General features: G+C 40.8%; 6 protein-coding genes across 12 annotated transcripts; 4 read left to right on the top strand and 2 right to left on the bottom strand.

Moving 5' to 3' along the window:
* The first annotated feature begins 18,506 nt into the window (after positions 1–18,506).
* Positions 18,507–74,044, top strand: CFLAR (CASP8 and FADD like apoptosis regulator). 2 transcript variants are annotated; one of them, XM_082657903.1, is made up of 11 exons: positions 18,507–19,444; positions 34,303–34,714; positions 36,828–36,933; positions 38,515–38,650; positions 39,510–39,595; positions 42,574–42,631; positions 45,534–45,583; positions 46,265–46,346; positions 61,982–62,492; positions 64,503–64,583; positions 70,861–74,044. In XM_082657903.1, exons 2-11 carry the CDS (start codon positions 34,353–34,355, stop codon positions 70,898–70,900), a joined length of 1,512 nt encoding a protein of 503 aa, XP_082514029.1. In that variant the 5' UTR covers positions 18,507–19,444; positions 34,303–34,352; the 3' UTR covers positions 70,901–74,044. The 2 variants fall into 2 exon arrangements, with proteins under 2 accessions (XP_082514029.1, XP_082514028.1); XM_082657902.1 differs by lacking the exon at positions 70,861–74,044 and having other exon boundaries at positions 64,503–65,908.
* Positions 74,045–83,524: 9,480 nt separating this feature from the next.
* Positions 83,525–107,815, top strand: CASP10 (caspase 10; the record flags this gene model as incomplete). The annotated part of the gene is made up of 9 exons (XM_082657901.1): positions 83,525–83,871; positions 85,238–85,331; positions 90,771–90,906; positions 94,716–94,825; positions 100,743–100,779; positions 102,588–102,664; positions 103,497–103,605; positions 104,687–105,179; positions 107,424–107,815. The coding sequence occupies 9 exons, from the start codon at positions 83,525–83,527 to the stop codon at positions 107,575–107,577; spliced, it is 1,557 nt and encodes a 518-aa protein (XP_082514027.1). The 3' UTR covers positions 107,578–107,815.
* A 31,718-nt stretch (positions 107,816–139,533) lies between these two features.
* On the top strand, positions 139,534–168,365 carry CASP8 (caspase 8). Of its 2 annotated transcripts, XM_082657915.1 has the most exons (10): positions 139,556–139,647; positions 141,886–141,949; positions 150,147–150,481; positions 153,982–154,087; positions 154,945–155,083; positions 155,194–155,238; positions 160,858–160,943; positions 162,551–162,692; positions 164,806–165,307; positions 166,450–168,365. In XM_082657915.1, the coding sequence occupies exons 3-10, from the start codon at positions 150,180–150,182 to the stop codon at positions 166,583–166,585; spliced, it is 1,458 nt and encodes a 485-aa protein (XP_082514041.1). In that variant the 5' UTR covers positions 139,556–139,647; positions 141,886–141,949; positions 150,147–150,179; the 3' UTR covers positions 166,586–168,365. The 2 variants fall into 2 exon arrangements, with proteins under 2 accessions (XP_082514042.1, XP_082514041.1); XM_082657916.1 differs by lacking the exon at positions 141,886–141,949 and having other exon boundaries at positions 139,534–139,647.
* FLACC1 (flagellum associated containing coiled-coil domains 1) lies at positions 167,889–179,512 on the bottom strand (the record flags this gene model as incomplete). The annotated part of the gene is made up of 9 exons (XM_082658906.1): positions 167,889–168,085; positions 168,893–168,977; positions 170,439–170,491; positions 171,531–171,628; positions 173,682–173,743; positions 175,397–175,490; positions 176,667–176,837; positions 178,843–178,917; positions 179,415–179,512. Coding segments are annotated over 9 exons (933 nt in total), but the record flags the coding sequence as incomplete, so codon positions are not given.
* A 16,703-nt stretch (positions 179,513–196,215) lies between these two features.
* On the bottom strand, positions 196,216–265,904 carry TRAK2 (trafficking kinesin protein 2). Its single transcript, XM_082658749.1, has 16 exons — positions 265,749–265,904; positions 241,719–242,008; positions 234,829–235,023; positions 226,627–226,703; positions 224,971–225,087; positions 223,985–224,194; positions 223,242–223,320; positions 221,656–221,786; positions 221,153–221,227; positions 220,077–220,214; positions 217,530–217,609; positions 217,028–217,225; positions 208,154–208,452; positions 206,574–206,840; positions 202,895–203,000; positions 196,216–200,365 (listed from the first exon to the last, which is right to left on the bottom strand). Exons 2-16 carry the CDS (start codon positions 241,807–241,809, stop codon positions 199,687–199,689), a joined length of 2,742 nt encoding a protein of 913 aa, XP_082514875.1. The 5' UTR covers positions 241,810–242,008; positions 265,749–265,904; the 3' UTR covers positions 196,216–199,686.
* A 343-nt stretch (positions 265,905–266,247) lies between these two features.
* STRADB (STE20 related adaptor beta) lies at positions 266,248–287,067 on the top strand. Of its 5 annotated transcripts, none has more exons than XM_082658854.1 (12): positions 266,248–266,381; positions 269,429–269,525; positions 272,508–272,588; positions 277,467–277,566; positions 280,644–280,765; positions 281,856–281,964; positions 282,845–282,968; positions 283,989–284,160; positions 284,458–284,562; positions 284,722–284,966; positions 285,667–285,709; positions 286,274–287,067. In XM_082658854.1, the coding sequence occupies exons 2-12, from the start codon at positions 269,514–269,516 to the stop codon at positions 286,310–286,312; spliced, it is 1,152 nt and encodes a 383-aa protein (XP_082514980.1). In that variant the 5' UTR covers positions 266,248–266,381; positions 269,429–269,513; the 3' UTR covers positions 286,313–287,067. The 5 variants fall into 5 exon arrangements, with proteins under 5 accessions (XP_082514980.1, XP_082514977.1, XP_082514981.1 ...); XM_082658851.1 differs by having other exon boundaries at positions 286,218–287,067; XM_082658855.1 differs by having other exon boundaries at positions 286,194–286,316.
* Positions 287,068–288,358: the final 1,291 nt, after the last annotated feature.

Genomic DNA, 288,358 nt, shown 5'->3' with positions numbered 1-288,358 from the left:
AAAGTGCCCTGCTGTAGAGTTAGTATTTGTGCCAATAGCATTAGCAGTTATTGCTCAATTGTGACTGAGGCAGCAATAATAGTTATTTCTCATAAGGCATATTTGATGTGAGGATATATTTCAATTCAGGTTCCAAATTTATATGGCAAATGCTACTGAAATTCTCAACTTTCAACTTGATGAAACTTTCACAGCACCCAGGTGGATCCCAACATTGCCTGCTTAGAGTTTGGTCAGATGGTTAGAAAGTTTAAATTAATTCTGTAAATAGTTTTATTGAGATATAATTGACATATAACATTGCATTTGTTTTAGGTGTACAACGTAATGATTTGGTATATGTATATATTACAAAATGATTACCAGAATAAGGTTAGTTAACATCCATCATCTCACATAGTTACACTTTTTTTTCCTTGTGATGAGAACTTTTAAGACCCATTCCCTTAAAATTTCCTGGAAATTTTTCACAGGAAAACTGGTGGGAATGGCGGGTGGCCTATCTAGTATAGCTCCTGAGGACTGGGGTAGAGGGCATTTACCAAGTCAGGTCTGAAAAGCGTGCTGAAAGCAAGAGGCAGAAAATCCTGTCCAAATGGATTGTGCAATTACAAAGAATGTGTGCATAAATTAAAATTCAAGGGGATTGTCAAGCCAGGCAGGGAAAGAATATAAATGGGACAATTCTGGACAGTAAATGACAGGCCATCTGAATGAAAGCTGGTGACAGCTGATATTGCCTGAGGCTGGATCTCACATTTTAGGACTGATCTGATTCATTTAAAGAGTCTGGAATGGAGCAGACACTAAACTTCATATTCTGGCAAAGTTCCAGCAATACTGTGTCTGTAGTTCGGTCAGTTCCAGTCCAAATGGAAAGTTATGGGACAGATTGATCGGTCAGTCATTTCATATCAATGGTTTAAAGCAATTTATCGTGTTATTTGGTATTATTTTATCCATCTTTCTTGTACTTGGGTTTCATTGAGTTTCTTTGATCTATGGATTATAGTTTTTATCTAATTTGAAGTTTTCAGTCATTTTTTCTTCAAGTATTTTTTTCTGTCTCCCACACCCTTTTTTCAGAGACTCCAGTTACATGTATGTTAGGTTGCTTAAAGTTATACTACAGCTTCCCTGACACTGTTTTTTTTTTTTATCTGTGTGTTTCATTTTAGATAGTTTCTATTGTTATGCCTTCAGATTCACTAATCTTTTCTTCTTGAGTATGTCATCTGCTGCTAACTTCATGCAATATATTTTTCACCTCAGACATTGTAGTTTGCATCTAGGACTTTAATGTGGGTCTTTTAATCTTTCATATATTGACTTAACATGCTCAATTTTTCCTCTGTCTTCTTGAACATATGGAATAGTATCTGTTTTAGTATCCCTGTCTACTACTTCTATGATCTGTGGTATTTCTGAGTCTAATTCTAGTAATTGATTGTTGTCTTCATTATAGATTGTATTTTCCTGGTTCCTTGCATTTTTGTAATTTTCTGATTAAATGCCAGACATTGGGAACTTTACCTTGTTGGGGCTGGATATTTTTGTATTCCTGTAAATATTTTTGAGATTTGTTCTAGAAATGCAGTTAAATTATTTATAAACAGTTAAATCTTTTTGAGGCTTGCTCTTCAACTTTGTTATGTAGGATTAGAGTTGCCTTTAGTCTAGGGCTATTTTTCCTCTACTACTCAGAACCATGAATTATAAGATTTTCCATTCTGTCTGGTATGAACTTGAACTATTCTTGTCCTTGCATGAGCTTCGAGAATTGTTTCCTTTGCTCCTTTCAGGTAGTTCTTCTCCAGGCTTGTATGGTTTCCTTCCTTGTATGCACTGATTAGTATTCAGCTGAAAACTTGAGGGAGACTCTCAGAAATTCCCTAGAGCAGTCTCTCTGTGCAGGTCTCTGACCTCTGAAACTTCACCCTGTGAACTTTAGCCACTGTGGCTCCCTGGACTCTGTCTCCTCAATTTAAAGAGACTGCCAGGCTCTGCTTGAGTTCCCTCTCCCTGTGTCATGACCTGGAAACTCTTTCTAGGCAGCATGCTAGGGTAATCATAGGACTTACCTCTCTGGAGGATCACTGTCCTGCACTGCTTGATGTCCAATGTCTGAAAATTATTGTTTTTTACATTTTGTCCATCTGGTTTTTTAGTTGTCTCAGGCAGGAGGGTACTCCAGGACTTGTTACTACATTTTGCCCGAGAACTTATGAAGTCAACAGAACCACCAGTGGTTGCATGGACTGCATCTGAGCTCCTCCACATCCTGAGATTTACATGGCATTACATTTGCAAAGAATACAGCAGACCTAGAAATTTTATCCATTCATTCAGCAAATATTTAAACACTGATAGAGATGGCTAGCTTTCCACTACAATCTGCCGCCTTTCTATCTTACAGGATTGTCCTTGGGAAGTGGCTGCCAGGCCAGGGACTATGGTTTTCCAGACACACACACACCCCCCCACACACACACCTTGCTTTCTCAGTGGCCATATGTCTAGTTTTCACCAATGAAATGTGAGTGGAAATGAGGTGTGTCATTTTTAGGGCAAGGATGTTAAGAAGCAGATATGTTTCTTCACACTCTTTCCCCTTCTGCTGACTGAATGCTGAGGATAACAAGTACCCTTGGAATGGTGAGGCCAAAACATGAAAGGAGTCTCAGTCCCTGAAATCACTGCATGGAGGGAAGCTGCCTGCCAGAAACACCTGTATTGATCAGCTAGGTGATGACAAAATAAACTTCCATTGTGTTAAGCTATGGCTATTTTGGGGTTACTTTGTTAAAGCAGTGAGTGTTATCCTACTAATACAGGGACCTACTGTGCACCAAGCAGTGTGTTAAATGCTGGATGGTCAATGAGAAACAAAAATGTAATGATCCCTAGCTCATGGATCTTAAAGGTTAGTCAAGAAAGATAAACAAGGAAAGAAACATATATATAGTTACACCCTGCAAAGCACCTCCTTAGTTCATGTGTTCCTAGTAGAATACATCTTGCTTTTAATACCCAAACTTCAAAGAATATATTTTCCTTTATACAGTGTTTTTGACTAACATTTATATAGGAAATGTTTATACTTGTATCCTCCCCAAAGTCAATACAACATTTTAAAACAAAATGATGTGTGTGAAAAATTTTGTATTGCATTTTGAATACAATTGGTAGGATATCAGGATCACAAATAGATATTTTTCCAGTGTTTTATTTTCAAACATTTCAAATATGTAAATCAGAAAGGTTTAAAGAATACACATATATCTTTCACCTAGAGTCACCAATTGATAATATTTAGCCACTTTGTTTCATTTTTCTTGAGACAGACATACACACACACACACACACACACACACACAAACCTTGCTAAGCCATTTGAAAGTAACTTGCAGGCACCGTGATACTTTACCTCTAAATACTTCAGTATTTATCTCCTGTGAACAAGGACATTCTCCTACATAATAAAATTACCACTATTACACCCAAGAAATTTAAAATAAATACACAGTACTATCTAACACACAGTCTATGCTAAAATCTCCCCTTTGCCTGTAGCTGATTTTAATTAACTTATTTATTATCTTTTAATCTCCAAAATAACTCCTACTCCCCAATAGGTATAGGTCCTCTCCAGAACTAAACCAATCCCAACTTGATCTATAGATTCAGTGGATTCCCAACCAAAATGCCAGAAAATTATTTTATGAATATCAGCAAACTGATTCTAAATTTCATGTGGAGAGGCAAAAGACCCAGAATACTCAACATAATATTGCAGAAGAACAAAGCTGGGGGACTGATGCTACCTGACTTCAAGACTTACTATAAAGCTCCAGTAATGAAGACAGTGTGGTATTGGCAAAAGAGTAGACAAATAGATCAATGGAATGGAATAGAGATCCCAGAAACAGACCTCCATAAATATAGTCAACTAATCTTTTTTTTTTTTTTTTTTTTGTGGTAGTCGGGCCTCTCACTGTTGTGGCCTCTCCCGTTGCGGAGCACAGGCTCCGGACGCGCAGGCTCAGCGGCCAGGGCTCACGGGCCCAGCCGTTCCGCAGCATGTGGGATCTTCCCGGACCGGGGCACGAACCCGTGTCCCCTGCATCGGCAGGCGGACTCTCAACCACTGCACCACCAGGGAAGCCCGTCAACTAATCTTTGACAAAGGGACAAAGATAATACAATGGAGCAAAAAATAGTCTCTTTAACAGGTGCTGCTGGAAGAGTTGGACATACACATGCCAAAAATTAATACAGATACAGACCTTACATCTTTCACAAAAATTAACTCAAAGGATCACAGACTTAAATATAAAAAGTAAAACCATAAAACTCCTGGAAGATAACATTAGAGAAAACCTAAGTGACCTTGGATTTGGCAGTCACTTTTTAGATACAACACTAAAGGCACATCTATGAAAGAAATAATTGATAAGCTGGACTTCATTAACATTTAAAGACTTCTGCTCTATAAAAGACAATATTAAGAGAATAAGAAGAGAAGTCACAGACTGGGAGAAAATATTTGCAAAAGACACATATGATAAAGAACTATTATTCAAAATATAAAAAGAAATCTTAAAACCTAACAACAAGGAAACAATCTGATTTTAAAAAGGGCCAAAGATCTTTTTTAAAAAAATACTTAATTTATTTTGGTCATGCAGTTTGCAAGATATTAATTCCCCAGCCAGGGACTGAGCTCGGGCTACTGCAGTGAAAACATGAAAGTACCAAGTCCTAACCACTGGACCGCCAGAGAATTCCCATAAAAAGGGCCAAAGATCTTAGCAGACATCTCACCAAAGAAGACATACAGATGGAAAATAAGCATATGAAAAGATGCTCCAATATATACAATGGAATAATAAAAAAGAATGGGATAATGCCATTTACAGCAACATGGATGGACCTAGAGATTATTATACTAAGTGAAGTAAGTCAGAAAGAGAATGACAAATATTATATGATATCACTAATATGTGGAATCTAAAATGTGATACAAATGAACTTATTTACAAAACAAAAACAGATTCACGGACATAGAAAACAAACTTGTGGTTACCAAGCGGGGAAAGGGGTGAGGGAGGATAAATTAGGAGTTTGGGATTAGCAGATACAAACTACTATATATAAAATAGATAAACAGGGACTTCCTTGGTGATGCAGTGGTTAAGCATCCACCTGCCAATGCAGGGGACACGGGTTCCATCCCTGGTCCGGGAGGATCCCACATGCCGTGGAGCAACTACTGCCGTGCACCATAACTACTGAGCCTGTGTTCCAGAGCCCACGAGCCACAACTACTGAGCCCAAGTGCCACAAATACAGAAGCCCGAGCACCTAGAGCCAGTGCTCTGCAATAATAGAAGCCACCGCAATGAGAAGCCCACACACCGCAACAAAGAGTAGCCCCTGCTCGCTGCACTAGAGAAAGCCCGCGCACAGCAACAAAGACCCAATGCAGCCAAAAATAAAATAAATAAATACATAAATTTATAAAAAAATAAAATAAAATAGATAAACAACAAAGTCCTACTATATAGCACAGGGAACTATATTCAATATCCTGTAATAAACCATAATGGAAAAGACTTTTTAAAAAAGAAGAAAAAAGAAAACCTGCTCCACATCATATGTTGGGGAAAATGCAAATTGAAACAATAATACGATACCACTACATACCTATTAGAATGGCCAAAATCTGGGACACTGACAACACCAAATGCTGGTAAGGATGTGGAGCAAGAGGAATTCTCATACATTGCTGGTGAAAATGCAAAATGGTACTGATACTTTGAAAGACAGTTTAGGGGTTTCTTAAAAAATTCAACATACTCTTGCCATACCATCCAGCAATTGTGCTCCTTGGTAGTTACCCAAAGAAGTTGAAAACTATGCCCATACAAAAACCTGTACATAGATGTTTATAGCAGTTTTCATAATTGCCCAAACTTGGAAGCAGCCAAGATGTCCTTCAATAGGTGAATGGATAAACTGTGGTACAACCAGATAATGGACTATCATTCAGTGCTAAAAAGAAATGATCTATTAAGTCATGAAAAGACATGGAAGAACATTAGATGTAAATTACTAAGTGAAAGAAGCCAATCTGAAAAGGCTACATACTATATGATTCTAACTGTGTGACATCCTAGAAAAGACAATGGAGACAATAAAAAGATCAGTGGTAGTGGTATCTCTGTATGAGGTGGGAGTAGGTGGTACCTGCATTCCCAACATGGCCATCTCTTTGGTTAACAGCAGGCAATAGATCTCTCCTACAGCCTGGGCTTGAGAGTTAGACTCCCTGCTTGTGAACCCTAGCTCTGCCAATTATTACCTGTATGACTTTAAACTCGTTACCTAATTATTTAGCCTCTCTAAGCCTAAGTTTCCCCATTAGTAAAGTGGACTCAGTGGTCCATACCACAGAATTATATGAGTTAATGTACATAAAAAGCATGTTAATAGGTCTAGGATAAAATAATAGCTACCACTTACTGCATGCCTACTTTCTTTTTTTTAAAAATAAATTTATGTATTTATTTGTTTGTTTTTATTTTTAGCTGCGTTGGGTCTTCGTTGCTGTGCAGGGGCTTTCTCTGGTTGCGGTGAGCAGGTGCTACTCTTCGTTGTGGTGTGCGGGCTTCTCATTGCGGTGGCTTCTCTTGTTGCGGACCACGGACTCTAGGTGCACAAGCTTCAGTAGCTGTGGCTCGCGGGCTCTAGAGCGCAGACTCAGTAGCTGTGGCGCTGGGGCTTGGTTGCTCCGTGGCACGTGGGATCCTCCCGGGCCAGGGCTCGAACCCGCGTCGCCTGCATTGGCAAGCGGATTCTTAACCATTGCGCTACCAGGGAAGCCCCTGCATTCCTACTTTCAAACGATGGCTCTCCTTGTCAATGTCTCCTTGCAGGTCCCAGGAGGGCATATGTGCATGACAGATTCTCCCCTGGAGTCTGTGCCCTGAGCTACACTTCATTTTAGGTATTGAAACAGTATGTATTCTTTGGTGTCTGACTTCCTGCATTAGCCCAATGTTTTAACATTTTATTGTAAAATGTTCAGTCATCAAGAAGGGAAAACCAGGGTGCCCAAGCATTTATTTTGTGTTGGGAGAGGGCTCCTTGCTGTGGAGCAACAGCACAGAAATAGCTCATCACAAGTAAGGGACAGCAGCAGGGTAACAGAGACGTGATACATCTGTACCTAGGCTTGGCCTCCATCTGTGTCAGCATCTTCCTCCAAGCCTGGGACATTGCTGAACCAGCTGGTGGCCTTTGGGCTCTGATGATTTTTCTCTCCTCTGACCTCTCTCTGTCACATTCTGTACTCAACACATTTCTTTAGTGCTTCACAAAGGCAGATGACAGATAGAACTCCAACAGACCATGGAGGAAATCAGATGTACATGGAAACTAGAAAAACACAGTAGAGGGATGCATGATCATTAAAACAAAGATAATTAAATCCTGGTTGACAAAAAGAAGAGAGTCAAAGACAGAACCAATATTTAAGGGGCAAACAAAGGAAAGGAAGTCTGTAAAGAGACTGAGAAGGAAAGATCAGAGAAGTGGGAGATAAATCTGGAGAGAGCTGGATCCTAGAAGCAAGGGAAGTAAGGGTTTCAATAAGAGGGACGTGTCAAGAGTATCCAGCTAAGATAAGGTATGCCTATTGGATTACCTCATCAATCTTCTCTCACTCCACTCCAGAAGCTCTCGCAACCAGGCCTTACCTCTGCAGGCAGGAGATTAGAAGAGTCATCTCTGCTAAATCTGACAAACTGAAAAGGAAAACTTTGAAAATACTGACAATGGGGGTTCCCCAAGGACATAGCTCAGCCATATCATCCACTGAGATGCTCAGAATGGATTAGACCCACTTAGGAGCTCAGTGCTTCCAATTCACTTTTGCCTGTTTTATTTACTTATTTATTTAACAACATTTGTCTTTTTTTTAAGATTTATTTATTATTTATTTATTTTTGGCTCTGTCGGGTCTTAGTTGTGGTGCATGGGCTTCTCTCTAGTTGTGGCTTATGGGTTTTCTCTTCTCTAGTTGTGGCACGCGGGCTCCAGGGCGCCTGGGTTCTGTAGTCTGCTCATGCAGGCTCTCTAGTTGAGGGGCGTGGCTTAGTTGCCCCACGGCATGTGGGATCTTAGTTCCCTGACCAGGGATTAAACCCGCATCCCTGATATTCTAAGGCGGATTCTTTACCACCGGACTGCCAGGGAAGTCCTTGTCTTTTTGTTTTAAAATCAACTTTATCAGGATTCTCTGATGGTCCAGTGGTTAGGACTCTGTGCTTTCCCTGCTGAGGGCCCAGGTTTGATCCCTGCTCGGGGAACTAAGATCCCCGCAAGCTGTACCATGCGGCAAAAAAAAAAAAAAAAAAAAAAAAAAAATCAAATTTATCAAAGTGTAATTTATATAAATAAATACGTTTTAAGCATACAGTTCAGTGACTTTTGACAAATATATATTCCCATGTAACTATCGTACAATCAATCTACAGAATATTTCCATTACTCCAAAATTTCCTCATGACTTTTTACAATCAACACTTCTCCCAGGCAACCACTGATGAACTTTCTGTCACTATAGATTTGTTTTGTCTGTTCTAAAATTTTCTTTTTATAAATAAACCAGACAGTGTATACTTTTTGTGTACCTGGATTCTTTCACTTACACAGTATTTTCTGCGCAAAACTTTTGTTATAAATTCATCAATCACAAAGCAAAGCTGCGAGAATTTTACAGTGACATATGTCTACAGCTACATATATCTACCACTAGATTATACCATTACATCCTACAACACTTGCTTTAACACATCCATTTTTCCATTTGTCTGTCAATCCATCTTATTTTTGATGTATTTTAAAGACATCAGCACAATTCCCTTAAATGCTTTAGCATGTATGTTGGGCATAATTATCCATGTTGTTGCATGGATCAGTTGTTCCTTCCTTTTTACTGCTGACTATTATTCCATTATATGAATATATTTAACATAGTTTATCCATTTGCCTGTTGTTGTTTTTTTAATATTTATTTATTTATTTGGTTACGCCCAGTCTTAGCTGTGAAGGCAGGCTCCTTAGTTGTGGCATGCAAACTCTTAGTTGCAGCATGCATGTGGGATCTAGTACCCTGACCAGGGATTGAACCCAGGCCCCCTGCATTGGGAGTGAGGAGTCTTAATCACTGCACCACCAGGGAAGTCCTTATCCATTTGCTTGTTGATGAATATTTAAGTTATTCCCAGTTTTGGGTTATTATTAGCAAAGCTGCTATAAACATTCATATGCAAGTCTTTGTATAGATATATGCTTTATTTCTCTTGAGTAAGGACTTAAGAATGCTTTTGCTTGGTTATATGCTAAGTGTACTTTATAGCAAATAGCCAAACTGGTTTCCAAGTTGTATTATGTTACATTTCTGCCAGCAATGTATTAGAGTTGTTATTTCACATTCTCACTGATTCTTTGTATTGTCAGCTGTTTTGATTTTAGCCATTACTGTAGGCTTTTAATTTTTATTTCCCTGATAACTAATGATAATGAATAGATTTTCATGTACTTATTGGCCATTGTGTATCCTATTTTATGAGGTGTCTGTTCAAATCTTTTGCCCATTTATTTTATTTTATTATTTTAAAATATTTATTTATTTATTTATTGGCTGCGCCAGGTCTTAGTTGCAGCACGCAGGATCTTCGTTCAGCATGTTTAGTTGTAGCATATGGGCTTCTTAGTTGCAGCATGCATGTGGGGTCTAGTTCCCCAATGAGGGATAGAACCTGGGCCCCCTGCATTGGGAGCGTGGAGTCTTACCCATTGGACCACCAGAGAAGTCCCCTCTTTTGCCCATTTTAAAAATGGGTCATTTGTTTTATTATTCAGAGTAAGAATTCTTCATATATTCAAGCTTTATGTCCTTTGAGAGATATATATTGAAAATATATTCCCCTAGTCTATGGCTTGCCTTTTCATTTTCTTAATGAGGGTCTTTTTTTTTATGGACAGGAATTTTATTTTTTATTTTTAAATTTTTATTTCTTTTTATTTTTTGGCTGCACTGAGCAGCATGAGGGATCGTAGTTTCCCAACAAGGGATGGAACCCACCCTCTGCAGTGGAAGCACAGAGTCGTAAATACTGGACCACCAGGGAAGTCCTATTTTTATTTTTTTAATGAGGGTCTTTTGAAGAACAGATTTTTGATGGATACCAATTTGTAAATGTTTTCTTTCATGATTTGTGCTTCTTTATGTCCTGTCTAAGAAACCTCTGCCTACCCCAAAATTTCAAATATTTTCTTCTAAGAATTTTGTAGTATACAGCAATGAAAATCAATTAACTATACAGACATACAGCACAATAAATCTCAATGAACATAATGTTGAGCATAAAAAGGAAGGCACAAAAGAATATGGTTTATTTTCATTCATATAGAGTGCAAAAATAGTCAAAACTAAGCTATACTGTTTAGAGATGCATATGTAAGTGGTAAAACTTATAAAGTCAAGAAAATCATTATCTCCAAAGTTGGGATAGTGGTACCTCTAGGGGGAGGAAGTGGGTTATGATCAGGGAGGGACACACAGGGGACCTCTGAGATGTTTCTGTTTTGTGCCTTGGGTGGTGGTTACATGGATGTTTGATTTATAATTCTTTATTAATGTGTGTATTTGTTTCATACACTTTTCTGAATTCTTTTATATTTCACAGTTTTTAAAAATTCAAGGAGCCCTAACTTCATTATAATTCTTAACTCTGGGATTAAAAAAAGAAAAGAAAACCTCAATAGAAGGGTTAGAAAATAGAAGTGTCCCAAAAAGTAGAGGTAAAAAACAAAGAAGAAAGGAGAAAATAGAACAAAAAATACAGAGCAAGTTAAGGAGGGACAATATCAAGAAAGAAAGAAAGAAAGAAAGAAAGAAAGAAAGAAAGAAAGAAAGAGGAAAGGGAAAAGAAACAGAGAAGAAAGAGGGAAAGGGAAAAGAAACAGAGAAAAATGGGTAGGACAAATCACCAGCTAAATGCTTAAAGTCTTCTAGAACTGAAGGATGTATTTCCAGATTGAAGACTGAGTGCCCAGCACAGTGAATGCAAATTGTGGATGTACAGCATATACTGTGAAATTTCAGAATACTAAGAACAGTGAGAAGATGCTACACACTTCTTATTTTAGTCAGGGTTCTCCAGAGAAATAGAACCAATAGGGTATAAAGAGATTTAAAGAAAGAGATTTATTATGAAGGATCGGCTCATTGGTTATGGAATCTTCGTCCCACGATCCGCAAGCTAGAGGCCCAGGAAAGCCGGTGGTGTAAGTCCCAGTCCAAGTCTGAAGGCCCAAGAACTGGGAACACCAATGTTTGAGGGCAGGAGAAGGTGGACATCCCAGCTAAGGAAGAGATAGAACTCATACTTCCTCCGCCTTTTTGTTCTATTCAGGTCCTCAAAAGATTGGATGATGCCCACCACTCATTCTTTACTGAATCTACCAATTCAAATGCTTATCTCTTTTAGAAACATTCTCACAAACACACCCAGAAATAATGTTTTGCCAGCTATCTGGGCTTCCCTTAGCCCAGTGAAATTGACACACAAAATTAACGATCACACTTCCAGAGAGGGGAGTGGGCGAAAAGTTCACATATAAAAATAGGAATGAAAATGTCTTTGGATGATTCAATAGCAAAACTGATAGAAGACAATGGGAGAAATGTTTTCCTCATTCTGAAAAAAACATATTCCCAGTTTAGAATGTCTATGCCCAGAATGAAGATAATAAAGACATTTACAGACTGTAAATTCTCACCCATTTTCAGGAGACTACGGTGGGATGCTGCTGAAGAATAATGAGGGAACAAACCAAGAAAGCGAAAGACATGGAGTCCATGACACAGAAGATACACATAAAAAGGAGATACAAGGAATTTCCAGGCTGATGGTTAAGGGAGATCCCAGGATGACAGCTGGGTACTCTGTGTAGAGGGTAACAGCACAGACTAGAGCATATCCAACAGCTTTGGAAGTCACTTCTCCAGGAAACTGACATTAATTATATACCTTATGTGTCAATAAATTGAAGCAAGGTTTGGATAAGTGACAAAGAGTCTAAGGTTGAATTACTTAGAAAACAAAACAAAACAAGACAATTATTAACTCCAGGGGAAACTAAAAGAAATGCAGGGAAGGAAAAGTAATCATAGGTTCTTACCGGACTTTGCTGTGACTATCATTTGTATGATTATAATAGCGAAAAAAATTAATATAATAGCGTAAGTACTAAAATTGACCTAATCAAAATCAGAATATAACTATCTTGGGAACATGGTGATATTAGAAAGGTTGGAGGGAACATTGAGTGGAGTTTATGGAAAAAGAGAGCTGTAGTCTCATCTTGTATAATAGGAAGTCAATAGGAAATACCAAAACCTAAAAAAATCGAGAAGTAACAATGTAAACATGTTATTTAGAAACACAAATAAAATAATCATCTAAAAGAAGTGAAAGGTTGCCTCTGGAGAAAGGCTAACTAGATGCAGGAAAAGCACTTTATTAAGTTCAGCATTCATTCATGGTTAAAAAAATAAATTCTGTTCCTTCTTTTCTTCCCCTCTTCCTTCCTGATAATCCAGCCTTAAAGCCCCACTATGTGGGGCAGAGCAGAATAGTCATCCAAGCAGAGTGGCTGTCTGGTGTGCAGTACTAGAGCCCAAACAAGCTGTGGGGATATCTATGGGGGGATAGAGGGGAGGCAGGAGTGGTTATCTCAAATGTATTTTAGCCATTTATACTTCCTCTTCTGGGAACTGTCTATTTATATATCTTTTCCACAGCCTCCATAATAAGCATTTCTCTTTTTAATTGTAAGAGTTTATATAAACTATACACACACACACACACACACACACACAATTAGCAGGATTTTTCAAGGTTCATCCATATTATGCCATGTATCAGTACTTTATTCTTTTTCATGACTGAATTATATTTCATTGTATGAATATAACATGTTTTGTTTAAATATCCATTAGTTGATGGACATTTGGGTTCTTCTTGGCTATAATACTACGATAAGCATTTGTGTATAAGTATTTGCATGGACATATGTTCATTTCTTTTGAGTTTATACCTAGGAGTAAAATTGCTGGTTCATATAGTAACTCTATGTTTAATCATTTGTGGAACTGCCTGGCTGTTTTCCAAAGTGATTGCTCCATTTCACATCCCCACTAGCAGTATATGAGGGTTCCAATTTCTCCACATCCTTACCAACATTTGTTATTATCTGACTTTTTGATTCTAGCCATCCCAGTGAGCACTAAATGGTATCTCATTGTGGTTTTGATTTGCATTTCCTTGATGACTAATGATGTTGAACATCTTTTCATGTGCTTATTGGCTATTTATATATTTTCCTTGGAGAAATATCTATTCAGATCCTTTGCCCATTTAAAAATTCTTTTATTTGTCTCTTTATTATTGAGTTGTAAGAGTTCTTTGTATATTCTGGATACAAGTCCCTTATTGATACAGGGTTTGCAAATATTTTCTCCCATTCTGTAGGTTGTATTTTCATTTTCTTGATTGTGTCATTTGAAGCACAAAAGGTTTTGATTTTGAGGAAGTCAAATTTGTCTATTTTTTCCCTTGTTGCTGGGGCTTTGGGGGTCATATCCAAGAATCCTTTGCCAAATCCAATATCATTAAGTTTTACTCCTATATTTTCTTCTAAGAATGTTATAGTTTTAGCTCTTACATTTAGGTCTTCGATTCATCTCAAATTGATTTTTATATATGGTATGAAGTAGTGGTCCAACTTTATTCTTTGGTATGTGGAAATCCATTTGTCCTAGCACCATTTGTTGAAAAGACTATTTCCCTCCATTGGATAATCTCAGTACTCTCGTCTAAAATCAGTTGACCATACATATATGGGTTTATTTCTGGGCTCTTAATTCTGTTTCATTGATCTATATATCTATCCTTGTGCCAGTACCACACTACTTTATACTTCTTATGTTAAACTTATTCCTAAGTTAAGATGCCCTTTCTAAAGTTGTGGAGTCCCTTTCTGTCCCTAGTTTGTTGAGTGTTTTTATCATGAAACCATGCTGGAATTTGTCAGATGCTTTTTCTGTGTCTATTGCAATGATCATGTGAATTCTATTTTTTATTCTATTGATATAATGTATTACATTAATTGATTTTCAGACGTTAAACCAATCTTGCACTCCTGGGATAAATCCCACTTGGTTATGCTGGACAATTATTTTTACATGTTGCTGGATTCAGTTTGCTAGTATTTTGTTGAGGGCTTTTGCATCCACATGCACAAGATATTGGCTTTTGCATCCACGTGCACAAGATATTGGTCATGCACAAGATATTGCTTTGCCTGTGACATCTTTGTCTGGTTTTGGTATCATAGTAATAATGGCCTGATGAGTTGGGGAGTGTTCCTTTCTTGTTATGGGCTGACTTGTGTCCTACCCCTCTACCCCTACCCCCAGTTCATATGTTAAAGTCCTAACTCCTAGTACCTCACAATGTTACTGTAGTCATAGATAAGGTCTTTAAAGAGGCAAAGTTAAAATGAGGCTATTAGGGTCGGCCCTAATCCAATATGACTGGTGTCCTTATCAGAAGAGAACACATAGAAGGACACTAAGGATGTGTGCATACGGAGGAAAGACCATGTGAGGACACAGCAAGAAGACTGCTATCTAAAGTCCAGGGTAGAGGCCTCAGAAGAAACCAAATTTACTGATGTCTTGACTTTGAACTTCTAGCCTCCAGAATGGTGAGAAATAAATTTCTGTTGTTTAAGTCACCTAGTCTGTGGTATTTTGTTATGGCAACCCTAGCAAACTAACACACTCCTCTTCTGTTTTTTGAGAGTTTGTGAAGAATATTCTTCCGTAAAAGTTTGGTAGAATTTACAAATGAAGCTGTCTGGGCCTGGGCTTTTCTTTGTGGATAGATTTTTAAATTTTTTCACTTTGTATAGGTGTACTCAAATTGTCTATTTCTTCTTGAGTCAGTTTTGATAGTTTGTGTCTTTCTAGGTATTTGTCCATCTAGGTTATCTAATTTGTTGTAGTACAATTATTCATAGTGTTCCTTTAAAGTCCTTTTTATTTCTGTAGGGTCAGTAGTAATGTACCCGCTTTCTTTTTCTTCTTTTTTTAAATATATAATTTATTTTTTAAATTATATTTATTTATTTATTTATACAGCAGGTTCTTATTAGTTACCTATTTTATACATATTAGTGTATATATGTCAGTCCCAATCTCCCAATTCGTTCATTCTCTCTCTTTCATTTCTGATTCTAGTAATTTGAGTCTTCTTTTTCTCTTGGTCAGTGTAGCAAAAGGTTTGCAATTTTGTTCACCTTTTCAAGAAATCAGCTTTTGGTTTAATTGATTTTCTCTATTGTTTTTCTATTCTATATTTTATTAATTTCCACTTTAATCCTTTAAAAAATTTTATTTATTTATTTTTGGCTGCACTGGGTCTTCTGTTGCTGTGAGTGGGTTTTCTCTAGTTGCAGTGAGTGGGGACTACTCTTCGTGCAGTGTGCTGGCTTCTCATCCTGGTGGCTTCTCTTGCTGCAGAGCACAGGCTCCAGGCGCGGGGGCTTCAGTAGTTGTAGCACGTGGGCTCAGTATTTGTGGCTCGTAGGCTCTAGAGCGAAGGCTCAAGTTGTGGCGCACAGGCTTAGTTGCTCCGCGGCATGTGGGATCTTCCCGGACCAGGGCTCGAACTCATGTCCCCTGCATTGGCAGGCGGATTCTTAACCACTGCGCCACCAGGGAAGCCCCTTCCACCTTAATCTTTATTATTTTCTTCCTTCTGGCTGCTTTAGGTTTAGTTTGCTCTCCTTTTACCAGTACACATATATTAATTTTTATATGTTATAGGCACAAGAATCCATTATATTATTTTATACAATTGCTTTTAAAATCAGTTGAGTAGGAAAAATGTTCATTTATACTGTCTCATAATTATATAACTGCCTTTTCTTTTTTTTAATTAATTTTTATTGGAGTATGGTTGCTTTACAATGTTGTGTTAGCCTCCACTGAACAACAAAATGAATCAGCCATACACATACAGATATCCCCTCCCTTTTGGACTTCCCTCCCGTTTAGGTTACCATAGTGCATTAGGTAGAGTTCCCTGTGCTGTACAGTATGTTCCCATCAGTTGTCTATTTTATATATAGTACCAATAATGTATATGTGTCAATCCCAGTCTATAACTGCCTTTTCTGATGTTCTTTTCTTTTTTTTTGTATGAATTTGAATTACTGTCTGGGGTTATTTGCTTTCAACCTGAGGAACATCCTTTAGTATTTCTTGTGAGGCAGGTCTGCTAGCACAAATTCACTCAGTTTTTGTTTATTTGGGAAAATTTCACCTTATTTCACCAACTTACTTTGATAAGATTGTTTCTTGGATGGAGCACTTTGAATATGTTATCTCATTGCCTTCTGGTTTCTCTTGCTTTTCCTGAGAAGTCAGTTATTAATCTTACTGGCATTTATTTGTAAGTAATGAGTCATTTTTCTTTTGCTGCTTTCAAGATTTCTTCCTGTCTTTGACTTTCAGCATTTTTTCTCTATTGTGTCTGTAGATCTCTTGCATTTATTTATCCTATTTGGAATTTGTTGAGCTTCCTGGATATGTAAGTTATAGTTTTTCAATAAATTTGGAAAGTTTTCAGCCATTATTTCTTTGGATTTTTTCTGCTCCTTCTTCACTCTCCTCTCCTTCTAGCACTCCTATTATGCACATGTTCGTGTGCTTAGTGATGTCCCACATTTCTCTGAGGCTCTTTACATTCTTCTCTGTTCTTTGGCTTGCATAATCCCTATCCATCTACCTTCAAGTCAGCTTATTCTTTCTTCTGCCAGTTCAAGTCTCCTGTTAAGCCCCTAATGAACTTATTTCAGTTATTGTACTTTTCAACTCCAGAGTTTCTATTTAGATCATTTTTATGGTTTCTGAGTCACATCCCTGTTCTAGGGGGCTGAATATCTATTGATATGTTCTATTTGGTATGACATGGTCATCATACTCTAACCATGTTTTTCTTTAGTTCTGTGAACATGTTTATAATAGCTATAATACTTTGAATTTTTTTTTCTGATAAATCTAACATCCTGTTGCTTGTAAAGCAGTTTCTGTTGCCTGCTATTTTTCCAATGTATGGGTCATACTTTCCTGTTTGCTTGCATGCCTCATAATTTTTTGTTGGAAACTGGACATTTTAGATAATGTATTGTAGCAACTCTGGGTACTTGTTTCCTCCCCACTCCCCACCCCCTCCACCCACCCCAACCTCCTTATTGTTATTTGCTTGTACATATATTGTTCTACAAATAAATCTAATCAAAATCTGGCCCCTTTGAAGCAAAAGTTTATGAGGTCAGTGTCTAATATTTGTCTTACCCCAGGAGGGCTTCCCTCAGCTGTCTTTATCTTTGATTCTTTCCTGCAAACTAGCCAGTTTACAATGTAGCTCATATCTTGAATCTCCTCCCAATTGCCTATCACCACAACCTCCAGGTTTTTGAGAGCACCCTTTGTCTTGTTATTTCTCCATGCTCTGTTGCAAATGAAGTCAGTTTCTATGGGAAGAGATTAAGAGCTATCTGTTTTATGGACCGATCCATAAAACACGGCGGGGGGGGGGCGGGCACAATCACTGAGTCTGGGCTTTGGAGCAGGAGGTGGAACAATGGCAAGCTTCTCTCAGACTCACATCCCTGTTCTAGAGGCTGAATTCTAGGTGAGGATGCGTAGCAGCCCGAGGTTTTCTTGGCTTTCTTCTTCTGGCTTGAACCACTACTACAGCAGCTGAGGTAAGGGTGATTAGGACCCCAGTATTCTCAGCGCTCCAGCCCAAGGTAGAGCCTCTGGTGCATGAGTGGGGCTGGATGGAAGAAAGAATCCTCCATCTCTCAACCACATTTATACAGGACTTAGGCTCAGTATCAGGTAGCCAGGGCCAGGCAGGGTGAGAATTGTTGACATCTGCCCCTCCCACTGGGAGCCTGGGAAGAGGAGGCCCAGTGCTCCCGGTTTAAAGACAGAGTGGGGACTCCGCCTTGCAGTTGGGAGGGCAAAGAGAGGAAGAGGGCTTGGTTGAAATACCACAGATTCTCTCCTTTCTTACCAATTTTTCCTAGATTTTCTTGAATAGATATTTATTTGCTCTTTTAGGAATATTTCCAAGGCTGTAAATGGTTGTTTTTGCTTGTCTTAAAACGATTTTCATCAGTTTCATTAGGGAGTGGGTCAGCAGAGCTCCTCATGCTGTCATGCGGTGGTGAATTTTTCTTGGTATTATTTTTGCAACTTTCCTGTAAGTTTAAATATATTTAAGAAAAGTTTAGAAACTTTAAAAAAATCACAAGAAAGTCGTTATGAGGAATGAAGCATAAAGCGCTTTTACATATGCTCTTTATTATTTTCCAAGGCATCCGTAACAAACACTAGAAGTGCAGTAAAGAGCAGGATCCCATGGGGGCCTTCCCGTGGGACAGGCCTCCCCCGCCATGTTCTCTGCTGTAGCTCCTCTCTGAAAGGACCTAGATAATAGTATTTGACGCACATTTCCTGAGTTGTTTTGCAGATGCAACCCCCCCCCCCCACACTTCAACAAACGGAAGATGTTAACTGACGACCATGAGCACAGAGCCCCAGGCCTCCTGAAGCCTAAAGACTGATCATGTTCACCTCTGTGACACCACCCCACTACCTCACCATCAGCCAATCAGAGAATTGTGCAAGAGCTGATCACGTATCCCGCGACACCTCCACCCCCTACTTGGCTTTTAAAAGTGTTTTGCCGAACCAGGCTTTTTAGGGCACGGGCCACCTCCTCTTCTTGCACGGCCTCACCAAAAACCTTTCTCTGCTCCAAACTCCAAGGTTTCCGTTTGTTTGGCCTCACTGTGCTCTTGGGCACAAAGAACTTGGCGTCCACAGTTTGTTCTGTCCATAGTGACAAGTAGATCTGCGTATTTAGGCAAACACCCAGAGTTCACAGCAAGCCTAGTCAGAGCGGGTGTAAACAGGAAACAGCAGGCAGGCGGGTTGTTGAACAGCACGGCAGTGTTTCAATTCAAAGGGCTGGTAAGTGGGGAGGGGTCTCTGGGTCTAACACAGTGAATGTCAGACCGTCAACCTTTTAGAGGGTTAAAGCTTTTGTACGATACGAGAGAAGACCAAGGTGAGCAAGGCGAGCGCATGCGGGACTGGCCAGCAAAGCCACATCCGCTTTCAGGCTTTCGGTTTCTTTGCCTCCATCTTGCCTGCGATTTTCAGGTATCAGAGGAGTGAAGTCTTGACGGGTCGCAGCCAAAGGAGAGCCTAGCCGCGGGCAGGACGGTACGTGCCCGCGCGGGACCCCGCAGCTCCCCACCCTCCCCAGCTCCCCGCCGGACGCCAGGCCCCGTATCCGCTCGCGTTCCCGGATTGGCGCTTCCTTGCACTCGGCCTGGGCAGGGGGTGCCAGGCAGGGGCCAGGGGAGGGGTGGGACTTCTGGCAGGTGACTCAGTCCCGCCGATCTCTTATCTCCGATTTGCCCCGCGGGCACCAGGCGGGCCGGAGCGCCCCCGCCCCGATTCTCTGGAGGGGCGCTTGAGTCTTCCGGGATTCCGGTGCGGTCGGAGCGGCGGATCGCCCAGACCTAGTGACTCTCGCCCCAAACTGAAGCGCTAGAAAACGGGCCGTGGGCTTTATGGCAAGTCCCCGGTGTCCTGCCTAAGGACACCGGGGACCTGCCTAAGAACATCCTGAGGGTTGCCCAGTTCCGGGGGTGACCTGCTCAAAAGATCTGGCAGCCTTCCTTTGGCAAAGTTGAGAACTAGGACATTTTGTGCAGTAGTGTGTCTTGGCGGAAGCAACAGGAGAGGCAAGAATTTTTTTACTCTCTCTCCTCCCCGCTGCCACCCTTTTCCCCTTCAAAGCGTCTGGGGAATGTCTGGTCAGGGCATATTCTTTTAAAATATTAACAGTGGAATGCAATAGAACAAAGACCATTGAAATTAAGAACAAATTTTTGGTTCAGGTAACAGGAAGTAAGTTCAAGGACTCTAAAGCTCTCGAATATTTTCATTTGTTGACATTTGAAATTTATTTACGAAACGAGAGGTTGTGCCAGTAGGGAACCTGTTGGACACCGACAGACCATGATAATCTAAAACTAAGACCAGACCGGTCTCTGGCAGGCTTGGCCTGCTTCAGATAAGAGATTTCAGATAAGAGAAACTGAATTTTTGGTAATTTCCCTCCGGTGGTTCCCCTAAATGATCGTTAAAAAGTTTCATGGGGAGAGGCTAAAAACTTGGGCCAACTCCAAAATTTAAAAAAAAAAAAAGAGAGAGAGAGAGATTCGGGTTTGGAAGGGACTTTTTTTTTTTTTTTTTTTTTTTTTTTTTGCGGTACGCGGGCCTCTCACTCTTGTGGCCTCTCCCGTTGCGGAGCACAGGCTCCGGACGCGCAGGCTCAGCGGCCATGGCTCACGGGCCCAGCCGCTCCGTGGCATGTGGGATCTTTGCGGACCGGGGCACGAACCCGTGTCCCCTGCATCGGCAGGCGGACTCTCAACCACTGCGCCACCAGGGAAGCCCTGGAAGGGACTTTTGAATGTGTCTGCCCTACAGAAGTTGCATTTTTAATATTAATACTTATTTTACTTACAGCTTCTGGGTTGGACGTCCTGATTAAAATGGCTTTTCCTAACGACTTCTTGTTTTACATTTGTTTGTAACTGACATTTACACTTCATTTAACAGTATTACTACCTGGCACCCGCTCTCGAAGGTGAATCCACCTGCAGGGCCGCAGGGGCTGGGTGCCCCTTGCTCCCTGCCCGCTGGGAATCTTGCGCGACTGGAGTGTCGGGAGGGTAGTCGGCGGCAGTTTTTTTTGAGCGGTGGCCGAGGGCCGATTGGCAGCTGAAATGGAAGTAGGTTTGATCCCGGGGGGCAGGCGGGTCCCAACCCGGTTCTTAGTGGGGTGGCGGAGCGCAGCGGCCACGCCCGCTGGTTCCTGACCTGACGCAAGTAATAATTCCCCGCAATGCCAGGTGGGCTCTTTGCCCACACAAGGGAGAGTTTACTTTCTGGAGGGACACCCGTGTGTTCCTGTGGAGTTTTTAAGGTGTAGGGGCGGAGGGTTCTGGAGCAGGAAGTTTTGTTTGGGCTGTGCGTTCCTGGCGGGCTGCTGGGAGGAAGCGCACAGAGGCTTCATGCCTGGCTTGGAAGCCGCCTCTTGGCGCCTGCGATGCTCTCCTCCAGTTCCTGGTGCTGTCTGGAGTACAAGTAAGTCCCCCACATACAAACCGGAGCACGTTGGTTAAGTCCAGCATTAGCTTAGGTACCCAACTAACACAATTGGGTATATAGTACTGTACTGTAATAGGTTTATAATACTTTTAACATAAATAATACATAAGTACGATCGTGTCCGGCAAGGGTGGGCGAGGTTCCCGGCGGAAGCCATTGGGAAGAGCAGGCGGCTGCCCGGGGGTGAATGGACAGAGAACCCTTTCTCCCGACCTGCGCCCCCTGCTGGCGTCGCCCTCAGCTCTGGGGGCGTCGGGGCACTGTCCCCTGATCCCGGCAAAAAAGGCTGAGTCTCCCGTTTTCAGCCCTTCCTTGAGCCTCCTTGGGACTCACCCACAGCACTCCAAGTCGCCAGGAGTGTCCTTCGCTTTTTACAATCTCAGGAATGAATTCTTTTTGGTTATTTCTTCCTTACAGGACGCCAAAGGCTAATTAAACTCGTGTTTATGGACTGAAATGCCTCCTTTCCTTTAATTCAGTATAATTCAGTATAAATATATATTGCACTCTTCAAGGCCAGGCAGAGTTCTGGGTGGTGGGAACATAGAGATGGATCTGAACTTGTTTTTTTTTCCCCACAGAGAAAAAAATCACGGAGTGGTTGGGGAGACCCAGCAAAATTACCTGCAAAGTTAACTTGGATTCAAGGCAGCCTAGAAAAGGGTCTAGAATCAACAGTCTAGAATGAGAGGAGGCCGGTTGGGGCAGGTTGGGAAAGTGGTAACGGGTTACAGAGTAAATCAGTTATGTAAGAAACACTATGATTGAAATGACCTATTTCTCCTTTATATTCGGCTACTGCCACCTCCTCAAGAAAGACTTCACAACCCTCCATAGAGGAAGTAAGGATTCCCTTCCTCTATACTTTCCTATACTCAAGGGCTATCTTTGCACTTACCATAGGATTGCATTTAACACTCTGTATTGTAATATTTTTTCTCTTAAAAAATTTTCAGTCAAATTGTATTATAATTATCTGGGTTAAAATACATGCAAAGTAAATAGAGAAAGCCTGCAGGGGTCCATTCCCTAAGATAACCAAAAGTTGCAGTTTATTGTCTTTTCCAGACATTTATGCACTTAAATACAGTCTAAGTATTTTTTTTAAATATGTAGTTTGCTCTCTTTTATTTTTTTTATTTTGTATGATGCTATCAGTAATCATGGGGATGTCAGAGAACTGTCCTACTTGAGGAAAAACTACTTTAAATTTTAGGCACTTTTGAGTCCATACTACACACAGAGGACTGGCCTGGAGGTTTGGCAAAATGAAAACTCTCACCCATAAATCTTAGAGTTTTAGAACTTGTGATAGGTGCAAAGGATACATTTTTAGCCACATGTACTGGGAAGATGTACCTTTTGCTAAAAGGCCAGGGGATGTCTGGTGAGCTTGGCTGGAGACATTGTATTCTGTCTGTTCATGATGAGGTCCTGTCTGCTCCCAGGAAGCCCTGCATGGTGCGTCACCCAGCTCTTAAGCAACAGCATTGTTACCCCCCTAGAATTGCAAAAACTTCCTTTCACGAGCTTTGTCTCCTGGATCTAACAATCAGGTTCCAAGTACGGTTCTTACTCCATCACCAGCTCCATATTCATTGTAGATTATGAAAGGATGAGTAGGCATTACACAAGTACAGGCCTGCTGGAGCTCTGTAATGATGACCAGTCTGTTCAAGGCCTAGCAGGGTGAGCTTGGTGATCGTGATCAGCACCCACCACAGCCTAGTGCAGATGAGTGGGAGCTTACCATATATGATAGTACTCAAGAAGAAAGTAAAATCAGTGATATGAAGCAGGAGGAGATGACCTGATTTAGGAATCAAGACAACTTTAGGAAGAGATGCCTTGAAAGATGGTATAGAATTTCAATAGGCAGAGACTGAAAAGAGGGAAAGGGCTTTCCAACTGGAGGCAAGTGCTTGAGCAAAGATGTTGGGACAGAAAAACACTGTCCAGGGAACACTGAGATAAGTGTCTTGAATTAGATTGGGCAGAGGAGGGGAGGTACTCTGAGGTGCTTGGGCTCTGTATGAGAAGTTTGCCTTAGTGAAAATAACTTTGATTCAGGAGGAGTGGGCCACTGCATGAAATGGATTTCTCTAGTGACTCTGCTCGTGTTTCTGTATCCATCTAGATGATTCATGATCTCCTTTCAATCTTGATCTTTTCTCCTTCTGGGGTTCTTTCATTCCTTCATTTTCTGCAGCCCGTATGCAGCTGTTACGAAACAGGGACGTTATTTGAGGTAATGTTATGCTGAAATTTGTGGAAGTTTCCCTGAGAGTCATGGGGCTGAGCCTCATCAAAGAACTTTATGCCATTTTATAATTGGGATCATCTATAGTTTGTGGGCAATTTGCTATAATTGAAATGCAGTGCTTGGGAAGCCAAATAATTTTTTAATGCATACTTTTAGCTGTTGATATATTATGTATCAGTAGCTAAAAGTGTGCATTAAAATTATTAAATATTAAATTTAAAAAACAGAAAAATATAAAATTAAAAACTACACATTAAATCTCAAATTGGAATGTGTTTACGCTTCAGCCTCAGTACCTGGTCTTCTAGACTATGTTTCTGCAGCATTGCAGAAATCAGAACCTACATGATGATCTATTACTAAATACCTCATTTTAAATATTGGGGGAAAAGGGCACAAAGTGGCACTTTGTACACTATCTTAGGGTTAAAATGCCCACAGATGTAGTAAAGGTGGGTTCATTATTTCAGCTGCTCGAATGGCTACACACAGAGCCCACACCCACAGGTTCCGTACACGGATGGAGGAGGAGGAAGGTGGGTCCTGTTATGTTCAGGGATGCACTGAACTCCTGTGAGGTGGTCACATTCTTTTTGCCCAGGATCATGTAACCCCTTCTCCTTTATCTTTTTAGAAATTTCTGGGTGACTCCCTCAGGGCCGTCAACTTCATATCTCAGTGGGGATTTCCGGACACCTGAACGCTCCAGGTTTACATGCTGGTTTCTGCAGCTGGCAAGGCAGGCTTCTCCCCACTGCGGCTCAGTTTTGTAACGTTGCTGGGAAATTACATTTGCTTGCAGGCTGTGACTCAGTGAACATGACCTTGCTTTCAGGCATGCCATGACCAGAGCAGTACAAAGAATGGAATATTAAGTATGTCTATCCTTGGATAGGTTTAAGTATGATGGGAACCAGTCATGCTGGCAGCTATCTACTGGGAACGTTATGTATTTTCAATACCAGATGGTTGGAGGCAAAGTTGACATTCTGTGAGAAAGGCTGAAAAGCCTGATTTAACCACATTTTACTGTCACCTATCGGAGCTATGCTGGGTGCCACGGAGCTAGGTACACAATATGGTGGTGGAACAAAGAAGCTACTAACCAAGTCTGGATGAGTTCTTCCCAGGAAAGCTTTATGCTTAGGAGACACTTCAGCTGGCCCTAAAAACCGAGTACGGTTTTGCCAGGCAGGTAAGTGGAAGCGAGTAATCCAGGCAAATGTGCAGAGGCGCGGGAAAGAACTCCTTGTTGAGGTTTGTTTGAATCCGAAAGTGCAAGGTGTGTGTTAATGAGAGATGAATGCAGATGCTAGACCAGGAGGGGCCTTGAATACAAAGAAACTCGGAAACTGCAATGGGAGATGAGGAATCACTGAAAGGTCTGAATTTAGGAAAGTGATTTGGTTCAAGCAAGAGCTTCCGAAAGTTCATTCTGATAAGATCTGTTTGGAGAGGGTGAGGCCATAGGCAGAGGGAACAGAAAGGCCAGGGTGAGAGGTGGATGCTAGGGCACACCCTCATTTAAGAAGCAGGTGCAGGGCTTCCTGGGTGGCGCAGTGGTTAAGAATCTGCCTGCCAATGCAGGGGACATGGGTTTGAGCCCTGGTCCAGGAAGATCCCACATGCTGCGGAGCAACTAAGCTCGTGAGCCACAACTACTGAGCCTGTGCTCTAGAGCCCGCGAGCCACAACTACTGAAGCCTGTGTGCCTAGAGCCTGTGCTCCGCAACAAGAGAAGCCACAGCAATGAGAAGCCCGCGCACTGCAACAAAGAGTAGCCCCTGCTCACCACAACTAGAGAAAGCCTGCGTACAGCAACAAAGACCCAACGCAGCCAAAAATAAATAAATAAATAAATTTATTAAAAAAAAAGAAGCAGGTGCAGAAAGGGTGCTGAGGAGTCAGGGAAGGTTAGAGGGGGACCGTGTAGAATATAGTGGTGTGAGATCAGCTAAGGGAGAAGAGTTTCAAGAAACAGGTCAGAATGCTTGGGTAAAAGAAGACTTCCATGTGACCTTGGATGTGGCCACTAGGAGGTCACCAAGGCCTCTAGAAGAACACTGTCAGGTGAGGACACTAGGGTGAGGAGAGTTAGGCACTCACCTCAGGCACAACATTTAAGGGGGTGGGAAAATCAAGATAAATAATATTTTAATGCAAAATTTTGAAAAAATTGACATGAATGCAAAAGACCCATGATGAACAAAATATCAAAATTTTAAATAAAGACAGTATCCGCATTACTGATTCTTCCTTTGCCTCATGTTCCAATATGGCACTGAGTGTCATTGTGTAAAGGATGTGGGGCAGGGAGGATGCAGGTGAAGCCATATTGAGGAGGGAACTGAGAAGTTGAAGGAGTTGAAGTACACATTACAGTCTGCCTTTCTGAAATCCTAGCTTCACATGAAAGAAAGAGTGAAAGGCTGGTTGGTCTAGGGGATCTCAGGCTGAAGGGGTTTTTTGTTTTCTTTATTTTTAAGATGGAAGAGACTGAACATGTTTACAAGCTGAGGGGAGGAGTCCCTGAAGGTGGAGAGAGGTTGATGAAAGGGTAAGCGCAGGGGCTTATGGAGACAGGAGGGCACAGGGGAAGTGGATGGCCCTGGAGGATGAGGAACAGCAGGGGAAGGTAGTGGGCTGCCGGAGCTCACTCTTCCCCCCCCCGCCCCGGTTTGCCGGCCTCTCACTGTTGCGGCCTCTCCCGCCGCGGAGCACAGGCTCCGGACGCGCAGGCTCAGCGGCCCTGGCTCACGGGCCCAGCCACTCCGCGGCATGTGGGATCTTCCCGGATCGGGGCACGAACCCGCGTCCCCTGCATCAGGCAGGCGGACTCTCAACCACTGCGCCACCAGGGAAGCCCCCGGAGCTCACTCTTGATTAGTGGCAAGCTCATCGATGAAAAGTGGCCCCAGTGCGTGGTGTTAGGATGGAAGAAAGCTGTGAGAGGGTGTTGAAAGGAGCTGACCGCAGTCCTGGAATAGCATGCCGAGCAGCAGTAAGGGGCCAGCTGAGGTTGAAGACTACAAGCGTGTGGGGTGATCTTTCCCCTGCGTTCAGCACGACTTCTCCTCTAGATGTATGAGTGGTGGAGGCTCACCATCTGAGGATGGGATGTGGAGGTGATCATCCCAGTTTGCCCGGGACTGAGGAGTTTCCTGGAACATGGGACTTTCAGTGCTCAAACTGGAAAGTTCTGGCACACCAAGGTGTTGCAGAGCTGGCAGTCAGGCGGCAAAAGGGCAAAAAAGAATTGAGGTGCTGGCCAGAAGAGGGTTTGTAGCACATGCTCTAGGTCCCATCTGGGGAGCAAAGGAAGTGAGGCCGTCACCTGGTAGCGACTTACAGAACTCCATTTATTCGTTCATTCAAATACTCATTGAGTGCTTACTAGGAGTCAGGCACTGGGGTCTGTGCAGAAGATCTAACCACAAAGAGGATAAAAATATTCTCATGGAATATCCTTCTCTGGTGGCTAAGGTCAGTTGGTGCCCAGGACCCACTCCCACTTCCGTCTAGAGGGTAGCAAACTACAAACTGCCTTTCCCAGACTCCTTTACAACCAGGATGTGAATTAAGGTGCATTTGGGCAAGATTTGTAAACAAGTGGGGTAGAGGCCAATAGCTGGCTGCTTTTGTTCAGTTCTCTGCTGGCAAGCATGGTGGTGGTGACGTGGGGATTTGGGCAGCAGCATTATGAAGTCCAGTCACCCGCTTTGGAGGAGTGGAGGCAGATGGGGTGGCAGTTGGCCCTCTGATCTCGGGGTCACTGTCCGAGGTGTTCTTGAGCTCTGTGCTACCAATGATGGCCTCCTGCTTCCTCGCTGCCTTGGCTGAGACAAGATCTTTCTGGGAGCCCTGGGAGTCTTTCTCAGAAGCTCACTCAAGGGCCCATTTCTCCAGCCCTTACAGCAGTTTTGTAAGCGCCTATTTCAATGTATTTCTACTCAAAATAACTGAAGTGGTTTCTGCTTCTAGCACCTGACACCCTTTCCATTAGCCAGTGGAAAAGGACCCTGGTGACTTACATCTGCTTTGTTTGGTGTTTTCAGTGATCACTGGCAACTGCTAGAGAAATGAAACTGGAGCTGCTCTGGCTGTGAAGGTGGGGGACAGTTTGTACCATTGTGGAAATTCTGTGGGGGTGGAAAAGGAGAGACAGTCATTAGATTACAGTTTGCCAGTGAGGGGGTACAAGAACAGGGGAATTTCTTAAACATTCTAAACACATACAGCTGCCGGTTTCCCCCAGTTAGGAAGTGGGAGTGAAAGGACACTAACAGAAATAGCAGTCAATCTGGAGGACTGGGTGTTTGAAAGCAGGAAAGAGAAAGAATTGGGCTTGGACAGCTTCTTTGTCCCTGAGTGAGGTGAAGCCCTTGACTTCAGAGGAGGTGTGTGGTGCTGAACTAGGAAGTTCAGGTAGAATGGGGCTGGTAAGTGGTGGGCACTATCCTTTCACCAAACTCTAAAGAACTTATTCTACCTGCCATCCCCCTCCCCACTCCTTCTACCCTATCTTTTGAACCATGTTAAGTAAAATCTGACTTGTTCTTTTTGATGATAACTTTGGGATGCCTCTAGGCTTTCTTGTTCTAAGGATTGTCTATATATACATCAAAAAAGCTCTAAAAGCATTTTGAATGCTGTGAGATAGTTTCTATATGGCATACTCCGGTTGTTTTTTTTTTTATGTAGTACTTGTTAACTGGACTGTAAATGCTGAGTGCAGAAGAGAGAGAGAGAAATGCCTTTTTCAGTTCAAAAACTTACAGGGTTTCCTTTTGGCTAATTATCGTTTTCTAATTTTATCGTACTGTGGTCAGAAAATATGGTCAGAGGTATATTTATTTTACTATCTATAGACCTGTTGCCAAGTTTATGAAGTAAAATGTTACAAATTCAGTCATTTCCCCTTTGTATTTTTATCTAGTCACATTCTGTTAATCCCTTTTAATGTTTTCAGTATACACACACACACACACACATATCCCTAAACAATATATGGTGTTATTATTAACATTTAGGACCTTAATGTAAATTAATTATATGGTATGCATGCTTTAGCAACTTTTTACCTTAGCAAAAATATTTGTTTTGTTGTTTGGTTTTTTGTTTGTTTGTGAGATTCATTCATGGTTTTTCATTTTCAGGGCTGTATAGTGTTTCGTCAAAGGACTGTGACATTTTATTCAGTCTCTTCTTGGTAGACTTTTAAGTGGTTTCCATTATTTTGCTATACCATCTATTGCTGCTTGGAACATTATGTACCTGTCTTGGTATATCTTTGTAAGAGTTTTAAAAGGATATTCACTTAGGAATCAAATTTTCATGTCATGGAGTAATGAGTGCTTTCATCTTTCCCAGCTATTGCCAAATTATTCTTCAAAGTGGCTATGTCAGTTTATAATTCCTCCAGCAATGTAAAAGGTTTCATATGTCACTGTATTTTCTCTGACATTTGGTAACAGATAATAGCATTTGGCCAATGTGAAATAATATCTCACTGTAGTTTAAATTTGCATTTCTCTGAATACTGTTTTGGTTTGAATATCTTTTCATATGGTTTATGGCTGTTTGGAGCTTTCTTTTTTTCTGGGAACTGCCTATTGCCTATTCTTCCCTTGAGTTGCTTGTCTTACGCTTATTGATTTGCAGAAATGCTTTCTACATTGTGGATATTAGTTCTTTGTTAATTAAATATGATGCGTTTGTCTTGAGTCTGCTCTTTATCTTTTTTTCATTTTTAAAAGGATGTATGCTTTTTATGTCTTACAAATTCATTTTTGTAATTGTAGGTTATAATAATATTCTTGGAGAATCTCTTCTAGAAATTTTATGTCCAGCACTTTAGTACATGTGGAACTGACTTGTAAATGGTGTGAGGAAAGGATCCCAGTTTATCCTCTCTATATGTATGGATACCCAGTTGTCTCAGCACTATTTCTGGACATTAATGTCCTTTCCCTGTTGATTTACAGGACCACCCTAGACATCTGTGTGTGGATTAATTCCTGAGCTCTCATCTGTGTATTAGTTGTTTTATTATCTATTCCTTGTCATATTACTATACATTTGTATTAAATCTTGATATCTGCTAAGGCAACTTCCTCCAACTGGTTGTTCTTAAAGCTTATACTGGTTATTCTTGGCCTTTTTCCTTCATATCAGTTCAAAATTAGCTTGCCACAGTCCATGGCAAAAGTTTTTGGATTTGGATTTTTGATTGGGCTTAAATTTATAAATTCATTTGAGAATTGATATCTTGATGATACTGAGTCTTCTGTCCATGATTATTGTACATTTCTTCAATTATCTGTCTTAACTGAAGTCTTCAATAAAGTTTTATAATTTCTTCTTTAATGTCTCATGTATCTTTTGTTAGATTTATTCTGCATACCTTACAGGTTTTGTTGCTGTTGTAAATAGTATCATTTTTTCTTTGAAATATACATTTTCTTCCTGTTTTTTGCTAATGTACAGAGATATAATTGACTTTTATTTATTAATCATATATCTCAAAACCTTAACCTCTTATGAATTATAACATTTTGTCTGTTGGTATACTTGGGTTTCCTATCCAAGTAGAAAATCTTATTGCATGTGAAGAATGATAGTTGCTTCTTTGGTTCCGATGCTTATACTCTAACTAACCTTTTTTTCTTATTTTAGTGCTAAGCTCTGTCCTCTGTCCTCTAGTACAATGTTAAGCTCTGTCCTCTAGTACAATGTTGAATAGAAGGGATGATCATACATATACTTGTCTTGAGCCTCATTTTTAAAGGAATGCTTCTAACATGTCACCATTAAGTATAATATTTGCAGTGGACTTTTCTCTTTTTCTCATAATTACTATTGAACTGTGTATAGATTGCTGCCTCATAAGTCCCTTGCTTTTAATCCATAGAGCATCGTTTTTAGAGAACTCATGTCTTTATTATATCGAATCTCCCTATTCATGAGCAAGGTAAAGCTCTCCATTTATCTAGATCTTTATTAATGTCTTTCCAATAATATTTTATAGTTTTTTTCCTGTTAATGTCTTGCATATCTTTGTTAGAATAATTCCTACATGTTTTAATGCTGTTGTATATGGCAAATCTTAAAGAACCAGCACTGTGGTTTTGAGTTGTTTTTTCTTTTTGCCCTCCTACAAGTTTGCTTACTTTCTTAAATGCTCAACTATATATTTGAGCAAATGTTTTTTATGTTTTATTTAGCATTTCAGTGTGTATTATAGGCATTTTTCTTTTTCAGATTGTCTCATGCAGCGTTTCTCAATTTTGGCACTATTGCCATTTAGGGTTGGATAATTCTTTGTTGAGGGGAATATGCATTGTGTAATGTTCAGCAGCATCCCTAGCTTCTATTCTCTAGATGCCAGTAGCACCACCTGGTTATGATGACCAAAAATATCTCAGATTTAACCCAAAATTGTCAAATGTCCCCTGAGGGGCAAAATTGCCCCTGATTAAGAACCATTGATTTGGCCTGTCACATTTCAGAAATTGCCCTTATCTTCTTGAAATTTTGTTTTAATTTATTTTTTTTGGCGGCATTGGGTCTTTGTTGCTGCACGTGGGCTTTCTCTAGCTGCGGCAAGCAGGGGCTACTCTTCGTTGTGGTGCACGGGCTTCTCATTGCGGTGATTTCTCTTGTTGGGAGCATGGGCTCTAGGTGTGTGGGCTTCAGTAGTTGTGGCACACGGGCTCAGTAGTTGTGGCTCACAGGCTCTAGAGCGCAGGCTCAGTTGTTGTGGCCCATGGGCTCAGTTGCTCCGCGGCATGTGGGATCTTCCCGGACCAGGAATTGAACCCGTGTCCCCTGTATTGGCAGGCGTATTCTTAACCACTGTGCCACCAGGGAAGTCCCTTGAAACTTTTAAGATGCTTATTTTAAACTCTTTCAGGTGTAGGTTCCTAGGATGTGAGTTTTGTTTTGTCTACTGTCGTGGTGATTTTTATGTTTATGCATGGTGATTTTTAATCATGAGCTCACCTCCAGTAGAATAGATGTTTCATATCCCCTGGGTTGGGAAGTTGACCTTATAGGGTGGTTTGGAGTTTGCCTCTCAAGACCTTATGGGCTTGACTTCTAGTAAAAATATTGCAAGGCTTTTATAAAGGATATAACTTATATTACTGGAGCCATAACAGATAATAAAATAAAGCTATAAACAAAATTATGAATAAAATGTATGTAACGAAGACATACACTTACATGATGGTTATATGTAAATTATATATTTTAAATCTTTTTGTATTGTTTTTGCAATATTTATTTTTTGCTATTTATGGTGTCTGAATTGTTAAAAGCACCTCAAAAAAATTTGTATTCAAAAAAAAAAAAAGACCCTATGGGCTTCCTTAGTCTGAGAGTAATTTTTATGTTAATTTCTTGGTTTGGGCTTAAAAGAAACCCCAACAAAGTAGTGATGTTTTGGACTGTAGCCCTACTTCTTCCTTTCATGCTCCCCTCTCTCAAGTGCCTATCACCTCTAGTCCCAATTAACTGTCCCCAACACCACCCCAACATATAAGCACTGGTATTTTGCTGCATCTGGTTGGCCTGGGTCAGCACAGGATCTGTAGTTTTCCTTTTGATATTTTCTTTGACTATGCCAGATGCTACCACCGAGTAATTTGGATTTTACTGCCAAACTATACCTTTGTTAGTACAGAGGGAAGACAGCATGCCTGTTCTCTTGCTGATTGTGCGTGACTGGCAGAAGGCAGCCTTGGGTGTAATGGCTGGAGGAAATGAACTGAGCAGATGATATATTTGGCTCTCACTGTTGTGGCCTCTCCCAGCCACTCCGCGGCATGGATTTATTTTAAAGTCAAATATTTAAAATTTTTAAAAACCAAAATTTAAAATAAATGTAATTTTGTTAATTTCAGACATTAAAGTACTCACTAATATTTTCATTGATGGGGAACTCTGGGACTCTAGGGAAATTATGCTTCCTCTAAGAATCTTTGAATTTTTCTTTTTCTTCTTCTTTTTTTTTTTTTGCGGTACGCGGGCCTCTCACTGTTGTGGTCTCTCCCGTTGCGGAGCACAGGCTCCGGACGCGCAGGCTCAGCGGCCATGGCTCACGGGCCCAGCCGCTCCACGGCATGTGAGATTCTCCCGGACCGGGGCAGGAACCCGTGTCCCCTGCCTCGGCAGGCGGACTCTCAACCACTGCGCCACCAGGGAAGCCCAATTTTTCTTATTTTTGACAGCAAGAGCTGTTTAACATCCCCTATATCCCTTTCTGCTTTGACTGCCAGGAAGCTCGGGACAAATTCAAGGTCTACTAAAATCTGTTTAGGTCTTTCTGGCCTGCATATTTGCATTGTATTCTTTATCCCTCCATCTCATTTTGACTTTCTACCTAATATTTTTCCCCCTTGTTCTCATATAAATTTTTTTCTACTTACATGTTTTTATTGTAAGATGCCTCATCTTTTGTGAACTGAGATTGTATATAAATATATAAAATAGATTCAGTGTTCCTTTGAGTAAATCCTGATATATAAATACATAAATATGCTTGTACACAAAAATGTAGCAACAGTTAGCAACTTACAGTTAGGTTGTTTTCCAGTTATCTTTTGCTAAGATTAGCTTTTAACCTGAAATGCTGTCTGATAGAAACAGATAGGGTACTCTCCTAGAACATAAGAGCTTATTTAACATAAAATATAGCTATGAAACTTTAGAGTAGACAGTGACCCCCATTTGCAACTTAAATTTTGAAAGAAAATAGGTTGAGTTCCAATGCAAGAAGTTAAGAATAGACCCATGGCATGAACTCCCCACCGTTCCCACCCAATTCCCAGAGCTTTCTGCAGATCTGCTCAACCTCCTTCCTTCCACTGATACCATCAGGAACTCTAGTGATAATTGCTGTCCAGCAGTGTGTTGTGAGTGCAGACTTCTGACTCTTCCAAGGGGCTCAAGGTCCAAAGAGGTGATCAAAACTTGACAAGGCCTAAGTTCAGCTATGGTGGCAGGTCCTATGAGCATTCATGATGATGCTGTGTAAAGGGCCTGGGTTTTGGGAGGATGGCAGCAGGTGTGAATGAAGGGTTTCAAAGTAGAACAACTGGAAAAAAGGGATGGGGTAGGGACAGAAACCTGTTTTCTCCCATCATTTTTGACACCTTGCAGAGGGTCCCCTCTGCTAAGATTTGTATTTGTTCAAGCCTACTGGGAGGTCACCGAAAAGGAGTTAACCCCTGTGACCTCAGTTTCTGTCATCCAGAAAGCAGCTTAGTCATTGGGCTTTTCCTCTGCCCCCACCAAGGTCAGTCATTTGCCACTTCGTCATTAATTCCCTAGCAGTGATTTCCCCCTTACCACACTTCACATTCTGATAAGTTCTGATAAAGCACATGGGTTTTTTGGGAAATAATTTGTCTCTGGTCTCATTTCCTTTAAAATGTAGGTTATCTTCTTTGTCAGTCTTGAATTTGGGGTCAGTCTCTTTGTCTACTGAGAGGATCGCTTTCTGTAGACTTAACAATATGAATTTAATCTGCTAGTTTAGAGAGACCATCAAGAAAGGAAGAGCCTATACCTAGAGTTTTAGGCAAAAGTTACTTTGATAGAAGGATTTAAAAAAATTCCCTTTTAACCACAGAATTCCTCCATTGGAAAGGATTCTGAAAGAAATGAAGAAAACCATCAGAAATGCAATCGGTAGCTTCATGGCCTTCTGTTGACTGGACTAGACTTTTCTTACCGCTGTTCCTTGGAATGACACTGTACAGGATGTCTGCTGAGGTTATCCATCAGGTGGAAGAAGCACTTGATGAAGATGAGAAGGAGCTGCTGCTTTTTCTGTGCCGAGACGTTGCTGCAGATGTGGTTCCACTTAATGTCAGGGACCTTCTGGATGTTTTAAGAGAGAGAGGAAAGCTGTCTTTTGTGAGCTTGGCTGAGCTGCTCTACAGAGTAAGGCGGTTTGACTTGCTCAAGAGGGTCTTGAAGATGGACAGACCGACAGCGGAGGCCCTCCTGCGCAGGCACCCACATCTTATTTCGGACTATAGGTAATTCATCAGGCCCTCCTGAGGCTGGACTGGTGGGAGGGAGGGAGGAGGTCTAGACTTCAGAATCACAGAAATGAGGACAGTAAGAAAAGCAGCCTCATTACTTTCTCTACCCACTGATCGTCTTGCCACATCGATGTTACTTCAGTCCTCTGAACTCTGAATTCTTAGGACATGTCTGCTTAAAGTAATTGGGTAGAAGATCAGAATGAAAGTGGAAGGGTTGGATGGTATGTGTTTGCCTGATGGGTAGAATGAGAGAGAGAGGAGTGACTAAGAGCTAGTATTCTTGCAGGCCTCTCTGAGTGTGAGATCTGCTGTGTTCTTTGCTAGCCTGTGATGTCAGAGCCTGGTAATTTCCGGTTACTGAGAAAGGAAATAACAAGCCTGACAGCAATCTTCCTGACCTTTGTAGAGCTCTGTGATCCTTCCTGAACCCCCTCCGGTCTTTCCCCTGCTGAGGAAACTAGTGGGATGGGTTTGCTTTCTGTGAGGTCCCTGCTCCCGGAGGCTCTGGGGAGCCCAGATTGAACGTTTCTTCAATTAACCATCTCTAGACCCCCTTCAGTTCAGGAGAGGAACGGCCACTGGAGTCCCCTCTAGTTCAGACAGCCTTTGAGTTGTTCCTCCTGTTCACATAATATTCTCTTGGAGGTTCAGAGGAGCACAGAAACCAGCCGAAAGGCTGCGTTTCTGGGGAAAGGAAGATAATTTGTAACCTTAAATCAGTGATTCCTTTTTCTCCAGACCACCAGCCTTTAGTTATATTGATAATATATATTTGGAGGGGACGTACATGATTAAAAACTATATTAAAGAGAGTTGCAAGCAGTGTGGCCTTTGGAACATATATGAGATTTGAGGTCTAAAGTCCTGTTTGAAGCCTCAGAACTGTCAGTTACAAGCCACGTAGGCTGAGCCAGCCACTGACATCAGTTTTTCTACTTCGTTTTTCTACTTGTGAAGCTAAAAATAATAATATCTGATTTCACAAGTGTGTGTGTGAGGATCGATTGCGATCATTTAGTATGTGAAGTACTTTTTAAAAATTATTATTATTTTAAATTATGTGAAGTACTTTTTAAAACTGGGCAGCACTCTACAAATATAAGGGTTTAGTATTGTTGTTGCTGTTATTCTTGATCATCTTCCACCTCTCCAACCATCATGATGTCATAATCTTCTTAAAACTTTTCGGCAGGCACTGACTGGGTTTTTGTGAATAAGTCAGGGGACTCTCTCCATCTCTTGTTTCCTTGCTGTGGTGAATGGAGGTGGTTCCTTTGGGCCTCTGAGTAGAGAGGCCCGGGAGTGCTAGATTCATTGATTCTTCTGTTGAGTGGGCTTTATTGTGGGTTGACTTATGCCAGGCATTTGGTAAGCCCTAAAGCAAAAGGAATGAAGACTCTTCCATCCTCAAGAATATTAGAGTCTAATTGGGAAAACAGGCTTCTAAGTAACGACGGCAATGTCAAGGTAATGATGACAATCGTGAGGTGTCCCTGGGAGCCCTGATAAAGCATGATGGTAACTCCAACTGGAACAGAGGTGGCTAAGTCAGAAGGGGCTTTCTGGACAGAGATATTTACAGTCACAATCCCCGGGATCTAGATGCCTTTTAACCTTCGAGTTCGGGCGTGGGCCAATAGCCCAGGTGTTACTTGGCTTCACAATCTTGTGACTCAAAGTACTGTCCCTGGCTTAACAGCATCCGTATCACTGGGGGTTTGTTAAACAGAGAAGACAAGATCACTTTGAATTCTATTTACATCTTGCGTCTTAGTCATTTAGGTTCTTCATTTATTTCATTATTACTTCTGGGGGAGCTAGGGGATTCTTTGGGGAAGTTTTTATTCTCTTTTTCTTTTCATAGCAGTTGTAAAAAGAGGTACCATCTCCTATTGAAAACTGGGGAAAGGATAAATTTGGTTTTTGACTTCCCTTAAGATCTCCTCCTGGGGTGATCTAAGCTTTCTGTTTTCTTGGGGGCGCATTCAGATGGGGGCAAGAATTAATCTTTTAACCAATTATTGGCATAGAGGAGGCCTAGGCTCTTGGTGTTCTCAGTAGGAATGATCTCTGAATTTACTGAAGAAACTTATCTGGTTTACAGGGTGCTGTTGATGGAAATTGGTGAGGGTTTGGATAAATCGGATGTGTCCTCATTAATATTCCTCATGAGAGATTATATGGGCCGAGGCAAGATAGCCAAGGATAAGGTGAGTTTTCTTTCTTTTTCTTCATTCATGTTCCCAAGAGCCTATCGGAAGTTGGAGGGGTGCTCTCTATGGTGTGAAGAGAGGGAAACAGGTACTTAAGCAGGGAGGACCAAGTCAGGGGTGAAGGTGGGAAGGGAGAAGAGTATGGGTTTTATTTTTCATAGTAACATTGATAGGAAGAAAATTGGTTCATATATTGAGAGGCAATAGAGTGATATCGGCTGGTGTGGCCCCGGGTGTTTCTTTCATCTTTGTATTTTATCCTTTATTTGTGTAAAATTCATAGGCCTGGCTTATACATCAGCTTCTCTCCCTGGTTGACAGATCATCTGGGAGAGTTAGGGAGTCCCTTCTGCTCATGCTGAGTAGAAACAGGAGGAAATGCCGGTCCACTCCCATCTTGCTCTCTGACTGTCATCTATTTCTCCTCAGCGAGCTCAGGGTCAGTGTGGAGTCATTAGGCTGCAGGGTAGCTGGGCAGGGGTAGGTCCTTGAGACTGATGTATCCAGGGAATGGCAAAAGTACAGATTTGGGGTTGAAATGAGGTAGGGGTGAAGATCTTAGGGATGCTGTGATTGCTGGAAAAGTATATAAATTCCAGCTGGCCTTATATGGTACCTCTGACCTATGGACAGGCCAGGGAAAGCTCGGGTCTCTAGTATGTGACAGTATGTCCACCAAGGACCTGCTTCTGAGGACTCTGGTAAATCATTGCTTAAGAATTTCCTCATGTTCCTTAATGTTTGTTCCTTAATGATTGTTGTTTCATTTCTGAAATTTGGAAATATAGGGTGACTGTATGCCCCCACCATCAAATGCAAAATCGGAAGGAAAATGAAAAAATACAACTCCTTTTATGGTGTCCCCTAATCAATTTATTTCCCAATCATTTATGTAGATTTAATTAGCATTATTAATTTAAAAATAAAGATAGCACATTAGTAACCAAATGTTAAACAGAAAGGACATAACACCAAAAGCAGTGCCTATTTCTGAAATACAGTTCTTTCACAATCCCTATGGTCCAGGGTGAATGAGTAGCAAAATACCCTAACCGTGTAATTTCACCACCTCATGTCTGCTGTGTCAGAATGAGTTGGAATTTCCAGCATTGATTAAAATATTTTAGGGACTTCAAAACTGTATCATTAGAATTTTTCTAGTAAAAACGTTTCCCCAGCTACCTTCTCACTTCCTTTTTTCAGTAAAGCCCTCAGAGTTTTTCAGTATAACACCAGCCTGGCTTTTGGGAAGAGACTGAACTTGGGAGGATTTTATTTTCAGGCCTGCTCTCTCAATCCTTCACGACACCAATGGCCCATGTATCTATCCCCAACCTAGGTACAGGTTGGCCCCCCAAAGACTTACCTCTTTTCTGAGTAAATTCCAGGAGTGTAATTTGCTCATGGCTTTGGAGGGACTATAAAACAGAGAGGTCTGGTTTAGGATCACTGAAGGTCACTGAAAGGGCTCCTCTGGTCGCATTTTCTTGCTCTAATAAATTACACAACCTGAGGTTTGCATATGAGGCCTAATAGTCAGCCCTACTGACATTTGTTTCTTGTTGGTGGTTCTCTTAGAGTTTCTTGGATCTTGTGATTGAATTGGAGAAGCTAAACCTGGTTGCTCCAGATCACTTGGATTTATTAGAAAAATGCCTAAGGAACATCCACAGAATAGACCTGAAGACAAAAATCCAGAAATACAAGCAGTCTGGTAAGCAGCATTTTGGCCTCTCTGTGGCCTAAGGAAGTATCTGTGCACAGTGGGTTTCATTGGTAGAGACCCATGTGTTGGACGAGTGGATGGAACAGAACCCGAAGGTCCACAGCTCCCACCAGCCTGTGGCTAGAGATCAGAACCGTTTATATCCTCCATACCCCCCCACCTGCTAACTTCATCACCCAGCACCCCTGACCACACAGTCTTGGCCCTCTGCAAAATGCCGCCAAGCAGTTCTTAACATTTTGGTCTTCAGGAAAGAGTCTGCACCCGCACTTTCTGTACTGGCTGGTGGCGCTGTGGGCACTCAGGGCTTTTGAGTCTATGCTGAGCCCTGCTGCCTTGCTCCAGAGTTTGGCCTGACTTGGGATGATATCCTATCGCTGGGGTCCTATAACTGCCCTGCATATGTCTCCAGTTGCACAAAACCTCCTCATGCAAAAGGGCATCTTTTCTGCTGAGAACCTCTCCTCCCATAAAGGGGACCAGCTCACCCTGACCTTCTCTCTCATGGCACCCCTACCCGTTGTCTATTAGACTCACACTCAGCGTGGGCTCTGCTAGCAGTCTGCTACCACCACAGGGCATGACTGATACTCAGTGATCTACACACAGCCGTGCCCCAACCCCCCCAATGGCTAATTCAAGATCAAGAACAGGAGTAGAATTTTTAGTCTGTTCTTAATGACGTTGATAGAAGAGTCATCTGATCTGATATTTTGAATTCAGTAAGGGGGCTGGAAAGGTTAGGGTATTTTGAAAGATCGTGATTGACCATGAACTGAGCCACTGTTGAAGATTCATTTGATGATAATTTGTAAATCTTAACTCAGAGCCTGTCTTCTGCTTGCAGCTCAAGGAGTGGAAACAAATTATGTAAATGCTCTCCAGGCATCTCTGCCAAACTTGAGTGTTAAGGATCCTTCATATAACCTAAGGGTGAGTCTGGAGCAAATGTGTGGAACCCCAGCATGAAACAATTTAAGAACTTTGATAAAAATGTACATATTCTCCCAGCATGTACTTTGTTTAATATCTGAAAAAAATTGTGACAGAAATGTGCATTTGTTTTAAAATATGTATAAATTCTTATAATTTCAAAGCTAACATGTGTTCATTGAAATAATTTGGAAAATACAGAGAAATATATATAAAGGGAAGAAAATAAATCACCTCCATGTTAACAGTTATTCCCTTCTAGTCTTTTTGTTTTCCTGTGTGTGTATCTACATATACAAACATTTTTTTCATTGTTCACTTGTCCCTTTGAAAATCTAACTTCTTAAGTAAAAATAGGTAGGACATGCCCATGGACAAAGAATTCAAAATGTGCTAAAAGAATTTTTAAAGTATATTTCCTCTTACCCCAGTTCCTTTCCCCAGAGGCAGCTATTGTTAACCATTTTCTTCTATCCAAAGATAGTCTATACACATATCATATTTAATTTGTATTTTTTTCTTCTGTACAAATGCTAATACACTATGTCCACTTCCTGATCTGAGAATTCTTAGAAATTGTTTCGTATGAATCATACGGGACTGCCTTTATTTAATCATTGTTTTTAATGATGGAACATAGTTTCACTTTCTAGATGTATCAATATGTTTAGCCTTTTCTTGTATATGTGGACTTTTAGATTATCCCCAATCTTTTGTTATGAAACAATACTTCAAAATAAATAACCTTGTATTTACCTCTCTGTGCATTTGCTTTTCATTGAGCTTATTTTAATGATTTCAACAAACGTGTTTTTGTTATTGGGTGATGTTACTGAGTGATTGATTTGTGACCATAAATAATATGTAGTCACTTCTGGTTGTTGTGTTAGTCAATGGTGCAAGGTTATCATCAGAATTGTGCTTTGGTTAATCTTTTATCTTGAGAAGTTAACCTTAGTGTAATCTCATCCTCATCCTAATTCCATATAAGGATATGTGGAATTTGTAGTCAGGACTTAGACCACAGTTTATAATCTGTGATTAAATCATCAGCACTTTCATAAAAGTGTGTGATGAACATACTGACTACCTGTAATAAAAATAGTTTTGTGGAGAATATAATCTGTAAGAGATACCACTAAGCAATAGAATTTCAGAGCTCAGATGGATGGTAAGCATTATATTGTCCAACACCCTCATTAAATAAATAAGGACATTCAGGCCTAAGGAACATTAAGTGACTGCCCACTGCTACCTACCGCCAGATCTGGGCCAGTCCATACTCCTTTCTCTACACCATGGTGTATTTAATAAACTACATGGTATCAAGTCATAGCTTAGATATATCTGTCATGTTTTTCAAGAATTAAATATACTTTTTTTTGTCCTTCTGAATCTCTATGATACCAAATCATGAGAGAAAACTGATTTAGGATTCAGATCCAGATTTTCTGGGCTTTCTATGCTATTGTCTATCTAATATAAATTATACTGTCATTCTTAGTTAAAAGCCTGCCATATTTTTGTTATTGTCTTTCTATTTTGTTAATGCAAGTAATTGTATTCACTGTCCATGTAGCCTATTAGGAACCCACATGCTCTGTGTGTAAATTTTTCTTTAAATTTGCTATATTAATCTGTGACCCTGATCATTCATTCATTTAGTTAGCAGGCACTGTGGCATATAGATTCGGTGAATTCCTCACAAGATTTGGGAACTGAATACCTGGATGTTAACTCATACAAGGCTGCAAAAGTGCTTCAAAAATTACGGTGGCATTAAATGACACATGATACCAACATACTATAGAATAAAGAAGTTGGGGGAATTCCTTGGCGGTCCAGTGGTTAGGACTCCGTGCTTCCACTGCAGAGGGCACGGATTTGATCCCTGGTTGGGGAACTAAGATCCCTCAAGCCGCGCTGTGCAGCCAAAAAAAAGAAAGTTGTGACTCTGTAATATAACGCTTTTTCTATTTATCTACAATAAATCTAGCTTTGATTTCATGTTATATCTCTTTAATAGTATGTAAAAGTGAACGCACACCTATGTGGGGTTCCAAATTCTATCTAATATCATTATCCTCTGGCTAAGTCATTGGTTATTAGTGATAAAAGCAACTTATATGTTTTTCTTTCATTTAGATGCACAGACTTAGCTACAGACACAGCTTAATAAATAGTGTACTTCTCTCTTTTGGCTAGGATAGCTTCAGAGGAGAACTGTCACTTGAAAGCTGAGCGTATCAGATGGTTGACAGTGTATGCTATGTGTACCTTACACAGGACCTGTCATCTGAGAAGAGAAAGGGTCTGTTCAATCTTTCATTCTCTGATTCATCCCATTCTGGCCCTCAGAAAGGGTAGCTAATTTTCAAGAACCACTCCCACATGTGGCTTTTGTGTAGCTAGGCATTATAGAAAAAGAATAACTGGACATTTATTCAGCACTTCCGTGTGCTTAAAAGGCACTGTGCTGAGTGCTTTGTGTACATTTCATCTTCAAAAAAATTATCAGGTAAGTACTATTATTATCCTCATTTTGAAGATAAAGAAACAGACATATAGTTAAAGAACTTGCTCAAAGTTACATAGCTAGTAAGTGGCAGAATCCCACTCCCACTCTTAACCATACTGTACCTTGCCTCTGTGTTAAAGACCAGGTTGAATGTCACCTGCATGTTCCAACAGCTTGTTCTAACTTGGAGCTATTGTAGCAACTCTCCTATACCATGTTCTAAATGCTAGTTGAGCATATTTACACATTCATTGTATTTTCACTTTGAATTGCTACTTTGGCCATAGAATATGGATTTATGGAGTTAATGGCTCTTGCTAGCCTTCTTTAGATAATTTAACAGTGAATGTGATATTTTTATTTTTTCCTGGGTAAGAATCCTATCGAGATATTTAAAGAGGTGTAATATAATGTCTCTGAAAAATGACAGGGAGTGTGACCTTGTTTTTTATATTTGAAGTTCCAGAATGGGAGGAGTAAAGAACACAGACTCATGACGGGACAACGTGACATTCAGAGTAAGACCAGCTTTTCTTTATAGTCATTCTTTATAATTGATTGATAATTCAAGTACAGAATGTTGCATTTTTAGAGTTGCCTTTCTTTTATCTACATATTTTAAGCTCTCAAAATAAAATGTATTCATTGGCATTTCTAGTTATCCATCAAATTAGCCTATTTGAATTTAAACACCTCTTACTTCATCAGCTTCATCATCTTGACTATATTTTTTAAGAGATATAACATTTATACCTGAAATAGAACTATAACCAGGCCACGTTAAACATTAATCTAGCCATGGTAATGAGCCATGTTAAACCAAATATCTAGCAGCAGGAAGAAGAAAGGTTACTAGGATCTTGTTTTATAGCCCATTTAATAAATCTAGATACTGTACAGATGACATTCCCCACCCCTACAAAGAAAGGAAGAAAAAAAAACACCTAGTCATTTCAACCATAAGATTTAAGGGATTTAAGATCTCTCTCATCGCTCTTAAAACATCAGTACTTGATCCCATCATTTTCAAGAAGTGTATTTTTTGCTTGTCTTGCGTCCTCCTTGAAGTGAGGGCTGAGGCTCAGTCTTTTACTGTAGTACTTAAGAACTCCCGGAGGTGGGGCTGCATAGACACATAAGGAGGACTCAGTCTTCCCTGAGGAGCTTGGAATTTGTGTGCAGGGGCGATCCTGAAGGTAGAGAGCAGGGCAGCGGCCTGATGGAAACCTCCTCTATATGGCAACACCTCATGACTCAGCCGACATGCTGTCTGTGTGCACCTGCAAGCATTCTGCCCAGCTCAGCCAGATGGAGCAGCTCATGCCCAGCCTTTCCTATGGAAAGGTCAGCTCTCCAGCAAAAGCTGTTGAGGAGCAAATTAATTTCTGAGGTGACAATATGTTTCTTAAAACACTGGTGAGGTGGTGAGAATTAGCTGTTTAAAATGGGAGACCTGGTAGATTTGGATAGGAATTTAAAATAATCAGTGTTTTTTCCATTGGGTTCCCTGATGACAGGTTTACCCTTGATGGTAATTAAACAGGTGAGGTAAGTGAGGCTCCCAACAGCCCTGCAGGTCCTTAGGAGAGCTAGTTGCCTGCTTTGGCCCGGATGTGGTTCATTTGCTAGTAAAAGAGAAAAGCATCCTGATAACTTGACCTTAATCTAATAGAAGTTTAAAATAATCAAACCAAGTATTCATATTATTTTGGACTTCCAAATAGATTTCAATTGGGTGATGATGATAATAACTACAGTTTATTAAGCACTTTTAGTAAGGGCTAAGTGCCCTGAACTGAGATGGACATATTACATATATTATTTTGTGTGTTTTTTAAATTCTGTTAAGCCATGATTGCTAAAATACAAAAAGATAAAGTGAAATTTCCTCTTAATTCTGAGTATCAGACATAGCCACTGTTAATATTTGATCTGTGTACCTCTAGTAAGTATATGTAGGCGTACGCACACAAACACATGTAAAATTTTTAAGTACGTTGGCTCCATATTATTCACATTATTCAGTAATCTGTTTTTCACTTAATACATCCTGCATATCTTTTCTTATCAAATACATAAAGATTTCTCATATCCTTTTTAACATTGCATAGTATTCCACTGTATGTATCATAGTTTATTTAACCAATTTCATGTTGGTAGACTTCTAGTTTCTTTCTAGCTTAGGGCCATTACAAACAGTCCTTCAGTACATCTCCTTGACATTTTTGCACACGTGCTCTATTATTTCCTTAGGATAAACTTCTAGAAGCAGAATGTTGGTTTAAAGGGTATTGCTAATTGTCCTTTAAAAAGACTGTTTCAGGGCTTCCCTGGTGGCACAGTGGTTGAGAGTCCGCCTGCTGATGCAGGGGACATGGGTTCGTGCCCCGGTCCGGGAAGATCCCACATGCTGTGGAGCGGCTAGACCCATGAGCCATGGCCGCGGAGCCTGCGCGTGCGGAGCCTGTGCTCTGCAATGGGAGAGGCCACAGCAGTGAGAGTCCTGCGTATCGCAAAAAGAAAGAAAAAAAAAAAAAAGACTGTTTTCAACTTATACAGCATTACCATTTGAAAGTATTCATTCCCCCAAACCTTACCAAATATTGGCATTTTCTTTTCCTGTCTTTAGACGTTATTTCTCATTTTTGCAGCAGTCATAAATTAGATGCTCATCTCAGAGATTAAAAAACAAAACAAGGCAAAACAAAACCCAACACACCCTGAGACTTCAGAAACTTGCCCAAGATCACAGGACTTGTTAGTGATGGTGCTAGGGTTTCAGCCAGCCCTTTATGGCTTCAAAACTGGTGGTTTCTCCACCTCCCTGGGACTAGTAAAGTCATTTTTTATCTACAGAGTTTGCTCTAGGTTCATATATATTTGCTAAGCCCACTGTCCCCTATCTTACCATTGACGTTTTATTTTGTGATCTCCCAATATCACTGGACTAAGAAAACATGGCCATCTGTTCTATAAGTGGCAAACCCACAAAAGCTTTCCCTTCTCTGTGTCTCTAAGGTTGTTCCCTTGAGGCACTGTGCACAATTTCAGCACATGCAGTAAAGCTATTGATATTGTTGGGTGGTTAGTTTATTAAATTCTCCCTATCAGGTTAAAACCTCACGGGTCACTGGGTCCTTACCTGGAGAAGGGCAAGGGAGAGCCTTCTTTTACTTCTATTTAAGCAGTTTTTCTACATAACCCCTGTTTAGCATGGGGACTTGTGTTTTCTTATCAGTTAGGTTTTTCAGTGTGAGGTTAGAAGCTTGGGGCTGAGTATAGATGGGGAAAGAAAAGACAGTAGGGGGAAGAAAATAGGGAAAGAAAAATGGTGTGACATAAAGAAACGCAGCCCGCAGGAACTAGGATTAAGGCTAGTTCTCCTTCAGCTTTGTAAATGATTTCTCTCTCATCCCCCAGGAGAACCAGTGAAGACATCCATTCAGGAATCAGAAGCATTTTTACCTCAGGTACAGAATTAAATGATCTGATTTGGTATTGTATTGTAAGCACAGTATCTGTGGAGAACACTGATGGCTTTAAAAATATCTGTCCATTAAGAATTCTTTGTAACAATAGGATGCTGAGGGTGTGCTATTCTGAGAACTCTTCTGTTCTAAAGGGGAACCTTGGATGTAGCAAAGAGAAAGATGTTGAAGTGGATTGCATTAGTGAACTTTGCAGGAAAATTCCAAAGTGGCATTTCTCTTCTCAGCTGAGTGATTGCTGAATATATAAGTAAGCAGTGACACTGAACCTTGACTTGTTCTGACTTTTTCTACGCTGATACCTCTTCTCCGTAATAGAAAGCCCTCCTTTTGTATTGGTTTGGAAAGATATCACTTGTACAATCTCAGGTTACTGTGGAAACATATGACCCATCTTTTCTCTGTGTTTTAAATTATCTTTATCCCACAAAGCTAAGACATGCGTAAAGAGACTGCAATTTTTATTAAAATTAAATAGAAACTGAAATAACGTGTTGATATTGAAGGGAAATGTCAGCTGTGATGACTTCAGCCTGTGTCTATTGAGTGAGTCACCTGCCAAAAGGAAATTTAAGGAAATCCAAAAGAAAAGATCATATGGGTGGAACCTTGAGGAAAAGAACAATGTTTAGGGTCTTTAACAATCCCTGCTTTCCTTTCCAGCACATACTGGAAGAGAGATACAAGATGCAGAGCGAGCCCCTGGGAATCTGCCTGATAATTGATTGCATTGGCAATGACACAGGTAGGTGTGAATGCTCCAGATGAACTGGTGCTCCCACAGTGAGATCACAGTGAGATCACGGCACACACAAGCTGTATCCATCGAGCGAGCCACACTAGCTGCTGTAACAAACCGATGCCAGCATGTGGTTTCACACATGAAGGGTAGTTTCTCACTCATGTTGCAGTCTGGTGCGGGTGGTACTGTAGCGCTTTGTTCCATGTGCTCGTGAGTAGCGTCATCATCTGAGGGCTTTGAGTTTTCCTCAGGATCCTCTCTATCTGGCTGGTGGAGGAAGGAAGCGAGTGGAAGATCTCACAAGAGACTTTAGGGACAGGCCTGAAAGTGATAGGCATCATTTCCACCCTCATTCCTTTGGTTAGAACTCATGTGCCCCATCCAACCACAGTAGACAAGTTGTGTGTCAGGAAGAAAATGAAAGGAGGTTGGGGGAACACATAGCGTTGTCTCTGGCACAAAGGCAAACTTTGTGAAAGTTGGTGAGCTTCAGTCTTGTCTTTCCAGGCTGGATGCTGTGGCGGGGAGGAGTCCTGGGATCCAAAGGGGGGTTTAAAATGGAACGTTTTCTGGCTTCAGTATTATCAGATACCCCATCATTTCATCTAGATAGACTCTGAAAGCGCTTCTGGGGAACATTAAAAATAGGCTAACTTTGTGTTCACTTAGAGGCAATGTGTTCCTCAGTTCTGTCACCCTGGACTTTGGTTATTGGCCTGAGTGTGTACTACCTGTGTGTCAACTTTGGATCTGAATCGATTCTTTTGCTCAGTTTTTGGATGTCTGATTCGAACTGAATTAGTCACTGATGATGCATCACAAAGAAGGAGAAGAGCCTAGATAAGTACAATAACGTTCAGTTTAATTATTTATCTCTTTCTTTTCAAAAAAATTAATTTATTTTAAATAAATAAATTTATTTATTTTTGGCTGCGTTGGATTTTCGTTGCTGCACGCGGGCTTTCTCTAATTGCAGCGAGCGGGGGCTACTCTTGGTTGCGGTGCGTGGGCTTCTCATGGCGGTGGCTTCTCTTGTTGAGGAGCACAGGCTCTAGGAGCACAGGCTTAAGTAGTTGTGGCTCGCGGGCTCTAGAGCGCAGGCTCAGTAGCTGTGGATCACGGGCCCAATTGCTCTGCGGCATGTGGAATCCATCTGGACCAGGGCTTGAACCCGTGCCCCCCGGCACTGGCAGGTGGATTCTCAACCGCTGTGCCACCAGGGAAATCCTTATCTCTTTCTTGAAAGGATTGCTCGTTCTATTTCCACGGTTGTCCAGCTTCTCAATATTCTCTTAGAATGAGTCAGAACTGTCTTCTAGGCTCACTTAGAATGTTACCGTGGGGGGCTTCCCTGGTGGCACAGTGGCTGAGAGTCCGCCTGCCAATGCAGGGGACACGGGTTCGTGCGCCGGTCCGCCAAGATCCCACATGCCGCGGAGCGGCTGGGCCCGTGAGCCATGGCTGCTGAGCCTGCGCGTCCGGAGCCTGTGCTCCGCAACGGAAGAGGCCGCAACAGTGAGAGGCCCGCGTAACGCAGAAAAAAAAAGAATGTTACCATGGTGAGTTTTATGGGAGGAGAATCCAACAGAAGATCAAATTAGCAAATATTAGGCTGAATTTCCCAGGATTTCAGGTATGATCTCACTTTCTCATGTCCTATATTTGGTTGGATGTGAGAAATGCCATCTCCTGAGCTATAGATGTGTCCTTTATTTATTTATTTAATTTTACTTTTCTTAAATTGAGGTGTAGTTGATGTACAAGATGTGTTCTTTCTGTTTTAGCCATTAGTATTCACATAAGAATGAGAAAATATTTTCTCAGTGAGTAACTTCCTGCTTTAAAAGAGATTGTGTAATTGTCCTCCTCTTTTGGTTGTAATCAGCTCTGCTTCATGCGTTAGCAGGAAGTTCCCCACTGGACTTGGTGCAGGATGTGTAGCTGTTGTATGAGGAGAATCACAAAGATAAAGCCATGACTTGTTGTGAATTTGTGGCTATAATCCACTGTCTGCTTCCCTTGCTGAGTTAGGGGCCTCTTTTAGGCAGGGACTGAGTGTATATTTGTATTTTTCTGTATTATAGGATTGAGATCAGAGTTGAGCCCTGGAATACGACTGTGTGGGTATGAATCATGGCTTTGCCATGGCCTAGCTCGTTACCTGTGGCAGTTTTTCTAGCCTCTCTGTAGCTCAGTTTTTCATCTGTAAAATGCGTTAATAACAGGACCCACCTCATAGGGAGGTTGGGAGGAATGAATGAGTCCTACCTGTAAAGAACTTTGGGCAGTGCCTGACACACACACTGTAAGCACGTACTAAATGCCAGTTAATGTTATTTGTCCATTTTGTTTGTTTAATTTTAGTTGCAAACCACTGAGCTAGAACTTGCCATGGCTTTGTGCTTGGTACATGGAGCCTGACCCAGACAAGTGAGGGACCAGAGAACTGGAGTCCTGAGGCCTGCTCTGGGCTCATGGGGGAGTGGGGCAGGTCCCCATTGCCTGGGGCTAACTGGAATAGAAGGGGTAACCCCAAGAGGGGGTAACTTCTGGGAACATACGCAGGTGGATAGCTGGGGAGACTACTACTAGTCATGGTATGAGCGGGCATGACAGAGAAAGAGAATCTGAACACAAACGCCAGGGGGAGGGAGGGCGGAGAGTGGCAAGGCCTGATGCGAGAGAAAAATGGAAAGGAGAGTAGAATCAGAATCTCTAGGAGCTGGAGCAGCGGCATCTTTGATGAGGTAAGAACAGGTATTGGCCTGAGGTGCATTTGTACATCTGCTTCCTTGACTCAAGCTCTCCCTGCTTCTGGGAACAATACAAATAACTGGGCTTGAGGCCACATCTAGATGATTGTCTAGATGATTCGTCTAGACAATTCGTCTAGACACCAGTTCGTCTAGATGATCCTGTGGGGTTTCCTTTGTCTCTTCCCTAGTTAACTTTCTCACTTGGTTAACGCTGAACATTTGGGAGGAGTGCAGGAGTCTGGCAATAAACATTATTACTAGAAATGAGGGCTCTCACTTCTTGTAATAAATCTCTTATACATATCACTGTATTATCTTATTGGTTCTTTTCTCTGGAGAACCCTGACTAATACAAGTTTTTGTGTGGACATATATTTTCAATTCTCCTGAGTGGGATTGCTGGTAAATACCACCCCCTTCACCACCTTTTTTTAAAACTGTCTCAAATTCTCTTTCTCTTCACAGCTTCTTGCCCAGGTTCACTTCACCAGCCCACTAATTGTTCTCTCTTCCTAAGGATCTAACTCTCTCAAACCCATTAAAAAAAAAAAAAAAAAGAAAGAAAGAAACTAACAGTAATATGGTAAGACTAACTTGAGGGTGGTAGTGATCAGGGTGTAAATTTTTTTTTTTGCTGTGTTGGGTCTTCGTTGCTGCGCGCGGGCTTTCTCTAGTTGTGGTGAGTGCGGGCTACTCTTCGTTGTGGCATGTGGGCTTCTCATTGTGGTGGCTTCTCTTGTTGTGGAGCACAGACTCTAGGGCACGCCGTCTTCAGTAGTTGTGGTGCTCGGGTTCAGTAGTTGTAGCTCTCGGGCTCTAGAGCGCAGGCTCAGTAGTTGTGGCACACGGGTTTAGTTGCTCCACAGCATGTGGGATCTTCCCGGACCAGGGATCAAACCCATGTCCCTTGCATTGACAGGCAGATTCTTAACCATTGTGCCACCAGGGAAGTCCCAGGGTGTAAAATTTATTAAAAATATACTATGTGTCAGGTGCTTTGCTAATTCCTTTACAGGGATTCTCACTTAATTTTCATAAATATTACTGCAAGATAGGTACTATTATCCCCATTTTCAAGGTGAGCAAGTAGAGCACAATAAACTCCCTTTCTAACTTCTCTAGTTAAGTAATAGAGCTGGGATTTGAAAGCTTGACTGCAAAGCCTCTGCTTTCAGCTACTTTGCTGTAAGTTCCATGCATGTGGGGAGCTTTTGCTATGTGTCTCCAGAACCTGGAACCATGCCTGGTACGTGGGAGCTCAGTAAATATTTGTTGGGTGAATGAATGAAGGAGTAAGCTCTACTGGTCTTGGTGTGTTTCTAAAACCATTCCTTTGTACCTGTAGAATTTGGAAGACTCTCTTATACCTATCTTTTCCTGTCCTCAAAAAAAAAAAAAAATCAGACTTTTATCCAGAATATGTAATTTCCCCAAACCTTTATAGATTTATACTTCCTTTATCCCATAAATGTTTATTGCACCCCTGCTATTGCAGAACACCATGCTTGGGACTTCCCTGGTTGCCCAGTGGTAAAGAATCCGCCTTCCAATGCAGGGGTTGTGGGTTTGATCCCTGGTTGGGGAACTAAGAAAAACAAATACTGTATGCTAACACATATATATGGAATCTAAAAAAAAAAAATACATGGTTCTGAAGAACCTAGGGGCAGGACAGGAATAAAGACGCAGACGTAGAGAATGGACTTGAGGACATGGAGAGGGGGGACTAAGCTGGGACTAAGTGAGAGAATAGCATTGACATATATACACTACCAAATGTAAAATAGATAGCTAGTGGGAAGCAGCCGCATAGCACAGGGAGATCAGCTTGGTGCTCTGAGACCACCTAGAGGGGTAGAATAGGGAGGGTAGGAGGGAGACACAAGAGGGAGGGGATATAGGGATATATGTATATGTTTAGCTGATTCACTTTGTTATACAGCAGAAACTAACACAAAAATGTAAAGCAATTATACTCCAATAAAGATGTTAAAAAAATCATTTAAATATAAAAAGCAGTGAATGGTATAGTTGATACACCAAATCATGTTACTGCAGTAAAAGATAAGTTTGGTAGAGTACTGAAGCAAAAAGAAATAAGTTCATATTAAAGTTTGGACACATTAATTATTCAAATTAAAAACAAAAACACCCCACCATGCTTGGCCCTTGTGAAGCAGGTATGGAGGCCATGAAGTAGAGTCTGGCCTCAGAGCCACATTGTGAACAAAGATAAGGTTATAAGGTTATTGTTTGGTGGCTCATTCTTGAGAAGAATCCTTGGAGAAGTCAGTAACCTCCTCTTGGAGCAGACATGGAGACTTAAGGTTTTGAGGCTAATTAGTTCAGTGACTTTGTGCTTGGTGTCCTCAGTGTTGCGTCACCTGTGTCAGAGACCTAGCAAAGCTAGACCTATGCGAGGCCCTGCTTTGAGGTGCCCTGACATAGCACTGGACTTTTGCTCTTGTTTGGAGCCGAGAAGCGAAAGCCTCACATCACAGACACTTGGACTCTGGACCTTGACCTAGGGCTCTGGCTGGTTTTTAGGCTGCTGAATGAAAGCTGGTGTTTGCAGATTTTAAGAGGACGTGTTTATCCCTCTCTTCTCCCTGCTCATTCTGAAAAGCTCGAAGATTTTTCTATACTTTTAACCAGGCTAAGGCTTAGATGCTTCTAGCAGATGCTGCATGTTTCCCTGGGAAATCTTGCAAAAGTAAACTTCCTCTTCTAACAGAGCAGCAGTAGTCATGAAAGCCCGGAGTTGATCGTAGAGAGCTTTGCACTGGTGTTGATGGGAGCTTGGCTGCTCGTTGGGATTACCCAGCCTCCTCTCCTCATTTTCCCTTAGTGGAATGGGCAACAACCCAAATCAGTAGCATCTTCCTGCGCTGATAGACGTAAACAAATCTCAGCAAGGGGGATCGGAGCAGCCACTGTGGCCTCTGCTCCTGAGCTTTGAAGACACGTGGTAAGTGACGCATGAGATGGTGGATGGAGGCTTTGTTCCCATGGAGCGGCTACTGCTGCCTGCCAGCTTGAGTGCCAAGGAAGTGGGGTCTCCCCTCTTAACTCCTGTGGGATTAGCAGACTATTAGCGATAGCTTCCCTGTGGGCAAAAGACCAGGAAGTCTGTGGTGGTCTGCTTTTTTTTCTGGGCATTCTTACCCTCTGAGATTAAGCAGCCATTCAGTTGGAAACCTAGCATCACTAATGAAATTTCCCTTTAAATCAGTGCTACATAGCAAACCCTTTTTTCACAGACAGCATAAAGCTAGGGTAGAAAGAATCACAGGTCCACGATCCCTTATTGGAGACCCTTGCATTTCAAAATGTTAAAGTTTTAAGAGTTTAGAAAGGTGACATGGCCCACATAACGTAATTTATAGAACATTCCAGTGGGGTCTAGGGCAGGACCCCATAATCAAATATGTGACTATTTCTACAGCAAAAGGAATGGATATTTACACTAAGTGGAATAAAGACTATAAATAGCTTCTCATCAGTTCAGGAAAGGTTTTGCCACAAAATGAGTCAGGGAAAAGAACCTACGTTTTTCAGAGCTTTTGGGGCCTTGGAATTGTGGATAGGAGTGGGGGGTATGTGGAAAAGCAGAGGACTTTTAGGCCACCTGAGGGACCACAGAAGCCTCTCTTGACATGTTTATTATTGATATTGTTTTCTCCTAAGAAAAGCTAGTCCAGAAGCAATTACTAGTGATCATTTGTGCTTAAAAAAAAAAAAAGACATTTCTAAAGTAGTTTATAATTTTGAGTGTCTATGGACTGCCCAGTAACACCCCTGATTGTTGGTGTCCCTGAACAAGTGGAAAGTCAGATTTATACAAGCCCCACTCCCCACAACCCCGCTTCCTCCCTCACTCTTTATTCTGTCTATATTCACCATCATCCTTCCACTTGGGGGCCTTTCCTTTGCCCTGTTGTTTCGGAGCCGCAGCTGAATTGCACCTTTCCCATAATCTTCTCTCCAGGTGTCTTAGACCACACTGATCTTCCCTACTCTGATTTCCTATTTTACCTAAAATCCTACTGTTCTGTGTGACATGTCAGTCATTGTTTTGTGCACATTTATACACTTTGCTTCTCTAGCAAGATTATGGGCTCCTTGAAGAACAGGAACTACATTGTCTACTTCATCTGTATCGCCTCATCACAGTGTTTCTGTAACACAGGAAGAGGAACTTTGTAAAACATGAGTTTTGGGGTCAAGTGAGTTTAAGAAATAATTTGTTGGGCTTCCCTGGTGGCGCAGTGGTTGAGAGTCCGCCTGCCGATGCAGGGGACACGGGTTCGTGCCCCCGGTCCGGGAGGATCCCACATGCCGCGGAGCGGCTGGGCCCGTGAGCCATGGCCGCTGAGCCTGCGCATCCGGAGCCTGTGCTCCACAGCGGGAGAGGCCACAACAGTGAGAGGCCTGCGTACCGCAAAAAAAAAAAAAAAAAAAAAAAAAAAGAATTCGTTCCTCTTTAGGAGATTTGCAGTGCATGTTGGCCTTAAAGTTTCCGATCAGTGTTCCTGTAACGAAACCTGGTTAAGTCTTGTCAACCTTGCATTTCTCATTCACATTTGACCTCAAAACTCCCCTTTCCACTAAGAATATCCTGCCCACTTGTGTTCCATTCATGCGCCTTATAGTAACTTGAGCTGGGCTGATTAAAGGTACTCAATAAGTGATCATAAATAGACTGATGAAGCGTCCCCTCTTTTTCATTTATTCTATACATTTATTTAATGAATCCTTTTTTTTAGATAGTGTCAAGATAAATGTGAGCTCATTTTCGGTCAAAACACATTCTAAATGAATGAGATCATAACATTTTATTTAGTTCTTTGGATTTCATCTCAGTAGTCCCCAAACGGGTGGGTAATGCTGATCCTAGACCTTCACTAACAGCCCTGTACTAATTTCAAGGCCAGAAGAAATCCCTCATCATTTCAGGAAGTTAATAAAGGAACAGCTGAATTTTAGAGAGAGAGGGCTGGGTCAGGAGTGGGGTTTCCAGGGTGGGTAGAAGGAGAAGTGGGACTAATGCAGTTGGTTGAAGCTTTATTTTCCAAACTCAACACCCATGTTTTTCTTCCCCTATTTGCAAGTAAGGACGAGGAAGTTACTGTTGATACATGGGACATAGAATCTGGCTGCTCTGAGTCCGTTTTAGTTTAGACTGTAGAGACCTCCCTCTGGTTTCTAAGGAGGTATATTCCATGCAGGAGACGCATCGCAGGCAGGCTCCATGATTTGTGGTGCAGTGGCTGCCTCTATATTCTTTAAAACTAATATATTTGAATAAGCACTCACAGTTTGCAAAGCATCTTGACAGAAATCTCAATGGGTCCTCTCCGCCACCTTCTGGAGGACACGGTATAGGCATTGGTATTGATCCATTTTATATATGAATAAACTACAGATGTACTTTGTTCAAAGTCACACTGTCACAACCCCCTTGATCCTATAAATCAGACTGGGCTATATCTGTGTTCTTGCTGGCCCGAGAAAGAACAACAGCTAGCATCAGTCCTCACCAACTGATAGAGGAAAGATGTGCTGTTATTGGGAAGTGCCAGCTGTGATGACTTCAGGCTGTGTCCATTGAGTGACTGTTGCCACAGGGATATTTAAGGGATGCTCCCTCTTGGTCTGAGGCCCATCCAGATTTGGTGCTCTGATTGGCCTTGGGGACCTGTATAGCTTTTGGGTTCCCCTCCAGCTTTTAGCCCTTTTCCTTCTGTTCTATTAGGTAAGGACTTTCTGCCCTAGACCTCAGATTCCCATCTCCTTCTTAGCTCTTCTACTAATATAAGTTAGTTTTTTTTCAGGACCAGTTCGTTTTTTTTCAGAACCAGGCAAGGTTCAGACCAGTAAGTGGGTGGAAGAGCCAGGACTGAAACTCAGATCTTGTGATTCCAAGACTGTTCCTCTTTCACCCGTATCACGCAGCTGCCTGCTGACTGCCTTGTGGCAGCCCAGCTGCTGCTCCAGCCAGAACCTGTGGGGAGGCCAGATAAAGAAAAGAGATTAAGGCACAGGACAGCATGTGTTCTGTCCAGACCTCTGCATATCAGGATGGAAAGGGAGACTGTGGCTTTCTTTCAAGGACTTTGATAAGGGACTAAATCTATCAGTGAAAAGAGGCTTTTGAGGGGAGCAAGCCAGTCTGAGATAACAAGTAAACAAAAGAGCTTTGCGTCTGGTGTTTCTCTGTTTGCTTCTGCCCCCTAGAGGAGAGAATGCTCCATGACTGGAGAGTGTGACTCCTGAAAGGGAGAGTTTGGACTAAAGCAGTGGGGATGGCATTGGGGTCCTAATCCAGGTTCTCTCACATGGTACAGCGCTTTGTTTCATCCTGAGCACAGAACTGGGTACTGAAGCCTTGCCTACACCCTCAGAAGCCATGCCTAGTGGGCGGTGCTGCTATGCCTTTTCTGCCACTCTGAGATCCTATGTGGACAAGTGAGGTATTTAATAGGTTTTCAGCAACTGAAAACCTATTTCAGTCATTTCCTGATAATACTTACTTATCACAGGGCTTTAAGGAGGTTGGCACCTTCTTTATATCTCTTCATTATGATGTGACATATATATATATATACAAATTCATTTTTTCACCCTTACCTATGGGCCAGGCAGAAGGAGAAAAGTAAGTAGCCTAACTACATTCTTAGGGAATGGTTATTATCATTCCCTTTTGTTGACTTACCTGGTGAAATATTTATCTGATAATGTGTACAAATCACTCCAAAATTTAGTAGCTTAAAACAACAGTATTAATTTATTTATATCTCTCACAGTTTCTGTGGGTCTGGAATTTAGGAATGGCTTAGCCAGGTTGTTCTGGCCCTGAGTCTCTTGGGAGATTGTGGTCAGATGTCATCTGAAGGCTTGATTGGCTTTGGAGGGGCTTCTCAGGTACTCAGTCACGTGGCTGGTTGGTGCGAGGCCTAAGTTCTTCTCCATGGAGGCCTCTCCACGTGGCATTGGGGACCTGTATTGAGTGTTCTCAAGACATGGCAACTGGCTTCCCCCAGAGTGAGTTGTTCCACAGTGACCTGGCTTTGGAAGTCACATTGTATCTCTTCTGCCACATCCCATTCATTAGAAACGAGTTACCAAGTTGGTCCACATCCAAGGGGAGGGGAATTACACTCTATCTTTTTAAGGGAGGAGTGTCAAAGAATCATGGACTTATTTAAAACCGCTATATCTGGCAGGATGTGGGTCTCCTGAGTGGAATGTTCTACAAGACTCTATGTGATTGTGTCCAGATACTGCTCATAGGCTAGGTGAATTAAATTAAGAGCACACAAGCCAGCTCTTATTTGTCCAGTGGCTGCTTAGATTCCAGATTTTTGTTAACCCAAGGCTGTGTTTCTTTTCCAACTTTTAATCTTTTTCCTGTTTCCTGCTGAGAAGCCAGAAGAGAAATTGTGATTGCTTACTTTTACTTTTATAGTTTACTAGTGGTTGGTAAAGTTGGCAAGACAAGACAGTGGAAACTATTGGTTGAAGCTGTGAGTCTCTGAATTCTTTGTCTGTCCATACTTCATATTGTTCCCATTTAGTGTCGAGAATTGAGAATTTGTAGTAAACTGTTATATGTACCTTTAGTTATTTATCTCCCCTTGACCCCTTTGTGTGATGCCTAAACTGGTATGAGATAGGACCCCTCTGTTCCTTGGTGGAAGTTATAGGTACTCTGATTACTACCATGTTGTTTGGTTTGGGGTGAATGCAGTCGTAGACTTCTGGAAGGTCATACCCCAGGGGAGGAACAGAAGTGGGTACATAGTCATGAGACAGGGAAGCAAATCCAGAGAAGTGGCTAATAGTTTGGATGACAGCCTGAATTAGGAGATTCTTGTTTAGCCTCTGGGCTTAGGACAGAATGGTTTTTCTGCTCTGAAAATGGACTAAGAACTGGAGGCATCCCTCAGACAAGGAGTAGAAACTTAATGGGTAGCTCAATAGGATGTGGACTTTTTGAATGAGGAAGAGAAAGATGTCTCTCTTTGCTATTAGAAAGATGAAACAATTCGGTACCTACTTCTCCAATGAAGGCAAACTGAGCAGATGGGAACAAAGTAGATGGGTAGGATTTCTAGGGTTCCAAGGCCATAGAAACTTCTAGAAGATGAACAAAAAGATTTTTAAAAAGAGAACAAGGAATATTTTTATTGAGCACCAGGAGCTTTATTTGTATTATCTCATTTAATCTTCATAGCATCCTCATGGGGTGGGTATCTTCACTTCCACTTAAAGCTAGGGAGACCCACTTCCTTAAAGCAATGCAGGCTGTAGGTGTGGTGAGGTCAGTGTTAGAAGGCAGGCTTGTCTGCTTTTTCCACTGCTTTACACTGCTTCTCGAGGCAAAGTCAACCCAGGATTCCTGGAAACTAGGAGAAGAATCTCTGGGGGCCCTGTAGGGCAGGGGTCCCCAACCCTCCAACCACTGACTGGTACCCGTCCGGGGCCACACAGCAGGAGGTGAGTGACGGGTGAGCAAGCGAAGCTTCATCTGTATTTACAGCCACTCCCCATCACTCACATTATTGCCTGAGCTCCGCCTCCTGTCAGATCAGTGGCCGCATTAGATTTTCATAGGAGCACGAACTCTGCTGTGAACTGCGCATGTGAGGGATCTAGGTTGCGCGCTCCTTATGAGAATCTAATGCCTGATGATCTGAGGCGGAGCTGAGGCAGTGATGCTAGCGCTGGGGAGCGGCTGCAAATACTGATTATCATTAGCAGAGAGGTTTGACTGCACAGTGACCATAATAAATCAATTGCTCGCAGACTCATATCAAAACCCTATCAGTGAGGGGCAAGTGACAGTTAAGCTGCATCTCGTGGCAGGCTTTAAGTCAGAATCCAACACTTACTTTAGTCCATGCGTGGCCCACCCATTATTTTATTTACCGTTTCCGTCCACACCTCTTTCCCGTACTGCGCACTTGTCTCAGTCACAGTTTTGGTAAGCCCTCAAGCTAACCCTAGCCAAAATAGGTAAAAAACAAACAGTGCTGGAGAGCTTCTTTGAAAAGAGGAAGGGCTTCCCTGGTGGCGCAGTGGTTGAGAATCTGCCTGCCAATGCAGGGGACACAGGTTCGAGCCCTGGTCCGGGAAGATCCCACATGCCGCGGAGAAGCTGGGCCCATGAGCCACAACTACTAAGCCTGCGCGTCTGGAGCCTGTGCTCTGCAACAAGAGGGACTGCGACAATGAGAGGCCCGCGCACCGCGATGAAGAGTGGCCCCCGCTTGCCGCACCTAGAGAAAGCCCTAGCACAGAAACGAAGACCCAACACAGCCAAAAATAAATAAATTAATTAATTTTTTTAAAAAAGAGGGAAAGACCCAATGATGAGACAGCAGAAGACTCGAAGACTGCCAACAAAAAGAAAGCTTCATTTTAAAGGAAATACCAAGAGTCCTACTTAAATTATGGGTTCATTGCAACAGGTGATTCACATTCTCCAAACCTGCTTTGTATAATTTGTGGCGACTGGCTATCCAACGGAGCCATGAAACCTTCAAAACTGCTTCGCTACATGGAGACCGAGCACCCTGCGTCAAAAGACAAGCCTTTGGGGACTTCCCTGGTGGTGCAGTGGTTAAGAACACACCTGCCAATGCAGGGGACACGGGTTCGAGCCCTGGCCTGGGAAGATCCCACATGCCACGGAGCAACTAAGCCCACAACTACTGAGCCTGCGCTCTAGAGCCTGCGAGCCACAACTACTGAGCCCGCGTGCCTAGAGCCCCTGCTCTGCAACAAGAGAAGCCCGCGCACCGAAATGAAGAATAGCCGCCTCTCGCTGCAACTAGAGAAAGCCCGTTCGCAGCAACGAAGACCCAACGCAGCCAAAAATAAATAAAGAAATAAATTTATATATAAAAAGAACCCCACAAGCCTTTGGAGTTTTTCAAAAGAAAAAAACGTGAACACGAAGAACAGAGACAATCATTGAAGGCTACCACTTCATCAAATGTGTCTGCATTGAGAGCATCATTCTTAGTGGCTAACTGCATTGCTAAAGCGAAGAAGTCCTTTACTATTGGTGAAGAGTTGATCCAGCCTACTGCTAAGGACATGTGTCATGAACTTTCAGGAGTGGCTGCAGTTCAAAAGATGGCACGTGTTCCTCTTTCGGCTAGCACCGTAACTAGACGAATTGATGAAATAGCAGAAGATATTGAGGCACAGTTGTTAGAGAGGATTAATGAGTCACCGTGGTACTCAATCCAGGTTGACGAGTCTACCAATGTTGACAACAAGGCAACAATGCTTGTTTTTGTGCAATATATTTTTCAGGAGGATGTGCATGAGGATATATTATGAGCACTTTTGTTGCCAACCAACACCACAGCTGCAGAACTATTCAAGTCTTTGAATGATTACATATCAGGAAAACTGAATTGGGCATTTTGTGTTGGTATATGCACAGATGGAGCGGCTGCCATGACTGGACGGCTTTCTGGTTTCACTACGGGTCAAAGAGGTCGCTTCTGAATGTGTGTCTACGCACTGTGTCATCCACATAGCAAAATGCCGGCTAGCCGAAAAATGGTACCTGAACTTAACAATGCTTTGCAGGACATGGTTAAAATTATCAACGACATTAAAGTGCATGCCCTTAACTCACATCGGTTCCTGCCCCTCTGTGAGGAGATGGACCCAGAGCACACACGTCTTCTCTTATACACAGAAGTGACATGGCTTCTAAAGGTAGATCACCGGCCAGAGTTTTTGAGTTATGAGAGCTGCTCCAGGGATTTCTTGTAGAAAAACAGTCACCACTGGCAGCACATTTCAGTGACACAGAATGGGTCGCAAAACTTGCTTACTTGTGTGACATATTCAACCTGCTCACCGAACTCAGTCTGTCACTTCAGGGGAGAACGACAACTGTGTTCAAGTTGGCAGATAAAGTGACTGCATTCAAAGCCAAACTGGAATTATGGGGGTGACGAGTGAACATTGGGATTTTTGACATGTTTCAAACATTAGCAGAGATTTTGAAAGAGACTGAACTGGGGCCTTCTTTCTCCCAGCTGATGCACGATCACCTATCTCAGCTTTCAAAAGAGTTTGAGCATTACTTCCCAACCACAAAAGACTCCCGAACTGGGAAGGAATGGATCTGCAACCCATTTGTGAATAAGCGGGGTGAATCGACTTTGTCTGCGCTAGAAGAGGATCAATTGCTTGAGATCGCAAATGATGGTGGCCTTAAAAGTATGTTTGAGACAACTTCAGACCTCCATACATTCTGGATTAAAGTCAAGGTGGAATATCCTGAGATTGCCACAAAAGCATGGAAAAGCCTGCTTTCATTTCCAACATCCTATCTTTGTGAAGCAGGGTTTTCTGCAGTGACAGCAACCAAAATGAGATCATGGAGTAGACTGGACATAAACAACACTCTTCCGGGCTTCCCTGGTGGCGCAGTGGTTGAGAGTCCGCCTGCCGATGCAGGGGACACGGGTTCGTGCCCTGATCTGGGAAGATCCCACATGCCGCAGGGCGGCTGGGCCTGTGAGCCATGGCCACTGAGCCTGCGCGTCCGGAGCCTGTGCTCCGCAACGGGAGAGGCCACAACAGTGAGAGGCCCGCGTACTGCAAAAAAACCAAAACAAAACAAAAAAACACACTTTGGGTGTCACTGTCTCCCGTCACCCCCAGATGGGACCATCTAGTTGCAGGAAAACAAGCTCAGGGCTCCCACTGATTCTGCATTATGGTGAGTTGTAGAATTATTTCATTATATATTACAATGTAATAATAACAGAAATAAAGTGCACAATAAATGTGAGGCGCTTGAATCGTCCCAAAACTTCACCCCACCCCACCCCACCCCCAGTCTGTGGAAAAAGTGTCTTCCACGAAACCGTTCCCTGGTGCCAAAAAGGTTGGGGACCGCTGCTGTAGGGCGTCTTGGCCAAGGGCCCTCCCTTGCTCAGTCAAAGGCTACGCTGGGAAGTAGGTCATGAGAGGAGCTGGGGAGTCTGGGAATGGTCCCAGCTTAAATCCAGGGGCCTCCGGATCAGCTCACAGCAGGTGGAGGTGAGGGAACTCATGACCTGGGTCACCCTTTCTGCGGCCATTGGATCTAGGTTTAGATCTCCATGCTGCAAATGCACCCATTCCTATGAACTTGTGAGTTATTGTAAGAAAGAGCCCTTTGAACAATCCCCAACTTTGTTTTGGCTAAAAGGAAAAAGTATTTCCTCTCTTGGTTCGTTTAGACTAGAGGTGGGCTCAGTCTCTGCCCGTGGCCAGACGCGGTGGTGGCCTCAGGCAGGGGAAGTGGTATAACAGGGGACAGACCATAACTGGGAACCTGGGACATGAAAGTCACACATTTCATGTTTTAGGCTGATTCTATCCCTCCTGCCCTGTTCTTAGGTCCTTTAAAGCCTCAAACTATGACACAAAAGCAGAAACAGACAAGTAATTAGACCATGTTTAGGATTGCTACCCAGTGTTTCTTGAGCTTTTCTTACTCCTGTGTTTCTTTTTGTTAATTTTTGGCCGTGCTGGGTCTTCTTTGCTGCACACATGATTTCTCTAGTTGCGGCGAGCAGGGGCCACTCTTTGTTGTGGCGCGCGGGCTTCTCATTGCGGTGGCTTCTCTTGTTGTGGAGCACGGGCTCTAGGCACATGGGCTTCAGTAGTTGTGGCTCGCAGGCCCTAGAGCGCGGGCTCAGTAGTTGTGGCGCACGGGCTTAGTTGCTCCGCGGCATGTGGGTCCTGTCCCGGACCAGGGCGCGAACCCGTGTCCTCTGCATTGGCAGGTGGATTCTTAACCACTGCGCCACCAGGGAAGTCCCTCCTGTGTTGTTTTTCACGTTTGTTCGTTTTTTCCAGACATTCTTGAGGAAACCTTCACTGCCCTGGGCTATGAAGTCAAGCGTTTCTTACATCTCACTGTGGAAAATATAATGCACATTCTTGGCCAGGTTGCGCACATGCCCCAACACAAAGACTACGACAGCTTCGTGTGTATCCTGGTGAGCCGAGGGGGCTCCCAGAGCGTGTTTGGCGTGGATCAGACTCACTCAGGGGTCCCTTTGGATCATATCAGAAGGATGTTCATGGCAGATGCATGCCCCTCTCTCTCAGGGAAGCCAAAGGTCTTTTTTATTCAGAACTATGTGACGTCAGAGGGCCAGCTAGAGGACAGCAGCTTCCTGGAGGTGGATAGGCCCTCAGTGAAAAGTGCAGAATCCAAGGCCAGGCAGCCCGGGGCCTGCGTGATTCACCGAGAAGCTGACTTCTTCTGGAGCCTGTGCAAAGCGGACGTGTCCCTGCTGGAGCGGTCCTCCCCTTCACCATCACTGTACCTGAAGTGCCTCTCCCAGAAGCTGGGGAAAGAAAGGTGAGCCACCCAAGCTGTGGCGGATCCCGGCCCCAGTTGTTTATTTTCTGCTACCAGGATGGAAGTGCCACTGTGCCATATTTGATGCCCTTTTCTTCAGGGGGAGGGATTTTTCATTCCTTGTTGGGGTTGCCTTAGGAGTATGATAATAGACTCTGCACAGTTTATGAATGCTTTGTACTTCAGAAGGTCATATAGTAGTCAGCTTGTGGTTTGGATATTTTCCTTCAAAATTAAGAAATGTTTTTTTTTTCTTATTACAAAAGCAATACATACTCCTTACTGAACATAGATCATGAGATATAGATGCTGAAAGCAGAACATAACAAGCAGTTATAATCCTACTTAGTAGAACTAATCTGTTAACCAAATCTTGGTGTGTTGCCTCCCAGATCTTTTTTGGATACCGATACAATCATATATAAAGATGTTTTTTAAGCCAAAATGAAATCATAATCTACTGTTACTTTATAACCTGCTTTTAGTTTGTGCAACAGTATATTTTTACATGTCAGGAATCACATTTTTATGGCATCATTTTATTTTATTTATTTGCTTAAAAATTTATTTAATTATTTATTTATTTTTGGCTGAGTTGGGTCTTCGTTGCCGCGTGCAGGCTTTTTCTCTAGTTGCAACGAGTGGGGGCTACTCATTGTGCAGGTTTCTCTTGTTGCGGAGTACCGGCTCTAGGCATGCGGGCTTCAGTAGTTGTGGCACGCGGGCTCAGTAGTTGTGGCTCGCGGGCTCTAGAGTGCAGGCGCAGTAGTTGTGGTGCACGGGCTTTGTTACTCCACGGCATGTGGGATCTTCCCGGACCGGGGCTCGAACTCATGTGCCCTGCATTGGCAGGCAGATTCTTAACCACTGAGCCACCAGGGAAGTCCCTATAGTATCATTTTAATGTCTACAGAGCAGTCCCTAATATGGCTATAGCATAATTTACTTGGCCAGTCTTTAGTTGTTGGGCAATGTTTTACTTTCACAAAAAAGAAAGTGTTCAACGTCTTTGTAGCTCAGTATTTGTGCTTATTCTTAATTGTTTTCTTGAAGGGAAAATTCCCAGAAGTGGAATTACTGTGTTGAACGACAAGCATTTTTAAAGCCTCTGGTGCATCTTGTCTGTCCTCTAGGACAGTTAGACCAGCTTTTTGTTTTTTGACCACGCCACGCAGCTTGCAGGACTTCAGTTCCCAGACCAAGGATTGAGCCCGGGCCCCTGGGAATGAGAGCGCCGAGTCCTAACCACTGGACCCCAGGGAATTCCCATAGATCAGCTTTTATGAGAGAGTCTGCATCCCTGAATTCTCACTGATACCGTGTGCTCGTTTATTTCCCTAAGTCTTGAGGTTGATAGGTGAAAAATGGTACCTAGCTATACAGGTCTGCAAGTCTTTGTAACTTAGACATTTTTGATGTTTATTGGCAAGGATACTTTTCTAAGGGAAACGTTGGTGACCTGGTGTCCATCTTGGATGAGGGAAGCCTTACTGTACCTCAAATGTAAGATTAGCAGTCCCTTTTCTGTTGCCCCCTAATCACAATTTAGAATTTCTCTGAGTCACCTGTGAAAGGCATCTGTTGTAGCTTGGGGGACCCCAGGAATAAATCTCAGGGCCTGGGACCCCTAGCCTCCTCAGGGATGGCAGAGCAAAAGGGGAGGGCTAGAGCAGGGGCAACTCAGCCTTCCAAGGTACATACGCCACGGGCCAACGGTATTATTGGCCTTTTACATCCATCCTGCATTTGCATGGATGATCCAGATGGGTTATCATCTGGCTGGTGTGTACCCAGACTAAAACTCAGTTGCCCCTGTGGGTGGGGACTGTGGTCATTGGGTCAGAGTGCTGCAAACCTGTTTGGATCACTTGCTAAGCAGCTTGTAGAATATTTAGAAAGGAACAACTTTAAAGCACTTTCATATCTGTTAGCTGCTTTCAACCTAATGCTAATCTGTCTCCTCATTGATATTTGCGTGGAATTAATTTTTGCCTTTCTCATTCCCTCCAGAAAACACTCACTCCTGGAACTCCACATTGAACTCAACAGCAAGGTGTATGATTGGAACAGCAGAGTGTCTGCTAAGGAGAGGTATTGTGTCTGCCTGCAGCACACTCTGAGAAAGAAACTCATCCTCTCTTGCAAATGAAAAGCCAAAGACCCTTCTTAGCTTTGCAGTCTCCATCGCTAGCCAGAAAGACAAACATTTATTTCTCACAGTTCTAGAGACTGGGAAGTCCAAGATCAAGGTGTTTATAGATCAGGTGTCTGGTGAGAACCCGCCTCCAGGTTGGCAGATGACCCTCTTGTTGTATCTTCACATGGCAAAGAGAACAGAGAGAAAGCAGGCTGTCTTGTGTCTCTTCTTATAAGGGCACTGATCTTATTCATAGGGGCTGCCCTGTCATGAACTAATCACCTCCCAAAGGCCCACCATCTAATACTATCATATTGGGGGACAGGATTTCAACCTATAAATCTGGGGGTGGACACAAACATTCAATTTAAAACAGTGGCTTTCTGATCTGAGGTTGCTTCTCTGTCTAGGACTCACATGGCATTCTACAGTAATCAGTATACCTTTCCTCCTTGGATTTGAAAGCATGACCTAAAAGAATATTATTGTTTAAAATATTATTTAAAGGGACTTCCCGGGTGGGCCAGTGGTTAAGACTCTGTGCTTCCACTGCAGGGGGAATGAGTTCAATCCCTGATTGGGGAACTAAGATCCCACATGCTGAGGGACAGCCAAAAAAAATCACTTGATGTTAAAAGAAAACTTATTTATATTTTTTTAAGTTGGTTTTAAGTGGTATGTATCTGTGTGGGTATGTTTATATGTGTTTTCACATGATCACTCAACAAAGGCTGAAAAGTATGAAAGGAACAGTTTTCAGACACTTCATATACCTATTTCTACTTTAAAGGTAATTTTCTATCCTTGTATTAATGAATGTGGGACTCCTGAGGGTGTCTTTGAATTTCACATTGCTGGGGTCACCAGCAGGAACAATGTATATGCCTGGACTCGTGAACCAGAACCGTGTGTTAAGTATTAGAGAGGGAAACTGTTTGTGAGGGATCTTAATGACCTGGCAGCTTTTGCATCCTTCTCTGTCCCATCCTGACCGGGTGACAGGCATTTTCCATATTCTGTTTCCTATCATGGATGGGAATTGCACCTTTTCTTTTACCTTGGGAATGGGATCACCACCCCTCTTGAAAAATGTCATTTATCTTCTTTGACTCACAAAAAACTGAAAACGTAAAACAGAAGCATAGTATTTATTTATATTACTTTTTAGTTTTATATATTTTTATATATTATTAAGATAACTTATATTTGCATTAAATATAAAAATAAGAGGGACCTTGAAGTCATTATGCTAAGTGAAATAAAAGACAAATGCCAAGCATTATATGCTCTCATTTATATGTGGAATCTACAAAACAAAAACATAAACAAAACAAGCCAAACTCATAGGAAAAGAGATCAGGCAGTGGTTACCGGAGGTGGGGGAAGGGAGTAATTGGAGGAAGGTGGTCAAAAGGCACAAACTTCCAAAAAAAAAGAAAAAAAAAAAGACTCTCTAAGCACGGGTAAGCACCTGCAGTGCATTGTCCAATGTGAGGCTGAAATATCAGATTCTTGATGTAGGCCCTGATTTCTCCCTCACCTAAGCTATGTTTTACAAAAACTGAACATGATGAATATGAGAGTTTTAGTTAGAGAGGGTTTAGGAGCAGCTACAGTCTGTAATCCCATGAGCTATAACCTGTGAAATTGATAGAGAATATGGTAGAGGTAAACCAGAGATGGAAGAAAGGCTTTAGAAATGGAATGAGAGAGAACAAAAGACAGTCAGCTATGTGATATACAATAATAAGACCTACAAGACGGGTGTGATGGATGGAATGCAAGCAGGTTTAGTGTATAAGTGTGATTGACAGTGAAGAATTAAAGTTTAGGATATGGCATATTGTGACATTAGGTTTTCAATAAGTAATATAATGACACCTGACAGCTATAATCTCTCGAAAATTCACATCAAATGATGTTCATTCCAATAATTAAAAATAAATTAAAAATTTACAAAAAGAAAAGGGGACAAACTTCCAGTTGTAAGATAAATAAGTACTAGGGGTATAATGTACAACATGATGACTAGAGGTAACACTGCCGTGTGACACATAGGGAATTTGTTAAGAGAGTAAGTCCTAAGGGTTCTCATTACAAGGAGAAAAAATTTTTTTCCTTTTTTCTTTTCTTTTTAGTGTATACATATGAGACAGTGAATGTTAGCTGACCCTATTGTGGTAATCATTTCACAATATATGTAATCATCACCTTGTGTACCTTAAACTCATACAGTGATGTATATCAATTATTTCTCAGTAAAATGGGGAAAAAAAAGGATTTGAAAAACGCAATCATATCAAAATGTTTTAGACGCAAGTAACAGAAGACCTAACTTAAAACAAAAAGTTTTTAAAAAATTTGTTTACTCTTATTAAGCAACAGGTTCAGAGGTAGGGGGGTAGTTGCTGGCTTGGTTAATTCATTTGCTCAACAATGTCCTCAAGGGTTTGATGCTTTCCACCTTTCTTCTCTGTAGTCTCAGGGTTTGGGCTTTTATTTTCAAATTTGTCATCTAAAGGTCACAAGAGGGCCACAGGTCCAAGTTTCATACCCAAACACACAAGAGGAAACATCTCTTCCTTGTGTGACTTCTTAAGATCAAAGGAAAAATCTCCCAGAAGCTCTCCTCCCCAAGAGTTCCCTTCCCTCGCTTCTCATTGGCTAGAATCACATGATATGTTCTTCCTTAAACCAACCATTGGCAGAGGGAATGGCATTACCATGGTTGGTTTATACCAGCCCAGACTCAGTCCCCTGGGACTGGGGTTCAGTGGCTTCAGCTCCCTTGGGCACATGGTCTCCAAAAGCTGGGGTTCTTTTAGGGAAAAATGGGGCATGGAGCTTCCCTGGGGAGTAGTTAACCATAATGTATGCCAAAAAGAATGAGAACCTCCATTTTATGATTGAAGAAACTGAGGCACACAGCTTTTAAGTGAGCTGTTCCCAAATCTCAGAGAAAATCATTGGTAGTGCCAGGTCTAGAATGTTAACAACCAGCCTTACGATCTGGTGTCCTCCAGAAATTAGAACAAACTTTGGAAGATGTGTAGCATGCATTCCAGGGAAGGCATCATACTCCTCTCTCAGCTGTTTGTGAGAGTCATTACCCTACCTTTCCAGCCCCACCCTTTTCCCCCCCGCAGAGAGGCAGCATGGCGACATAGCTTTCCGTATCCCATCTGATGGACACGGTGAAAATACAGAGCCTGTTAAATCACCATCTTTTCTTTCCTCCTCTTTTAAAAAGCGATTATTTATTGGGACTTCCCTGGCGGTCCAGTAGTTAAGACTCCGCGCTTCCACCACAGGGGGTTCAGGTTCAATCTCTGGTCCCTGGTCAGAGAACTAAGATCCCACATGCGCCCACCCCAAAAAAAACCCAAAACAAAACAAACACACAAAACCAAAAAATATATATTTATTAAATTATATTGTGCTGTTTACTTTTGTCACTTTTCTGTCTTTAGATTACATTATTTTTATTAATACCATTCATCAGTCAACCCGCAGGTGCCAAGGAAAAAGAGTGCTAAGGGTTTGCTTGTATGTTTTGCTCACTGGCAAGGGGTATGGGGTGGAGTAAAGAGGGACTTTGATTCCAGGAGCAGGCCAACAAGATGGGAGGAATAAAGCCTTGCCTTCCCTTGCCTACATCACAGAATTGTTCTGAGGATGAAATGAGAGAGGCTTTATGGTCATACCCAATGAGAGTTTTTATGACTGCATTGGTGATGCCATGCGAACATAGGTGTTATCATTATAGCACACTGTGGAGGAGTTATTTTGAAAAGGTTGAATCAAACCTTGAAAATTGGTAGGATTTTGGCAGGTTGAGGTGGAGAAGAGAATGCATTGCAGGAGAAGAAACAAAGCAAACGAAGGGTCAGATAAGGGAAATGTAAGGCATGTTTTAAAAACCATGAGTGTAACTTTTATCTGGAGCAGAGAGAATGTGAGCAATGGTGAGTGATAAGCCAGGAGGTGCCTGTGGTTTGGCATGTGAAGAGCTGTAAAGACCCCCATCTCTGTCTTTTAGTCAGCTCTCATGTAAGTTATTTTGTGAGTTATTTTTCTCACTTTCATAGTGGAGTCTACAACTACTTCTTTGACATTTTTGTGTATATGAGCAATTTGATTACTAAATGCCTTGTTCTTTTTCATTGAGTATAGTTTTTAAATGAAATATTTAAGGCATGCTAAAGGAGAATTATATTAGGCAACAATATAATGAATACAGACCCACAACCCAGCTTAAATGAAATGTTCTAAAATCTATAGGAAGACTCTGAAGATACTGCTTTAAGTAATAGCCCTAAATATAAAAGAGATAAATGTATTAAAATATTTAAAACTTTATAATAGCCCCCAACTGAAAATTCGTCAAGTGTTTAGTAACAGGAGTATGGTTATGATAAAACGTCCACTGGTTGGAATTTTATGTAACCGCTAAACTTATATATACAAATAATAAAGGCTTACATAAGCTGTTCTTAGCTCATTACATGAATTATCTCATTTAATCCTCAAAACAGCTCTTTGAGGTAGGTATTATTGTCCTCATTATTATTTCTTCCCATTTTATAGATGAGGAAAGTGAGCAAAGGGATGCTAAGTAGCTTGTCCTTGGTCACCCCAGCCTAGGATAGAAACTCAAGCCATAAACAGAGCCTTTATTTTTATAGCTAAGTATGTTTAAAGCAAAACAGGACTTCCCCGGAGGTCCATTGGTTAAGTCTGTGCGCTTACAATGCAGGGGACATGGGTTCGATCCCTGGTTGGGGAAGATCCCACATGCCGTGTGGTGTGGCCAAAAACAAACAAAAAAACCCAAAAAATATGTCTCACAGGAAAACAAAAGGCCGGAAAGAAATATTCCAAAATATGGATGACAGAACTATGGCTGGTATCTTTTCTTTCTGTGTTCCAAATCCTCTTTTCTATCTCTGTATATTTAAGCATACTGGTTTCTAAAGTAACGTCTAGGTAATTCCTCCAACTTTTTTTTAAAAACATTTATTTATTTATTTATTTATTTGGCTGTGCCAGGTCTTAGTTGCGGCATGAGGGATTTTTAGCTGTGGCATGCATGCAAGATCTAGTTCCCTGACCAGGGATCAAATCCAGGTCCCCTGCATTGGGAGCGTGGAATCTTAACCACGGGACCACCAGGGAAGTCCCTCTATCAGCTTTTGACTAGCTGTTTCTTTGGTGCTGAAGAGATTACTCTTTCCTATAGTTCTGCCTTCACTTCTCTGTCTCATCTCTAGCCCTTCTTTTCAGTAGCAGGACCCGTGGTCTCAGGACTGCTTTGCTGGGCCACTGGTTAGGAGGACTGTCTCGTCAACCCCAGTTCCATTCCAGTCCCCAGCACCTTCCATCCTCTTCCATGAATAGGCCATGGTAGGGGTCACTTGACAGCTTTTTCTGTCTGCAGTGTTTGAAATGGGAATCTCTTCTCCCATATTCTAGGAGCAAGTTTTCAGGATTAAGCATGTTACTTATGCCACCAAGAGGTCACAATTTGAGGTCAGCCTTGTCAATTTGTCTGTGTGGCAGACCCTGCTCACTGTCCCAAATATCCATTCTCTTTTTCTCTAGTAATAGAAGTCTTAATTTGAAACTGGGCACACAGCCTCACAGAATACAGTCTAGCTGTCCAAGCCTTAACTTGTAGCAAGATGTGGTCATGTGTCTAGTCCTGGAAAATAATATGTAAGCAGTGGTATTGTTTGGCAATTGCTGAGAATTTTTCTTAAAAGGCAACTGTTTTTTGCCCTTCACCCCTTTGTCCCTTTTTCTGTCTTAGTGACTAGACTGCATATGTGATGGCTGGAGCTCTAGCTGCCATCTTGAATTGTGAGGATAAGAGCCACACTGTAGGGATGACCAAGTGGTGAACAGGAAGGAGCCTTGTTGGGTGAAGACATTAAGAAGCAGAGTCACCATACCAACCCTAGATTACCTACATCTGGACATTTATGTGAGAGAAAAAAATGTGGGGTTTATATTTCTTTTGACCTAACCTAGTCTGACTGGTACATTGTTATTTGATTAAAGTGTTTTTTTATGTTTATGCATGTTGTAAGTTTAAAATAAATATTTGCCTAGGTGAACATTTTAATTTTTGTTTAAAAACGTATGTATGTATTGTTAAAAAATGTAATGTTAACACCTGAGCTGACCTAAGTTTTTAGTATGTATGATGCTCTCATTTATTTCCTTTTATAGTTTTGTGGTTTCTGTTGGAGAGATGGAGACGCTTTATTAAGACATAGTAGGATTTGGACACTGTCCTCATAAGAGATGTAATCCACAAGGAAAAGTTCTGACTGAATCATCAGTGTAGACCAGCTTTTGGACCTGGTTTACAGTGAATAAGAGTTTGAAAGATACATACACAAAACTGAATATAAAGAAAAAACAGTAGCACTTCCCTGGTGGTGCAGTGGTTAAGAATCCACCTGCCAAGGCAGGGGACACAGGTTCGAGCCCCAGCCTGGGAAGATCCCACATACCGCAGAGCAACTGAGCCTGTGTGCCACAACTACTGAGCCTGCGCTCTACAGCTTGCGAGCCACAACTACTGAAGCCCGGGCACCTAGAGTCCGTGCTTCACACAGGAGAAGCCACCGCAATGAGCAGCCCATGCACTGCAACTAGAGAAAGCCCACGCACAGCAATGAAGACCCAACACAGCCAAAAATAAATAAATATTTAAAAAAAACCAACAACAACAAAAAAAGAAGAAACAGTAACTCTGCACATATGTTTAGGATCGCCACAGATAATGACTCCAAAGGACTCACTGCTTGTAAATCCACAATTTCTTGTTTCCCAGCCAGACCCTTCCTTGCCTACAGTAGCCCCAGAGATGGAAATGTAGGATTCAGTCAAGGTCATTAAACGTAATGACTGATTTTTCAAGAACCTGCCCTCTCTATTCCAAGCAACACTTCCTCTGCTTCTCCTTCTTGTGCCATACCAAAGCTGCAAGACCCATGGGTCCAGGCTTTTCCACTTAGGCTCTATCACACACTTAATAAGCAAACATTCAAGAAATACAAATTCTTTTCAATAAATGCCTCTGCAATATCGGCTGGTATACACTGAGTATCACAGATTAATCCAACTCCCCACAAGGGTCACCTAAAAGGTAGATTACAGGTGAACAAGTAGTCCTATATACATGCTCATAGCCGTAGGCACAGCAGACAAAAAGTGGAAACAACTCAAATGTCCATCAGATGAATGGATAAACCAAATATGGTATATCCGTACAATGGAAAGTTATTTATCTATAAGAAGGAATTAAGTACTGATATAGGCTACAATGCAGATGAACCTCAAAAACGCTATGCTAAGTGAAAGAAGTCAGACACAAAAGGTCACATATTGTATGACAGTATTTATATGAAATGTCCAGAATAGGTAAATCTATAGAGACAAATAGCAGATTGGTGGTTGCCAGGGACTGGGGTGAGAGGGGATTGGGGAGAGACTGCTTAAGGGGGACAAGGTCTCCTTTGAGGTTCCTGAAATGTTTTGGAACTAGATAGACGTAATGGTTGCACAACATTGTAAATGTACTAAAAGCCACTGAATTGTACACTTTAAAATAGTACATTTTATGTGGATTTCACCTCAGTTTTTAAAAAAAGGGAAAAAAAGAGAAGATTAAGATAATTTATTAATTGCTCCACAAACATTTCTCCCCAACCTTTTTTCTTTTTAATAAACATTATGTTTAAGAGTAACTAGGTTTGCAGAAAATTTGTGCAGAAAGTACAGAGTTTCCATATAGTCCCCCATACCCCACAATTCTCCTCCTATTAACACCTTGCATTATTGCAGTACATTTTTACAGTTGATGAACAATATTGATACATTAGTATTAAATGAAAGTCTACTAGGGTTTACATTAGGGCTCATTCCATGTTGTATAGTTCCTGGTTTTGACAACTGCATAATGTCATGTATGCACCATTACTGTATCATACAGAATAGTTTCACTGCCCTAAAAATCCTTTGTGCTCCTCATATTCATCCTTCTCTCTCCCTAAGCCGCTGGCAACTGCAGATCTTTTTATTTTCTCTATAGTTTTGCCTTTTCCGGAATGCCATACATTCTATAGCCTTTTCAGACTGACTTCTTTCACTTAGTGATATGTGTTTAAAATTCCTCCATGTCGGGTTTCCCTTGTGGCACAGTGGTTAAGAATCCACCTGCCAATGCAGGGGACACGGGTTCGAGCCCTGGTCCAGGAAGATCTCACATGCCGTGGAGCAACTAAGCCCGTGAGCCACAACTACTGAAGCCCACGTGCCTAGAGCCCGTGCTCTGCAGCAAGAGAAGCCACCGCAACGAAGAGTAGCCCCCGCTCACTGCAACTAGAGGAGGTCTGTGCGCAGCAATGAAGACCCAATACAGCCAAAAATAAATAAATAAAATAAGTTAATTTTAAAAAATTCCTCCATGTCTTTTCATATCTTGATAACTCATTCCTTTTTATTGCTGAATAATACTTCATTACATAGATATACCAGAGATTGTTCATTCACCTACTGAAGGCCATCTTGGTGGTTTCCAAGTTTTGGCATTTTGAATAAAGCAGTTATAAACACATTTGTGTGCTGATTTTTTTTTTTTTTTTTTGCGCTGTACGTGGGCCTCTCACTGTTGTGGCCTCTCCCGTTGTGGAGCACAGGCTCCGGACGCACAGACTCAGTGGCCATGGCTCACGGGCCCAGCCGCTCCGCAGCATGTGGGATCTTCCCAGACCGGGGCACGAACCCGCGTCCCCTGCATCGGCAGGCGGACTCTCAACCACTGCGCCACCAGGGAAGCCCTGTGTGCTGATTTTTGTGTAGATGTAAGTGTTAAACTCATTTGAGTGAATACCTAGGAGAGCAATTTCTATATTGTATGGTAAGCCTATGTGTGTGTAACTTTGGAAAAAACTGAAAGCGTGTATTCCTGAGCGGCTGCACCATTTTGTAGAGTTCCTTTGCTCCACATCCTTGCCAACATTTGGTGGTGTTAGTGGTTTGTATTTCAGCTATTTTAGTAGCTATGTAGCGATATCATATATTTTTTATTCTTTTTTTTTTTTTTTTTTTTTTTTGTGGTACGCGGGCCTCTCACCGTTGTGGCCTCTCCCGTTGCGGAGCACAGGCTCCGGACGCACAGGCTCAGCGGCCACGGCTCACCGGCCCAGCCGCTCCGCGGCATGTGGGATCTTCCCGGACCGGGGCACGAACTCGTGTCCCCTGCATTGGCAGGCGGACTCTCAACCACTGCGCCACCGGGGAAGCCTGGAAAGTCAGTGATTTTGAATAAACACATCTGTATTCTTCGTTTCATTTTATACAGAGCACATATTATTGTAACTTGAAAATGTAAAATAAAAATTACTTATTGTTAAAAATGTTCATTCTCTTTTAATATATATAAACACAATATGTTCATTTTAAACATAAATGGCATAATATTTTAACACTGTTTTCTCTCTTTTCATTTATGTGGTCATGCCTATACCTATATGTCTCTGTATGATAAGTCATTCCCAGGTTTTCACTGTTTGAATGATGATATAAGAAACATCTTTTCTTCTTTATTTGGTAAGGACTTCCTGCCCCAGAAGTCTGATTCTTAGTCCCTCACGTCGGATTCTTAGTCCCTCTGTTGGCATAGGTCAGTCCTCTTTCAAGACTGAGCATTATTTCAAGTCTCTTGTATCTTTAATCTCTTCCTCTCTCTTTGAGCCTTCAGTCTGAAAACAAGCTCTGCTTCCCCCTTCAAATAAAGTCCCTCTCTTTCAAGCCACTGTCTTATGTGAATTTTAGGCTAGTCTACACCCTCTCCGTTTCACCTTTCCCATTTACTCCATACTTCCCTGCCATCTGGATTTCACCTTAATCATTTTACCAAATCTACAAGATCCATGGGTCACATGAACCATAGTTACCAAACCAGTGGTCCTTGGACCCTGGCGTCATAGTTTTCTTACTTCTCCAGGGTGTTCCACTATGAAGTTCTATCAAGGACTTCCTGGCCAAGTCTTCCTGGTATCTTTCTCCTCCTCATCCTTAAATGTGGATATCCCCAAGGATCACTCTATTGTTTTCTCTTTATATATTTTTCTTTTGACAACCTTGTAGCTTCAATTACTGCTTCTATGCCAATAACAAGAGGGATGTTCAAGCCCAGACTCTTCAAGTTCAAATCTCACCCTCAACCTCCTGGTAGACTTTTCCACTTGATTTTCCCTCTGGTACCTCAAACTCAGTATATGGCAAACATAAAAAAAAACCTCCATTCCCACTCTGCTCTTTTACCTGCGTCTCCAGTTTTAGGTAACAGCATCACCCCAACATCAGTTTCATCCTGGTCTCCCCTCTCCTGTGTTTCTACATCTGGCTAAATCTAAATCAGGTTAGTTCTGCAACTACAAGGTCTTTTCCATCTATCCCCATCATTACACTTCCTCTGCGCGCTCATTACTCCTCCACTGAACTATGACGACAGCTTTCTCACTGATATTGCCCCCAGCCTATGATCCTATGATCATGTCATACACAGCAACCCAAAGAATCTTTCTCAACATATCTTTATCATTTTCCTCCTTAGAAGCCTTCAAGATTCTCCAATGCATACACAATAAGATTGTGGCTGGAGGTTGGGATGAGGGACAGGATGGGGGAGTGGGGTGTTGCTGGTGGAAGTCCTGGAGTCCAAAGGCCCAGAGAACCAGGAACTCCAAAGTCTGAGAGCAGAAGAGGATGTCCCAGCTCAAGAAGAGAGAGAAAATTCACCCTTTCTCCTCCTTTTTTGTTCTATTCAGACCTCAGTGGCTTGGATGTGATGCCCACCCACTTTGGTGAGGACAGATCTTCTTTACTTAGTCTACTGATTCAAATGCTAATCTCTTCTAAAAAACATCCTTACAGACGCACCCCAAAATAAGGTTCACTTGATCTCTGGGCATCCTTTAGCTTAATCAAGTTGACACGTGAAACTAACCATCAGAAAGTTGTTTGTGACATATCCTAGATCTTCCTTTTTTTTTCTTATTGAACTATAATTCACATTTCATAAAACTTCATCCTTTTAAAGTGTACAATTCTTTGGTTTTTAATGTATTCACAGTTGTGCAGTCATCACCATGACCTAATTTCAGAACATTTTCATCTACCTACAAAAGAAATTCTAGGACTTCCCTGGTGGTCCATGGGTAAGATTCCACGCTCCCAATGCAGAGAGCCCGGGTTCGAACCCTGGTCGGGGAACAAGATCCTGCATGCGTGCCGTGACTAAGAGATCACATGCCGCAACTTAGAAGCCGGCATGCCGCAACAATGAGCCCACATGCCGCAACTAAAAGATCCCGCGTGCCACAACGAAGATCCCGTGTGCCGCAACTAAGACCCCGTGCAGCCTAAATAAATAAATAATAATAAAAAAAGAAATCCCGTACCTATTAGCCATCATTCCATATTCCTCCCTGCCTCCTAGCCCCTGGATTACCACTTTCTGTTTCTACACATTTTCCTACTCTGGATATTTCATATAAACAGATCATTCAATACACGGCCTTCTGACTTCTTTCATTTAGCATAATGTTTTCAAGGTTCATCTATGTTGTAGAATATGTAAGTACTTCATTTTGTTTTATGCCTGAATAATATTTCATTGTATGGTTATACCATATTTTGTGTATCCATCATTTGATGGACATTTAGATGGCTTCTACTTTTTGTCTATTATGAACGAAGCTGCTATGAGTATTCATGTATAAGTTTCTGTGTGGATATATGTTTTCAATTCTCTTGGGTATAGACGTAAAAGTGGAATTGTTGGGTCATAAAGTCAGAATTGAATTGCTGGTAACTCTATGTTTACCTTTTTGAGGACTGCCAAACTGTTTTTCACAGTGGCTATACCACTTTACATTCCCACCAGCAGGGTATGAGGGTTCCAATTTCTCTACACCCTCTCCAACACTTGTTATTTTTTGTCTTTTTTATTATAAACATCCTAGTGGGCATGAATTAGTATCTCATTGTGGTTATGATTTGTATTTTCCTACTGACTAATGATATTGAGCATCTTTTCATGTGTGTATTGGCCATTTTTACATTGTTTTTGAAGAAACATCTATTCAGTACTTTCCCATTTAAAAATTGTCTTTTGGGACTTCCCTGGCAGTTCAGTGGTTAAGACTTCGCCTTCCAATGCAGCGGGTGCGGGTTTAATCCCTGGTCGGTGAGATAAGATCCCACATGCCTCATAGCCAAAAAAAAACCCAAAAAACCCCAAAACATAAAACAGAAGCAATATTGTAACAAATTCAATAAAGACTTTAAGGACAGTCCACATCAAAAAAAAATCTTTAAAAATTGTCTTTCTATTGTTGAATTGTAAGTATGTTTATATATCCTGGATACTAGTCTCTTATCAGATAAAGATCTGCAAAATTTGTCACCTATTCTATGGGTTGTCTTTTCATTTTTTGTGTAGTATCTTTTCCAGCACAAACCTTTATATTTTGATAAAGTCCAATTGATCTGTTTTCTTCTTTGTTGCTTATGCTTTTGGCATCATATGTAAGAAACCATTGCCTAATCCAAGGTTATGAAGAGTTACACCTATATTTTCTTATAAGATTTTATGATTTTAACTCTTACATTTCAGTCTTTGATCAATTTTGAGTAATTTTTTGTATATGGTATGAATTATGGGTTCAACCTCATTCTTTTGCTAATAGATATCCTGCACCATTTGTTGAAAAGACTATTTTCCCCCATTGAATTGTTTGTCATCCTTGTTGAAAATCAACTGACCGTGAATGTGAGGGTTTATTTCTGGACTCTCAATTCTATTCCACGGAACTGTCTATCCTTATGGCAGTACTACATTGTCTTGATTATTGTACTTTGTAGTAAGTTTTAAAATTGGGGAGTGTGAGTGTTCCAACTTTGGTTTTCTTTCTCAAGATTATTTTGCCTCTCCCAAGTCCCTTACATGTCCATGACTTTTAGGATCAGCTTGTCAATTTCTGTAAAAAGGGCAGTGAGGGGACTTCCCTGGTGGTCCAGTGATTAAGACTCTGTGCTTCCACTGCAGTGGGCGAAGGTTCAATCGGTGGTCAGGGAACTAAGATCCCACATGCCGTGGGGCACAGCCAGAAAAATAAATAAATAACATTTTTTTTTAAAAAAGGGCAGTGAGGATTTTGACAGTGATTTCACTGAATATGAAGACCAATTTGGGGGATACTGCCATCTTAACTGGACTCTTTTTGCACACATTGATATCAGGGACATTTTATGTCACTTGCCTCATTGTAAATTTTTTTTTTTTTTTTTTTTTTTTTTTTTTTTGCGGTACGCGGGCCTCTCACCGTTGTAGCCTCTTCCGTTGCGGAGCACAGGCTCCGGACGCGCAGGCTCAGCGGCCATGGTTCACGGGCCCAGTCGCTCCGCGGCAAGTGGGATCTTCGCGGACCGGGGCACGAACCCGGGTCCCCTGAGTCGGCAGGCGGACTCTCAACCACTGCGCCACCAGGGAAGCCCTGAGGGAAGCCCTGTAAATTTTTATAAACATGGCTGTCTTGTGCTGCCTTTTCGAAAAATTAGTGAATCAAAGGTCAAAGCAGCTTTCTATTTTTCTTCTTTTAAACGACAAACTCTCCTCTAAACGGAAGACCTTTCAGCCTCTTTTGATTCTTTCTTTTTGCAGCATTAAAACTCTTTTACCCCTTTAGCCACATCCGCCTAGTTCCCTAACCAATCTAATGCTAGTCTGTTGGACTCTTTTAGGAAATATCACCATCTTGTGGAACTTTGAGGTTTTGTCACCCCCGAATTCTCTGGCTTCTTGCTTCAAACCCAACGGATAAGAAAGTGGGATGCAAGGCCTTTGGGGTTCACAGAATGGGGAAGGGTGAATTTAAAGATTAGCTTGCTAATTCTACATTGGGTTTCATCCTAAGGAAATCATTATAAATACGTTCAGAGATCTATTTGTAAGAATCTTCAATGCAGCACTGTTCACAATAGTAAAAAATTGGAAATGAGTTAAATGTCCAATAACTATAAATTAGTTAAATAAATATGGTATATCCAGGGAAGAGAATATCATCTAACCACTAAGCATCATGTTGTCAAAGACTATTTAATGATATGAAAAAAAAGGTATATGTGTTGTTAAGTGAAAAAAGCAAACTGTACAGCTTATTCCAATTTTTGAAAAATAATTACACAGAGAAAAGTGAAAGGATATACACTAAAATTAAAAAAATTGAGATATAATTGACATATATACAACATTGTATAAGTTTAAGGTGTACAACATATTGACTTGATAAAAATTTAACAGTATAGGTTATAAGTGACTCTGTGTGTTTCCCTATTTTCCAGCCTTTCTACATTAAATATTGGAAGTTTCTCACCTCTTTTTTTTTTTTAAACTGCTTTTTTATTAAGGAAAGAGACACGTTAAAATAGATCAGTCTGGGGACTTGGCTGGTGGTCCAGTGGTTGAGACTCTGCGCTTCCACTTCAGGGGGCATGGGTTCGATCCCTGGTCGGGGAACTAAATCCCACATGCCGTGCAGCAAGGCCAAAAAATGTCTTAAAATAGATCAGTCTGTAGTATAACGAATACAAAATGGGTCACATTTTACTCATCTAGCTATAGTCTCCTGCCAGTGCACCATTTGGAGACCTCTGCTGGGATCCTTACCACAAAAAACATTCTCCTTTAGAACTTAGCTTCATCATGCTCCCATATACCTAGAGTAAGACCAGTTCTGAGAAGGTCTGAAGTGTGTGAATAAAAGTATGGAGCGAAGAAGGGAGGGAGTCCTAGAAGTTGGGGATGGGATAGCTAATCAAAAGAACCTGCTACCATAGGAACAGGAGTTGGAATGAAAGTTTCAGGGCACCAGGGTTTTTTCCAGCTCCTACATCTATCTTCCCCATCACTGTGTCCATTCTTTAGTTCACGAGTTTTTACTTTGGCCGGGGGGGGGGGGGGGGGGGGGACTTGGACCAGACCCTGGATGTAAAGGAAAGCCAATTACTGACACCACCGCCCCCTCCCAAGGCCGAACTAAATAGGAACCATCTGGTATTTCCCCTTTGTCACCAGGGCCGTGGTAGGTTTTGATTGGCTCTTCATATGGACTAAGTTGACTGCAACCAATCAGGAAAGAGGCTGTAAGACATGTTTACTCTTTCCACTACTATCAACTCACCATCAGCATGCCCTCAGTAATTGTGTTCTGAATGGTAAGTATGAAATGCCGAATGCAAATAACATAGCACACGATCTCCCCCCTTTAACTTGATTCAAGCGTTTCCCTTGAGTACTGGGAGTCCTAGGATAAAAGTTCAAGTTTTACTTCAGGTGTCTCTATTCTACTTCTGCCTTTCAGGCTTAGCTCAGATACCTCCAAGGCATCACCATCTGGATTCCTGCCTTGCTCTGTGGGACTCCTGTGGCGCTTAGGTGAGCCCCACTGCAGCCTCACCCTGCCCAATAGTTACAGAAATTACATTACCTCATATGGAGTTAGTGGCAGTAGTAGCCTTGAGATCAGGAGCATAGGATTTGGAATTAGAGAGACCTAGGTGTCAGTCCTGAACTCCCAACTCTTCCTAGGGTTGGGATGATGGCAAAATACTTTTCCTCTCTGAACTTTGATTTCCTCATCTGTTGAATATGGATAATAACACTGACCTTAGAGAGTTCATGCTTTACACATAGGAAGAGCTTGCTAAATATTTAATATTATTGAACAAAAGTTGAAAAAGTTAATATATTTTATGAACAAGGTGAGAAGCGATAGTTTCATCAAATTGGCTTCCCAGATGGTCCAGGGAGTGAAATATGTATAATTGAAGAAATGAATAGAAGACCAACACTTAGAGCTTCTCTGTCTTATCGTTATCTTTTTTAAAAAAAATTTGTGGTAAAATATACATAACATAAAATTTACTATTTTAACCATTTTCAGGTGTACAATTCAGTGGCATTAATATAGTCACATTGTTGTGCAACCATCACCACTCGGGCTTGTCTTTTTTTTTTTTTTTGCTGTACGCGGGCCTCTCACTCTTGTGGCCTCTCCCGTTGCGGAGCACAGGCTCCGGACGCGCAGGCTCAGTGGCCATGGCTCACTGGCCCAGCTGCTCTGCGGCATGTGGGATCTTCCCGGACCGGGGCACGAACCTGTGTCCCCTACATCGGCAGGCGGACTCTCAACCACTGCACCACCAGGGAAGCCCTGGGCTTGTCTTTCTTAAACACAGAATTTCATGCCTAGGATATGGAAATGGCACTGTAATACGTTTGCTAATAAGGCATCATAAATCTTTTTTTTAGAAATAACTTTTTCCATGACCAAATTTATATATGTATGTATGTATTTGGCTGTGCCAGGTCTCAGTTGCAGCAGGCAGGCTCCTTAGCAACTCTTAGTTGCAGCATGCATGTGGGATCTAGTTCCCTGACCAGGGATCTAACCTGGGCCCCCTGCACTGGGAGCGTGAGTCACCAGTGAAGTCCCCCATAAATCTTTTTTTTTCAGAGATAAAATATCTTTCTAAGATTCTGTACTTCTTTCAGCTCTGTGCATTTGAATTAGCTGAATTATAGTGTAGTGGCTTAAAGCTAAACTTATTGGTTTAAATCTTGGCTCTCCCACCAGCTCCCTGTGTGATCTTGGGCAAATTACTTAACCTTTTGTGTTTTAATTTTCACGTCTTAAAAGAGGGGTCATAGTAATAGTATTTTTTTAGAGAGTTGTTGGGATGATTAAATGAGTAAATAGTACCTGGCACATGGCAGTTGGGATACAAGTGTTAGGTATTGTTTTTATTATGTGAAATAATGTCTTTGAAGTCTTTTTCCTGCTGGACTGAATGTGCTGGAAGGGCAGAGACTTCACCAGTTTTGCCTACTGTTAACTCAGTTCCTTGCAAATACTTCCAAATGGGCTTAGAGCCCAGCCCCCTCCTTTTTTTTTTTTGCCTTAAATTTTTTAATTGTTTATTTGCACATGTACTTACTTGAGAAAGAGTTAAGATGGCCGACTACTATTTCAGGAACATTTTGAGTTTTATTTTAAAGGTTAGTGTGTTTGGGGAAGGAGATGGTTAGGAAAAATCGACACTTCCCTTTTTAACTTACGAGGGGAGTGACCCCAGGGAAACACTAGAGCACTTAGTGCCTTCCAGGAATTCCTCTGTTAGCCCTCGGCTTTACGTGGGAGTCCTGAGCTCTACAGTGGGAAGGTTAGGCATATGCCTTTAGCAGACGCTGTTTGTCAGCATTGTCCTAACCCCAGGAAAGGGGAGGAGGCAAGGCGAGTGAGTCAGTGATGACATCATCAATTAGCATAAGTTTCCCAAATCGGCTGACCGAGTTTTCATTTGCTAGGCCAAGGCAATTTGAGTTCTCTTACCGCGCAAACGGGAGATTTCTTGGAACTTGGACTTGGAGCACGAAGAGGATTCTAATTTCTTTAAAGCTCTGTTTTCAGGAAATTTTTCTGAGAACTTTTTACCTCCAGAGGATCAGTGGAATTTGATCTGAAGGTATGTAATTAACACCTTTTCTCTGCTGGGGACTCAGGCACCAGCCTTTTTTTCCCCTTGCTTTACTTCCTGGATACTTGCACAATCTCACATTGTCAGCAATGGCACTGTTTCGCCTGGATTTACTAGGTCTAACATGGAAAAAGAAAGGTTAGACCAAGGAAAACTCCCACACAGCCCTTTCCTGGTAGAAATATGCTAGCCCATAAATAGAGACAAAGTCTGGCAGACTTGCCAGAGCTAGAGATCAGAATTTCTGATCAGGAAACTGCAAGACAAATGTACGATGTTGGAATAAGATATCTCCAGGAATCCAGTCATACTGTTTCTAGTATCACAGAGCTACTAGAAGGTAAGACCCAATAGATACTCACATTAAAGATGACATTTTTCTTCTTTTTCTAACTATAAAAGTACTATACGTTCATTGCATAAAATTTGAGAAACTCAGACAGGAGCCCAGAATAAAATTTATGGTATCTGTAATTATACCACTTATATATAACCACTCTTTGTTATTTTTTTGTTGTTGGTATGTTCGCCTTCCCTTAGAAAGTAGTTTCTTGTTTCTAAATAACTCAGTGTTGCATAGTGAATATATACCTCAAGTCCTTAAAGAATGAATAATTACATTGAAAAAATATTATCGATTCATTGCTCCTCTGATTAGAATGAAATTTAGTGTGGAAATACATTTAGTGTGGAAATACTGACTTCGGTAATTTGTCAGTTCCTACGTTGATTTGAGCAAATGTCGTCTGAAACCACTGTTTCTGGGGTCTGGGATTGGGACTTTTCTTTCTGTGAGATAAAGAAAGGCCTGCCCTGGTATGGTTAGCAATGTTACCTTGTTGTCCTTAGGTTGGTAGATACTTCAGAAATGTACCCCCCCCATTACTTTATTTCTAAAATGTAAAAGTGTTACTTCTGCCATTTGGTGGGAATGATTTAAGAGCTCCAGGCGGGAGAAATTGTGCTGTGTCGTCCTCCCTCTTGACTAGCTCCCAATGGGGGCATTTTGATTTGGGGGAACTAGGGTCAATTGAGTTTCAATAAAAGCTCTCTTCAGACCTCCTAAAAGGTTAACATGCCGGTGTTGGGGTCACGTTTTCTGGGCTATAGGTTTTTGAAGTGACCTCGCAGTGAATTTCATTTTTCAGCATTTCTAGAAAAGTCTAAGGCCTGGAACAGAGGAGGCTGGAACTGGAGGAGGGCCTGGGAAGATGGGGTGCCCTGTTGTCCTGACTCTCTAAGCTGTGGCCCCCATATCCGTATCTCTTTCAGGCTGGCCATGACATCGCAAGGCCAAAGTCTGAATTCCACTTTAGATGATAACTGTCAAGGGAACTTTCGAGGGACACTTCTGACTATTGATTCGTACCTGGGGGATCAAGACGTGGAGCGCCTGAAGTTCCTCTGCCGAGACTCCATCGCCCCCAAGAACCTGGAGAAGTGCGGCTCAGCCTTGGATATCTTTGAGTACCTGTTGGCAGAGGAAAGGCTGAGTGAGAAAGACCCCTTCTTCCTAGCGGAGCTCCTCTACACCATCAAGCAGAAGGTCCTCCTTCGGCACCTCCACTGCACCAAGGAGCAGGTGGAGAACCGCCTGCCTTTCCGCCGGAAGGTCTCTCTGTTCAGGTGATCGACACGGCAGGGCCATTGGGCTTTGAAAAGAGGCTGCGATTCATGATGAATTAATTTTTAAGGTTGTTTTTCTTTACCGCCCCCCCCCCCATCTACCTCCTTGGCTGGTATGGTGATTCTAAAGCAGGAGATTTCTTAACTTCAGGTGCTAATGAGAATGCAGGCTGGGAGGTCAGCAAAGTTTCAAAACCCAGTCCTGTGCCTGGGGGTGGCTTCCCTTTGTTTTGCTTCTCACTGAGGAAGGAGGCCCAGCTCCGTGTGCAGCAGGCCAGCGCCTTCCTCATTGCCAGCCTCCACGCTCTCAGCCTCCTGCCTCCAGTGAGTCACTGGTGTGTCAGCCTATACCTAGCCATTTGAGAAGAGAGAAATGAATACTTGGACCCAAGTGAGCAAAATAAAAAAGGAGATGTGCCTTTGGGGTAGGGAGGGACATCATTTATGCCATGTCCAGTTTGTCCAGTTTTGGGGTGAAACCCAGACAGGTAAAATATAGGTATTTTGCCCAAAGAGGTAGCATAAAGGCATCAGACCTTAAGCAACGCTGTTTTAAACGGTCCACTAACATAGTATCTACATCAAACAGCCTCACGAAGTGGAGCCTTCGTAATACTATTTTACAGCCTGGACGGTTAGAATCCTTCAGGCCTTAACACTTGAACTGGTTCCTACAACCTGAGCTGCCCTTGGGTCAGTGAGGGAATTCTGGAGATCATTATTTCCACTCTGCTGGTTAGACAGCTGAGGAATGGTCTCAGGCATGCAGAGCTATTAACCTGTGAATGAAGTATTCAGTTTTTCTTTTCTGTTTTTTTTTTTTGCTTGTGCCGCATGGCATGTGGGATCTTAGTTCCCCAACCAGGGATCGAACCCGCGCCCAACCACTGGACCGCCAGGGAAGTCCCCATATTCAGTTATTCTAATTGTCGGCTGTATGGCTCTCCAGAATTTGGGATAGTTTCCTTTCTTTTTCAACAGTGAACTCCTTTTCAACAGTGAACTTTATACTCACTGGCATTGAGTCCTCCCTGATGAGGGCCCATAAAGTAAGCCTGATTTCTAGAATGGAGTCTGGAGGAGGGCAGGCATGCCGACATTTTGTTTCATGCCTTCTTAGTGGAATTTGAAACAGCACTGGACTTGGAATCAGAAGGCCTGCTCCTACTGCTTACTGTGTTGCTGTCGTTTAATAGGTCACTTTGAAGCTCAAAGTTTTTGTTTTTAAATCTATGGGATTAATAGTTGTCTACTCACAGGGTTGTGGTCATTCAAACGAGAGATAACGTACGATAAAAGCACTCAATTTCCTGCCCATCCTCTGCAAGTGCGAAACTTTAATTTGTCTCTTGGGTGTATGTCTTAGAAACCTGCTCTATGAACTGTCAGAAGACATCAGCTCAGAGAACTTAAAGAGCATGATCTTCCTTCTGAGGGAGTCGGTTCCGAAAGTCCAGATGGTGAGTGGGCCCTATAGGATGGGGTCTTTGTGAACATTGCCTTAATCAGTGTTTGGGAAGATGCTAGAAAGGGATTTCAGGAGGGCTCATTTTTTTTTGCAGGAGACAATATCAGACAAGGGTTAGCAACATTGACTTTTAATGGGCCTGGAGTCTAGTCCTAGACTAACTCCTGGATGTGGGGCAAGTGATTGAATGTTTCTGAGCCTCCATTTTCTAATGTGTCATATTATAGACAATTATACTACTTCCTTCCAGGACTGTTAAGAGGATTAGATGAAATAATATACATCAACTATTAGCTGGGGCCTGTATTTTGCACATAGTAACCATGCAGTAAACGAGTGCTATTGACATCCACTGTGTTTTATGATACAGAAATGTGCAGGGCACCACAAAGAAATGAGGAGGTGGTAGCTAATGGCAGAATGGGAATTAGTTGTTCCTCACATCCATTAGTTGAGGTTTCTGAGGGAGCCGTGTCCTTTTCAGTGGACGTTGCAGTGTCTCCCATGTAGAGTTTTGTGAAAATCAAATGAGACAAATGTTTGAGGATGTGCTTTCTAAAGGGCTATACAAGTGCTTGGAACTAATAGTAATGTTTTTAATATTAACATAATGCTGTCGGCTGATATTCTTGCTAGATTGGTCACAATTAAGGGCAGGAAAGTAGCTGCACATCTCTCTTCCAGGCCTCAAAACTTTATATTTTTTCTTTTGATTCTCATAACAGCTTGTGACAAGCAAGTTAGTTAATTTGGGAAGGGGCCAATTTTCGAATTTTACCCTATAACATTAATTTTGTTATTCGACAGCTATCTTTATTAAGTTATATAATGTTTGATAACACCAAAAAAGACATGTAACATGTATGGAAGTTATAAATGTAGAACTAAGTGAACAGCCATGGATCCCCCGTCCAACTTACAGATGAGCACATCACCAGTGCAAAGAGCTTACATGTGTAGCCCTCCCATATCACATTCTCCCCAGACTAACTGATTTTATTGACAAATAAATTCTTTCTTTTTGTTGCGATACGCGGGCCTCTCACCGCTGTGGCCCCTCCCGTTGCGGAGCACAGGCTCCGGACGCGCAGGCCCAGCGGCCATGGCTCACAGGCCCAGCCGCTCCACGGCATGTGGGATCCTCCCGGATCCGGGGCACGAACCCGTGCCCCCCGCATAGGCAGGCGGACTCCCAACCACTGCGCCACCAGGGAAGCCCCAAATAAATTCTTTTTGAAAGAAAAATCACTGAGGAGTAGGAAGCTGTTTTACATGTGGTAGGTCTTATGAGGACCATGTTTAACAATTCATTAAACATATTTCCTGGTGTCAGACCTGTAGGTTAATTAACCTGCAGGTTAATTCTCTGTTTTGGTTACAATCTTTGAGTCCTTTTTTTCTCCTTTTCAGAGCCCCCAGGGATTTTAGCCTCTTGCGTCTTTCCATTGGTTCTCTCTCCAGGCTCCTTTATCCTAAGGATTGGTTGTGGGATCCTTGGGAATGGGGACTGAGTCTTACTTATCATTATAGCCCCAGAACATTGCAGAATTACATAATGGTGCTCCGAATGAAAGCATGAATGAATGGGATGATGCAATCTCGAGTTTATGTTGGTGCAAAGTGGTTATATACTCAAATGACAGCATTTTGCTTTACATGTAGAATTTCTCAACATCAGAAGAGATTCTTGTAGTTTGAAAAACCCTCCAGCATATTCGGATAAAATTATCTCCCAGCTTTGGGCATCTTCTCATAATTTTTCTAGTCTCTGGGTTTATAAATAAAGAGACCCCTTTCTATTGTTACACCTATTGTCATGCACAGAAGTCCTTACTCCCCACAGTGTGGTGGAGGATGAGAGGGGCATTTGATATGCTCAACACAGAGCCATGATTTCCCACTAAGAAAAGCTGGGGAATGTATTTCTTCCTCTGGGCCTTTCCACAGGTCCTAGACCTTTTCTTAAAGGCATCTGTGGCTTCAGAAACATTTTCATTGTTCAGGATCATTCCAAACATTTCTCCCTCCTGCTAAATTAGCTTTTAAATCATCAAAGGCCCGTGCCCAAGTAGCCAAATGATTTTATGCTTTTCTCACTCCGTACAACAGTAAATAAGAAGTTACTGTGTTTAGCTGTGGCATAAAACTGTGGAATGTCCTGGACAAATGCATGAAAACTGCACTTCCTTCTTGGATTCCAAATGATCTCTCTGTATTCTGAAGGAGATCTAACTATTTACGCCAGAACTGTGGCTGAGTTACACACCTGATAATCCAGGTTGATCTCTATTGGGCTTTGTGATCAGGCCAGCCTTCTCGAGTGCGTAAAGGACAAACTCTAAGCAACCCAGATGTGTTTCCATACCAGGGCTTAATGGGACTGCATTACCTGCAATTGCAATTGCAAAAGACTTTATCCCGGAAATAAATTCTTTACCAGCCAGTGGAGGAGGGCCTGAATTCCTCTCAGCCAAAAAGGAAGAATTGTGAATTCACGTGGTCTCTCTGGATGAACAGAAAGGACCTTTGCAGGGTGTTCTAGGTTTCCTCTTTGATAGCTTTCACAAACTTAGAGCAAACATAGCTGCCTTCACACATCCTGAGTGACCCAAACAACTGTCAGGATATCCGTTCTCAATGTAGCAATCAACATAGAACGTTAGTTGTAAAGGAAACCACACCTAAACTTATCTTTTTAACAAAGATGCAGAGCAAGAGAGTTTCAGAATTTCTGCTAATATTTGCCAGGGTGGTGTTCTTAAACTAATGTGCAGACTTCATTTATATTGTGGGTGTTCGTGTGTGTGTGTGTGTGTGTGTGTGTGTGTGTATGGAGGGTGTCATTTACTCAACATCTAATACACTTTGTACAAAGTATAATGGGTTTCCAAAATTGCTTCTGGAAACATGCTTTAGCCCTTTTTCTTCCTCCTGGTAGGATGCAGTCAAGATAGGAGTTTCTGTTTTGAGCTTCAGCGGGAGCTCATTTGCACATAAACCGACTGTAGAACCTTGTTCGGGGATTCCCTCTGACCCCTTTGCCCAGCTGATCAGCTCTGGTTGAATCTTCCTTTACCCCCTCCTCCCTCCTGCTTTATTTCCTGGGCAGATTGTTGGTGTGCTGGCGCTGCAGGTGAGGACACACACATTTCTTTGCCTTTTTGGTTCTCTTATGTGTCTCTGGAATGTCTTGAAAATTTATAATCTCTTTTTTGATCAGATTAGTACAGAACTCAGTTAAGACTTTGTAACTCTGGCCTTTCCCTTGGTTATTGGCATTTTGAGTATCTTGTTTGAAAACACATTTCGCGCGCGCGCGCGCACACACACACACACACACACACACTCTTCCATTAACCCTTTTTCATCCTTCTGTTACTGCTCTATCTTCTTTCTTTTTACTGCCAGACTTCTTTTTTAAAAAAATTTTATTTATTTGTCTTTATTTTATTTATTTATTTATGGCTGAGTTGGGTCCTCGTTGCTGTGCGGGCTTTCTCTGGTTGTGGTGAGCAGGGGCTACTCTTCGTTGCAGTGCGTGGGCTTCTCATTGCAGTGGCTTCTCTTGTTGCGGAGCACGGGCTCTAGGCGTGTGGGCTCAGTAGTTGTGGCTCGCAGGCTCTAGAGCACAGGTTCAGTAGTTGTGGCACACAGGCTCAGTAGTTGTGGTGTGCAGGCTCAGTAGTTGTGATGCACGGGCTTAGCTGCTCCGCGGCATGTGGGATCTTCCTGGACCAGGGCTCGAACCCGTGTCCCCTGCGTTGGCAAGCAGATTCTTAACCACTGCGCCACCAGGGAAGTCCTACTGCCAGACTTCTTGAAAGAATTGTCCACACACGCTCTCTCTCCACTGACGCGACTCTTAGTCACACTCCAACGCATTCCAAGATGGCTTCAGCCTCCTTCATTCCCACAAAACTATTCTTGCTGAAACTACCACGAGCCTGCTCACAGCCAGATTTTTAGTTTCTCATTTTCCCTATCTGATTTTCTTTGCTTGGAAGGCCCTTCTGCATGTCGGAAGTGAAGGCGTGGTGATCTTTCGAGATGCGATTCACGTTATCACCTCCCATGTGCAGCTCGTGTGACACCGGCTCTGTGAAGCCCGTGAGTCATGCAGAAACGAGGGGCATCACCATTTGAAGTCATCTTCGACTTGTCCTTCCTTTCTTCACCCACTCCAGTTGACCTCCCAACTCACCAAATTATACCTCAGAAAAGTCGCCCAAATCCAGTGCCTCCTCTGCGTTTCCACCACTAGCTTTAGACCAGGCTGTGCTGATCTCTTCACTGGAGCATTTAATCTTCGTGCTGATATTTTCTCTCTAGCCCACTTCCTCCTCCAACCTATCCTCAAGACTTCTATTTAAAAACAAACCTGTTCATGTCACTGTTCTCCTTAAAAATTCCTGCTGGAACCCCTTCATCCATGGGATACTTGCCCAAACCCCTCGGTGTTCATTCATGGCCTGATACCAGCCTGCTGTTCCAGCTGTGGCCTAGCTTTCACTCGGAGTTTGTACTCAGGTCTCCTCCTCAATATTCCTGACCATACAGTCCCTTTTCAACTGGCCAGCATGTCTGGAGACTCCCCGGCCCCCTTTTTCCATCCTGCTGATGTTTATGTATGCAGTTAGCAAGTGTTTAGCTGTTCACTTTCTGATTAGTTATTTTATTTATTTATTTTTTGGCCGCTCTGCGCAGCATGTGGGATCTTACTTAGGTCCTCGACCAGGGATCGAACCCGTGTCCCCTGCAGTGGAAGCATGAGGGTCTTAATCACTGGACCTCCAGGGAAGTCCCTCTGATTAGTTATTCTTTTCTGTGGGCTCTAACACAATTTTGTTCATATACATATTTTCATAACCAGGTTAATACATTGGTTGAGAAGTCCTTATCACTGAAAAGATTATGGTGACTTCCACCTCATACGTAATTCAATATTAAAATAATACTAGCCAATTTGCAGTTTTTCCCAGGAGTGCTTAAGATATGTTTTTCTTTTAAAATACCAAATATAAAATTCTGTCAAAGCATTTTCTTCTCTTTTCTTTGGTACTCCTGTTTTGCTGCTGCCCTAATCTGTTAATGAGACAGACTTTGGCATCAGGCTGCCAGGACTCAAATACCAGCTCTGCCACTTATTGGCTCTGTGACCTTGGACGACTTACTGAACCTCCCTGTGCCTCAGTTATTTCATCTTTAAAATGGGGGTATAATAGCATCTGCTCATTGGATTGTTTCTGAGTAGTTAGTGAGTGATGTGTGTTTGGTATCTGGTATTAATATAGATTGTATAGAGATGTACAATCTCTATAATGCCTCTTCCCCCCTACTATTGAAGTCTTCCTGCATGGACTCTCCACCTAATTTATTACTGCAACGGGTAATCAGTAGGCAAGTAAATGTGACTCCATTGATTCTCTTGCAGACCTCTCTAAGTTTCCTGGCATATCTGGAGAAACAAGAGAAAATAGATGAAGATAACCTGACATTACTGGAGGATCTCTGCAAAAAAATTGTACCTAATCTTGTGAGAAAGATAGACAAATATAAAAGAGAGAAAGGTAACTAGCTTATGTTTGCTTGCTCGAATCAGACCATGGGAATTCTTAAACCAATTGGCCATGTATGATGTTTACTTATCACTCTGATAATATTCTTTTGAAATCTCCCCATTTGTTCATTCAACACATGTTTATTGAATGCATACTTTGTACTAGGCACAGTTTTAGAAGTGGGAGCTACAGCAAGGTATAGGGCAAATCTTCTACCTTCTTGGAGCTTATATTCTAATGAGGGAAAGTGGTTTTAGACAAACGTCTTCTTCTGATTCTTACATGGAAGTGATTGTAAAAGAAATTGTTTTGAATGAAATAACATCAAAAAGAAGGAGGCAGGATGGCACAGGAATTAAGAGTGGGATCCATGGAGTCAGATTGCCAGCACTCCACTTATTAATGGTGCAGTGGCCCTTTCCTCAGCTGTTCTGTGTCTCACTTCTCCCATCTTTAAAGTGGGGCTAATCATAGTACCTACTTCATAATTTTTTTGAGGATTGAATGAGGTAATTCCTATAAAATGCATGTCTGGTACAGAGTAAGCATTCAATACACATTGCTATGAATACGTTTGTTAGAGAGGAAAGTCATGAAAACTTTCATATTCTCGTAAAGTACTATCAGAGAAGAATTTTCTTTTTCTTTCTCCTTTGTTTTTAATCAGGCTTGTAAAGGTAGTATTGCTGTGGTACTATGTAGAAGTAGCTGCATGGGGCAGAAATCAAACTTGGCTGCCTTACCGTGTGTCAATATGCTGAATATTTGTGGTTTATTGAGTCCATTTCTCCACTATTAAACAAAAGCTAAAAGTAAACACTCAGGATTGTATTCATGAAGCTTGTATGCCACACCCATATTTTAGTTCAGAGACTCAACATAGTGTGCAAATTTATCTGGTTGAAAACAAAACTAGGCAATAGGAAACTTTCTCTAAGAATTCTATTAACACAAAATGAGTCGAGGAACAAAAGGTACTGTTGTTAATTTGATAAAATCTCAAACAATAACCAAATCAATGGATAATTTAATGTATACTTTAAGTAAAAATTATGAAGACTAAAAACAGCTCTTCTAACCATCAAGTCATCAAGTGAGAAATAAAAACAGGGAGTTGATATTGAAAGTATATTTGAAATCCTCACTTGAACTTTGAATGCGGAGGGTTTTTTTTTTTTCTGATCACATCATCGTTTTTCTGTAATGCAGTACTCCGCACAGAATAAACAGAGGGCAGGTGGCCAGATTATTTTGGCTGTTTGGACTCTGGGGAAGGCTCTCTAGTTTCTATGCAGTAAATGTTTACATTTGCCTCAGTGAGTCTTGAGGACTGAGCTTTATTATCAGAAGAATTCTTTTTTTTTTGATTTACAATCGTGTATTAGTTTCAGGTGTACAACAAAGTGATTCAGTTACACACACACGCACATTCTTTTCAGATTCTTTTCAATTATAGGTTATTATAAGATATTGAATATAGTTCCCTGTCAGAAGAATTCTAATTTTGATTTTTCTTTTCTATAATCTACATGCTGTATGATCATTTTTTGGATGTTGAAAGAAAAAACTTGTTTTCCTTTACTAATACTCACAACAACATCTGGAACACTTCTGAACCCAGGGGTGTGGGTTTTTCCACACCAAGCAATTCTCCAACTCTGCAGACACCAACTGGGTGTCCTGTGTTTTAATTCAGTTCTGACACTCATCAGTTATCGCAGATCCCACAGGTTAAGGGTTCAGTCCGCCAAGACTCCCCCCACCACTTCAGCCACCAATCTCAGGTAGTGGGTCCCCAGATTACCCACAGCTTCTGTTCAACTTGGTTACAAACCAGGGGTTCCCATGACCCCTTCCTCAGGTTTGATAATTTGCTAGAACTGTTCAAAGAACTTAGGAAAATAGTTTACTTACTAGGTTACTGATTTATTACAAAGTATACAACTCAGAGCTGCAAAGGGCAAGGCGTGGGGGAAGGAGCATGGAAGTTCCATGCCCCCTCCAGGTGGATCACCCTCCCAACACCTCCACTTGTTCACCAACCCAGAAGCTCTCTGAACCCCCTCAGGTAGGGTTTTTTCTTTTTCTTTTTTGTCCACACTGCCTGGCAGCGGGATCCCAATTCCCTGACCAGGCACGGAACCCGTGCCCCCACTGCAGTGGAAGCGCAGAATTTTAACCCCTGGACCGCCAGAGAAGTCCCTCAGTGAGGGTTTTTTTTTTTTTTTTTTCCGGTACGCGGGCCTCTCACCGCTGCGGCCCCTCCCGCTGCGAAGCACAGGCTCCGGACACACAGACTCAGCGGCCATGGCTCACGGGCCCAGCCGCTCCGCGGCACGTGGGGTCCTCCCGGACAGGGGCACGAACCCGCGTCCCCTGCCTCGGCAGGCAGACTCCCAACCACTGCGCCACCAGGGAAGCCCTAAGTTAGGGTTTTTAATGGAGACTTTGTTACGTAGGCATGATTGATTAAATCATTGGCCACTGTAATTAATTCAACCTTAGCCCCTGTCCCCTTTCCAGAGTTCTGGGAGTAAAGCTGAAAGTTTCAACCCTCTGATCATTTGATTGGGCCCCCTGGCAACCAGCCCCCATCCTGAGGCTATCAGGATGTCCTCAACCACCAGTCATGTCATTAGCATACAAAAAGACACTTAATCACTTAAGAGAGTGTAGGGTTTTAGGAACTGTGTGCCAGGAAAAGGGGCAGAGACCACATGGATATATATTATTATATCATAGGTCTCGGTATTTTAATACTGACTTTCTACAGTCCTCTGAGAGTTTGGGCATAATTCTGCCATTTAGGATGAAGGACTAAAGGACTGAAAAGATAGTAGGTATGCAGATTTTAGGCTTCTGTAAGTGAGGTGAGTGGAAAGACTAAGCCCACTGTATCTGATTAGGACACAAGCTCTGTTTAAGGACCACCTGGATATCTTTCTGAGTTTTCCTGAGCCTTGGTGCTTGTTTTAATATTTTAAATTCATTATTAAAAATAATGTATAATAAAATTAAATAGAAATTCAAATAATGACAACAATACAGAGTGTAGGAGGTAAAGTCTTTCTCTTCTTTTTCTTCCACTGCTGGTCCATTCCCCAGAGAGAACCCCTGTTTGGAGTATATTTTTGTAGCTTTCTTCTATATAGAGATAAGTGCATGTGTGTATGCATGTATGGAGAGATAGATACCTATAATATATATTTAACTAAGATCATGCTAATCATATTCCATAACTTGCTTTTTTCCCACCTAATATATCTGGCATTTTCCCATGTGTATAACACAGATACAGCTTATTTTTATTAATGGTTCCATAGAGACATATTTTATGTATACAACATATGTATTTAATCAACATTTTTAAATGGTTTTTCTTTTCCTTTCCTTCTCTTTCTACCTTCTTTTGCTTCTTTCTTTCATTTTCTTTTTGCTATTACAGTCTGAGTTCTGGTTTTATTTCTTGAGGTAACGTTTTTGTAATCTTTATTTGGTAGTTACCTGACACACTGAGCACCGTAAGCTCTGAAACGGTATTTAGTAAAGTATACAGTAATTTTAAGGAACTAATTAACTTACAAAAATAATAGAAATAGTAAGGAACAAAATACCATAATATAAGGAATGAAAATATAATGATAAAAATAATTTATAAATTCACATTTTTCTCGGTATCTACATGTAGGCCTCTTTAAGCAAATGCCACTACAAATCTACAGGTCCCTGTAACATAATTTCTTATGATGATGGGTTATTTCGGATTGCCACTAGTCAGAAGGTGATTGTTTTGTTTTTCTATCTGATTCTATTCCCAGCCTCCCAGGTAGGGGCACCTCCTGTAGCCAAGGAAACTGAGTCATTGCATCAAGGAGAGAAAGAACTATTTTGCCGCTCGGACATTAACCAATTGCTTGGAGCCTTGCCGGTAGGTTCATTAGTGTGTTGGTAAATGTGTAACCACCAGCTTCACTGCAAATGAGAGAGAGAGAGAGAGAGAGAGAGAGAATGATTTGTAGCATTTGTTGTAAATACTCCTACCATGGCTGATTTCAAGTTACCAACTTGATATTAACTGTATTGCAGAATTTCTGAAAATCTAATGATTGGCTCTCACTAGCTGTTTAGAGCTGACTCCAGTACACCACTGGGTTGCTTTGAAATGGTTCTGTTCTTATCTGTGGGATTCGATCACGGACGGCTTCATGGGCGTACAGCCTGTTCAATCGCACAGGGCCCATACTTTTTGAATGCTCAGCTGTCATTGTTTTGAAATTCTTGATAATGTGTGAACAAGGGGCCTCACAGTTTTACTTTGCACTGGGTCCCAGAGGACAAGAACTGGATTCCTGTAGTACCCAGCAAAGGTAGGGTAGGTAGAGGGGGAAACACTGGGAGAATTTGCAATCCATTCTTCACAACATGATCATGGTTCTTGGAAGACACATGACATTCTTCCCTGGGATTTATGTTTATTCCCATCTTGCTTGGCAGTTCTATTTTGCTGACGTCTGTCAGCATCAATGAAGTTAGGTTGTCCCTGGAATTTTTTGTTTTTGGTTTTGTTTTCTAATTGTGGTAAAATACACATAACATAAAATTGACCATCTTAACCATACAAAAAATATTTTTTTAAGTTGTTGTAAAATACAAATAACATAAAATGTACCATGTTAGCCATTTTTAAGTGTACAGTTTAGTATTGTTAAGTACAGTCACATTGTTGTGTAAACAATTTCCAGAACTCATTTCATCTTGAAAACTGAAACTATATCCGTTAAACACTAACTCCCCATTCCCCCTCCCACCAGCCCCTGGCACACACCATTCTAGTTCCTGTCTATGAATTTGACCATTCTGGGTACCTCATATAAGTGGAAGCATACAGTATTTGTCTTTTTGTGACTGGCTTATTTCACTTAGCATAATGTCCTCAAGGTTCATCCATGTCAGACTTTTCTTCATTTTTAAGCTCAGTAATATTCCAGTGTGTGTATATACCACACCTTGTTTATCCATTCATCCATGGATGGACACTTGAATAACTTCTACCTTTTCCCTATTGTGAATAATACTGCTTATGAACATGGGTGTACAAATATCTCTTTGAAACTCTGCTTTCAATTCTTTTGGGGTACCCAGAAGTGGAATTGCTGGATCATATATCATTCTATATTTCTTTTCTTTTTTCTTTTTTCTTTTTTTTTTTTTTGGCAGTGCCTCGGAGCTTGAGGGATCTTAGTTCCCCGACCAGGGTTTCAACCTGGGCCTGGGCAGTGAAAGTGCTGAGTCCTAACCACTGGACTGCCAGGGAATTCCCTATATTTCATTTTTTGAGAAACCACCATACTGTTTTCCTGCATCATTTTGCATTTTCACAAACAAGGCACAAGGGTTCTCTACACCCTTGCTAACATTTGTTATTTTCTTGGTTTTTGATAGTAGCCAACCTAATGGCTGTGAGGTGGTATTTCATTGTAGTTTTGACTTGCATTTCCCTAATGATTAGTGATGTTGATCTTTTCATGTGCTTGTTGGCTATTTGTATATCTTTGGAGAAATGTTTATTCAAGTCCTTCGCCCATTTTTTAATTGGGCTGTTTTGGAAGTTTTTTATTTTTATTTATTTTTTAAACATCTTTATTGGAGTATAATTGCTTTACAATGTTGTGCTAGTTTCTGCTATACAACAGAGTGAATCAGCTATATGTATACATATATCTCCATATACCCTCCCTCTTGCGTCTCCCTCCCACCTTGGAAGTTTTATTTTTTAATTCTTAAAAAATTCTTTCATAGCTTCTTTACTATTTTCATGGTGTCATATATTTACAGTTATAATTATTATTTTAAAATTTGGAAGTATGTTTAATCTTATAGAAAAGTTGAAAAAAATGTGAATAATACAAAATTTGTTTGCCCAGATTCACCTACCTGTTGTCTCTTTTGTCCCATTTGCTTTATCATTTGTGTGCTCTCTCTTTATTTGTATACGCACACACATAATTTTTTCTGAACTTTTTAAGAGTAAGTTGCATACATTATGGCTCTTTACCCCTAAATACTTCAGTGTATATTTCATAATAATAAGGATATTGTTTTACAGATTATAGTACAGTTAAATTAAATTATATAAAAGTTTCACCAAGTCAGTGGTCCATATTTCAATTTTATCTATTAACCCAATAATAACTTTTACAGGTTTTATAGCTTTTTTCCCTCCAGTACATAATTCAGTCTAGGATCATATATTGCATTTAGTTGTCATGTCTCTTTAGTCTCCTTAAATCTTTTCATCTCCACAACTTTCTTCCTCTTTTATGACATGGACACTTTTGAAGACTATAGTCACCACCACCACCACCTTTTATTAAAAAAATAGAATTTTCCTCTTTGTGTGTGCGTGTGTGTGTGTGTGTGTGTGTGTGTGCGTGTGTGTGTGTGAGTGGTGTTACCTCATGATTAGATTCAAGCTGTATATTCTGGCCAGAATATTACATCAATGATGCCATATCTTTCTCAGGGCATCCCATCTGCAGGCATGTGGTGTTCATTGACTCCCTATTCATGATTTACATTTTGATTATTTGGTCCAGATGTTGCCTGATTTCTTCACTATATAGTTAATTTTATGAAGTTACTATTTTTTCCCTTGAAATGAGTTAAAATGTCACCTTAGATTGAGCATCCATTGATGATTCTTGCATGATTGAAAAGCAATGATTTTCAAACTCCAGTATTCTCTCCACATTTGTTACCACTCAGCATTTTACTGTAAGCAGGAGTTCTCTTTTCTCCCTCAAAAGTTGTTTTGCCTACTCAGCTTAATTCCGTCCCTTGCCCACATTTTTACCTGGTTTTGTGCTCAGAGACTGATTTGCAAGTGGAAAACACACATACGCGCGCGCGCACACACACGCGCACGCACACACGCACACGTGCGCGCACACACACACACAGGCGTTTCCCTTTTGCCTCCTAGAACCTGAGTAGTTTCTAAGGCGTGTGGCTCAGCCTTAACCTCTGAAGTGCTGCTGTTTTGTTGCTGTTGGGTGATTCTGGTCATGGCCAGATGAAGACGGAGAATAGCCGTGGTGGTGCTGGGAGTGCAGGAGGCTTTGGAGGACAGAACCTCACGTTACACACATGCTTATAGGTTCTCAGCGTTGAAAGGTGTCTTAAAAGTTATCTAGGCCACGAGTCTCTCCATGAAGTGACAGATAAACTAAAACTTGTTAAATTATCTCATGTTTCATATGTACCTGAAAGGTTTTCTTATATAAAAGAGTACTGCCAACAATTGCATTTAATGAGAAGAAACTATTGACAACAACAAAAACAAATCAATAAACAGTCTACAACAGGAATAGAAAAGGGTTTTATTTGATCCAAACTGAGGACTATAGCCTGGAAGACAGTTTCTCAGATAACTCTGAGGAACTGTTCCAGAGAAACATGGTTTTCAGCAGTTTTATGTCTTGTCAGAGCAAAGAACATCAAAAAAGTCGGAGAAACCTTCCTTCAAGGTTTCAAAAACAAAAGCAAAAAGAGATCAGCACGTACACAGCAAGTCGGTATGGCCTTGGCACCTAAGTCGGTATGGTCTTATCATCAAAGGAGGACCAGCATTGGTGTCCCAGGAAGGGAAGCATTTAATCTTTATAACTATGGGCATTTTTTACTTCTGGTCAGTGCACCCTTTTCTTTAATAATTAAAGCAGATGTACAGTGTATGCTTGATGGGCCACAAACGGGCTGTTGTAGTTAGCATAAAATTCAAGTTAACTCATGGATAAGCCAGGATGACTTCCCTGTTCCTCAATATGTGAAAATTTCTTTTATCAAAACTGTATTTCACTCCAATAAAGAAGTTAACAAACAAAAAAAGATCCACCCTCTTAGCAAGTGTCAAGTATACAATACACTATGTTAACTACAGTCACCATGTTGTACATTAGATCCCCAGAACTTATTCATCCCGTATACCTAAGCTTTGTACGCTTTGACCAATATCTCCCCACTTTTTCACCTGCACCCCTCCACCCCACCAAACCTCTGACAACCCCATTCTACCCTGTGAGTTCAACTAGTTTAGATTCCACATGTAAGTGAGAGCATACATTTTTTTCTTTCTGTGTCTGGATTATTTCACTTGGCCTAACATCTGCCAGGTTCATCCACGTTTTTGCAAATGGCAAAGGATTTCCTTCTTTCTTGGGGCTGAATGATATTCCTTTGTACAAATATATACTCCATTTTTTTGTCCATTCATCTGTCGATGGACAGTTAGGTTGTAAAACAAAACAAAACAAAAAGAAACTGCATTCCAAGCAGCATCCTCTAATTTGTTTAAAAACCAAATCAATATTTCTTAGTGTGTCCTAGCCTTTTCTTAAAGGCATGCATGCCCTCTAACGAGGAGACATAACAACAGCTATTCTTTAAGGCCTTACTGGACCCCTCTGGAAAACACTGGAAAGAAGACCAAGTGTGGCCAGGCAATGGGTCATTCATTCATTCCTCTCTGACACAGCTACTTGGGAGGTATCAACAGGGGATGCAACATTCTCAGACAAAGAGAGCCAGACAGACCCTAAAGCTTATTCCCAGTCCTTTTTCTGGCTGATTTTTTCAGCACAAGGGAAGAGACAAACCAAAGAAACCTGGGGCCTGGAGATGCCTGGGCTGAGCCCACTGCTGTATCTGTGATGCCCTTAATCCCAGAAAATTCACTCAGCTGCTTTCAAAACCAACTGTGCAAACCCAGAAAACAGCCTGCCTGGCCCTTGGATGCTCTTGAGGAGGACTCTAGGGTGCAGAAGAAAGGGAAACGTGTCTTGCAAAAAGAAAGGCAGGAAGTCTTCCGGAAAGTGAAACTAAACTTCTTTGCCTTTGTTCCCTCAGAGCCCGGAACGGCAGCACTTCAGAGATTAAGGCTGAGCCACACCCCTTAGAAACGACTTCTGTTTCTCACAGGCAGCTTGGGAGTCAGGCAGTGCAGTTCTGGTCTGGCTCGCCCTCCGGCAGTCAGAAGCCTGGTGGGCTCCACCAGGGAGGCGCCCCCAGTGACTTGGGGGTGACTTGCCTGTCACGTCAAACAGATGTCCTGGTACTTCCCACCACACAGCCAGTGGCAGAGTCAGTCCTTCCCCAAAACGTCGTGGTCATGTTCCCTTTGGGGCTTTCAGCTGCAGGCTAAGGGCTGGGGGTGGTGGGAGTGGAGTGGATGGGGAGTGGCTGCAGAAAACACAAGGGCCCTAAACTGTGCTTCAATTTTGTATTTAATTTTATAAAACTAAAAGGAAAAACTATTGAGTACACTCAGAGAAGTCTGCATTGCATCCCTGCCTTGCTTCTCCTCCCCCCATAGTTTACCATTTTTATTAGTTTTTTGTTTTATCCTATTGAAAAAACCCACTCGTATCTCTCCTTTTTTATGAAAGAGGGAGCACACTAAATACCAATCTTCACATCACTTCTTTCATGTCACAGTATCTCCTGGGGAGATGGTCTTCCGCCTTCTACCACACTATGTGATGAACCGTTGTTCTTTCGACCACTCCCTGTTGGTCAACATTAGGGTTATTTCCAGTCTTCAGTTATTCCAAATAATGTTGCAATGAATAAATATCTTTGTGTATGTGTCATATGCTTTTGCCGCTGTGTCTCTGTGAACCTTCCCGTTTGGAAGGACGAAGTTGATTCTTTTCTTGTTCCCTGCTAGTGACCTTTTCTATGGCTGGGGATCAGGTATTTTTTCTTCTCTGAATCAAGCCTAGATTTTCAGCCCTTACCCTAACTGTGTGAATTTCCTGCAATTCATGAATTTCCTCTTGCCTCAACAGGAGGTGTCCTGGCGAGAAGAGCATGCACAGAGTAATGGTAGGTGTTTCTAATACACTTTTTTTTTTTTTTTTTTTTTTTTTGCCACGCTGCTGCGTGGCTTGCAGGATCTTAGTTCCCTGACCAGGGATTGAATCTGGGTTCCCCTGCAGTGAAAGTGCTGAGTCCTAACCACTGGACAGGCAGGGAATTCCCTCTAATACACTTTTTATAACTTGGATCAGTATGCCAGTAATAGATATATTTGATACCTACCAAGCAATTTGGGGTGACTTGGGAGAAGGCTTACACATTAGTGGAGAATTCAGGTCTGGTTCTAATTCAGGGCAAGCCACTGAATCCGTGGATTATACCAGGCTTTTCCATGGGGGCGGATGTCGAGGGCTGGGTGGTCTCTACTTGGAAAGCCTAGCCTACCAGCATCTGGGGAATGCAGAGCTGGTCTCCCTCCACCCTTCAGAATGAGGTCACCCTCTGTGGGGAGGGACGGAGCCCTTGGCGGGCAGAAACCCTCAGGCCAGCAGCTGCAGCGGCAGGAGCAGAATGTAGACTCTGTAGAATAGTATGGCTCCAGATGCTGCTTGTATTTTTCAGAGGGAAAGAGGCGGTCAGAGGGAGGGACTTGGCAACAGTGTGTTTAATGCTCTGAATCCTTGCCCAGAAACCATGACCTTGAAAAACCACTGGGCTAAACTGCTTACAAACAATCAGGGTTCTGGTGTTCTCTCTGTGATGTGTCCATTCTTCATTTCTTTTGTTCCTGGAAATTTAAACTTCAGAGTCCAATACACCCCACTTTCCTAGGGACTTTTGTCTCTCTGCCTATCTGGGAGGCTGCATGATATGATGTGGATGCGAATTATTGTTACTGAGCTCTTGTCATGTGCCAGCCACTGTCCTAAGACCTTCCTAGGACTTATCTCCTTTAATAATCCAGTCACCTGGAGATAGGTACCACTGTTATTCCCATTTAATGATGAGGAAACTGAGACCCAAGAGGTCTGGTGCTTTGCTGAAGGTCACGCAGCTAGAATGGAGTGCAGCTGGGATTTGAAACTGGCGGTCTGACTCCAGAGCACACCCTCTGAGGACCTGGCTCTAACCCCTTGCAGCTACAAGAGCTCAGGCAGTGGTTTCACTTCTGAAAAACAAGCAGGTTTCCTTCAGTGCTGCAGTTCTGCCGTTTCAAAGTTGAGACCTGTCTTTGCTGGAGAGTTACCTTCTCCCGCGTGGAGGGAGAATTTACAGGTGCGCGGGAGGACTGCAGCGGGGGTCCCATTTGGTAGGTTCTCTGGTCTGGAGGATCCTGGACTTACTCAGCCTGAGCTGAGTGCCCAGGACTGACCCTTAACCGTGTTAATAGCTAACTCAGGCCTCACAGACAAGGGCAGAGCTACCGGATTCTACTGAAAACTTGCCAGGCGTGTGTGGGAGAAGAAAAGCTTCAAGTCACATTTTCCCTTCACTGTCATCTGACAACTCATCTTTGGCTTCCTCTCTCTATGAAGGATTCTTATCCGGAGGAACCAGAGAGTTTGCAGGTGCACTTCAAAGCAGTGCAGTCCGCAGCCAATGCCAAAGCCGTGACTAAATTGATCCCAGGGCTGTGGTGATTTTTGCTCTGCCCAAATTGGGTCGCTGGGCCTTCCCCCCCCGCCCCCCACCACCCCGCTCTTTCTTTTTGGTGTCTGCCCAGCTTCTCTCTACCCAGTGACAGATAAATGTTGACTCAACCCAATCAAACTTTTAACCAGAAACACTTGAGCTGATTCCAACCCATCCTCTGTAAGGAAATCTAAGTGTTTGGGGAAAGATAATGTGAAGAGTCTGAGTACTTGTCTTTCTAGGTGACAGAGCAACCCCGGTCTCCGTGGAGATGTTGGGAGCATCTGTTGACACTCTAACTTCTGAAACCAGCACAAAGGTTTGCGCTGTTTCCTCAGGTCTTCTCCAACTAGGGTCCAGCCCTTAAGGACTCTGTGGGCTCAGATTTTTGTTTCTATCTTGGTTCTTCTTCCTGTCTCTGTGTGATTGTCTCTGTTCTTTTCGCCTTTTTCTGTAATAATCAGCAGTGTGTTGACCTTTGCCTATGGAGGTGATGTTATCGCCCTTTCAGTCACGCATATCCTTTGAAATATGCAGAGAGGGGAATTTCTTTTTCATCGACTGAAGCCACTTCTTTTCTGCTTGGATCAAAGCTGTACTATGTTTTCAGGAGATCATTATAGCCACAGAGAGGCCCTGCTGAAGCCAACTCAGCTAATTTGTAATCAAATGCTATTTACAGTAATCTTCAAAAACAATTGCACATATTTTAAAATTCACACTGTGATCTCTACAAAAGGGATTTCTCAGTTTTTGGAGGAATCAGATCACTCCAGAATCCTACCATTTTAATAAACAAATTACCATTTGATATTTTTGTTATCTCATTAGATCCTTACCTATACTTTCTTCACTTTGCTAATCCAACAAGAAAGATGCTTTTGCATAAACCCTGGGTTTGCCAAAGTTAAAAATACATATTTTATTATTTAACACTGCGAATTCACATTCTGAAGGCAAGACAGGTGAAGTTTGAATTTTAATGAGGACCTGGCATTCTACCTTGGAATTAATTGTTAATTCCAGATCAGGACCAGGGTCTTGAGAACTCTCTGCCTTTGGTACTGATAAACGGAGTGGTTGGTTAGAAACATTAAACCCTTAAAATGAGCATTCCCTAATAAGTGGTTCCTATCTCTTCTTCTTTCAAGGAGACAGCTGTGTACAGGATGGATCGGAAATACAGAGGGTATTGTGTTGTTGTCAATAATCACAGTTTTACCTCACTGTCAGAAAGACCAGGGACCAATAAAGATGCTGGTAAGAAAGTCTGGAAGTGCATGAAATGCAAGTTAGAAATCTTAAAATCACTTTTTATTTTCACATTTTCTTTCTGTAGTTTTTTTTCGTTTGGGTTTTTTTTTTTTTTTGCTGTATGCGGGCCTCTCACTGTTGTGGCCTGTCCCGCTGCGGAGCACAGGCTCCAGATGCGCAGGCTCAGCGGCCATGGCTCACGGGCCCAGCCGCTCCGCGGCATGTGGGATCTTCCCAGACCGGGGCACGAACCCGTGTCTCCTGCATCGGCAGGCGGACTCTTAACCACTGCGCTGCCAGAGAAGCCCTCTTTCTGTAGTTTTTATCTTCCATGTAAATATAAGGATGATATCAGAAATGTTTCTAAGCTTCCTGTATATTCCTGGTGTCTTAGTCCATCCGATGGCATCTAATACCGTTAGATGCCTTTTAAACAGCAAACATTTATTTCTCACAGTTCTGGAGACTGGGAAGTCCAAGATCAAGGCTCTGGCATTTCGGTATCCGGTGAGAGCCCACTTCCCAGATGGCCGTCTTCTCTCTGTAACCTTATTCAGCGGCCAGGGCAAGATTGCTCTTTGGGGTCTTCTTAACGGGTTCCACCCTGATGACCTAAGCACCTCCCAAAGGCTCCACTTCCTAATACCTTCACCTTGGGGGTTGAGGGGGAACACAGACTTTCACACCATAGCTCCTGGGGTCACTGACCTGCTTAAAGAGTGACCAGAGTCCCTGACCATTTACGACTCTGGTTGGGAGAGAGCACCTGGGTCAGATGAGACAACCTGGGTTAGAGTTGTGCCTCCACCACTAACCAGGTTTGTGATCATGTGGGAGATTCTTGGGACCTCAGCTTCCTCATCTGTGAAATAGGATAAAATTCTGCCCTCTGCTGACTCACAGGATCGTTGTGATAGCACTGTGGCTACTATAAAAAGTCAGGTGAATTGTAAAATTTTATTGTTGAAAGTAGAAAAAACATCCAAAGCTTCAGCCTGTTTGCTATGCAGATTTTTATAACTACTAGCATCCGTTTTGTTTTATTTCCCTCCATTTCACTATTTCCCCTTTCTCTCCTTTTTCACAGAGTGCCTGAGGCGCGTGTTTCAGTGGCTTGGGTTCAACGTGTGTATTTATGTCAATGTGACTAAAGACCAACTAGAGCAGGTTCTGCAGTATTTTCAGACTCATCCAGACCATGCTGATGGAGACTGCTTTGTGTTCTGTGTTCTGACCCATGGGAAATTTGGAGCCGTCTACTCTTCTGATGGGAACCTCATTCCCATCCGGCAGATCATGTCTCACTTCACGGCTCAGCAGTGTCCTGCTCTGGCTCACAAACCCAAACTCTTTTTCATCCAGGCCTGTCAAGGTGAAGAAATACAACCTTCCGTATCCATTGAAGCAGATGCAGTAAATCCTGAGCACGTGCCCCCTTCCCTTCAAGACAGTGTTCCCGTTGAGGCGGATTTCCTTCTTGGCCTGGCCACTGTCCCCGGCTACGTGTCCTTTCGGCACGTGGAGGAAGGTAGCTGGTATATCCAATCTCTGTATAATCATCTGAAGGACTTGGTCCCAAGGTGAGAGTTTTGAGTTGTTCCATTCACCTACCTATGCATTCATTCATCTATCCACCTACCTGTTCATCCATCTATCCACCCACCCATGCCTCCATCCATGCGTCCATTCATCCATCCATCCATCCATCCAGCACACCTGTATTGAGCACTGGCACGTAACTGGAAAGGAAGATACAGAATTTAACAAAAGACACAGTCCCTGTCCTCAAGTTGCACACAATCTGGAAAGACAGACAAGTATATGGGGAAGATCATTCCCTATGGTAAATATACATTGTAAAGCATACGTGTTATGGGAACATATAGAACTAGCACCTCACCCAGATTTGGAGGATCAGGGGAAGCTTCTAGAGATGCCAAATAGATGTTAGGTGAATAATCAGGGTGAAAGACATTCTGGGGAGAGGGAACAGCATCAGTGTAGGCAGGGAGGCCTTTTATTCGTTCCTTCCTTTATTTAGTATCAATCACTTACATTTACTGGATGTCCGTGTGCTGCCTTTGGCATTATAATACCCGCGGTTTCCTGCCACTGCTCTGACAACTTTCCTTCTGTCTCTGTCACATGCTCTTTACCTGGCACAATGGAAATGGGCATTCACCAAGGTTCTGCCCCAGCCCCTCTCCTTTGCTGTCTCTCTATAGCCCCTTTTGGCAGCTTTAGCTATACCTGGCGGCCACTGGCAACTCCATGAAAACATGTCCCAAATTGCCATCTCTGAGTTTCTGAAAGGCAGAGATGTTTCACTTAACCTTATATCCTCGGCACCCGACATAGTACCTGATACACTGTTGAGGTTGATAAGCATTTGCTGGACCAGTGAGTGCTGGGTTGAGTCAACCTCATTCTTCGGGTCAGTCCCATGCATTTCTCACAGCCTGCTAGACATCCCACGCCTCTGTTGCCTTTGGGCCTCACATTCAGTATGCACAGTCCTGAATTCATCTTCTTAGCCCTCTCCAGGGGTTCCTACTCCTGAATCCCCATTGCTAGGAACGGTTCCAATTCTGGGAATTCAGGATTGGGAACCAGGCTGGGAGCCTTGAGTCACCTTGGCTTTTCCTTCTTCTTTACCAACCTCTCCATCAAAGACCAATTCCTATGGCATCAGGGAAAATGCACTATTTATCAAGGGCCTGCTATGTGCCTACTGTACTGGGTACTGAGCTGGGGGTTCGGGGTATTGTTGTGAGCAAGAGAGACAAAATTTCTTCTCCATGGGACTTACCGTTTAGTGACAGGAAGACAGATAATAAAAATGTAAGTAAATGAACATATGAATTAGTGAGATAATTTTGGGAAGTAATACCTGCTATGAAAAGCAAAACAGGATAACGATATAGAGTGTGGAGCAGGGAGCTACCTAAGAAGGCTTCCTGGTAGAGGCGATATTTCAAGTAAGACTGAATGAAGAGTCAGCCACAGGGAGATCTGGGGACAGAGAGAACAGCTAGTGTGATGCAGGATGCAGGTGCTGAGAACCAGTCATGAAGGCATGATTCAAACTTGAGTTCTGTCTCCAGAGCCTATGCCTTGCTTCCAGTGATATGTATTGCCCACCCCCAGAACATTCTGGTAAATGCCCACAAGCCCTGGATCAAATGCTGCCTCCTCTATGGAGTCTTCTCTTCTTCTCCCAGCCAGAGGCACTGTCTTCTCCTCAGAATTTGCAGGGGAACTTTGACCTACTTTTCATGCGGTGTTGATCACATTCTGCCTTGTATTATGGAGTTTGTCTCTACGCTATCCTTGGTACATGTTTCATGTCTGTATTCTAAGTGTTTAAGTTCAGGAATTGTGTCATGTTTGCCCTTTATCCCTCCCAAAACCTAGAATAGAGAGGGTATTATTAATAGTAGGCTCTCTCTATGTGTATTTCTATCACCTCCTATTCTATCTATCTCTCTATCTATCTATCTACCTACCTACCTACCAGCTTCAAGGAAGAACACAGAAAAATAATTATATGCAAAATGTCTTTGTGGACTAAGTGCATTAAAATTCAAGGTGTGATTATTATTATGTTGTTCTTAAATACTGACTGTAGAATTGAAAAATTTTATATAATTTAGCATTTCTTTTTTAATTTCAGAAAAAATGTTTCTTTATATTTGGTAAAATTCCAGTTAGAATCTTGGCATGCTAGACTGGGAAGAAGCCACGTATTTTAAAATCTGTTTTCTAAGACCTGGTATGTGATTTCTATCTCCTGGTTGAAAATATATTTTCTTTTCTGCCTGCAGACGGGAAGATATCTTATCCATTCTCACTGCTGTCAACGATGATGTGAGTCGACAAGCGGACAGACACGGAACAAAAAAACAGATGCCTCAGCCTGCTTTCACACTACGTAAAAAAGTAGTATTCCCTGTGCCACAGGAAGAACTTTTACTATAGTAGAAAGTTTTGATCGACGCTGAAACTTGAAAGAACCCTTTGGGCATTGCTTCCAACCTCCCACCCGTCATAGACATCAGTGACAGGTAGTGAGCTGGCCTTCGCCTGTCTTTCTAGTAGAAGAACATGCCCTATTTTCTGACACAATAAAATCTGTTTGTTTTTTTTGGATAAGTCTAAATGGTAGAAAACTTTCTTTGTTGAAGCCTTGGACTGTAGTCTTGAATTCAGTTGTGCACCCCGAGATAAAGGTGATTAGCCTCGGCTTGTGCATCTGTGAAGTAAAAGGTGGGACCTGGTGTATTTTAAGGTTCCTTTTAGCTCAGAACCACTGTTCGTGGCCCTGACTGCGCTTAGATTTCCCTTCTGTATATGCTCACCCCTTGTTAAAATTCTGTGTCCCCTCTGCATGGTCTTGTTTTGGACACTTGATAATGACGTGATCATGGTTCAATGACCTTCTCCTTGTTCTCCCCTAAAATTTGATCTATGCCACACCCATTTCCTGCTTTAGTGTAAGGAAGGTGTTTCTGCAGGCAATGTTTCTCTTGGGCTGGGAACAGGGTTGGCTCTCGGAAGATGACAGCTCAGCGTGAAGACAGACACGTTCAGCTGCTCTGGGAGCACAAACTTTACAACCTTCTATTAAATTCCATGTTGGTCACGACCTTTAAGACATCGCTGACAGAACACCCACCTCACACTAACTAAAGCAAAAAAGAAAATTGGTTGCTTCTTTCACCTGAAAACACATGAACGTGGAGAGTGGCTTCAGGTGAGACTTGAATCAGGACTAAACCTGCACACAGCATCTCTCTTGGTCAGAGTCCTCAGGGTTGGCAGCTGACCGTAGTCAACAGCCCCTGCCTTAGCTCTAACATGCTCTGCTCCTCTGACCCAAAGTGATGAAGAGAGAGGCGGCCTCAGGGACTGAAGATTTTCACAGGGCTTGTTGCTCTCTCTGGCCAGGCAGTGTCTGGCTATGCCTTCTGGAGGGGGAGGCTCTGTATGGAAGCCTTGATACTTTAAAAATTAAGTTTGTCAACACTCCTATGTACTGAACTTTTTTTTTTTAATTTCAAGAGGGATTTTTAATTCTTGGAAGGAATTAAATGTTAGTTCCTGGAAGGAGGGAGATTGAAAGTCCTGTGGTTAATGACTTCATTTATAGGTGAAGAAACTAAAGCCCAAGGAGACAGAGTGATTTGCTACAGCGTCCAGCCAGCTATCGTTTACAGGATTTTATTTCCCACTTAACTGAACTGGAATGTCATGGGTCATAACAGGACTTTAGGAACATTTCTTGGATATGTAGGTGCTCATGAAAGATGTCAGAGAATGAAGAAAAAATAACTCAGTGATGCTTGATTTTATAATTATTTTTATGAAAGTCAGATTAATGTCTGGCAAATTTGCAATGAGAAATATTCATAAGAACCTTGTTATAATGTAGCTGGTAATTACATGGATTTGAATGTAGATTGACCAAGGAAACAAATCTCATATATATGCCAGGATGATCTTCCAAAATCATTGTTCTTACAAGTCAAAGCTAACAGCGGGGGGGGGGGGGGGGGGTACCGTCTTTGTCCCATTGGATATACACAGCTTTTGGCCATTGAACAGTCCTTTGCTAGTTGAAGGATGATTTGGTACAAAGGAAAGCACAAAGGGTCTGGAGAGAGAAGCCTCGGGTTTCTGTTGTATGCTGTGATTTCCTTGCTCTGAGACACTAAGTCAAGCTAGTTTTTTGAGCCTTATCTGTAAAGCAGAGAAGTATTATCTGTTGGGAGGATTAAGGTTTAAATCTAATTGTGGCGTGGTGCCTACAAGGCCCATGGTAGCAGCATTCTGGTAGTAACCTTAATGGAAGTAGCAGAGTTTGAGTTCCTTTGCATCTAATTCCTGCTGACTTTTAGCTTCAAATCAACAGTAGCAACAGCCGCTGATATTCTCTGACTGAGGAACAACCAGGCCAGCTCTTGGTTCTGAGTCCGGCTGGGCAACACAGGTGATGAATTCTCCTGCGTCAGAAATATGTGGGGCTTGATGTTGCAGTCCTGGGCCTGTGGTCTATTTTATATTTCTGTTTCACTGGAACTTAGTGCTTGTGCAGGGTTAAACTCTAGAATCAGGAAACTTGCCATGAACTTTCTTTACAGAGGCCTCCAGCAAGCATGTGAGGAATCACTAGACATGTACGCCTGTGAGTCATGGGTCTATACAGACAGCAGGAGTGCAATCGTTCTGGGCTTATTTTTCCTAAATGGAGCATACACACACTTGGCCCTTGTCTGTATTTGTGTGTGTGTGTGTGAATGTAGAGTCCAGAGACAAAAGGAAGTGACTGATTACAACCATTTGGCAGTGCCTACAGCCGTTGTCTGTCCAGACATTTGTGATGGAAATGGCAGATGGAATAAGCTTTCTGTATATTTTGCTTAGTTTTGTTCAATCTACAAGAGCTGTAGTTCATTTTTTCTTTTCTTTTCTCTTTATTGCTCAAAAGTTTGGCTTCTACCAAACAAAATGAAAGACATGAAAACTTTTGATAGAGTATTATGCAACTATTAGTTATTTAATAATGATAGTACCGGTGTATAGCATTATTAGGACTATTAGTCACTATAGCATCCTACTGGCATCTGCTTCAGGGACTCACCGTGGTGGTGGGCAGGTTTGATATCGTGGCATTTCCCTTAGCAATATAATTACTCCCCCAGTACTCAGGTAATTTAAACATATACGCAACTAGTACATTGTGGTTACTGACCAATCAGACCAGACTGATCAGTTTAACACAACAGTGAATAGGCTGAGTGGCAGCCGAAGATCAGTGATCAAGTCTCCGCTGAGATGAACCGAGTAGACGTTGACCTCATTTTATAGACGACTTGTGTGCCATATCGGATTAACAAAGTTTTCCAGGTCGGATACTTTCTGAGTGACAGAGTCCAGTTCTCAACCTGAAATTCTTGGGCCCTTAGGTTTTTGTGGATTTATCTTCAGGGTCTGAGAGTCCTCCACCTTCATTTTTAAATGTTGTCATTTTTAAATGTTGTCATTCCTTGTGGGGGTAATCTTTAAAAATTAATACAAGTGCCCTTCTCTTCCGTATGACCACCTCGTATTTGAGTACCGCCACATAACTTCTGTGCTCACATCCGGGTGCCCACAGAAAGTGATGAACTTTACATTGCACTTTTAAATGTAGCATAGATTAGGAAATACAAGAACACACAAAGAAGAAGAGTTCATTCGCTTATAATTCTATTTTGGCATACACTTTCGCATTATTTCACTCTGCATTTATCCCTGATCTACCCCACCCCCTTTAAGTGAGCCCAACCTCCATGTCCGCTCAGTCACGAATCCAGTACGCTTTGTCATTACCAATATCTGTACTTCCACCCGAGTCTCAGCTTCAAGTGTGCCCCTCTCTGACAACCACCTCCTACAATTACATCTCACTTCCTCTAGGACCCTCCCTTCAGCTGTCTTCAGAGCCACAGGGGCCTCTAGTCAGTCCACTGACCCTATCAGCCATCTTTCCAATGTCAGCATCACCCCTCACTCCCTTACTCCCTCTTTACCCAGCTAGAGTCCGTGTGTCATCATTAAACTCACTCTCTTGCCCCAACCCTCAACACCCTTGCCTTTCCTTCGGTCCTAGAATCCAGACTGGTTAATCGTATATGTCTGCTTCCTCCACGTTTGTACTGGAATTCTTGGTTAGGGCTGGTGTAAAACCTCAATGTTGCAGGCTGGGCTCACTTGAAGCCGATGACCACAAACCTCCAATAGGTGTTCAGTGTTTCCTGGAAATTGTGTGACATTTCCCTAGTTCTGTCACCCTTTTGCTTTCTCAGACTATTTTAAACCTTCTTTTGTCTGCTCAGATCACTATGATCCTCCACACCCCTCACTTTCATTTGATGGTCTGTCTCACTCATTTCTCTAAGCAAAGTGATCAGAAGAGACTTCCACCTTCCATCACCAAGTCTCCCCACCCACAGGCACCTTAACCCTCATTCACTGGTTTCTCTCCCATCAACAGTGGGTGAGCTGCCCGTGTTACTCCGAAGAGTCAGTGCCTTGTGCAGGAAACATGCCATCCTGCTTACTCAAAGATGTCACCTGCACAGCCCTCCCTCTATCTCCTTTCTTCTCTGTTATCCTTCCCCTCTCTCCCATGTCATCCCCCTGAGCATACAAAACACGCTGTAATTTCTCCTTCCTTCAAAACAGAAAACAAAACAAAACTGAAACCCTCCAAAGCCTATCTTCCATCAGATGCTCAGAAGCAAACTCTGAGAGGAGGTTCTTGTGCCAGTGATTTGTTCAGGAGTGCTCTGGGGAGAAACCAGCAGGGAGTAGGAAGCAGGACAGGGGAAGGGAGGAGACAGGCAAGGCTGAGGCCACACCAATGCTATCTCTGCAGCAAAATCATCCATGGAGGGGCTTCCCTGGTGGCACAGTGGTTAAGAATCCGCCTGCCAATGCAGGGGACACGGGTTCGAGCCCTGGTCCGGGAAGATCTCACATGCCGCAGAGCAACTAAGCCTGTGCGCCACAACTACTGAGCCTGAGCTCTAGAGCCCGTGCGCCACAACAAGAGAAGCCACTGCAATGAGAAGCCCGTGCACCGCAATGAATAGTAGGCCCCGCTCCCCGCAACTAGAGAAAGCCCACGCGCAGCAAGGACGACCCAGCACAGCCAAAAATAAAAACAAATAAATTAATTAATTAAAAAAAAATCTTCCTTGGAACCCCTCTACCAGAGGCCAGGGAGCGAGGCTTTCTTCTTCCCTCAGCACCCCATCCTTGGCTAAGAGCTGCCCCAGGTGGGGGACCCTCCCAGCTGGCAAGCTGCTGGGGGTAGCAGTGGGGAGGGGCAGGGTGGGGAGCACAGGGGGATTTCAGAAGGTGGGAGGAGATCTGTGAGGAGGACTGACATCACCCCCTGTGTTCCTCTTGACCCCACGTCATTTTGTCTTCCCATCCTCAGGTCTGTCCAATATTTGCATGGCCTGGGAAACAGGAAAATCTGAGGCCTATAAATCACATGTACGAATACAAATAGCCAATAAACTGTTCTGCTTGGGACTTCCCTGGTGGCACAGTGGTTAAGAATCCACCTGCCAATGCAGGGGACATGGGTTCGAACCCCAGTCCAGGAAGATCCCACATGCCGCGGAGCAACTAAGCCCGTGTGCCACAACTACTGAGCCTGCACTCTAGAGCCCGCGAGCCACAACTACTGAGCCCGTGTGCTACAACTACTGTAGGCCGCTCTCCCTAGAGCCCGTGCTCCGCAACAAGAGAAGCCACCACAATGAGAAGCTCGTGCACCACAACAAAGAGTAGCCCCCCAACTTGCCACAACTAGAGAAAGCCCATGGGGCTTCCGTGGTTAAGAATCCGCCTGCCAATGCAGGCGACATGGGTTTGAGCCCTGGTCGGGGAAGATCCCACATGCTGTGGAGCAGCTAAGCCCGTGCATCACAACTACTGAGCCTGTGCTCTAGGGCCTGTGAGCCACAGCTACTGAGCCTGCATGCCACAACTACTGAAGCCCGTGCACCTAGAGCTTGTGCTCCGCAACAAGCGAAGCCACCGCAATGAGAAGCCTGCGCACCACAACGAAGAGTAGCCCCCGCTCACCACAACTAGAGAAAGCCCGCATGCAGCAACGAAGACAGAACGCAGACAAAAATAAATAAATAAATTTATTAAAAAAAAAAAAGAAGCTCAATACTACATCTGATCCCTACATTGCTGCTTATTTCACCACTTGAAAGACTCTTCACCACCCCCACCCTTTCCCCACTCATGCCCTTCCCCACTCACACCCCAGCTCTGGCCACCATGCCAGGAGACAGTTAGTTGGTTTTGGCTAGAGGCTCCTTGTGCTGCCAAATTAGTAACTCCAGCCCTTGGGTCTAGCCACGTGCTGAGGCTGGAAATGACGACTCGGTGAGAGTGACAGAGAGGTGTTACTGTTCCCATTTTACAGATAAGAAAATCAAGGCTCATAGATGCTAAGCAATGAACAAGGTCACACTGCTAGAAAGTGGGAAGGACCAGACTTGAACTCTATTTAGTTGAGCTCCAAGTCCACAATCCTGACCTTCCTGTCTTCACCACACTGCCCTTGTGAAAATATTCCCTGAGGGACAGAAGCCTACAAAAGGTAATTTGCACCCTATCTCAGTTCCTGGAGATGGGAGTCTGACCTCTCCACTCGAGTTATCACCATGAAATGTCTAGGACAAGCCAATATAATCCACAGTTTCAGGCCTGTGAGAAATGGACGTCGCCCAGCTTAAAGATAGAATGAAAACGGGCAGTTTTATTACTTACAAGAAACATGATTCATTCTGCCAGTAATTGGAAGCACAGCTGTCTGGTAGAAGAGTTAGGCTGATTCAACTCCTCCTCAGGCTCCGGCACTGCCTCCTTAGGTCCAAGGTCCCTGTGAGAAATAAATCCATTTCCCCCTTTTTGCTCTTCGTGTTCAGTAGGAAGTTGCAGTTTCTGGGAAGGACAATGAAAATAATTCCGCGGCTGGAAGAGAACACATGTGAGGGCACTGAACAGGCTCTCAGATCTCAACAATCTCCCCTCCCAGCTCCACCCTGGCTCTGACACCAGACACTCTGTGCACAGGCAGGGCAGCATTTAATAGTCTTGTCCGGAGTCCACGGTACCTGAGAGGCACCGTGCCCTGAAGCAAGATGAGAGCCTGACCCCTTGCCGCAAGCACCACTGTTCTATTTTGGAACCACAGAGTTTAGAATTTTCAACGTATCACCCCTCTACACTCTCTCTTATTGTTCCTACTTTTGTTACATGTGTATATGTGCTCATCTCTTTCCTTTCACCATCAACATCTTTTAGAAATTCCTATTTTCTTTATTTGGAAAATATGATACAAACAAGTAGTAAACAATTTAAACACTACAGAAGGATACACAGGAAAAAGTAAACTTCACACTGACCCCTGTCCCGCAAGCCCCCAGTTCCTTCCACAGAGGTAATTACTGTTTCCAATATTTTGAATATTCTTTCTGAGACGTTTTATTCTTATAGAAGCGTGTGTCTGTGTCCTTCCCTCACTTCCTTGCCTCCCAAATGTTAGCAGACTCTTCTGTACCTTGGTTTTCTAATTGAACATATCTCAGAGGCTGTTCTATATCAGAACATATAGGTCGCTCTGATCTTTTTTTCTTTGAAAGGGCAAATAAGACATTTTTTAACTTTTTATTTTATATTAGAGTATAGTTGATTAACAATGTGTTGGCTTCAGGTATACAGCAAAGTGATTCAGTTATACATATCCATGTATCTATTCTTTTTCAAATTCTTTTCCCATTTAGGTTGTTACAGAATGTTGAGCAGAGTTCCCTGTGCTACACAGTAGGTCCTTGTCGGTTATCCATTTTAAATATAGGAGTCTTTACATGTCCATCCCAAACTCCATAACTATCCCTCCCCCCACCCTTCCCCCCTGGTAACCATAAGCTAATTCTCTAAGTCTGTGAGTCTGTTTCTGTTTTGTAAATAAGTTTGTGTCATTTCTTTTTGGATTCCACAACATTTCTCTTTCTCTGTCTGACTTACTTCACTCAGTATGACAATTTCTAAGTCCATCCATGTTGCTGCAAATGGCGTTATTGCATTCTTTTTAATGGCTAAGTAATATTCTTGTATATATGTACCACATCTTTATCCATTCCTCTGACAGTGGACATTTAGGTTGCTTCCATGTCTTGGCTATTGTAAACAGTGCTGCAATGGACATTGGGGTATATGTATCCTTTTTTTTTTTTTGGTACTCTGACTATTCCATCCTGTTTATGATTTAAGTAGCCCCCTATAGGGATTGCAAATTTCGTAAGGGCAGAAATCAGATCTTATTTATCCTTTGTTTCCTATACTCCAACCTAAGGCAGTGCTTTGCACCAAGGGATAAGTCAGAATGAACATAAACCACAAACACATCCATTCATGAAAATTGGGGAAACAGCTCTTATTTATTCCTAGTTCTGAGTTCTGACACCTGATGCTTTGCTGTACTTAAAATGGGCTAGTTCTCATTCAGCTTCCCTCTCAGCCACACCACCATCCAACATGTACTAAGCTCTGCCATGTGTCAGGCAGTTAGAAGACCTATGGATGCAAGAAATGTCCCTGCCCTCTAGGAAATTATAATCTGACTGGGGAGAGAAGAAAGGTATATATATATATATATATATATATATATATGTATTTTGGGGGATGGGTGGGGCAAAAGTGAAATAACAAAGTAATCAAAAAAGAATGGGTAAATTTAAAAAATGGTCTTAGGACAACTGGCTCTCCTCCTGCAAGGAAACAAAATTAAATGTCTACCTCAGACCATGCACACAAACACAAAAATTCTAAGGATATAAATGTTAACACAAAAGTATAAAGGTATTAAAAGAAATATAGGAAATAAAAAATCAGAGAAAGTTTCACTAAGCAAAACATAAAAGCCAGAAATCATAAATGAAAAGATTGATACATTTGACTTCATAAAAATATAAAACTTTTTTAAAATTTTATTTTATTTATTTATTTTTGCTGTGTTGGGTCTTTGTTTCTGTGCGAGGGCTTTCTCCAGTTGTGGCAAGTGGGGGCCACTCTTTTTTTTTTTTTTTTTTACATCTTTATTGGAGTATAATTGCTTTACAATGGTGTGTTAGTTTCTGCTTTATAACAAAGTGAATCAGTTATACATATGTTCCCATATCTCTTCCCTCTTGCGTCTCCCTCCCTCCCACCCTCCCTATCCCACCCCTCCAGGCGGTCACAAAGCACCAAGCTGATCTCCCTGTGCTATGCGGCTGCTTCCCACTAGCTATCTATTTTACGTTTAGTAGTGTATATATGTTCATGCCACTTTCTTCACTTTGTCACAACTTACCCTTCCCCGTCCCCATATCCTCAAGTCCATTCTCTAGTAGGTCTGTGTCTTTATTCTTGTCTTACCCCTAGGTTCTTCATGACGTTTTGTTTTCTTACATTCCATATATATGTGTTAGCATACGGCGGGAGCCACTCTTCATCTCGGTGCATGGGCCTCTCACTATTGCGGCCTCTCTTGTTGTGGAGCACGGCTCTAGACGCGCAGGCTCAGTAGTTGTGGCGCACAGGCCTAGTTGCTCCGCGGCATGTGGGATCCTCCCAGACCAGGGCTCGAACCTATGTCCCCTGCATTAGCAGGCAGATTCTCAACAACTGCGCCACCAGGGAAGCCCTAAAACTTCTTATAATCAAAGACACGAAGACTGCATTAAAAGATGGGCAATGGGAGGAGCTTCAAGATGGCGAAAGAGTAAGATGCGGAGATCACCTTCCTCCCCACAAATACATCAGAAATACATCTACATGTGGAACAACTCCTACAGAACACCTACAGATGAATGGATAAAGAAGATGTGGTACATATATACAATGGAATATTACTCAGCTATAAAAAGGAATGAAATTGGGTCATTTGTAGAGATATGGATGGCCCTAGAGTCTGTCATACAAAGTGAAGCAAGTCAGAAAGAGAAAAACAAATATCATATATTAACACATGTATGTGGAATCTAGAAAAATAGTACAGACGAACCTATTTCCAGGGCAGGAATAGGGATGCAGATATAGAGAACAGAAGTGTGGACATGGGGGAAAGGGGAGGGTGGGATGAATTGGGAGACTAGATTTGACATAAATACACTACCATGTGTAAAACAGATAGCTAGTGGGAACATGTGGTCTAGAACAGAGAGCTCAGCTTGGCGCTCTGTGATGACCTAGATGGGCAGGATGGGAGGGAGGTCCAAGAGGGAGGGGATATATGTATACATACAGCTGATTCACTTCCTTGTACAGCAGAAACTAATACAACATTGTAAAGCAGCTATACTTCAATAAAAAACAGTTTTCTCCAAAGGAAAAAAAAAAAAAAAAAGATGGGCAATGAAGTTTGGGAAGATGAAAAAGTTTGGAGATGGACAGTGCGTGGTTGCACAACAGTGTTAATGTACTTAATGCCACTGAACTGTACATTTAAAAATGGTTTAAATGGCAAATTTTATGTTACATGTATTTTACCACAATAAAAAAAGACATGCAATAAATGAGGAGAAAATATTTGCTATTTAAATAACTAAGGATGAAGGTCTCTAATAAAATTTGTAAAACTAAACATACTTTTAGGAATGAACTGAGGAGGAATTTCTATGAATCAGAAAGAAAATGACAAAAAGTTCAACCGCATGTGATTAAAGGCTGGAATCCTGCCAATCTATGTGGTTGTGTTAAGAAAGATTTACCAGGCAGAAGTATACTTTTGTTAACATCTTTCTCCATGATCACAAGTTCTAAACTAGCTACAGCCAAAATAATAGTTTTATGTTTAAGTTAAAATTCTATCTACAGATTTGATTTATCAATGAGATATTTTGGCAGTATTTTCTTTTTCATTATTAAAAATTCACCTGTATCGTTATCATGAAAAAAAAGTTCAACTGCAAAATGAATAAAGCATATGAACAAGTATTTCATAGAAGAAATAAAAATGAACAATAAAGTTATGAAAAGTTCAATCTCCCTAGTAATTGCACAAAATGAACTAAAACAATGAGATACTACCCCTCAGATTAATAAAAGTTAAAGAAAAAAAAAGATTGGAAAGGGTGTAAGGAAATGGGCACTTTTATGTGTTGGAAATATAAATTGGTGCAGCCTTTTAGGGAAATCAATTTCACCATATCTTTCAAAAATTTAATTGTACAATTCTACGACAGAGCAATTCATTCCTCTTCCAGGAATTTTCCCAGAAACAGTCATGTTCAAAAAACACATGTTCAGTACAGCACCCTGTATAATAGTCCAAATTGGAAACTACCCACAAACTACCCAAAATGAAAACTATTCTTTACATAGAGGAATAGCTAAGTAAATTTTACAAGTATATGATGATGTACTAGGCATGAATTAAAAGAATGAATTAGGATTTTATGTACAGACCTGGAATGATGCCCATTATATCTTGATAAGCAAAAAGAAAGGAAGCTATAATAAGTAGTATAACCCCTAACTGAATATATATACTATATATATATATATATATATATATATATTAGAGTCCAGTCAGAGATGGAAACCACATCTGTAATTTCATTTGAAAGGGAAAATTTAATTGGAAGAATGATTAACCAGTTAAATAAGGTTAACTTCTCAAGGTAAAATATCTCTAGAGCTGAGGACGAGTACCCAAGGAAGGAAGAAGTTTGGAAGACTTCTCCCCAAGACCCCAAGTTTGGGAATCAGAACTGGTAAAAGAAGGGACTTCCCTGGCAGTCCAGGGGTTAAGACTCCATGCTTCCACTGTAGGGGCCATGGGTTTGATCCCTGGTAGGGGGACTAAGATCCTGCATGCTGAGGGGCAAAAAAAAAAAAAAAAAAAAGAACTGGTTGAAGATGTGGCTGAGCCCACAGACGTTAGAGAAGTTCCCGAGGGGGATCACGGGCCAGAGCTCGTCTGTAGTCGGCAAGCGGGGCTGGTGAGCAGGGGGCTGCCCACTGGGGCCGATACAGTTCTCGGCAGCAGGCCCCAGGAGGAGCAGCCCCAGCCAGGAAGAGAAATCTCTCCTTCCGCTCTCGCTCACCCTGGTCCTCCAGTGCCCTCTACCTACAAAGCCTAAGAGTGTGCCAGCTGGCAAAAGAGATATTTTACACGATGTAGCTACAGTGTCACCACGCCAGACTAAGAAGAGGAGATTTGAGCTGAGAGGCAATACATTGATTGACTCTGGCATGGTATACTGACCCTGCTTCTGTAAACGAAATGGTATATATGGCATATATAATGGCATAGCATCTATGGTATGTGCATAGATGCTATAATAATATTTGTTCACACTTATTATGTATTTACTCAGCATGCCAGGAACTGTTCTAAATATTTTGCAAGTATTTCATTTCCATAATCACCCTCAAATGCAGGAGTTGTTAATATCTCTACTCTATGAATGAGGAAACTGAAGCACTGAGCTGTTAAATAATTTGCCCAAGGTCACACAGCTAGCAAGTAGCAGAGCAAGAGTCATGATGGCTGTACAAACATAGAAAAGAGACTGAAAGAATCAAAATGTTAACAGTGGTGACCTCTCAAGGTGGCATCGAAGAGGCCATAAGAGAGGTTTTCACTTATTTTTTTGGCCACGTGCACGGCTTGTGGGATCTCAGTTCCCCCACCAGGGATAGAACCCAGCCCCTGCAGTGAAAGCGCAGAGTCCTAACCACTGGACCACCAGGGAATTCCTGGTTTTCACGTTTTTATCGGTGCTTTAAATAAATAAATAAGTACAGTGATAAACTACTGCTTTTTATTTTGTTTTTGTATCTGTGGGAGGGATTTTGGGGGGGGGAATGTTGTATTTTTCAAAGAAGTAACTAAAATAATTGATAAATGACAACTCTTGGTGCCAGACAGTAAGAAACAAGTGAATCAGCAGAACTGCAGGCAGCGTGGGAGGGAGGGGGCGGCAGTGGCCCGAGCGAAGGATGGGAAGAGGTTGAGTCACCGTGAGCGCTGGTTTCTGGTTCCCATTGTGTCTGGTGTGATCTGTCACTGGTTATCCATGCTGAGCTTCCTGCCTGCCCTCCCGACCCCAAGAGCTTCAGAGTGTAGGTGACTGTGGCTGCCTGAGGGAATTAGCATTTATGGAGCTCTTGTAAGAGAACATCCGTAAGCGCAACTCCCCAGGGCAACCTTATCAGGTAGTCATTTTTTATCTCTATTTCCCACGTGAAAAGACCAAGACTCAGGAGAGCAAAGGAAGGTGTCCAGGTCCTCGGCAACAGGCAGAGCTGAACGCAGCTCTGCCTAATTCCAGAGTCCACGCTCACCCAGCTGCTTTCAATATGCACAGTAAAAGACTAGGCTTCTTTCCCCAACTGCCTGCTTTTAGAAGGCTGACCCTGGTGGCTGACATAGCAACTTTAGATCCTTCCCCAGAGACTGAGGGCTGCAGGTCAAGTTGTCAGTAGAGGGAGAGCCAGGCCAGAGGTGCTGACATTGGCTTTCAACGCACCGTCCCCCCTCCTTCCTTCTAGGAGCAGCCCCTGGGCATGCCCGTTATATCTTGATAAGTCCACGTTCAGGCTGTGTGGGGTTGGGCCCCGGCAGACTGCGCGCAGCTGGCCACTTGAACTTTGGGAGCGTTGACATGAGCCTGGAATTTCCAGAGGAAACTGTGGGGGATGAGACGTGGTGGAGGCCGCTGCTGTGCTCAGTCCAGACATGGAGGCACTGACTAGAGTTGGTGCCGACGGGAACCCACCCACCCACTAATAACTAGAGTGGTTATTAGTCCACTCTAGTTACCAGCCTGCTGTGTATGCATGGTGGAGGGTGGCGTTTAGCCAAGTTCTTGTAGGAACTGGTGCCCTGAAGCGTGGGACCCAACAACAGAAGAGGGACCACCAATGATACTGGGTGGTGCACAGTCATTATGCATTAAACACCAGTGGGTTGCACAGTGAAAAGTTATCCTCTTTATAATTCTCTTACATCATCAGGAAAAAAATCCACTGTCACAGCCAATATATCTATTTGTCTCAAAATATGCTCCTTTCCCTTTTTGACCAAGGAGAGAGTAGGCAATAGTATCTAGCTAGAGCTTAGTAAACAGCGTTACATTTTCATTCTATTTATTTTTACAGCTCATTTTCTGTAGCAAATGTAATGTTTTTCCATTTCTGGTAGTGATGTAAAATTTCCTTTTTTTTTTTTTTTAGATTTATTTATTTAGGCCACGCCACTTGGCATGTGGGATCTTACTTCCCTGACCAGGGATCAAACCTGTGCCCCCTGCATTGGGAGTGTGGAGTCTCAACCACTGGACTGCCAGGGAAGTCCCCCAATTTCCTTTTTAATAACATTTACTTGTCAATTTTTATTTAAGTAAAGAAAGGGAACCAGTTAAAAATTAGATAAATAAAAGAACGAGTAAATGGAAAATATGAAAAAAGTTGTTGAAGTCATTCAGGAATGACTGAAGTGGGCAACTTGGTGCCTGCCATTCATGATAAAGCCAGGCTGCTCTGAGAGGAAGCACCTAAATGGCCCAGCTGATGATTTAGCTGTGGAAGCCCAGAATCTTTAGGGGAAAGTTCTGGAATGAGCCTTGGTTAGAGAGCAGTGATTTTAGGATAATATCAAGGAGTTCTTATTTTATTTTTTTGGCCGCACTGCACAGCACGTGGGAATCTTAGTTCACCCCACCAGGTGTCAAACCCATGCCCCCTGCAGTGGAAGCACGGAGTCTTAACCACTGGACCTCCAGGGAGGTCCCAAGGAGTTCTTTTATATCTGAGTCTCACTGCACATGTTCTTTTTCAGTCTGGGAGACTGTAAAATATGGGAACAGAGCAGACTACCAACAATTGACAGGAAGTCTGGCTGATCTAGTTGAGTGCAAAGAAGTGGCTGGTAGCCGAGGAGGCATTTGTTTACCAGTGGGAGACCCCAAAGTCCCCACTTAACTGGTCCTTTTCCCCATGGTACCACTTGGGACATTTAAAGCTCTTTCTTCTGCTATAATTCTACATTTACATCTAGCATGCTTATACTTCTATCTCTTAATTAATCAACTTTGTCACATAGGTCAAGATCATTGTGTTATTTGAATCTCCTATAGCTCCACTGCTTTTTCTCTCTGTCTTGTCAGTTACTGAGAGAGGTGCATAAATATCACATACGATGACTGTGGACTGTCTACTTCTCATTTTAGTTCTGACCACTTTTGCTTTGTGTCTACTTGTTTGATGTTAGTATAATACTATCCTGATATTTTCAGTGTTTCAGTGTCTTTACACTTGAACTGTCTGTTGTAAGCAGTGTATTGTCAGTTTTGTTTTGTTTTTTTTTGTTTGTTTTGTTTTGTTTTGTTTTACAAAATCCAGTCCCATAAGTCTTTTCTTAAAATTAGAATTTTAGTCCATCTTTGTTTAATGTAATTATTTATATAATTATTTAAATAATGTATACGATTTGTATAATTTATATGTAGTTTTACAGTTTTACTTGTGTCTGATCCATAAACTTTTTTTGCTTATATCCATGTACAAGAGCTATAAGCGTAAAGCATTTATATGTAGATTTATGTTTACATATACTTAAATAACATTATAATACATGAAATAAAATTTGGAAAAAATACAGAAGCAATACAAAACAAAGAAGAAGAATGGTGTGACATGATTTTTTCAATGAAAGAATAAATTGAGCTGAAAAGGTGTCCGTTGTTTCTACCCTCCACTTAAATCTTCATAGTCTTTGACTTTCTTCATCAGATTCCTAACCATTTGGAGTCTTTTCAATGTGTCTCAGTTTCTTTTCTCTGGTAGGGTCGTTTTCTCTATCTTTATGAAAACATCCAGCAAGGTCTAGGAGGAAAAACAGAAAATCAGGAGACCAGAAATGTCATATTTTTTTAAATGAAAACTTTTAATTGAAATATTATACAGATACTGAGGAATGCACAAGAATTATAAATGTACAGCTTAGATCATTTTCGTTTTTAGACAGTTTTTTTTTAACTTCCTTTTTTCTTTTCCAAACCAAGGATTTCACTACTTAAAAAAAAAAATAAAGTTTCAGGGCTTCCCTGGTGGTGCAGTGGTTGAGAATCCGCCTGCCAATGCAGGGGACATGGGTTCGAGCCCTGGTCTGGGAAGATCCCACATGCCTCGGAGCAACTAGGCCCGTGAGCCACAACTACTGAGTCTGCGCGTCTGGAGCTTGTGCTCCGCAACAAGAGAGGCCACGACAGTGAGAGGCCCTCACACCGCGATGAAGAGCGGTCCGCGCTCGCCGCAACTAGAGAAAGCCCTCGCACAGAAACGAAGGCACAACACAGCCAAAAATAATAAATTAATTAATAAATTAATTAAAAAAAATAAGTTTCAGGCGTCTATCTAGAACCTCTGCCCATTCTTCGATAGGGTTGTTTTGCTGTTGTTGTTGAGTTGCATGAGTTCTTTATATAGTATTGATATTACCTCCTTATCAGACATAAGATTTACAGATATCTTCTCCTATTCAGTAAGTTGCCTTTTCCTTTTGATGAGGTTTCCTTTGCTGTCCAGAATTTTTAGTTTGATTCTGGTCTTTTCTTTCTCTCTTCTCCTTCTGGGACCCATACAACAAGAACATTATTCTGCTTGATGTTGGCCCAACAGTCCTTAAGGTTTTTTTTTCTTTCGGCTGCACCTTGTGGCTTGTGAGATCTCAGTTCCTCAACCAGGGATCGAACCCGAGCCCTTGGCATTGAAGGCACAGAGTCCTAACAACTGCACCGCCAGGGAATTTCCAAAGGTATATTCACTTTATACAATTCCTTTTTCGTTTTGCTGCTCTGAATGAGTTCCATTGCTTTGTCTTCCAGCTCACTGATTCATTCTACCTCACCCAGCCTGCTGTTAAACCCCTCTAGTGTATTTTCCAGTTCAGTTATAACTTCCATTTAGTACTTTCTTACACATCTTATCTCTTTGTTGAAGTTCTCACTGTGTTCATCCGTTATTCTCCCAAATGTGGTGAACATTTGGATGGCAAGTGCACCACATACCAGCCAGGTAGCAGTTAACCAGGAGGAACCATCATGAACCAAGCCCCTGGGTGGTCCAAGAGGTCTTTGTACCCGGGCCCCCATTGGGCTGGTGGAGGTGACGGCTCCTCCAGCAAGATGCCTGGTAGGCGGAGGGGCATTCCTGATACCTTTTCAAGGAGTTGTGAGAGCCCAGCTGGACAAGGCTTGTCCATTCCAGTATGTCTCCTGCCTGCCCACTCTTGTATCTCTATTTTACTGTGGATGGTCTTGAGTCACTCCCACCCAGGAATTTGAGGCCTCTGCTCAGCCCCACAACATGACTGGGATTTCTGGTCTCAAGATTAGTTCACGGCCATGGATCATAGACTTAGTATCCACCAATGCCCAATAATAGGCCAACAGTTGTCCCTCCAAGGGTGTGTACATTCCAGTTGACTCCAGGAGCTTATGTGTCCAAAAGCCCAACAGGAACCTATGACCTGCGGCACTGTCCTTCTGCCATAGGCTCCAATTTGCAAACAGGGAGATTGCTGAGACTCGTAATCAAATGGCAGATGTGGTTCTGTGTGGCCCAGGGGAAGGACAGCCTGGGTAGCCCATTGGAGGGTTTCCAGGGCACCCTGTTTGTCGGAAGTCTCACTCACACGTAGTGACCTTTCTGTTAAACTGATAGGTGGGTGCTGTCAAGATCCCACAGGGGGAATGTGAGCGAGTGAGTAGCTGAATAGTCCCACCGGTCACTGGGCCTTCTTTCTATTTGTTGGGGGCAGAGAGGACCAAAAGCTTGGCAACTGTCTCCTCTGAAATGAGAAGCCACGCCCCTTCCCAGATTATGTTCAGGGATTTCAGTTTGGTATTAGGACTCTGTGATGTGTCTGTGTTCATAGCCTAGTTGTGTTGCTGCATGTGGACCAACAGAGGGTCCAGTCCTTGCTGGGTTGTGCCCTGGTCTGAGCCCACCAGGAGGAGGCGTTAACAGCCTCCAGGAGCAGAGCTTTTCCACAGTAAGGATCCACCTGATGGCAGATAGCCCAGGAACTTAGGTCGCCTTGCGGAAGGATGTTAAAGGTATGTTGTAACCCATTTCACATAGAGGAAAACTGATCCCGATGACTGAGTGAGAAGGATGCTGAAAAAGGCATTTGCAATGTGAACTGTCACATATCAAGTTCCCTCAGCTTGGGCAAGAGCGTCTGTGATAGTCACACTGTCAGGTACCACCAGCACAAGGGCAGCAGCACAGCGTTGAGCCCCCTGTAATCGATGGGAAGTTTCCAGGCACCCGAAGTTTTGTGCACTAGGCAAACAGGACTGCTGGACAGAGTCTCACACAGCACTGTGGCTTCCTTGGGCTCAGCAGTGAGGACAGTTATTTCCTTTTCTTCCCTAGGCTGCTGATACTGTTTTGGGGGTCCAAGAGCACTAAGCACTTGTAGTCAGGCAGGTTCAAGGTCTTCCACGTGCCCCAGGAAGATGACCCTAACTGCAGCAGTTCCCATCAGAGGTAGAGGGTGAAGGTGATTGGGGGTCCACATAGACAAATCATCAATACCATGAACACATTCAGTGGTGGGGGCCATAATAAGGGAGGTTTACAGGGACTCGAAGGGATCTATCCATACTCAGGTTTGGACAAAGGTCCTGGTAAGGGGGGTGGCCTCAGCCCCCAAACCAGAGCACATTGTCTGTTCGGTGCTCATCTTGGTGCCAGGGGTTGGAAGACCACAGTCACTGATGCATCAATATCTAGAAAGGCCCAAGGAGTGCAATACTTCCCCCACCATTGAAATCTAACCTCAGCATCTGGCCTCTTGTCCCCACTGGGGACAGAGAGACCTCAGCCTAACCCCCAGTCTTGTTTACTTTTGAAAGCTGAGAGGTCTGGGTAAAAGTGTCTGGGGCTCTCTGATTTATCTCTAGTTCATCAGGAGGGGTGAAAAGAATAGCACCTGCATTAGCCAAAAATCAGTCACTGTGCAGATCCAGCGAGCCGCCGGTCAAACCCCCCATGGCCTGGTACCTGCATGAGTTCCTTGGTGGGGAGCCCATCAATTTCCTCTTCTGAGACCTACTCATTGAGTAACTGGACTCAGAGACCTCTTGGGGGAAGGCCCTTTTCTGATTGTCCAGGAGACCATTTTATTTTTTTATTTATTTTTTTTTTTGCGGTACGCGGGCCTCTCACTGTTGTGGCCTCTCCCGTTGCGGAGCACAGGCTCCGGACGCGCAGGCTCAGCGGCCATGGCTCACGGGCCCAGCTGCTCCGCGGCATGTGGGATCTTCCTGGACCGGGGCACGAACCCGCGTCCCCTGCATCGGCAGGCGGACTCTCAACCACTGCGCCACCAGGGAAGCCCCAGGAGACCATTTTTGCCTCACACCTTCTGTTGATCTTTCTGTGATGCTATTTGGTGGTAGCCACTTTTTTCTGTGCCTGGGGATTTTTTAGTTAAGAAATGGACCTCATGAGGAGATTTACTTGCATTTAATAACTAGCAGGAGAAGCATCAACAAACCTAGAATTCTGAGTCTGGTTAACAATCTCATCATTGTTAGGAAATCATTGAGGAACTGTTCACAGTTCCTCAGTATAGACCCAAGGGACCACCAGGATATCCTGGCACAGCTCTGGGTTTGGAGTGAGGCATGGGTCCCAGGCTGGTCCTGCTGACCCAGCAGCTGCCCCCAGTGTTGGGTGGGGGATTCATCGCTGACACCTCCCTGTACTCGAATCAAGGGCAGTTCCCCCGCTAGCTTTCTGCTTGGCCACTCTCTTCCCAGTCCTGCTAGAAAGAGAGCAGGCTTTTCTTTTCTTGTTGTTTTCTTTTACTTTGTTCTTTTTAATCTTTGCCTTTTGGCAGCTCTGTGTTGTAGACCTCTCTAGTTCTCAGTCTGGCATATATGGGAGATGAAAAGAAAGCCAAGGGGACAAAACAGGGTGTCTTTCCTCAAATCTTCAGATCCCTCCCCAGTCTGCTTCTTCTTGGCACCCCTGAGAGCTCTTGTGTGATTGTGGAATTATTTTCAGGGTATTTAGTTGTACTTAGAGGGAAGGAATCTGTGACATTGTGTCTCAGAACTAAAAGTTCTCCCCTCATTTAAAAAATTTCATTTTTATTTTTTAATTTCTATTTTATATTGGAGTATAGTTGATTTACAATGTTGTGTTAGTTTCAGGTGTACAGCAAAGTGATTTAGTTATACATGCACATGTATCTATTCTTTTTCAAATTCTTTTCCCATTTAGGTTATTACAGAATATTGAGCAGAGTTCCCTATGCTATACAGTAGGCCCTTGTTGGTCATCTGTTTTAAATATAGTAGTGTGTATATGTCAATCTCAAACTCCCAATTTATCTCTCTACCTGACTTTTCCCTTTGGTAACCATGCTTGTTTTCATTTTTTTAAAATAATTTTTATAAATTTATTTATTTTATTTATTTATTTTTGGCTGAGTTGGGTTTTCGTTGCTGCGCACGGGCTCTCTCTAGTTGTGGTGAGTGCGGGCTACTCTTCTTCATTATGGTACATGGGCTTCTCATTGTGGTGCCTTCTCTTGTTGAGCAGCACGGGCTCTAGGTGCGTGGGCTTCAGTAGTTATGGCTCGCAGGCTCTAGAGCGCAGGCTCAGTAGTTGTGGAGCACAGGCTTAGTTGCTCCGAGGCATGTGGGATCTTCCCAGACCAGGCCTTGAACCTGTGTCCCCTGCATTGGCAGGCGGATTCTTAAACACTGTGCCACCAGGAAAGCCCAACCATGTTTGTTTTCTAAGTCTGTGAGTCTGTTTCTGTTTTTTAAATAAGTTCATTTGTATCATTTTTTTTTTGGATTCCGCATATAAGCGATATCATATGATATTATTTGTCTTTCTCTCTCTGACTTACCTCACTTAGTATGATAATCTCCAGGTCCATCCATGTTGCTGCAAATGGCATTATTTTATTCTTTTAAATGGCTGAGTAATATTCCATTGAATACGACCTTATCTTTATTCATTCTTCTGTCAACAGACATTTAGGTTACTTCCATGTCTTGGCTATTGTAAACAGTGCTGCAGTGAACACTGGGGTGCATGTATCCTTTTGAACCATGTTTCTCTCCGGATATATGCTCAGGAGTGGGATTGCTGGGTCATATGGTAGCTCTATTTTTAGTTTTTTAAGGAATCGCCATACTGTTCTCTGTAGTGTCAGTACCAATTTACATTCCCACCAACAGTGTAGGAGGGTTCCTTTTTCTCCATGCCCTCTTCAGCATTTATTTTTTGTAGATTTTTTGATGATGGTCATTCTGAACAGTGTGAGGTGGTACCTAGTTGTAGTTTTGATTTGCCTTTCTCTAATAATTAGTAATGTTGAGCATCTTTTCATGTGCCTATTGCCCATCACCCCCATCATTTTAATATAAGAAAAAATTCAAACTGAATCACATCATGAGGGCTAGAACTTTTTCTGTTCCTTTCGCTGCTTTATGCCAGAACAGTATCTGGCTCAAAATAGAGTCTCTCTCTCTCCCCCCGCCCCTGTGTGTGTGCGTGTGTGTGTGTATAGACATATAAACATACATATAGACATATATATATATGCTCTCTCTCTATATATATTTAAATGAATGAATGTCTTAACTTACTAGAGTCCTAGAAGAAAAACAGTTGAGTCCCTGAATGAAAAAAAGAACATATTAAATGCACTCATTAAATGTTTGAACTGAAAGTGTTCTTAGAGATTATCTAGCCTAACTCCCTCCTTTTGGAATGTAGAAATTGGACTGAGACCTAAATTGACCAGCCCAGACTCCAGTTTGGGTACCTCACTTCCCTGACATATTCTCTCTCCTCTCCTCTGCATGACCAGTCATGAAGCCAAGACATGGAAGAGGGCGTGTCTCATTTCCTGCTCTCCTCCCCACCCTCTCACGCTGATTTGCTGAGTCTGTTCTGCCTGTGGAAATTCCAGCAGTTGTGTTCACAGGAACGCTAGAAATATATTCTTCATTTGACTTTCATTATATTTTTGAGGCGTTTCTTGGCAAGAACACATCCCAGAAAGAAGCACCTGTATTGGCCTTCTGGTAAGATTTATCTGGAATTTTAGGAAGGAACTGATTTGTTTCTGGAACGGTCTAGGCTGGTGGCCCCAGGGACGCCCAGGTGATACTTTCTTTTAATTGAATATACATACACACACACACACACACACACACACACACACATACACACACACACACATATATGTATGTATTACAACTTTCTTCTGAAATCAACTGAGAGCCCATTTGGGGTTGGTTGTACGTTTGGGGTTGGAGATCCTTTATCCTGGCTCTGTCTTTCCCCTCAGCTCTGCTTTGCCCCAGGGGTTGCAGGATTTCTTAGAATTCTCCTTGGCCCAACCAGTTAATGAATAACAGCCTCAATTTTTGAGGTCCAAACACCCTACTTCCTTAGTCATGGTGATTAATTCTCTCTCTTTTTCCACTGCTTAAATAATTAACAAGACAAAGAAAAGTATCCAGAACAATATAATAGGAAATGTAGGGCAAGAAAATCATGGGGAAGTTGTCAAGTTGTATGAAGGTCCTGCTTAAGGGACTCTGGTGTGTAACCAGCTTGTGCGCTGAATGAACATCCAACCAGATCTGGTGGGGATGCGGCTGACAGAAGTGGCCCGTAACGGACGATCCCAAGTGACAAAATCATCAGTTTAGGTTTTCAGCCTGAGTGTGTTTTTCAGTTAATACTCATTTCAAAACAAGATGCAAATTTTCCTTCAGAAAATCATTTGAAGGATTTCCATTTTGGAGGTGTTGATCCACAGCATCGAAGGGGCTGGGATGCAGAGGAGGCACCGTCATGATGTCTAGCGGTGGCCCTGTGTGCATCTGTTTATCATTCTAGTCATGCTGTTCTGTAACACCCCTTCTTACTAACCAGCACATCTTAGAGATTGCTCCGTATCATAACTTCTCCTGTTCCCTGCCTGCCTTTTTACTCTCTTAATGGCATCCTCTTCTGAACAGAAACTCTTAATTCTGAAACAGTCCAGCTGACCCTTTTTTTCCCCTATGGTTAGCACTTTTGGTGTCCTATTTGAGTCCATCATGAAGACATTCTCTCAGGGTTTGTTATAAAAGCATTGTTGCTTTGCTTTTCATATTTAGATTTATGATCCTCTAGATTTTGTCAAATGTTATTTCTGCACTTATTGATATAATCACACAATTTTTAAAAATCTTATTGATACGTTGGCTTACATTAATTGATTTTCAAATGTTGAACCAGCTTGCGCACCTAGAATAAATCTCTGCTGGTCTTGGTGTAGAAATCTTTATACAATGTTGGATTCAATTTGCTAATATTTCGTTCAAGATTTTTGCATTCCATGTTCATGAGAGATATTGGTCTATAGTTTTACTTTGTTGTAATGCTTTTGTCTGGTTTTGCTATTAGGGTAATGCTGACCTCATAAACTGAGTTAAGAAGTAACCTCTCTGCTTCTACATCTGGAACAGATCATGAGAATTGATGTAATTGGTTTCTTCCTTAAATGTCTGGTAGAATTTGACAGTGAACCTGTCTGGGCTTGGTGCTTTCTTTTTTAGCAAATTATTGATTCAATTTCTTTAAAGGAGACCAAGGTGGTAGATAAAATGGTGCTTAAAAAAATAATAATAACACCAAAAACCCAAAATGAACTAGTATTTATTTTATTGTTTGGGCTGAACTCATTGGCCCACCAACAGAAAGTGCATTTATCTTTTTCCCTATCGCTATTTTCAATGATGATGTGAGAAATCTTCTGTGATGGCCTGACTAGACATTGGGCAGATCCCACAGCTTTCAGCTCTTTTGGTTATAAGAAGGCTATAATATTATGACTCATTTCACCTGTTAAAAATTTAGTTCAGATATTTAAAAGTTTCCATCTCAACTGAAGTCAAAGGATCCCATTACCCTCAGCTCAGGAATGAATCTTAGCTAGGGAAACATCAGTTGAGGAGGGGACTGTTGTTTCTTCTTTGTCGTTTCTCTTTACTCGCTCCATGTCTTCTGCTTCCCCCAGGCAGGCACAGGGTAGGAGGTAAAGAAGAAAGATCTTTCTGCTCAGCTGCAGATCTCTCTTGGCGGTTGGTGCCTACTGCCATGACAGGCATCCAAGTCCTGATACATTCACCCAGATATGTGGGGAATTCCAACCTTCCCCAGCACACTTACAGTGGAGTTTTTGAGAATTAGTATAGAATCCTGCCCATCACAATCGAGATCCTAGCCCCAGGGGTGAACACCACATTATCAAGGCCCTGGCAAGCAGATCTTCTGGATGGGCTCTAATCAAGAGATTTAGAGCCAGGTAACCTTCTCATTTATCCATTTTATCCCATAAGAAAATCCTGACTCGTATCTTGTTTCCGCTCTGGCTTGTCTTGCCTGAGCAGTGGTGACATCAACAGTTTTCTTACCTTCATGTTCCAAGTGCAATGCAGGCACCATTTCCATGTTCACATTGCCCCCAGCACCAGAGATTGCAAGTGAGGCTCTCCCCAGGACCTTCTCAAAGCATTCCGCTTCTACGGACTCACTATAATGGTCCTCTGAGCTTCTGCAGCTCATCAAGCCTCCAGCTAGGCAGTGAGATACAAGTCTCATCTTCTTTCAAGCACTTCAGTCTATTAGGTATGTAATGAAGACTTGAACTTTGCTCAAAGAGAAGTCTGACCTTTGTCCTTGGCCTCTGGGAGGTAATCTCTATGACCTAGAAATGTTGTGCCTGATAAGAATGTCTTTGTTTACCTGGGGGCTTTGGACTATGTCAGAAAGTTTGTTTGTTTTGGGGCTGCACTGGGCAGCTGGTGGGATCTTAGTCCCCCAGCCAAGGATTGAAAGCCCCAGGCAGTGAAAGCATCAAGTCCTAACCACTGGACCATCAGGGAATTCCCCAGAAAGTTTTAAAATGTGATTTATGTTGGGGGATTTCCGTCACAGGGTATCAGCTCAACCTTCACAGGGGCTAGAGACTGAGGTCAGCATGCAGGCAGATGGCCACAGAACCCCAGTAAAGACGGGACACCAAGGCTCCAATGAGATTTCCTCAGTGGTAGTACTTAGTGTGTATCATCACACCCCAGCGCTGGGAGAGGTTAATGCTTCCCATGACTCTATGCGGAGAGGACAACTGGAAGCTCAGCTATGGAATCCTCCTGGACTCATTTTAATCTGTATCTTTTCCCTGTAATAAATCATAACTATGAGTGTAATAGCCTTCAATTATCACACCTCAGGGTGTTTCTGGGAACCTCTTGAACTTGCAGTTGGTGTGAGAAGTGAGGGTGGTTTGTGGACTGTTCCCTAACTCTGCTGTGTGTTTTCTTCTCACACCACCAAGCAATTAACTCAATTCTAAGAGGACACTGACCAGGAATTTAACTCAGTTCTGAGACTACCTACCCGGAGATAGCATCAGATCTCACAGATTACGGGTTTAGTTCCACAAGACTCCCCCCCCGCCCATAACTTTGCAATAGGTATATTTTCTCTTTTCCCTGCTCACTAGGACTCTGTAGACAAGCATAAGTCCATTCCTCTGCCACTGGATCCAGTCTCACCTAAATTTCAGTTCTCCTTCTGCCCTGATTCTCTCTCAAGGAACTCCGTCTTCTGCTCCTGTAGACTCTACAGGATGGAGTGGAAAGTGTCAAAAAAACCCGGTGTGGATATCAGTTGTAATGGTACCTGGGATTTGCTTTAATCAGGTATGGTGAGATATGCAGACATGGAAATGACTGTCTTGAGGAATTTTATACTCGCAGATCCCAGGAGAAGGGGCACACCATGCAGGACCACATGCGAAAGCATCAGTTGGTCAGGAGGCAGATGATGTGGAGGGGAAATGTGGGCAAGAGCCTTCATTGTGGTTTCTGTGGGAAGGAATTGATGAGGCAGGGCAATCAGGCTTAGGTTGGGTTAGTCTGCATCATTTCAGTGGGCTCTGGGTTGTAGGGGGTGCCCCTAGTTTTCTGGTACATGTCTCTAGAGTGCAGGGGGATAGTGTCCCAGAGTGTAAAATCTTGATGAAGGAGGTGGTTGGGGGTAGGGACTCTGGATTGGTTGATCTGCATTTGAAAGCCTCGCTGGCCGGCCTGGTGTGTGTTCTTTCTAGGAATGAAACACCTGGGGAGGGGCAGTCTCTCCAGGATGAGCAAGGCCTCAAGATGTCGAAGCACTGAAAGTACAAAATAAAAGACATGATTAATACACTGTCTTTTATTACTCCCACCAGAGTGTGGCTAGCATTTTCTCTTTAGTATATAGGGATACAGTTGTCCTTAACTGTTGAGATTTAGCTGAAATGCTGAGCCACCAGGAAAATTTCATTCATCATCCTTGCACAAAAGAGAGTGAGAAACAAGAAGGAGACCATGCCTCTCTGCTCTGTCACTGGGATGACTCTTGACGCTGTAGAGGAGGAAAACATTTTTCTCTGTACCCTCTTAAGCTCTTTACCTCAGACCCTGCAAATTATACTGACAAAAGCCAGATGAACAAGAGAAAAACAGTTTATTATGCATGCAAACACATCAAGTGGGAGAAACCTCAGTGATTCGGAACTCAAAAGGGTGGTTAGAACTGGGGCTTATATAGCATCTAAGCAACGAACAATAAATATGCAGAGAAGTGACAAGACAAAGGTAATAAAGGGTTGAGGCTTCCAAGAGTGATAAACTTTGGCAAGGTAAATATATTGGGCAAACTACATTTGTTCATGCAGGTCCATCTTGGTGCAGACTTTCTTCTTCATGGCCATAAAACTTCCCTGGGAGAAGGATTCATGGCAGTCTTCATTTCTCAGAATCTGCTACTTTTAGTCAGATAAGGGATGCTACAAAAGGCTTCTTTCTGTATCTGCTGATTCTCATTTGCCTCCAAATCAAAATAATCTTTAAGCATATTTGGAGTCTCTACAACGTGTTGCGTCAGATGAGGGATGACTCATTCTCTCAGAAACTGGAAGTTTGTATCATAATGTTGTAAAGCACAAAAAAGTTAACTTTATAACCTAACTTTTGTGTCTACCCATGAACTTTTCTTTTCGTTTTGTGAAACATAAACAATCACTGGGCACTTAATCAATGTTTGTTTAATCATGAATGAATATAGATTTTATCAACACCTCTAAGGTGTTCATTGGAATGACTATTATCTGCGCTCTTTGGCTTAATCTCCTTCTGAATACCTTTAGAGAGGCAAAAAAAAAAAAAAAAAAAAAAAAGGAAAAAGAAAACGAGAAAGTCTGATTTGGAGCATTTATAACCGGAGACCCAGTCCTAAAACCTGGCCCTTTTACTCCCTGGCCAACTGCCCCTTCCTGTGAGTGAATCAAACAGCCTGGCTCCCAGGGTCAGCCTCAGGTACAACATGCCATTTTTTTCTCTTCAACTTGTTCTGAGGAACCCCAGTGGGTTTGCAGAGACACTGGCTAAAATGCACATTGTCCCAAGCAGTGTTAAACTAGCTTAGAAGCACTGAGCAGTAATAAAGAGGACAGAGGCCGTTCATAAGTACTAATGTAGAAAGAGCTACAAGATAGAGTTAGATGAAAAAATGATAGAATACACACACATGCACACAATGTTTAAACAAATATACAAATAATTAGTGCAAAAATTAAAGTCAATGCAGACATATGTTTGCTTTTCCTTTTGTGTAGACTATCACAAGAAAGATAAATAAGAAACTGTACTAACCCTCCTACTACATCATTTTGTTTCAGGGTCTGTTGAAAGCTGGAGTCAGTAGGAATCCAAGTGAGCCTGGGAGGACACTTCTGGGGGAAGAAAAAATGTCCTATCCAGGGAAGACACCAAATACACATTTTGCCACTTGGCTGTCTCACCTGGGCTTACCTGTACCTGCAAGTTAGTTGTGCTACTACTGAGAACGGGTGTATTGTAATTATTTTTACTAATAGCTTTGAGGAAAAAAATCATTACCCAATTCTTGAAATCCTTTTTGAACTGAGAAAGAATGAAATGAATTTCCCTTGCAGAAGTTGAGGAGTGACTTCTTCTTCTTCTTTTTTTAAAAAATAAATTTATTTATTTATTTATTTTTGGCTGCGTTGGGTCTTCGTTGCTGTGCGCGGGCTTTCTCCAGTTGTGGTGAGTGGGGGCTACTCTTCCTTGTGGTGCATGGGCTTCTCATTGCAGTGGCTTCTCTTGTTGTGGAGCATGGGCTCTAGGTGCGTGGGCTTCATTAGTTGTGGCACGTGGGCTCAGTAGTTGTGGCTCGCGGGCTCTAGAGCACAGGCTGAGTAGTTGTGGCGCACGGGCTTAGTTGCTCCGCGGCATGTGGGATCTTCCCAGACCAGGGCTCAAACCCGTGTTCCCTGCGTTGGCAGGTGGATTCTTAACTACCATGCCACCAGGGAAGTCCCGAGGAGTGACTTCTTTTAAAAGGGAAAAAATATATGTGTTTCAGGGAATAATCCTCCCATCTTTTGATTTTTTTAAAAAGAAGGAGTCACTAGTGCTGCATGCAGATAGAGTAGCTGGGTAGTCCCAGCTCAGTCACTTCACCTTTCTGGCCTTTGGTGTTCTAAATGTCTTAGTAACACCTGCTCTGCCTGCTTTAGACTAAAAAATTGTGCTCACTAATGAGATAAATGAGATAAAGTAGGGAGAACACTTTAAAACTGCATCGTGCTACAAACTACTGTATATAAAATAAACAACAAGGTCCTACTGTATAGCACAGGGAACTATATTCAATATCCTGTGATAAACCATAATGGAAAAGAATATTAAAAAGTATATATATATGAATCACTTTGCTGTACACCAGAAACTAACACAACATTGTAAACCAACTATACTTCAATAAAAAAAAAAACAGTGGCTCTTGGATGATAGGAATGATAGCACAACAATATGAATGTACTTAATGCCACTGAAATGTACACTTAAATATGGTTAGAATGGTAAATTTTATGTTATGGATATTTTATCATAATAAAAAAAATTTAATGGCTCTTGACATTTGTCCTTAGGGTTTGAGGTACTGAGAAATTGTTCCCAAGAAATGGCTTCTGGGGGTGGGCATAGAGCGTAGCTGGAACTTGGAGGACTTTCACCTTGACTGTGCTCAGACCTCCAAGAAAATATTTAAAAAGCTAAGTTGATGACATAAATATTGCATCATAGCCCAACAGTTACCTCAATTTCTTCCTTTCTAGATCAGTGGGATGGGTTCTTGTTTGCAGTAGGATCTTTCGTGGAAGTAGAGGGGGCAGTTTCCAGCACCCACCAAATTGCAGAATATACACTTCGGGTCAGTGATGTAAACTCTTCATCTACCTGCTCATGACTGTCTAGTCATCTCAATACCAAAACAAAAATCAAAGACTTCAAAGCCTAGCTGTCAAACACTTCTAGAGAATTGGCCGAGTCTCTTCCCACATGGCCGGGAGGAGATGAAATAGATGGATTGGAATGCAGTCTCCTTTCCCTCACCATTGCCTTCAGGATTCTAAGGTCAAGCCAAGGCCAGCTTGAGGAAGGGGGAGGAGGGGCCCAATAGAATGCACGTACCAGACCACCCGGCCTGTGGGTCAGTTGTATACAACTTAATAGAGAAGTAACCAACAAAACAGCATGCTTGTTCAGGGGATTTTTGTTTCACTGTCAGTATTTGTCCTTGATTTGTCCTTGACTAATGTCCTGTGGTTCAAGTCCAGATCAATGGGACTGGTGTGTTCCAGCCAGCTGAAAGGAGGTTTAGTCACTCTTGGCTTTCTTAGGGAAATGTACAGGTCCAAATCTGATTTCAGCAGATTAGTAGACATGAGCCTCTGGAGCAGGCCATCAGGTGGGAGCTGAGATTCAGGAGGGTGGAAACCTCTCGGCACTTAAGTCCAAACAGGCTGTCCTGGGCTTCCCTGGTGGCGCAGTGGTTGAGAGTCCGCTTGCCAATGCAGGGGACACGGGTTCGTGCACCGGTCCGGGAAGATCCCACATGCCGCGGAGTGACTGGGCCCGTGAGCCATGGCCTCTGAGCCTGCGCGTCCGGAGCCTGTGCTCCATAACGGGAGAGGCCACAGCAGTGAGAGGCCCGCGTACCACAAAAAAAAGAAAAAAAAAAAAAACAACAGGCTGTCCTCACCCTGCACTGGGCAGGGACCAGCTCCCTTATGTCCCGCTGAACTGCAACGCCTCCAGGTTTTCCAGCTTCCCCAGGACTAAAGACCAGGTACATTATTCATTTCGATGTAAATAATCAAGCAGACGTATAGCTCAAGAAGGAGGCAAGAAACTGGTTAGAGCAAGTAAATTAATATTGATCCTAGAAGATCACAAAAGGAATTTAACCAACTTCAGGTTCACAATTCACTTGTTGATTATTCATCTTCCTTTTTAAAAAGATCTAAGACTGGGAGAGCCTAGGATCAATACCTTACAAAGGACACATCAAAGCCCTGAGACTCCCCCATTCCTCCTCAGTATGGCCCCCTGGAGGCCTGCTGTGGCTCATCCATTTCTGCCAGGCTGGGGGCTGGGGGATGGACGTAAACTCTCAAGTGAGACAATCTTGGCATCCTGTGTTGGCCGTGCAGTTGGTCAGCTGATTGACACTGAACTTAGTTTCCTCATCTGTACAATGTGACTAATAATTCGTAGCCATCTTACAGACATTGTGAGCTTATGTAACACAGTGGTAGTGAGTATTTACTGAGAACTGTCAAAGGTCCAGGCATCCCTTTAAGTGCTCAGTCTGGTTTACCTCCTGTAATTCTGCTCAGGTAGGAATTCCAAAGCTGGGGCCCGAAGACTGGTATTTGTTTTAAACCTCCTCAGTTAACCCTCAGATCAGTCAAGTTGAGAACCATGGGTGTGTATTAATGTTCAGACACTGATTAACCTCTCAGGGTCTTAGAGAGGCACACAAAACTCACTCTGCCACTCACTAGCTGAAGGTACTTGTCCAAGTCTTTCGCCTCTCCAAACCTCAGTTTCGTCACTCAGATGGGAACATCCACTTCTGAGAATTGTTCAGAAGGTGAAATGAGCCAGTGTGGGTGGTTGTGCCTTGCACACATAATGTTTATTCAATATTAGCTGGTGTCATTAGGCAGACTCCTTTTTCATAGGTGACCTTGTGACCTCTGTGCATAGGTCATTATCTTAGTTTAAATTTACTGCTCTTCCACCCACATGGTTCATTTCAAATCCTAAATGCTGGGGAAGGGGAGATAGTGTGTTACGGTGGGAAAATCCTTGTTTTTGGTCCAACGGGACTGAGTTCGAATTTGGGTATTCATTTGAGCCTCTGTTTCCTCATCCATGACATGGGAGAACAATCCTCTACTTTGCTGGGGGAATTAGAGATAATTGATGTAAAGGTACAACATATAGGTATTGTATAATTTTTGGTGTTTTTGTTATAAAATGTACAAGGTGTAAAAACAAAAAGGCAGAAAACCTTTAAAAAAATTCAAACAGGAAACGGAGGCAGAGGGTGGGAAGGGGATGGAAGATGAAGAAAAGCTGGGGAGGTTTGGGGGCTCAGAGTCCTGGGGGACAGATCTCCGCATTACCACCACTCCAGGCTCGGCACTGGACAGGTACCGGTCACTAAGGCACAGCACTGGCCAGGGACTGTTACCCTTGCTTAGGGCTGGGCCAGACCCACATCCCCTTTTGTGCAGGATCTCCCCAAATCTCAGCAAGACATCTGCTTCGACCCAAGAAGAGCTCTTGCCAGATGATATGGGGGGCTGGTCCATGGCTTCAGTGCTGAGATTTGGGCCACAGAATAGAGGAATAATTCCTCTCCCCAGACCCCTTTCAAGGAGGAATGGCATTTTTACTTGCCACAGACAGTCTCAAATCTGTCTTTAAAAATTATAGGCCTTATATACACTAAATGTAGTGAGTATACAGCTTCCTGGTTTTTAGTTTGCATCGGTTCCCTTAAATAAGAAACATTTTCTGTTCGAGTGAATCACCTCTGTTTTCCAGTTTTCAAAGTCAATTTTATTCTCTAGTTCTCTCTGTTCAGGAATTTTCTTTCTCTCTTACTGAAGACCAGATTTTGCCCTTCTGCCGGAGGGCAATGGTTTCACAGGTTCTCTTTCTTTTATCTCGCGATGTTTCAAAGCCCTGCTGAATTGGTTAGTAAATTCTGAATGTGGAGAGGAGAGAAACAGGAAGTGAGTCTGCTGGGACAGGCAGAAAAGCCTGGTTGAGTGATCGAAAGTAAAAGAAAACTTCTTCCGGGAGGCCTTTCCAACCCCACCTCCTTCCTCCCCCTCCCCCTTGCCTCGTTACAAGGGATTTTTCTCCGGTTGTGAGAACCCGCCTCAGTCATTGGAACGTGTGAAGTTAGGCAGTCTAGGGGTCTTGGCATCGGGAGCTTGGTGACTGTGATGTTGCCAGGGTGGAGCAGGTGAGTGTCTGGTGCAGAAGTGGCTTCTGGATACCACGTTGCCCACTCAAGGGGCAGATCAGACCTGCGGAGTGGAGTCACCTCTGGGTTCTGCTAGGGGCCCAGATCTTGGACTGGGTTTCTCTCTGAACCACAACCACTGACTTTGCTACTTTTTAACTCTGAGGAATCTCCAGTTCCTCTGCTGCCTCAAATATAGACACACTGTCTCTCTCCTGCTGGATTACTTTGGAAATTCTACAAGACTTTATTTACCTACTTATGTTTAAATTATTTTCTGTTTGGCCTGGGGCAGAGGGTTAAGTTAATCACCCTGTCAGATCCCTATTCCCTGTAGCCCTTGGTCTCTAAGGCTTACGGGCCGGTCTCCCCTGCCCTGTTCTAGGTACTTTCTTTGATTTCCCCACTCCCACCCTATCTCCTACCCTCCCAAAGACGACCCTCTAAATCTTTTGATACATATCCTTGAATTGTTCTGTATCTTTGCAAAATGTGTCCTTGTTTTGTGTGTGTACGCTACTTTTTAAACTGTGTGATCAGGAACAAGAAAGTAATTTCTCTGTACCTCTGTTTCCTCATCATTAAATGGGATTAACACTCCCTCATGAGGTGGCTGTGAAGATTTAAGTTGATAACAACAGCATGAGCCAATTAGGACAGTGACTGGCACTACTAAGTATCCAGTAAGTGTTGGCAATTATTATTACGTATTAGTATTATTTGTATTGTATTTTGCTTGTTCCGTTTCTGACTTTTTTTGTTTTTCAAGTAAGCACTGTATTTTAAGTTCTGTGTAATTTGCCAGGTCCCACTTTGTAACCACTACTTATTATTCCATGATGGACAGTCTCCCAATCCTATATAAGGACTATAGGAGAACTTGCCCACCAATCTTTAGCCTGATCCAGCTTGCAAACCTTTGCCATTCTGATAGGTACAAAGTAGGGAGCTCGTTGCTTTATTTTGGCACTTCCCAGCTTACTCATGAGTCTGAGCGTCATTCGTACACTTCGGCCATCTGAGTATCCCTGTCAAGGAACCCTGTGTCCATATCCATTGTCGTTCTCCAGGGTTTCTTTTCCTCGTTGATTTGCAGGAAACCTTTGTATGTTCTAGATATTGCTACTCCTGTGGCATATCCTGGGAACGGGCATGAAATATTCGGTCTCTGCCTTTGAGAAGCTCACAGCCTCGGACAGGAACCAGCCATAAAACAGCAGGATGAAAGCTGAGTGTATGCTCAGGAAGCCACAGGAAAGAGTCAGGGAGCACATCCTGGGCTAGGATTTAGCCATTAACAGGATTTCATTCTGTCACTGTGCTCTCACTCAGAGTTCTCGGGGCAGAGTCGAGGTAGCAAAGGGCACAATGGGACCACGGCACCCTTCCCTAGCCCTCTGCAGGTGGAGGGGCACTTTCAGACATCTCATTAATCCTCTCAGCCGTGAGCTCTGCCCTCTGAAAGCTAATATTCCATTTGGGGAAAGAAAAAAGGCAGTTTCAAAGAAGAGAGGTGTTTGATTTTTTTTTTTTTCTCTCTCTAGTTTTATCATCAGAAAACATTTCAACTGACTGAGAGCAAAAAGACAGGGCTAATGTGTGCTTTGTTCTCCAGGGCCAGTCCATGGTGAGGGCCCCAGGATTTGTCTTTTTTGGTGAGCTTGACTGGGCCTTTTGGGAGGAAAGACTATGATTCTAGTCTTTTCTGGGCTGCTGAGGCTGGGGTCTTGTGGCCTCGGGGTCATGGAAGTGATCGCGTATGTGAGTGTAGATGGGGAAACCAAGAGAGTTTCTGTGAGGGTCGGCAGACCCTCTGAGAGCTGTGGTGAGGGCCCTGCAGTTTACAGATCCCAAGACCACTCAGGAGTGCTCAGTGAATATTACTGAATGAAACCATTAAAGTCTTCATAATGAGCCCCTAAAAATCTGTAAATTCCTGCAATATGAAAAGAAAGGGTTCTTAGCTATCATCCAGTTCAAACTGTCTCCTGTTGGAGTGTGGTAAGGAGGCCCCGAAGAGAAACTGACCCGTCCAAAGTCACACAGCCCGAGCCAAAGCTCAGGTGGCCAGGGTCCCCTCCCGGCACCTGCCTCCTCTTCCACAGGCTCCCTCTTAGCGATCTAGACGGGGGTGCTGCCTGGAGGCCGGCTTACCTCACTAGTGACTCAGGAGTTTCGAAAACAGGAAGTAAGTGAGCTGTGCTGTACGTTCTTCATTTGACTTCATTCTTTTCTTAGATGTGCCAGGAGAGAGAGGCCTGTGAAGCGGCTGCCGCTGTGAGGCTTCTGGGACTTGCCTCTGGTAAGGTTGGACGGGCTTTTAGAGAGGAAAGTTTTTGATTCTAGAATTTTCTAGGCTACTGAGGGTGGGATCTGGTGGCCTCGGGGCTCATGGGGTGATCCTTGTATATGAGTGTAGATGCGGAAACCAGGAGAGTTAGCAGTGCTTCCCAGGGCTGTAGTGAGGGCCCACGGGTCCCTCCAGCTTCGGTTGATGCATTTCTGATTTTGGGGGGGAATACTCCAAGTTCAGTTATCTGTACAGATGCCTCATCCTTATGCCGAGTTGTCAAAGAATAGAAACCAAAACTCAACTCTCAACTGTCTTTGCTGCTATAGTTTACCAATCTGCCGACACTCAGACCACCAGTATAAACACACACGTACACACAAACAGACACACACATAAACAGAAATAGTGCTAAGAACTCAATTATTTATTTATTTATTTATTTTGAGACATTAAAAGGGCACAGGACAGTACCAGGAATAATATAATGGCAAGCATCGACTGATAATCAGTACTTGTGGGGTTAAGCGTTTATAGGTGGAGTTATAAATTCCTTCAGTTTGGCTGGCTCTGAGTTTTGTCGTGATTTGAACACCTGTCCTGGGCTGTGTGATAGCCCTGGCTGGGACCCTGCAGCGGAGAGTGTTTGTGTGCAGGGGGGACACCTGGCAGGTTCTGGGGGAACCCCAATTGGGGGTGGTCATCCTGGACTGGAGGGAGTAGTCACCCTATTGCTTAGGGGTTTGGGCCTGAGAGCGGCTTTCCAGCACTCTCAAGCTTTGAACGAGGTAACGGATTTTTGTCTCAGAAGAGTAATGCAAATTTTGGGTTTATTTTCTCTAGCTTTGAGGTAGTTTTCCGTATCACCAAAAGAGCTAAGAGGTTGCTAGAATGTCGCTAGAAGGATTGTTTGTGATTAGATGAGATTTATTTGCAATTTAATTGTGGCACAAAAGGCAGTGCTTATTTGGGACTCTGGGGTGAGGTGCTGAGGTCTAAATCCGGGCTCCAGCATGTCCCGGCTTGGTTTGTAAGGTTCTGACCCTCTCTTTGCTCTTGTAGATTTGTTAAGAACTCTTGTTTCTGTGTTTTGGGGGTTTCTTTAGTCTTTTAAAATTTTAAGTAATTCATAATCTTTAAAAATATTTTGATTATGTGTCTTTCTTCATTAAATTCCTTCACTGGCTTCCAACTGGAATCAGAATAAATTCTAAATCCTTGCAGGGTCTGTCATTGAGACCCTTGAGTGAGATGCTCAAACCTGGGCCTGACGCCTCTCAATAGCTTATTTCTGAACTGATTTTTCACAATAGTAAAATGAGGATGATAATAGCAACTTCTTCAGAGGATTGCAGTAAGTGAGACAAGAAAAATATTTTTATGTTTATATGGTTATATGTTATAAACACACATCATAATATAAAAATTTATATCAAAATACTTTGGGGCACACATTTATTATAAAAATATTAGATATACTTACATATCATAGAATACAAATATATTTATATTGATTTATCATTGTTATATAATTGGAAATAAAAGAAAAATTCTGGAGGGCTTTCCATTTCCACCCCTCTCTTCCACCTTGTATGCAATATAAACCAATATATTCAAATTTATCTTCAAATTTATATATTCAGCATATGTATATGCACACACATTATATATGTATATATATGTGAACATGTGAATAAAATGGGAAAAAACCCACCAAATTTGACCCCAAAATTACTTCTAAGTTTTTCTAAGTGATTTTTATTTTTCTTTTAAAAGTTCTCTAAGGAATAAATGTTACTTTTACTATTTTAGGATGAGAAAAATACAACAATGAATATTCTCCTTAAAATATTACTCTAACAAAGTTTCTAGCTCATGAGCACATGCAGTTAAACCCAGGGCCCATAAAAAAAGAAGTGCCTCTTGGTCCCTGTTCCTATAGAGCCAGAACCTAGAGGTGGCCCGTTGTTAACCGTATAAAATCTAGAGCAGGTAACAGTGCTTCCCAGGCACTACGATCAAAGAGATGTGTGACCTATACAAACAAAGACAATATTATACCACAATGTGTTCTGGAAAAAGCTGGGTCAGAAAAGAAGCCTTGCCAGCACTTTCCCTACTAAGTGTCCATTTTAATATGATGCAAAAATAATTTAGAAAGCATTGTCAGGCTATTGCAAAGATAATGAAACGAGTGAGGTGAACTGGCCATAGAGGACAGGAGCCCATCATGTTATATCCAAATTCACGTCATCCTGGCCTTGGATTGGAATTTTTTGTATACTGTCAGAAAATGCTATTGAATATGTAACAAAAGCCTTAAAAATCTTTATTCCTTTTGTCTCAGTAATCCTATCTCTAGGAAATTATTCTAATAAAATAATCGGAGGTATACATGGAGATTTGCATTTTAAGATCATCCTAAATGTAATCAGAGACTGGTTAGATAAATTCTTGCCCATTCATATGATTAGATACCTTACAGATTTAAAAATCCATGCTGTAGAAGAAAAAATAAAGACATCAAGATGCACTTATAGTATTATCAGTGGAAAAGTCCACGTATACCTCAGAAATATGGTGTTTAAATATGAGGGAAAATATATATGCGTAAAATATTCGGTAGGAAGGACAGTAAGATTATTAGGCGTTTATCTTTGTTTTTTATTTTACTTTAATTTTTTAAAAGTTGAAGTATAGTTGATTTACAATGTGTTAATTTCTGCTATACAGCAGAGTGATTCAGTAATACATATATATACATTCTTTTTTTAATATTCTCTTCCATTATGGTTTGTCATAGGATATTGAATATAGGTCTCCATGCTATGCATAAACACTTACATCTGTTAACCCAACCTCTGACTACATCCCCGCCCCAACCCCCTCCCCCTCGGCAACCACAGGTCTGTTTCTGTTTCAGATAGATTCATTTATGTCATATTTTAGATTCCACATATAAGTGATATCGTATGGTATTTTTCGTCCTCTTTCTGACTTACTTCACTTAGTATGATAATCTCTAGTTGCATCCATGTTGCTGCAAATGGCGTTATTTCATTCTTTTTTATAGCTGAGTAATATTTCATTGTATATATGTACCACATCTTCTTTATCCATTTCTCTGTCAATGGATATTTAGGTTGCTTCCATGTCTTGGCTATTGTGAATAGTGCTGCTATGAACATAGGGGTGCAGGTATCTCTTTGGATTAGAGTTTTGTCTAGATATATGTCCAGGAGTGGGATTGCTGGATCATATGGTTATTCTATTTTTAGTTTTCTGAGGAACCTCCATACTGTTTTCCATAGTGACTTTACCAACTTACATTTCCACCAACAGTGTAGGAGGGTGCCCTTTTCTTCACACTCTTTCCAGCATTTGTTATTTGTAGAGTTTTTAATGATGGCCATTCTGATCAGTGTGAGGTGATACCTCACTGTAGTTTTTATTTGCATCTCTCTAATAATTAACGATGTTGAGCATCTTTTCAAATGTGACTATTGGCCATTTGTCTTTCTTCTTTGGAGAAACATCTCTTTGGGTCTTCTGCCTATTTTTTGATTTGGTTGTTTTTTTGTTGTTGATTTTATGAGCTGTTTATATATTCTGGAAATTAAGCCCTTGTCAGTTGCATCATTTGCAAATATTTTCTCCCATTCTGTAGGTTGTCTTTTCATTTCGTTTTTGGTTTCCTTTGCTGTGCAAAAGCTTGTAAGTTTGATTAGGTCCCATTTGTTAATTTTTGTTTTTATTTCTATTGCCTTGGGAGACTGACCTAAGAAAATATTGGTATGATTTACATCAGAGAATGTTTTGATTAGGCATTTTATCTTTGGATGATAGAATTATAGGTAATTTTTATTCTCCTTTTTATCTTTCCTGTATTTTCTAAAAGGAATACAATAAGCATTGTTATTATTAGAAAGAAAATAATTGCAGAGGGGAAAAAAAGGAGATTCTGCTTTCATTTGATTCTTTGGTTGATTTTATTCTGTAAAATGATATTTTAGCAATGGTTAGAACTTATTGGAAGGTTTAAGGACACTGGACCTAATGGTTTTAAACAGGGCTGGACCCAGTTCTGATCCTTTCCAGTTTCATATACTGGAATAAAAATAGTTATTTAAATAGAGATTTTAATTTAAGTACATGTATATTTAGGGTAATAAAATGGTAAAGATTTACACAGTGCAAAGAGTATAGAATGTAAAGCAAGTCTCTTCCTGTCCACCCCCCAGACTTCTAGCTCCTCTCCTCTCAGGCAACCACTGAAGCAGCTTCCTGTGTATTTTCTTCAAAGATCTGTGAATACAAAATCTAGGCACTTTATGAGTTTGGTATGTCTCTTTCCAGAATTTCCTTATCTTTTATTTTCTGCTTTAATATATATGTCTGTAATCACTGAAAATCTAATTATGTTGTTTGAGTTATTTCTAAAAAGTAGATGTATGATTTTGGTTATATTGCAACTTGCTATTTTCACTGTCATAATAACATATCTTGAATATCTATCCATTTTAATTTCAGAAGTTGGAGTGCATTTTCTTAACTGCTGCATAATATTCTGTAGGATGACTATGCTTTAGTTAATTTAGCCATTCCTTTATTGGAGGACATTTGAGATGTTTCTGGTTGTTCAGGGTTATATATCGGTCTGTGGTGAGACTCCATGTACAAACCCTGTTGAGCACGTGTGTGTCTATGGAGTGTGATTTAAGGAATGAACTTGCTAGTTTGTTCCCTTGAATGTCTAAAGGTTTTGTTTGTTGAACTTTGAACATATGCTTTTAGGTGCAGCCCAAATATTTAAGGTATCTTTCCTATATAAAAGTATTTTCATGATAATTGATTGCTTTTGCAGTGAATAATCTAGGCTCTGCAGCCTTTGTGAATCCAGTGTAAAACAAGATGTATCTTTCTAAGACACTGTCCCTCCAGTTTCCTAATCAAGAAAACTTGTCTAAACAATAATGTCAGCTCTAGATTAAAAGGGAGAAAAAAAGTTTTGCCCATAATTCCAGTTCTAAGAAGGAAATAATCAGAGGTGTGCACAGGATATATGAAAACACCTCTCAGTGAAATATTATTTTTAATAGTAAAGGAACAGAAAATTGCTTAAAATGAATTTTGATATCTCCACATGCTGGAAATCAAGAAATATTAAAAATATGCCAAAGAAGAATATTTATGGTAAGGATAAATGTTCATTCTAAATATTAAGTGGGTATAAAAAAAATACAGATGTACACGCTTGGATGTGCAACCTGATTCTAATTTTTATATAAATGTGTATTTGTGTGTATGTGATGTATGATAATGATAACCATGTTATAATTTATTGCATTTTCAATTTTTACCGGAAAAAAAACCACCCCAGTGTTCTGTAATCAGGATTGGGGGGAAGTAATCAGGATTGTTTTTTTTAAAAAATACTGTTTTATTTTATTTTAATTAATTAATTAATTATTTTTATTTTTGGCTGCATTGGGTCTTCGTTGCTGTGCATGGGCTTTCTCTAGTTGCAGCGAGTGAGGGCTACTCTTTGTTGCGGTGCGAGGGCTTCTCATTGTGGTGGCTTCTCTTGTTACAGAGCACGGGCTCTAGGTGTACGGGCTTCAGTAGTTGTGGCACGAGGGCTCAGTAGTTGTGGCTTATGGGCTCTAGAGTGCAGGTTCAGTAGTTGTGGTGCATGGGCTTAGTTGCTCTGCAGCATGTGATATCTTCCCGGACCAGGGCTCGAACCCGTGTCCCCTGTGTTGGCAGGCAGATTCTTAACTTCTGTGTCACCAGGGAAGTCCCAGGAAAGGTGTTTTTAAAAAGAAAAACTAAAAGCTTCAAAGTCTTTTGGGACACTTTTAAAAAATATTAAAGTTTACCATAATGTTTCTATTTTAACATCAGAGATACAAAATACACAGGTCCTGGTTCACGCCATCACCCCTCAAGTGATAGTCAGGATTTGTGGTTTCATCCGAGAATGTCAGTGAATGCAGGGAGCTTAAAAATTTAGGAGCCTTGGGGCTTCCCTGGTGGCGCAGTGGTTGAGAGTCCACACGCCGATGCAGGGGACACGGGTTCATGCCCCGGTCCGGGAGGATCCCACATGCCGTGAAGTGGCTGGGCCCGTGAGCCATGGCCACTGAGCCTGCGCGTCCGGAGCCTGTGCTCCATAACAGGAAAGGCCACAACAGTGAGAGGCCCGCGTACCGCAAAAAAAAAAAAAAAAAAATTTAGGAGCCTTGTTTCAGGGAGGAAAGAGGTCCAAACAGGTTAAGGTTATTTGAGTAGAAAGTGCCCAGGGGCACAGAGTCTGTGGGAGCAAGCAAATGATGAAGCTGGACGAGAAGTTAAAGGTTTTCTAGTTCAGGGTTTGCAGATGGTAGCCCTGAAGTAAGGGAGCATCTGAGTAAGCCTTCAAGGAAGAGTTCTTCAACGTTGAAGAGGTGGAAAATCACTGCTTCCAGATGAATTTTCCAGGGAGGAAGTGGGAAAACCAGGAGGGTAAGAGAAGTGTTCAGGTCACATGCCCGGTGGTGTCCGGCCCCACAGCCAATGTCTTTCCTTCTTTCAGGTGAACACGTCTTTGTTTGTTAGTTGCTGGTCGTTACTCTAAAAGCACGATAGGTGTTGTATACTCACAACACTTCAGGAGATATTGCTCTTTTGATCCCACCTTACCGAGGAGGAATCTCACCCTTGTAGGCTGTGAGCTGCCCAGGCCTGGGCCAGTGCCCCAGCTGGGTTCTGGTCCAAGTTCTTTCGGACCCCGCAGCCCCAGACTCTGAACCACCGCACTGCCTGCCTCTCCGACAGTCAGCTGCAGGTGAGATTCCTGGCTTTGACAGTGGCCCTGTAGCCCGCCCTGGGGATCCAGGTCCCAGTTTCGTTCCTATGATGTACCCGATACAAACCCTGCTCCAAGGGCTCCTGTACCATGAACATGGGCCTATCAGAGCAGGGGAGGTGAGGGAGAAATTGGCCAAGGTGACTCAAGGGGCTCGAGAAACCCCAGACCTGGGGCTGCTTGTGTGAAGGTTGTCTGGGGTTTCCTGAAACACTGCCCTCTCTCTTTTTTTTTTTTTTGCGGTACGCGGGCCTCTCACTGTTGTGGCCTCTCCCGTTATGGAGCACAGGCTCCGGACGCGCAGGCTCAGCGGCCATGGCTCACGGGCCCAGCCGCTCCGTGGCATGTGGGATCTTCGCAGACCGGGGCACGAACCCATGTCCCCTGCATCCGCAGGCGGACTCTCAACCACTGCGCCACCAGGGAAGCCCCCCTCTTTTTTTTTTACCTGCTCAAACATGTAAGTATGTGAAAATACCCCATAATCTGATTTAGAGACTGTTTGTGTTGAAAGGCTGATTGAGTTCTCTTGGTTCCGTTTCCAGTCTTGGGGTCTTGACCAGCTGTGGGTGCCTGTCCTGAGGCCCTTGGGGGAGAGCACTGCATCATGTCCTCCTGCCACCATTGTTTCCATTAGACCACATGACTTCTCCCACCTCCAACCCTTCCAATCTGTCCTCCACACTTTATTTTATTTTTTTAATTTAATTTTTATTTTATATTGGAGTAGTTTCTGGTGTGAAGCAAAGTGATTCAGTTATACATCTACATATGTCCCCCACACTTTAAATGTTAATCCCTAATTGGATGACGTCACGCTCATGTTTACAATCCTTTCTTGGTTTCTCATTATATCCAGGAGAGAGCCTGACCCCCTTGACCCCATCATATGAGGCCCTTTATAACAGTTCCCGGCCACAGCTCCATCCCTTTGTCTCACCACTCCCTCTCCCAGACCCTTCATGGTTACTTTATTGAGCTCCCTTTGCCTGCCTGAACTGACTTGAACATTCTTGCCTCCAACTTTTGCATAAATTATTTCCTTCAAAAATTGTCCTTCACCATCTCCTCCCCAGAGGTGACTTCCCTCCAGGAAGCCCTTCTCCCAGGCTGAGTTAAGGCTCTTTCCTCTGTATTTCTACTGTGCCCTGGTCACAGCTCTCTGACCACTGGCTAGTTTGTAAATCTACCTTCCAAAAACAGTCAGCTACTTGAGAGTGGGGACCTGTTTGTTCGTTTTCTTGCCTGTATCCACAGCATGATGTCTGGCATATAGTAGATGTAACAGCATTTGATGAAGGAACAAATCAGTAAGTGGTAGTTTTCTTCCTCATCTGAACATAACATTGTATTTTAACCTAGGTAACAACTACATTCTCCTAACGCTTGATCAGCATGAATTTCAACAGATGTCTGTATAATATTGGGGAACAGCTGGGCAGTGAAGACCTGGCTGCCCTCAAGTTCCTGAGCCTGGACTACATTCCACATAGGAAGCAGGAACCCATCAAGGATGCCTTGGTGCTATTCCAGAGGCTCCAGGAAAAGAGAATGTTGGAGGAAAGCAACCTGTCCTTCTTGAAGGAGCTGCTTTTCCGAATGAATAGACTGGATCTGCTCACCTACCTGGACACCAATGAGGAGGAGATGGAGAGGGAGCTTCAGATGCCGGGCAGGGCCCAGATCTCTGCCTATAGGTGGGGAGAACCTCCATGGTGTGGAGCTGGGACGTGTGGGTTGAACGGGCACATCTTTATGGGCAGGGCTGATGCTGTTTGTAGGTTGTCAGTATGGTGTGACTTTGGAGCCTTTGGGAAGATGTCCCACCACAGTCAGATTAAGAAATTTAGAGACTTTATGTAGAATTCAGAGAAAAATATGCTAAAACCATAAAATAAAATTTTCTTTCCAAGGTGAAACATTACCTATAGGTATGCCAAAATCCAAATAGACACTTTTTAAACGTTCTAACTCTCTCTCTCTCTGTTACGTATCTGTTATCTTGATGCCTCTGCCTCTGATGCCCATACCATGCACTTCTTTGCCTATTATTGAATAAAGCATCGCTACTTCCCACCTGAGACGCCCTCCCACCTACTTTTGGATGACTATGAAATTCTCAGTAGGGTTTTAGGCTTGTATTCCATACCTTAAGACTTTTGTTACCAAGTTCTTAAGTGAGCTGTGTGTTGCCAGTCATTCTGGATTGGCCAGGCCAGACCCCCGCAATGAGTGCTTTTTTTTTTTTAGGGTATAAGATAACCATTTTTAATCTATGCCTGGCCATCTGGAAACCCCCATTGTAATAACCGACCATTGTAAGGTTAAACAGCTTCCACAGTTTTACTTCATAAGCCATCCTGTAACGCTCAATGACTGCTTAATCCCTGTGACCCCAGATGCTGTCAGAACAGCAGTGGCTTGGGCTGTCTGTCCTGCCAAAGGCTTAACACAGTAGAGAAGTTAATTCCTTATAGTTCTGGAGGCTAGAGGCTAAAATTGAGGTGTCAACAGGATTGATTCCTTTTTAGAGGCTCTGAGGGAGAATCTGTTTCATGATCCTCCCCTAGCTTCAGGTAGTTGCAGGCAGTCCTTGGTGTTCCTTGTCTTACGGATGCATCACTTCAATCTCTGCCTCTTTCTTCACCTTGTCTTCTCCGCTGTGTATCTGTGTCTTAATTTCTCTCTTCTTTTAAAGACACCAACCATTGGATTAGGGCCACCCTAATCTAGTATGATCTTATCTTGGCAAGATTACATTCACAAAGACCCTTTTCCCAAGTAAAGTCACTTTTACACGTTCCAAGTGGATGTGAATTTGGAAGGAGAGTGGGGAAGGATACTATTCAATACTGGGTAACTTTGGTTCAATAGAATTGTGAAGTCCTTGTAATGAATTTTTTTTCATTAAAGGATCAATTAATCATAAAAACAACAGCCCCATAATTAGGAAAGCTAGAGGGCCTCATCTTGTGTCCCCTGTCTTGGTCTTTTGAAGGTTGCACTCCTGCCATGTGAGCAAAGACAAGGCAACTTCCAGTGCAGACAATGACATGGGCCTCTCTGTTGGAGGGTTATGAGTGTCTAACAAGGGCAGGATCTGTCTGTTAAAATCTTCAACATGTTAACTTGGGAACAAAAGGGTCAGCACAAGTAAAATCTCCTGCTTGTTCATCATTGTTGAATATCAAGTAAGAAAAAAAAATGCTAGTGTGGCCACTTCCCATTTATAAGATATTTAAAATTTCAAATTATCATTGCTACCTATAAAATTAGTACCTTATAAACTATCCAGCTTTATTTCTGGACAATGATGGTACAAGAAAGCCAGTAGGTTTCAGTAATGAGGAACGTAGAAGGGCAAAATACCTTGTGATAAAGTTAAAAGGGGAGGTAGCTTTTGATTGGACCCAATCTTGGTCAAACTGAGACAGTTTTAGAGAAATACTTCTAGGGTAGAGATTCCATGAGAAGAAGGATGAAGCAGGTGATAATACTGAGTAACTTCTGTTTCTACACTACAGTTGATCATTGAACAACATGGGGGTTAGGGATGTGGACCCTCTGCACAAAAATCCACTTATAACTTACAGTCGATCCTCCATATCTTAGGTTCCACATTTGTGGGTTCGACCAACCGCAGACTGTGTAGTACTGTATTATGTATTTATTTATTTTTGCGGTACGCGGGCCTCTCACTGTTGTGGCCTCTCCCATTGTGGAGCACAGGCTCCGGACGCGCAGGCTCAGTGGCCATGGCTCACGGACCCAGCCACTCCGCAGCATGTGGGATCTTCCCGGATTGGGGCACAAACCCGTGTTCCCTGCATCGGCAGGTGGACTCTCAACCACTGCGCCACCAGGGAAGCCCTGTATTACGTATTTATTGAAAAAAATCTGTACATAAGTGGACCCGCGCACTTCAAACCTGTGTTGCTCAAGGGTCAACCATGTTTTTATTTTTAGAATTTTAATTTTCTAATTTACTTTTGAAGTTAACATGTTTTTGTATTAAAGTTATTTTCCTTTGCACCATCATAGTAAAAGGTTTGCCGACTTATAAAACTTTCCTTTGTTCATTCAACAAGCATATCGCAAGAGCCTATCATAATTTAGGAAATAATAATGCCTGTCATGTTTGAACACTTAGTGTGTTGCCAAAGGTTGGTTTAAGTGCTTCAGGTAAACTTATTCATGTAATCCTCAACACCTCCCAGAGGGGTAAATAGAGTATTATCTACAATCTACAGATGAGGGGGAAAGATTGTGTAACATGTCTAAAGCCACACAGCTCATGGATGGTGGATCCAAGGTTCCAGCACCAGGAGTCTGGGTCCCCTGCACTTAAGCACTATATCTCATGACCCTCTAGGCTTATGGAAACCAAAAGGGCACTGATCCCATTCTCAGGGAACTTGGACAGCTTCATAAACAGACAGTTATGTGTGTTACTCTTCTGGCGATGCACAGGCAGGTACAGCGGGGTGAATACAGCCTTGAGGACAGTCAGGCAGTGCTTGAGCTGTTAGTGGATGAGTGGTTGTCTGCAGACGGACAAGGGGATAGGGGTGGGAGGAGGCCCAGCATAACAGGGTGAGGGACAGGGCAGCTGGGTGTGTTTGGAGAGGAGATGGGGGGACAGCAGTAAGGAGCATCCAGAGATGAGGAGACAGGCTGGGCTCAGTTCACAAAAACCTGTACTCCAGAAGGAGGTGTTTGGCCTTCCTACTGAAGGTAGCGGCTGGGAGAAGCCTGTACTCCAGAAGGAGGTGTTTGGCCTTCCTACTGAAGGTAGCGCCTGGGAGAACATTGACTAGTTTTAATTGAGGAATTCCATCTGATTTGCATTTTGAAAAGCATGATATCCAAAATCAAAGCTTTTTTTCTATTGCAACAAGATCTTGATTTTATAGCGAAGGACAAAGGAAAAACACAATTCATTTAACTGGAATTAACTGAAAGTCAAAGTTGGAGAACTTTAAATTCTGTTAAGAGTGGGATAGTCGGGCATGAGCCATTTGTCTTCAGTGTCACTACACCAGCCTCTTTCCAAAGACTCAACTCATAAATCATGTCATTATCTGGCTTTATTTTAAAGGGAGGCCGTAGGAATCAAGTCCACTGTGACTCGGATGGGAAATCGGTTGGGAAATCATTTAAGAAAATATTTCTAAAGTGTTTCTGTTTCCCACTTCAGGGTCATGCTTTTTCAGATTTCAGAAGATATGACCAAACAGGAATTGAAGGACTTCAAGTTTTTTTTGAGCGAGAAGATCGCCAGATGTAAGCTGGATGATGACATGGTAAGACCTGGTGTCTGACCGAGGTTTAGTCCTGAGGGTGAGTCAGCCAGTGGGGATTTCTGAGACTAAAGAGAGCGCTTGTCAGTAAAAGCAACATGAATTCTCACTTTTTAACTGGGGAGAAGAAGAATGCTGTCAGGCATGAGTGCTGTAGATATGATGCCTCTGTATACTGTGAAGTGCTGCTCACATTAATTACCAGGAACAAGGCAGAGTGAGGAGCAAGGGGAGAAGGCTGGTGTGGAGGCACAGGCAATGTGGCGACCTTGCAGAGCCAGGAGAGACGGTGGTGGGCCTGAGATCGTTTCCCCACTTCTGCAGTCTCTGAAACAACCTGGGACCTGGAACTCTGTGTGTGTGTGTGTGTGTGTGTGTGTGTGTTGTGATGTAATGTTGTATGTGTGTGTGCTTGTCTGTGTGTGTATGTGTTATGGGGACACTCAGCCTGGAGATGATCAGGTGGCAGAGGGAATGGAGGGTGTGAGGCAGTCCCCAGGGCTGTTGCCATAGGGACCAGGCTGTCACATCTCAGCCATGCACTCAGGCTGCTTCACTGTCTTCACATAAAGGTGTCCACAGACAGTTTCAGCACAGGGCCTGGGCCTGGGGACTAGGTGACATCTGATGTGACTTCTCCTGTGTCTTCTTATTTCTATCTTTCTGGGCCAGAAATCATGAATTGCCTCCCTAATAATCTACTGATTGGCTTTATAAGGCCAGGATGTCCTCTCAGGAGGGTTGGCTTGGGAAGCTAGGGTGGGTGCTTAGTTTGGAGAGAGTGGAAGCAAAACAAAAAGTTAATCTAAAAGCCCATATGGCTCCATCTAATCTTCCAACTTGATTTCTCCTCCCTCTAGACCTTGCTTGATATTTTCATAGAGATGGAGAAGAGGGTCATGCTAGGGGAAAGATACTTGGACACCCTGAAAAGAATCTGTGAGCAAATCAACAAGAGCTTGCTGAAGAAAATCAACGATTATGAAGAACTAAGCAGAGGTATAAATAACCTGAGAGCTGTGGATCAGCAAAATGTAGTCTTAAATGGACAGACTCCTCTATGTCACAGCAGTTTCTAATCAAATATGTGTGTTTCTTTTTAAATTCAGAGCAAGGAATGAGCCTTGGAAGAGGTCCAGATGAATTTTCAAACGGTAATACTTGCAGATATGTTTTCGAGGTTTATTTAGTTAATTTACTTCCTGATAGCCTCATTGCCTCCTCTCCACAACCTTCTACCACATCCGCATTTTGTTTTTAATAGGGGTAGAGTTGTTTTACAATGTTGTGTTAGTTTCAGTGAATTGAAGTAGAGTTCCCCGTGCTATAGAGCAGGTTCTCATTAGTTATCTATTTCCTACCTATTAGTATATATATGTCAGTCCCAATCTCCCAATTCTTTCCACCCCCCGTTTTCCCCCTTGGTGTCCATACGTTTGTTCTCTATGTCTGTGTCTCTACTTCTGCCTTGCAAACAAATTCATCTGTATCATTTTTTCTAGATTCCACATATGTGTGTTAAATATATGATATTTGTTTTTCTCTTTCTGACTTACTTCACTCTGTATGACAGTCTCTAGGTCCATCCACGTCTCTGCAAATGACCCAATTTCATTCCTTTTTGTAGGCTGAGTAATATTCCATTGTATATATGTACCACTTCTTCTTTACCCATTTGTCTGTTGATGGGCATTGACATTAGTTCCATGACCTGGCTATCGTAAATAGTGCTGCAATGAATATCAAGGTGCATGTGTCTTTTTTTAAAATAAAATTTATTTATTTATTTTTGGCTGTGTTGGATCTTTGTTGCTGCACATGGGCTTTCTCTAGCTGTGGCGAGTAGGGGCTACTCTTCTATTTCATTTGTTTCTGCTCTAATCTTTATAATTTCTTTCCTTCTACTAATTTTGGGTTGGTTTTTTTTTGTTGTTGTTGTTCTTCTTTCTCTAGTTCCTTTAGGTGTAAGGTTAGATTGTTTATTTGAGATTTCTCTTGTTTCTTGAGGTAGGATTGTATTGCTATAAAGTTCCCTCTTAGAACTGCTTTTGCTGCATCCCATAGGTTTTGGGCCATCGTGTTTTTTTGTCATTTATCTCTAGGTATTTTTTAATTTCCTCTTTGATTTCTTCAGTGATCTCTTGGTTATTTAGTAGCATATTGTTTAGCCTCCATGTGTTTGTGTTTTTTATAGGTTTTTTCCTCTAATTGATTTCTAATTTCATAGCATTGTGATTGGAAAAGATGCTTGATATGATTTCAATTTTCTTAAACTTACCAAGCCTTGATTTGTGACCCAAGATATGATCTATCCTGGAGAATGTTCCATGTGCACTTGAGAAGAAAGTGTAATCTGCTGTTTTCAGATGGAATGTCCTGTAAATATCAATTAAATCTATCTGGTCTATTTTGTCATTTAAAGCTTGTGTTTCCTTATTTATTTTCTGTCTGGATGATCTGTTAAGTGAGGTGTTAAAGTCCCCCACCTTTATTGTGTTACTGTTGATTTCCCCTTTTTATAGCTGTTAGCATTTGCCTTATGTATTGAGGTGCTCCTATCTTGGGTGCATATATATTTATAATTGTTATATCTTCTTCCTGGATTGATCCCTTGATCACTATGTAGTTTCCTTCTTTGTGTCTTGTAACATTCTTTATTTTAAAGTCTATTTTATCTGTTATGAGTATTGCTACCCCAGCTTTCTTTTGATTTCCATTTGCATGGAATATCTTTTTCTATCACTTCACTTTCTGTATGTGTCCTTAAGTCTGAAGTGGGTCTCTAGTAGACAGCATATATACAGGTCTTGTTTTTGTATCCATTCAGCGAGCCTGTGTCTTTTGGTTGGAACATTTAATCCATTCACATTTAAGGTAATTATGAATATGTACATCCCTATTACCGTTTTCTTAATTGTTTTGAGTTTGTTTTTGTAGGTCTTTTTCTTCTCGTGTTTCCCGCGTAGAGAAGTTCCTTTGGTATTTGTTGTAGAGCTGGTTTTGTTGTACTAAATTCTCTTACATTTTGCTTGTCTGTAAATCTTTTGATTTTTCCATCAATTCTGAATGAGATCCTTGCTGGGTAGAGTAATCTTGGCTGTAGCTTTTTCCCTTTCATCACTTTAAATATATTCGGCCCTTCCCTGTTGCCTGTGGAGTTTCTGCTGAAAAATCAGCTCATAACCTTACAGGGATTCCCTTGTATGTTATTTGTTGCTGTTCCCTTGCTGCTTTTAATATTTTTTCTTTTTTTTAAAAGATTTTTTATTTATTTATTTATTTTTATTTTTGGCTGTGTTGGCTCTTAGTTGTGGCACACAGGATCTTCATTGAGGCATGCAGAATCTTTCACTGCAGCGTGCAGATTCTCGTTGTGGTGTGCGGGCTTCTGTGTAGTTGTGGTGTGTGGGTTTTCTCTCTCTAGCTGTAGTGCACAGGCTCCAGGGTGCATGGGCTCTGTAGTTGTGGCATGCAGGTTCCAGAGCACACGGGCTCTGTAATTTGTGGCACACGGGCTCTAGTTGAGGCATGTGAGCTCAGTAGTTGTGGCACATGGGCTTAGTTGCCTTGCGGCCTGTGGGATCTTAGTTCCATGACCAAGGATCGAACCCACGTCCCCTGCATTGTAAGGCAGATTCTTTACCACTGGACCACAAGGGAAGTTGCTAATATTTTTTCTTTGTATTTAATTTTTGATAGTTTGATTAATATGTGTCTTGGTGTGTTTCTCTTTGGGTTTATCTTGTATGGGACTCTCTGTGCTTCCTGGGCTCCATTGACTATTTCCTTTCCCATATTAGGGAAGTTTTCAACTATAATCTCTTCAAATGTTTTCTCAGGCCCTTTCTCTTTCTCTTCTTCTTCTGGGACCCCTATAATTCGAATGTTGGCGCGTTTAATGTTGTCCCAGTGGTCTCTGAGACTGTCCTCAATTCTTTTCATTCTTTTTTGTTTATTCTGCTCTGCAGCAGTTATTTCCACCATTCTATCTTCCAGCTCACTTCTCCATTCTTCTGCCTCAGTTATTCTATTGATTCCTTCTAGAGTATTTTTAATTTCAGTTATTGTGTTGTTCATCGCTGTTTGTTTGCTCTTTAGTTCTTCTAGGTCCTTGTTAAACATTTCTTGTATTCTCTCCATTCTATTGCCAAGATTTTGGATCATCTTTACTATCATTACTCTGAATTCTTTTTCAGGTAGACTTCCTATTTCCTCTTCATTTGTTTGGTCTTGTGGGTTTTTACCTTGCTCCTTCATCTGCAGCATATTTCTCTGTGTTCTCATTTTGTTTAACTTACTGTGTTTGGGGTCTCCTTTCTGCAGGCTGCAGGGTCATAGTTCCTCTTACTTCTGGCATCTGCCCCCAGTGGGTGGGGTTGGTCCAGTGCCTTGTGTAGGCTTCCTGGTGGGGGGACTGGTGCCTGCATTCTGGTGGGTGGAGCTGGATCTTGTTCCTCTGGTGGGCAGGGCCGCCTCCAGTGGTGTGTTTTGGGGTGTCTGTGAGCGTAGTATGACTTTAGTCAGCCTGTCTGACTAAAGGCTGGGGTTTAGACTAATGGGTGGGGTTGCATTCCTGTCTTGCTAGTTGTTTGTTGTGAGGCATACAGCACTGGAGCTTGCTGGCCCTTGGGTGGAGCTGGGTCTTACTGTTGAGATGGAGACCTCTGGGAGAACTCTCGCTGATTAATATTCCCTGGGGCCAGGAGTTCTCTGGTGGTCCAACATCCTGGACTCAGCTCTCCCACCTCAGAGGCTCAGGCCCAACACCTGGCTGGAGCATCAAGACCCTGCAAGCCACATGGTGTGGAAGAAAAGAAAAAAAAAAAAGAACAGACAAACAAAACCCCAAGTTGAATGGTAAAAGCAAAACAAAAAACCAATCAAAAGCAGAAAGCAATCTAAAAAAAGGCAAAGAAAGCATAAAACACACAAAAGAGATAAAAAAACATAAAAACATAAGAAAGGTGAAAACAAAAGGAAAAAATACAAAACAACAAAAAAGTAAAAATTGAAAAATATAAAATATAGTTAAAAAGAAGATAAAAACAAAGGAAAAAAGAAAAACAAGGAAAAAGCACGATATAATGACAAAGTAAAGTAGAAAGAGGAAAAAAATAGAGTAAAAAATATATTACAAATAAAAGTATAAAAAGAAAAGAAAAAGTACATAAAAATTAAAAGAATAATAAAAAACAATAGAACAAAGTGAAAAAAATAATAGTAATATTAATATTTTCCTGTGGCCTCACCTGTCAGTGTCCTTGCTCCCACAGTGAAGTGCAGCCAATCCCTGCCTGCCTGGGAAGTCCTCCAGTACTTCTAGGTGGGTCTCTGGACCTGCTGTGGGCTATGTAGGGCCAGCTCAGACTCTGACCTGGCCCAACTCTGGCGTGTACTTGCCCCCAAAGTCCACAGTTGCCCCCAAAGTCCACAGTTGCCCCCAAAGTCCACAGCCTCAATTGCAGGAACACTCATTGTCTATTCAGATATTCCACAGATGCAGGGTTTACCAAGCTGATTGCAGGGATTTAACCCTCTGCTCCTGTGGCTGCACAGAGAGATTTCCCTTTCTCTTCTTTGGTCCCACTGCCCCTGGAGTTCAACTTTGGTTTTGGTGCCGTCTGTGCATGTGGGCCACCCTCAGGCATCTGTTCCCCACCCAGGCAAGAGGGGGCAAAAGCAGCGGCTGATTAGGGCTCACTTGCTCACTCAGGCTGGGGAGAGGGAGGGCTACAGCAGTCACAATCGTGACCACTTCTCCATCTTTTTTTTTCATTTTGTTTTATTTATTTATTTATTTATTGGAGTATAGTTGTTTTACAATGTTGTGTTAGCTTCTACTGTACAATGAAGTGGAGTTCCCTGTGCTATCTAGCAGGTTCTCATTAGTTTTCTATTTTCTACATATTAGTGTATATATGTCAATCCCAATCTCCCAATTCATCCCACCCCCACTTTCCCTGCTTGGTGTCCATACGTTTGCTCTCTACGTCTAAGTCTCTATTTCTGCCTTGCAAACTGGTTCATCTGTACCATTTTTGTAGATTCCACATATATGCGTTAATATACAATATTTATTTTTCTCTTTCTGACTTACTTCACTCTGTATGCAGATGACATTTGCATGTTAATGGACCTGTTCTCCTAATAGCACTGGCTACTTTTCACCTTCTCTGCACATTGGAAGATATAAAAGGCATTGTCAAAAGACAAAGACCCTGCAGCCCCAGGCCAGCATGTTTGAAATAGGGGCAGAGTTAGTTAGTGATAAGATTTTCCCTTATTCTGTGAACTGCAAGGATATTATGTTCAAGGTGGTCTGTGAATTTTCTTTTTTTTTCTTTATTTTATTTTTTTAACAAATCCTGACTTTATTTTTTAAAAAATTATTCTATTTATTTTTAAATTAAAAAAATTTTTGGCTGCATTGGGTCTTCTTTTCTGTGCATGGGCTTTCTCTAGTTGCAGCAAGTGGGGGCTACTCTTCGTTGTGGTGTGTGGGCTTCTCACTGTGGTGGCTTCTCTTGTTGCAGAGCATGGGCTCTAGGCATGCGGGCTTCAGTAGTTGTGGCACACAGGCTTAGTTGCTCCACAGCATGTGGGATCTTCTCAGACCAAGACTCGAACCCATGTCCCTTGCATTGGCAGGAGGATCCTTAACCACTTAGCCACCAGGGAAGTCCTGTGAATTTTCATTTTAAAAGGGACTTTATGTTGTCCTGGGTGCTACATCTTTCCTCACCAAAGCACCTTCCCTGCCTGTGTCATTCCAGATTTGTCACAATTGTTCATAAGTGGGGGCTCCTTTGAAATGCTGGCCATGTCGGACTCTCCAGGAGAAAAGGACAGTGAGTCACAGGTACGGGGAAATTCCCATTCCTTTTCTCCTTTGTGCTGCAGATTCTAGTTATTGTGTTCCTGAGGTTTTTTTTAGCTTCCAGATAAACTAATAAGGGACAGAAACTTATTGAAAATGTTGAGAACTGTAGAAAAAAATTCACAAAAGCACAAGTTTAAAATGTGACTTTTAAACTTTGAATTTTGAAAAGGTTTCCCATGTGTTAAATTTCTATTTTAAAAGCGAAGATGTTGGAATAGTTGGAGGGTAGAGGGGTGGGGAGCCTCCAACCTGATCCTTTCAGCAGCTGCATCAGCCTAAATGGGAGAGGGCTTTGGGAGAAGAGTCAGCAGGATTAGAAAAAGCAAAGTCTTCTTTTAGCTCGGCATTTCAAAACAGTTTCTCCTTTGCGATTAGGGGTAAGCAGCACATGCTAACGATCTAGTTGTCTCTATGATCTCATCCCAATGAGCTGGCCCAAGAATTGCCTTTCTAGATATCACTTCTGTTTCTGTAACTTTCAGCAATTTACCACATTGTGGCTCAGCAGCCCATTCACTCTTCCTTGTTGTGGGAAACAGAGGAAACCCTGTATGCCTAACGTCTAGTGGGAGACTTGAAATTAAGCTTAGGAGAGACCGTTTGTTAGTGGATTCCTGAGCAAGTTACCAGACCTCTCTCAGTCTGAACATCAAGGATTAACTGAAGTCATGTGGCGCTTTGTAAACAGTAAAAGCACTCTGCATGCTTTTATCCCCACCCGTCAGCTAATGACACTGAGTGCAAGAGAGATTCGTTAACTTGTCCAAAGTCTTCAGGTTATTAAGTAGTAGAGCCAGGAATTTGGCCCCCTAGTCTGGGGCCCTTTTCTCCACCTTGAGGAACTGCATGGATTTTCCAATCAATGCTAAATATCTCAGCACTGAAACAACCCCAGGGAAGTCAGGAGGTCACAGGGTCACCTCTGATTGATACTGTCAAGTAGTAGAGTCTGGATACTGTAACCTGTAGCACAGCCAAGACCTGCCTGCCTAGCACATCTGTCTCCTCGAGTCACTTTGGTCCTGAGATCCAGATTAAGTCAACAGCTTGAAAAATCCTGGGACCATGCTATGCTGTGTGATGGGCAGGCCCTCACCTGTTAGCCCAGAAGCATGGATGAGTTGAGCAGAGAGCTGAGGGAATCACAAGGTCTCAAAGGGGCAGCCCAGAGACAGCACCAAGACAGTCATTCATCCAGGAACTCCTGATTGAGCTCTCACAAATTAATAATAATCCTAGTCCCTGGCACAGATGTTCACTGCCTTGAGCAGAAATGAGAATAAATAATACCAGTACAATGTGGTGACAACACTATTAATATAAGTGCAAATGCTCAGGACGCCCAAGTATTGGGACACTGACTTTCCACACTAACTGTGGGGAAGAAGTCTGCGATCCTTGTCAGGGGATGAGTGGAAACTAGTTCCTTAGGGGAGCAGTGCCAAGTTGGGGTGGGGCTATGGAAAGTGCACTTGCATCCCAGTTTGGCTTAGGTGACGCCTAACCTCTTACTAGGGAGTTGTTTGTTCACGTCTCAAGTGTTTGATCCACAGAGTCAGCTCCTGGGCTGGATTTTTGTTTTCCAGACATCGAACACAGTTTACCGAATGAAAAGCAAACCTCGGGGATACTGTTTGATCTTTAACAATTATGATTTTAGCATAGCAAGGAAGGATGTGCCCAAACTTCACAGCATGAAGGATAGGAATGGAACAAACTTGGATGCAGGTACAGTAGAACCCAAAAGAGAAATGAAATATTTCTGATATCTATGTTTTTGTCAGAAGGGGAGAACAAAAGCTGTATCAACAGGGCCACGTGTTTCAAAAAGATGGTTATAACCGTATTTCCCTGTGGAGGTGAACAACATTCTTACATACTTGTTAGTTTTCTGCTTTTGTTTTTTTTTTAATTAATTTTAAAAATCAAAGCAATGTATATATAAAGATAAAATATCAAATCTTACTAAAAAGCTTATAAAAAGCAACAATAAACTTTGTTTTTAATTCCACTAGATGAATAGAGCCTCTATAGAGTGTATTAGGTGTTGGGTGGAAAACATTGCTTTGGTATCAAGACCATTTACGGAAGTTGTGTTTATAAAAGTTGGGCTGTGAGTACAGCAGAAATTGAGTCCTTAACAGAAATAGCATTTTCAAATGTTAAACTAAACAGAAAGTCTTTGGCTCAGCCTTTTTCGGCTAAGATTGAGAGCTTACAAGTTAAATGAAAAATAATTTGCATCATGTGAACATAGAAATGGCTACAACTAATAGCAATAAAAGAAAGAATTCAACCCAACCATTGTGATATTAAGAATTTTTACTTGATCAAAGAATTTTTGAAAATGGTGTTTATGAGTCATAACATCAGGTAATTACTTATTTTTTAAATAAAGTAGTTTAGAAAATAAGATAGGTTGATTTTAATCATCAGGACTCTGTGAATGGTTTCTGTTAACATTTGTTTATTCAAGCAAATCTATTCTAAGGTTTTAAAAAGCCACAGAACTTAAGTTCACTGACTACATCACTCATCATCGTATATCTTGGTATTGAAGAAAAGGTTTCAGGCTTTCGATTTTCATTTACTTAATATTTACCATGAAAACATTTTTTATTAAAATGGCCTTGATTGTATTTCTGATCAAGGGTATAAAGTAGCAGTATGTAGGATGAATAAGTTTAGCAATCTACTGTACAGCATGATGGCAATAGTTGATAATGCTGTATTGAACATGAGAAGTATGCAAAGAGACTATATTCCAGGTGTTCTCATCACACACACACACACACACACACACACACACACACACACACACATGCAAACAAAAGGTAACTGAGTGAGGAGATAAATTATTAGCTTAACTGTAGTAATCATTTCACTATTCATATCATCATGTTGTACACCTTAAATATATGCTATTTTTATCTAAAATAATCAGACAGGCAGCCTGAAAAATGCTGAAAGACTTTGACTAGATCAATTAGAGCATTTGGGGGAAACTAATGTTAAGCATGTAGAAAACAAAGCAGTGAAAAAAATAATGCTATTGCTAATTCCAGGAAAGACAAAAAGCTTAATAAGAAAGGAAGCATAATCAAAGAATATTATGTTTACATAGTATTAGTAATACATATATTTCTATTGCTTCAACTAAACCTTGTAAATGTATAAGAGCACCAAGCACTCATCACCCACAATAGGAACTCAATACAAAAATCTAAAATTTATAAATGAATAAATAGAAATGAGCCCAAATTCATTACAAAATGGAGGCTAATACCAAAAAAAAAAAAATAGCTAAAAGTTGAAAGTGGCTTCCTTCATAGAAATGGCTGGACAGAACATGACTGGGTAAAAGGAAGGAGTAGAGGGGGGTAGCTTTTTTGTAAAGCTTTTTTTGTAGCTTTTTAGTTCTACTTGACTTTTAAAACATTCATATCTCGTATTTTGATGAACAATTTTGAGAGGGTTCAGGATAAAATAAGTATGGATCTTTTATTAAAAATTTGTTTTTGCTTTTTTTCTGATTATGTAAGTATTAGTTACTTTTTAGATTGGTTAGGTAGTAAGCCTAAATAATAGCTTGTAGACTAGTTGAGAAAAGACAACAGGCCAACAATAGCAGTCTCCCCTTTCTCTTTTGCCTCAGGGCTGGGAAATATTTTCAGCTAGTGGCAGTAAACATTAGAAGTCTATGGAATCCAGCCACTAATATAGAGGGTCTTGTTTTTAAGTTCTGGTTCAGATTCTTATCTGATCAATGTTCTCTCTAGTCCTGGGTTGTGGTCTGGGAATTCTTGCGGTGTAATATGACTTTTCTTGTTTCACTTTTCAGAGGCTTTGAGAAAGACCTTTAGTGAGCTTCATTTTGAGATAGTGCATTACAAAGACTACACTGCGAAGAAAATCTGTGAGGTTCTGAAATCCTACCAAAGCATGGACCACAATAACAAGGACTGCTTCATCTGCTGCATCCTCTCCCATGGAGACAAAGGCATCATCTATGGCTCCGATGGGCAGGAAGCCCCCATCTATGAGCTGACCTCTTACTTCACTGGTTCAAAGTGCCCTTCCCTTCTTGGCAAACCCAAAATCTTTTTTATTCAGGCTTGTCAAGGGTATAACTACCAGAGAGGTATAGCTGTTGAAACTGACTCAGAACAGAAGGAAACCTATTTAGAAATGGATTCATCGCTTCAGAAGAGATATATCCCAGATGAGGCTGACTTTCTGCTGGGGATGGCCACCGTGGACAACTATGTTTCCTACCGAAGCCCCATGGAGGGGACCTGGTATATCCAGTCACTTTGCCAGAGCCTGAGAGAAAGATGTCCTAGGTAATTTTTGCTTATTCAACACTTCATTCATCTTTAAATGTCTAGCTGTGGATCATATAACTGTAATTCTCAGGTCAGTTGCAGAGTGGGAAAGAGGGCAAGTTTACTGATGGAAAAAACTGAAATACTTACTGAGGAGTTTCTTTTATTTAGCACCTCAAAGGACAATCAGCATATCGTAGAGTGGGAAAGATGGCAAAGTCATATAGTTTATCTCTGTCTTTAGGCAGAAATATGACTGAACCCACTCAACTAGTTTGGAATTTCCATGTTTAACATCCTCCAACCCTGTCAAAAGTTCTATAATAGCTGACCAACCTCGGACCCTCTTGTGGGAGATAAGTGCTAAAGATCAGAAACTTTTTCTATTCCCACAAATTTGCTTTGAAGCCCACAAAATGTGGGAAAATAACTTTCCCTCATTTATTATCTTATGTTTCCTTTATTTAAATGATGGTTTTGTACGGCACAGTTCACCAAATGCACACACAACCAGCAGATAAATAGCAAGGAATCCTCTGTAGGTTGCTTCTAGTTCTGTGTCTCATTATGTTTTAAGTGTATGAAGAGCAAGAATTTCCCATGGCAGATGAAGGACTGAACCATAACACCCACACTACATTTTCATTTTGTAACTTAGACCACGAATCCTGCGAGGTTCCAAGGGGTTAGCTACAGAAGTGAATAAACAGGTTGCCCAACTAAACTGATAAGAGAAGCTGGTGAGAAAGCAGTGGGGTGGCTGCAGGAGACTTTCAATTTCCACTTGCCTAAAGTTTGATGCGGCCACAGATAAATCCACAGAAGCAATGCCAGTTTGAGGCAGAGGATGTTGGGGGGGGGGCGTTGAGGCGATTGGGGGTAAGTGACACATACATGGAGCAGAGTGAGGTGCAAATAGGTCAGGAGGCAAAGAAACCAAATCTGATGTTGACAGTGAAGTTTGTGATGGTCATAAGATATTAAGCTCTGAGACAACTTCTTTACCTAGAAAGCTGTGGTAGGTCTTGGTTTAACATCTTGTTATTTCAAATGCCTGTTGTTTTGAGGGACATAACTGTCACTAATCACAGCAGATGATAGGGTTTACCAGTTGATTTTTCCCCCCATAGATGGTCACAAGGTTATGTTATGTTTTTCAGGGGTGAAGATATTCTCACCATCCTTACCAATGTGAACTTTGAAGTAAGCAATAAGGATGACAAGAAAAATATGGGCAAACAGATGCCACAACCTACTTTCACACTGAGGAAAAAACTCTTCTTTCCCCTTAATTGATGCTATTGTTTAGTTGCATAACTAAACAGTAATTAAAATGCTGCTATTTTATTCTTTCTTTTTTTTTCTTGATAGCTGGAAGTCAAGAGAATGGGAATCAGGACAATATAATTTTCATGCAAATTCAATCTAAATCTCTGGCTTTGCAATAGCTAGACAGTCATAGCTGTAGGCATGATTTTAATTGTATCTTTAATTTGATGAGAAGGTTTAAAAATGAACTTGTAGTAGATACAAAAAGTATAGTAAGTTTAAAAGAAATGTCAAAGATCACTGAGGGGGATATTTGTGATCTGATCTGGCTAAAAAAACCCCTCATGTGTTGAGGTTGAGGGTATAATGCTCCCACATCCAGCCTGATTGCTGGTGGTGAGTGTGACAAACTATCCCAGAAACATGTGAGCTTCTTCTCCTGCACCATGAGCTGACTTTGCTTTTCAGTGCTGAAAGACACCACTGTTTAGACTTAGATTTCAAAAACCTAAGCATGATTTTCCTTGTTTTTATTACTCATAAGTACAGTATTCAGCTCACTTTTAAGAGGAATGATGTTAATTGGATATTGGGCTTCCCTGGTGGCGCAGTGGTTGAGAATCTGCCTGCCAATGCAAGGGACACGGGTTCGAACCCTGGTCTGGGAAGATCCCAAATGCCGCGGAGCAACTAGGCCCGTGAGCCACAACTACTGAGCCTGCGCGTCTGGAGCTTGTGCTCCACAACAAGAGAGGCCACAACCATGAGAGGCCCGCGCACCGCAATGAAGAATGGCCCCTGCTTGCTGCAACTAGAGAAAGCCCTTGCACAGAAACGAAGACCCAACACAGCCAAAAATAAAGAAAGAAAGAAAGAAGAAAGAAAGAAAGAAAGAAAGAAGCTTTCATTAAAAAAAAATTAATAAACAGAAACCTCTGTTAAATAGAGTAGGGAAACCAGAAGTTTATTTTAGATCTGTTGCTTATTATTTTGTCCATTCCCTCTGCTGAAGCAATCACCATGTTTTTTTGATACCCTTACCTTAAAATACAACTCTTGGCTCATGTGACTTTTCTAGCAATAAAATTTATTATTCTTTATTCAATAAAATTTATTCAATAAAATGTATACTTAGCCCTGGGGCAGAGCTAGGCTTAAGTGTATTTGGGGGACAGGGGAACCTGCCAGCAGAGCCCCAGTACTAAACAGGGGGAAGGACGGGTGTAGGTCTTACACAAAGTTCTTCTTCAGCATCGTGGTGCTAGGGGTGGATAGGGAGGCAACCCCCGGGCTCACAAGATAAGTCTGGACTGAGCTACACTATGAGCAGCTAAATTCCGGTCTTCCAAAACTGCTCGTAGCATCTTAGCATAGACTCTGGCAACATGGGATGAGCGTAGTACGAGTAGCTGGGAGTCCGGGTGATGACGTGGGCTATGCTACACCAAGATTCCAGGTAAAGACTCAGACAGGAGCAGCTCCACACCCCATTCCCCAGCCTTGACTCCAGGGTCTTCATGCTACCTCCTGGGAGTCCAGGGTGGGAAGGGCTTTAAGGATGACCTTTCCCAGGGAGTATCTGCATTTATATGAGTGATTTGTGAATATCAACTAAATCTGATCTGAATTGTGTTGGGCTAGGTTGTGGAATAGGTTTATAGAGCCCCCAATTCTACCTCAACTAGTCCTCTAGGTCAGGGAGCAGTTTCCAGAGATTTCTCTCTCTTTTTTCCATTTATGAAGAAGCTCAGTGGAGGTAGGAAAGTGTCCTATAGGGCACTATGTATGATCCAGGCTCTGTGCTAAGTGTTGGAAATATTTAAAAAATACACAGCAATATATGACTGTATCAAATCAACATGTTGTACACCTTATATCAATTAAAATATATCTCAATTGAAAAATATATCAAACATGGCTTCCTCTAGGGGGGACGTGGGAGTATGGACTGTGTTGCCCCTCCCCCAACAAGTGAATATTTGAAACTAATTCAAGAGCTTTTTTTCTGGAACCTCGGGGTCACCTGTACCCAGAAAACAAGTCTGCAATCCTACAGATGTCCACAAGCTCGTTCCAGCACATGATTGCCAAACTTGCAATCAGTGAGTTCTGGAGGGTATGGTTGAGACCCTCAGGTGGCTAAACTACATAAAAGACTCTATCCTTGTTGCACTTTCTTGAAGACTCCAGGCACCTTTCCATTCAGGAGTCCAGCCATGCAGCTCCCCCATCATCCTTCGTGACTTCAAGGCTGCCTTCCTCAAGTTGAGACCAAACTTAATGCTAGTTTCTTGGTGCATCTGTCATCAAAAAGTCTAAACTTTCTGTACTCACTTTGCTGTAACAGGATCTTTTCCCACTCCTTCTCCCATTCTGCCTTCTTCTCTGACCACTTCTCCATTCCATCATAAATGCTGTCCTGTGGAGGTACAAAGGTACCATGAAGAAAAGCATCCTGAAAGGCTGCATCCTGGCCTGAGGCTCAGCCCTGAGCCCTTTGCAGCTTCCCTCACCTGGGACCCTTGCTGGGGGCCCCATATGGTGACTGGTGGGAGTCAATTCCAGCCCAGTCACCCAAGAGCCTGCAGAACCCTAAAGATCAAAGAGAACTCTGCATGGCGTTTGCCCTGTTGGAACTGGGCTTCCTTTGAAGACAGGCAGTTGAGCATGTTGCAGATGCTCCTGTCAGCTCCCTCTGAACCATGAATCACTCATCAATAGCACAGGGGGAAACAAGGGAAATGCCAAGTTGTTTTTTTTTTTTTATCAACTGTCATTGTTTGCCTGGGACTGAGTTGTTTCCTGGGACTCCAGACTGTCAGTGCTAAAACCCGGAAAGTCCCTGGCAAACCAGGACCAGTTGGTCACCATAGGATGGGGGGCTTGCTGGCCCAGCCCTTCCCCTGTCCACTTCCCCCCTCCCACTCTCTCATCCCCCTAGGATGAAATCCTGCCCTAATTCTGGTTTCCTGGGGCTCCATCAAATTAGCTGGCTAAGTGGATGGGCTGTGTTCTGAGGTACCCCCTACCCTGCTTGCTAGAGTCAGTGCAGAGCGACACAGTCCTTTTGGGTGGCAATTTGGCCAAATGCATCAAAGACCTTCCAAGTGTTTATCCTTTTTGACCCAGTACTTTACTAAGATCAAAGATGTTACAAAGTACAAATATTAACAGTGGTTGTCTTGGGGTGGTGATAGTTCATTCTTTTTGTTGTTGCTGCTGTTGTTGCTGTTGTTTTAATTAATTAGTTTTATTCTTGGCTGCGTTGGGTCTTCGTTGCTGTGCGCGGGCTTTCTCTAGTTGCGGTGAGGGCGGGGTACTCTTCGTTGCGGTGCGTGGGCTTCTCGTTGTGGTGGCTTCTCTTGTTGTGGAGCACAGGTTCTAGGCATGTGGGCTTCAGTAATTGTGGCACACGGGCTCAGTAGTTGTGGCTCGCAGGCTCTAGGGCACCGGCTCAGTAGTTGTGGCACATGGGCTTAGTTGCTCCGCAGCATTTGGGATCTTCCCGGACCAGAGATCGAACCCGTCTCCCCTGCACTGACAGGCAGATTCTTAACCACTGCTCCACCAGGGAAGTCCCTGTTGTTGGTTTTTGAATTCCCATTTTTTAAAAAACAATGAGCAGGTATTACTTTTGTAATGACGAATGTATTTTTCAACTGGCTCCTTTAGGGTCTGGGTGACTGACATGTCCTGCATGGCTGCCATCACAGTCCGCAGGTTCCCTCTTCTCCTTGAGGGCCACTTAGGTTCAAGGAGGCTGGGAATTTCAGGAAATGATTTTCTGGGCAAGAGCTCTAGATTCATTTCAACGTCATCAACCAGGAATGAGCCTTGCTTCTCTTTCTCTCATAATCCACCAAGGAGCTCTGAATCTCACCTGATATATATGAAACATATTCTTCAGATACTTATATTCCTTTCCCATATCCTCTGGACAAAAGGAAAACAACAGGGTCATCATTATTCCTCTGAAATACATGTTTTCAAATTCAAATGAGAGCTCTCCTGCACACCGTCCGTACCTCAAACTCATCTTGTCGGTGGTGAAACCATGGTGTTGCCTTAGCGATCACTCTGGAAGTTTATTAGAAATTTAGATGGCCCGACCCCACTCGAAGCCTGCTGAGTTTCAGAGGCAAGGCTCAGTATCTGTCAAGAATATGCTTCTCAGGTGATTCTGATGCACCCCAAGTATGAGGACTAATCCCTGGGGGCAAACCTACAACTGAAGGAAAAACAGAAGCAAAACCTTCTCTCTTTTTAAAATAACATTCCTAGTGTACCTTGGTTTTGAAAACAATACATGTTCTCTTTAGAGAACTGGAAAACCAGCAAGGTACAAATATCATCTTTTAAAAATGTAAGCTAAAGGAAAATAAGGAGATTATAGAAATTCTTCTCCCTGTGGCGATTAGTCTATAAACTCAGAATTCTGAAGGGTACACACTTTGTCCTTCCCAAAGGCAGCATAAATAATGGGATAAATGGCCCACACAACCCTTACAGGTTTTAAGGCCACACAAATCACAGTGTGCCTGTTAGAATTTAATGAAACACCATCATTTTACAGGTGAGGAAACTTGTTGAATTGGAACAGTATTACGTTTGTAGACCTTTTAAATATACTTTAAACAGTGCTTTCACATTCTTATCACTCTGATAAAGGCAGGTATTCTTGTCCTTGATTCCTAGATGGGGAAACTAAGACTTAAGGAGATGAAGGGACTTGCTCAGACCCCAAAACTTGGCCACAGACCCTTCAAACTTCTGGGGGTAGGGAGGACATTGCTTGACATGGTTTCCCTTTTTTCAGTTTCATTCTCAACCACTTGCTCTTCCTGGGCTTGAGAAGGAAACCTTGAAAGCCTAGGCAGAGTCCACCCGTGGCCGTGGGTGTTCCTCTGCCCTAGATCTGCAGGGTCAGCCGCTACCCCTTCATCAGGGTCATTCTCCCAGGTCCCAACCGTACCTAGTTTATCCTGGGCAGCCAACTTCTCTGCCTTCAAGGCTGCTTTGTAGTTTTTCTCCAGCTCACTGAGCTGTGCTGCGTGAGTCTCCTCGAGCTCCCCGTAGGACCCCAGGAGAAGGCCACAGTCATCCGTGAAAAGTTCACCTGATCCCACCTCCCCTCCCTCACGCAGGCAGCTGGTGGGCAGGCTGTGGGGCCCTCACTTCCTGACACATTCTCCTGACATCCATCCAGAAAAGGGTGAGGAGATCCCTGTTTTCACCATCCACTATTTTGCATGGAGACATCAGGGGGCCATGGATGCCCCCCAACAGCACAGTCTTTGCTTACAATCCTTTTGGGAAACTGTGGGCTGATTAACACGCAGGATAATTTTAGAGCCCAAGGTCTCTCCAGCCTCCATTCCAGGAGGCAGATGTCGGCAGTGTTCAAGAGGAGTGTTAAAATAAAAGGCCATATGGGACTTCCCTGGTGGTCCCGTGGTAAAGAATCCGCCTTCCAATGCAGGGGACGCAGGTTCAATCCCTGGTCGGGGAACTAAGATCCCACATGCCGCGGAGCAACTAAGCCCTCGTGGCTCAACTAGAGAGCCCGCGTGCTGCAAACTACAGAGCCCACGTGCTCAAGAGCCCACGTGCCACAACTAGAGAGAAGCCCATGTGCCACAAGGAAGAGCCCGCATGCCTCAGTGAAGATCCCGTGCGCCACAACTGAGAACCGACGCAGCCAAAAATAAAAATAATAAGTAAATAAAATAAATAAATATTAAAAAAAATAAAATAAAAGGCTGTATGAGCTGTTGAGCCAAGAAAAGACACGGAGGAACCTTAAATGCATATCGGTAAGTGCAAGAAGTCACTGTGAAAGGGCTACAGGCTGTATGATTTCAACTATGTGACATTTTGGAAAATGCACAGCTACGGAGGCAGTCAAAAGATCAGTGGTTGCCAGGGGTTAGTGGGGAGAGAGGGATGAATAGGCAGAGCTCAGAGGACTTTTAGGGCAATGAAATTATTCTGTATGATACTATAATGGCGGATACGTGTCACTAAATATTTGTCAAAACCCATAGCGTGTACAGCATCAAGAGTGAATCCTAATGTAAACTGTGGACATTGGGGGATAACAGTGTGTGTCAGTGTAGGCTTCATTGATTGTAACAAACGTCGCATATTGGTGTGGGATGTCAGTGATGACACAAGGTTGTGCAGGTATGGGGCCCGGGGGTATGTGGGAATTCTCTCTACTTTATGCTCTTTTTTCCTGTGAACTTAAAACTGCTTTAAAAAATAAAGTCTAGGGGCTTCCCTGGTGGTGCAGTGGTTGAGAGTCTGCCTGCCGATGCAGGGGACACGGGTTCGTGCCCCTGTCTGGGAAGATCCCACATGCCGCAGAGCGGCTGGGCCCGTGAGCCGTGGCCGCTGAGCCTGCGCGTCTGGAGCCTGTGCTCTGCAACGGGAGAGGCCACAACAGTGAGAGGCCCGCGTACTGCAAAAATAAAAAATAGTAAAAAAAGAAAAAAAAGTCTATTAGTAAATAAGTCAATTAATTAAAAAAAATTTTAAAAAGCAAGTTTGTGACACTTAGGAAGACTTCTCTCCAGCAGGACAACTGGGGCTGCTCTGGTGCCCAGCAGGAGGTGTGGAAGGGGACTCTTGCTTTTCTCACTCTCACAGAAAACACACCTCCTTTTTCTTCCCCTTGGTTTGTCTCTACAGCTCTGGCTCCTGCCCTTCCCATACCTTCTTCCCATTTTGCCCAGACTTGACCTAGTAGCCAGGGACAGTAGAGGTGAGAGGAAGAAGAGGAGAGGCGTGGGGAGAGACCAGGCTGGGAACAACAGTAGTTTACCATGAAAACCTCCTGGAGAACCAAAAAACGGCTCTTCTCGGCAATCAACTTAAAGGGAGATTATAATTGAAATGAAATTTGGATGAGAAATTACAAAGCCAGGAATAACCTTCTCCGGGCTGTATTTTAGTGACCTCAGATCAAACCATTCTGCTCTCCAAAGACATGTCTCTTATCTCCCCTACCCCTCGCCACCCAGTTCCATTTGGCCTTGTCTGAAATCCCAGTGAACTGAAATCCTGCAAGGATGCAGGAGCCTTAGGACCTTCAGAACACAAGAGCTTGTGCCAGAAAGTGTACCTCCTCTTGCTTTCAAAGTTCTTCTGCATCTCAGCACAGCGGAGATCCATTTCATTGGCGAGCTAGAAACGAGGCTGGCATTTACAAGACAGGATTGAGGACCCCACTCCCACTCCAACCTGCAACTTCTGAGAAGCCTTCCCATTCACGGGGTATGCCCCTCTCCCCAAGCCTCTCCCGTTGTGTTCGGCAGTGCCAGAAAGCACATCGTTACTGAGGGAACGGGACAATTCTTGCCTCGCTCTGCATTGTCTGGTATGTAATCAGTTCACAAAGGGTGCATGGAAACCATCCCTTTCACTATTTTGTGGGCAGGTCTGCCCTCTTTGGCTGGACTGTAATCTCTTTGTAAGATCATGGCCTTCGGATTTTTGGATACGTAATTCAATTGAGCAATCGTTGATTGTGCAAAGGGCTTGACCTGGAGGAGCCAAAGAGGCCTGAGACTCAGACCCTGCCTTGATGAACTTAAAACCAGTGTTAATAAGCCCTCATTGGCAGGATGGCTCTGTTTCCGGAGGCAGGAAGTGCTCAGTTCCAGGTGAACCTCCCTTCTAACACGCACATCGGGTCCTCTGGCCAGTGCCTCAGGAGGAATAGACACTGCCAGCCGAGACAAGGGCTCGGGGCCAGCACACCCCCCCTTCTGCACAGTCACACAACAATGTAGGGTGTTCACAGCTGGGAGAATTTTAAGAATCCCAATCTGAGGTCCCTCGATGGAAATAATCTCTAAATATGTCTTCAGCAGGGCCGATGCTTCAGTGACTGAAAGTGTGCCTTTTGCCCATTAACCCACCACAGATGAGGTGAGTGATCTCATGCAAATTATTTAACTTCCTGAGCCTCAATTTTGTAGGAAGGTGACCATGAACTTGCCAGGGTTTTCAGGAAGGTATAGGAATGAATCCTCAGAAGGGAAGGTCTCAGCCTGAGTCCTATGCTGGGTCACTACAGGATTCAGACACATCTGGTGTGTATCAGAGGGCGAGGGGCTGGCCTGCTGGGAAGTCACCCTTCACATGTGGGTTCGGTAACGGCAAGTGAGGCGGGGCCGGGGGGTGGTGCTGGTGGCAGGAGGGGATAGGCAGATGGGGAGGAGAGGGGAGGAGTTGGGAGGAGATCTAAGGATGGGTCTGATGTATCATTGCAGTCCAGGCCACCAGACACCTCTGCTTAGGGCGGAGAAGAAAAGTCTGTGATAAAATGAATGGTGAATTTTAAAGGGAGTGTTCCCAGAATCCCCAGGGAACATGAAGAGTGCAAACGGAAATGAGCAGGTTCTGGAGAGTGGCCTATGGCAGCTTCACCAGCAACAGGAAGTGGTACTGGAGGCTTCTGGGCAGCTTTTGAGCAAAACTGAAGTCCTGGTCACGCTGGTGCGGTTACTAAGAGCCTCAGCAAGGTCTGAAATTTAACTCACCGCACAGGCCACAGCCAGCCCTGCTGGAAATGGCTGGCACCCCCTAGTGTGGAAAGGATAGTGGCGTTGAACATGCCAGAGGCTCCCCGAGAACTCCCGGAAATTGAGTTAGGCCTAGAGGAGGGACTTGAGTTCTTGCAATTATGGGTGAGGATGGAGTCAGGGCTGTTGCCTGGACAGCCTGGCTCCCAGGAGGAAGGTGCTTGGCCTTGCCTGGAACATAGCAGGTGATCTGAAACTACTGGCCTTTCCCCTTCCCAAAGAGATGTCGGTTAACTCAAGGGCCACTCACCAGTTTTTGGGCAGAACGATGGGCTCTGTTCATTTGCTCTATTATCGCTGTCAGCTCTGAGATCTGTTCTTCGAGGTCAGTAATGATAGCAGTCCTGCGAGACAAGTAATCTGTGATCCACGCAGCTTCCATGCCGTCCCAGTCAGGGCCCTCCCTGGGCATGGCTGGCTCTGGCCTGGTGAGAGCCAGGCAACGTTCTGCACCTGCTCCATCACCATGGGGGGTGGGGGGTAGGGGCAGAGGGTGGTTCGGAAGAAGGAATTTGGCAGTAGGGTGGCTGCGCCTCACACGGAGCCCTTTTGGGTAATCTGGCCAGAAGTGAGCAGGGGTGGTTTTGTGACCCACTGACTAGAAGGGAAAGAGGAGGATGCCAGAAATCTATTAGGATTTGACCTTGACTCGGTAAAGATACTTGAAATGGAGGAGGGAGAAATTCACAGGATTAGGAAATTAGGTGGAGGAATAGGATTGAGGCAGACAGTGACTCATAGACAAGGAATGGGCCGGAAACAGGACAAAGGGGATTTAAGAGTGTGGATTTCAGAGTAGATTTACGGAATTTGTGTTTCTGAGTCTGGGGACTCCATGAAATCTGTGAGGTTACTCAGCTCTGTTCGGCTGAGCTGGAGTGAACAGGGTGGCAGGCAGTGCAGCAGAGATGAGGTCCTTGATTCCTGAGGGTGAGGAAAGAAGAGAGAGGATGTAGGAGGAGATGGGGAAGGAGGAGATATGAATGAGAGGTTTAGCAGGTAGCGCGAAGAGGATGTGGGGACTGACTTTACATGGTCCCGGAGGATAGAGAATGGGTGGGCCTTGAATGACAGAGGGGGTGTCAGCATGCCCAGCCGGGATGGAATCAGACCAGAACCTTCCACGCTGCACCTCTCAGAGGCGTAAACTGAGTGGTATCTTTCGACTTAATGGAAAAGAGATGCAGGCTCTGGCCTCCCAGAAACCCTGACCTTACTCTCAGCTCTCACCGTTCAAGTTCAGACTATTTTCTGAACATTGCATCTACTCATTACCTCCAGAAACAGCTAGTCCCCTTTAGTGTGAGGGACACCCACCCAGTCATTCTCCAGATCAGCTGCCTGACTCGTTTGTATGCCTGACTCAAACGGGCTCAGAGCAGAGAGGTGGGTGCGGAGAGGAGCCGGCGCCATGCTGAGGAGTGAAGGGATGCCGTGGACTGGGCGTCAGGTAAGGGGTTCGTCCTCGAGGCCAGGCCGGGGTGGGGCTGAGGAACTGGATGCGGGTCCAGGGACATTGCCTGGAAGTCCTGACTTTGTCCATGTTCTCTGATTCTGAATGCTTTTTCCTAGCAGACATCTCGTCTCCCAAGGTGACGCAAATCTGCTCCCTATTCCGAACGAAGTGGTAGCCAGGTGACACGTTTATTATTTCCTGGGCCTCGAGGTGGAAGATAAGGTATAGTGCAAGCCTGGAGTGCTGAGATTGCTCCAGTCTTCTGCTAGTGCCCTACTCACATCTTAAACACAGACGTGTGAGGTGGGATGCCCGGGCCCAAGTTCCGCCCGTGCCCTCCCCCAGCTTAACCTCTCTCCTCACCCCCAAGCGCAAGACCCGGCTGGCTCCTGAGCGCCTCCATAGGCCTCTCAAATTCAGCATGTGCACAAGCCAGCCGCTGGCCCCTGCCACCGCTCTGCTTCCCAGCCCACATCCTCCTCTGCGTTCTCCTTAATGGCCAGAGGCCAGGAGGCGGCCAGGCATTGTGGAAACCGCTCAGGTTTTGGAATTAGATGGGCCCGAGTTTAAATCCTGGCTCTGCTACCAACCATAGTTATTCAACATCTCCGTGCTTCAGTTTCCTTATCAGAAAATGAGGATAGGGCTTCCCTGGTGGCGCAGTGGTTGAGAGTCCGCCTGCCGATGCAGGGGACACGGGTTGGTGCCCCGGTCCGGAAAGATCCCACACGCCACGGAGCCGCTGGGCCCGTGAGCCATGGCCGCTGAGCCTGCGCGTCCTGAGCCTGTGCTCCGCAACGGGAGAGGCCGCAGCAGTGAGAGGCCCGCGTACCACAAAAAACAAAAGAAAACCCCCAAAACAACACCAGCTTGTTATAGTTCTGGAGGGCAGAGTCTGAAATGGGTCTCTCTGGGCTAAAATCAAGGTGTTGGCAGAGTTGTATTCCTCCCGGAGCCTCTAGAGGAGAATCTATTTCCTTGCCTTTTCCAGCTCCTAGAAGCTGCCCCTGTTCCTAGTGGCCTTGTCCTCTATCTTCAAAGCCAACAACGGCATCACTCCAACCTCTGCTTCTATCGTCATGTCTCCTTCTCTGACACTCTGACTTCCTCTTTCATGTGTAAGGACCTTTACATTTGCATTAGGCCCACCTGGATAATCCACGTTGATCTGTCCATCTCAAGGTCAGCTGATGAGCAACATAATTCCATGTGCAAACTTAATTTTCCCTTGGCAAGTAACAGAACAAAGTGGTGGTTTCCAGGGATTAGGACATGCACTTCTTTGTGGGCGGAGGGTGGTGGTGGTGTCATTATTCTGCTTACTACATTCATCATCTCTGCTGCTTCTCTGAGCTCGTTTCCCAACACTGTTTCCTCACTTCCTCCACTCCCCCCACATGGGCCTCTTTGCTTTCCAGGAAAAGATCAGACGTGCCAAGCAAGTTCCCACCCAGGGCATTTGTACCCACTGTTCCCTTGGCCAAGAGTGCTTGCCTGAGGTGCCAAAGTGGCTCCTGCTGGCTTTTTACACAGGGATTGCCCTGACTTCTTGGTATAAAATAGCAATCCCACCCTATGCCTGTGTTATTTTTCCTCGTAGCACTTGTAGATCTTGGATGGATTAACATGTTTATGGTCATCTCCCTGCCCCTCCCCACTAGAATGTGAGTCCCTGAGAGTGGAGACTTTGCCGTGTTCACTGCTGTCCCCCTGCACCTGACTCAATGTATAGCAAATAATAGGTGCTCAATAAAAATTTTCCAAATAAATAGAACACAAAGATTCATGCAAAGGCCTAAAGCTAAGTTACACATCTAAGCTTATTTATAATTAAAAACTTATGGATTAAAAACTTTAATTGATGAGTAGAAACAGAACTGCGATCTACAGAAAACCTTAGACACGGTAATCAGGAGAAGGGTGAGTAGCACCATAAATCCACGGGAGGCTCTTTGCCAAGGACGTGTATTGGGCATCATGCCCTTTGAGGTCAGGGAATGGCTTTCTGGGGCACTCCCACTGAGAGCTCCTTTGAAGTGACCTTGAAAGCTGTGGGATCAGAGGACCACAGAACCCACTTGTAGGAGCTGAGGTCTGGGAGGAATCCCATCGGGTTCTGGCATTTCTCTGACATACCTGGCAGCAATTAGCTCAAGTCAGGAAGGGCTGTGAAGGCCAATGGAGATTATTTTATTCACATACCTTGAACAGCTCTGTCCCATGAACATGAAAATACTTACTTTGGGGCAATAACAGATTTTGTTATCAGTTGGGCATAATTTTGTTTTTTTGAAGCCGGAGGAGGAGGAGTTAGCCTGAAAGTGAAAAGGGAAATAACGAGAAAGAGAAAATTGGAAATTCAGAAACCAGGTTTAGCACTCCCCAGTAAGGGAGATCCCCACAGTGAAAACAAATTGGAATATATGGTCTGACAACAGGAATCTTTAAAAACAGGACGATCTTGGGGAACCTCAGGCTGAAGGCCTTGGCACTTGTTCACTGACCAGGGGTTCCCGGGCCAGCAGCACAGCTCATCCCCTGGTTCTAGAAGCTCTTTGTCCCCCATGGAGCGGCAGCTGCCATGGGCCCTTTCCCTGCTGCGCTAATTCTGAGACTTCCTCATTGAAAATGACACTCAGCCCCGGCATCACTGGCTAGAGCGCTGTGCAGCCTGCAGGCTGTGGAAAGCTGGGCTTTCTGGCCCTCTTGGGATTTTGCTGCCAAGTTGACTGTTTCAGAAATCTTGTGAGAGAAAGCTGGCTGTAATGGAGCCCAAGCCCCCAGGCTCCACTCCATCCCGGGTAGTCCTTACTTGGATTTCACTGGGGAGGTCTTTCTTGGTGGCCGAGGGGTCTCGATTAGTTTCCGTGGTCCCAAGTTCCAGGGATCCCAGCAGGGGCAGTAGACGAGAGGTCAGGGGCCGCCTTGGCTGCTAGGTCAGGAGGCCCTTGCTGAAATGGGAAAACGGCAGCAGAGTCACAGTGTTCAGAGTCAGAGCAACAATACTTAGAGACAAATTGGGAAGAACCCAGGGAAGGCCCAAAGCACAGATGACAGATTCTGGAAGTTGTCGATGTGGTACAGAGTCTTGACTATAGAATAACACCTCACCCCTTGCCACCTAGGAGACTTGACTTGAAAGCAGTTTCGCATTTGATGTAGTTGAGTGCTTACTATGAGTCAGATCCACAATAAGTGATCAGTTATTGTTATGCCAACTTTACAGATGAAGATAGTGAGGCTCAGAGAGGTCACGGAGGTAGCAAGTTGGAAAGCTGGAAACAAACACAAGTCTATCTGACTCCTAAGCACTTGCTCTTCCATCAGGTCACACTAGCTGTCTCTAAAGCGAAGAGGAATCCCTACAGCAAGTCCTTCATAGACCTTTCTGGAAAATCAGGTCTGTTAGTCAAATTATAGTGCAAGCAGATCTTTCAGTCTCTCTTTCCTGGTCACCTGCCTGAATTACACAATCAAAACTCTTCTTTCTTGACTCCATAAAAACAAAACCAATAACAAAAACCCCTGTTACGAAGGTTTGCGTGAAAGACAACTGTCAGATAAACATGGAGCCTTGATCACACTTGTTTATCTTCTTTCTTTTCCAGAACCCCACGAAAATGAGAGTAAAGATTAAAAGAGATTTAATTCCACAAAAACAAAGAGAATGACAGAGGAGACAATATTGCACAGGCGATGTCAGTACATGCTTGGCACCATAACTCCCTCACTTAGCTTCCATAGGAAACTGCAGCCTACGTGCCTGCAAAGGGCGTACAAACCAGCAGGAACCAATTTCCAGGTGGAAGCTCCCTAAGACTCAGGATTGGAACTGGTAGATTATCTGATGATTCTGATGGGTATTTGACAGATCTGTTGGAGCACGTGGTAGGTCAAATAATGTCCCCCCAGCAAAAAAGTCTATGTTCTAATCCCTGGAACCTGTAAATATGTTACCTTACGTGCCAAAAGGGGCTTTGCTGCTGTGATTAAGGATTTCCCCCTCAACCCTGCTTTTTTTCCCCTCTAGTTTATTTTTTATTGAAGTATAGTTGGCATATAATATTATATTAGTTTCCAGGATACAATATAGTGATTTGACATTTATATACATTACAAACTGATCATGATAAGTCTAGTAACCATGTCACCTTGTAAAGTTATTACAGTATTATTGACTGTATTCCATAGGCTGTACATTACATCCCTATGACATTTATTTTATAACTGGAAATTTGTACCTTATGATCCTCTTCATCTATTTTGCTCAACTCCTTTTTTTTTTTTTTCTTGTGGTATGTGGGCCTCTCACTGTTGTGGCCTCTCCCGTTGCGGAGCACAGGCTCCGGATGCGCAGGCTCAACGGCCATGGCTCACAGGCCAAGCCGCTCCGCGGCATGTGGGATCTCCCGAACCGGGACATGAACCCGTGTCCCCTGCATTGGCAGGCGGACTCTCAACCACTGTGCCACCAGGGAGGCCCTATTTTGCTCAACTCTTTACCCCTCTCCCCTCTGGCAACCAGTTTGTTCTCTGTATCTATGAGTCTGTTTCTGTTTTGTTTTGTTTGTTCATTTGTTTTGTTGTTTATTTTTTATGTTTTAAAGTCATTATTAAAGTTTTTATTGAAAATAACTCACGTTCATACAGGTAAGGCCAATATAGTGTGTTATCAGAATAGAATAAATCAGAGTTGCTTGGCTGGTTAAGGAGTCACATGGAAAGACTGGCAGGAAACTGAGTTTAAAAACAATGTAGATAACTAAAATATTTTAAAATGTTACATTAGAATTAGAAATGTTATACTAAAAATATACTAGAATATACTAGAATTTTTGCAAAAGTGAAAAAGGGTGTTTTGTTTTTTAGATTCCACATGGAAGTGAAATCATTCAGTGTTTGTCTTTCTCGGACTTATTTCACTTGGCATAATAGCCTCTAGGTCCATTCATGTTGTTGCAAATGACAAGATTTCATTCTTTTTTATGACTGAATAATATTCCATTGTATATATATGGCACATCTACATTCATTCATCTGTTGATGGGTACTTAGGTTGCACAGCAAAGGAAACCAACAAGACGACAAGCCGACCTACTGAATGGGAGAAGATATTTGCAAACGATATATCTGATAAGGAGTTAATATCCAAAGTATAAAAGAACACATACAACTTAGTAGCAAAAAAACCAAACAATTCGATTAAAAAATGGGTAAAGGACCTGAATAGACAATTTTCCAAAGAAGATATACAGGTGGCCAACAGACACATGAAAAAATGCATAACATCACTAATCATCAGGGAAATGCTAATCAAAACCACAATGAGATATAGCCTCACAACTGTCAGAATGGCCATCATCAAAAAGACAACAAGGAGCAAGTGTTCACAAGGATGTGGAGAAAAGGGAATCCTTGTGCACTGTTGATGGGAATGTAAATTGGTGCAGCCCCTATGGAAAACAGTATGGAGGGTCCTCAAAAAGTTAAAAATAGAACTACCATACAATCTAGCAATTCCACTTCTGGGTATTTATATGGAGAAAACAAAAACACTAATTTGAAAAGATATATGCACCCCCCTATGTTCATTGCAGCATTATTCATAATAGCCAAGATACTGAAGTTAAGGATCTTGAGATGGGGAGATTATCTGGATTATCCGTGTGGGCCCAAGGTAATCATTAGTGTTCTTTTAACAGGAAGGTGGGAAGGTCAGAGTCAGAGAAGAAAATGGCCAAGTAGGAGTGATTGAGGTAGGGGCCATGAGCCAAGGAATGTGGGCAGCCTCTAGAAGTTGGAAAAGGCAAGGGAATGATTCTCCTCTGAACCTACAGAAGGAATGAAGTCTTGCCGACATCTTGATTTTAGCTCTGTGAGACCCATTTCAGATTTCTGACCTCAGAACTAAAAGATAAACTGGTGTTTTAAGCCACTAAATTTGTGGTAATTTGTTACAGAGCACTTGTAATAGGAAACAGAAAATTTGGGGAAAAGTTAAAAATAGAAACATAGACACCTGAGAAAATTAAAATTGCATAATTACTGCAGGCTAACAAATATTGCATAAGAAAGTAAATAAACTCACAGTAAGGAACACTCTCATATATATTAATGTAAACGCTTAATATTGATTTAACCAAAAAGTGATTTGTGACTGCACTGGAAGATTGGGGGTGGGGGTGGGATGGAGAATGTTGGCCCAACGACCAGGTGACAGGGCCACTGTATCTAGCTGTCCGTGTTCCCCTTTGCTGGGGGCCTGGTCAGGAGGTCTCAGGGAGACAAGGGAAGGAGGTGGGTGGAGCACACCAGGTGAGAAGATGGTGCCACAGGGGACTAGAATTCAGGTAAGAATCTGAGAGGAGCCTGCAGCAGTAATAAGACAGAAGCTCTGCTTCTGTTTAGGACCTTGTATCTGCTTCCTGTGAGAATGGGGCCGATCCTGAACTTGGGGGTTTAGAGGAGTCCCTGGGGCAAGAAGTGAGAGGCTGGGGCAGGCCAACTCCCAGCAAGTGCCTTCCCTATTCCATTTCTTGTCGGCCCATCTGGACTGAGCAGTTCTTCAAGGCCTGGATCCACCATGTCATTCTCTGTGCCCCCAGGGAGCCTGGCAAAGCAACTTGTCCACGACAGGTATTTGATAAATATTTGTTACCTGACTAATAAACTGGGTGGCTCTAATCACAGGGAGCAGTCAACAAGGAGAAAGGAGCTCCACAAGTGAAACTGTACAGAAGTAAATTATGGTACAACCACTCAGTGGAGATTATATAGTTTTTTTTTTTTCTTTTTTTGCTGCACCACGTGGCGTACTGGATGTTAGTTCTCAGACCAGGGATTGAACCCATGCCGCCTCCAGTGGAAGCAGAGAGACTTAGCATTGGACTGCTAGGGAAGCCCTATATAGATTTTAACTGACCACTTTAAAGCCTGTGGAAGCATGAAGAAATGAGTATGAACCAAGATATAAAATAGTGTGTATGCAATGAATACAATTATGTAAAAGTTTGTACCAATATGGACAAGGGTTAGAAAAGAATATATTTAAAAATGAAAATTGGGCCAGAATTATAGTTTTTCTTCCCCCCTCCACAACATTCTTTACTAAAATTTTCTTTGGGTTTTGGAATCAGATGGATCTGATTTGCATGGAAGCTTCTCCACTTATCACCTGTGGGACCTCAAAAAATGTACTTTCACATTTCTGAGTCTCAGTTTCCTCATCTGCAAAATGGGGACAAAAATTCATGCCTCCTCATTGTGCTGTTGTGCACATGAAACGAGACCATGTCAGGAAAGCTCTTGGCACACCGCCTTGCATACATTACATTCTCAAAAACTGGTAACTGAGTTTAGGAATATTATGAACCCCAGTGGCATTTTGTTTATAGAAACTTTTATTTCTAAATTTGTGGGAGAATAGGTTTATTTTTGTGTTTCTGTTAAATTGAAATATGCTTATTGTAAAGAAAATCATAACACAGAAGAGTCTAAGGAAGTAAAAATTCTCCAAAATACTAACATCTAGAGATGACCACTGAAAATATTTTGATTAATATCTTCTAGAATTCTCTCTAAAGAAACAGATTTATATAGTTTTCCATAAATGAGAACAAACTCTACTTACATTCTAGATGTGCCTTTTTTAAACAATGTCATGAGCTTCTTTAATGTCAGTACCTATATAAATATATATATAGTATATATATAGTATAATATATATATATAGTATATATATTATATATAGTATAATCATATAATCTTTATTTTTTTTTTGCGGTACACGGGCCTCTCACTGTTGTGGCCTCTCCCGTTGTGGAGCACAGACTCTGGACATGCAGACCCACCGGCCATGGCTCACGGGCCCGGCCGCTCCATGGCACGTGGGATCCTCCCGGACCGGGGCACGAACCCGTGTCCCCTGCATCGGCAGGCGGACTCTCAACCACTGTGCCACCAGGGAAGCCCCCATATAATCCTTTTTAAACTTAAGTTTACTATGGAGAGATTTTTTAAATGTACAGAAGTAGAAAAAAGAGTACAGTGAACTCACACATCACCTAGCTTCAACAATTAGCAATTTGTGGCTAGTCTCATTCATCTATACTCAGGCCACTTTTCTAACACTAGATTATTTTAAAAGCAAATCTATAATTTTAATTATACCTAAGACAGATCTTTAAAACAAGCCTGAGATTTGATTCTATATCATCCTGACTTTGTAAATTTTCCTTCTATGAATGTACCTGTTTATATTTTTAGCCAGTTTTATATTGATGAACATTTGGTTGTTTCCTTTTCTCACCAATGCTTAGTGCATATTCTTTTGCTCTTAAAAAGTAAAGGCCTCTCCCTCCAAATACTCGTGGGGATGACACTCAAAATAGTTAACAACCGGTAAGACAAGACTATGGAACAATCAGTATAGTCAAGGGTTATAGGGATGGAACAGGGTGGAGGACCCTCTCCCATCCCCATGCCAGGTATTAAACCCTTACCTGCTGAATCCTGAGGAGGTATGTGGGTGCCAGGGGAGGTGTTGGGGTAACAAGGTGGCAGTCAGGGCATTCAAGGGGCTTGAACAATGTATATGCACAACCAGTATGGTAGTATTTCAATATATCAGTAACTGCATACGAGCTAAACGTCAGCCCTCTACCTCTGTACCCCCCCCCCAAGAGGGAATCACTGTTAACAGCTTTTTGGTTACCCTTCCAGAAATGTTCCGTAATCTTTAAAATTTTGTACACAAGTGAGAACATACACACTACACCATTTCTGCTTTTTAAAAAATTTTTAATATATAGCAGGCTATCTAATAGATATTTCCATATCAGCATAGATAGATCTGCTGCATACAGAGTGGCTTGATGCGCACCGTATGGCTCTAAACACAGGGGTGTGTGTGGTGGTGATGGGGTTAGGATTCTTTCTCCTCATTATTTTCCTTTCCTATTTCTCTCCCTGATGATTTTGCCTGAGGATCAGTGGACCGAATGTGCCAACTGGTGACTCTGTAGTCACCAGTGAGCCAGCTGAGCCTCCAGAAAAAATTATATGAAACATCTTCCCAAAGGGCTTACCTTGGACTGCCCAAAGATTTGTTTTTCCCATGTGGCTCCTCTCCAAGCCAAGAGTCTTAAAGACACCACAAAGTTATAGAGAAACTGTTTCGCACCAACACAAAATCAGAATTCATTCTAGGTCAAATCCAGAGGGTTCCGGAACTCGAGACTTCAGTGGTCATTCCAAGTGACTGAAATGCCAGAGCAGAAAATCCACAGTATGTGTGCTGCAGAGAGGCAGGCTTCCAGTGAATCCTGTCAAAGTCTTTTACAAAGGCTGACCTGGTATGAGCATGAATTTCCCTTCTAAAGACAATCCAGTTTGAGTCTTTCAGTATTGCAGTGAAAGCCAAACTAGAGCAGAAAGTCACCCCTTCGTTCAGACTCTTGACGTGGGCTTTGCGTTGTGAGGTTTGTCCTTGGGAGATGGAAGGGAAGATTTCTTTCTTTTATTGCTATGGAAACAGAACGGCAGCACCTCATTGGCTCAGGCACTCTGCTCTTTAAGAGAGAAGGCTGGAGGAGCAGCCATTAAGAAATTCTCCAAGATGTGAGACAAGATATGCTTAAGATATACTTTCAGAGGAAATAAAATTAAACAGCACTCCTAGGCTTAGTTGGCTGTGGCAGTAGTTTCCAGACAGGATCTGTGATGGGTTTTAAGTTCCTCTGTCATTTGCTCACAGAAACCTAAAACTCTAAAGTAAGCACTTTCTTCCTTGAATTTCAGGATTTGAAATCTATAAAAGTACAAATCCCCCAGGAGAGGAGTCTTTTTCAGTACCAGGAAATTCAGATTTCTTTTTTTCCCTAAAGAAAGCTTCTTTTCCTCATATTGGATTGGCCAAAAAGTTCGTTTGGGTTTTTTGTTAAGATGTTACCGAAAACCCTGAACGGACTTTTTGGCCAACCCAACAGAAAAAAAATGCTTGCTTAAAAAAAGACCAGTGGCTTTTATTTTTATTCTGCTGCATCTCACTGTTTTACACATTTTATAATAAAAAATTGCTTTAAATAATACCCTTGTTACATACTATTCTCATCTATTTAAAAAAATTTTTTTAAATAAATTTTATTCATTTATTTATTTTAATTTTAATTTTATATTGATAGTTGATTAACAACTATCATAGTTGTTAATAGTTGATTAACATAGCATAGTTGATTAACAATGTTATATTAGTTTCAGGTGTACAGCAAAGTGATGCAGTTATACATGTACATGTATCTATTCTTTTTCAAATTCTTTTCCCATTTAGGTTATTACAGAATTTTTTTTTTTTTTTTTTTTTTTTTTTGCGTTACGCAGGCCTCTCACTTGTTGTGGCCTCTCCCGTTGCGGAGCACAGGCTCCAGACACGCAGGCTCAGCAGCCATGGCTCACGGGCCCAGCTGCTCCGCGGCATGGGGATCTTCCTGGACCGGGGCACGAACCCGTGTCCCCTGCATCGACAGGCGGACTCTCAACCACTGCGCCACCAGGGAAGCCCTATTACAGAATTTTGAGCAGAGTTCCCTGTGCTATACAGTTGGTCCTTATTGGTTATCTATTTTAAATATAGTAGTGTGTACATGTCAATCCCAAACTCCCAATCTATCCCTTTTTCTTCTATTTAAAATGAAAGCTGATTATAAATCCACCAGATTGATTTCATGATTCACTGATGAGTCACACCCCAAAGCTTTTAAAACTTTGTTATAAGTTCATCCATTCATTCTACTCCACACTTACTATCTACTGTGTGCCAGGCACTGTTGTGAGGTTGGGTGGATACCTCAGTTTCTGGGATCCAAAGAGCTTAGAGACTAGTGGGGAAATGGACAGTTAATAAATTCAAGAAAAGCACAATGAAGCTTATATTGAGGGCTTCACCACATGCAGTGGGAGTGGATAGCTGGGATTTCTCTCTAGTTTAATGAGTCAAATAGTTTTAATCAGAGAAAGAATCTAACTAGCTTTGCATATTAGAAAGATAATTTTGACTGCAGTGTAGGAAAAAACAATTGGAAGGGCCAAGATATGTATGAGGGAGGAAAATCAGTTAGGAGTCTGTGGCAGTGGCCAAATGAGGGAGTAGCAGTGGAGATGGAGAGAAAGAGGACACAAGAGGTCTTGGTGATTGAGGGAAAAGGAGGAGGCTATGATGATTCCTGGGTTTCTAGCTCAAGCAATTGAATAGATGGTGGGGCCATATATTGAGATGGGAAAGTCTGGGGGACAGACAGGCTCAGGGGAGCTGGTCATGATTTCTTGGACTTGCTGAGTCTGAGATGCCAGGGAGATATCCAAGTGGTGAGGTCAGTTACAGAGCTTGTTACATGTTTTGGGAGTTCAAAAGAAGAGTCTGGGCTATAAACACTTTAGGAGTCTTCAGAGTAGATCCTATTTTAAGCCAAGGCAGTGGATGAGATCACACAGGGAAAGGGTGTGTGTAAAAAGAGAAGAGGTTGAAAAAAAAAAAATCCCACAAGAACTCAGGGGCAAAAAATATACAGATCAATTTTCACTGCAAAGTAAAGGAGCTGTTACAGTGGAGGATTACTGGACTGAATGTCAATATTATGACATAGTGTGAGTGTGTTTTGTGTTTGGTAATTGCAATCGTTGCTTTTGCTGTGGTCATCCATTTACAATGCTTGGTGTCAGTTTATTTATCTCTTGTAAAAATAAAATACAGTATGTGTGTGTGTGAAAAAAAAAAAAAAAAAGAAGAGAAGAGGGTCTAGAACAGAGCCCTGAGGATCACCAATGTTTATGACGGTGTTTCTCAAAGTATGAACCATGTGTTAGTTAAAATATGTAAAACTACTACATGAGTGAAAATGGCTTAAAACAGAGAGGTTCATTAATTTCATGAAATACAAAGTCTGAGGTCAGGCTACCAGAGTTGATGTAGACTCAGAAATGTCATTGTAGAACTCAGTTCTTTCCATTTAATCTGTTAGCTCTTCTCCTTCTCTTCCTTATCACTGTCATTATATTCCAGAATATTTATTTTCAATAAATCTTCCTTTATACACATAATGAATATTTAATTAGTCAGCAGAGAAAATAAATATGTCTACATTTAAGATAAATCTTTACTCTCACAGATATGTTCTCTAGCCTTGGTGACTTGACTAATTAACAAATTAGTCTCTAAGTAAAGAAGATTTGAATTTAAGTGTGGAGAGACATAACATATTCACTGAAACCAAATGGACCATTTTTCAAACGCTAGGACTGACTCTAATTATTTGCACTTAGTTGGATTATTGTGTATTTTACGATTTGCATTATCATCTTATTACCATACGACACCTGCTATGGAGGAAAAATGTATTTTATGTGATTCATAAGGAACAGTTGGAGAAAATTGCCCTTCATTTGCAAATCTCTGTTGATACTTTGCAATAGTTACCAAAGTAAAGCTGAAGCATCAAAGTATGTATAAAGATCATACAAACTATATACAAAAAGAGAACTGGGTTCTTTCCATCTTTCTGTCATGTCAGCCTCAGTGTGTTGCTGGAGGGGAGCCTCGTGATTGCACTGTGGCTGCCACGACTCCAAGTACGATGAACAGACTAGGTAGAGATGACTTCAAAAGCTAAAAGGAGGACTTCCCTGGTGGTCCAATGGTTAAGACTTCGCCTTCCAATGCAGGGGGTGTAGGTTTGATCCCTGCGTGGGGAGCTAAGATCCCACATGCCTCACGGCCAAAAAACCAAAACATAAAACAGAAGCAATATTGTAAAAAATTCATTGAAGACTTTAAAAATGGTCCACGTCAGAAAAAAAAAAAAAAAAAAAACTAAAAGGGAGGGAGAGAAGTTACCAAGAGAACAAGGGGATTGGATTTAGGAATTGGATATTTATCTTGAGTCTGTTTATTGCATGAAAATTTATATTTACCTGCTGTCTTACGATTAAAAAATAATAGGTAGGATTTGGGTCTTGTGTGGAGAGTGGCTGAAGAGAAAGATACAAAGGAAGTGGATGCTGAAGGAAAACCCCAGCCACTTGACTTGGCCAAGGCTTAGCACTAATAACATTGGGATTTTTTCCCCTCCTTTCCTCTTTTTAGTCATTAGGACAACTTTGTTATCTCTAAAACAGCAGAAGGGAAGGAAATGAAAGTTTTTCGGAGCTAAATGTTCATTGCTCTTTCTTTGGTTGAACTTAGGGAAACTTTGGCATTGCATAAAAGGCTCTTTCCAAAGACCCCGTAAGGGGACTGATGCTACTAACGTTCTCAGTAACTTTCCCCAAAGCAGTGTGCCTTAGTATTTGGAATGAAGGTGGAGGAGGCCAGAATACCAACAGTATAACCAAGTATAAGTTGAATAAATGAATGAGAGAAACTGTGACCTAACAATCCACATATGTCATCAAAATTAGTCTGCACATTGGCTGGGGAAATGGGCACCATCTTGTGTGACGCTGCAGCCCTCATGAAATGGTGAGCATCTAGAGGCTTCCCGTTCGTGCGGCTCTATATGGTGGCTCTATGAGAATATTCCTACTGTGGAAAAGACAGTGTTCTCTTAAGGAGCTTGTCATTATTTTCAGTTCTCTTTGATCATTTCTTGTCTTTTAAGATCTGAGTTAAGGGTGCTATGCTAAATCCCACAGACTCATTGAGCAGTTTCCAAATGGCCCCTAGCCAGGGAGCCCCAGGGATCATGCAGCAGCCTGCAGTGCCACCCTCACACCTAGAAAGAGAGGCCATTGCCCTGAGCCCTGGGCTTTAGACGGCTCTGCACATCACAGGTCTACACAAAACCCTAACTTTATTAAAGAACACATGGGCCCTTGATTTTGAGCTCAGTTCTGGAATAGCAGGACCTGTAACCCTAAACATGCTTCCTCATCATTAACATCATCAGGCCCCAGGAGAATGTTTCTCCCCATCTCTTGCCCTTTATCTTTAGAACAAAAGATGACTGTGTCCACATGCTATGAAAGTTTCTGGGTTGTCCTGCTGCTAAGGTCAGAAACCCTGCTTTGGAATTCAGGTAGAACTGGGGCAGGAGCAGTGAGGTGGGAGGAAAGGGAACTTGTCAAAAACACTCAGCATGAATGCACAGATTTATGCATAATGAGAGAACTGTTTCCCAGTGGTGCTGAGGATCCATTTTTTGCTTCTCATGCTTTCATTTGTAAATCCACAGGTACTCATCTATTGGAGTGGTACTTGCAAGAACTACATATTATAGCTGAAGAGCATTTTGTAACATGGGTTCTGATTACCTTTAAATTGATATATATAGAGAGGTCTAGATGGAATGCAAATGAATCATGGCGCCAATTCTTCACATTATTGTATAGATCTGGCGATTGCTTTCAGAGATGGTGAAATAGCTTTACAAGTGGTAGTGAATTAAATGAAATTAAAATACTTTGTAAAATTTTCTGGCCCTTTTGTTGTAATGTCTGAATGTGATGTGAAGTTCTTGCTTTTAAACAACTTAGTGATTTTGCTGAGAAGGTAAGACAAATAGATTTAATGGAATAAAATTTTTTTACTTATTTGACATTTATATATATTTCTTCTAACATCTCACCTCACCTTTGGTGTGCTTCACTCATACTTTCTTATGTTAAAGAATAAAGCACTTCCTGCCTGTCAGCCGACAGTTGTGCTTTGGCATCTTTGCCAAACCTGCACGACAATTGTTCACTTGAAAATTTTATGGCATTTTAGTCCTATTTCATAAAAACTAATGAAAAAAAGAAAAACCAATACTAGCATAACTCAAACATATAATAAAAACAGAGATGAAAGTCAACAGGATGCTGAAAGCCTCAAATCTTCAGCCTCATCAGGTATTTGAACTTAAAACACATCCATTGAAAATCATTTGTGAAAGAAAACACAAAGATGCTGGGAATATCACTAAATTATATATCAAAGAAGTAGAGACTCAAACTTTACTCATTTCTCACTAAATGTTCATATTTCTTTTTTTTAATTTTATTTTTTACACAGCAGGTTATTATTTATCTATTTTATACATATTAGTGTATACATGTCAATCCCACTCTTCCAGTTCATCCCCCCCCCCCACGTCTCCCCTTGGTGTTCATATGTTTGTTCTCTACATCTGTGTCTCTATTTCTGCCTTGCAAACTGGTCCATCTGTACCATTTTTCTAGATTCCACATATATGTGTTAATATATGATATTTTTCTCTTTCTGACTTACTTCATTCTGTATGACAGTCTCTAGGTCCATCCATGTCTCTAAAATGACCCAATTTCATTCCTTTTTATGGCTGAGCAATATTCCATTGCATATATGTACCACATCTTCTTTATCCATTCAACTGTTGATGGGCATTTAGGTTGCTTCCATGACCTGGCTATTGTAAATAGAGCTGCAATGAACATTGGGGTGCATGTGCCTTTTTGAATTATGGTTTTCTCTGGGTATATGCCCAGTAGTAGGATTGCTGGGTCATATGGTAATTCTATTTTTAGTTATTTAAGGAACCTCCATACTGTTCTCCATAGTGGCTGTATCAATTTACATTCCCAACAGTGCAAGAGGGTTCCCTTTTCTCCACACTCCCTCCAGCATTTGTTGTTTGTAGATTTTCTGATGATGTCCATTCTAACGGTGTGAGGTGATACCTCACTGCAGTTTTGATTTGCATTTCTCTAATAATTAGTGATGTTGAGCAGCTTTTCATATGCCTGTTGACCATCTGTATGTCTTCTTTGGAGAAATGTCTATTTAGGTCTTTTGCCCATTTTTTGATTGGGTTGTTTTTCTAATATTGAGCTGCTTGAGCTGTTTATATATTTTGGAGATTAATCCTTTGTCTGTTGATTCATTTGCAACAGAGAAGAAAAAGAAATGAAAGGAATACAAATTGCAGAATTTGCAGAATTTCTCCCATTCTGAGAGTTGTGTTTTCATCTTGTTTATAGTTTCCTTTGCTGTGCAAAAGCTTTTAAGTTTCATTAGGTCCCATTTGTTTATTTTTGGTTTTATTTCCATTACTCTAGGAGGTGGATCAAAAAAGATCTTGCTGTGATTTATGTCAAAGAGTGTTCTTCCTATGTTTTCCTCTAAGAGTTTTATAGTGTCGGTCTTACATTTAGGTCTTTAATCCACTTTGAGTTTATTTTTGTGTATGGTGAGAGGGAGTGTTCTAATTTCATTCTTTTACATGTAGCTGTCCAGTTTTCCCAGCACCACTTATTGAAGAGGCTGTCTTTTCTCCATTGTATATCCTTGCCTCCTTTGTTATAGATTAGTTGACCATAGGTGCATGGGTTTATCTCTGGGCTTTCTATCTTGCTCCATTGATCTATATTTCTGTTTTTGTGCCAGTACCATATTGTCTTGATTACTGTAGCTTTGTAGTATAGTCTAAAGTCAGGGAGTCTGATTCCTCCAGCTTCATTTTTTTTCCCTCAAGATTGCTTTGGCTATTCAGGGTCTTTTATGTCTCCATACAAATTTTAAGATTTTTTGTTCTAGTTCTGTAAAAAATGTCATTGGCAATTTGATAGGGATTGCATTGAATCTGTAGATTGCTTTGGGTAGTAAAGTCATTTTCACAATATTGATTCTTCCAATCCAAGAACATGGTATATCTCTCCATCTGTTTGTGTCATCTTTGATTTCTTTCATCAGTGTCTTATAGTTTTCTGAGTACAGGTCTTTTACCTCCTTAGGTAGGTTTATTCCTAGGTATTTTATTCTTTTTGTTGCAATGGTGAATGGGATTGTTTCCTTATTTTCTCTTTCTGATCTTTCGTTGTTAGTGTATAGGAATGCAAGTGATTTCTGTGCATTAATTTTGTATCCTGCAACTTTACCAGATCATTGATTAGCTCTAATAGTTTTCTGGTGGCATCTTTAGGATTCTCTATGTATGGTATCATGTGACCTGCACACAGTGACAGCTTTACTTCTTCTTTTTCCAATTTGTATTCCTTTCATTTCTTTTTCTTCTCTGATTGCCATGGCTAGGACTCCCAAAACTATGTTGAATAATAGTGGTGAGAGTGGACATCCTTGTCTTGTTCCTGATATTAGAGGAAATGCTTTCAGTTTTTCACCATTGAGAATGATGTTTCCTGTTGGTTTGTCATATATGACCTTTATTATGTTGAGGTAGGTTCCCTCTATGCCCACCTTCTGGAGAGTTTTTATCATAAATGGGTGTTGAATTTTGTCAAAAGCTTTTTCTGCATCTATTGCGATGATCATATGATTTTTATTCTTCAATTTGTTAATATGGTGTATCACTGATTGATTTGCATATATCGAAGAATCTTTGCATCCCTGGGATAAATCCCATTTGATCATGGTGTATGATCCTTTTAATGTGTTGTTGGATTCTGTTTGCTAGTATTTTGTTGAGGATTTTTGCAACTACATTCATCAGTGATATTGGACTGTAATTTTCTTTTTTTGTGATATCTATGTCTGGTTTTGGTATTAGGATGATGGTGACCTCATGAAATGAGTTTAGGAGTGTTCCTTCCTCTGCAATTTTTTGGAGGAGTTTGAGAAGGATGGATGTTAGCTCTTCTCTAAATGTTTGATAGAATTCACCTGTGAAGCCATCTGGTCCTGGACTTTTGTTTGTTGGAAGATTTTTAATCACAGTTTCAATTTCATTATTTGTGATTGTTCTGTTCATATTTTCTGTTTCTTCCTGGTTCAGTCTTGGAAGGTTATATCTTTCTAAGAATTTGTCCATTTCTTTCATGTTGTTCATTTTATTGGCATAGAGTTGCTTGTAGTAGTCTCTGTATTTCTGTGGTGTCCATTGTATTGTCTCCTTTTTCATTTCTAATTTTATTGATTTGAGTCCTCTCCCTCTTTTTCATGATGAGTCTGGCTAAAGGTTTATCATTTTGTTTAATTGCAAATGTTGGTGTGTTTAATATTGTCCCAGAGATCTCTTAGGCTGTCTTCATTTCTTTTCATTCTTTTTTCTTTATTCTCTTCCGCGGCAGTGAATTCCACCATTCTGTCTTCCAGGTCACTTATCCGTTCTTCTGCCTCAGTTATTCTGCTATTGATTCCTTCTAGTGTATTTTTCACTTCAGTTATTGTATTGTTCATCTCTGTTTGCTTGTTCTTTAATTCTTCTAGGTCCTTGCTAAACGTTTATTGCATCTTCTTGATCTTTGCCTCCATTCTTTTTCTGAGGTCCTGGATCATCTTCACTATCAATATTCTGAATTCTTTTTCTGGAAGCTTGCCTATCTCCACTTCATTTAATTGTTTTTCTGGGGTTTTATCTTGTTCCTTCATCTGGTACATAGTCCTCTGCCTTTTCATTTTGTCTATCTTTCTGTGAATGTGGTTTTTGTTTCACAGGCTGCAGGATTGTAGTTCTTGCTTCTGCTGTCTGCCCTCTGGTGGATGAGGCTATCTAAGAGGCTTGTGCAAGTTTCCTGATGGGAGGGACTGGTGGTGGGTAGAGCTTGGTGTTGCTCTGGTGGGCAGAGCTCAGCAAAACTTTAATCCATTTGTCTGCTCATGGGTGGGGCTGAGTTCTCTCCCTGTTGGTTGTTTGGCCTGAGGCAACCCAGCACTGGAGGCTACAGGCTCTTTGGGGGGGCTAATGGTGGACTCTGGGAGGGCTCATGCCAAGGAGTACTTCCCAGAACTTCTGCTGCCAGTGTCCTTGACCCCATGGTGTCACAGCCAACCCCACCTCTGTAGGAGACCTTCCAACACTAGCAGGTAGGTCTGGTTCAGTCTCCTATGGGGTCACTGCTCCTTCTCCCTGGGTCCTAATGCACACACTACTTTGTGTGTGCCCTCCAAGAGTGGAGTCTCTGTTTCCCCCAGTCCTGTCACTCCAGTGGGTGGACTTCTGTGGTGTAATTTTTCTCCAGTTTGTGAGTCACCCACCCAGCGGTTATGGGATTTGATTTGTGATTGTGCCCTTACTACTGTCTCATTGCAGCTTCTCCTTTGTCTTTGGATGTGGGGTATCTTTTTTGGGGAGTTCCAGTGTCTTCCTGCCAATGATCATTCAGCAGTTAGTTGCAATTCCGGTGCTCTTGCAAGAGCGAGTGCATGTCCTTCTATTCCGCTATCTGGAACCAATCTCCATATTTCTAAATGGATATTAGGTGAGTTTAAAATAAATATACCAATTAAATTGTGAGAGAGAAAAGAGAACATCAAAGAACTTTTCTGTTAGAATCCAACAATTCTCAAATTTAATTTCTTGGAAACAGTTTTGTAATAGCTAAGAGTATCAATAGTAAATTGTGGACTATAAGTAATGAATTGCTTCATACTTCCTGAGTCTTTTCAAATTAAAGATCTACATTGACTTTAGATTTTATTTTTTTGTTGCTGATACTTTGCTGAGGAAACAATAAGGCTATTCTATTTTTTAAAATCTAAGAAAATAGAATAAGATGTTTACTACTCATGACTATTGTTGTTTTGTTTTTTCTGCTGTTTTGACAAATAGAGTTGTTTTCTGTACCAAAAACAACATAATGGAAAGGAAAGACTTAATGCAGGATTACCTGTGAAAAGAACTGGGACAAAAACACAGAAAGACAAATGAAAATTTAAGAAGATACTCATGTTTATTATCTGATTAACATTTGACAAAGCAAAGGTAGGTACACAAAGAGCTCTTTGACAAAGTCAAGCCCCAGATATCAAACTACAGTATCTCCCTGGCAGCCCCAGAGGGCACCATGCCACTCCCAGGTAGCTGTGCTGGCTATGCAACCACTCAGTGTACATGTTGCTGTGTTGTACTTGGAGTACAGGCTTGCAGGCATCCGACATCAAAGGAGTGGGCTACTAAACACTAAGAGTTCTAGTTCCAGGTGTCAAAAGTCAATGTTATTACCAACAAGTACTAATTGTGTACCAGAATGGTCAGAAAAAATAACAGGCTTTCAATACTGTATAAGATACACCTTTTGTAAAGAACAGGCTCTTGTTGTGAGCTGCCTTTAACTTATTTCCTCCCTTTGCCAAAGTCTGTTCATTCAGGTCAAATCAAGGACATATAGTACAAAATTTTTTAAAAAACTACTTTAACAATAGTCATTAACTTTTTTCCAAGACCCATGCCTAAGGCTATGTACATAAGATTTGGGATCATCATAATTCAGAAGAAATTTTAATTCTGAGTTCACAGGGAAGGTATCCCTCCTAGTAGATAATAGGATACTCAGAAATACCTGAGGTATAATCACTGAGACCCTTCAGAAGGAAAAAAAAGAATCAGAGTTCCCTATACTGGCATTAAAGTACATACACAGTTGATAAAGAAAAACTAAAATGTGAACAGTGCTAAAACATAACAGATAAATTAAGAAGGAACTTGCTACAAGGCTCCAGTTCTTACTATATTTTACACACAATTTCATTATAATAGAGATTCTCATTCTCAACCAAAAATGATTTTAGGTGGAAATTTCAAAAACAACAAAACCCAGTTTCAAAACAGGATTCATTTCTAGAGACAAGCATGCACCAGTTTCCAATCATTGTGTTTCTGGTGGAACAGCAACATCAATTTAATTTTCAAAAACCAAAGTCTGGTTCTCTTTAATCAGACAGGCTTATTTGGCTGTGAATACACCCTTGCCCTACCTCCAAAGTGACCATTTTAGCCTCGGTTATTTTAAAAGTATACTAACTATACAGAACACTCCAACATCTAGCTTAATTTTTATAGCTGTTTATATAATATACATAAAATCTGATAATTTAACACTTTGTACTACTCTCTGGTCCTATATTTTCCTACTTCCTGATGTCTCTTGGAAACTGGTAACAGGAAGATTACTTTCTTAGAGAATAAATAAAAAGCTTAAAGAATTGTCTAAAATAAGCATCCCAGCGTTACTTTATGAAGTAGCAACTCAAATATCATTTAAAATGTGAACTGGAATATTCTAGAAATTTAAACATCAGGAATTCTTCTGGTCCACATTCAGGGACATGTGCGTTCACTTACAGACCAGCTGGAATCCTTTCTGAACATCTCTGTGTATGGTCTGCTGATTTCAGAATGACTGAGCAAGGGGGAGAGAATGGGAAGAGGTCACTCTTTTTGTTTTTAAGAAGTTAAAAGATTCTAAAAATCATGGAAAACTCACACATTTTACTCTTGCATGTGTGTTTTGAGCACATAGCTCTTCCTGAAGGACAGGCAGCTCAAGAGGAGAGAAGGACCCTCCTCTGGCCTGTAACAGGTGTATGGATGGGAGCCACAGGAGTAACACGCCCATCAAGAATTCTGCAGAAAATTGCCTTTCAGTTTAAGTCAGAACGAAGGAGCAAAACATTTGCTAATGAAGCAATGAAAAGATCAAGTAACATGCCTCCCATTTTCAAAAAGAACTAGCCCCCTCCTTCATCTTCTCTCCATAATGCCTTTCATGTAACAGCATTTCTTTCTCAACTGCATGGCCGAGATAAAGCCATGTCATCTGATGAGAAGCAGACCTCGGTCAGCAATGCTCAGAAAACAGATCTGTTTTTTCCCAATTCACAGCCTTGCGTCACACTGCTGAAAGCTGAAACCTAATCCCGGAGTTTCACTTTGCCATTTCACATAATTAAAAAAAAGAAAAAAGGAATCCCAGAGAAAAAGAAAAAGCATTTGACTTTCCCATCGAAAAAAGTTCATTCTCTACTTCCGCGGGTATGAAGAAAAAGGCAGATGTTTTAATTTTATTTTATATTAAAAAAACACAATCTCAAAGAAAGCACCTGGGTTTTACTTCAGTTTATAATAATTTGCTGTGCCTGAGAATTTTTGTGCAAATATATGTCATCTTTCATTAAAAGTATGCATAGCACATTTTGGAAAAAGTTTAGTTGCAACCAACTTTCCTTCCAAAAAAACTTACAAAGATAAATACACAACATTCTCTAATTCCTATTGATTGCACTTCTGGTTTAACCCATCCAGCCTCCAAGGAAATTTGAAAGACATGTACAGTAATTATGTTCATACACCTTTGCCAATGCACTTATTCAGAAGAAATATTCTGAAAACAAGTTTCCTTGGTTCCAATGTACCCATATTTTCCTTCTTAAAGTAAATCCCTCCTACCCCCCACTCATGTTGTTTGGGGGAGGTATTGTATAAAAATACAAATTAAAAAAATTAATCCTTGGGCTTCCCTGGTGGCGCAGTGGTTGAGAGTCCGCCTGCCGATGCAGGGGACACGGGTTCGTGCCCGGGTCCGGGAAGATCCCACATGCCGCGGAGCGGCTAGGCCCGTGAGCCATGGCCGCTGAGCCTGCGCGTCCGGAGCCTGTGCTCTGCAACAGGAGAGGCCACAACAGTGAGAGTTGTACCGCAAAAAAAAAAAAAAAAAAAAAAATTAACCCTTATTAATCACAAATGCAAAAGGAATGTGGATTATGTTTGGGATCCCAGTGGCTCAAAGGCCTGAAAACAGAAAGCAAAAAGGGAGTCTCCACTAGTCTGATCTTATGCAAAAGGTAAAATTCCTTGCTGATAATGCAGTGAGCGTACTCTTTGATGGAGGTGTAATTTAACCAGACATTAACAGGGGCCAGCAGATAAGCCATCTCACTGTTGTCTCACTAACAGACTGAGTTTACTCCAGCAACCTTCTAGAACAGCTTTCTAAAGGTAACGGTCAAAGCTGCTCCTTCTTTTTTCCCATCTCCTAACCTGGGTCCTCCCTGCTTATGCTCACCAGAAGTAAATGTGCTAGCAAGTTCAGTATTTCTGGTATGTTCCAATATTACTGAATTTATTTTCTAGTCACTTTTTATTTTCAAGACAAGAAATACCAACTGGAGGACCACATTAAACATTTCTTCTTTCTCTGCTTCCAAACACTCATGACCTATTCATTTATACTTTCAATTTATCAGACAGACCTCATGCCAATTCTGTTTCCGTTCTTCCACTTTCCCCTTCCCACATTCACAACCCTTCTGCAACATTCCTTTTCTCTCAGACAAGACTACATGTATCAGTGCAAATCTTTCCTTCATGTGCTAACTTGTGTAAGAGTCAGTCAACTGCTGAACCTCAGTCTTCCTTCAGGATATCCATTTTGGGTGATGATGTGCAAACTGGGGTGCCAAAGCTACCCATAATGACTGGAAGACTCTGATTCCTCCTCAGTCCACTCAATAAATTGCTACCTGAATTTAAATAGACAGCAGAGTTTGGTCTTTCAAGACCATTTTCTGCCTCTTGGCTTCTTCCATTTTTCTGGGCTGCAGGGGTCTTGATCACTCTGGCTATCCCCAGTCTTTTCAGCCTGTCCACTAAGTTCATCTTCAACTGGCCAACATCAGAAGGGTTTCGGGATGGTCTCAAGCCATACATCTCCTGGAGGAATGTTTCAGCTGGTCGGGAGGCCAAAAAATTTTCAGAGAGATGCACTCGAGGCTCAACGGGCAAAGGAGAAGGGCAAGGTGAGTGAGACGGTGAATTTGGTGGCGTGGAAGGGATAGCCAGGCCTCTAGGGAGAGGCTGGAGGAGGGGGTCCTCTGAAACAGGGCTGTGGTATGCTTTAGCAGAGATGCCTCGCTTTTGTAGAAGTTCGGCCAAGCTCATGGTGCCGCTGAAGGTTATGGTGGAATCTCGTCGGTTGGTGATGGATTCACCAATGCTGAGCCTATAGGACACAGCAGGAGAATTCACTGCTGTGTTTGACGAACTGCTACCACTGCTTCCACAGGATAATGAAGTGAAGTCAGAGCTTTACACAGAAAGAAAAAAAAAAAAGCAGGAGAGAGAATTTAAGAATAAAAAGTAATCCCAAGTCAGCATTTAAAGCAATTACAGTAGTTATCCATAGTAAATATAGAGGAACAGGCAACACATCAGTATCTGAGGAATGAAAATTTTGATGTGTTACTTCAATGATTAGTTATTTGTAATTTAGTCATTAACTTATTGAAACATATTTCTTTTCACAGAATATGAGTTTACTGTACTTAGATAACTTTATTATTCTCAAATAATTACTTTATTATTCTTAAATTTTAACTCTAAAATATGTATCTGTGGAAATACAACTAAATTTTATAATTAAAAAATCAAAGAAATTTAAATATTGAAGAAAGTAAAGTTTAGAGATTTTTATTAACATATCCATTCCATAAAGTGAAATACACCAAGAGACAATAATCCGTGATTTAACAATTCTTCAACCTTTTAGAAAATACAATTGTTCATAATTAAACCAAAGACGGTTTTCTAAGGAGACACATTTCTTTTAAATCTGTCAATTTTATATTACTGAGAATAAAGTTCTAATTGTTAAATTTCCAAGAATGTTAATTCCAAAGAATAGTACTATAAGGATACCCATGGAACGTATTTTTCTCAATCTTGACTTAAAGCATGGGTTTCTGGGAAATTAAAAATAATTAAAAGCTTTGACAGCTATTAGAATCTTTCTTCTTATTCTATGTTTTGTTAAAAAGAAAAAAAACTAAATAAACAATCATGTACTCAAGGAAATGGTGATAGAATGGAGAGGGTACTTCTTTAGCAAATTATTCCCCCTTGAGCAAATGTTACCAGCATTTAATACATAAACTTTCACTTTAACACAAAATACTCAGAATATCTAGATATCAAGATTTATAAAGATTATGAACAAGATGCAAATTCAGGATTAATAAATAAACTTTCTAAAGTACCAACTTGTATTAAAGCAAACAACTTTGACGCCTTGGTTCTGATGTAATCTGTCTACTGTATTCCCAGTCTCCCACCTCCCTGGTCCTACTTTATTGTAGAATTGCCTGTCTTTTCCTAAACTGTTCATGTCACTACCATACCAAATGATGGTATCAACCTGTATCGAGAGCCTCCTCAGGAACCAATTTTATAAAACCTGCTATCTTGTTGACTATAAGAACAATGTAGAAAAATTGCAGGTATGCCTGTAGACTTTATTGAGGTCTTTATAGGATACCACCCAAATGCTTCCCTAAACAGTCAATTTGCTTCTATCTTATAGACATTGTGAATCATAATGTTATTTCCCTCTACACTGGCAGCTAAAAAGCTAAGACTCAAATACATGGCTCACCTTACTTAGCAAGTATATAAGACTTTATAGTACAATTTATACACTAGGTGTATTCCTCTATCCATTTTATATCATTACTCTTGATTCTTTTTTGCTTCATTTTTCTTCTCTACTTCTAGTTAACATTATCCTGCAAAGTTCTACATATCTCTGGAAATTGCCTTAGATTCTTTTTGGAATTGGTAGGACAGAAATTTCAGCAATATTGCTTATTGTTCTAATCTGTGTAGTAAATAATTTGGACTGCCCAGAGGGTTCTGGCTTTGCCCTCAGCTTCTGGGAGGTAATCTATGCCATGGCTGCTAGAAGTGTGTTTGTTCAGGATGGAGCCTGGCCACACTAGATCTTGGAGTGGACCTGGCCACACCCAATAGCTGTAGGATGGGGACTGGCCATGCCAGGAAGACTAACCATGTGATTTAGGGTGGAAGCTTTGCGTCAGTGGACCTGGAGGTGAGTTATTATAGTTATAGTGAGTTATAGCTATATAGGTAATCAATCAATCATGCCTTACACAGTGAAGCCTCAGTAAAAAAAATCTGGACACTAAGGCTCGGGTGAGCTTCCCTGGTTGGCAATACTCTGTGTGCACTATCAAACACTGATACCAGGAAAGTAATGATTCCTAAGGACAGGGAGGTTTCATGTGTGGAACCCTCCCAGACTCTGATTTATGTGTCTCTTCCTTTGGCTAATTTTATCCTGTAACCTTTCCCTGTAATAAACAGTAACCACGTGCATAACAGCTTTCAGTGAGTTCTGTGAGTCCTTCTAGAAAATTTATCAAACAAGAGCATGGTTTTGGGAAGCCCCTGAACTTGCAGGTCATATCAGAAATGAGGGCAGTCTTGTGCAGAGGACTAGTCCCTCCAATCTTGCAGTCTGGCTAACTCTGGGTATAGTTTCAGCTGGGTCATTTACTACCTGCCTGCCCTTGGACCAGTCACCTGAACTTTCTACGCCTCATTTTCTTCATTTAGACACTACATACTCGCTTGGCTTGCCTACATCAAAGAGTTATAATGATCAAATGAGAAAATACAATGTGAAAATATTCTAAAGACAAATTATCACAGGACATTAATTAAAATTCTGGGAATTAAAATGACAGTAATTTTAAAAAGAAATTCAAGAAAACAGAGTTGAGGAAAGAAGTAAGGCCTCATATTGCCCAGCCCCTCTTACCTGGGGGTAACCTGAGTAATATCAGAAGGATGTAATATCCTACAGGTGGTGAAGGTGAATGTTGAGTTTGTGCAGGAGAGACACTTTCCTGGGTTTGAGGTTGCAGCTGAAGTAGACAGTTTTAGGGAATCAAACACAAAATTGAAAGACTAGGTTAATAATGTAAAAAGTTCGTCATTACTATTAATAATACAGCATTTATCTGGTGTCTTTTATACAAAAATTCCCAAATCTAGAAATGAAATATACATATTTCATTTTTTCCCCATGAATTTATTTATTTATTTATTTTTGGCTACGTTGGGTCTTCATTGCTGTGTGTGGGCTTTCTCTAGTTGTGGCGAGTAGGGGCTACTCTTTGTTGTGGTGTGCGGGCTTCTCATTGCGGTGGCTTCTCTTGTTGTGGAGAAGGGCTTCTAGGCACGTGGGCTTCAGTAGTTGTGGCACACAGGCTCAGTAGTTGTGGCTCGCAGGCTCTAGAGCGCAGGCTCAGTAGTTGTAGCGCACGGGCTTAGTTGCTCCCCAGCATGTGGGATCTGCCCGGACCAAGGCTGGAACCTGTGTCCCCTGCATTGGCAGGTGGATTCTTAACCACTGTGCCACCAGGGAAGCCCTACATATTGTATTAGTATCCACTGGTTAGTATGTAGCTGAATCCTTCCAATAATTTGAAACTGTAATTCAAAAGGATTTAATATAGCTTAGAAACAAGAGAAAAACACATTCTGAAAAAATACATTAGAAAAAAACACCAAACCAAGAACTAGTCGTCCAATCTTTCTAGCCAAACTATCTACTACAGTGGTTCTCGAAGTGTTGTTTGCACCTTGTGTGAGTCTACAGGTCAAAACTACTTTCATAGCAATGTTAAGATGCTATCTGCCTTTTTGACTGGGTTGGCACTAGCACTGCTGGTGCAAAAGTAATAGTGGGTAAAGCTGCTGGCTCCGTAGCACAAATCAAGGCAATGGCGCCAAGCTGTACTAGTATTCATCACTATTGTCCAATTACAGTAGAAAAAAAAAGAGCCAAATTCATATCAGAATGTCCTGATGAAGCAGTAAAAATTATTTATTAAATCTTGACCCTTGGGGGACTTCCCTGGTGGCGCAGTGGTTAAGAATCCGCCTGCCAGGGGCTTCCCTAGTGGCACAGTAGTTAAGAATCAGCCTGCCAATGCAGGGGACATGGGTTCAAGCCCTGATCCGGGAAGATCCCACAAGCCATGGAGCAACTAAGTCTGTGCGCCACAACTACTGAGCCTGTGTTCTAGAGCCCACGAGCCACAACTACTGAGCTCATGAGCCTCATCTACTGAAGCCCATGTGCTCTAGAGCCCATGCTCCACAACAAGAGAAGCCACCGCAATGAGAAGCCCACACACCGCAATGAAGAGTAGCCCCGGCTCGCCGCAACTAGAGAAAGCCCGTGCACAGCAATGAAGACCCAACACAGCCAAAAATAATAAATAAATAAAAATAAAATAAATTTATATATAAAAAAAAAATCTTGACCCTTGGGCTTCCCTGGTGGCACAGTGGTTAAGAATCCGCCTGCCAAGGCAGGGAACACGGGTTCGAGCCCTGGTCCGGGAAGGTGCCACATGCCGCGGAGCAACTAAGCCCGTGTGCCGCAACTATTGAGCCTGTGCTCTAGAGCCCGTGAGCCACAACTACTGAGCCTACATGCCACAACTACTGAAGCCCGCGTGCCTAGAGCCCATGCTCCACAATAAGAGAAGCCACTGCAATGAGAAGTCCGCACACCGCAATGAAGAGTAGCCCCTGCTCGCTGCAACTAGAGGAGGCCTGCGCGCAGCAATGAAGACCCAGAGCAGCCAAAAATAAATAAATAAATAATTTTTTAAAAAAAATCTTGACCCTTGAAACTTTTTAATATTCTGTGTGATGAAATGGGAAGCATTAAGCACTCTGCTTTATACAGAGATACAATGGTTATCTAGAGGAAAAGCACATATGCAATTTTTACATTTTTTTCACAGAACACCATTTTTACTTGAAAGAACAATTAATACAAAAACTACAGTTATTCAGACTTGGATATCTGGCAACATTTTCTTGAAAAAGAATGTAGTGAGCCTGTCTCTTCAAGAAAATAGCTGACAGGATTTGCTGCCAGTGACGAAATTTGAGCTTTCAAGTGAAAATAAGTGTTTTGGTAGACTTGTATCCATCGCTGAGAGCTTGAAAGCTTCCTAATACTAAAAGACTTACCCAATGAGACAGGTGGTGATATATATGATTTTAATATATTCTATAATGAAATGGGTCAACATTTGGAAGATCTGCATAACTCAGTGAACCAATATTTTCCAAATGACCAATGCATTATGTTAAAATCATGCATGGGTAAAAGATGCATTCAAAGAGCAGGACAGACTAATAGATTTTAATGTAACAAAGTATGAAAAATTCACTGATGGGGTTTTAGATTCACATTGCTACAAACCTTAAAGAGACTACCACTTATCAAGTTTTGGTGTAACATCAAAGAATATCCACAAATACCTGAAGAGGCTATTAAAATACTCTTTCCCTTTTCCAACCATGTATCTGTGTGAGGCTGTATTTCCTTTCTTTTTTTAAACTTTAAATTCTTTTTATTTCATTTTATTTTTCTATTGAGGTATGGTTGATTTACAATGTTCTGTTAGTTTCAGGTATATAGCAAAGTGATTCAGTTACATAAATAAATATATATTTTTTCTTTTTCATATTCTTTTCCCTTATGTATTGTTACAAAATATTGAGTATAGTTCCCTGTGCTATACAGTAGGTCCTTGTTGGTTATCTATTTTATACATGGTAGTGTGTATATGCTAATCCCTAATTTATTATTAAATAAATTATTAATTTATTATTAAACTCCTAATTTATCCCTCCCCACCCCCCTCGCCCCTTTGGTAACCATAAGTTTGTTTTCTATGTCTGTGGGTCTATCTCTGTTTTGTATATAAATTCATTTATATCAATTTTTTTAAGATTCCACATATAAGCAATAACATGATTTTTGACTTTCTCTGTCTGGCTTACTTCACTTAGTATAATAATCTCTAGGTCCAACCATGTTGCTGCAAATGGCATTATTTCATTCTTTTCTATGGCTGAGTGGTATTCCATTGTATATACGTACCACATCTTCTTTATCCATTCATCTGTTCATGGACATTTAGGCTGCTTCCATGTCTTGGCTATTGTAAATAGTGCTGCAATGAACACTGGGGTGCATGTATCTTTCTGAATTATGGTTTTCTCCGAATACATGCCCAGGAATCATATGGTAGTTCTATTTTTAGCTTTTTTTTTTTTTTTTTTTTTTTTTTGCAGTACGCGGGCCTCTCACTGTTGTGGCCTCTCCCGTTGCGGAGCACAGGCTCCAGATGCGCAGGCTCAGCAGCCATGGCTCATGGGCCCAGCTGCTCTGCCAGAGAGCAATTCTGGCTGAATTGCTCTCTCTCTGCCTATCTATTTATGCAGGTTGGCTAAGAAGTGGAGAGAATTAGAAGGGGCACTTATGCTATACATTTCTATTGTCTTATATTCAAGACTGAGTACACTCCAGTAAGACTTATATAGAGGCAGTCAGCTGACCATACAGTTATGCAGAAAGCAAAGTACTACTGTTTACTGGACTACACTCAACCAAGCACTCTTCTCACCTGTAACTGGACCACCAGCTGAAGTCATGGGCGGCAAGAAGATTCCTGTGACTGGCTGGGATATTGATGATTTCTGTTCCACTTGAAGAGGTTGCTGAACCTGAAAAGTGATACCTTCCTCTTCATCTTCTTCTAAATCTGAGAGGTGATAGATGGCATCCTTGGGCAACTGGGTAAAGCCTTTAGTGATGACACCTGGTCGTGGGTCAAGAATGGTTCCTAAATTTGGTTGAGCAAGCTGCTGCCATTGGTGCAGAGTTTGAGATCCTGAGTATGCAAACCAAAAAAGGAACATGTTTTAAATTTCCCACAAATATTAAATCTTGAAAGAAGCTAAAACTGTATGTGTAAAAAAGTAATGATAATAATAAAACTCCTTATTTGGTCTTAATATTTTGGTAAAATTTGTAAATTAAAGTTATCTGTGGAAGATTAACAAGATGATAAAGGTATGAATAATAATCTGTTCATTTCAAAAGTTAACTTTAAAAAGGAAATCTAAAGCAGGGGTGAAAAAACCAAGACAACACCCTTAATAGGAACTAGGATGCTGAGGCAGTGATGAGAAAGAAGATACGTATCACGTCAGGTTGTATTTTCCCAGGTGACAAAAAATTAATACTTTGTCCTGGAACTATGCCTATGAACTTTGAACTCAAAAGCCAGGCTCCTAGGTTGGAAGGCACCTTGAATTACCATGGTTTTTTTTGTATATTTCTCAAGACTCATATGTGCTCATGACTCTCCTTTCACCAGGCTCTTGGGGAGAGTAGGAAAGCGAAGGAGATGATAAAAAAAGAGGATCAATCCTCATGGTTTCTGTCTACGAATACTGGTGAATGATCATCCCAAGTACCTGCAGTGTCTAATTGTCACTAATAGTCATAGAATCCTAAAAATGGCAACTCCGACAAATACCTGTACTGACTATTAATGAATAAAACGAACTTATAGCACCTTTGAGTTTGAGGGGTCCTTATAGGTTACTGACTCAAAATTTTGTCTAATGCAGACTCTTTCATGATACTAGCAGAGGATCATTTGAATATTGTCAATATTCCATAAAACAAAGAGATCTGTTTTGAATTCAAGTTCTTAGGAGAGAATAGAAACTGACCTGAAATTAACAGAACTGAACAAAAGAAAAATACAGACACACATATCTGTAAGTAACTGAAACTTTTTGGGTAAAGAACTTTTTTTTGAAAAGGAAGGTAGAGATGAAGCATTACATATAGATTATTTTTATTCATCTATCATATCCTGTTTATCTTACCATGAAAACTGCTATCAAGGATATTCCTTAGCAAAGGACAAGAAAAGATTACTCCTCCTCCCTCACATTTGTAAAAAAACAGTATCAGTAGAAGAGAACTGACAGCTGATGGCTTGGAGAATGCAAATCTCTTCATTCATATTCCACAAAGTTCTGCACGGTCACACAAACAGTGAAGATTTAGGGATAATAAAGACGTCTTCTGCACTCAGGGTTCTTATAATTACAAGAGAAATCTCAATTCCAGGGGAAGGCAAAGCCAACAAACAACATGGCTTAGAAACAGCCCTTCCTTACTTATTACCTTCAAGGGGCTTGACAATTTGCAATTTTTCAGGCATAAAACCTCGAAGGCAACTGGCACTGCTCAGGTCTGTGATCTCCGACTGGTCGGTGCAGAGGGAGGCAAGGCTCTCTGTGGGGATGCCACAGTCACTTCCCCCTTCTTTCTGGCCAGCCAGAACCTGGATCTTCCGTTGCCATTCTTCAGCAAAGAACTGCTTCTCACTTAAGTAGTTCTGTCGCCGCAGACTCAGGCGATGCAGGGCTGTAGCCAAATCGCTCTCTTCAGAGTGTCCTGGTTGACAGACGTTCTGGACGTTCCTATGGGAAAAACACATTCACTGACTAGATCTGTGAGGGGCATAAGCAAAGCATAGACCTCTCCTTTCCACAATGGTGAATGTTCAAGAGATTGATCTTAAAAACACATATCTTTTCTTAGATAGCTGGAATATAGAAATAGTAACAACAAACCCAAATCTCTAATATATATATAATATTTTTATATTTTATAAATTTATTTATTTATTTTTGGCTGCACTGGGTCTTCGTTGCTGCATGCAGGCTTTCTCTAGTTGCGGCGAGCGGGGGCTACTCTTCGTTGTGGTGCACGGGCTTCAGTAGTTGTGGCATGCGGGCTCTAGAGTGCAGGCACAGTAGTTATGGCGCATGGGCTTAGTTGCTCCGTGGCATGTGGGATCTTCCCGGATCAGGGCTTGAACCCGTGTCCCCTGCATTGGCAGGTGGCTTCTTAACCACTACGCCACCAGGGAAGTCCATATATATAATGTTTTTATAGATCATTTCAAGTGACTTCAGATAGGCAAAACTATACTTTATTATGTTGTATTTATTAACTTTTCTGTTTCACTTAATTTATGAACCTACAGATAATGACCATCTATAAATTCAGTTTAGGTAGTCAAAAAACTAAATATTAGACAGGGGGGGCCTGAAAAGGGTCGGACCCGCTTGCCTAGCGCCGTCTCCGGGGTCCTCGCAGTTCAGAAGACCGACTGAGATTCCTCCCGAAACTTAGTGAATTACTTAATGCTGGACCTGAGATTCTACCTGTGCACTGATTACAGACTTCCAGGAAGATGGCGGAAGAGTAAGACGCGGAGATCACCTTCCTCTCCACAGATACACCAGAAATACATCTACGCGTGGAACAACTCCTACGGAGCACCTACTGAACGCTGGCAGAAGACCTCAGACCTCCCAAAAGGCAAGGAACCCCCCACGTACCTGGTTAGGGCAAAAGAAAAAACTAAACAGAGACAAAAGGATAGGGACGGGTCCTGCATCAGTGGGAGAGAGCTGTGAAGGAGGAAAAGTGTCCACACACTAGGAAGCCCCTTCGCGGGTGGAGACTTCGGGAGGCGGAGTGGGGGAGCTTGGGAGCCGCAGAGGAGAGCACAGCAACAGGGGTGCGGAGGGCAAAGCGGACAGATTCCAGCGCAGAGGATCGGGCCGACCGGCACTCACCAGCCGGGAGAGGACTGAGGTTGGCGGCGTGAACACAGCCTGCAGGGCGTTAGTGCACCGCGGCTGGCCGGGAGAGAGTCCGGGGAAAAGTCTGGACCTGCCGAAGAGGCAAGAGACTTTTAACGTCCCTCTTTGTTTCCTGGTGCACGAGGAGAGGGGATTAAGAACGCTGCTTGAGAGAGCTCCAGGAACGGGCGCGAGCCGCGGCTAAAAGTGCGGAGCCCAGAGACAGACATGAGACGCTAAGGCCGCTGCTGCCGCCACCAGGAGGCCTGTTTGCGAACACAGGTCACTAGCCACACGCCCTTCCGGGGGAGCCTGTGCAGCCCGCCACTGCCAGGGTCCCGGGATCCAGGGACAACTCCCCCGGGAGAACGCACGGCGCGCCTCAGGCTGCAACGTCACGCCGGCCTCTGCCACCGCAGGCCCGCCCCACACTCCGTAACCCTCCCTACCCCCCCCCCCCCCCCCCCGGCCTGAGTGAGCCAGAGCCTCCGAATCAGCGGCTCCTTTAACCCTGTCCTGTCTGAGCAAAGAACAGATGCCCTCCGGCGACCTACACGCACAGGCGGGGCCAAATCCAAAGCTGAGCCCCTGGGAACTGTGAGAACAAAGAAGAGAAAGGGAAATCTCTCCCAGCAGCCTCAGAAGCAGCGGATTAAAGCTCCACAATCAACTTGATATACCCTGCATCTGTGGAATACCTGAATAGACAACGAATCATCCCAAATTAAGGAGCCCTGTGGATGAAAGGCTCTTGATGCTGCAGCCAGGAGTCAGTGCTGTGCCTCTGAGGTGGGACAGCCAACTTCAGGACACTGGTCCACAAGAGGCCTCCCAGCTCCACATAATATCAAACAGTGAAAATCTCCCACAGATCTCCATCTCAACGCCAGCACCCAGCTTCACTCAACGACCAGCAAGCTACAGTGCTGGACATCCTATGCCAAACAACTAGCAAGACAGGAACACAACCCCACCCATTAGCAGAGAGGCTGCCCAAAATCATAGTAAGGCTACAGACACCCCAAAACACACCACCAGACGTGGACCTGCCCACCAGAAAGACAAGATCCAGCCTCATCCACCAGAACACAGGCACTAGTACCCTCCACCAGGAAGCCTGCACAACCCACTGAACCAACCTTAGCCACTGGGGACAGACACAAAAAACAACAGGAACTACGAACCTTCAGCCTGCAAAAAAGGAGACCCCAAACACAGTAAGATAAGCAAAATGAAAAGACAGAAAAACACACAGCAGATGAAGGAGCAAGATAAAAACCCACCAGACCTAACAAATGAAGAGGAAATAGGCAGTCTACCTGAAAAAGAATTCAGAATAATGATAGTAAGGTTGATCCGAAATCTTGGAGATAGAATGGACAATAGAATGGACAAAATGCAAGAATCAGTTAACAAGGACCTAGAAGAACTAAAGATGAAACAAGCAACGATGAACAACACAATAAATGAAATTAAAAGTACTCTAGATGGGATCAATAGCAGAATAACTGAGGCAGAAGAATGGATAAGGGACCTGGAAGATAAAATAGTGGAAATAACTACTGCAGAGCAGAATAAAGAAAAAAGAATGAAAAGAACTGAGGACAGTCTCAGAGACCTCTGGGACAACATTAAACGCACCAACATTCGAATTATAGGGGTTCCAGAAGAAGAAGAGAAAAAGAAAGGGACTGAGAAAATATTTGAAGAGATTATAGTTGAAAACTTCCCTAATATGGGAAAGGAAATAGTTAATCAAGTCCAGGAAGCACAGAGAGTCCCATACAGGATAAATCCAAGGAGAAATACGCCAAGACAAATATTAATCAAACTGTCAAAAATTAAATACAAAGAAAACATATTAAAAGCAGCAAGGGAAAAACAACAAATAACACACAAGGGAATCCCCATAAGGTTAACAGCTGATCTTTCAGCAGAAACTCTGCAAGCCAGAAGGGAGTGGCAGGACATATTGAAAGTGTTGAAGGAGAAAAACCCGCAACCAAGATTACTCTACCCAGCAAGGATCTCATTCAGATTTGATGGAGAAATTAAAACTTTTACAGACAAGCAAAAGCTGAGAGAGTTCAGCACCACCAAACCAGCTCTACAACAACTGCTAAAGGAACTTCTCTAGGCAAGAAACACAAAAGAAGGAAAAGACCTACAATAACGAACCCAAAACAATTAAGAAAATGGGAATAGGAACACACATATCAATAATTACCTTAAATGTAAATGGACTAAATGCTCCCACCAAAAGACACAGATTGGCTGAATGGATACAAAAACAAGACCCATATATTTGCTGTCTACAAGAGACCCACTTCAGACCTAGAGACACATACAGACTGAAAGTAAGGGGATGGAAAAAGGTATTTCATGCAAATGGAAACCAAAAGAAAGCTGGAGTAGCAATTCTCATATCAGACAAAATAGACTTTAAAACAAAGACTATTAGAAGAGACAAAGAAGGACACTACATAATGATCAAGGGATCGATCCAAGAGGAAGATATAACAATTGTAAATATTTATGCACCCAACATAGGTGCACCTCAATATATAAGGCAAATACTGACAACCATAAAAGGGGAAATCGACAGTAACACATTCATAGTAGGGGACTTTAACACCCCACTTTCACCAATGGACAGATCATCCAAAATGAAAATAAATAAGGAAACACAAGCTTTAAATGATACATTAAACAAGATGGACTTAATTGATATTTATAGGACATTCCATCCAAAATGGAATTTTTCTCAAGTGCTCATGGAACATTCTCCAGGATAGATCATATCTTGGGTCACAAATCAAGCCTTGGTAAATTTAAGAAAATTGAAATTGTATCAAGTATCTTTTCTGACCACAACGCCATGAGACTAGATATCAATTACAGGAAAAGATCTGTAAAAATTACAAACACATGGAGACTAAACAATACACTACTTAATAATGAAGTGATCACTGAAGAAATCAAAGAGGAAATCAAAAAATACCTAGAAACAAATGACAATGGAGACACAACGACCCAAAATCTATGGGATGCAGCAAAAGCAGTTCTAAGAGGGAAGTTTATAGCAATACAAGCCCACCTTAAGAAGCAGGAAACATCTAGAATAAACAATCTAACCTTGCACCTCAAGCAATTAGAGAAAGAACAAAAAAACCCCAAAGCTAGCAGAAGGAAAGAAATCATAAAAATCAGAAATAAATGAAAAAGAAATGAAGGAAACAATAGCAAAGATCAATAAAACTAAAAGCTGGTTCTTTGAGAAGATAAACAAAATAGATAAACCACTAGCCAGACTCATCAAGAAAAAAAGGGAGAAGACTCAAATCAATAGAATTAGAAATGAAAAAGGAGGTAACAACTGACACTGCAGAAATAAAAGAGATCATGAGAGATTACTACAAGCAACTCTATGCCAATAAAATGGACAATCTGGAAGAAATGGACAAATTCTTAGAAATGCACAACCTGCCAAGACTGAATCAGGAAGAAATAGAAAATATGAACAGACCAATCACAAGCACTGAAATTGAAACTGTGATTAAAAATCTTCCAACAAACAAAAGCCCAGGACCAGATGGCTTCACAGGCGAATTCTATCAAACATTTAGAGAAGAGCTAACACCTATCCTTCTCAAACTCTTCCAAAATATAGCAGAGGAAGGAACACTCCCAAACTCCTTCTACGAGGCCACCATCACCTTGATACCAAAAGCAGACAAGGATGCCACAAAGAAAGAAAACTACAGGCCAATATCACTGATGAACATAGATGCAATATCCTCAACAAAATACTAGCAAACAGAATCCAACAGCACATTAAAAGGATCATACACCATGATCAAGTAGGGTTTATTCCAGGAATGCAAGGATTTTTCAATATATGCAAATCTATCAATGTGATAAACCATATTAACAAATTGAAGGAGAAAAACCATATGATCATCTCAATAGATGCAGAGAAAGTTTTGACAAAATTCAACACCAATTTATGATAAAAACCCTGCAGAAAGTAGGCATAGAGGGAACTTTCCTCAACATAATAAAGGCCATATATGACAAGCCCACAGCAAACATCATCCTCAATGGTGAAAAACTGAAAGCATTTCCACTAAGATCAGGAACAAGACAAGGTTGTCCACTCTCACCACTCTTATTCAACATAGTTTTGGAAGTTTTAGCGACAGCAATCAGAGAAGAAAAGGAAATAAAAGGAATCCAAATCGGAAAAGAAGAAGTAAAGCTGTCACTGTTTGCAGATGACATGATCCTATAGAGAATCCTAAAGATGCTACCAGAAAACTACTAGAGCTAATCAATGAATTTGGTAAAGTGGCCGGATACAAAATTAATGCACAGAAATCTCTGGCATTCCTATATACTAATGATGAAAAATCTGAAAGTGAAATCAAGAAAACACTCCCATTTACCATTGCAACAAAAAGAATAAAATATCTAGGAATAAACCTACCTAAGGAGACAAAAGACCTGTATGCAGAAAATTATAAGACACTGATGAAAGAAATTAAAGATGATACAAATAGATGGAGAGATACACCATGTTCTTGGATTGGAAGAATCAACATTGTGAAAATGACTCTACTACCCAAAGCAATCTATAGATTCAATGCAATCCCTATCAAACTACCACTGGCATTTTTCACAGAACTAGAACAAAAAATTTTGCAATTTGTATGGAAACACAAAAGACCCCGAATGGCCAAAGCAATCTTGAGAATGAAAAAAGGAACTGGAGGAATCAGGCTCCCTGACTTCAGACTATACTACAAAGCTACAGTTATCAAGACGGTATGGTACTGGCACACAAACAGAAAGATAGATCAATGGAACAGGATAGAAAGCCCAGAGATAAACCCACGCACATATGGACACCTTATCTTTGATAAAGGTGGCAGGAATGTACAGTAGAGAAAGGAGCCTCTTCAATAAGTGGTGCTGGGAAAACTGAACAGGTACATGTAAAAGTATGAGATTAGATCACTCCCTAACACCATACACAAAAATAAGCTCAAAATGGATTAAAGACCTAAATATAAGGCCAGAAATTATCAAACTCTTAGAGGAAAACATAGGCAGAACACTCTATGACATAAATCACAGCAAGATCCTTTCTGTCCCACCTCCTAGAGTAATGGAAATAAAAACAAAAATAAACAAATGGGACCTAATGAAACTTCAAAGCTTTTGCACAGCAAAGGAAACCATAAAGAAGACCAAAAGACAACCATCAGAATGGGAGAAAATATTTGCAAATGAAGCAACTGACAAAGGATTAATCTCCAAAATTTACAAGCAGCTCATGCAGCTCAATAACAAAAAAACAACCCAATCCAAAAATGGGCAGAAGACCTAAGTCGACATTTCTCCAAAGAAGATATACAGACTGCCAACAAACACATGAAAGAATGCTCAACATCATTAATCATTAGAGAAATGCAAATCAAAACTACAATGAGATATCATCTCACACCAGTCAGAATGGCCATCATCAAAAAATCTAGAAACAATAAATGCTGGAGAGGGTGTGGAGAAAAGGGAACACTCTTGCACTGCTGGTGGGAATGTAAATTGATACAGCCACTGTGGAGAACAGTATGGAGGTTCCTTAAAAAACTACAAATAGAACTACCATATGACCCAGCAATCCCAATACTGGGCATATACCCTGAGAAAACCGAAATTCAAAAAGAGTCATGTACCACAATGTTCATTGCAGCTCTATTTACAATAGCCCGGAGATGGAAACAACCTAAGTGCCCATCATCGGATGAATGGAAAAAGAAGATGTGGCACATATATACAATGGAATATTACTCAGCCATAAAAAGAAATGAAATTGAGCTATTTGTAATGAGGTGGATAGACCTAGAGTCTGTCATACAGAGTGAAGTAAGTCAGAAAGAAAAAGACAAATACCGTATGCTAACACATATATATGGAATTTAAGAAAAAAAAATGTCATGAAGAACCTAGGGGTAAGGCAGGAATAAAGACGCAGACCTCCTAGAGATGGACTTGAGGTTATGAGGAGGGGGAAGGGTGAGCTGTGACAGGGCGAGAGAGAGTCATGGACATATACACACTAACAAACGTAGTAAGGTAGATAGCTAGTGGGAAGCAGCCGCATGGCACAGGGATATTGGCTCGGTGCTTTGTGACAGCCTGGAGGGGTGGGATAGGGAGGATGGGAGGGAGGGAGACGCAAGAGGGAAGAGATATGGCAACATATGTATATGTATAACTGATTCACTTTGTTATAAAGCAGAAACTAACACACCATTGTAAAGCAATTATACCCCAATAAAGATGTTAAAAAAAAAAAAAAACTAAATATTATTATATTTCACTGAATCTATAATACCATTGAAGGCAAGAGGTACCATTATTTTATGTACTAAGAAAGAAAAAAATGCTACCCATTAAACTATGACATGTCATTAGCTGCAAAAGATAAACAATTTCAAAAATATTAAAATGTGAACAAATTTACTTTAGGCCATAGAATCCTCTATGAATATTACAAACATTTAAAAGAAACCAACAAGATCTGTAAATACCGCACTTTCACAGTTCTGCAATACACAGTTTTTCACTTATTAACATTTAAAAAATTGGCGGTATCTTACAACTGATACCAAAAGAAAGAGTAGCAAGCCAAGCTTTAGTTATTCCATGTGTGAATTCACACAGATCTGTTTGTTAGATCTTTTCCTAAGGTAACTGTGTACAATGAGGTAGTATTGAAACATCAAGCTATTGTGTGTACAGAATCTACCCCTAAAACCAGGCAATACAATTGAAAACCCAAGGTAATGGGTTTCTGCATTAAGAGGGACTTCCCTCAGATGCCAAACATCTAATTTCCAAAAACTTTCAGCTGACTTTCCATTCTCTTTAATTTATAGTTATACAAAATTCAATGAACTGAATTAATAAAAAGCAGAAAAAAAATCTATATTTAAACAAATAGGAAATTAAGAGCAACCTAGTTTTCCTCAATAGGTATTCCAGATTATTGCTTATCCTAATGGCACCAAGGCAACTGAAATTAGGACCATGGGTTATGAGAAAGTGTCATGTAATGCTATGCATAACTGCCAATGACCAAACAGATTCAAACAAATTTGACTTTGAACACAAAGATTTAGACTCAAATTTTGCCAAACCAGAGACGAAAGTAGTAAAGAATTTTATAGTTCAATGAAAACTCCATTTTGAATACACTTAATTAAACTTTTTCACTCCAATGATCTAACAAATAATGATACAGGGAATCATTACTGAATGAAAACTGACAGTTCCAGAACTTCCTTGGGACAGCACAGAGCAATGCTGGAATTTGAGTGTGTGAATCTATGTTTCTTACCCTGGATCTTCCTCCAAGTTACTCTTCTGGATTGTTTTGTCCTCTGTTTGTTGTAAACCAGATTCAAAAGGTTTTGCTGTCATGATGACACTTGAACGGTTGGAGCCTGGAATGGGTAGCAGAGCTGGGAATGGGACAGAGCAGCCCCGTGTGTCATTGGCAACCTTGACAGTATCAAATACCCGTTTTTGTTGGGCTCTGTCAAAAGAGAAGTGTTCATTATTGCCACTGCCTACCACTGGAATGCTTTAGAAAAGAGACATGTAAGTGTAGTTAATTAAAAATAAAGCCACCCTGAAGAGCATCTGAAGTTTTGGAGAAATTATTAGAAAATAAATTTCAGAACAAGAGAATGCTCTCACAGATGCAAGCACTACGAGGGAAAAACTGAATAGTAAGCAGATTTACTACTGAATCCCATAATACCAATCACTATGGATTGTGGCTTCTGTTTAATTTCCATCCCAATGGTTGAGTAACAACACATGTGATCTGAACTTACTTTTGTTTAAAGAGAGAAGATTCCTCATCCAAACTCAACTTCTTACGCATGGTCCCCTCAATCTCAGCCGCCAGAGATTCCTAAGAAAAAGAGTTTGATGTTACTAACAGTTATTATCTAAGAAGCCTGTTAGGAGAAATAAACTATCTTTAAATTATTTAACGGAGTTTCCAGAATCCAATACTTTCGGTGTTATAATAAAAGAAAACATTCACAGGCTAAAATGCAGGGGAAGAAAAGAGACATTCTGGAAATGCAACTTTTAAACAAGAACCAACTACTTTTTCATGATATATTTTTACAAGAAAGCAGTGGGAAAAACCAATTATGATAAATAAAAGTATTACATATGCAGACACACAAAAAAAAAAGGTTTGAAAGCCTATAAACCAAGATGTTAATAGTGATTCTGTGGAGGTCACGATTTGATGGTATTTAGCAATTTCTTTTTGCTTCTCTGTAATTTCTAACTTTTCTATAATAAACATGTAAAGCTTTTATAATATAAAAAATTGTTAAAAGAAAAATAAGTAAGCTTCCCCTTCCCCTGGTCAGGGATGAAGATTCAACTAGCATGGGAGTCATGCTCAGTGGGGCTGTGCTAACAATGACTAGAATTGGAGGTACTGGTGTGAACTCATGATTTTAAATATACGTATAAACATAGGTATGAATGTAAAGATAGATATAGATGTGTTTATGTGGGTGTATATGAACCTACACATATTTCCTAGCTCTATCTGTTGAGGGGACCTCAAAGCAATGGTACTCTAGTGGCATTGGATACCTAGCACCCAGATTTTGGATTCTAAATATCATTTCTCATTAAAAATAACCAGAGCTCCTTGGAGAATGGCTGATCCCAGGACTGGGCCAGGGAAAGGGCAAGAGAAGCTTGAAGGAGATCCCACTGGTCATATCTTGGACAATTTAAGTATCAAAATAAAAAACAGTAATAATGGATTATAATCCACTGATTAAAATAGGAATCCCTGAGTCTATACTGACATAACCAAATGAACAAATGAATAAATAAATGATACAGAAAAGCTCTAACTTATAAAAGAATGCCAATTAAAAAAAGTTGAAAAAATGATGGAATTAAAAAGTCACCATTGGCAATTATCATAGTAATAACTGAGTCAGATACATCCCCATCAATGGGTGCTAAAACTAGTGGTGAGGAACAGAATATTTAAACAGTCTCAAAGTATCACCCCCAAAATAGTAATTTTGATCACTTGGTTAAGGTAGTATCTGACAATTTTCATCAATGCAAAGTTAATTTAGTAACATTAATTCAATTAACTATTAACAATGATTAACTTTACAATGGAAAAAACTGGCAGATACTACCTTAACCAAGCGATCAAAGTTAATTAATATCATCAGCAATGGGAAAAAGAGACAATGTGTGCCTTGTAATACAATGTTCTGAGAAGAACATGGCATTACCTAAATCTAATTGTGGGGAAACAACAGACAAACCCAAACTGAGGACATTCTACAAAGGTCATGAAGGACAAAACAAAGACAGAAGAACTGTCCCCGATTGAAACAACCAAATGCAATGTATTCTTCAAAGGACACTGTTGGGACAACTGGCAAAATTTAAATGGTTCTGTGGATGAGACAGAGATAGTATTGTATCAATGTCAATATCCAGAAGTTGATGGTTATGTGTTGTCATGTAGGAGAATGTCCTTGAGAGTATCCTTGTTTTTAATAAATACACACAGAATTATTAAGGGGTAATAGGGTTATCTGCAACTTACTGTTAAATGGTCCAGAAAAAATAAGAGAACAATATGACAAATGTAGTAAAATATTAAATTTGAGAAATCTAGATGAAGGATATATGAGTTTTTTGTACTATTGTTGGAACGTTATCCTAAGTTTAAAATTACCTCAAAATTAAAAAATATTCTGTCCCAATAGTCTCTAGAAAATCTATTATAATTTATAGTTTCAGTCTTTTAAAAATTTTCATAGGATTGCAAGTGTTTAAGAGCTAGATTATTAAAATAACTCTTTGAACCAACATTACAAATTTGGGCATAAACTCAGAAGTTTTCATTAATTTCTTTATTTCAAAAAAAAAGATTGTTTATTGAGGAATCAAATCAATAATGATTCCTGCTCTCATGGGACTTACACTCTAACTGAAGTTAAATATAGCAAGAAACTCAAGATCTGTTAAAAGAGGTTTTAAATGTTCAGAGCACTATTTGAATAAGTGGTATGTGGTGGGATTAGGGTAAGGAGGATGACTGAAGTTTAAGTAACTCTATGGGACACAGACCTAAACTTAATTTCCTTAGGGTTCATCTCATACAATAAATCTGGAAGGTCAACTGTTAGAAGGAAGGCTACAATAAATAAAGACTATTAAGGTAGATACAGATATGCAAATGAAGGCCTAAATCAATAATTAAATTCAATCAACAAGGACAAACCATGTTACCTCTTCTCAAGATGCTTTACACCATTAGAAACCATATTATTCTCAGGACCATCTAATCTCAAGTTTCTTTCTCAGTTCCTTACCCCAGAAAAAACTCCGTATGGCTGGGCGAAGTAGAGATGAGCAGCAGGGCCAGATCTATTCCGAAGTTCCTTTATTTCTTCTTGCGATTCATGTAACATTCCCAGACACTCCATATTCCTGTCTTGTAACTCATGCAGCTGAAAGATAGGATGGCAATTAGTGTTCCTTATTATATTCTCAAAATGACAATGGGGAAAAAATCCCATTGGGATAAATTTAAATTTTATCCAGAGGACTAATTTTATGAATTTAAATTTAAGACAAAGACTCTGAAACAGACTAAGCAAGGAAAGTATATATATTTCAAGCTGCCAGATTTAGCGGTGTCTTGGCCAGAATTATATATATGCATGATTTCCTAAAAACGTGAAATGTAGCTGAGACAACCATAACTGTCAATTCAATATTTAATGCTTCCTATCCTTAAAAAAAAAAACTTATAGAGGAAGTATAATAGCTATGGTCAAGTTAGTTTAGTGGAATATTAGATAATGTATATTTTTAAACATAATGAACATGAATGAACTATGAAGTCTGTAAATGACAAGATCAAGTCTACAAAGTATTTAATAAGATGTCAGGGTGCTCAATCATCCTAAACAAGTAGTTTCTTCTCCCTTGTTTCAAAATTTTTCTTATAGTTAGATACACAAGCATGTTAAAAGAGTACATAATTTTCAGAGAACACTTTAACTTCAAAAATTTCTTCAAGTGTGTTATGTGGGCTAGATCATCAGCATCAATAGGGCTAGGGGTGCTTATTAAAAAATGCAGATTATCTTATTTTAAAAACTGTTGGGTTAGTTAATATAGACCTGTAAAACGGTCATATATTCCTAAAGAATCTTATAAACTCAAGGTTTTCCTATTAATCAAGAAGGATGTTGTCTTGTTACTATTATTTTAGAGACAGCATCTTTAAAAAGCTTTACTTCTTAGATCTCATAATTTTCAGCTTAATCTTCTGTTGTTTTAAATCTGTTTGTCACCTTTAGCCATTCTTATTCACAAAGAAGAAAGGAACTATTCATTCCTCCCCTCCCATATAGCACAAGATAAAGGAAGATTTCATTACCTCCATCGTCAGTTGTCTTTGGGCATCTTTGGAAGCTTGGAGGTGAAGTCTCAGCTCTTCCTTCTCAATCACATGCTAACAACATATTAAAAGAGACATGTGAAGCCTTCCCATGTAAAATACAGGTTACTCTCTTTTTAAGACATCTTAAGACGTATTTCAGGGATATAGTCCAGAGGATTATCAAAAGATAACCTTTCAAAAGCCAAATAAGTGCAATAAAATGGGCACAATACAAAATTCATCAAGGTGTTCAGAGGACGATGAGCATGAATCAGTAGTTCACATCACAACTTTCTGAGGAAAATCCATTTTATGGAAAGAAAGTGATTTGAAAGTAGTTATTCATGATATTTCATGACAGAAGACTAAAACAGCAATCAGACTAAAGCAATGTAAAAGGGTGGGGACTATGTTTCTTTTGCTTAATGTATCTAGCACTTAGCAGAGTGCATAGTACTAGGTCAGTGCTTAACAAACATCTGTTGAATGAATGAACCTACTTCTTTAAGTTTGTGCTGAAGATCTACAATCTGAGACAAGAGAGAGGAAATCTCTTCTTGGTAACGAATCAGTTCATCACTCTTCCCAGACAATTCTTCAGTCATTCTGGACATCTGAGCATTTGTTTCACCTGGAAAACAAAATAAAAAACTTAAAATTAATATAAATGTAGGGCAGAGGTTGGTAAACTATGGCCTGTGGGCCAAATCCTGTTTTGTAACAAGCACTGGACTATCGCGAATTGCTTTTTCTCTAACATAAATTTAAAATAATAAACCCGGATAACCCAATAGAGAAAATTAAAGATTCTTCTGAAATAGACTAATGCTGGGAATTTAATAGGAGGCACTGAAGCTAAAAAGAGATAACTTGTAAAGGCAAGCAAGCTAAAGATTCTGCCTCAATCTTTTTCTTTATGAAGGACAAGAAGGCTGAAAAGAGGTAGGTGAATTATATATCTTTGCAAGGGCCAAGACAGTTATGTCTTTGAAAACTCTTCAGGAATGTAAATAAGATCCCAAAAGAAATGAAAATCAAACTTAACAAATCTAACAAAGGAATATTTCCAGAATGGAACAGTCACAATCTGTAAAAGCTACTGAGATGCTTCTGTAGGAGAGACTTTCTGGGATACCCAGCAAACTGAGTAGGGCCTCTAAAGCAATTCTTACAATGCAGCATTCTTGCATGCTTTAGAATTCCATTGGGGAAATAAATCTTTGTTTCATATAAAAATTTTGACATCTAAACCCAAGTGGCAAAGTTATTTCTAAGTGTTATATAAAACTATTTTTAAATCGATGGAAAGTCTATAGCAATTCAAAGGATGGCAATAAGGAGACAGGAGACCAGAATAAGCTCTTAGATAAGTCATTGCTTTTTGTTTTTAAAGTGTAAAAGGTGGGTAATGATAGTGTTGATGGAGAAGATTCAATTTACATTACTCTGGTTCTCTAATATTCTGTGCAAGGTACCACATTCTGAAGCCCACAGCTCAAATGATCTGATATGTTGTTATCATACCTTTTCTTTCAACATAAAAGGCTATATATATCAATATTTAAAAAGAGATTAAAATTTTTTCTCTAGTAAAGCTGATCTTTTTCCAACTGATTTACTTTTAAAAATTTTAGGTAACAATACAAGAAAGTAAAATTTATTCCTTTATAGACACAGAGCTGGCATTTAACAAATACTCATTGAGTGTTACGTTTTACACCATCATTTAAGCCCTAGATTTGCTACTAATCAGTTTTCTGACTTTGGCAAATCATATTCTCTATAGGACTATTTCCTCATCAACAAAATAAGAGCTATGGTTACTTTCATTCTAACATGCTATAATGGGTAGAAATATAGGTCTTTCTTTAATGATGATGACAATTTGAAACAAAGATACTTCTTAAAAGTACATATGGTACTTTATTTAGAGTTGTGGGCTCAATGTGATATTCCAAGATTTTCAGCAATTATTTAAAATTGTTTCTTCAGATGCTTCTGTTGAAACCATTGACCTAATTTCTGAGTTAGTGATATCCTGCCAAAGAACTGCCCAAAGGCTATAAAACAGAATACATTAACTTACGAAGTTCTTTAACACAATCACTGACAAGCTGTTGTTCCTTCTCTTCATAGGTAATCGTTTCTGTCTTTATGTGACAAGCCTTCAAGAAAAAAAAAAAAACCAGTATGTGATATTATCTTCTAATGATTTTATAGTATTAACTAAAAAAATCTTTACTACTTATTTAAAGATAAAAGTTCATCACTTACAAAGGAAAACAAAAACTCATAAAGCTTTATCTATCATAAAATAAAGACCATGGAAAAGGACATGACAAATATCTCCCCCTTATTCCTCTCAGGGCCTTTGCACATGTCTACTCATCCCCACCCCAACCCCTCCCCTCCACTACATATATCTCTGATAGGCTAACCCTTAGCCTCAGCTAAAATGTCACATCTTTAAGTAGGACTTCTTTGATCCATTCCCCAACCCCCCATTATATAAGCTCATGAAACACTGTAGTTTTCCAATATAGTTCTTAACTTAGTTGTAATTATTTAGTTATTTGTGTAAACTCCACAAGCTATATACTCTATGCTGTGCCTTTCTCTATTCCACCTGTCAGCTTGCTATTATCCACTTTTCAGTGGGATCTAAGTAACAATGGAGGGCAAGCACCTGTGCCTTGGCTGTCACCGCCCCCCCCCCACTGGAATGTCAATAGCAAGTCATTAGTTATGCCATATTTCACCTCAATACTACCTGGACCTAAACCTTATAGCCTTTAAGGTAAAGGAGAGTGAGAATTAAGTTGACTGTACCTTGGATCGAAGAACCATATTCTCTTCTTCCAGTTCCTTGAGCTTTTCTTGCAGCATGTCCAACTGCAGCAAACCTTGAGATAAGCTAAAGGACTCATTGAAGCGAAGAGGTGTAGAGCAGCTGGAATCAGTTTCACTCTCTTCAGAAGCAATGGAGACAACTCGAAGTAACTCATCTTTCTTGGACAGCTCATGCTGCAGTTGATTAACCTGTACATCAAAAGGGTTTGATTTACAAGATGGTCTTTATTTTGCATTATTTACAAGTAATATAGCTTCTAATTCACGGAGCAATTGTTTCTCGCCATACAACAAAGTCATAAAATCAGCTGTTAGGTTTTACTGACTAAAGTAACAAGGGCTACAAAGAGAGTAACAAACCTCAGATACTTTTTTAAGCTGCGTAACTATACATGACTTCCCAACTTTAGTTCTAGGGAATAAGTACTTTTAACACAAAGATTTGAATGTTATTAAACATGATGATTTATAAAATATAAATGAAACCAGATAATAACAAATTATGGAAGATTTAAAATGTAACCATTCAAATTAATAATAAATCAGTTCTCACTAAAAATATTTATTGCTATGGGATAAATATAGTTTCAAAAATTTCTTTTCCTTTTCTTTTCTCCTTTTGTTTGGGTTTCTGAATAAAGATACTTCCTTTGGGTATCTATTATTTGGGGGTACATTTTTAAAAAATAAATTTAAGATAAGATCACACAGTCTATAGGAAGGAGTAAGGATAAAGTGTTAGAATCTAAGCAGGATGCCACAAGTACTGTAGGTACTGAATACAAGCTTTTATATTGACTAAGGTAGAGTCACATGAGTACTCCTCTGTACAATAACACCTCATTTCTCTACTGGTTAGTTTAATGGATACTATTGTCATCACTTCAGGGACACCCAGGAAAATAAATTCTCCATTTCCCAAGACCTAATTGCTTCATGCTGCAAATACTTGATCCAAGACTTACTTGATCAAAGGCTTGTCCCAGTTGCTCCTCGAGGGCTTCATTGTGCTCAGACAAGGCATGGTTCCGCTTTAAGAGAGCTTGTCCAATTCGAGCAGCTAGCTCCAGATCACGATCCCTCTGTTAAAATACCAAACACATCTTTTGAGTACAAACAAAATTAAGTGGTAGTTTAAAATTCTGCAGTCATTTTTGCTAAACTCAAAAGCAATGTCCTAGAAAGCATCAAGATCCATTTTAATGCCCAGATATTACAAATGAATACAGGGCCTGACACACAAATGATGTTTAGTATACATTAGTCAAATGGATGACCACCACAGTTATAAATGCAAGAGGGCATTTCTTGATATCAAGTGAGGTTTACTGATCACCTCATTAATTAGGATAGAGCAACCCAACCTTTCAACTTATGACTTTAGGGACTTACAAAATCAGTATAGTCTTTAAAAATGGGGACAGGGCCTGACACACAGTAAAAGCCAAATAAATATTTGTTGAATGCATTTGTCTATTAAGCATGGTAATGATACAGTAGGCAGGTTGAATACAGTTCCAATTAGGGCAAAGCTTATATGCATTCAGAGCCAGAGACTTAGAGGAAAGCATAATCAAGAGCCCTATTGTCAACTGGTATAAGAATCATGATGTGAAATAAAATAGGGGATATAATAGACTGGACATTTTGAGGCTATAGGATTCTTCTTAGAGTGTAGAAAAGAAGGGAGTCTGAAGAAATTGGTGGTAATGATGCAGGGAAGCCTATAGAAAAGTCAAGCAAGGCAAGAGTTACTCTTTCTGGGTAGATGGTGATACTTAGCAAGGCATAGGAATCCTCGACATGGTGGTGGTGAGGATTGTATTCTGTAAGGTGGAAAACTATCAATATACATCTGAGTGCCTTATAGTATATGAGAATGGGTTCCACTTACATTAATCACTGTAAATAAAATTATGCTTCTATTTTTTTGGTCCACAGCAACATGAAAACAGGTGGATGGATTATCTCCAAATTTTCAAGGCCCACTTACCTCATTTTCAACATAGGCTAAGTGGCATACACAAAATCATTCTGGGGAGCTGCTGGGGGTTAGGGGGGCATATGGGGAGAAGGGTACTTCAAAGAGAAAGACTGAAATTTCCATCAGATCAACTGAAATTGAAGCATAGGGAGAGACCTCTTGACCGCCACTTCGAAGAGATATACTATACACACTAAAAATGTCATGGACAAAGTGAGCTCAAATAATAGCCTGAATAAAAGTAGAAAAGGGAAGATGCTTCAAACTATTGGTGTTGATTTGCAATGGAGCTGCTTCTTGAATGGGCAGCTCTGTTTTCAGGGTGAGTGACACCAAGGATTTACTTAAAAAAATTTTTTTTAAAAGATTGCTTTTCTAGGACAGAGAAACCAGCCAGCACCATTATAATACAACAACAAAAAATTAAGCCCTCTACAATTTCATAACAATAAACTTCAGGGGCCATCTTCTTTGGAATGCCAGTTGGTATGCCAGTTGTTCTATCTGTAACAACCTTATACAGAACAACCTAGAGCAAAGACATCATCATTTTTCATTGATATGCAAATTTGATAGATTCTAAATGATCTTTAAGTTTTAGCTTTTTGTACTGGAGAAAAAAAAGACATATTCCTACCTCTGCCAGGAGATGTGTAACCATGTCGATGTCATTGTAAGTTTTGGTCATCTGCTCCACCCTGTCTGTGCCTAGAACTAAGATAGTTAAAAACAACAGTTTGTAGGATATAGAAATAACACAAAGTTTTAAACAGTCATAAGAATTGAAAGATAACAACACAACAAACAACCCAGGCTTTTACAAAAAGCCATTCAGAATAAAAAAATAGGTGAAAAAAGAAAAGGGAAAGAAATATTTCATGTGTTAGACACTCAGGAAATAGACCAATTACTACAAACAAAAGTACATCATACAATAAATTAAGAAAGTATCAAATGATCACAAGGCAGCTACCTCCTGACTGTCTCCTCTTCCCTTGGTAAGACTGGAACTTTGGGGACTTCCCTGGTAACGCAGTGGTTAAGAATCCACCTGCCAATGCAGGGTACATGGGTTCGAGCTCTGGTCCAGGAAGATCCCACATGCCGCAGAGCAACTAAGCCCGTGCGCCACAACTACTAAAGCCCGTGCGCCTAGAGCCCATGCTCTGCAACAAGAGAAGCCACCGCAGTGAGAAGCCTGTGTACCACAGTGAAGAGTAGTCCCCGCTCGCCACAACTAGAGGAAGCCCGTGCGCAGCATCGAAGACCCAATGCAGCCCAAAAAAAAAAAAAAAATTAATTAATTAATTAATTAAAAAAAAAGATTGGAACTTTGGTTCACTCACACTAGAGAATGTGGGACTGGAGAATGAATTGAACCACCAATTGTTTTACATCCTAATCTAAATTAAAGTTATTGAGGGGCGAGTTCACGAGGAGTTATGTATAAAGGAATTTAATTAGAATTCTGTTGTGATTATCTTGAACATCTATGATCACCTGTCATGTGAGCTAATATCAATAAACAAGGAATAGGACTTGTAGGACTTCTTGTAATTCTATTATGAACCATAACACTTTTTAGCTTAATTAAAAATCCTTTTTCTTTATGATAAGCTTCATCATATGTAGGCCTTTGCTATAAACTAAACTGTATACTACAGTATTCCTTGCATAACTCAAACCCATTATTTCTGGCACTCCATAAATTCAGGAACTGCACTTGACTAATTTAGCTCCAAAGAAAAGAACAGATATGATCCTAATGATTCCACAATCACAATAAGCAATACCTTTTTAAGGTGATGATGCATAATAAAAGAGGGATCTTTTGACTTTGGAGTGCATTACATGAAACAGACTTGTGTTTGACTTAGACTGCTTTTAAAATTAGTTTGCCTTGAAGTGTGAAAAATCAGAGGTTTGAAGCAGAAAAGCTGAATTCACATATTTGAATGAGCTTGAACAAGTCACTTACCCATTCTGAGATTCAGATTCCACATTTATAATATGAAGCTGATAACCTCTCACAAGGTCATTAGGAGGTTCAAATATGATAATCTACTAAGTAGTATTTAGTAAACTGCTAAGTATCATGTAACTATTTACAGCTATACTCTTTAAACACAACTGGTATGTATGAAACAGCCCTGATTTAAAATTCTCTGTAAATAATGCACTGAGTCAGCAGCAGAAACTATGATTTAAGTCATCTATACTTCTTTAGTCTCATCTTAACACTTAAGGTTGCTCAAAAGACACCATTAGATAGGTTTTACTTTAATCTGAGCTTTTAATTTTTCTTCTTAGCACCACTGCTTAAAATGAAACTGGGAATTGGGACTTGCCAGGTGGCGCAGTGGTTAAGAATCTGCCTTCCAATGTAGGGGACGCAGGTTCGATCCCTGGTCAGGGAACTAGATCCCATGTGCATGCACAACTAAGGAGCCCGCTGGCCACAACTAAGGAGCACATGTGACATAACTAAGGAGCCCATGAGCCGCAACTAAGGAGCCTGCCTGCTGCAACTAAGACCCGGCACAACCAAAACAAATAAATATAAAAAAAATAAAAATTAAAAAATATGAAACTGGGAATTACCCAGAGCTTAATTATTAATGATAGTCTTACTTCTAGTTAAAAGTAAAACAAAGTGTTGGGTTGATAGTGTTAGGAGATAGCTGAAAAAGTTTTAAATTGAAAATAAGAAAACTAAAAACAACAACAACAAAAACACTAGAAAGAAACATTTTTACTCCCAAAGAATTTTTATTTACAAGTAGAGAATTTTTACTTATTAGTATAAATTAAAATATAATTTAACCTCAGGGATAAGGGAAATAGGCTTTTGGGCCAGGAATCTTCACAGTTTAACTTGGTAGCATAGCAGGAACAAAGGATTAAAAATTAAGGCAGATACTAACAGTGTGTGGTCTCTTCTACTGCTTGTCTCAATAATACACAGGAAAAAAATCAAGTCAATATACCTACGCTCTAAACTACAGAAAACTAGCCAATGATTGCAAAAACAAATGTAATGCAGGGCAGTGGGTCTCAACTCCAGATTCTAATTTAATTCATTTGGAGGAAGTCCAGGGCACAGGTAGTACGTAAAATATGCCAGATGTTCTGACGTGAAGCTAGGGATGGAAACTACTGATCCAGGGTTAACACTCAAAGCAAGAACCAGCAATCCTGGAGACTCAGTTAAAAACAGTTTTTATACAACTAATTTAAAAAATACATGACATGGCTTATATTATATGACTGATAAGAGTTGAAGATGAAGTGGCAAATTTAATCTGAAGTCAAACCAGTAAATTAAGGATGTAATAAAATGCTGTGAGGTACCAGTCACACATGATGAAAGGGGAAAAGAAAATGAAGGACACAGTAATACAGAAAAGAAGTGTTTAGAATAAAATATGTTTTAGTGAGGAGAAACTAAAATATATTTCCCATAAGTGCTTACCATCTGTCATAGTCTGACAATTTAAAGCTGAACCTTAAGAAGTTACCTAGTTTAATGATCTCTTTTTCTTATAAGAGGAACCTTGACTAAGAGGAATTATGTGACATGTCCAAGAGAGCAAAGCAAACTATTAGTGGCAAAACCAATACAATAATGAGGTGATAACAACTCCCGTCTCACAAGGTCATAAGAAAAAACTTGGGTCTGCTCATTTTCAGTGACGGGAATGGGCTCTTTGCACCATGTTGCTGTTTCTACCACAGTCCCACCAAGGTCAAAAGGCTTTTATCTGATGAAATATTAGAGTATTTATCTGTGAACACAAGTTATAAAACAACATACGTACCATTTTATTTATTTATTTAATTTTGGGGGTATGTGGGCCTCTCACTGTTGTGGCCTCTCCCATTGCGGAGCACAGGCTCCAGACGCGCAGGCTCAGCGGCCATGGCTCACTGGCCTAGCTGCTCCGTGGCATGTGGGATCTTCCCGGACTGGGGCACGAACCCGTGTGCCTTGCATTGGCAGACGGTCTCTCAACCACTGCGTCACCAGGGAAGCCCCATTTTTGTTTTTAACGTGTGAGTATATCTATACATGTCTATACACGAGAGAGGCTGGAAGGCTATAAATCAAAATGTTAATAGTGGTTATCTCTGAGTGGGGGTTATGGCTGATCTGTTGTTTTCTGTTCAGTTTTTTGCTAATTTTCCATGAAGAACAAATGTTATCATTGCAATCAAAAAGTAGCAGCTCTTGTTAAGAGGTTTCAAAAAGGAAAAATGAATTTTCAAATGCTTAAATATTTATTACAGTAAAGAAGTTAGATAATGCAACCAGAATTCTCCAATTCTTATGTTTTAAGTGAAAGAGTCTATAGACCACCAAGCCCCAAAGGCTGGGCCACCTCAACTGCACCGAGCTGCTCAATTCATAGAGGAACACAAAGGATTCCTCTCTGCAGCCTAATCAGTTCTGTCTTCTCTTCTTTAACACAATACTCCTGATAAAGATAGGCTGCTTGGGATGATTCCAAAAGTACTCAGGGCAAAGCTCTTAAGTATTCTCTTGGCATTTAGGTATTGTGATTAAATGCTTCCAAAGCGATAGACTAATTCTTCACTGTAGTAACCAAGAATTCAGGGCCAAGCAGGCTGACTTTATTATAATTCTATCAAATACTATTTTTCCTTCAGTTCTCAGAGGTTAAAATAAAATATGTTAAATGGTACAGAAATTACCAATGCTCCTTGCTTGTTTCCAGACATGAGCTTTCTAACTCTCTAAGAACAAATTATATATCAGGGAGAAAATAAACATTTGTACAGAACATTTTTGGTTTCTGAAGGTTGTTAGTTAATGTTCAACATTTTTGGTTAATATTTGGAGAACCTAATATTCTTGAAAAAACATGGGGAGATATATATAAGCACTTCACTAATTCTTACTCTATGTTATATCTGCGTAATTTCACATCAATCATCCCCCAATCATTTTCAGGATGGAAAATGCCAATGTTAATCCATTTTGATATCCCTGTTATTTATATGAGTTGGTTCTTGAATAGTTCTCATATGTCCTTTTACAAGGTCTAGAATTTTTACCCCAATTATCTAATTTTTAAAAGACTTCTAATCTTTCATCACTCTCCAAACCTCCCACACCAAAAAACAAAAGCAAGACAACAAAAAACAAAAATGAAACACACAGTTTCACATGGCAGAGTAAAAGCTAGAATAACTCCTGATAACTATGGACAGGTCTTGAGGTTTTAACCCCAAAGAAGTGGTTCTTGCTACTATAATACAGAGAACATTTCTGCAATACAAAAAACTGCCTTCAAAAGAACTGAGGCAGAACAAAAAGGAGGCTGGTGATATATACGGTCTAGGACAGCCTTTCTCAACAGGGTTCCAGGCGAGAATTAAGCCCCATAGATAATGCTTTGAGTGACAATGTTCTCCATGCTCTGACAAATAATACCTACCTAGTACATAATGTAGAGGTGATAAGGTAATTCATTCTACAATAGATGTCTTAGGGCATATGGCTTAATTCTTCTGTGGAACTGGTTGCGAGGAATTATGAATCCGCTAACCTCTACAACTTGACTTATGGTTAATGCTTCCTGAACATTATCTGTTGTATTTCCTTTCTTGCCAGTACAGGTTAATGATTTTCAAGGGCAGAGTTGAGGAAAAGTATAACTATCAACCAGAAGTAATAATTTCTACAATCTATTTCTCTGCAAAATTCTACACCCTCCCTAAGTCCTAAAATTCTCCAATTAATGTCACTGTGAAATGGCCATATGGCTTTGGTGGCAAAGCTTTAGATCAGTGTTTCTCAAATCTGAGTGTGCACCAGTACCATCAGGAGGACTTGTTAAAATAGACGGGCCCCACCCCCAGAGTTTCTGAATCAGTAGATCTGGGATGGTAAAACAAGGATCTGTGTTTTTAGCAAGTGATATTATATGTCATTAATGATGTGTAATTATTACACATTAATGACATATAATATCACTTGGTACTTGTAACTAATGATGCCTTAATTACAACTTATATAACCACCCCCCTTTTTCTTATACATTAGGAAGTGGTACAGGTGATCCCTTACTCCCAAATAAAAAATACCCTGAAGGGCAGATCAGGTTTCCATTTTTAGCCTTCACACGAACAAATAAATGGTACTTTCTGTCACAGTGTGATCTGATCGCACTGCTTGCCCCATGTCACTGTGGGGCTCTCTCTTAATAAAATTAAGAAAATCCTGCACGCAAAGCATTCTTTGAGTATCTTAAACTTTGTGTGTGTAAGGCAGGGACTAGGAGAGAATTACTTTTTTGGACCTACCCATTGTTTACTTTTAAAATAAAACACTTGAGAGCAATCTCTTTCTGGTTTGGTAGGGGCTTCAAAGAACAACCAGTGTCCTTTTATTCATGTGAGATAGGTTCCCATCCCAAAACCTTGCCCATGTTTCCTTCCAAATTTCTTTATTTTCTTCTCATGGCTCTTTCAATTTCTTTGTGTTATATAAGAGAGAAAGTGCCTCTGCTTGTGCCGCCTCTTTTTATTAGCTGTTATAATTCATTTTAATGAGCATGAGTATCTACTGGCATGTGAGGTAAGTCAGGATAAGAAGGGGCTGAAACAGCACCAGGGAGCTGAACCCTAGGATGGCTTGCCGGGGTCTGTAGTAACTATTCTAAACCACAAATCTTGACATCTCAAGGGGATAGAAAACTGTGGAAAAGGGTAAGAGAATGGTTTGTATCATGCTTTTTAAAGTTCTTTTTTTTTAAAAAATTTTTTTATTTATTTTTGGCTGCGTTGGATCTTCATTGCTGTGCGCAGGCTTTCTCTAGTTGTGGTGAGCGGGGGCTACTCCTCGTTGCGGTGTGCAGGCTCCTCATTGAGGTGGCTTCTCTTGTTGCAGAGCACGGGCTCTAGGTGCACGGGCTTCAGTAGTTGCAGCACGAGGGCTCAGTAGTTGTGGTGCACGGGCCTAGTTGCTCCATGGCATGTGGGATCTTCCTGGACCAGGGATCGAACACTTGTCCCCTGCATTGGCAGGAGGAGTCTTAACCACTGTGCCACCAAAGAAGTCCCCGTGATTTTAAAATCTTGGTCAATTTGCTAAACAAAGTAAATCACTTATCTTTTACATTCATAAGATAGAAATTCATAATGAAGTTTATTTATATTTGAGTGAACTGTTAACCCAACGAATTGATACCTTTAAAATAACAGTGAAATTAAAGTACAGTACAGAGATAAAGTATCAGTGAACGGATGATGATCCTAGCTTCTATGCTTCATGATATTAGGTGTATCATATGTAGTTTAATTTTCAAATTGTTGAAGTGAAAATAGTACCATTAGATGAAAGGAATAGGACACTTTTCCAGATCTTGGAAGTATGGATCTTGTAACATCCTATTAATCTCAAGTTTTAAATTGCTCCCTTGAACACTATGGTTTGTTTATGTAAAGTCCTATAAACCAAGTAGTTTAGAATCTGTTTACCTTTTATTTCCCAGTCTTTTTACTTAAAATTCATCCTAAAAGTAACTCCATTAAATCATGATCTAAGACATCTTTCTAGCTAGTCTCCCTCACTGTCCCCTCCAGCAGCATATAGGACAAAGAACATGTAAACTAAGGGGCACTTTCTATGCTGCTTTATCAGAATAATGACAAACTAAATTTATCCCAATGAAATTTCAGTTTGAAATTTTCTCACAAATCTAAAAACTCAGGGAACAAAGGGAAATGGAAATAAAATAGTGTTCCATTTAAAAAGCATTTTCGAGAAAATCTCAAGCAAGTAACTTCTCAAACTATGAAGTTAAGAAAACCTTAAGGGCCTTAATTTAATATTCAGCTAATTATAAGAATTGTTGAGGACAGAAATACAGTTCTATTTGAGTTCCTAATTCAAGTTTAAACAATGTTTACAATTCTTTTTCTGAGCAGTAAGTAATCTGGTTATAGGAAAGTACCATTAAAAGTTAATGATTACTGGGGCTTCCCTGGTGGCGTAGTGGCTGAGAGTCCGCCTGCCGATGCAGGGGACACGGGTTCATGCCCCAGTCCAGGAAGATCCCACATGCCGCGGAACGGCTGGGCCCGTGAGCCATGGCCGCTGAGCCTGCGCGTCCGGAGCCTGTGCTCCGCAATGGGAGAGGCCACAACAGTGAGAGGCCCGCATACCGCAAAAAAAAAAAAAAAAAGGTGTCCTATTTAATTTTGTCATTTTTAAAGAGTGTGGTGTAAAACAGACTTATTTTCAGGACAAATTTGGCTTACTTTCTCACTGAAATATTCTCTGAATCCTTAAGTAAATGATGAAGATTACTATATAGTGTGCACGTATTTCTCCTCGGCATTTTAAAGCTACTTATGTATCTAAGAACTCCGTTTCTTAATGACTTGACAAGTTCCTGTGACTATGTCAGTTTAGTAAGGTAGATTAGAGTCAAAAAGCTGATGGCTCAACATATTAAAGTATTAGGATAATAAATGCTGTGAAATATAAAGGGATATTAAATTTTAAATACTTTCACTACTTTTTTTTTTTTAAGTTCCCTTTTCTCCACAGTTGGAAGAAAGTATCAAGTAAAAGATGAGAGAAATGGAAACCTCTGAGTATGCTTGCAACCCTGGACACTCAGAGTCTTAAAAATGATAAACTTTCTGCATTCAGACATAACACAATTAGAATCATCTCTTCATGTTGTTAAATCAGTTCAAGTTAAAGTAGGTACAAACTGAACAATGGCTAGGGATGTCAAATGTTTTAAAAGTCAACACCAAGATATTCATGATCTTTAGTTCAATGGACAAACTCTAAAATACTCACTCATATAACGGAAAGTCTCTTCAGCAAGGACTGGAGAGAGGGCATCAGATCCATGTCGCTGCTGGCGTGGGGACTGAGTCCAGTCTTGATTTTCATATAGAAAGAGAGAGTCCACTCTTAGCTTATACTGGGGTAGCTGTTCTTCTAGCAGGCTCACCAGCTCAACTTCAGGGATATCTTCATTGGAGCACACATCTAAAGAGGAGATTCCATGTAAATGAATCCAATATATTTCAATTTTCTAGGCTACAGAGAAAAATCGGTGAAATTAGTTTTGTCAAAGTAGGATAATCAAAGAAACATTAGCCAATACCATGTCTCCGATGATTTTTATTACTGTATCCTGGTACTAAAGTTGGCCTTTCTCTATGTTTCTTTAATACGAGAACTTCTATAGTAAAAATACTACCATGAATTTTAATTGTATCCTATCTAAAAATATATTGCTTAGGGACTACACCTATGTTTTTAAAGTTTAAAATTTCTTATTTCTTCCTTATCAATATATTTAGTGCTGCTTACAAGAGATCTGATCTCAAATAACTTATATGCTTCGGGGAAAAAAGGCAACACAAAACAACCAGAAGAAAAGGAGTTCAAAAGGAATAAAATGACATGTTCTTTAATAACAGAATTGAACTCTGTGGGAGGATTCTTCAAAATCTGGAAAAATTACATTTTACTACATTCTCACAGAAGCTAGATATAAAAAAAATTAACACTTACTGAAGATGTGATACATTTAAAGTCTTGAATACCTTTCACATCACTACTCGCTCACTTGCACACCTCTAACTCCCCCTGCTTATATTTCTCTGAACACGCTTGGGCTTCTCCACCTTCATGTGTTTGCTCCTGGCTTCTTGTTCCAAATGCTGCCCATCATTTAACACCTCCCAAATTTAGCAGTTTACAAAAAAAAAAAAAAGTTATCTCTTTTAATATGCTTAAAATACTACAGCTTAAAATAGAGAAAATACAGGATGTCATATCAACCCTCTCATTTGTAAAAGAGATCTGGTATTTCCTTTGGAGGTGGCATAAAAAACATGTTCTACCTCTGGCAAAGAACGGACAAAGTTAATTTTAAGAAAACATACCTTAAAAGAGTAAATTTCAACTACTTGATCTTAACAATGAGGAGGCTGACATTAATCAAATCAAGTACAAGGAGACTGACAATATCAGACAATCCTATTCACCCAGAAGGACAAGCAGTGGCTTCATAACCACAAAGATGAAGTATATAATCACAGAGATGAGGTACATTTAAAACCTTAAATATGGATCTAAAGAAGCTCCTCTCAACCCTTAGCAGATCTCTTAAATAAGAGCTCTGAAAATACATCCAAATAATATTACTATGAATTCTATGCGACTGCTCAAATTTTTCCTGCCACAAGTATATCACATACAGATTGTCATTATAAATCTGCAGGAAGAGAAGTTGACTATAAATACATGCAGAGCTAAAAACAGACTCTTAGGCATTCAAGGGTATAATGAAAATGAAGAAAAAAGTAACATTCATTAAAAGAACTACTATTCCCTAGAAATTTTCTTTTAATAAGCAATAATAAAATTCTGTGAAAATTCAAGATTACCAATTCCCTACTTCCAAAAAATAATTTTAAAAGTGAGTACACAATCAGGGTTTAGTAGATTCAAATAACATCCTTAGGAGCAAATCCTATTTGCTCCCATATATATATATATATTTTTAAAAGAAGATGTTGGGGGTAGGAGTTTATTAATTAATTTATTTATTTTTGCTGTGTTGGGTCTTCGTTTCTGTGTGAGGGCTTTCTCTAGTTGTGGCAAGCGGGGGCCACTCTTCACCGCGGTGCATGGGCCTCTCACTATCGCAGCCTCTCTTGTTGCGGAGCACAGGTTCCAGACGCGCAGGCTCAGTACTTGTGGCTCACGGGCCTAGTTGCTCCGCGCCATGTGGGATCCTCCCAGACCAGGGCTCGAACCCGTGTCCCCTGCATTAGCAGGCAGATTCTCAACCACTGCGCCACCAGGGAAGCCCCCATATTTTTGATAATGTACTATTTATTGCTTTCCTGATTGTCCAGTCTTAATATTTTTATCCTCCAAATGTCCCTTCCTTATGCTCACTTCTTTCTAGCCACATTGCCTCCATTTAGGTTCAAGGCCTCCTCTTGTTTCTCTTGAATATGGCCTCAAAAGTGGTCTGTCCTCATTACACTCATATTTTCCTCTACATCTTCATATCTTTATTAAGTTACTCTCCTACACAAAGCGAAGAAAGGCCTGAATTTCATCTAGCCAGAGTAGAAAAACCTCATGAACAGTTAGGACAATCAAAAGATCCTAGAAGTGTCATGCCTACTGGTAGTAGGGTTAAATTAATGCAGAATAAAGCATACTAGAGTATGGTCTTGTGATATAGAGACTTAGATAGCAAAGATTAAAAACAAGCCTCAAAAGAACTGATATCGGGCTTCCCTGGTGGCGCAGTGGTTGAGAGTCCGCCTGCCGATGCAGGGGACACGGGTTCGTGCCCCGGTCCGGGAGGATCCCACATGCCGCAGAGCGGCTGGGCCCATGAGTCATGGCCGCTGAGCCTGCGCATCCGGAGCCTGTGCTCTGCAATGGGAGAGGCTACAACAGTGAGAGGCCCGCGTACCACAAAAAAAAAAAAAAAAAGAACTGATATTATCAGCAAGTAACTTGAGGACCTGCCAAAATAATAACAGTTTTTCAAATAAGACAAGAAAATTCAAACATCAAACAATATAACATTCAAAATATTCAGCATTTGATAAAAAATTACTAGATATTCAAAGAATAAGCAATTTGTAACCCATTACCAGTTGGAAAATAAATCAATAGAAACAAGCTGAGTAAAGACAAAGATGATAAACGTGGTAAACAGCAATTTCGAAATAGCCATTATTAATATGCTCAAAGATTTAAAAGGAAAACATGAATTTGATGAAAAGAGAAACAGAAAGTATTCCTATATTTATAAAATTCAAATAGAACTAGAGTACAATATCTAAATTTAAAAATTCACTGGATAACATTAACATATTAGATACTATCCAGAAGAAAAGAACAGTAGACTTGAAGGCATAGCAATGGAAACTAAAGTGAAAAAAGATTAGGAAAAAAACCAGAGCATCAGTGACTTGCATCACAATAACAATCAGTCTAACACACATGCAACTGGAGTCACAGAAGAGGAGAGAAGAGGGAGCAGCAAGGATATTTGAAGAAATAACAGTCAAAATCTTCCAAATTTAATCAAAACTATAAATCCATATTTCAATGAAGTTCAGTGACTCTAAGCAGGATAAACACAAAGAAACCCAAAGAGAAAATCTTAAAAGCAGAGAGAGAAAAAAAGACACATTACATTTGAGGGAACAAAGACAAAAATGATCTCATCAGAAGCAGTGCAAGGTAGATGACAATGGAATGTCATTAAAGTGTATAAAAAAGTCAACTTAGAATTCTGCACCAGTGAAAACACCTTTTAAAAATGGTGAAATAAAGACTTTTCAGACAAGCAAAAAACTTTGAATAGTCATTGCCAGCTGACCTATATTCCAAGAAATGTTGAAGTTCTTCAGGCAAAAAGGATATAAGATGGAAAGTTCAATCTACAAAAAGAAATAAAGAGTGACAGAAATGGTAAATCTGTGTGGAAATATATAAGCCTTTTATTCTCATAATGTATTTAACTTATAATTGTTTAAAGCAAAAATAATAACAATTATGTATATAACATATGTAAATATAAAAGGCATCGCAAGAATAATACAATGGCAGGGGGAAATGGAAGAATACTGTGTGTCACTTTATGAAATAGTATAATGTTATCTGAAGATAGACTGTGATAAATTTAAAAATGCATATTGCAAACTCAGAGCAACCATTGAGAAAAAAGAGAGGTATAGCTATTAGGTCAATAGTGGAATTAAAATGGAATCCTAAAAAAAACAAACCAGCAAACGAACAACTCAAAAGAGGAAAGGAATGAGGGGAAAAAAGGAAGAAAGAACTTTTAAATGGAACAAAGAGAAAACAAGTAGGAGTTCAGTAGACTCAACTAAACTGATAATTATATTAAATGTAAATGGTCTAAACATACCAATTAGAAAGTAGAGATTGTCAGACTAGATGAAAAAAAGATCTGACTTTAAACTGTCTATAGGAGATGGCCCTTGAATATTCAGATAAGTTAAAAGTAAAAGGATGGAAAATGTTATCATACCAATTCTACAAAAAACTCTTTCAAATATAGAGAAGGGAATACTTCACAACTCATTTTATGAGGCCAGCATTGCCCTAATACCAAAATCAAGCAAAGACATTGCAAAAAAAGGAGTACAAACCAATGAATGGGACACACACACACACACACACACACACACAAAACATTAGTATATCAAATCCACAATATATAAGAATGATAATACATCATGACCAAGTAGAGTTTTCCCCAGGAATGCAAAGCTGGTTTAAAATGAAAAAATAAATCAATAGAATTCACCACACCAATGGACTAAAAAAGAAAAACCATCTCAGTAATGGAAAATAGGTATTTGACAAAATTCAATACCCATTCATGACAAAAACCTGTCATCGAACTAGGAAGAGAAGGACACTTTCTCAATTTGAAAAAGGGCATTCTCAAAAAACTTCTGGTGAAAGACTGTAACTTCTCTCCTAATATTGGAAATTTGGCAAGGATGTTTGCTCCCTCCACTTTTATTCAAAAATATACTGAAATCCTGTCCCATTCAAAGGGCAAGAAAAAGAAATAAAACACATCTAGATTGAAAAGGAATATGTAAAACTGTCTCCATTTGCAGACATTATGGTTTATGTAGCGAATGCTAAGGAATTTACAAGAAAGTTAATAAAACTAAGTTAAGCAAAGTTGCAGAATACAAAGTCAATATATAAAGAATCAATTTCATTTCTACATACTAGTAATAAACAGCTGGAAAATAAAATTAAATAAACAATGTCATTTATAGTAGCAGAAAAAAATTAAAAATTTAGGATTAAATTTAATAAAATATGTGGAAGACCTGTGTAATAAAAAGTACAAATACTATTAAGAGAAATTAAAGAAGACCTAAATAAATGGAGAGCTATATCATGTTCACGGATTAGAAGACTCAATAGTCTTAAGATGTCAATTCTCTACAAAGTCTATATAATTCCATTCAAAATTCCATTAATCTTTGTTGGCAGAAATTGACAAGCTGTTTTTAAAATTTATATAGAAATGTGAAAGGTCTAGAATGGCCAAAATAATTTTTTAAAAAGAAGAGCAAACTTCGAGAAATTATACTGCCTGATTTCAAGATTTACTACAGAGTTACAGTAATCAAAACACTGTGGTATTTATGTAAAGATAGACTTAGGGATTAAAGAAACAGAATGGAGAGTCCAGGAATAAATCCACACATACATAATCAAATGATTTTTCAATGAAATTACCAAGGTAATTCAATAGTGTAAAAGATAATATTTTCAACAAATGGTGCAGGAACAATTAAACATTCAACTGGGAAAAAGAAATCTGGACCCTAACTTCATTATATATTCAAAATTAATTATAAAATTGACCTAAATGTAAAAGCAAAAATTATAAAACTCTTCAAAGAAAACAAAGGAGAATGTCTTTGTGATCTTGAAGTATGCAAAGATTTCTTAGAAATGACACAAAAAATATGAACTATAAAAGCAAAAATTGATAAATTGGGCTCCACCAAAATTTTAAACTTTTGCTCTTCAAAAGACACCAATAAGAAGATGAAAAGGCGAGCCATGGTCTGGGAGAAAATATTTGCACCCCTTTACCTAACAAAGGATTTACACAGAATATAAAAAGAATATTTACCACAATTCAGTAGTAAGACAGATATAAAAATGGGCAAATGATTTAAATAGACAACTCAAAATATCTAGAAATAGCCAATAAGCACATGAAAAGACACTGAACATCATTAGTCATCAGGGAAAAAGAAAGTGAAACCACACAGAGGTACCAGTACACACCTACTAGAATGGTTAAAATCAAAAACACTGACATTATCAAGTGTTGATGCTGTTGTGCAGACGTCAGCAAACTATGGCCCACAGGCCATACTGAACCAAACCGTACACTTAAAATGGGTGCATTTTATAGTATCTTAATGCAGGTATCTCAATAAAACTGAACAAAAAATGGGAAAAACTTTAGGTTTAGATGGGTTGCAGAATTTTATGGAGTTTTAGAAAAGTAGTACTGTGCATACTGTATGTTATATAACACCTCCAACTGGTTTTGTAGCAGTATCCCATATTTAAACACATTAATACAATTTCAGCAAACAAGTATTCCAACTAAGTGAGATGTCTAGAAACAACTGGACAGGTCAGGTTTTGTGGACCAGTGAGTTTTAGAACCAAAGTTTAGAAAAACTTTTGGGTGTACAGAGTTTTTAAAATTTAGTCTTGCAGATAAGGACTTATGGGGCTGTACCTGTTTTTGCATACCCTATATGTCCTGAGAGCCTCTTATGTGCCAGATACTGTTGTTAGGTGACTGCAGGGCACAGAAACACAAGCAACCCTGTTCTTGCGGAGACAGGAAGATAGGAATAGGAAGACAAGATAAGGGAGATGAGTGTGACGCAGTTCCTACTGACCAGGGCTCACGTGGTACAGGGGGTCAGATGCAGACAAGGAACAGAACCCAAGGCAGATTTTGATAATGCGATAGGAGACCTGGGGATGGAGAGATTAATTCAGTGGTCTCTGAGGAGACCAGGCTGGAAAGAGAGGCTGAGTTCCATCATGGTGGGTCTTATACGCATTTTATCCTGTAAGAAACAGCACTTCATTTATTAAACTGGACTCACCAGTGATGCTCTCTGAGTCTCTGTGATTGATATTCATGAGGTTTTCTTCGCCCATCGGTGATGTAGAAGTGGCATTCTGGGATTGACTCATGCAAGGTCCTTTCTTGTTTTGGTTGAGGAGGACAGTTTTGGTTTGAATCAGAGTAAAGGAAATCCATCAAGCCATTCAATAAAGAAAGGTTCTGGTCAAATGGATATTTTCTTTTAAACAGATTTTTTTTTTGATGGTCAAATGACATCTGGAGCAATGAGTGCTCTCATGTGATTATCACTCCTTGGATGGTCATGACCTAAAACAAAGAACACATCAAGTGACTTTAGAATTCAGCATGCTCATTAATAACAGCAGTCCAATTACCCAGAACGTCTGTCATTAAGAATGTTTTCCTAGGGCTTCCCTGGTGGCGCAGTGGTTGAGGGGCCGCCTGCCGATGCAGGGGACACGGGTTCGTGCCCCGGTCCGGGAAGATCCCACATGCCGTGGAGCGGCTGGGCCCGTGAGCCATGGCCGCTGAGCCTGTGCGTCCGGAGCCTGTGCTCCGCAACGGGAGAGGCCACAACAGAGGCCCGCGTAACGCAAAAAAAAAAAAAAAAAAAAAAAGAATGTTTTCCTAATGATACACACACCACATGGATAAATCTAGAAATAATATACTGGATGAAAGGGTCAGACAAAAAAAGCACATAGTTTATGATTCCATTTATATAAAATTCTAGAAAATGTAAACTTATCTATAGTGACAGAAAGCAGATCAGTGGTTGCCTGGGGTTGGGGAGGGATAACCAAGGGGCAGGAGGAAAGTTTGGGGGATGATAAATATGTTCATTATTTTGATTGTGACAATGGTTTCACAAGTATATACATATGTCAAAACTTATCAAATTGTATATTTGAAATATGTGCAATCTAATGTAAATTATAATTCATTAAAGCTGTTTTAAAAATTTAAAGATAATCTACTGTTTAAAGTAAAATAATAATAATATATTGTGGGGTCTATAACATATGCAGAAGTAAAACATATTAAAACAATAGCACAAAGGCCAGGAGGAGAAAAATGGAAATATACTATAGCAAGGTGTTTATACCATACATGAAATAGTAAAATATCACTCAAAGGGGAACTGTGATGAATTAAAAATGTATACTATAAACTCTAAAGCAAACAATAAAATAACTCAGAAATTACAGATATAAACCAACAAAGAAGATGAAACGGAATAATACAAAACAGGGTTTTTCAACCCTGACACTACAGATATTTGGGTCTGGAAAATAATACTTTGTTGTGTGCATTGTAAGATGTTTAGCAGCATGCCAGTAGAATCCTCTTCCCAGACCCTCTCCCAGTTTTAACAGCCCCCAAATGTTTCCAGACAGTATCAAATGTCCCCTGGGGGGGGCAAAGTTGCCCCCAGTTGAAAACTACTGATATGAAAGATGCTCAACCTCACTTATAATTAAAATAAATAAAAATGTAAAGAAAATATTTTTCATCCATTAGATCAGCAAACATTAAGTTTTATTATATTCATTGTTGGAGGGGTACGGAGAAAGTGGTACTTATACTGTTGATAAAAGTGCAAATTGATACAAGCTTTTAAAAAGGCTATTTGGCAATGCCTACCAAAGTTTTCAATGCATATACACCATAATTTAACAATTCTACCATTAGGAATTTATATGATGGAGATACTCACAGAGTATGCCAAGATGTAGGCATAAGGATGCCCATACAGTATTTTTTTTTTTAAAGCATACGTACACAACTGGAATCAAGATATCCATAAAGAAATAGTTTAATAATGGTATATACAAAGGAATATAATGCATTAAATATATGTGTGTATTTTAAAAAACCCAATTGTTGCAATCAAAAAAACTTCAATATTAATTATAAACTTAGCTTTATATCAAAAGACAGTCTCTACTAAATAGTGTCTACTTAGCAACATGCAGCTTCTATTTATGGCTAATTCATTCTCATGCCTACTATTTACAGGCATTATAAACATGATGTGTTTTTTTTTTTTACAAGAGTCACCACCAAGAAATAGAAAAGACCAAAATAAAAGCACTAAATTTAGGAGACTGAAAATGGTCACTGAGGTAGCACAGAGACACACTGTCAGCAACTACTAGGGAAGAGAATTTCAGAGACAGAATGGGCAACAGAATTAAACATTACAGAAAAGTCAAAAAAGATCTTTGGTTTAAAAAAGGTGGTATACAGAGACCATAAAATCAACAGTAACCTTCTAGAAACCAGTTCAATCAAGAGATTAGGCCCAAAGTCAGGCTGTAAGTGATCAGGAAGCAAGATGGTAAGAATGGAGTTTAGTGAGTATACAACAAGATTTGCAACATCCAGGCTTTCATGGATTTCCGTGGACAAGTAAAATTTCAAAAACTTCTGTGGTTATTGGCATAGGGTTGCTGTTTTTATACTTCATAAATGAAAAAAAATGTATAAGGAAAAACACATAATAAACAACATTCCTTCCCAGAAAAGTTTATAATTTTATGTTGACATAAAAATTTTCCTATATTTGAATTCAGAAAATTTTTATAAATTTTTAAAATTCTATTTTATATAAACAATTATTTTCTTGAAACATGTTTGTCAACATAGCAATCTGTACTAGCCAGTGCAACATGAAGTAAAGCTCAAAAGTATTTGTTTAGGTACTTTGATTTTAATTCCAGTTGTCAAAAATTCATTTTCACATCCAAGATCAGTCTACTGTGTGCAATTAAATTCTTCCCCATGTGCTATCTTATTGTCCAAACTGCCATTACCAAATTAACCACTGAAAGGGCAATGGAAGGAAAGCGCATCAAACCAGTAAAGATTTGCCCACCCCCACCCAGTGAGGTTGGGAGGAGGCCATTATTGAGCCTACCAGAGTGGTTAAGAACATGGATTCCGAACTCTAGCTCTACTACTAGTTGCATGACCGTGAATAAGTTACTTAACCTTGTTTCTTCATTTGTAAAATGGGCTTAATAACATGGTCTACTTTATGGGGTTACTATGGGGATTAAGTGAGTTATGAGAGGATAACAGTAGCACCTACCTCAGATGGTCACTGGGGAAATTACATGAGTTAATACATGTAAAGCTCTTAGAACAATACCTTAGAATACAGTAAATACTATGTAAATATTAGTTATTATTATTTCTACCTCCACCAAATAGTACAATTTTATCATTATTATTATTGTACCTTACACAAACTTGGGCACACTGTAAACCCTACTGTTGACTGCTAATACAATCTGCTCGCAACCTAAGAAGTCACATTTACTTCCCTCTGATGAGTGATGTTAGTTTTGTGCCCTTAATCATTTTCTTTCTACCTCTGTGATTCATGAACAAACCGAAAGCTTGCAGAGTCAGAGTTCTAAATGTAGTAGAAACTAAACTTTGGCAAGCACAAGCAACACATATTCAGTGCATTTTCTAGTTTGTACACACTTATTCTTAGTAACTCCTTGAGTATCATCTACTTGCTATGCTGGATCTTTATTCACTCTTTTTAGGAACAACTTCACGGCTTTTTTAAATAAAACAGTCAACCAAGCATGTGTTATTTAACAAGAAGCCAGCCTTTGTAATTCTTGCACATTTAGGAAAAAATAAAGTAAACCAGCTAAGTGACTTATTTTAATAAGAATGAGACTTAAAAAGAACAAACAAAACATGTCACTGATATAAACATTGCTGGCAGAATACAACATGCTGATGACTTAGTTAGCCTAGCCATGGAAACTAAAATGGTCAACAGTGAGGGCCTAAATATAGGCCCTGTGCCTTAAAAAATGCTTGCTACTTCCTTAAAACGGGATACTCTGGCCAAAACAGACTTACAGAAAAGGCTAAAACAATTCAGGACACTTCACTTTGACAAGAGTGCAGAGCCTAGAAATACAGTAAATATAATGAAGTGACAAACATTTAAATTGGAAAAATATATTTAAAATTTTTATTGTACAAACAATACTTTGGGGATTAATTTAAAATACATGTTGGCTGCTCATCTGAATGCAGAAGTGGGAACAGTGCCAATCACCAACTCCAGCAGCAGCTCTTGTAGACAGTGTCAACCTTCATCCAGACAAAAGATAAACTGTATAATTTAAAACATAAAATAAATGGACCACATTTCCTATATTAAATAATAGATTTTCAACAAAGACAGAGACTCACTAATTTTTAATGTATCTGGCTACATCAAAGACAAAATTTACAAAAAATACACAATAATTTTAAAATTAGATATTGAACCACAAAAAAAAGAAGACTATACAATGGCTTCAGTGCTAAAAGCTGAAAAAAAGGGTGGCGGGGGTGTCACCCCCGAAATCCAACCTGGATAGTGAGAAGCAGATCTTACAAAGGCAGAGCCCACACACCAACACCAAGGCCAGCTTCATGGGCGAGCCACAGTACACTACATTCCGAAACAGTTACTCTACCAGCAACTGTAAAGTTCACCCTGAGGGGCTATTTGGTCCTAGCAAACATTTGATCCCTCTTTTTTTGTATCATTCAATTTAATGACCAGTAGGGTTTTCAGAATATAAACTACATGGAGGCAGCTCTACTTACAAGCAGGACAAATTCCAAAAGGCTGTTAAAGCCGTTAGGCTAAAAGAAATCCGTTAGTCTAAAAGTCCAAAACCATGAGTGAAATTTAGGTTTATGGTGTCTGTATTTCCTCCGAGCTGGTATGTTTTTGGCATTAAAAAAAATAAGTGTCCTGTTTTGTTTACAATGAACATTTACTGAGGCAGGCAATCCCTCCCTGCCACAATCTCCACCAACAGAAGGGAGGCAACCTCTGGCAGCTAAGGAATCCACACCAGAGTTTCACCTGCAGATTAGAAAAGGCCTTGAACCCATGGTGCATCTGTGGCTTTTGATAAGTTTCCACAGCACCACTTTCACTCACCACGCTCAGCCTTTAAGTTCTTGAACTACAACTTTAACCTGAATTTCAAACCTTTGACTAAATAGGCATCCCATTTTAGAGATGATCCTCTGCTGAAACCATTTCAGACATGCATATTTCTTCACCTTTGGCTGACTCTCAACTGCACAGGCATATCTTTTTTCACACATCCTGCGACTGTCCTTCGTAATCATTCTTATTGTCCAGACATATATTTAATATGTATAATTTCCTCACTTTCAATTTTTTACACTATTTCTATTTTAGTGTTCATCCATCTATCACTAGTACTGCTTTCAGAGATAAAATGGGGGGCTTCCCTGGTGGCACAGTGGTTGAGAATCCGCCTGCCAATGCAGGGGACACGGGTTTGAGCCCCTGCATTGGGTCTTTGTTGCTGCGCACGGGCTTTCTCTAGTTGCGGCGAGCAGGGGCTACTCTTTGTTGCGGTGCGCGGGCTTCTCATCACGGTGGCTTCTCATGTTGCGGAGCACGGGCTCTAGGCACGTGGGCTTCAGTAGTTGCAGCACATGAGCTCAGTAGTTGTGGCTCGCAGGCTCTAGAGCGCAGGCTCAGTAGTTGTGGCACACGGGCTTAGTTGCTCCGTGGCATGTGGGATCTTCCCGGACCAGGGCTCGAACCCATGTCCTCTGCATTGGCAGGCGGATTCTTAACCACTGCTCCACCAGGGAAGCCCTGGAGGCATAATTTTAGATGTTGCTTGTGCTTGGCATTTGGTTTCAAGCCAAATACTAAAGAAGGTTTGAAGAAAAAATTAGTCTGCTGTCTTGTTTGCAAAGATACTGAATTTATATTCCAGTAATCCAGTCTGAACTATTGCAGTGGAAAGGGATACTGTTTCTCTATACTTCCTCAACAAACAGTAAATAGCAAGAGAATGGGTGACTGCTAATAAGTATCTGATTCATCAGGGTCTTCAAATCACTAGGAGCTAAAACTACCACAGCAACACTGAAGAAGGTTTTCTAGGCAAGGAACCATCTGTGAGCTGATGATTAATTTTACAGCAGCCACATTATACAACTGTGATTGTATATTCTATACTTTACCTTTTCTAAAATTAGGCAAATAATCCAAAAGAAAAAGAATACTGGCACTTTTTCACGAAAGCCAGGTCTAGTCATTACTAGAATCCTTATGTTTCATATTTTACATCTACATCCTCATCAAAGTGCAATGACAATTATTAAAATATGACCCCAATCACGAGGAAAACATTAAATCATGCTTTCATACCTACGCTTTAAGAAGTTAGGAAAGCAGGATTTAAAAGAAAATGTTAAAAGATAATATTTTATGGTGTTTAAATAATTAAGTTTTACCCGTCTGGAAAATTTACACACCCAGTGTGCTAGAGTAACAACTATGGCACCTAACAAACGTTATCACTATCTGTGGATTTTATTTTCAAATTCTTGGAAGTATAGTATTAAACATGTTAATAGATATGCTTCCTTTTCCCATTTGGCATTTCAATGAGTTACACATATTGGTATTCAAAAGTTAAAGTCAGAAAAGTTAAATAGCACCTTTGTATTTGTAATGGACTATGAAATAACATATACCACATAACCCATTTATTTTCACAGACTTTTCATTAGTTATCCACATTCACCAACTGGTAATATTGAAACAATCTCTCTGTGCCTCAGTTTCCTCATTTATAAAATGGGAACAATAATAGTACCTATTTTATGTGGCTTAAATGAGTTAATACTTATAAAGCATATATAATAGTATTTTGTAAACAGTGAACATTACTTATGTGCTTAATATAATTTAAAAGTTAAATAGATAAGGATGTAGCATTATAAAATACAAACAACACCATTTCATGGTACCTGGTCATGGGATGCAGACTTAGAAGATACAGGATTCAGATCAGTTCCTACGCTTCCACATTGTCAACAGCTCTAGCTCTCAAAAAGAACATGCTTTTATAAAAAGCATGGCTCTATATCTCATCTGGAATTGCCACCTAACAATAATTCAGGAGTTCTAACAATTATTCTTACCTAAGGTAATCCTTTCTCGTCACTAACTACTGGCCGTAGAGAAACTCTTACAAAAATTTATCCAAATAAAAAGCCCATAATGGGTATGCAGACTAGTGCAGCCGTTCAAAAGAACCATGGAAACTATGTTGTCAAATTAAGTACACACGTACCCTTTGATCCAGCAATTCTGCTCCCAGGTATATCTATCTCAAAGAAATTCTCACATCAGCCCATAAAGAGACAGGTGTGAGATTGTTTCCTGCATTGCTATTTGTGGTAGTAAGCTGAGGGCCTATTCCCTCTAGAGTAATAGGTAAAATGTGGATACATATCATGGAACAATACAGCACTAGAAGTACAGTGCTGAGTGAATTAAGCAGAAGCAAAAGGAGAGAGACACCATAATGCAATTTACATAAATTAAATTTTTTCTGTATTATGAATACATGAAAATGCTTGCCTTGCGGGGAGGAGAGTAGGGGAATTTGGAGCAAGGTATGGGGATAAAAGGGAAATTTTAAAAAAATCTATGAAGTCCTACTGTTCTTTTGGCAGGCTACTTATCGTATAATCATTATTGCAACTCTTCAATCCTTAATGTCTGAACATGTGCCTGGAGGTGAAAACATTTTCTGGAGACAGTGTATGCAGAACTAGCAATCTCTGCAATGTAAACTATGTGGGGCACAGTCCCTGACAATTTCTTAAAAGGCCATGTTGCTTTTATATTACTACCTAGCTGCTCTAAAGCAGTGTAATTAGATTTCAACTAAAGAAATGGTTAAAAAAAAAATACAAGTGAGATTAAGCCTCAATGTTGACATCTTCAGGTGTTTGGTTATCTGGTAAAAGTTTTGAAGGGAAAAATGTTTAAAGTTCAAAGATGACAAGAGTTTACAAGTGGTACATAATAAGTTACATTCCTTAAACAAACCTATTTATCATCTGATGAAAATCAGCCACAAGTGACACTGAAATTTCCATTCGGTTTCTCTCTTTTTCTTTAAAACACACAAACACAACACACACATATGCGTGTGTGCACCTTTGTCTTTCATTATAAATAAAGTCATATGTTCATTCAAAAAAAATTCAGGCAGTAGATAAATATGGGCAATCAAATAAAAGCTCCTTGTAATCTTTTACCATCATTCACTGGGAGATAGACTGTTGATATGCGTTTAGTAGCCTACTCATTTATCTTTCCATGCCAACATATTGTCAATCTACGCCATCTTTTTAATGTAACTCACTTAGTAATGAATTACACAGTATTCAGAATATACAATAATATAACCACCAATTTTTTCCATCAGTGACTTTCTAACAATTGCTCATCCACTTAAAACTCAAGAATCTAAACTTTTTTGTAAAAAGCTGGGTAGTATGTAAGCCTTCAGTCATCTATTATCTTTGTTGTTGTTATTGTTTTTAACCCTTTAAAAATGGAAAAATCATTCTTAGCTTATAGAACTGGCTAGATTTGGCCCACTGGCTATAGTTTGCTGACCTCTGGTCTATACCTTAAATCACAGTATTTTTGCACCACAGAAGAAAACAATGACACAAAACTCTTAAAGAAAATGCAACAAGTAACTGAATAAGTATAATAGTATCAACATCATATTTTCAAAATTCTACTTCTAGATAGGAATTCCAACTTTTGCATGATTTCCCAGTGACAGTGAGTATCAAAAAAGATAGTAGAGGGCTTCCCTGGTGGCGCAGTGGTTGAGAGTCCGCCTGCCAATGCAGGGGACACGGGTTCATGCCCCAGTCTGGGAAGATCCCACATGCCGCGGAGTGGCTGGGCCTGTGAGCCATGGCCGCTGAGCCTGCGCGTTCGGAGCCTGTGCTCCGCAACGGGAGAGGCCACAACAGTGAGAGGCCCGCGTACCGCAAAAAAAAAAAAAAAAAGAAAAGATAGTAGATATATAAAAATCCTAAAACCAGCATAGGCTACTAGTTATATATCTCTAGTTTTATCCCTTTTTCCCATAACCCATTTTTTTCAAACTTGTTTCTGTAAAAGATTATGATTGGCTTAGAAATGTGAAATCCATGGCAAATTATTATTTGGCAGTCAAAAATAATTTAGTGACGTCATATGTAGTTTAGTCAAAGAAAATCGGATAGAAAGTAGCTCAAAATTACTAAATGCAAACCTCAGAAGGGTAGTCTTCTTGCACACATTCACAAAATAGTCTTGGTTTAGTTCTCTAAGAGAAAGATCAACTCCATACTTGAACTCTATCTGAAATTCTGTATCCTTTTAAGAGGGCACTATCTTCTCTGAACCACCTGGCAAAAGAGCTACATAATGTTATATAGTATAATCAATTCTAACACTGCAAAAGCTTTTTCAGCATAGGGTTTTCTTATAACTTCTTTAAAGAATGGAGACTGCGTTTAGTGTGAATTACTGAAATTTTTGAAAGTTTGGTAAATGGAGAAAATAAGTTACTTTAAGGGTTATTATTATCAAATTAAACCTAACAAGGCACACATTTCATCATTTTAACAGCAACAGTGGAGCTCCTCTTAGGAAAGAAATGCTTTTTGTTCAGGAAAATACATGGAAAAGGCACTTAGGGTGGAAGGTAAGGCCTTGCAGCATCAAAGGAAGGCAAAGATGCTCTGCATAAGACTAGGGAAACAATTGTTTGTTTTTTCCCCTCTGGAGAGGGAGAGAGAAGGCAAGGGGAAGAAATCCCATCCAGATGGCAGTAACTCAGAGGCCACAGAACACTAGGAATTTGCAGAAGTCTTAGGGAGGGTTTTTGGCTTCTCCATAACATGAAACTGAAGGTTCAAGCCAACTGTTTAGTTCTTAAAGGGTCGGTCTGGATACTCAGATGACATTTAGGTATAGACATGTTAAAATAGTCACAAGAGTGGTTGCTATCAGGAATTTATATTCCAGGATATTAATAAAGTCATCATAGCTATATTTTAAATCTTTTTTTAAACATAGAAAATTATGTCCTTTTGACTAAAGTAATGATTAAAAAAAGAAAAAAAAACAATTATAGGTCTTCAAAAATGGATAATGCAGAGGAAATGGCATTATAAAGTTTGTGGATTTCCTATTCTCTTAACCAAAAATGGGGGGAAACATCTCGAGCAGAGGCATTTTACATAATAGATTATGTGGGTACTAAAATATGTACTATACTTCTAGAACCAAATAAATCCTTCCACAACAAATCAGAAAGCATTTTCTTTCAACGTTAACTGGTAAAATTTAGGTAGTAGAGTAAATCAAAAGACACCATCACCTGAAAACCTACAAACACTTCACAGAAGGTTAAGAAATAAACCAAACAGATATAATCATGCTGGCAGACTTAAGAATACTTCTGTATAATCTGCTCTTCCAGACTTAGCTTCAAATCAAATAGCCAAGAAGATGCCCTGAAACAGCACTTTCACAGAGTAGTAAGGTAAATTCAAATTTTAAAAACAGAAATTCAAGAAGTTCAAAATCCACGTCCTCATTTTTTTAAAAAATTTTTATTGGAGTATAGTTGATTTACAATGTTGTGTTAGTTTCAGGTGTACAGCAAAGTGAATCTGTTATACACATACATATAGCCTCTCTTTTTTAGATTCTTCTGTGTCCTCATTTCTGTCTCCTCTAACAATCAAACATAAACTTGCTTTTGGTGGCTTAAGGTGATCCTAAAGCCTTCAGTTATTTTAAAATTAAAATACTTAAAGCCTTTAGAAGTAAAAGTTTCCAAAAGCTGCCAAAAGAAAAACTGTAGGCAAGATAGCTCTTCAGATCAACTAAGTAATCAGTGGCACGAGGATATGCAATCTTATATGACCAGGAACAGGGTGCAACTTAAAATGGGGGTGAGTGATGGTCAGGATAGAATATTTATTATAAACATATTTATAAACATATATAATTCTCGAATGATTCTAGAATTCTGCATATCTAAGACATATAACCATGTTAGTAATATAATTCTACTAGGCAAGAGACATTCAAATTATATTATGGTTTAGACACAAAACTCACTGTTTTCCGAATCAGTTGTCACAGTCAACTCCAGGACTTCAAGATAAGGTTATCTTTTGAGGGAGAACTGACATGTAGTGGATGATTTTGGTTTGCCAATGAAATTCAGGAATCAATCAATCTGTTACTTGTTCTGAGCTGCTAAAAATAATAAGTGGACTATAGATCAAAATAAATCCTTATTCCAAAAAATTAAGTCCACCTATATCTCAATACCTTGCAAATGCCAGGCATTCAATAAACATCTGTTAAATGAATGAATCAATCTGTAGTCAAGTTACATCCTTACAATCTGCAGTAGGGAGAAAATGGAGCCACATGAGAAACAGAAGACAGTTAGAGCATCTGAAAACTGAAGGCTTTCTTAACCCAATTTACAAAGATCTGCATAGGCCTCCCATGGGTTTCAGTAAGAAATGTGAGCATACAAGCAGGGCTATATCAGTTAAGCCCATCAGTTACATTGAAGTTGAAAACATCCCCTAGAAACGGGTTTGACAACAGTGTGGCAAAAAACCAGAAAACGTTTAATACTTGTATCCCCCGCTTTTTGAAAGTTGACTTTATGCCACTTTGCTTTTATGAAAGACCTACATTAGTACCTGTTTTCTCTAACTAAAAAAATGAAAAAAAGACATTTGTTTTGCAGAGAAGTGTTATAGAGGCAGTGGTCACCCTGAGCAGTGAGAGGGGCACCACCAAGCTCCTTCCCAGGGAACTACACTCAGCATCTCAGCATCAAGCCTCTATAGCCTTGAACCGTGTCTGTGACCATCTGCGCTTTATCCTGACTTATTTTGTGCAGCTGTTAGTAAGATGTGTCCTAAGGTAATTAGTTCGCTTTATACCGGCTTTCCAAAAGGTTTCATAGGAACGCTCTACTTTCTGATAGCAGGGGAGACTTGTACCCAATCCTCCCACCCCATACCCATTTTATTTTAGAAACACTGATAGTAAGATGTTTTCTCCTTAAAGTTAAGACATGGTAATGAGAAAGGTCCAACAGACTGCAATGGGAAGGGGGAAAAAGTCCTTAGATAGAATAGAATAAAAAGAAGTTGATGACTCAGGAGCGTAACTATGACTAGCAATTACTGTATTATGGTGACTATGGCGATATGCTCCAGGATTATAAGCTTTTAAAGAGTTCTTTCTCCCTACACTAAATGATCTCAAATTACTAATTTTTTGGAGACTTAAGTCCACTTCTAATTTTCTTTTCTCCCTCACTGTGAGGCTATCAACCTTTGTTGCCAGTGTGCCTCTCCCTTTTCTAACCTGCTGTTGGCTGAGAAACCAGATTATCAGAGAACCCAGAAGTTGTCTGCTTGAGACCGAACCCTAGGACCTGTTTTTTGACCCTTGGCTAGTTCCTCAAGTACCTTTTCTTTCATCCCTTCAGCACTAGGGATTCAGCTGGCTTGCTTCTCTTCCTTTGGCACTGTTACCAAGTGCCTTTCTCATCTGGTGTTCTTTTCTCTAGGCTGGCTATGAATATGCTCTGTCCTTTCTTTACTGTCTCCTAAGAAAAGTATAGGTCCTCGTCTCTTTCGTGAGAATTTTACTGTTAATCACTATAGAGAAATACAGTGGAAACACGGAGAAAATGGTTTAGGAAATCTTAAAATTTTTTATTGTGACTTTGCTCCTTAATCAGTATTTACTGACTCCCCTACTTGAATGCTCCCAGAAGACTGTATGCTCAATTTTTTCCTCACTACACTATGAGCTCCTTGAAAGAAGCTATCTTATTTTTGTATGCCCCAAACCTTAAAGCAACTGACATACAGTAGGCTCGCAATACATGCCCAACTATAAGCTTAATGATTAAAAATGTCAACACACTGAATTACAGAAGTAACTGAATGAACAAAATTGATTATTAATACACTTCAGTCCAGCATCAACTAAATGAATTGCCTTGAAGAACAAAATCAAGCTAAGATTGAATATTTGAAAGAAAGCACTGTATTTGCTTTATGGAAAACTCTGTATAAGAGTTTGTTGATAAAAGGGTGATATACCATTGTTATAGCTGTGACACAGTACCCACTTTTCTTGTAATAACTAAAGAGAATGAGTTGTCAGTTTTGTCAGAAAGCTAAACCTGAACCTTTGGCTCACTGCTTAGTTTTATCATGTTTTCCACAAAGAGCATTTGCAGCTGTTTATGAATACATTTAAAATAAGCCCCATATCAAATAAGAAATGACCAAATATCTTCTTTAAGAAACTCACAATCAATAATATGTCTCATTTGTAATCTTTCAATTTTGTGACTAAACATAAAACAAAGTCACACTCAGCCATTTAGCCTAGTACTAGCTAAAAAGAGAATGGTTGAAAAGAAAATTTTTTTTTAGGTTGTTAAAGGCTTTAGGAATAGTAGTGCCACCTCAGAGACATTGTAGTTGGTTTCCAGTCTCCTCTTCCTTTCTGCCTTCAGACAGAGAGTGCTCTCTCTTAACTAACAAGCTTCCCTTTGTTTTGATTTATACCACTGGTCTGAATAACCCCAAAGCACCATGCAACATGCCTATGACTGAAAGCAATTAAGAACTGAAAGCAGAGTTCTGGCACTTGGACCCCAAACATGTACTTACTTTACACAAGTGATGAATTTTTGAGAAAGCCATTTTCTAAGTTGACACAGATTTTAAATATAAAGTAGTTAAGTTCTCCTGAAAAGGTCACAAAACCATGTGGAGAGGGGCTGCTGAAAATTCTTCACCCATGGGCGTCACCCCATAGACATGCCCTCCATCATCCTCTTCAATGGCCTTCTTTTCTGAGACAATTCCATACCACACCTTTCTCACTCTTCTCTGAACCCCTATCTGTCCTCCATCTCTCTTTCTCTCATTCCTCCCACCAATAAACCCACATAATCTATAGCTAGATTTCTCTCCAAACTCTGAGAATTAAGTACAAACATAATCTCAGTCATACACTTATTAACGGCAGTGGAAATTAGCAATCCTCTAAGAAGAGGAACTGCGTGGCTGGAAGACAGAAGGGGAAAAGAAACTTATTTTTCATCATTTCCTTCCAATTTTCCTACCATGTGTATATGTCCATCCAGTTAAAAAATAATGAAATGTATGTTATTTGTAAGTCTCTACTCCTGCCTTCTCGCAACTTTGCTCTACTGGTTATCCCTATACTCCACTAGCTTCACCCTCTTCCTTGGCCTATTATCATGTCCAAAGTCTTCTATTTTATTAAAAACAGATAAAATAAAAGTTTAAAAATCTCCCTTCCCCAAGACTCTGGGTTCCCCTCTAGCTGCTTTCCTCAGCCAAGCTTCCTCACAGAGTATGACTCTCATGCCCTTCTCCTCACCTCTCATTCATCCTTCAACCTCACTGCGATCTGATTTTTCCTGAAACCACTTTCCCTTCAGTGACCAACAGTCCCTGCTAACCAATCCAATCATACCTTCTTAGTTGTTATCTTAGGTCATCTCTGGTTCAATATTACTGACCATTCCTTACTTCAACTTTCCTCCTGTGGCCTCCTGGAGCCTACATCTTACAATGAATGCTCTTTCTCAAATCCCTCCTTTGGATCACCCAGCTCCCTCCCCTTGATCCTTAAATGTTGTTGATGCCAGAGTTCCAGTTGTGACCATGTACTTGTTTTTAATGTACCTTTGTGCAAACCATTCACGACCACAGATTAACCACTTCTTTCGTGTTAATAACTCCCAATCAGGCTCTTCAGACCAGACTTCTTCCTGAGTTCCACTCAAATCTCTCACAGACTGATTATGATCCCTTGAACTGATCCACTGAACAGCAGATACCTCCTTTCTCTCACCTTGCCACATTCAATCCATTATCAAATCCTGCATAGTCTAATACCAATATATCTCAAACACACCCACTTCTCTTCATCCCCTCTTCTACCATCCTAATTCAAGCCATCATCATTTCTTAGAATATGAAAAACCTAACAGACTCCATGCTTAATCTCCTCTCTATTCTCCATAAGGCAACAAGAATAAAGTTTTTAAAACTAAACTCCTTTTAAAAAAATTCAAGGTGTTCATAATATACAGAATAAAATCCACACTTCTAATCAGTCTCCAAGGTTCAGCCCCGTCTGGCCCCTGACTACTTCTCCTCCCTCATCTTGCACCACTCTCCTCTTTGCTCATACTCAGTCACAGGCCTCCTGTCATTTCTTTCCGCTTCCTCATCATACTCTCTCCTATCCTGGGCCTTTGCAACTGTTCACTGTACCCAGAATACTCTCCCCTCTTGTTCTTTATATGGAACTACTTCTCACCCCTCAGGTCTCAGCTGAAAAGTCACCCTCTGGGAGACGTTACCAGTCCACCTGGTCTGAAGTAGCCTCCCCTACCACCTTTATTTTCTAACTTAGCATCTAATGTTTCTTTCCCAACATATATTACAATTTACTTCCTGGAAGTCCTCTTCCAGACAGGAAGGGGGAAAGTGCTATCTTCTCCCTTTCCACCTCCTTGCTGATCAGAATGGAAATACAATGGCAGGAGCTCAAGCAACTCAATAAATATTTGTTGTTGAAATGAACTATTAACTGAACTGGTGGGTGAATTCTTTCACCATTAACATGTATAACTATCAACTCCATTGTTAAACAACATAGTCATAGACACTCTTAAATTAGACCCTATTTTATTTGAACTATTCCTTCCTTCTTCATGACTTGTCAGAAACCTTTCTAAAAAGAAAGAACTCACAGTTTGGCAAAATGACAGAGATATATGGATAAGCTTCAAAGATCTCAATGATCTTTACAACATGAATTAGTTCCACTTCTATACCACAGGTAGACTTTGTGTGCTCATTTTCTAGCATGAATAAACCATAATACAGGGTGCAGTTAATCAGAACGTCCCAAGGTTACATGAGTCAGTAGTAAAGCTAGCAATAAAGTGAGAGCATTACATATTAAGAAGTCAGTTATAAAAGAAATTACTTTTTTTAAATTAAATTAATTTTTTTATACAGCATGTTCTTATGAGTTACCTATTTTATACATATTAGTGTATATATGTCAATCCCAATCTCCCAGTTCATCCCACCACACCCCCCCAAAAGAAATTTCAATAAATGATTTCAATTAACAACCGGTCAACTAGCTGCTTACAGGACAGCTTTCAATAAATGCCTCTTGAATTAAACTAAAAGTACTGGAAAGGGATAAAAAGTAATATACAACAGTCTCTGTCTTAAGGGAAGATGAATATCTAAGAAATCTAAAATCTGATGGGGAAAGTTCCAATGATCTCCATGATCTAGATTAGATCTAAGATCTAATGATCAAAGAACTGTAAGAATTTAAGAGAATACCACCAGATAAGAAATAAGTAACTAATGAGTATTAGAACAGAACTGTTGTATAGATAGTCAGTGGGGGGAGAGTTCTTTTCTAGCTGAAGTAGCCTGGCTTCACACAGGAGTAAGATTTAATACAGGGCTCCTCAAGGATGGAAAGATTTCAATAGTGAGAATGGGGGTATCCAGTAGGTAAAGGACATAGAAAGAAAAAGAGGCCCCAAAGCAAACAGCAGGCAGAGCCAATTTGGCAGCAGTGTACAGACAAACTTAAGTGGGAATGATTATGGGGAAGATACTTGGAGCTTTAAATTTGGCTAGTTAAGATTAGGAAGTCTGCCCGAATAGCCAAAGCAACGCTGAGAAAGAAAAACAGAGTTGGAGGAATCAGGCGCTCTGACTTCAAACTATACCACAAAGCTACAGTAATCAAGACAGTATGGTACTGGCACAAAAACAGAAATATAGATCAATGGTACAGGATAGAATTCCCAGAGATAAACACACGCACATATGGGCACCTAATTTACAATCAAGGAGGCAAGAACATACAATGGAGAAAAGACAGCCTCTTCAATAAGTGATGCTGGGAAAACTGGACAGCTACAGGTAAAAGAATGAAATTAGAACATTATCTAACACCATACACAAAAATAAAATCCAAATGAATTAAAGACTTAAATGTAAGACCACACACACTATAAAACTCTTAGAGGAAAATATAGGAAAAACACTCTTGGACATAAACCACAGCAAGATCTTTTTTGACCCACCTCCTAGAGTAATGGAAATAAAAACAAAAATAAACAAATGGGACTTAATGAAACTTAAAAGCATTTGCACAGCAAAGGAAACCATAAACAAGACAAAAAGACAACCCTCAGAATGGGAGAAAGTATTTGCAAATGAAACAACAGACAAAGGATTAACCTCCAAAATATACAAACAGCTCATGGAGCTCAATATCAAAAAAACAAACAATCCAGTTAAAACATGGGCAAAAGACGTAAATAGACATTTCACCAAGGAAGACATACAGATGGCCAAGAGGCACATGAAAAGATGCTCAACATCATTAATCACTAGAGAAATGCAAATCAAAACTACAATGAGGTATCACCTCACACCAGTCAGAATGGCTATTATCAAAAAATCTAGAAACAATAAATGCTGGAAAGGGTGTGGTGAAAAGGGAACCCTCCTGCACTGCTGGTAGGAATGTATATTGATACAACCACTATGGAAAACAGCATGGAGGTTCCTTAAAAAACTAAAAATAGAACTACCATATGACCCAGCAATCCCACTACTGGGCACGTACCCTGAGAAAATCATAATTCAGAAAGAGACATGCACCACAATGTTCATTGCAGCACTATTTACAATAGCCAGGACATGGAACCAACCTAAATGTCCACTGACAAATGAATGGATAAAGATGTAGCACATATATACAATGGAATATTACTTAGCCATAAAAAGAAACGAAATTGAGTTATTTGTAGTGAGGTGGCTGGACCTAGAGTCTGTCATACAGAGTGAAGTAGGTCAGAAAGAGAAAAACAAATACTGTATGCTAACGCATATATATGGAATCTTAAAAAAAAAAAGGTATTGATGAATCTAGTTGCAGGGCAGGAATAAAGAAGTAGACATAGAAAATGGACTTGAGGACATGGGGTGGGAGGGCGAAGCCGAGGTGAAGTGAGAGTAGCATCGATGTGTACATATATACGCTACCGAATGTAAAATAGTTGGCTGGTGGGAAACAGCAGCATAGCACAGGGTGATTGGCTTGGTGCTTTGCGATGACCTAGAGGGGTGGGGTAGGGAGGAAGGGAGGGAGGCTCAAGAGGGAGGGGATATGGGGACATGTGTATGTTTATGGCTGATTCGCTTTGTTGTGCAACAGAAACTAACACAGTATTGTGAAGCAATTATACACCAATAAAGATCTATTAAAAAAGAAGAAAAAAAGGATCAGGAAGTCTGAACTTGATTACACAGGGTACAAGTTCCTTCCTTTCTTTGTTTTCTTTTTTTAATAAATTTATTTATTTATTTTATTTTTGGCTGAGTTGGGTCTTCGTTACTGCATGCAGGCTTTCTCTAGTTGCAGCGAGCAGGGGCTACTCTTCATTGCAGTGCATGGGCTTCTCATTGTGGTGGCTTCTCTTGTTGTGGAGCACAGGCTCTAGGTGTGTGGGCTTCAGTAGTTGAGGCACGTGAGCTCCAGAGTGCAGGCTCAGTAGCTGTGGCGCCCGGGCTTAGCTGCTCCGTGGTATGTGGGATCTTCCCATACTAGGGCTTGAATCTGTGTCCCCTGCATTGGCAGGCAGATTCTTAACCACTGTGCCACCAGAGAAGCCCCTCTTTTTTTTTTTTTTTCCGATTAAAACTTTTTTTTTTTTCCTACCATGAAACAATATTGTTTGGTCAGTTGGTCACAACTGGGTTCTAAGTCTTTTTTTTTTAATCTATTTTTTATTGAAGTATAGTTCAATTACAATGTTGTGTTAATTACTGCTGTACAGCAAAGTGACTCAATTATACATATATGTACCTTCTTTTTCATATTCTTTTCCATTATGGTTTAACACAGAATAATGAATATAGTTCCCTGTTCTATTCAGTAGGACCTTGTTGTTTACCCATTCTGTATATACCAGTTTGCATCTGCTAACCCCAAACTCCCACTCCAACCCTCTCCCTCCTCCCTCCTCCTTGGCAACCACCAGTCTGTTCTCTATGTCCCCGATTCTGCTTCTGTTTAATAGGTAGGTTCATTTGTATCATTTAAATTCCACATATAAGTGAGATCATATGGTATTTGTCTTTCTCTTTCTGACTTACTTCACTTAGTATGATAATCTCCAGTTCCATCCATGTTGCTAAAAATGGCATTATTTCATTCTTTTTTATGGCTGAGTAATATTCCATTGTATATATGTACCACATCTTCTTTATCCATTCATCTGTCAATGGACATTTAGGTGGGTTCCATATCCTGGCTATTGTGAATAGTGCTGTTATGAACATAGGGGTGCATGTATCTTTTTGAATTATGGTTTTGTCCAGATATATACCCAGGAGTGGGATTGCTGGATGATATGGTAATTCTATTTTTAGTTTTCTGAGGAATCTCCATACTGTTTTCCACAGTGGCTGCACCAGCTGACATTCCCACCAACAGTGTAGGAGGGGGAACAAGTTTCTAAGTGGAAAGTGACATTTGAAAAATAAATCTGGAGTCAGAATACAGGACAAATTACAGGAATGGAGACATTAGAGACAGAAAAATAATTAAGAAATTTTACCACGTTATGTCTGAATTATTGTTAATAAAGGCATAAACTAGGTGAATAGAAACAGTAAGAGGGATGTGTGGAATTTGTGAGACAGTAAAATAGGACTTACGTGTTAAGTTGGGACTAGATGAACTTTATTGATCCTCTCCTAAAAGATAATTACTTCTAGTATACACCTCAATCATTTGGCTTAAAAACCTCACAATTTTCCTTGTCCCTCACTCCCCTAAGAGTGCTCTTTCTCAGACATTTGCTGCCCCCCACCTACCATCCCCCAAACTGGCTTCTCCAACCACATAATATATTCCAGCCAAAACAAAGGACTATATTTACTAGTTCCCTAGACAAACCAGGAAATTCCCAAACCAATGACTTTGTTCATGCTATGTTGTCTTTAATGTCCTCTCTCTGTTCTTCGTACCCAAAGTCTAGACATTCTTCACACCCCAGGTCAATGCCACTTTTCCCACCAAGCTCTCTCAGAGGCCCCAACTCAAAGTAAGTGTTGTCTCCCAATACTCTCCATTTTTCTCTGAAACACTTTTTTCAAAAAACCTTGCAATTGTTCCTTATCTCCTCTGGTAAACTATATACTCCCCATGGTAAACATAGCCAATTTATTTCTGTATTCCTTCCTTCTCTTTTCATAGGTACTTGAAGATCTTGATAAATAATATATGGCAACGGCACAGTATAATGGCTAAAAGCACAGACTCTGAAGACAGACTGTTTGAATCTGAATCTTAATACTGCCATTTATTAGCTACGTGACCATGGGCAAGTTACTTAATCTCTGTATGCTACAATATCTTTATGTATAAAATGGAGATAATAAGAGTAGATATTTCATAAAGTTGTCAGAGGACTTGCCTTAGAACAGTATAAGCATCATAAAAGTATCTATTAAATACAGTGGAAAAATACTGAATATTCTGTGATACGTGAGTAAAGCTTTATTTATCTATGGAAAGCAAAATGAAGCCAGTCTCTAGGTACTAAATAGGTATATACAAATTCTTCCTAAATCTTCTTATGTATTCCCTAAGGGTTAGCTGTGTCCTTTAAAGTCTTCCTTATGTTAACAATGGTTCTGTTGTAGTTTGACATTTCAATTTCTGAGAAAATATTTAGTTCAGCTTCCTGTGACAATAAGACACCTAATTGATCTTCTTGCCTCCAGTCTTACCCCCTTAAATCCATCCTCCCATGGCTCAAAGAGTATCTTTCTAAAATGCAGACCTAATGTTTTCCCACTGCTACAAACCCCCTCCATTCCATCCCCGTTAGGATAAAGTTTAAAATCCTTAGAGTCTCATACAAATTCCTCCAAATATGGACCCTGCCTAGTCTCCAGTTTCATCTCTCAACACTTTTTACCATAAAACCTAATCACCCGGCCACATCTCAAAAGCATTTTGTATGTCGTTCCTTTTGCTAGAACATCTCTCCATTAGTTTGCTAGGGCCACCATAACAAAATACCACAGACTGGGTAGCTTAAACAACAGAAGTTTATTTTCTCACAGTTCTGGAGGCTAGAAGTCTAAGATCAACATGTCAGCAACACTGGTTTCTCGTGAGGCTTGCAGATGGCTGCCTTCTCAATGTGTCCTCATGTGGTTTTTTTTTTCCTATATGCACATGTCCCTGGTGTCTTTTTGTGTCCAAAGTTCCTCTTCTTATAAGGTTACCAGTCAGAATGAATTATAACACACCTTAAAGGTCTCATTTTAACTTAATTACCTCTTTAAAGGCCCCATCTCCAAATACAGTCACATTCTGAGGTTATGGGGGCTAGGACTTCAACTTACAAATTTTGGAGAAACACAATTCAGCCCACAACAACCCCTTCTCCTTTTCTTTAGCCAGGCTAATTCCCATTTGTTTTTCCAAGACTGGCCCAAGCCTTCCCATCCAGGCAGATTTCACTGCCCTGTCTCTGTGTTCCCATAGTACTTCTGCATGCTGCTCTCTGTATGCTGCTATCCCATTAACACACTATCCCAGTTGTCTCTTCCTTCTTCAGACTGTATTCCTTAAAAGCAGAGACTAAATCTCTAGCACTTAGCACAGTGTCTGTTCCACTGAAGGTATTTACTAAGGATTTGATTATTTAGGGAAAGTAGAAGAACATGGACTTTGAAGAAAGGCAAGCGTGAGTTCAAATCCTGGCTATACCATTTACTTATCTTGTGGCTTTCGACAAGTCACTAAATGCTGACCTTCCATTCTACATAAGGCAGTTATAAAGATAAATGACTTAATTATAATAAAAGCATCCAGTTGTAGGGTTGGTACATAGTAGGTGCTCAATAAATGTTAGAGTACAGATTCTGGGATTGCCTGGGTTTGACACCCAATTCCACCACTTGGTAGCTGAATGACCTTGGGTATGTTAACTTATCCTCTGCTTCAGTTGCTTATCTATTAAGAACATCTCACACTGCTACTGTGAGGATAAGTTAATATAGGTAAAATATTTAGACGGGTATCTAACACTTATAAGTACTATACAAATGTTTCCTATTATATGATCACTGCAGATCTGAACTAATATGACTGGAAATCATGAATAATTTAGTTCATTCAATTATGAAGTTATTTTAAATGTGAATATTACTTTAATGCCTCAGATTTCTTACCACTAAACAGGATAGTAACTAAAGAGGTTCAAAAACTGGTACGGATGATATAAACAAAGATCAAAATAAACATGAAATACTATCATCTGCCTCATTCCTTATATTAGTGTTTAAACATACTTTGGGTATTGAAGTAAAAAATCTTAAGAAACAAGTTTTTCTAGTCTTTGCGACTACAGATGTTAACCATTTGCAGTAGAGAATAACACTCCTTGGCTCATATTTTCAATTTCAGAACCACTAAACCTTTGAACTGGAAAGACCTTTGAGATGAAAGACCAGTCCTATCATGGCTTACATTAAGTAAACAGGTGGATTTGTAACGGGCTTTCAGGGTCTTAATAAGCAGCTCTATGGAGGACGGGAATTACAAGCAGAGAGAATAACTGGTTCAAAAGTACTAAAGCAGGGTTCATAACTTATTCTAAATGTCCAAGGTATGTAGTAGGAACCAGTATTAGGAAATAACGCTGGAAAATGCCTTTGAATCATCCAAACTTTAAGGTCAGTAATTTCTGAAGTAGGTACCTGACCTGTAACTTTGAAGTAAGGCAGATCTAGGTATGAATCTCCACTTGTTACGTAAGCAAAGCTGAGCCTCAGATTATGCAACAGGGTTATTATAGTGATTAAGTGATCAAATGTACATACAGCTCATAACTGAGATGCCTGGCTGATTGAAAGTACTCAAATTTTTGTCTTTCTGACCCCTGTCACCATACGAATAAAAATCTGCAAAATAATAAAACACTGTCTTTCATACAGTATGTGTTTGCTGAATGTCTGAGACTTGTTGAACATTACTTAATTTTAAAAACAGAACGCTGGAATAACTGCTGAAATGATCAAGTGTCTTCATCCCTGCCCTTTCTCCCCACCAAATGTCCTTCACAATTTCTTCGCAAGTGTCACTGCACCACCATTAACATGCTATTAACATGCTGTAGCTTCCAATTCTACAGCAAAGATTTGAAGGTCAGGAAAAAATAATCATTGAAATAGATAAAACTAAACTAAACAAAACTGGAAGAGTCCATTTCATTTTATTCCTATGGTCCATTCTAGCTTGATGAATTTCCAGTGAAAAGTTAGTTTCTGACGCAGAAACTGCAGGTTTAAATAAAAGGTTCGTGATCAAGTAACTGAATTCACCGCTATTATAATGACCCAGAAATCTTTTAAGTGTTTAGGAGACTATCTTTACTCTGGTTCTAAAAGGACATCTGCCAATATCCATTATTTACGCTTGAAACTAAAGGCAACCGTCTTTCTTTTAAAAGACGTGCGGTGTCTGGCTCAAAATCAACCGCAAGAAAAGCCCAACTCAACACTGAAAGAGCTCTTTCCAATATCCTCTCGTCTCGCTCACATCACAGATGGCGACCAAGGCTTAAGGTTTAACGTCCAGACACTAAAGCCGCTTATCGCTCAAGGATGGGGCACCAGGTGGGTGCTGTCCGGCAGAGGATGGGATGCTGCCAATCCTGAGAGGTGCAGCTGGGGTGCACCCCGAGGCCGGAGCCCAACGCCCAACACTTCGCACTTACACTTGGGAAACCACCCGCTTCCCACCGCGGTGGGGCGGGGTGGGGGGGGACGGACCCGGCGAGGACCCAGTCCTCCGGTACCCAGCTCAGGCTCCGGTGTCCGCGCGTGACCTCCGAAGACCGGGAGGAGCGCGGGGTGGGGAGGTTCCTTTGCCTTCAAGGGAGGATGGCAAGGGCAAGCTCGAGTCGTGCGCGGGAAGGTTACTCACAGGACTGGTCCGGCGTCCTCCGTCCTTCGCACGCGCTTGCCCAGGGAGAAGCCTCTAAAACAGCAGCAGCCTGAGAGGAGCAGCAGAAGCGGCCGCCGCTGCCAGTAACCGCCCGGGCGTGGCAGGAACGGACTGGCGATTTCACAACATCATCATTCGGCGACTTCGGTTTTGCAGCTACTCCAGGTCAATGACAGCCCCCACACATTTGGGGAAGAGAGGAGGAAACCCATTCTCCCAGCAGCCTGCACGGCACCAGCGCACGACCTGCTGGGGATTGTAGTTTCCTCTAGACCACGCCCCTATCTCTAAAGGCCACGCCCCTCGCTTCTAGCCCGGGGTCGGGGTCGGGTCGGGGCGGGGCGGGGTCGGGGCGGGGGGGGCGGGGTCGGGGCGGGGGGCGGGGCAGCGACCCTGGGGCCAGGGTGGGGCGAGCCCAGTGCTGGAGGGCTGCTGGGGGTTGGGGCAGAATTCCAGGCCCACAGTGCCAGACGGGTCGCGCCGCCCTCCCGGCTCCGCGGCTTGTGCCGCGAGCGGGCCTTGCGCGCTCGCTTTGCCGCTGGGCGGGCCTGGCGCCCGGGCCCCGCACCGCTGGCCGCCTGAGAAGAGCCGCTGGCCGCAGTCGCCGCCAGGGTAATGAGGGGAGGCCGGGCTGGGGAGGGGAAGGGCTACGGGCTGGTCAAGTAGTGAGGGAGCGCGGCTCCGCCAGCGCGCGCCTACGGAAGCTCGAGGCTAGAACTCGCCGCCCCACTTCCAGCCTGAGCCCGGGAGGCCGACGGAGCCGTGGCGGGAGTCCGGCCCGGCGTGGCGAGCGGCCCCTGCGTGCCGCGCGGCTCCGGCTCGGCCCGGCGTCCCGGGCCGCGTGGCGGCCGAGGCACCTGCGTGCGGGGTAGGCGGTGCCTGCTGGGGTCGGCGGTGCCAGGTGCGCGGGGCCCAGCTGCCCGCGGCGCCACCCCCCCCCCCCCCCCGCCGCTGTCACCTTTGGCCGCACTCACAGGCACGCAGAGTCTCCAGACCCAAGGTGCCCTCCGGCCCGGCTCTGTGTGCCGCCTTCTGCGAGTTCGCTGCAAAGTCCCCCAAAGCAGGACTCGGAAGGAAGCTTTTACGTAATTGAACGCTCAAGCCGCGTTTCGTCCTCGGTATTTAAGTTAAACGTTGTGTTTTTCCCTCGTGGGTTTGTTGTGTCGCGTACCTTTTTCCTCAGAACTCGATTGGAATTGGTGACAGCGCCTATCTAGGATAGAGCCTGGCACACAGTAGGCGCTTAGTAAATATTTTTTGAAAGCCTGAGTCACGATGCTAAGTTTGGAAATTCTACCGAGTTGTGCGTGGCTATAATTTTTAAGATTTTATGGGTTCCCAAGATAACTTTGAAAATTACAGTAATTTTAAAGCTCCGCAAAGAGTTAAATCTGGCTTTTTTTCATTCCCTGTAACAAGGGCCTCTGTTGGATGCTTAAATTAACTCAAAACCCGAGTTCTGTAATTTAGATGCGCCTTCCGATTGTCGCAGAAAGTGTTAACCTTTCAGATTAAAGCTTTCGGAGGAACCATTCTATTTTAGAACAAATTTAAATTATTTAGAAAGATTTATTTAAATTCTCTTTTTAGAGATAATTGCGAGGGACCACACTGATGTACTTGTAAATACATTTAGAAATACAAGTCTCAAGTATGAATTTTTGAAAAGGGTTTATGTTCATACCTAGTGAAAGAGCACGCAGGAGAAAATTATGACGGCAGACCTATACCCCGCCCTCCAGCGACCCCCACCCCCGTCTCTTAGCGGGGGCAGCTGCTGCCTTGACCTCAAAATGTCTCATAAAAGAATCTCTTAATAGTCTGTCACATCTAAAGCAAAATCCTCTGGGATTAAGCCATGCACGTGGGCAACCCCTTTAGTACTGACAATTCTCACAGATTGTGTCTGCTTCTTATGAGTTTTTCTGAAAAATAGATAATGTAATGGAGTTTAAAGGTTTTTTGTTGTTGTTTAAGAAAGAACTTAACTGATATTACACAGAAAGAGCAAGAAACAAATTCCTGAGAACCAGGAAATTCAGTTAATCACGACATCCCTGATCTTTCTGCTTGTAGGAATGTATGCTCCAAGTGGTCAGGGCCTTGTCTGCCTCGATCACTAGTGAGTGTCCCCAGTGCCCAGCACAGTGCCTGACCCATAGCAGCCATTCATTAAACACTTGTGGGATGAATACTTGACCGTTTCAGGTAACAGGGTAATTACTTTCTACATGCTTGTAGTTTCTTCATTACTTGGATGTTTCCTTAGAATAGATTACCAGAAGTGAGAATTTTACAGGGTCAAAGGGATGAACATTTTTATAGTTATCAAAACATTGCCAACTTACTTTCCAAATGAGTCCTACCATTTGGTACCTTTCAGAGCATCTTCTCAAGCTCTTATTGATACAGTATTTGATAGTTCTGAGCACTTTCAGATAAAGTATTTCATTGATCCGAATCACCCTGGAAAGTGAGCAGGGCAGGTTTTGCATTACCTCTTTTGTAACACAGCAAACACCAGTGCCTTAAATTGATGGTAATGAATGGCAGGTGACAAAAATAAACCATTCCGGGTTTTTTTCTTCTTCCCATTCTCTTCCTTTGGTTTGTAGTGAATATCCTGAATAAATTGACATCTTTTCTTAGCAATAAAATTGGATGCTGCTGTATAATATCTATGGTTTACAAAAGCTTTTTCTTTCTAATTTTGTTCAGATGTTTGCAGATGCCTTGATCAAACTTGGGGACTTCATTAAAATGAAATAATGAACCACAATTTAGGTGAAAGAGATACTGGGTAGGTGTAAGGGAATACCCAGCACTAGCAAGTTTCGAACATTGCCACCCTTTCTATTAGGAAAGATTTGGAAACTTTTGGTGGTGCTTTTGTAGCTCCTTCAATCTGAATAAGTTACTATTTTAAACCTCTGCATCTGTTGGAGCCTTCATAAACTATTGAGATTAATACTCCATCAGTGAAAGTGGACAGGAATTATTTGTGTAATAATCTGCATATCTTTCCTATCTGTCAATAAATTCCAAGAAGAATGGAAATGAGAACTAAGAATCATAAAAAATACTCAACCTATAGAAAATATTATTTTCACATGAAAACTGAAAAAAAAATCTTTTTTTAAACATGGCAAGAAGAAAATGTAATTAATTCCTACTCTGTTGCTAATCTTGACTCTTTCCCAAATTTGCTGGTCAGTTACCCTAGATGATTTAATAGGTAATTAATCGGATAAGGAAGCTTTGGAAGATTCAAAGTTTACTTCTAAGTAGAACCATTGGAAATTCTTGGGCATCATTTGTATTAAAAGTGGGTCCAACATCACCTTTCTGTATTGTTTTTACTTTTGCTTAGGGTTCTGTAAAGAAGTAGTGTAGAAAAGATAAGGAAGAAGAGATGCAGGTTTATTGAGGCTTTGGAAATATTCAGAACCTCCTTTCAACTTCACTCCACCTTTCTGTTGTGATGTCAGATCCCAAATAGTGTTCAGTAAACAGAAATGTTCTTTAAGGACACCTTTCAGGAATGTCTGTAGTCCTTGTGTCAAAGAATAGCTGCCCAAATAGTGGTGGGTTTATGGCAACTAGATCTTTAAGGCATTTGTATGTAAATATAAGTTATTTTGCTTCTGTTTTTATACTAGGATATTTCTGTATCTTGAAGATAAAGCAGAAATCTTCTTTGGAGTAGATGGATTTTTCTCACTTTCTGTGAACTAAAGTGATTCAATGTCTCTTTTGGTAAGTTTTTATAAGCGCGGATCTAATTTTGTGTCAATAGAGTAATTAGATGTTAGTGCAAAGCCCTAATAGGCATACTCTGATGGAATATTCTTAGGCTCTGAGATGTTATTTTGATCTGAAAGACTTCTGGTCTTTAAAAATGAGTTAAATTATCATTGAGTTTTTGTCTCTTTAAAAAAGAGCTGCTATACTTTTCTGATATACTCCTTCTATTCCTTTGTCCCATACCCACTTTTCTCATACATTTACTGTCCTTAGACATTACTCTTCCATCCAGTTAGCTATGCCTTATCCTTTAAATCTTTCAAAAATCCCTTTGACAAATTTCCATCTGACTAAAGGCAAGCAAAATAGTATGAAAAATAAGCCCCTTGACTTAACAAGACAGGAAACATTAGGATCATTGTCTAATATGATGTATAGATACTAACATGGTTTTTGTTTATATTAAGTCCATGGTATCTACTCTAGATTAAGTAGTTTTAGGACTTTCATTGTGTCTTATGTAGAATATAATACGTTATTTGAATATTTGAATTTCTTTTAAAAAGTGGTGGATGCATTTGTATGATGATTTGTAATTTACAAATGCTTTCATGTATTATAGCTCTCTCAGTCTTCAAAATTGTAAGCAGGGCAGGTGGTATAATCCTCATTTGGAGTTTGGCCCATGATTGCACAGGATTAGAGCCAGGGCTCAAACTCACATCTGCCAATCCACTCTATCACTTTCCAAGTCTGAGAGGCAGAACTATGAAGTTAGGAGACTGTATTGTTAGTTATTTGGAAAATATATAATGCATTTACTTTATGTTTAAAGTAAAGTTTATCTACTTAAAAGGGGAGCTTTATATATCTGGAAAATACATTGAGGTGTAATATCTACCTCATTTTCTAAAGCAGGGATCAGCAAACTTTTTCTTTAGAGGGCCAGGTAGTATTTGTGTGCTATGTGATCTCTATTAAGTTACTCTTGGAAAAAGCTGCCATAGGCAATATGTAAATAAATGCAAATGAATGTGTCTGTGTTTCCGTAAAATTTTATGCACTAAAACAGGTGGCGGGTCAGATTTGACTCGTGGACCATAGTTTGTTGACCCCTGCTCTAAAGGATTACTTAAGATTAACAATTTTATGTCAGTTTGTAGGTTGGATGAGATGTAAAAGGGCATTTGATAGATGGAGATACTGAGATTCAAAGGGCTGTATGGTTGCCCAGGGCTTCCAAATTTGGGGGAAAGGACATCTTACTTAATCTATTATTTCATAATTATGGATTTTTGGAAAAATAGAATTTGATAGGGTCATTTATATTTGTTCAGTTTGTTAATAATTTTACTTTGTATTCTTCTTGCAATGAAATATTTAGAATCCTTTGAATCAAAACATTCATGTTTTCTCCTCAGTGAGATATTTGTGTAACTGAGATAAAGTTAATGTTTTTGCTTATGAAGGATTCTTCCTCATTCAAATTTTACCTCTATTTGACAGCTAAGAAGTGGTGTTTTCAAAGGAGCAGCAGGAACAAAATTCCAGACTCCCAGAAAGAAAGCAGGTGTTCAGCATAAACCATGTTGTTTGCATAGACAGTTTAGGCACACCATGAGCCATTCTTACCGGGGAATGGTGGGAACCCTCCCAAAATCCGAGTTCCTAGATACCAGCCAAGGGTCAACCTTGCAAACAGGCCTTTCCAAGGAGAGCAGTTTTAGGCCTGCTAACCCTTTCCCACACAATAGTATGAATGATTATTGTGAAAGATTCAGGGCAAATGTTGGAAAATATATGTAAATACCAAATATAATATATAAATGATGTAACTGGTGGTTATTTTTTATATGAACGACAGTATTAAGTATCTTCAAAAACATTTATTGTAATTTTTTTTATTGTAAATTTTATTCATCCTACACAAACCAATAGAAACTTTGCAAAGGAAGTGATTCTACAGCTACCTTGACACTGTTAGCTCCTGTTCTTCAGGGGCGAGTTTTACATAAAACGGTGGGGATATATGTCAAATTATTTTGGTAAGATTGATATGTACAGACTGTAGGAATTCAACTTAATTAGTAATTTAGGCTAACTGGGAAAATGATTAGTTTGATTAATGAGAAATTCTGGCATATTTTAAGCTAAAGGAAGTTTGATTAAGTAAGTGACTGCAGAATAGACGTGGATGGACTTGTCTTAAAGACTCATTTGATATTATACTTTAATGTTCATATAAAAATGAATGTTCATAAGATGCTTGAAAATAATTAAAAGTCTCTTTCATACAATTTGTTTATACTTTTCTTTTGACATACCTTTTCTTCCTAAATAAGTATAACATCAGCTTCACGCCACTAACGTGTGTAGGTGTTACATTTCTTTATTGACAATACGTGATAACAGAACACTGAGTTGAAATGCAGGAAAATGTAAATTGTGATAATGGAACTAAGTCTCTTAATTTGATTTGAGTTGGTTAGAGATGTTTATCACCTTACGGAACAAAATTGGTTCCAAGTATTGATATATTCAATGTGTGGTTTAATGTGGATAAACATGGTTCCCACACTTAAGGGAAAAAGAAAATCTGAGGATCAAGATAAAAATAATATGGTGAGCATAGCAGAATATATCTCTAGCTAAATATTCAGAAAAACACTGCAAAGATTACGAAAGGGTTAAAAATTAACACCAGCAGTAAAAATGAATTGCTGTTGTTACCTCCAGGGTAGAGGGCAAGAATCAGAGATAGCGCCAAGTAAAATTATAGCAGATATGAAATTTGTCTTCTGCATACCCAGCTGCTTCTCCATTCTCTCCCATACTGTCTACCTCCACAGTATGAATCCTGACTCCAGTTCAGGTTCCTGCACGTTGCCCTTTCTCTCTGCTCCTCACCCCAGTCAACAGACTTTTTTGTATCCACGTGCCACCCTTATCTTGTGACTTATTTTTCACTTATTTAATGTATTTCTGAATTTACAGGATTGTTTCTGCACTTCACGAACACAAGTTGAATCACTCAGACCTGAAAAACAGTCTGAAACCAGTACCCATCAAAACTTGGTAAGAAAATGGTTAAGTACAATTAATACCCCTCTTTTGCCTTCTGTGACACCATTTTACAGAATATAATTTCTGGTTCTCCTATATCTCTTTTTCTTTACTTCTTTCTTCTTTCACTTTTCTTCTTTTACTGTTTCTTCTTCCTCTACATAAGCTATTCTCCAGAAGTCTGTAATCGGCCTCTGCTCTTCTGCCTAAACAGACTCTCCCTAAGCAGTCTCACTGGCTCCTGTGGTTTCAGTTGCTCAGATTTCAGATTGTCTGGAGCTACCTGAGGTTTTCCTTTCGGTTGTGAGGGGACCCTGTCATCAGGTAGGACTGATGATTCTTAAGTTTTTACCTGCAACTTTGGACTCTTTCCTGGGCACCAGATGAGTCTGTAGAATTCCTCTGGTTAGAGTTTTCAAAGGCATCTCTGTGCAGTTTGAGTAAAACCTTAATCTCTCAAAACTTCACTGACCTATTGAATTTCCTGCTTTGGCAAATGAAAATCCATCTACTAAATCACCCTAACTAGAAACTTTGGAGTTATCCTCACACTGCCTCTTCCTCTGCCCTCACATCTAGTTACACACCAAGTCTTACAGATCTGTCTCTGAAATGCCCTTGAGTCCATTCCCTCCTTCACCTGATCACTGCTGCTACTCAAATCTGATCATCTCTCACCTGGACTGTTGCAGGTAAACACATTGCCTCTAGTTTCCTAGACACACATATAACCTCCTCTCCCACTCAGATCAGTATTCAACACTGTTACCAATACAGGCCTGTTTGTGCCACTTTCCAGCTTTAAAATTGCCATTGGTTTCCTAAAGCGTATGGGATAAAGCCTAAACTTGTTAGTGTTTTATAAGGACTCTTAATGGTATGGAATATGTCTAATGTTTGAGTTTCATTTATTGCTACTGAATCTTAGCACACACTTTTATTTCTGCTTAAAATACCCCTCTAAAATTCTTCCTCGTGCTTAAAGAGTTGGCTCAAGTATCACATCTCTGAAGCCTTTGCTCTTGTACCTTTAATTCTATTATGGTCCTACAGATCTTAGACATCCTCATAAAATGGCATTTACTATATTATCTCACAATGATTGATGTATATGTCTCTCCACATGATCCCCATAAAATAGGCATCCTGTCTTTTTTATCTTTATCATCCCTGGGCAATGCCTGATGTATTAAATAATATTTAAAGAAACATGCTGAGAAATAAATATTTCTCTGGGATCTTCCCCTCTAAATCTCTTAATTTTCATTTTATATTATAATTCTTCCTATAAAATAGAACCTGCCTTGCAGATACCTTAGTCCTACAAAATAGAGTTATCCCAGTTAATCCTATTTTTAAATTTATTCTGACCTTATCTTCAATTGTCATCATTTTTGTCATTTCGCTTTTTACTCGCTAATACTGTAAAGTCTTCTAGTTACGTACCTTGTTGTACAATAGGATATAGTATCCAATCCTAGTTTTCATTCAAGTATTACCCTTCAGACAGGTAGTGTTTAGAAAGTAAAGTGTCTGTTGTTGACTCCTTGCTGTTAGAGGCCTAGAACTCAGGAAATTTCCACAAGTGCTGCTTTTTTTGCAGGAGGGGTTATTGTGCTAGGTACATATAACATAAAATTTACCATCTTAACCATTTTAAAGTGTACAGTTCAGTGGCATCAAATACATTCATAATATTGTACAAGCATCACCACCATTCATCTCTGTAACTCTTTTCATCTTGTAAAACTGAAACTCTGTACCTATTAAACAGTAGCTCCTCCTTCCCTTATAATTCCCCTGCCTCTTGGAAACCACAATTCTAGTTTCTGTCTCTGATCTTTGACCACTCTCAGTACCAGTATAAGTGGAATCAAACTGTATTTGTTATTTTGTGACTGAGATTTTTTCACTTAGCATAATGTCCTCAAGGTTCACTAGTGTTGCAGCATACTGCAGAATTTCCTTACTTTTTAAGGTTGAATAATATTCCATTATATGTATATACTACATTTTGCTTATTCATTCATCTGTTGGTGGACACTTGGGTTGCATCCACATTGTAGCTATTGTGAATAGTGCTGCTATGAACGTGGGAGTACAAATATCTCTTTGAGACCCTGATTTCAATTCTTTTAGGTATATACCCAGAAGTGGAATTGCTGGATCCTATGGTAATTCTATTTAAATTTTTTGAGGAACGACCATACTGTTTTCAACAGTGGCTGTACCATTTTACATTCCCACCAGCAGAGCACAAGAGTTCCAGTTTCTCTACATCCTCTCCGATACTCATTTTCTGCTTTTTTGATAACAGCCATCATAAAGAGTGTGAGGTGGTATATCGTTGTAGTTTTGACTTGCATTTCCCTAATGATTAGTGATGTTGAGCACCTTTTTCCTGTGTTTATTGACCACATACATGTATTCTGTGGAGAATGTCTATTCAAAGTCCTTTGCCCATTTTTTAATTGGGTTGTTTGTTTTTTGTTGTTGAATTTTAGTTCTCTCTATATTCTGGGTATTAACATTATCAGAAGTATGACCTACAAATATTTTCTTGATCCATTTTGAGTTAATTTTTGTATAGGTAAGGGTCCAACTTCATTCTTTTGCATCTGGATATCCAGTTTTCTCAGCACCATTTGTTGAAAATACTGTCCTAGCTCCATTGAATGGTCTTGGCACACTTGTCAAAAGTCATTTGACCATATATGTGAGGGTTTGTTTCTGGGCTCTTTATTCTGTTCTCTTGCTCTATATGTCTGTCTTTGTGTCAACACCACACTGTTTTAGTTACTGTAGCTTTGTAGTAAGTTTTGAAAGCAGGAAGAGTGAGTCTTCCAATTTTGTTCCTTTTTCAACATTGTTTTTGCTATTCAGGATCCCTTGAGATTTTAATAATATTAAGTCTTCCAATCTTTGAACATGAGGTATGTTTCCATTCAGTTATGTCTTCTTTAATTTCTCTCAGCAATGTTTTGTAGTTTCCATTGTACAAGTCTTTCATTGCCTTGGTTAAGTTAATTTCTAAGTATTTTATTCTTTTTGGTGCTATTGTAAATGGTATTGTTTTCATGACTTTTTTCCCAGATTATTCATTAACCAGGTCTTTTGAATTTTTAGTTCTAAAAGTTATTAAAAAGTTTGACAAGGACAAGGACCCTGCCATGATTTTTGCTTTCTAATTCTCTAACTAGTCATGAAATCAAAAAGAGAAGTGAGGTTAGTTTTAAGATGATTTACTCTTAGTAAACCTATATTGTCTTCTTGTGATTACCGTGTTGTTTTCTTAAATGTCCATAACTTGTTTGTGTAGTGATTTGATACCAGACCTTACTGGGCAACAACATCAAGCTTGCCCCTTTATCCTTTTTTCTCTTTTTTGAAAATTGAGTCAATGTTTGACTATTTCCATTCGGGTTTCTCATCTGAGTTTTACTATATTTGCAGACTTAATATCCTAGATGTAATTGTCTTTGGTTTGGAGGTTTGAACCTATTTAAAACAACCTGTTTTGAGCTTCAGCTACTTAATTACAATCTAAGTGCTTCTAGTTTAAAGAAGACTATTTCCCTGATGGAGTTGAGGGAAGCAAAGTAGAGGTTGATTAGCCTTATTTCAATCCATCATCTGGTAATCTGATGCCATTTTTTTCAAGCAGTGAACTGTAAGCCTCAGTTCATTCTGTGCTCTAGCCTTCCTGGCAGACTTATAGCTTATCACTTTAAACATTTTTTAAACTGCTATATGCTCTTCTTTCTCTCTCTTATATGTGTTCTTTAAATCTGAGTTTAAGACTACTTGTTCTAAAGAAATTGCATTGATTTATTTAGATTTCTTTCTTCATTGGGATTATTTCCAATCGTATGGTAGAATTTCTTTTTATAGCCTTTCATCCCTCTAGCAGATTATTCACCTTTTACCATGAGCTTACAATTATATTTTTCTGCTCTCTTAAAAGCTTGGGGAACATGTAGAATCAAATGTAAAAAATAGTTAGCAGAATTCCTAGTAAATAGTAATGTCATTCCTAACTCCCTTCTTCCTTCTCTTTACCTTGGAGGTAGTAACGAGATTCTTGCCACCTGCTGGTGCCTGTAAAGGCTGCTGAGTACTGGTGTCCTTTTAGAGATCCTCATGGCTATCATATGATGCCAGTGGTGTTGGCCTCTTCTTTCTCCTGTGTGCATGTTATTTCAGTGCCACTGGGATCTGGTGCAGACCTAGCACTCTGACTCCATAGTATCCTGTGAAAGGCCATAGTGGTACATGGTCATTAACTCAGGACTTCTGTACCCTATCCTGTTCTCCCATCTCTTGAGGCTTATTTTTCTTTCTGACCTCCCTTCTGATTCATTTCATCTTTGAAAAACTTCTTCAGCTTCTTTGAATAGGTTTTAGTATGGAAATTGTCCCTTGACTGTTAACACCTCCATTAGCTGAGCAGATACATGTATGTGTAATGATTGTAACTGACAACCACTTGAAGTAAAAGCACCAGAATAGAATATTCCTCATAGGTCCTTTCATTTCTTCCCTTGATATATTTATTAGATACCCTGAAGAGTCAACAGCCATTCTTAGCAACTCCTAAGAATGCTTCCTGGAAATTGTGCTGAAAAGTATTCTTCACTACCTGTAAATCTGTTTTTCTAGCCCTCTCTCCCTTCACAGGCTGATAGCTTTATAACTAGCATCCCTTATTAGCTGTTGTAAATACTTTTTGGATCTTAAAACAGTCTCTTAAGCCACCTTTTCAGTGCCTTCTTAATGAGCACTTGTGTGTTTGAAAAGACAATATCAGTATTTTACATTGGAGTAGGGGACCAAATTGGGGCGCCAAAAAGTTTATACCTATTTTGTTTTCATATTTTTAAAACAATGCAGGTTGATGAGCCAACCCTTTCCTTGTTGCCTCCATCCACTAGAGCCAGTGAAGTTATCTGTTCCACCAACGTTTCTCACTATGAACTCCAAGTGGAAATAGGTAATCATTCTGGATTGCACATAATTGACTCATCATTGTTAGAAATGAAATTGATGACAAAAAGATTACTTTGTAAGCAGGTCTCTCTTGTTACCCACAGCATAAAACTAAATGTTAATTGTGTCAGTCAAACGGATCTGTTAATTTTATCTATCCTAAAACAGTAGCCCAGATTTTTTTTCAAGATTACCTTCTAGAATTTTTACTTTTTCACTGAAGTACTTGTAGAGGAGGAAGACACTAAATAATCTAAGCATTTGTTATTTGTATCTTTATTTTGGGGAACTTCTGATCATTTGTCTGATTTAAACCAAATCATGTAAATCTTTTCAGTTACAGTCCTTTAACCAAATTACTTTCTTTTAACTTAAAACCTTGCCTAAAATCCCATTCGTAGTAGAAACTTTTTTCAGTTAAGTTTGGAACTGGCTGAGTTATTGTTTTTAGCCTTATACCTGTGAAAAGTTGCTCTGAGTATTCAGAAACATCTCTTAAATAATACAAAGAGATACTATCTTAGGTGCTAGGAATATAAAGCCATGTAAAACACTTGAAGAGTTCACATCCTCTCTGGGAAGACGAACATGAAAGATAGCTTTGTCTTATGCACTGGAAGGTACTATAGTAAAGTGTTCCCAAGTGTTATGGGAACAGAGAAGATGGAGCGTTCACCTGTGCATCTCGACTCTTCTAGGAGTCAGGGAAGATAGCAAAAGGGCTGGATCCTGAAGCATGAGGAAAAGTTTACTAAATATTCTAGTCAGGGTTTTTATTCAAACAACAAACAGTCCTGACTACTTAAACTAAAAGAATTTTTTGAACAATTTTGCTAACTCACAGAATCATTGGCTAGAGAAATGGGCTTGGAAGAAACCAAGAGAAACTATGTGACTAGAACTGTAGCCTGGGTCACAGCATAAGAGCAGCCTAGTTAATGTACACTAGTAGGGTACTTTAACCCCACTAGATGATGTTGGGCCCCACTGGTGAGTTCCAACTTAACTGAAAAAAGTTTCTACTAAAAATGGGATTTTAGGTAAGGTTTTAAGTTTTAAGTGTGAGTTCTGACTGCCTCTGCTTCTTTTGTCACTCACTTCATCCTCCATTGACCAAGCTTATGTCATTGACCCTCCCATGCCCAGGTCAAGGTGACCAAAAGAGAAATAAGGATTTGACCTTTTCTAAAATAGCACTGGTGGAAAATGCCCCCAAATTAGAAAGGACTTTTCAGATGGTGTCAATCCAAAAAAGGTAAAAAAATAATTTACTCGAATAGGTGATTGAGGAAGGACTATCACATAGCTGCTCTGTGCCTAGACTCAGGAACATAGGGCGAGTAGGCAGTAGGAGTAGGTAAATCTGAAAAAGGAGGCTTGGAACCATTGTGAAAGAACTCATATGGGGGATATATATATAGAAGTTCAGACTCTCTCTGTCAGCCCCGCAACGTACCAACTTCATTACTCAGTGGATTTAAGGAAAGGTTTGGAATTTATCGTCTCTACTAGAGAGACATTGTGGAATAGTGATGATGATAATAATAGCATCTAATCGGCATCAGGCTGAACATATTATATGTATTTTTTCATTTCACCCCTTTAGCCCTCCCATTTTGCAGATGAGGATACTGAGGCTCTGAGAATTTAAGTAATAGTCATACAGTTAGAGATTTGAAAGCAAACTCTTGTGACTGTAAGGTCTAAGCTCTCAGCTGCTGCACAATAGTACCTTTCTTTTGATAAAATGTTGAATTTAGAAAGACAACTGGCAGCAGTTCCAGGCAGCAATCTGGAAGATATAGTATATCAGGGATTTACAGCCAGAGTATCATCCTCATCACCTGAGTCTTTTTAAAAATTGCAGTGCCTATATCCCATCACAGACCTCCTGAATCAAAATTTCTGGTGAATGGGAACTAGGCACAGGCTTTTGAAGTAGTTCCATCAGTAGTTTTGGTGCATGTCCTGATCGAGAATGCAGGGCATAGTGAGGAAGTCACTGCATCTATCCAGAGAACAAGGACAGGACTTGAGCTAAGGCAAGTGATGCTTGTCGCTGGGGAGGAAGGGATGAATTTCAGATTAACTGCATTTCAACAATAAAAGTGACAGAATTTGGTGACTGTGGAGAGAGGGAGGAAACTAACATTTATTAGGTGTCTATTAATAGATTACCATTCTAGGTGTTTTTAGTTTAAAAACTGACAACACCAAATGCTGGTGAGTATGTCAAGTCACTGCAGTACTTACTTATACGTGGCTTGTGGGAATGCAAAGAGGTTCAGCCACTTTCAAAAACAGTTTGACCGCTTCTTATAAAGTTAAACGTACACGACCTAGCCATCCCACTTGCAGGTATTTGCCAAAGAGAAATGAAAACATATGTCTACTTAAAGAATGGTTTTGGCAGCTTTATTTGTAGTCACAAAAAACTGAAAACAACCGAAGTTTATCAATTTATGAATAGATAAAAATAAATTGTGGTATATACATATAATGGATTATTACTCTGCAATAGAGAGAAATTAACTACTGAAACACGGAAGAATCTCAAAAGCATTATACTAAGTGAAAGAAGCCAGACACAAAAAACTGCTATGATACTACTTACATGACAAACAAAAATCACATCAGTGGTTGCCAGGGACTGGGAGTAGGGGATTGCTGAGTAACATTCCATTGTTTGAATGTAACAATTTGTTTATCAAGTCACAATACTAACCATTACAATAGGTGTGTAATGGTATATTGTGTTTAATTCCTACTCCTCTATTTTGAGCATCTTTTCATGTGCTTGTTGGCCACTTCTGTGTCTTCTTTTGTGGCTTACCTATTTAATCTTCTGCCTAATTTTTAGTTGGGATGTTTGTCATTTATTATAGAGCTATAAGAGTTCTTTATATAGTACTCTGTGTGTAAGTCTTGTCAGATATAAATATTGTTGATACTTTCAATCAGTGGCTTGCCTTCTCATTTTCTTAACAGTTTTCTTGAAGAGCAAAATTTTTAATTTTGATGAAGTCCAGATTATCAGTTTTTTCCTTTCGTCATTAACACAAGTTTTACGTCTGATTATAGGAAGAGGATTTGACAACTTGACTTCCGTCCATCTCGCACGGCATACTCCTACAGGAACACTGGTCACAGTAAAAATTACAAATCTGGAACACTGCACTGAAGAACGCCTGAAAGCTTTACAGGTAACAATACAAAAAAAAAAAAAATACATTTAATTTAATGTCTATTTGAGGAGATTACACCTATAATTTTTTTTTTCACAAATTAGTAGTTCTGTTAGAGAAAGGTAGATTTCTTTCTTCTAATAAACATGCAATTACAGAAATGGAAAGAATACTTGGAAGCCAGATCCATGAAAGAGCAAATATATTCAAACTTTGGTAACTACTATAAGTTCCTTCAAATGAATATCATATTTGGAACACTGGTCTGGAATTTATTTAAATACCCCTCGTCAGTCCAGTCACAAATAATCGTATAGGAAAATAAAAAAACAAAAGCAAACAGTTTCCTTTTCTTCCACCTAAGTAAAACTAGCTTCTGAATTGATAAATTTTAACAGATTGCATTTCAGGAATATTATAATACCATTTCAGTTGTCACTAATCATTTTTGATATAATGAGGGAAAGGATTTTGTTTTGATATTATCCCAATTTTTTAACTATTTATATGTGCACATGTATATTGCACAGAAGAAGACTGGAAGAAATTATACTGAAATGTTAACAGTGGTTCTATGATTTAATGTTAGAAGTGACTTTTATACTCATATTTTAATGTATTTTTTAAATGTTTCTATCATAAGAACACAGTATAGTTATTGACTGTGACCTCTGGAGTCAGACTGTCTAATAAGTTCACATCCTACTTTCGTTAATTATGTGCTTTTGGACAAGTTTTCTAACTTGTTTCTAAGTATCCTCTTCTGTAAAATGGGAATTATAATGTCACATACTTTGTGTAGTGGTTGTGAGATTTAAAGACATGATAGCACTAAGAACAGTGCTTAGTACTAATAAGCTCCATTATTGGTACTAATAAGCTGCCACTACTGCTGTTATCTTCATAATGAGGAAAAAGGTTGGGTTTTGGGGGTTTGTTTTATTATTTAAATCCACTTTATTGTTATTTACTTTTCCCTTCTTTTTTTTTTAACATCTTTATTGGAGTATAATTTCTTTACACTGGTGTGTTAGTTTCTGCTTTGTAACAACGTGAATCAGCTAAAAAGGTTGTTTTTAAATGTCTTGTCTCTGTGTTTCTATACTAGAAAGCAGTGATTCTATCCCACTTTTTCCGGCATCCCAATATTACAACTTACTGGACTGTTTTCACTGTTGGCAGCTGGCTTTGGGTTATTTCTCCTTTTATGGCCTATGGTAAGAAAACTCATTTTAGGTAAAATAATTCATGGTTTAGCCTGGATGCTATAATTAAGGATGAGTGTGATCTTTGATTTATGATTCACTACTTTTAATTTATAAATCTGATGGCCAATTCTAGATTTCATGATATATTTTTATATCTGGTTCATGTTGAATTTTAGTTTTCAGAAAAAAAAGTAGAATGGGTCTCATGATCATTGAAACCACCACTGATTGCTTCTCCAAGAAGTCAATCCTTTGAACGAGCTGTCTTTTTCCCTTCAGTTTCCTTCCTCTCTCTCAGTGGAGAGCTGCTGTTAGTCTTCAAGCAAAAGTAGTTTTTCTGCTTGTGCACACCATCCCTATCCTTGTTTCTCTGCATTGTAAACTTATTTCACTGTATTGTAAACATCTGTGTGTGTACCTGTCTCCTTCACTGGATTTGAGCTTCTCGAGGGCAGGATCATGTATGTATTTTTCATTTTGGTATCCCCAGGTGCTCATAAGATACCTAGCACAAGTAGTGTTCAGTAGGTGTGTTGAATAAATAAATGAATGGATTCTAGAGCTTTGATTTTTAGGATAGCTTTTGTGAATTGCCTGTGGATTTAAAATATATATGTTCTCACACAGTATGTATTTTCTTAGTAATATTGAATATTGTTAATTCACTTTCCTAATCTCTAGCATGTCATTAGAAAAGTCTTTTTAAAGATTGGTGAAGGAAAATTACCTTGGCATAAGAAAGTGATTAGACTCTAAAATGTAACACGTGTGCATGCGAGCATGTGTGTGTACGTGTGTGTGTGTTTATGGTTGATAAGAACATTTAAAACATAGCTAGAAGCAAAATCACTTTCAGTGTTCATCTAAAGATTTCAGGGGTTTCTTTCAGGTTCAGCAAGTCAACTCTTGAGGACTTACTTTCCTGAAGGAATGAGTGAAACTTTAATAAGAAACATTCTCTTTGGAGCAGTGAGAGGGTTGAACTATCTGCATCAAAATGGCTGTATTCACAGGTATTTACTTATTTGTATTTTACAAAGTGAAAGAATTTGAGAGGAAGAAGTCTTTTAGGGAGCTTTTAGGAAGGAGCAGTTGAGTGTTAGAATGGAGGATAGGAAACTTGCAAATGAAAATTGAGGGAGGAAGGGACCAGTAGGTATAGTAGATGCTTACATTTTATAGTTCATTCACCAGAAATGTTCAGACCACCTCCTCTGTGCCAAGTGCTGTGCTCCGTGCTGGGATGGAGTGCCTGTCTTCGCACAGCTCAAGTCCCAATAATGAGGGTTACAAGAACCTATCTGTTTGGGGTATAAGCTGTGGGGAGTGGGATCCTAGTTAACTCTTGTGTTTTGTTTTTTCCTTAAGCAAATAAAGAGCTACTTTATCTGCTTTTCAGTTTTATGTCATGTTTATATCATATACAGATTGTAACTAAACCTTTGATTTCTTAAGTGTTCTGTAGCACTTTGAGATTATCATACTAAATATCAGTTCTCTTGTTGCCAAACTGTACATGCAGAAGTAATTGGCTGAATGTTAAAAACAATGCTGTTCTAAGATATATTGGGACTTTGTTTTCCTTTTTAATTAAGTTGCTTTTAAATAAGCTTGTTTTCTTATTGTTTTACCTCAAAGCTTTTTTCTTACTGTTTGTTGTTTCTTAGCAGCATTCTGGTTAACTGAGGATTTCTAGCAGACAGTATTCTAATTAATCAAGGTTTTATTATACTTTACCAGACTATTGGCCATCCTGCTCTATTAGTTTCCAGTTTCCGTGTTTAGGATGAAAAACAAGGCTCTTTTATAATTTATTTGATGAAGGAAAATTTTACATCAGACATATCTTTATAAATTTTGTTAATACCATGAGAGGCTATCTTTTATTGGATAATATTGCATTTAACTTTAAATTATAACTTCTAAGGAGTATTTAATTTCCAAGGGAATACATGGATTTATTCTGACCAGATTTTTATCCTTTCTTCATTGGCCAGTTTCTTAGTATTTAGGATTGTTTCTTTTTGTTCTAGGAGTATTAAAGCCAGCCATATCCTCATTTCTGGTGATGGCCTAGTGACCCTCTCTGGCCTGTCCCATCTGCATAGTTTGGTTAAGCACGGACAGAAGCATAGGGCTGTGTATGATTTCCCACAGTTCAGCACATCAGTGCAGCCGTGGCTGAGTCCAGAACTACTGAGACAGGTCAGGTGTGGCCATTGCATTGGGTTGTCTGTGCGTCTTAAGTGTCTTCTGAGTTTGACTAAAGGACAGTTGTGCCCTTATATTTGGATTGATGAAAGGCCTACTGCAAGACTTTTTAAATTCTTTCTTGTCAAAATTATTGTTAGGAATTTTTAAATGTATACCAAATATTAGGTATATCTTGATTTCTCATGAGTTTTTTCCGTTATTATTCACCACCCTTTATCAAAAAAGCATACGTATGTAACTTTTTAAAGGTTATTTATACTAAAGGACTTCAAATTAATTGTTCTACAGGATTTACATGGATATAATGTAAAGTCAGATATTTACAGCGTTGGGATTACAGCATGTGAATTGGCCAGTGGGCAGGTACCTTTCCAGGACATGCACAGGACTCAGGTAAATGCTGCTAAAATCCCTGAACTACTTTCCTTCCCTTACATTCTATATAATTTCTTTTAAACATCTTTGCTGTAGACTCTTAGGACCTTTATTGTTGTTGTTAATGCTTTAATATTTTGCCTGAAAATGACTGAAGGAAATTTTTCTTTCTTTTAGATGTTGTTACAGAAACTGAAAGGTCCTCCTTATAGCCCATTGGATATCAGTATTTTCCCTCAGTCAGAATCCAGAATGAAAATTTCCCGATCAGGTGTAGACTCTGGGATTGGAGAAAGTGTACATGTCTCCAGTGGAACTCGCACAGTAAATAGTGACAGATTGCAAACACCGCCCTCAAAAACATTCTCTCCTGCCTTCCTTAGCCTGGTACAGCTCTGTTTGCAGCAAGATCCTGAGAAAAGGTAATATTGGTCACTTCTAAATAGCATAAAACATCTGTGTCTTGTATTTTATAGAAGTTTTGTGAGATTTCCTTCTTGCCAAATTCAAATCTTTTATCAGTCTTTTCATCAAAAAACTATACAGTAGCCTAATCCAGAAAATACCAATGCTGAAAGCAAGTGGAGACAATGAGCAAATGGGAAGAATACTAGATTGGAAGTCAGAAGGCTTGGGCTTCAGTCTCAGCTGTATCATTTCCTAACCAAGTCACCTTGTAAAAATCAGTTAATCTTTCTGGACGTTAATTACTGCACTTATGTTAAGACATTTTAGAAACTTCCAAGCAGTACAAGAGTGTTAGTTGCTGTTATTACAATAATTATTATCACAGGTAACTAATGTGTTAGCATTTTGGAAATAAGGTGTGTGTCTTTTTAATCTTTTTTAAGCCCCTTAATGCCTAGTATAGTTCCTTATAATTAGTAAGTGCCTAATAAATGTTAAGTCACAGACTAATTGAAGGTTATCTCTAGAATTAATTCTGCCCATTAGTTAAGGTTGAAGCTAAGAATTGGGCTTCCTTACATATATTTTTTCCTTTTAATTTTTGTGTATTGAGTTTTATAGCTCTAAACCTAAGTTCTAACATAGTTTACATCAAAAAAATCTACATTCTAATATGAGGTCTTTTTTAAAATAATTTTTTCAAAAAAATTTCAGGCCATCAGCAAGCAGTTTATTATCCCATGTTTTCTTCAAACAGGTGAGCTGATCTATCTTTGTTGTCTAGATGTTTTTTAATACTATTAAAAAATCACATCATTTTGTTGGCTTAATGGGACAGTTTGGTTACTAAGATTCTTAAATAATTTTCTTACAAGGTAAAGTTAAAAAGAAGAAAACGTTTTTGGTAGTTTAATTATAGACTTTCTAAAATATTTCCATTCTGCAAAACAAAATGAGTAAAGACAAACGGAATATCATCATGTGTTACTTTATCCTCAGCTTATATTTTGATTAACTTAGAGACATTTTATTTTTCTATATTGGCTAGAAATGATGTAAGGGCAAAATAATTCTGATAAAAGTCAGTTTATTTGGCTGTTACTTCTTCTTCTCGGATAACCAGAATCAAAGGCATGTTTAAGTGAAAATACCTAAAAACAATTTAAACACATTTAACATGATTTCTTTAAAAGTTATTATTTACTAAAAAAAACTAATGTATTGAATTTATGTACCAACAGCCTTATTTTGAGTTTCTTTAACAGATGAAGGAAGAAAGCCAGAGTTCAATACTTTCACTGTTGCCTCCTGCTTGTCACAGGCCATCAACAGCACCACCTCCAGTGTCACCTTGGACTGAGCCGGAATGGGATTTTCCTGATGAAAAAGATTCAAACTGGGAATTCTAGGGCTGCCAAACCCTTTTATGTCCTATGTACTTGACACTTTCTCCCTGCTGCTTTTTCTTCTGTATTGCTAGGTACAAATACTAGAATTATACTTGAAAATACAGTTGGTGCACTGGAGAATCTATCATTTAAAACCACTCTGTTCAAAGGAGCATGAGGTTATAGCCCCTTTGGTTAGCTCAGAGTGCTGTTATAACTCCAGGGAAACTTTGGAATTATTAATCTAACTACATTTAGTGTCATCTGTTCTCAAAATTTTTTCCCAAGCTGTGACTAACTATTCTTTTTGATTTCTCAGTATAATTTTTGAGCCAGTTAAATTTTTCAGCATTTTGCTGCCCTCAGGGGAATGAGCCCTCAGAGGACATTGCTTCCAAGTACATTTTTTACTTCCAGATTCTCTAGCCTTTTTAATCAGCTATTGTTAAACCAACAGGCTAGTTTTTCCTGGCATCAAACCTGTTTTTGATAGAAGGGAAAATGTTTATACTTTCCCGTTTTCATGTGTTAATAATACTTATGGTAATATCAAACTGAGCCTCACTCACATTAAATGATTCACTTGAAATATATAGAGAAGTTGTAATTTGCTTTTTTTAATTGTTAAGGGGCTAAAGTAACACTTTTCTACTTATGTAAATTATAGATCCTAAATTTATGCGCCCCGTGGGAGCTCAATAAAGATTTATTCAATTGAGTTTATACTTAATAATTTTATTTGTGTGGTTTGACAAAGCTAAAACATACATTCTAATTTGTTTTGCCAAGGAAAGCTCTTTCTCAAACAGATTTATTTATATAACCTGTTGAATTGGAGACAGCCTGGTGTTTGATTCAATGGAGGCAGATTTTCCAGCCCTTTATATGATTATTCTTGCTCCTGTAGGAGATCCAACTTACAAGGACATAGAGAACTTAATAGTTTTACCTTATTAGCAAAAGAGATATGCTGTCTCAAAAAGAATATGTAGTTTGGACTGTGATAAGTTGGGATTTACCTCAATTAGTAGATTTTCTTTATTTGCACACTCTTATTTAACATTACACTAAAAATTATTTTGAAATGATTAAGACTTAAAAATGAAAACCAATGAGACAGTAATATATAGACTAATAGTCTGAAACACAAATCTTTTCATGTTTATTGGCCAGCCCCCCTCAAGGATATTTGGGTTACTCCATCAAGCAAGCCACAGACTTGCCAAGGTGGAGGAGAGAAAGGAGATGAGTGCCAGTGGAGGCACTGAGATCACCTGTAGTGGTGGGGGCTGTAGCTCATTCCACTAACCTCCTCCTTCTCATTTCCCCTCAGCAAGAGAAGCTCACAGGAACCACAGAGGAGGTGCTCTCAAATATGTGTGGAGAGTCAATATGTGTACTGCAAAGTGGGACTGTGGAGGCCGGGAAACAGTGCCTCTCAGGTCCACTGTGTTAGGGTTCTCCAGAGAAGCTGAACCAGTGGATTTTTTTTTTTCAAGTATAGTTGATTTACAATGTTGTGTTAGTTTCAGGTGTACATCAAAGTGATATATATATATATGTAGGTATATATATTGATATATATATCTATATAGAGAGATATATGGATATAATCACATGTTCTTTTTCAGATTCTTTTCCATTATAGGTTATCAGATATTGAATATAGTTCCCTGTGCTATACAGTAGGTCCTTGTTGTTTATTTTATATACAGTAGTGTGTATCTGTTAATCCCGACTCCTAATTTATCCCTCCACCCACTTGCCCCTTTGATAACCATAAGTTTGTTTTCTGTGTCTGTGAGTTTGTTTCTGTTTTGTAAATAAGTTCATTTGTATCATATTTTAGATTCCACATATACATGATATCATATGATATTTGTCTTTCTGACTTACTTCACTTAGTATGATAATCCATACACACACACACACACACACACACACACACAGAATAGAAAGTATTCCACTCAGCCATAACAAAGAATGAAATAATGCCATTTGCAGCAACATGGATTTTA

Source organism: Grampus griseus (genome assembly GCF_964374135.1).
Source record: "Grampus griseus genome assembly, chromosome: 7".
Taxonomy (NCBI): Eukaryota; Metazoa; Chordata; class Mammalia; order Artiodactyla; family Delphinidae; genus Grampus; species Grampus griseus.
This window is presented reverse-complemented; position numbering and strand designations above follow the sequence as displayed.

Excerpts from the sequence above, each read along its gene's own strand:
- CFLAR (XM_082657902.1), top strand. The coding sequence starts at position 34,353 with ATGCAATCGGTAGCTTCATGGCCTTCTGTTGACTGGACTAGACTTTTC. Across the intron at positions 39,596-42,573 it reads ATCCTTCATATAACCTAAGG|TTCCAGAATGGGAGGAGTAA; the intron begins GTGAGTCTGGAG and ends TTATATTTGAAG. Across the intron at positions 42,632-45,533 it reads GGGACAACGTGACATTCAGA|GAGAACCAGTGAAGACATCC; the intron begins GTAAGACCAGCT and ends CTCATCCCCCAG.
- CASP8 (XM_082657916.1), top strand. The coding sequence starts at position 150,180 with ATGAATTTCAACAGATGTCTGTATAATATTGGGGAACAGCTGGGCAGT. Across the intron at positions 155,239-160,857 it reads TCCAGATGAATTTTCAAACG|ATTTGTCACAATTGTTCATA; the intron begins GTAATACTTGCA and ends GTGTCATTCCAG. Across the intron at positions 160,944-162,550 it reads AAAAGGACAGTGAGTCACAG|ACATCGAACACAGTTTACCG; the intron begins GTACGGGGAAAT and ends TTTGTTTTCCAG.
- TRAK2 (XM_082658749.1), bottom strand. The coding sequence starts at position 241,809 with ATGAGTCAATCCCAGAATGCCACTTCTACATCACCGATGGGCGAAGAA. Across the intron at positions 223,321-223,984 it reads ATATGGTTCTTCGATCCAAG|GCTTGTCACATAAAGACAGA; the intron begins GTACAGTCAACT and ends TTTTTCTTGAAG. Across the intron at positions 221,787-223,241 it reads TGATTGTGTTAAAGAACTTC|GTGAAACAAATGCTCAGATG; the intron begins GTAAGTTAATGT and ends TTTGTTTTCCAG.
- STRADB (XM_082658851.1), top strand. Across the intron at positions 277,567-280,643 it reads TGAACTCCAAGTGGAAATAG|GAAGAGGATTTGACAACTTG; the intron begins GTAATCATTCTG and ends GTCTGATTATAG. Across the intron at positions 284,967-285,666 it reads CAGCAAGATCCTGAGAAAAG|GCCATCAGCAAGCAGTTTAT; the intron begins GTAATATTGGTC and ends AAAAAATTTCAG.